The 243,793-nt window shown below is 36.9% G+C and overlaps 1 protein-coding gene across 1 annotated transcript; it reads left to right on the top strand.

The window, feature by feature from the left end:
- The first annotated feature begins 6,364 nt into the window (after positions 1–6,364).
- COL21A1 (collagen type XXI alpha 1 chain) lies at positions 6,365–204,235 on the top strand. The gene is made up of 30 exons (XM_046006810.1): positions 6,365–6,528; positions 65,512–65,637; positions 68,954–69,505; positions 87,427–87,595; positions 87,691–87,907; positions 90,264–90,437; positions 91,503–91,580; positions 93,287–93,295; positions 93,613–93,696; positions 101,190–101,252; positions 113,154–113,207; positions 113,299–113,352; positions 130,720–130,773; positions 132,027–132,080; positions 133,096–133,149; positions 133,272–133,325; positions 163,470–163,523; positions 178,037–178,081; positions 180,094–180,147; positions 181,739–181,792; positions 185,484–185,537; positions 190,578–190,649; positions 192,563–192,598; positions 195,495–195,539; positions 198,718–198,750; positions 199,311–199,457; positions 199,547–199,601; positions 200,190–200,390; positions 201,175–201,252; positions 202,966–204,235. The coding sequence occupies exons 2-30, from the start codon at positions 65,550–65,552 to the stop codon at positions 203,151–203,153; spliced, it is 2,874 nt and encodes a 957-aa protein (XP_045862766.1). The 5' UTR covers positions 6,365–6,528; positions 65,512–65,549; the 3' UTR covers positions 203,154–204,235.
- Positions 204,236–243,793: the final 39,558 nt, after the last annotated feature.

Below are 243,793 nucleotides of genomic sequence, written 5' to 3'. Positions count from 1 at the left end.
AATTTCCTACATGAACCATTATCCAGGGAGCTATACTGCACTTGAAGCAATCTTGAAGTGCAAGAAAGCTCTTAGAGGAATAAAATATGACCTTTAAGAAAAGTTAAGGAACTGGGATTGTTACAGTTTTTAGAAAACTATATTAAATAACTTCAATATCTTCAAATATTTTTCATTCTCCCCCCTCCGTGCATACATGTGCATGTGTGCACACAGATCCATTGGAATTTGAAGTAATTAGCTTTTTATACATATATTTGTTAACTTTGAAGTTAATGGGACTTGGACTTTTTTTTTTTTTTTTTAATCTATTCCAGCCCATTACTAACCATGTCTCTAAAGAATTCAGAGACTTGGAAAATCCTTGTTGACAGGTCTCTATTTCCAACTTTTAACTGTAAATCAAAGGAAAACCAGTACTGAATATGTGTTTTCACTTTAGATACAACATTTCAATCATAAATGAATTAACCAATAAAGAATTTAGTTTCCTTTTACTTTTGATGATGCCTGTATATAAATGACTTCAACACAAAGGCCAGTTGCCTCTTCCCTCCTCAATGTAACAACCATAATGAAGCATCTTTTTGAGGAGTTTCTGTAGGTAGGAGCCTAACAAGAAACCATTGCCATAGCTGGTTAGAAATAGGGTAGTTCCTGATTTCTATGCTATGGGGGGTTCAAGGCTAGGAAAGTTGAATTTGCCTTTCAGCCCTATAAAAAAATGTAAGAAATGTAACCCAAACCTCGGGGAATGTGAATTCATTCAGTATTCTCTTGGTCAGGAGAAATTGGGACTCTGATAGTGATAAAAAGAAGAACTATGAAATGGAAGAATTATCTCTAAACTTTTTCTGACTGTACACTTGGGTGTATATATATATATATATATATATATATATTTTGCATCTTTACCTGCTAATTTGGGTGTCTCACATTTGGATCTAAGGACATGCCCTCAGAAATAAGAACTAAAGAGCATCCAACCAAATTAGAATGAGTCATTTTGTCTTAGACTTTTGGACTTTTAAGGGGACTTATAAAAATATTCATTATTGATGTCAAACTCTGATATTAGGAAATGATTTGCTCTTTAGCATTTCAAATTTAAAGAGGATTTCAAATTTAAGAAGGATTTAAGACACAAAATGATTTTTTATTGACATTCTGTTTTCTTAAGTTTCTTTCAGCTTTGAAATTGCTTTTGGGTATTCAATTTAGGGCTCTTGTCATTGAAAGGAAAAGAAACCCAATTCAAATTAGCTTAGACAAAAAAGGGATTTATTGACTCAAGGGAAAAACATCCAGAAGGAGGCCTTGTTTCAGTAGTGGCTGGATGTAAATATTCAACTGGTATCTGTTGCTTGTTCTTGTTTCCCTATAATTCTGCCATTCTCTGTGTTGGCTTCATTTTCGGTCAGCTTCTTCTAGGTGGATTTAGGCTTACATGGTCTTTCGGGTTCAAAATCCAAGAAAAAGCAACAACAACAAAAACTCCTCTTTCCCACCCTTCCAAAGTTCCAGAAAGATCTCTAACTGGTCTAATTTGGGTCTTTTGCCCATCCCTAAACCAATCCGTGTGGACGATCCTGTGTGGATTCATTGGTCCAGGGATGTTATCATGGGAGCCATCACCAGGGACTACTAGAATCACTACTGAAAAATTATGGACCTCAGGCCTGTGAAATATTTTCCAATTATTTCCACAGTAGGGCTATCATAAGCCATATCTTTTTAGATAGAATACAATTAGTATATACTAGCCCTTTGGATTTAACCATCAAACTGAAAGTGTGTCTACGATCCAAGAATGTAGGTGTTGAAAGGAACAGGAAGTGGCCTCCATAGTTGGTTCTGAAGAAGTCCTAAGGAAATGGCATCACTTTCCTTTCTCTGTAGTAGCTGTTTTATTTTGTTCCACCTAGCACTCATTCCTTCTTTTTATGGTACCAGCATCCTGATTTCCTTTGAATGTTTCTTCTTCTTCAGGCTTCTTGAATTCAGACTTAAAGGCTTTGTCAAATGTGTTTCAGTAGGCCAGTACAATTAGATGCCTTGTTCTCTCCTAATCTAAGGTATTGGCTGGGGACCCATGCTAGCTAGGCCAGTGAAACTCACTATCCTTATACACTGAGTAGATTAATATATGAATGGGGAAAAAAATGTTGTTCATGTCTACCACTGGTGATATCCTTTTAAAAATGCTGAGTAGTTCCTGTTATCTCTGCAACTTTATCTGGTTCTTCTTTTCCCAAACGTAGTTTTCCAGCCCTTCTGTGAGCTACTCATATATTTCCAAAGGATTCGTTTTCCATGTAGATTGGAAACAGTTCCTGTTTCTAGACTGGTTGCAGCCTGCAAAATGAAATGGCAGAAAGCCTGGTACTCTGGTGCTCTGGTGTTCTGGAGCCTTGGATAGTTGGAAAAGCCAATTTCTCTGCCTAGTAATAAAGCTAGTATGATCAATACTAGGAGGAATTTAAGAACCACAGAAGGAAATAAGAAGCTGACTCTCTGGGACCCTTGCATACACCTCTTGTTATGAAGTGTCTGATTGTCAGAGGAGATAATGACATTTACTACAAAAATGCATTTGGGCTATAGTTTGGGGTCCAAGGTCAGAATGGGCAAGTCTCTCCATCCCACATCCCTGTTTATAAACGCTTTAGGTGGAGGCTAGGGAGATGGTCAGAAAACTGAAGCTACTGCCTGGAAACCAGAATCCTTAGTAGCTGTTTAGATTGAGGGACCTGACTAGTCAAGTTACTGACCTTTAGTTTCTAGTCTCTGAAATTGACCAGAAGCCTCCTAGAGTTTAAAAGGACTTGTCTTCCCAGGTAGACCTCAACCTTGACAACAATGTCCTATGCTCAGTGGTCAAAGGAGATCCTCCTAGAGGGCAGATTTAGGGGCTACCAGTGGGCTGACCATCCTTCCATGTATCCCACCACGATTGTCACTATATCCTGCAAAACAGAAATAGCCAAGACTGTTCCATGGAAGAAAAGTGAGTGTCTTGGTCAGCAGTTCCCATGTGAGGAATATCCAGGGTGCTGACTGCTTCAAAGTTGGCCACCTAGTAAAGCAATGTCCTCATGACTTTGGGAACTACGTAAGTCCACTCCATATTTTAAAGAGTGTCACTGGCACAGAGCTGATTTTATGGTCAGATTGATCAGATAATACCTAATTCTTGGCTGTCAGCTGGTATACAAGGTTCAGACATTTCCCTACCAGAGGCTTTGGGTCTGTCAGTTCTCTAAGGGAGTGTGCATGTAACCCAAGCCAAGCTAAATGGACTCTATCTCTGGACTTTGGGTCTTGGACAGAGTGCAGCAAGGGCAGGAAAAACAGATGCAGTCTATTTTCTCAAGCTGTGTTGCCTTTACAAAACTGTTGAGCAGTAATCGCTACACAGAATCTGGTCCTACACAGACTATCTTTCTCTAAGCCTGGTTTTCCAGCCTTCCTATAATTTCTATCTTTCTAATAAATTCTTTCTAATAAATTCCTTTTGCTGTTGAACTCAACCAGAGTTGGTTTCTGTGACTTGGAGCCCCAAGACCATCAGGTAATGCACCCTTTCCTTTCCCAGGCTTCCTATTGTACTTTTGAAACTTCTCATTCCCTTCACACATACCCTTGATTTAAAGGGTGAGGAAGGACATAATAAGATTGGCTTGGGATGATTCTGCCCACAATCCTAGAGAGAGCATTTGAGAATTGCCTGCCTTTGTGAATAGTGTATTATTTGAGGATGATTTTAGCTACTTGTGAGGGAGGACAGGGGCTTGTTTTGTTCACAGCTCTGTCCCCAAAGTCTAGCCTGCTGCCTGGAACAGCATCAGTGCATTCAGTATATATACACTAAGGTGGTTCTCCCTTGGTCTTGCCCCATTAGCAAATTTGTTCATTCAATAAATATTTGTTTATTGTTCACATGGGAATATAATGGTGAGCAATACAGATATGACACTTGTTTTCCAGTGACACTGACTTTTAATTGTATCTGTTTGGGTCAGCTGTAGTAGATTGGTTAAATATGCTTTAGTTGTTGAGAATTGGAGACTTAAAATACAATAATATAGACTTATTCTCTAAAGAACAGGAAGAATTATTATCTTGAGCAGGAGGAAACCCTGAATAGTCAGGGCAGAAGACATTTCTAAGAAAGAAGCATATCAATTATGGGCAATCTTTTTGTAACACAGCTCCTTCTATATCCATAGCCTGGGTTTGGATATTTTAAATTTAAATTAAAAGTTTTGACATTTAAATGTGTGTATATATACATATACACACACATATATATACACATATATAGTATTATATATAATAACTATTATTGAGGAATAAACTTAGCAGCTTAAAATGACATAAATGAATTATGTCTGAGTTTCTATAGGTCAGAAGTCTGAGCATGGAGGGTCTGAGGCAGCAGAAGTTGAGGTATGGCTAGGGTTTAGAGGATAAGAGGGGGAGGAGGTAGAGAGGAAGTGGCAAATCCTGAGGGTGGAGAAAAAGAGTCTTGGACACATTTTAAGGAGTTCTGAGCTTATTTTAAGAGCATTGGAAAATCATATTAGCATTTTAATTAGGAGAGGGTCATATTTACTTTAGAGTGAAGAATGAGGCAAAGTCCCATCTTAAGCAATTGGTTGAATGATAGTGAATTTGAGAAAAGGGAATTCAGAGAGGAGAAGCAGGTTTTGAAAAGGGGGAACAGAAAAATAATAAAAATAAATAAATAAAAAGAAAAAAAATATATAATAAACAACTCAGGCTTGACCACATTTTATTTGAAGTGCTTGCCATTCATACAAATGAAGATGTTCAGCAGACACTTTGGATACTGGCTAAAAGTTAGAGAAAGAGACGTGGGTTGGAGATGTAGACGTGGGAATACATGAGTGGCTTTTAACCTTTTAGTACATGAAAAAAGGAGGATCATGTCTGAGAATCTAAAAAGTAATGGTACCTCTCCCCAGAAAACTACTGTATATATATGGCTGCTATCTATAGCTCCGTATTGGGAAGTTGTGGTCATATTTTCATTGATATGATCAGGAAGAAACATATCTAATTACTAATGGACTGTAACACGAACGAATAAGGAAATGCAGAAATGAATGAATGAATGAGGAAATGAATGAGGAAATGCAGAAAATGATAATCATCCCAAGACGATTGTATTTGATCTGAACTTAGTAGGATTTAGTTGTTGAAGGCAGGCAGGCATTTCTTTGTGAAGGCTCTCCCTTGGGGAGAAATTGAGTCACACATTCACTCAGCCCATATTTATTGAGCACCTACTATATCCCAGGTATTGTTCTAGTGCAGAAAGTAAAGCTAGGCATAAGACCAATTCTTTTTCCTCAGGATGGTTCTCTTGAGATGGATGCAAAGCAACAGAACAAATAATACACTTTCAAGGAATGATAAGTAATGTGTTGAAAATGAAGTGGGGTTAGGGGATGTGAATGGTTGTGGCAGTTCCATTTGGATGGAGTATGCAGGAAGGACTCTCTGGAAGGGGCATTTGAGACCTGAATAAAGGGAAGCAGGCAACTATGATAAGGTGTGAGACAGAGCTTTGGAGGTAGATGAAGTAGGGAGAGAACAACACACTGGTGTGTATAAGGAAGGACAAGCAGGCCATATGGGGGAGGGGGTGAGGGGTAAAGCAGAGGGAGAAGTGGAGAAAGTGACAGGTGAGGGGAATAAGGGGGGCGTCTAGGGCACATGGGAGTTCTAAGCACATGAAGGTTAAGAACTTTCTGGTGCTCTGTGAGTAGTGGACAGAGCAACAGGGTACTCCTTTATTTCATAGGCAGTCGCCTTATTCCAGAACTTCTGTAACTTCCAGGTCCTCAAAGGTAACTGCCTACCTATTTGAAAGTGAACTCCTCTCAGATTTTCGGCAGCTATTACCTTAGGTTAAGGGCAGGTACAACAGTCCACGGCTGGGCGGACCAGGGTGACAGACCCTGGCGCCCCGTGGGGGCCGCTCTCACGAGCTAAGGAAGGTAGCACCTCTGATCCGTGCTGCAACGTGCCCCAGGTGCTCGCCTCCCTGGGTGCTCGCTCTTTCTCTTGGCGCTCCTTTATCTTTCCCGCTTCCGGGGTAGCTCCTCAGCCGCCTCTCCGTCGCGCAGCCTCTGGTCCTGGCAGGATTTGAGCTGAACGTGTTCCCACCAGGGTTAATTAGCAGTTCGCACTTGCAGATCCCGATCCAAAACCCACCCTCTGGCCTTGCCCACCGGAAAGGGGGCGGGAGTGCTAACCTTATCTCCCGGGCTCCGCCTCCAGGGGGCCGAGAGCAAGCTTCGGAGCCGAGGCGCTCTGCACTGGTCACTGCCCGCGGACCGGGCGACGGGGCGACGGGGCTCGGGACGGAGGGTAGCAAACCCTCTTCAGCCCAGATTCTGCCCGGGTTGGGGCTGGTCGCTGCCTGGGACGCCCCCCCGAATCCCTGGTGCAAGACGTTGCTGGCTGCGACCTCCACCCTGACCCTGGACGCTGCGCCAGGTAAGGTGACAGCGTCTTCTCCCCTCTCCTTGCTAGAGTAACAAATAGGGGTTTCAAGGCTAGCCGCCCCGGGGCTGCAGTTTGACATTTTGGAAGTTCTGAGGCTACAGTTTCTCCCCGCGCTGAAGCGCTTGGTGAACCGAGAGATCAACCCTGCACCCAGGCTGGAGTCTGGGATGTCAGGATTTGTCCTACAAAGTTACTGGGTGTTCCTGAATCCTGGGAGGTTCGTTAGGAGCTGGTTTGTGCCACGGGGGCTTTGGCCCCAGGAATTCTTATTGTGTGGCAATGTACGCCCCTGAACCCATCGTCCCCTTGGAAGGGGCGGTGGCGTCCACACGTGGCGCGCCGGGAGCGTGGGCGAGCGCACAGGGCGGTGGGCGGTGTATTTGGCCCAGAAGGTTCTTTAATGGTGCTGCACAGGACAGGAGCTTGGGGGAACTTTAAAAAACTCGGTACTTGAGCAGCACCCTAAACCAATTAAATCTGTAGGAATGGGACTTGGGGGCATCCACGTTTAAAAACAGCTCTTCTCGGGTGATTTCTATGCAGAACAACTTGGGAACCAGTGAGTTAAAGGAGTGGTTCTCAGAATGTCATCTCTGGCCAGCGGTATGAGCATCACCTGGGAACTCTAAGGGACGATCTAGAGCCCAGGCCGAAACTCTGGGAGTAAGGTTTAGCTGTGTTTTCATGAACCCTCCAGGTGATGGTTGCGTTTACCTACTTTTGAGAACTACTGGGTTGGATCTCAGTTAAGGTAAGGGCAAACACCTGCAAATTCCCCTCCACAGGGGCAGGAGTAAAGGGAACACTTTTCAGAAAATCCCAAGTGTGCATTAGTAGGGTTTTACCCTATCCAAAATAAAACAACCCCCCCCAAACCCACACTGGGAACTTTGGAGGATCCTGTAAAGGGTAGAGACTTACCTATCATCTTGAGCAATTTTTACATGGTAGAATCTGTGTACTTTAGGAGAGAATAGGAATTTAGGTGTTGTTTTTTTTTTTTTTTTTTTTTTTTTTTTTTTTTTTTTTTTAGAGTTGAAGCCTAAGAAGAAATGTACGTAAGAGTCTTCTAGTTGTAATAACATGAGTCTTTGGCTCCCAATGAGATGATACCAGATCATCCCTGTCATCAGTGTACATTACAGGACTCTTTTTTTTTTTTTCTTTTTAAAGCAGTTAGAGGTTTAAGGGATTCATGCCAGTTCTCCAGAGTGAAAGGGAAATTCAGCATTGCAGGTCTCTGGATTATCTGAAATGACTCCTTTTTTTTTTTTTTTTTTTTTTTTTTTCCCTTTTTCCTTTCTTTTAATAGAGATCTGAGATTTCAAAATTTTGGCTAAAAAAAAATTCCAGCTGTTTCTAAGTCATTAGTACAGAAATAGAATGACTTTGCAAACAGGCTTAAATGGATTAGAAAATCTGATGTTGGATAAAAAGCTAGAATAGGCATGACTCCAGTCCCAGCACATGTGTGCCTGGTGAACACAGTGCTACCCGTAGCAAGACTTTCTGTACAGGAATCGTTTATTTCCCAAACTGGCATTTTCTGTGCCAATTTGTGATTGCAATATATAGACTTCTTGAGGGGCAGGTACTAAGCTTGTGTTTAGAGAACTGGGGAAAATACAGGTAGTGTTAAGGAACAGGAGCCTTTGTTGGGGCTCAAGACTCAGGTTCAAAATATGCTGTGGGAACATATTCAAAATTTGCTCTGGGAGAGTTGCATAACGTCTCTGAGCCTCAGTTTCCCCATCTGTAAAAGGAGGACTGTAGTAATACAATGCATCCTTCATAGTTCTCACATTATTGTCAGAGTAAAGTGAAATAATGCTTCTAAAGTGTTTAAAATAGGAAATTAATATACACACACCACACTCACACTAAGAACAAAAAACTCTAATCCCCAAACGCCTTGAAAAGTATGTTGATAACATAGTCAGATTTTGTATTAAATCTAACCCTTAGAATTTATAGCTTTTGCTTCTTACCTGAATGTGAACAGAAGAATATTTTCAAATTCTCTTCATAATTTTATTGCATGTTTTATATAGAACTTTCTAGAATTTTTTTTTTTTACTTGATTAGCTTCAAATCATTTGATCTTTATTCACTCTCTGTGGTAAAGTATTTCATTCACTATCTGGTGGATTTTATAATCCATTAACGTTCACATTTAAACAGTCTTAAAGTCTGGTTCTCCTTAATATCAGTCCTTAGCCAATTCAGACGGGAAGAGAGCGTCTAAAGGTGACATGCTGTGGTATCTAAGAGAGCCACTTGATAAATACCATCTGGTATTTCTTAGGTTCTTGAGAGTGAGCATAGAATGAAACCTTATCCAGCTACATGAAGGTTTGCTGAAGCGGATATAAGAGAAGGGAAAATGAGGATCCAGATCAAGGATAGGCCTAAACTGGCAAAAAGGATTAGGTGAGGTAATTTAAGAGTTCTTTTTCTCCTTAACTGCAATAATTTCAAAATGCTTCAAACCACATACACAAAAAGCAATTCTTTGCATATCGTTTGATTGGAACTTATCTGGATGATCATCTTAGGACCAAATAGTTCTAGTGAAGAAACATGGTATCAATTTCAAAAAGGATGCCAAATTATTCTGTAATTTTGAATGTAGTCTTGATTATCCTTTGATTTCAATGATAAGTTGAATATTAGATTTCTAACTTAGAGCACCTTTTTATAACTCATCTTGACTCTTGGAATTCAAGATGTTACTGCCTATTACTAATCTTCTGTTACTTCCTGGAGACTAAACGTAATGCAGTTTCCAGCATATAAGCATTCTCAAGCATGTAAACTCCTTTATTTGGGCAATCAGTCTCTATTAGGATACTTTTGACATTTACGAGTGAATGTCATTAAAATGCATATGATTAGAATCTAACATTACTAAATGCCATTGCAATTTAATTTGAGTAGGGTTTTCTGTTTAACTCACTATGTATGAAATGAAGAGCTTTGGGGATGAAAAGGAAAGATCAGAGTACATCTCTGGATGGGAAAAATGAAGGCATGTGGAAGCAAATTCAAACTCTCAGGAATCAAATCATGTGTTCTGGATAATTTATCTGAAGAGCTAAGAGAGTCCGCAATGTCTCAATTGTCAGTGACAGGATGTGGCCGCACTGTTGCAGTGAGTGGCCAATTAGGAATGATCAATATTGCAATGCATAAAATAAAAAACGATTTTATAATTCTCCACTTACATGCATAAGGACTGGAGCAGAGATAGTCTTAGAGAAGCTAGCCTAATTGCACTTGATTTACATACCCTGGCTCACTTAGAAAGGTTTTGATGAGCATTACCTGGCATTCATTTAGTTCATTTTGAGGGCCCTACTTTGTTCCAAAGTGGATGGTTTTACTATTAAGGCCAATCTTGGAAGTCTTGTGAGTAAAACACATCAGTGGAAATGGATACATGTTTTTATTTTGTATTTATTGTCTTTGGATTATATTTCTTAGCATGCCATAGTAATTCCTTAGCTAGATTCATTATCATTCTTGAGAGAAACGAAGTAGAAATGTTTATTTTTGGCATGTGGTCTAGTCTCATGCAAACAAGATCAGCCATGGAGGCCAACTTTCTTTTCCCCAACTTTCTTTTTCCCCAACTTTCTTTTTGATGTTATGGTTGGGGACACTCTTCAGCCAGACTGCCTAGTCTTTTTTTTTTTTTTTCTTTTTTAAGATTTTATTTATTTATTTGACAGACAGAGATCACAAGTAGGCAGAGAAGCAGGCAGAGAGAGAGGAAGGGAAGCAGGCTCCCTGCGGAGCAGAGAGCCCGATGCGGGGCTCGATCCCAGGACTCGATTCCAGGACTCCGGGATCATGACCTGAGCCAAAGGCAGAGGCTTTAATCCACTGAGCCACCCAGGTGCCCCCAGACTGCCTAGTCTTGTCTTGTATCTGACTCTGTCACTTATTAATTGTTTGAAGTTGGACAAGTTGCATATATTATTTTGCTTCTGTTTCCTCATTAGAAAATTGGGAAAACAGTACCTACCTCAGCAGGGTTGTTATATGGAGTAAATGTGTTAATGTACATAAGGTTCTTTTAACACTGCCTGACTCATAGTTAATGCTTAATAAGAATTTGCTGTTATTTTACTTTGGATTTAATGAATGGTTTAAGTTGAGGCTCTCTTTTCTGTTTTCACCTCTTAAAAATGGAATCCTAAAAAAAGTAGCTTAGGCTATGTTCATTTGATGGTTTTTCTGTTTTAGATAGTGGGAGAATTTGTTTCAGAATAAGTGAAGTACTTCAAGTTTCTCAGAAAATAATACACCATTTTGAATACCATTTATAAAATTCCCAGATGCTGCTGCTGCTGCTGCTGGCCAGAGACCACACTTTGAGAATCACTGCCTTAACCTACTGGTTCTCAAACTTGACTGAACATCAGTATCACCGAGCACAGTTCTTTCTTTCTTTATTATTATTTTTTTAAAGATTTTTTTTTTTATTTTATTTGACAGACAGAAATCACAAGCAGGCAGAGAGGCAGGCAGAGAGAGAGGAGGAAGAAGCAGGCTCCCTGCGGAGCAGAGAGCCCGATGCGGGGCTCGATCCCAGGACCCTGAGATCATGACCTGAGCCGAAGGCAGAGGCTTTAACCCACTGAGCCACCCAGGCGCCCCTATTTTTTTAAAGATTTTGTTTATCGGAGAGAGAGAGACAGAGAGTGGATAGCGGTGGGGGAGAGGGGTCACAGCGAATGGGAGACAGAGGTAGGGGGTGGTAGCAGGAGAAGCAGACTCCCTGCTGAGCAGGGATCCCAATGTGGGGCTTGATTCCAGGACCCTGGGATCATGATCTGAGCCAAAGAGAAGCACTTAAGGACTGAGCCACCCAGGCACCCCGCACAGTTCTTTAGAATGTTGATACCCAAGCTGATTAAAAAGTAATCAGTTTGGTTAATTTACTGTGGAAAGGAGTAACCATCTCCTTTATAAAGAGAGGCCCTGTAAAACTATACATTATTATCTGTGGGATTCCCATGTACTCCTAGAAGTTTTAGAGTGCTAAGGGATATTATCATTGATCTAATATAAATGAGGAGACAGAGGCTTAGAGGCATGATTTTTGGCTAAAGGCTTATGCAGAGTTAGTTGTAGGACTGGGTAACAAATCAGAGTTCCTGTGTTCAACTCAATATTTCTCATTCAAGTACCTTGCCTTCTGGAAAATCAGATAATATGAGGGAGGCACATAATCAAAGACAGAGTGCTATTGGAATGCTATAAACTTAACCCAGTTTGCTTTCAGAGTTATCTGTTCAAAAGATTTCCTTAATGGAGAACCACTGCAAACAATATGTCCACCATGCCAAGAAAATAAATTTACAACTGTCAATTGTGAAAGGGATATTTTTTCCTACTAGGTTTATCTTTTCTAAGGATTCGGTTTAGTTTTTTCTCTTTGTTGTTTCTTTGGCATTTTGGTTTTTACTAATGAAAAAACTTAGAGATATCTTTGAAAATTTCAGGAAACGTTGATAGTTTTCTCAAGTCCAAGTTTAGTGACCTTCTGGGAATCCTGCCAGTTGCTTGTACAGTTGATTCAGTGTTTAGTTTTGGTTTTGACTTGTGTTGTTTTGATCTAGGTCAATTTAGCCATGATTGCAATGTTATCCTGTTTGTTAACGATTTGTTATTACAATTATTGGTGTCAAGAAAAGATAAAGGACCAATAAAATTTTCCTTTAAAATTCAAAGAAAAAGAGGTCCAGTGAAGTTTGAGCTTTAGAGAAATTTTGTACTTTTTTTTTTTTTAGATTTTTATTTATTTATTTGACAGACAGAGATCACAAGTAGACAGAGAGGCAAGCAGAGAGAGAGAGAGTGAGAGAGGAGGAAGCAGGCTCCCTGCTTGAGCAGAGAGCCCGATGCGGGGCTCGATCCCAGGACCCTGAGATCATGACCTGAGCCGAAGGCAGAGGCTTTAACCCACTGAGCCACCCAGGCACCCCAAGAAATTTTGTACTTTTAAGAATATTCTTTGGGGGCGCCTGGGTGGCTCAGTGGGTTAAAGCCTCTGCCTTCGGCTCAGGTCATGATCCTGGGTCCTGGGATTGAGCCCCACATCGGGCTCTCTGCTCAGCAGGGAGCCTGCTTCCTCCTCTCTCTGCCTGCCTCTCTGCCTACTTGTGATTTCCCTCTCTGTCAAATAAATAAATGAAATCTTTAAAAAAAAAAAAAAAGAATATTCTTTGGAAATTTAGTTTTTAAAGTGTTATAGGAACAAATACAAACACTCAGAACATAGGTTTATTTTCATGGTAACTTTCAAATCCAAAGGTTGTTCAGTGATTGAAACAACTTTTCAAAATACATATTTTCAAAAATTCTAAACCTTGTTATATCTGAATTTTGCTACTTTATTAGGGAGAGAGAGTTTCATTCCACCTCATGGGGTGTGTCTAGGCCTGTGATTTCCCATAGTATCCAGAATTCGGTAGAATATTAGAGATAAGACCAGAACATTCTTTTTAAGTGTTCAGCCATTCACTAAATAGTGACTAAGTGCCAACCATGAGCTTGGCTACCTTATGGGGATTCAGAGAAGTTGCTAAGTTCAGTTTAGTAAGTCTATTAATAGCCAATTGGCAGTTTTCTTTCCTTTTTTTTAAATGGAAAACTCCTTTCAATTTATTATGTGAAAATAACATTCTGTAAATATCTTTAAGTGAAAAAAGTATATAAGGCAAAAATAATTCTGATTTAAATTTAGAAAAATCAAGCAAAGCCTGATGCATCACTTAATTTCTTCTCCATTTTTGACTCTCCTTTGGCATACGACTATGACCATGGATCAGTCTTTAGAAAGGGTTGAGTATGATTTGAAGGCAGATCTTAGCAAGAAGTGGAGCGTTTATCCCAGAGAGAGGCAGTGTGGAGAAGGTAAACAAACACCCAAGGTCCTGAGAATGTGGGCAACTCCACCACTTCCCTGGAGAAATTTCCTTTGCCTTGGGCAGTCTGCCTTTTCATCATTTTACAGCCCCTTTTACCGTCCTCTTCCTGTTCAGATCACTTGTGAGCTAGCACTTCTGGACTGAGGTTTGAAATGAGAGAGAGTGAAATCAACACTGTGGGCAGCAGGGATGACATGCTAACTGTCTTCTCTAGAATGCTATAAGCAGAGCTCCTACTTGGCTTCCTTCGGAATTGGGGCAGGGGTGGGGATGAAAAGAGAAGGGAGGTTCCTCCCGCCAGGAAGTGGAAGTACATGGAACCTTCTTCAAACTTTGTGTATATTTAGTGGCAGCAAGCCACTAACATGTGCAGTATGACCGAGTAGGCACCTACTGTCTGTGTGTCATTTCTGAACCACCATTTAAATAGTAATAATAATAATATATGTCAAATAGAGGTTCTCATTGTTTCCCCAAAGTCTCTGGACTAGGAAATAAGAAGCTTGGATTCTCACACGAGCCTGCCACCAACTGAATGAAAATTAGTAGCTTAGAAAAGCCTGCCGTAAGGGACAGCTGGGCAGGTATGATTGTAAAGTCCTTTTTCATTTTGCTATTTGTATGTTTTTCTTTTCCTTGGTTGCAAGCACTGTTTGAAGCCATCGTGAGCCATGTAAAGAATTGCAGCTTAGAACATATATATAAACAGTTTAGGTCAATGTAGGGTAAAACTCTTTAGGAAATTAGTGTACTGGGAAATGTAGGACACATTTCTCAAATTACTATTAATATCCTTTTAGAATGTTCACTGAAAATGGAAAGTAGTGAATGAGGAATAATGAAATAACAGTACTTTTTATCTTAAGAAAATTGTAAATATCTTTTCATGATGGCTAAACAAAATTTTTTTTTGGCCTCCATGTGGAAATTACATAAAAAAAAGTTCATTGGTCTTTTCAACGCTTGAAAAAAATTTTTTTGATTCTGAATTGTGGGTTTTTGTGGTAGAAATCAGGCTTATATGGGTAATCAAATTATATTTTGAGCTCTGAATTGCATGTTTCTCAAAATGTTAACAGTTGTCTTTGATTTGTAGAATGATAGATATTTTCTTTCTGCTTTTCTTTGTTTTGTCTGTTTTTTAATATACATGTTTTACTTTCATAATGCAAAAATGAATGCCTAACTACATGCTATGTAGACGGAAACAATTGAAATTTTAATTTTGAATTCCAATACAAATGAGAGGTAATGATGTTACAGTGTGATTAATTTATCTTCTTTTAATTCATCAATTACTTATTGTGCCAGATGTGCTTTTAAATACCAGACACTAATTATAGATAGTACAATATGGCTAAAGTGACACAAAATATTTTTGTAAAAGCAGAAAATCAGTTTATTATCCTTGTGAACGCCAAAAGAATATTCTGTACTCTAAGAACTTGAGGCCATGTACGATGATAGCTAACTAATGGGTGTTGCGTAGTCACAGCCCTGACACTCAGCATCTGTGTGATTTTTGTGCCTAGTGTTTAACTTTTTTTTTTTTTAAAGATTTTATTTATTTATTTGACAGAGAGATCACAAGTAGGCAGAGAGGAAGGCAGAGAGAGAGAGGAGGAAGCAGGCTCCCCACGGAGCAGAGAGCCTGATGCGGGGCTCGATCCCAGGACCCTGAGATCATGACCTGAGCCGAAGGCAGCGGCTTAATCCACTGAGGCACCCAGGCACCCCTAGTGTTTAGCTTTTTAAAGCTTAGTTTGTCCATCTGTCAAGTGGGGTTCATAGGACCTATTTCCTTGTGTGGTCAGGAAGGTTAAGTAGAATAACTCAAAGCCCTCAGCATAGTGCCTGGCAGGTAAAAAGTACTCCACTTAGCTCAAATTTGTTATTGTCATAAGTATAATATTCTCCCTACTTCTAAGCTTTTTTACACTTGAGACTTGGATGTCTGTCTTTTGGAAAACACATCACTACTTTATTTTTTGGATTTATTTAGAGGGAGAGAGAGCACGCACATGTAAGCAGGGATGGGGGCAGAGGGAGAAGGAGAGAGAGAATCGTAAGCAGACTCTGTGTTGAGCCTGGAACCCCACAGGGGGCTTGATCCCCCAACCCTGAGATCATGACCTGAGCTGAAATGAAGAGTCAGATAGTTATCTGACTGAGCCACCCAGGTGCCCTGCCTTACTACTTCAGATGAGCTATCCTCTGTACAGCCTGGGTCATGAAGAGGCACATCCAGATTTTCACCATTGTTCACACTGGGCTGAGGGAGAAGAAAGTATGGATGCTGGAGATGGTGTCTCTTAGAGCTGGCAGTAACATTGGCCTTTGGGAGGAACACCATGTGACTGTAAGTGTTGATGTGGAGTCTGCAAGATGATCCTCCTCTGCCATATGGCATAGTCCCAGAAGGTGACTGTGATGGTTTGGTGGGATTGAGGGTATCTTCCAGCCTTGTTTGCAGCTATCGGTGGTTTGTCATGAGCTTCTGGGTTTAGCAATTGCAGAGATCTTTTTGGTCAGGGCCATGGATAGCCCATTAGAACAGCTTTGCGAAAATTAGAACATAGCCATGTCAATGGGCAGATGCAGCCCTAGGTTTCAGTATCAATTTGCTTCATCAACTAGGTTTCCCTGTGCTGTTGCAGCCCACACTTCGGCACAATTGTGTAGGATATGCATTAATCCATCCACTCCGCAAATATTTCTTAGTTATTTCTGTAGTTTAAACTAGATCCTGGCGATGCAGCGATAAATTAATTATGATCCTTGTACTCAAGGACTCATAATCGCTTAGCAAAATTCTCCATGGATGCTCCCCATGTCAGGGTCAGTTGCATTATCATGTAGGTCCTAAACCTCTTTTATTGCTATGTGTAGTAGGTGCTTTAAGGAGGTTGTTGTGTTTGTAATCTGGTCAGTTGCCCCCATATCTACTAGTCTGAAGGTCTATTATTTGTGTCTGTGGTTGGATCTATGTTCTCAAAATTGTGGTGAGTTCCACATACATAACATATGTAAGTACGTTCCTACAGAGGGTTTGGACTTAGTACATAGACTGTTAAATAAAAAACTGAACCAAACAAAAACCATGTTGGATTGAATTCAATTGACTGACGCTTGACAGAGGGAAGTTATGGAGGCACTGGGAAATCAGAATCAATTATTTTTAGATTACACATGTCAGAACCCTGGGAAAAAATGTGAGTATTTTTGATCTCTGTTTCATTCTAAGTTAATTAAATGAATGTCTGGCCAATTACCAATATAGGATAGTTAGAGCCATTTTTGCATCTGTGTTTCCTTAGCTATGCCTCTAAATATTTTTAATTTTTAGCTGGGTACTGTAATTTCACATTGGACAATTTTTGGCCAGACTTATCCCATTATTAAATGCCAAGCTTGAGTAATGCAACAAGTTTGTGCATTTTAAATGTTTCTGCATCATCTTGGATATGGCTGCCAAGTTGAATTTGAAATTTCCCTTCTAGTAACCTGCCATCTTTTTGGATTTTGAGCCTACAACAGCATAAGACTAGAGAAGCAATGATAATTGCACATTTTTTAATTCAATTTAAATTCTGACAACTTAAATTTAAAAAATAAATGTGTATGTTTTCTGCTTTATCCCCTCTTCCAGTTTATCCTCAGAGATGAGCATTTATCATAAAGTGAGCGGGAGAAGAAATTTTTTTTCTTCTATTCCTTTCTTTCATTGTCTTAGTACTGCCAGTCCTTCAACAAGGCTGGACTGTTTCACCCAATCCAGTATCCTCAAGGAATGCACTTGTACAGAGCTATAGTATTTTCAAGCTACAGTGAAGAGGAACATGTAGCCTTGCTTGTCTATAGTGTAAGACTTTGATAGTCTTTATTACTCTGCACTCTAGAGAATTTCATATTTTGACTTTTCCCCTTCAAAATCTGGGATTTCTGTTTTCTTAGAGGCATCTATTGATATGATATCTTCTGTGGCAAAAGGGGAAAGGAAGAAGGCATGTTTTATTACCTTCAAAATCTGCAGGAATGGGTTTCCATCAGTTTCTCTTGCTCTCTCTTTTTTTTTTTTTTTTTTTAAAGATTTTTATTTATTTGACAGAGAGGGAGTGAGCGGGAGCACAAGCAGGCTGAGTGGCAGGAGAAGCAGACTCCCCGTGGAGCAAAGAGGCTGACAGAGGGCTCAATCTCAGGACTCTGGGATTATAACCTGCTTCGAAGGCAGATGTTCAACCTACTGAGTCACACAGGTGCCCTGATGTCAGTTAGTTTTTTTTTTTTTTTTTAAGATTTTTTATTTATTTGACCGAGATCACAAGTAGGCAGAGAGGCAGGCAGAGAGAGAGAGGAAGGGAAGCAGACTCCCCACTGAGCAGAGAGTCCGACATGGGGCTCAATCCCAGGACCCCGGGACCATGACCTGAGCCGAAGGCAACGGCTTAACCCACTGAACCACCCAGGTGCCCCTGTCAGTTAGTTTTTAACATTGTTCTCACTAGGGAGTTGGGAAGTTTTAAATGGAAAAATGCAAGAATTTTGGTATATCAAGCAGGAAGGGAGATATTCTCCCAAGGAAGGCATTACTGTGTATTTCATTATTTTCACAATGAACAGATGTTGGTGATTACAAAACCATTGGCTGTGTGCTATATGAAGGGGAAAAAAGAGAGAGAGAGAGAGAGAGAGAGAGAGAGAGAGAGAGAAATGATGAGTCAGCAAGTTTCATTTCAGTGTCTACCAGGGTGCCTGACAGATCGAGGTTGGTTATGACCCCAGGTTGCTTGTGGTACCATTGGGAGATGGACTATTTCAAATATAATTTTTAGGAGGCAAAATAAGAATGTAAGGGAGCTCTAAATGGTCTAATACTGGAGATAGGCACTGTGGAAGGTGTGGTCTTTTTTGTCATGTTATGCTTTGTAGAAGAGGTGGGGATTAAACTTGCTTTAGAGAGGTGGTCAGAGAGGGAACACAAGCAGGGGGAGTGGGAGCAAGAGAAGCAGGATTCCCACTGAGCGAGCCCGATGAGGGGTTCGACCCCAGGACGGTAGGATCCTGACCTGAGCCAAAGGCAGATGCTTGACTACTGAGCCACCCAGGTGCCCTAAACCTGCTTCTTGAAGCATGGTTCAGTTTGGACAAATGATTGCTTTAGACACTCTAGTCAATGTAAGTCACAGGGCTGGAAATTATTTTATGAATAATTATTGTTTACAGTATAAATATTGTTGATACCAATAATGCTTATCCCGATAGCATACCAAATGAGCATACTGCCCTATTCCAGACACCTCCATTGATGGGAAACTTTCAGTTTGAGGGATATCCCCATTTTTTAAAACCTTTTAAAAGAGAAATTAAACTGAAAACTTCCTTCCTGGAGTTTCCAGGCATTGGTCCTAATTTTGTACTCTGGGAGTGATGGGGAGAAGCCTAATGTCTTTTCCACGTGGCAGTCTTGCCAGTGTTTGAAGACAAGAGGGACATCACATTCTAAAACTACTGCTTTTTTGCAGTGATTTGCAGTTATGTCTCCAGTCTGGTCAGCCTTCTCTAGATCCACTGAGGTTTGATTTTTCCTGATCATAGGGTTGCTGAATAGAGACGGTGTAGCCCAAGGGCAGATAAATTGTTGGCGTCCAATTGACAATAATGACTGCAGTTTACCATTAGCTAAGACCCTGTAGTCTCCTCAGATCTCCTGCTGTGAAGCCAGCAGCTTCCTATTGAGCATTCTACAATCCAGATTTTGGCTCCCAGGACTTTTGTATGTTTCTATTGAATTTTATCTTGTGGCTGTTGGCCCATTATTTATCCAGGTGAGATCTTTCAGTAAGGTCTTTCATTCAGTCAGAGATCATTCTTAGCTCTGCTTTGTGTGGAATTGTGATTTGCAGGTCATGGTTGCCCTTACCCAAATGAAGAGTAACCAGTTAACTGGACTGGGCAAGTGTCAGTACTCTAAAAACATCACTAGAAATCTCCCACCATGTTGGCATCAGGTCTTAACTCTCCACTGGGGAGCCATTTAGTTTTATATTAAGCTTACATTTCATCTGTTCTCATTTTGAAATCTCTTGAGCAGAGTATTCATCTGATGACATCTTAGTACGCCCATCAGAGAAGTCCAGGTCAGTCTGGTATGACTTATTCTTGGCACTTAAGAAGTGTTGTAGGTGGGTTTCTTGTAAGCAGCATGTGGGTAGACTTAAAAAACAATAAACAAACAAACAAACAAACAGAAACCCCCCCAAAACCCACACTGGGGCACCAGAGTAACGCAGGCAGTTAAGTGTCAGACTCTTGGCTTCTGCTCGGGTCCTGGGATCAAGCCCCAACCTCAGGCTCTGCACTCAGCTCTCAACTTGGAGTCTGCTTGAGATTCTCTTTCTCTGTACCTCCTTCTGCGTGTACTCTCTGTCTCTCTAAATAAATAAAATCTTAAAAAAAAACCCACAAAAAACCAGAACCCCCTACAGGGTGCCTGGGTGGTTCAGTTGTTAAGCGTCTGCCTTTGGCTCAGGTCATGATCCCTGAGTCCTGGGATCAAACAAACCCCATAGCGGGCTCCTTGCTCAGCATGGAGCCACTTCTCCCTCTCCCACTCCCTCTGCTTGTGTTCCCTTTCTTGCTCTCTCTCTCTCTCTCAAATAAATAAATAAAATCTTAAAACAAAACAAAAACCCTACAATTTGAAATTTCTAAATTCTAAATACCAGAAAACTTTATTATGATTGCTAATATGTTTGGACTCTTTCTTTGCTTTGTTTTCTCTTTTTATCATGCTTTCTTGTTCTTCATTATAATTATAATTATTACTATTAGGTTTTCTATCTTTGCTTAGAATTGTTTCCTTTTCTTCTCCTGCCAGTTTCCCTGGAAATTATATTCCTGTTTACATAATGATAGTTGTCATCATATTTCTGTATATAAATTAAAACCTAGTTTCCTAGTAATAGCTAGTTGGTAACTGTTCCCCTTCCCAGATAATTTGTCCTATTTACATGATTTTTATCACCCTTACCACCCTCCATCTCTCTCTTCCCATCAGCTTCCAGTTTGAGGGCTTGTGTTTTATTTCTAGAATGTTATTAACTTCTTTCCAATAACACTTTTATTTTTTATTATTTTAAGATTTTATTTTTCAGAGGGAGAACACAAGCAGGGGGAGTGGCAGGCAGAACAGGCAGAGGGAGAAGTAGGCTCCCCGCTGAGCAAGGACCCCCCCCCCCCCCCCGATACAGGACTTGATCTCAGGACCTCAGGATCATGACCTGAGCTGAAGCAGTCACTTAACCGACTGAGCCACCCAGGCATCCCTCCAGTAGAGGGAAGTTTATTTTGGAGGAATGTTAAGGGTAGGTGGAAGGTTTTGTTAATTAAAAAAAATTCTATCCCACAACTAACTCTTAGTTTTGTGTATCTTAGGGTAATTTTTTTGGAGAGACTAATTAGTATCCTATCTATTTCCTCTCTCCTTCCACCTTTTGGAAACACTTAGGATTTTTTTCTTTATCCTTTGAATTAGTATTTTTTCACCAATATGTGTCTAAAAGACATGGAATTCCCCCCCCCCCCCCCCATTCAAGCAGTTTGTAACTTGGGAGACCCTTTCAGTCTGAAGATTCAGATCTTTATTTAGCTTTGAATGCTTTTCTTCCATTATTTCCTCATATGTCTTAATTTTTTTCCTTCTGAAAACTTTTTAAATATTTCGTAAGATTAGTATCCTTTTGCATTGTAATCTGATAGAATTCTTTAACTTGATTTTCCGTCTCACTACTTCCCTCTTCAGTTATTCTCATATGTCTCTCAATATGTTACTGTACATATTCAAATACTCTCAAATCTATCTCTGAATATATTAAGTACCTTTAAGCCACTTATCTTTTTATTGAATTAACTCTGTTTCTATTGATGTTAGTTATCGTATTTGCTACTTTTTTTTAAAGATTTTATTTACTTATTTGACAGACAGAGATCACAAAGAAAAAAAGAAAAAAGGCAGAAAGACAGGCAGAGAGAGATGGGGAAGCAGGCTCCTTGCTGAGCAGAGAGCTCCATGTGGGGCTTGATCCCAGGACCCTGAGATCATGACCTGAGCTGAAGGCAGAGGCCTAACCCACTGAGCCACCCAGGCGCCCCTGTATTTGCTATTTTTATGTCTTCTTCCATGATGGTAGTTTTTATTGAATATTTGTTCATATGTTTGTGTTTGCAATTTCATGTTTACTGCCAAATGGATTTTTTTTCCCTGTTTCCCAGAGCTTGCCCCTAATGATTGTGGAGTTGGGTAGTGTACTAATGTCTTCTGGACATGGCTATTTGCTGTTTCTTTTGGGTTTTCTCGTGGCAAACCTACCTGAAACCTGCTTTGCTAAACCAATCTAAGAGCCCATACTCATGGCTTCCTGTAGATACAAATGGAAAAGAGTTGCATAATCTCTACAAGGCCACTGGTTCTTCCTCATTTGTGCAAACCACTTCCTATTCTATCTCTATGTTGGAACTTTCCTTACTCCTGCTCTGAGAATACTTTTTCTTCTAGCTCTGAGTATTATGGTTCTTCTGACCTTCCCAGAAATAGAGGGCATGGAGCTGTGAAGGCATCATGCTCAGTGTTAATCCAATAATATTCTAAAACACCTGTAATTGGGAGCAGAAGTCATTTTGGTACCTGCTCTACTACTTCTGCTATGAAATGAGCATTTTGCACCAGGCAGTATGTGGATAGCCATAATTGTTCCTTAGGGCCACTGGGTAATAAGGCTTTAGGGATCTTGTTTGCAATTTCTTCTGAGCAGCATTTGGATGCTGTAGGGAAATAAGAGCATCTCCATTTGGAGAAAGTCTGACATATTGTAATTCTGAGACTACACTTGGCACTTGCTAGAGAAATGTCAGTTTTCCAGCATGAACCAAGTCCAGTGCAGCTGTTTCTGCCTTGGACCATTGAATTTGAAAAATCTCTATAAGAGAGTGTAACCAACCAACTTTGGAGGGAGCAGTGAGTTATGAGAGTTTCCCACCTCATGAATTTCTTGCATTGTAGACAGCAAATTTGGTAATAATAATACAATCTTGAGTTTGTGTATTGTGAGCCCTTTTAGGACTCCTTTCTGCAAGAATTTTTATAAATATTTAATGACATTGTCACATCCTATAATTCATTCTCTTTTTCACACTAGTCTTATATAGCAGGAATTTGAAAATGCTGTTTTAAACAAAACATAGTCTTCTCATTCGCTCAGGTATGAACCAAAGTAGTTACAAACAAAAATGTTTTCTAGTTCTCTTGAGTTTGTTTTTTTACCCCTAGGAAATTTCATTGTTTACTCAGTTTGAAGTACATTATTGCCAATTTCCAGATTGCCAGGCATTGTTTTATTCAAGTAGAAGAATAAAACACATTCCAGTGCCCGACTGTGTATTTTCCCCAACTCTCCACCACTTAAGAATATCTGTACTAGTTGTTTCTTGCCATCCAGTTGGCAGGTAATCCAAATTTGACTGGTATTTATTTGTTGACATTGTGTGTGTGTGTCTGTGTATGTGTGTATTGGGGAGAACAATGTTAGTTTAAGAAATTCCACATTTTAGGATTCAAAACCATACCATCAGCATTTAGTTGGATTTATACAGTGGTTTTCATTTGTTAAAAAGGAGGAGGATTTTCAGGGAATTGTTTTTGTCTGATAGCAATAAAAAGAGAAGCTTCCATGAAAAATGAGAATGACCAGAATGATATGGTGCATATTTTTGGAGCTCTTTGGATGTAATAGAAATATTCTGGCTGTGATAATTTTGTTTATAAGAAGTTAATTGATAGACACTTCATAATAGTATATCCAGTTTAGAATAATGAAAAGAAATGACCTTTTTTGGTTTGTTTAAAGAAGCTAATTATTAACATTGCACTTAATGGAATAATTAGGTAAATTATTTAAGAGAATGGAACCGCAGCAAATTTGAAATGGAGGAGAGCCTCCAACTCACTCATCTCCTCACTCCATGGATTTTTTTAAGAGGAGATGCTGAAATCCTGTCAGCCTTGTTTCCTTGCTCAGATTCTTGCGGTGTCTTAGAGGCCTTGTTGGAGTATAGATGGTCCCGTTGCCAGTAGGATCCTCTTTACCCCACACCTTGCTGAATCAGGCCAGGAAGGAAAAGAATATTGTGACTCATCACTTCTAAACTAGTTACTGTTACTGAACTGAATATAACACTTCCTTAATTAACAAACGCAGGATGTTCATCATTTTTCCATACCAGAGCTTCCTCTTATATGCTGCAAAAATTGCCCACTAGTTTATTTTTGAGGATGGTCTTTTCACTTTCCGTTCTTTTAAATGCACTTAGTCATGTTTTCTTTGGTGCCTTTGAATGTCAGGATGGTAGATGATATTAGCTCACATTGACTCCTTTTTTCCTCAGGAAATCTCTCTGGCATACCTAGTGAGTGGCAGTGGAGACATCTGGGAGGTAAAAGAAGATTGTACCACATGAGGCATTGTGTTGTTCTTGGCAGTTTAACCAGTATTTTCCCTGCAGAAACAAAGGCTGGCTTTTGAACTAACTGGCAGTGCTATGTGGAGGGTAGCTAGGAACAAGTATGGGAGGGTATGTGGGGGTAGGTCTGAAAATACTAGAAATTGGTTGAAACTCTTGCATTTAAGTAAGCAGTTAAAAACATTTCACATGGATGGCAGAAAGTAAGAGTAAGAATTCATTTTGGAAATGAGAAATTTGAAATGAAATTGATAGACATTGTACTTCCTCCATAAACAAACATATAGAGCTAGAGTGCATCATTTGAATATGTATTTTCTTTTTGGAAAATAAAAAGTGGAATATGGAAAATTGGGAATATTAAGTCAGTGATGAGAGTAGATACAATAGGTATTTTGCAGTTTTAAAATGCATTTTTTTTAAATTGTAATTTTTTTTTTCAGTGTTTAAATTTATTTATTTTTTCAGCGTAACAGTATTCATTGTTTTTGCACCACACCCAGTGCTCCATGCAACACGTGCCCTCCCTATTACCCACCACCTGGTTCCCCCAACCTCCCACCCCCCGCCCCTTCAAAACCTTCAGGTTGTTTTTCAGAGTCCATAGTCTCTTATGGTTCACCTCCCCTTCCAATTTCCCTCAACTTCCTTCTTAAAATGCATTCTTAAACATCAAAACATAACCTGTTAAAATCATTCATGACAATGTTTTATAAGTTAATAGCAATACAAAGTGAAAAAGTTTTATTACCATTCATCTTGGTCAAGCATGCCCTTTAAATTAATATAAGAATTGTGTGTCTTCTTAACCAATAAAGTAAGGATCTGTATAGTTAAGGGAAAGGTTTTGAAGCTTGAAATATGTTAGGAGAAATAAAAAAATAATGAAACTAATATTTGGAAGGTGGTAAAAATATGTTACTTCATGATATTTCTTAATTGATTTATTACAGAGGGAGCATTATACTAAAGAGTAAAAATTGGATGGTTCTTTGAGACCTATGCCATGGAGGAATATCAGGTTTCCCCAATCTTTTGCAATAGTCTGAAACATTAGCTTTGAAGAGTCCAATATGAAAATTATTGTTTCTGTCTATCTCGCTGAGTTAAGGGCATCCACAGAATGACGGTTTCCCACATTTTTTCACAGAACCCACTGGAAGATATTTCAAATTGTGACACATCTGTATTTATTTGATAGTTGTGTACCAAATACTGTTTCATGATAAATATCTACCCTTTCTACATGTGTTATGTTCTGACAATTCCCCTTAAATTCCATTCTATTAAAAAACACTGCTCATGACCACTAAATCGATTTCACTAAATCTACTCATGGGGGTCATGGTTTTCAGTTTTGAACACTACTCTAGAAATCACTCCGTAATTTTTCCAGGGGGCAGGACTGCTGAATTTGTATTTGTATGTGATCATCATAATCTCTGTTGGCCAAATATATTTCAGGTACATAGTAGGTTTACATTTCCTGGCCCCATGTTCATTCTGGCCAATGAATTCAGTGGAAATTGACATGTGTTTCTGGACTGGAGCATATACTTGCCAGTCAGAGACATTCTAGGGCTCTTTACCTCTGCCATTGCAAGTGACCATGCTCCTCAGAATGGATCTTAAAATGAGGAATGTGGAGCAGAACCCCCAGCCAGCCCATAGTGGACATATAGTGTGAGCAAAAAATAAACCTTTGTTGTTACAAGGCATTACAGTTTTTGGAAATACTTGCTATTTAGCATAGCCTAACATCTCCTGTTTGGTAGAGGATAATTATGTGTCTGCTAGTGGTGGGAGAGAGCCTCTTTTCCAAAATATATGCCCCAAAACATATACAAGATTAAAAACAAGTTTATTATTTCTGATTTTAAAACATATGTTCTTCATAGAAAAATTGGGAAAACAATGAAAAAAATTACATATTTATAATGCTACTATCTAGAGGGATCAACTTTTGACATTTCTATGTAAAAAATAGTTTTATGCAATTAGCTCAGTAAAATAGTTTCATATTTTGCTTTTTTCTTATGTTTTTTTATGTCATTAAATATTCTTGGAACAAATGAATTTCATGCCTCTATAATACTTCATCATAAAGATGAACCAGTATTTTAAAACTTAGTCTTGTACTGTTACATGTTTAAGTTTTGTTCAATCTAAAGAATTTTAAAGGACAAAAATCTCATGCCCTTGCACTCATAAGCAAGTAGTAAGCCAGAGGGGGGGTCCATATCTCTTCACTCTATTTAGCATCAGTTGTGTTTCCCATAACTGCACTCCTGGGACACAGACAGTTAGTGTACTCAGCTGCCAAGTAAACAGTGTACATGCTGTGTATGAAGCTTATACTTTATTTTTTTAAAAAGCTAATAAGCTTATTTCACTAAGCATGATACGCTCTAGTTCCATCCACGTCGTCGCAAATGGCAAGATTTCATTTCTTTTGATGGCTGCATAGTATTCCATTGTGTATATATACCAATAAGTCAATCGGAGAAAGACAACTATCATATGATCTCCCTGATATGAGGACATGGAGAAGCAACATGGGGGGTTAGGGGGATAGGAGAAGAATAAATGAAACAAGATGGGATTGGGAGGGAGACAAACCATAAATGACTCTTAATCTCACAAAACAAACTGGGGGTTGCTGGGGGGAGGTGGGATTGGGAGAGGGGGAGCGGGCTATGGACATTGGGGAGGGGAGGCGAACCATAAGAGACTATGGACTCTGAAAAACAACCTGAGGGTTTTGAAGGGTCAGGGGTGGGAGGTTGGGGGAACAGGTGGTGGGTGATGGGGAGGGCACGTTTTGCATGGAGCACTGGGTGTTGTGCAAAAAGAATGAATACTGTTACGCTGAAAAAATAAATAAAATGGAAAAAAAAATCAAAAAAAAAAAAAAAAGCTAATAAGCTTTTTAATTTTCTCTCTTATATTTCCCAGCAAATAAATTCAATTTTTCTTTTGAGGTCTTTCTTTCAGGAAAGCACATTGCAGTCTACTAGATGCATAAGCCCGAGGCTAGGGTCATTCTCATTTCTCCTCCCCACATTGACCACATTGATATAATCACTCAAACGGCCTGTTTTTTACTCCTGAATATCTCTCACTCCCCTTCTTGCTCTCTCTGTTGTGCATCAGGCCCTCACTGTGTCCCTTCTGATTTCCCTTTTGCTGCCATAGTGAGCTTTCTAAAATGTGAACCAGGTTATGTCACTCTCTGCTTAAAATCCTTTTGGAATCCTAGAATGAGCTTTACAGACAAAATTGATTCTTCTTTACTTGATTTAAAAGGCCCTTCATGATTTGGTTCCTGAGTACCCTCCCCATCATTGTGATTCTTTCCCTCACCTCCTGCTGTGGTCTGAATTGTGTCTTAAGGGTGGGACTTTGATAGGATCGGAATAGTGTTCTTACAGGAAGAGACACCAGAGAACTTAACCCTACTCCCTCCCTTCTTCCCCCACAAAGCAGAGGCCTAGTGCAGACACAGCCAGCAAGATGGCACCCAGCTGTAGCGAGGTCTCATCAGAGTCGGAGCATGCTGGCATCTGGATCTCAGACTTCCAGTCTCCAGAACTGTGAGAAAATAAATGGCTGTTTTTAGGCCACCTAGGCTATGGTATTTTGTTATGGCAGCCTGAGAAGACTAAGACACTGCCTCCCACCCCTCACTGGTACCTCACTCCAAACACCTTTATTTCAAGAATGCTGATTCACTGAGCGCACCTTGCTCCTTAATGTTTTCAGGTACCATCCTGGTTCTCCTTCCAGTCACAGGGCAAACTCTAGTTCTTCCTGGAAAACTTTCCCATCTCCTCTCTGCCAGGCAGATTTAGTATTTATTTCTCTGAGCCTCCCCTTACATCTTGCCCACACCTTCATTAACTTCCTTGCTCTTCTATGGTAACTGCATATTTGGTGTCTTTCCACCAAACCCTACATTTTTTGAGGCCCTTAACTCTGCTTTTTCATCTTTGGATCCTCCATGCTTAGCACATTGCCTGAAAAGTGTTAGGTGGTCATAAGTATTGGTGAATGAATAGACAAATAATAGTGGTAGTTATTCATTTGTTAACTTTTATCTCTTGAAGATTTTCCCCTCTCTTTTATAATCTAAACAACCAAGCTTCATGTATTCTTTTTATCAAAACCAGCTGTCAAGACAGGATTTGAAATTCATTTACACTGAAGTATAAATAACTGATAACAGTTTATGTCTCCCAAGGGAATTTCCATTTTAACAGGGATGAAATTCTTAATTGAAAGAAATAAATCTTGGTGGGATTTCAGGTTTAACAAGCATATAGGATTGATTTTAATTTGGGGGGGGGTGGACATGGGGCTTAAGAAGTTTTTTCCTGCTCAAATTCAAACTCCACAGTCTCTGCTTAAACACGAGACTAAGCCTATTACCTGCTGGTTCACAGAATAAACTGGCATGCCAGATTACACAGCAGATTCATTTTTGTTTCGGTTGCACATAGAACTTCACATCTGGTAAGCCTTTGCACATAAAATGGGCATCTGCCAAGAACTGTGGTTTCCTAGTGCATCCCAGTGACTCTGAGTCAAGGTCTCAAACCAGCTTTGCAGAATTTTGGTGGTCTGGAACTGCATTCTGCTTTTAGTTATTGAGAAAGAGTTACTCTCTTTGTCCCTTTGAAGACCCTCCGTGTCACTGTTGTAAGCTTGGAAAAGCACTTGGTTGAGTCCAAGTCCATTCAACTGTTGGTGGGCTCCCCGTACAGAAGCCATCCCACAGGGATGAGACTCTTACATATTTTAAAAAAAAAATCTCCACAGAAAGTATTCCCCAATGTTTCTCAGTGACTCATGATCATGTCTCAAAAGTCTCATCCAAAGTTTCATTCTCAAACTAACTTAAATCTTGCCTAATTTAGTCGTGTCACCTTTTTCTGTTCTTTGTGGAAGTGAGGAGCATCTGATTTTCATATAAACTGCAGTACTGGAGTTACTGAGCAGTACACTGTCCCATAAAGCAAAGCAAACCAAAGAACACCATCACAAAATCAATTCAACTTAAATTAAGTTAGGAAAATGGGGTTTCCTGAATACAATGTGACTCAAACCAGACCAGCTAGTTAGCAAGTTTGCCAGTTAGACTGGAAGTCTGACATTTTGGTGTGTTTATATGGTCAACATCCCTGATGAATTCTGTCCTAAAAAGCCAGGTAACAATATAGTTGAAGAACTATGTAATGGAACATTTGGTAAAAAGTTACCTTTCTCTGGTTTCAAGAAAGAAATAATATTAAATTCCAGTTATTCTAGGTGAGGAAATCAAAGTGACTTATCTTGGTACATTGTTGACTATAAAAGATACCAGGTTAGGGTCTCTATGCCTGGTAGTTTCATGAATGAATTAACCATTGGTAACATTTCTGATCTAGGGTTTAAAAAGTAAAATTCAACATAGACAGGACTGGAGGAGATTATGCCGAGTGAAATAAGACAAGCAGAGTCAATTATCATATGGTTTCACTTACTTGTGGAGCATAAGGAATAACATGGAGGACATTGGGAAGAGAGGAGAAGGGAGTTGTGGAAAATCAGAGGGAGAGAGGAACCATGAGAGACTGTGGACTCAGAAACAAACTGAGGGTTTTGGAGGGGAGGGGTGTAGAGGGTTGGGTGAGTGGGTGGTGGGTATTAAGGATTAATATTGCATGGAGCACTGGGTGTGATGCATAAACAACAAATCTTGGAACACTGAAAAAATAAAATAAAGTTTAAAAAATAAATTAAGAAAATGAAAAGTAAAATTCAAGAACTATGGATTCTTTAAACAATTCCGTTTAGTGTTTGTATTCTGTGAACAGTTCTGTTTAGTATTTGTACTTTGTTGATTCTTGGGAAGGCTACTTGAAATAAGTGGAAAAAAGATCACAAAATAGCAGGCATAATACTTATCATAACTTCTAGAAATATGTTTTAGAGATTTAAAATTAAAAAAAAGATAAGATGCTTTTTAAAAAATTTTATTTTTTCAGTGTTCCAAGGTTCATTGTTTATGCACCACACCCAGTGCTCCATGCAATATGTGCCCTCCATAATACCCACCACCAGGATCGCCCAGTCCCCTGCCCTCCTCCCCTCCAAAACCCTCAGTTTGTTTCTCAGAGTCCACGGTCTCTCATGGTTTGTCTCCCTCTCCAATTTCTCCCAACTCCCTTCTCCTCTTCATTTTCCAATGTAAGACACTCTCTTAGTGATTAATATATTGAAAAGGTAAAGGCCATAATTAAATTTCAAAATTTTGCCTGTGATCCTATCAGGGACACATTCTTACCCTTTGAGGTCCTTTCCATTAAAATGATCTTTTAGTGTCAAGTCCCTGACCAGATTCTTTTATGATGTGGTTTCTTTCTTTCTTTCTTTCTTTCTAATCATTTGATACAGAGAGATAGAGAGCATGAGCAGGGAGAGAGGCAGGGGGAGAGGGAGAAGCAGACTCCCCACTGATCAAGGAGCCCAACGTGGGGCTCGATCCCAGGACCTTGGGATCATGACCTGAGCCAAAGGCAAGATGCTTAACCATCTGAGCCACCCAGGTGCCCCGATGTGGTTTCTTTTCATTGAGTCTCTAAAATCCACACCTCCTTTGGCCAGGGACAAGCTGAGAATTCACTCAAGTAGCAACCTTTAGGCCGCCAAATGCCCGATCACCACTATCAGAGTAGGTTTTGTTTGCTCTCATTTCACCTGTTATGGTAGGTTCCCGCTGTACTTGAGCAGAGAGCCTGGCTAACTTAACATTTTCAAGTTTCTTTACTATGAACCAGTGGCGACCAGGACAGGGGAAGCTCTGTAAAGTGTTTCAGACGGTTGAGTTGTTGAGTCCTTGCCTCACTCAGCAGCAGGTGTTCTGAACCAATGAAGATGGGTTGGTCTAGTGCTTAGTTTCTTGGGAACTCTCGGTCTCAAAATGATTTGAAGAAATGGCCATTTCATACAGAGGAGGTCGTTTGCTTTAATAGAAGCCTGATTGTAACTTGCATGATGTTAAAAGAAAATGGAATATTTTAAGGGTTTTGTGGGGGGGGGGTAATTTAAATTGTGGCTTCAAAGGAGTCAGTGGTGTTTAGACTAATTTAGTGGTTAGAGTGATTTTATTTTTAGAATTTGACAAAAGGGAAATCTCTTCCTGATTTTTTTTTTTTCCTCCGAAGGGTTGGGATTACGTCTTTCCCTGTTTATTGTCTTAAGTGGGTTTTTTTTTTTTTTAAATGTTGAGATTTACTTTTCATGGTATCTTAAGGGCCTTGCTGTTCTTCATCATCATCAGTTTTGAGAAAGTTAGGAAAAGTGTTTGGTATGATTTGGTTCACTGGTTGTGATAGTTAAAGCATTCCTTTTTGTTAAATACATTTATATAATAGAGTAACATAGAAAGGGATACTGTCCAACCATAATATTTCAGGCTGGCTGTCCAAATGAAATCTGTCATTATTTTAATCAAATGGCTCATATTGATGTGTTTTTTCCAGTAATGGTAAAATAGAGCAATGTCAGGAAAACAACAGTCCCATAGTGTCACTCTTTTTATGTTTTGATTTGGTCAAATCTGTTGATTCTTGGAAACAATCCTATTTTTTGGATATATAAATACGATTTTTTTGTTTATGTCCACCATGTTCCAAAGACATTGGGACTTGTTAAGCAGTCGTCACCTACTGAAATAAGATATAGGTATCAGAATGGAAAATATTAAAATAATCAATATTTTTTGTGTTAATAGTATCTAACACAAAGTATAGACTGTAATGTACACTTTTGTTAAAGAAAATTATAAATCTGTATAATCATGGAGTTTGGTTATACATAGTGATTTGTGCTCTTTTAACATTTATAATCATTGTGCATTTACTATGTTTATGTCAAGAACTGTGAAGAGGGTTGCCTGGGTGGCTCAGTGGGTTAAAGTCTCTGCCTTTGGCTCAGGTCATGATTTCAGGGTCCTGGGATCAAGCCCTGCATTGGGCTCTCTGCTCAGCGGGAGCCTGCTTCCCCCCTCTCTCTTTGCCTGCCTCTCTGCCCACTTGTGATCTCACTCTCTGTCAAATAAATAAAAATCTTAAAAAAACAAAACAAAACAGAAAAAAAAGAGTCTGAGATTTTACCCTAAGTGCAATCTTAACAAGCTAGTCTTCTACACTTTTAGGTTGGCAGAGAGGAGACTCTTGGGTCAGAGGTAAAGCATTTTATTACAACACAGCAGACAGCATGAATTCCATATCTGCACTTGTTCTTCTTGCCCCTCAAGTCCCACGAGAGCCGTGTGGAGGGACGCAGGTGGCTACTAGCATACATGGAGGTTAATGTCACAGCTGAGGAATTCTGAGCTTAAGAAATCCCTGTTACAAAAATGGTGCTAGCAGACGTGTCCAGCATTTGTACTGGAGGGGAACTCATAGTTATTATACTAGTCAGAAAACAAATTCTGGCTTCATCCCAGGAGGGAGACACTATCTCCCAAGGCTGTTGGGGAGCTCTCCCACCATCCTTGGAAATAGTTCAGAACAAAAGATTGTTCAAAAGGTGCAGAAATACCATGCAGAACTGTCTTCCAACACTTTACAGTGGAAAAATCAGTTAAAATGTAAGATTTTAATATTTTTTCACATATCAGTTCATTTAGTTCTTATCAGGTGGAAATGTTTTCAGTGATTGTCAAGAGAAGCTATGGTGCATTTTGTTACTCTGGCAATAGCTAATGATATCACATTCCTGAGCATCTTTGATTTAAGGGTAGTTTGCCATGAATGCATTGTGCAAATATAGTTTTATACTGATTAAAATTTTTACATAGTTTAACTTAGAATTATTCCTTCACTGTTGAAAGACCAGTTAATAACTTTACTTATCAGAAACCATTTACTGGCGGCCTCCAGGAAATTTTAATGTACTTTGTTTGCCTCCATATATGGAAAAATGACATAAACCTAGCACCTAAATTTTTAGAAGAATTTCACATATTTTTATTTTTAAAATTCAGTGGTTATCTGGAAAAGCAAAAAAAAAAATTGGTGTTTTTGCAAGGCATCTTACGATTGAAGAATATTGCTTAGGCATCCAAATAAAGCATGACTAGAAAAGTGTGATAAGAGAGTACAGACCTTTTCCTTTACATTGCCTTCATAGAGGACACTTTCCCTCTTCACTGGAAAGGAACAGATAAAATCTAGACAATAATTAAAGAAGCAAAGAATATAGGAACAAAACATGTTCCTGTCCTCCATTCTACTGATGTTACTCTCAGTCACTGGCATCCTTTATTCAAATGAAAGCCGCTAATTCATGGACTGATAATCATGAAAGCAGTATTGGTAGGTGTGTCGTTTATCTCAGAAATGAGCTGCCCAGCTGAAGTTTAGCCAGGGATTGCAAAAGTTTTATTCCGAATAGACCAAGGATATCTCTTCTCTCTTCCCAATAGGCACCTTCTCAGCATTTAATAAAAAATAAATATATGAACCACTCACATGCAATCTCTTTGGTGTGAACAAGAATGTAAAGGATGGGAGAAAAATAAAGGACATAGAATCAGGCCACTTGCCTACCTTTGCCAAAGTCATCAAGGGGGTTTAGTTTTTTTTGGAATCTGGGAGTTCTGATCTGTGTGATCCACTTGAAATTCTCTTACTACCTCCTGGGGAGTCCCTGTTTTTGAAGAGTATGATCTTAAACTGAATGAAAATATATCCAATTGACAATCACACAAAAATCCTCTAGGCTAAAAGCCAAAGAATCTTTTTTATACATGATTTTTTTCTGAGCCTTAAATGTAACCAGATGGATTTTCTTTTTGTACTATCCTACTTAACTGATTTAAATGAATGATTTGTCTTCTAGTAGGAAATCTGCATTTCATCAGAGAGATGGATTATATGCCTTAAATTTTAGTCCCTAGAGAAACAGTATTTCTTTTATATTATATTCTTTGAATGAACTAAAGACTCAGATTGTGTAACAGTTTCATAGGTACGAGATTTTGAGCTTTGTAGTTGTATGGATTGAAAAACGTGAAAAATATAATCACCTTTACCATGTGAGTGAGTGGAGTTTAATAAAAATCCTCATGGGCAACATTATTATGCTGTTTTACAGTTAGTTGTATGTGAACCCAGAATAAAATAGAAGAAAAACACTTCCAATTTTAGAAGGATTCTGTTCATGGCCAAAGTAAAAAGCAGGGGCACCTGGCTGGCTCCGTTGGTATAGCATGTGTCTATCTTGAGGCTGTGAGTTTGCTCCCCATGTTGGGGGTAGAGGTTACTTTAAAAAAGCAAAAAGCATGGGCGTCTGGGTGGCTCAGTGGGTTGAGCCTCTGCCTTTGACTCAGGTCCTGATCTCAGGATCAGGCTGTCTGCTCAGCAGGGAGCCTGCTTCCCCCTCTCTCTCTGCCTGCCTCTGCCTACTTGTGGCCTCTCTCTCTCTGTCAGATAAAACAAAACAACAACAACAACAAAAATAAAAAGCAAGTACAAGCCATGAATTGTGTGTGGTGAGTTTCTTTATTTGCCTGATTTTTTTTTTTTGGATGAAATATCTCGTCTTATAAAAACATTTGCTTCTGATAGAAGGAAAATCCCCAAAACACTGACAGTATGAGAATAGAGCTTATGTCAAGTCTGAAACTGAAAGGCTAACCAACAAATTGAAGTCTTTTTAATATTTTAAACAAACTGATGCTTTTTTACCATAATGCCTTATTCTTTGGGTGAAGGAATATAAACATGATTGATTTCTAATATGAAAGCTGAGATCAAAAACAGTTTTATCAAGGCCTCTAATTGCTAATTCTTGAGACAAGTCTCTTTTGACTACATTGGTGATTTTCAATGGGCTTGATTGATGATCCCAGTCACATCTGGGAACATTTTTGATTGTCACAACTAGAAGGGAGAACTAATGACATCTAGTATGGTAGAGGTCAGGGATGCTGCAAACATTCTAAAATGCACAGGCTAGACCCCAAGGTAAAGACTTAACTGGTCCCAAATTTCAACCTAAGTTGACAAAGTCTGGGCTAAATACACAGTAATGCATTTAATGCAAAAAGACCTAGAACTATGGAATATCAGTTAATAAGAGACAGATTTTTGCCTCAAGACTACCATTGAATTGTAGTAGAAAGCAGAGGTCATATGACCTCAGAGGGACTTTGTGAAGACTTCCGGCTCTGCCTTTGGGTAACTACCTTCCTTTAAATCTCTCTGAACCTCACGGTGCTATTATAAAGTAGAATTAGTAGTAGAGTTGCTACTGTAAGGGCTCATAGGATTGAATGAGATAATGAATATAATTTTTACTCCATTGTCTGGTCCATATAGGATCTCAGTAAAAATTAGCTGTTATTCAGAGTACTATCAGGAAGAATCTTGTAGCATTTAGGAGGTAGCAAATTTCCTTTTCTTTGATGAGTTCAAGCAGAATGTGGATAACATCTTGGTTTTCTTTTGACTCTTTAAGTGTTTAAATGGCCTTCTATCTTCCTTAGTTATAAAAAACCATTCCTAAATAAAACATATGGGGCGCCTGGGTGGCTCAGTGGGTTAAAGCCTCTGCCTTCGGCTCAGGTCATGATCCCAGTGTCCTGGGATCAAGCCCGCATTGGGCTCTCTGCTCCGCAGGGAGCCTGCTTCCTCCTCTCTCTCTGCCTGCCTCTCTGCCTGCTTGTGATTTCTCTCTATCAAATAAATAGAAGAAAAAAAAAAACATATAATGACTGATGGTTTCTCTTGAGTCTTTAGTAAATAAAAAATTTTAGATTAGGTTGACATCAGGTAAACATAGGTAGTGTTGATATCTTCATTCAGTGATATTAAACTTGCCTTGTATTTTGATACTGAGATGTTGATTGTATTTTTTTTTTTTGCATAATATTCTCTTAGATCTCTCGCTAACCAGTATTAGCTAATTGCTTGGATTCCCCTAGGCTATTTTCTGTGTTTCTGTAATATCAGAATTCTTTGTACATCCATTATGTGCTCATTACCCGATATAAGACATGACTGGCTAGCTATTTATCTCTCCATCTAATGTGACATTTATTAAGTACCTCCTGTATGCCAGGTACCATGCAATGTACTGTGCATGTATTATAGCATTTGACAGGTAGGTAATACGTATCCACTGAATGAATAAATGAACAAATATATTAACCATAAAAGTAATATTAATTGAGCTTCTACTATGTATTATGTAGTGATACAGTTTTCGTTAAAAATAAAAAAAGCACCTACCCTGTAAAAGCTCATAGTTTTGTTGAAGAAACGATATATATATATATATATAAAATAAACTTCTACACAGTTAAGTGCTTTGATTACAACATCTTCATAATGCTTCAGTGCTTATCAGGCATTCAATAAATATCAGGCATGCAATAAGCCAGGTACTCAATACATATTTGCTTTAAAAAGTCACTTTTTTAGTGGATCGTGTTGAGTGAATACAACAGCAAAATTTTAATCTCAGCAGAAGTCAACTGTTTGACAAAATACTATATTAACTGTGTAAATAGAATTTATCTTGAGGATACCACAAAAGATAGGTATGCTTCACTAGAGCAATAGATGTAATAGATGTAATTTTTGCCAATTACATTTCTGTAAACTGTATCAGGTTTCTTTGTTTTAAATAATTTGAATTTGTAACAGGTTTCACCACTTTGTTTTTACATTACTCATCCCATGTAAATTGGCTTTTCAGTGCAGAATTATAATGGAGACAGCCTTCCTTCCTCTAGAATAATTTTTCTCTGCAAATAAAGTGTCTGTTTTATGATCCTGGCACTAACTCAGTCACTCCAAGCACTTAAAATATATACTAACCGGTTTAATTTTTTTCTTCCTGCTTTCTGTGGGCAGGTAGAAGTACTAAAGTTAGATATGAGACAAAGACAGCACCTTTAATTTTGCTTCAGAATATAAAATGATTCCAAGATTTAAAAAAGTATGAAATAGTAAATACTAGTTCAAAAATCTCAAACAGACATGTTCAGTATTTTATAATGTATTCAATGTAAAGAGAGGAGACATAAAACTTCCAGAATTAAAAGGCATTTCAGGAAGTTATGCAATAGCCCTAATGTCACACAAGGAGAACAGGTATTATTTTAAAGTGCTCATGGGGTAGGAACTACACAGTACTGGGTATCAGGTGTTTTCTCCGTAACTGAAATGAATGAGAGATGTGTTTTATTTCCATCTAAGAGGGAGCTGTTGCCTGTGGATATAGCGTAGCGGTAACCCATGTGGTGACTTTTTTTTTTTCAAGAGAATATTAAATTGTTTATTGATTACACATGATAATGGATGACACACAAGCTTTAATCCCATCTATAATTTTTATCTGATACCATAATTCAATTTAGATATATTGCATAGGATGTGCCAACAATCATAATAACCAAATAAACTCCAGGACTTTGCTTGGGTGAACTTTTAATGGCGAACTCCAGGTCACAACACATTAACTGTCAGTTCAACTACACCAAGGTTTGTGGAGACAATGGCTTCTGTGCCCAAGCAGGTTGCAAATAAATTGCGAATGGAACCTGGCATCACCCTGAAGGAATTCTAACTTCACACTGTTGGGGTAGTATACCAAGATGGCTTCAGAGTAGACTAACTTTACACAGCACATTTAAAAAAAAGACACATTTATTCAGCGTCATGATCAGACTAATAGCAATCAACAGCATGGGTGCAAAAAAAAAAATCTACATTAAAACCCTTTGTTGGAATGCTTTACACTTTCATGTGGTGACTTTTTTACATAGTGAAGGAAGAGCCTTTGATCTTAAGTGTTGTGAGGTGTGCTAAGAAGAAAATAATGATATAATTAACAACTTTCATGAAGTTATTCATGATGTCTCCCTTACAGTTTTTTGTTTGTTTGTTTGTTTTTTGCAAAGTAAACTCCTATGCCTAGGAATAATGTTGGAGGACAATTAGGAGTATGAGACTATTGAATATTCATATTCATCAAGTATGTGTTCTCTACTTTGAAAGCAAGGTACTTTAAAGTTTGAGGACCTTCCTCATATTTTGTATCAAGCTAGTGTTGTATAAATGTTTTTAATGCATTCTGCTTTAAAGAGAGAAGTAGTAAATTATATTCAGATAATTCTGTAGTAAAGTTCAAGTAATGGGTTAGCTTCTTGTTTGGGGACATAGAATTTTTAATACTTGTATTGCATGTCACAGTCAGTGACTTTCGTGAGCTTTCATGATCACATTTAGTGCTCCTGACAGTGGAACAGAATTGGCTTCCCATCTCTGTACACATACTGCGACCTCTAGCTCTCAGAGGAGTCCAGTGACCAGGCGAGTCATGCATCTGCTGCTTTATAGAGCCTGGATTGGAGTGGGATTGTTTTGCTTAGTGTTAAAGAGCAGATGGAGTAGTTTTGAGGCTCCTGGGATACTGCCTGTAGATAGAAGCCTTCTTTGTGTTTAAGCCATGGGCTGATATCTGCAGGTTACTTCTAGGGAAGTAACATTAAACCTTTACCCAGGTAAGGGAGGCAGGGGGGAGAACACTGTTTTGGGAACTAGTGGGCCATGGTTCCAATATTGGCTTTGTGACTGCATTTGATATTGGTTAGAATATTTAACCTTAATGAGCTCCAGCTTCTTATCTGCTAAACAATGAAACTGGTTGGAAGGTCTTTCTGGTATCTTTCAGTCATTTGGTTCATTAATCTTAAGGGCTATTCCCTTTACTTTTCTCTTAATAGGGAGTTTCTTGTTCATTCATTTTATTGATTGCATGCTATTCTGAGTCTTATGGAAAAGTCAGTCCTTAGTTTTCACTACTGTGGATTCCATAGTTGGCTGAATTTCTGTTCTACTTCAGTGGCTGAGTATTAACTGAGAGAAAGCCTTGACTTTATTGGTAGTTTGGCCTCAGATGAGCCAACAGTGGGACTCTATAAAATGAAATCCCTTCTGTATACTGGCCCAATTATTCAGACAGAGGACATTCAGTGAAACTCATAAATTGTCCTTTCATAGAAATCTTATTTTAATTAAAAAATTAACATCATACATCCATGACATTTGAGAGTATTACTCTCAAAAACTACTTCTTATTTTGAAACTTAATATATTTTATAATTAGCACTAAACTCTACACCTTAAGAATTAGCACTAAACTCTATACCTCTTAAAAATAAGGACTGGCCACATATTTTGTAAGAACTCACACATTTAAAGAATATGTATACCACTGAATTTGATATGTTGACTTCATACAGGAAATACTTGTAAGTTGCTTTGGAAAATGTAATTAGGTCTCACCTTCTAAGTATACAAATTTACTGTCTTATGTACTTAATTTTCAGGAAGAAATGACTGTCTTGTTACTTAGGAATATGAGAGATGTAGAGGTAGAGGACCTTAAATTTTTCATTGTTTAAAAAATGTTAATGGTAGAAAAATGCCACTTAGCCTTCATGTGTTAAGTTTTAGCCTGGGGAAAAAGACACATGTTAAGAAAATGCAGCTTGAAGACTGTACAGGTGGTTAGGAACAGGAGTTCAACTGGAATCTTTCCTTGGTCAGTGCCTTGGTCAGAGGCATTGAATAATGCTGACACAGCATCGACTCTATATAAATATGGAGCCTTTCACATCTGCGTGAGGTTGATTATAATTGAGTGCTCTGTTGATGATTCTCAGAAGAGAATTGAAGGAGAGAGGATGGGATTTTCAGCACATCTTTGAGTCATTCTAGTGTGGATTGGGCTTTAAAAGACATCCATGGCCAAGAAGAAATTTATGTGTGTGTGGATAGGGGATGGATATCTTTTTGTTGTTTTTATGTTTGGTTGTATCATCTTTTGGCTCTACGTGGTTCACAATTTCAAAGCTAAAGTATGAATTTTCTAAAAATAAACTCTTCTCCAAAATGAGTAATGTTGGTCTTCTTTGTGGGGTTAAATGGTATCTGGACTGGTTTGTTTAGTTGTTGGTTGGAACGTGGTCACTAGTCCAGCGTTAGGTCTCGTGTGCCAGTTGACTTTCAGGGTTCGACAACAGCATTCTGTACACTTTTTCCTAGCCAGTCATTCAACTGATGTGTGAACCCCAAAGAAATCATGTCAGAAAATGCAGATGAATTAGCATAAATCTATCACCATCATGAAAAAAAAATAAAACTAAATATCTTGCCAATGGTGGGTGTGGTATCAAAATAGTTACCTGATTGCTTATAACTTTTAAGCATAGTTTGGCTTAGGAAATAAGTGGTTTTAAGTCCTGCCTTCTGGAAATCCAACTGGTCAGACACATATGCACATGAGTGTTTATTACCTTTCAGCAAAGTGATGGATACCTGCTTAAAATTTGCTATAATACACTATAGTATTCAGGAAATAAGGAAGAATTGTTTTCAACTAGAGCAATTAGTTGTTTTTCCACTCCTCTTTTTTCTTTCTTTCTTTCTTTTTTTTTTTTTTTTTAGAAATGGAGTTAAAAAATTTAAGGAGAAGGAATGAAAAAAATTATTCATTGAGTTCTTATAATGGGTGAGAGACTTCACAAGGTGCTTTTATGCCATTTCATTTAGCATTCACGATAACCGTTCAAGGTAGATAGATTTATTCCTCATTTTAAAGAACAGGAAAGTAAAATTTGGAGAGATGAAATCACACCTAAGTGTAAGCATGTAAGTTGTAGATGAAGAATTTAAATCTGTTTTAATGGAAAGCCTCTGATCTTTGAACTATGCCCAGTGCAGTATGTGCAGGAAGATACATAAGTGCCTCGATATGAGCAAATCTTCCAAAACCTTTCCATCTTGATCTGTAGGTAAATTGCACTGCTGGGAAGTGATGGTGGACACTTTTGCAGATCGAGGGTGTGGGTCAGGAGTGGGGGACCCAAAGAAAGTGTGGGTACAGTGGAAATAGCACCACCAGTCTTTGAAAACTAGAAATCTGGCATAAGTGAGGATGTAGGAGAAGAGTTAGAGGGCACCCAAACTCTTATAGTCACTTAATGTTTAACAAGTGTTTATGCCTGTTTCTTCACTGGCAAAGGATGTCTCTCTAAGAAAGGAAAGCTGGTAGGAAACAAGGCTGACCTTCATCAATGGATGTCTGTGTGTATATATCCATCCATCCACCCATGAACTGAGTTTCTAGTATGTCCTTACTGAATGTAGGCCTTCTTTATATAGCCAAGCCATCAGTCTTTTTTAGAAAGCACATGGCAGATATTTTATTCCAGGTTAAATTTGTCTTTTAACTTTATGTTGTCTTTTGTTATAAAAATATAAATTTCTTCCTTACCTGTTAAAAAAATATACTTTATACTATTCTAAGAGTTTTCAAGTTTTGTTTTATACATTTAGGTCTTTAATCCATCAGTACTTGGTTTTGATATATGGTGTGAATAGGGGTACAATTTTATCTATAATTCCCCTTCCCCTAAGGTTCCCAGTTATCAAAGGACATTTATTCAATAGCTGTCTCTTCAGAACTCATTTGTTATGCCACTTCTTTCTCATAACAGTTTCCCATATGCAGGTGGATTTGTTTCTAGGACCTTTACTGAGACCCACTGTTCTGGACTAAACTTTGGTCAATACTGAATCTTTATAATTATTGCAATTTTAAAGGTTTATTTATTTATTTGAGAGAGAGAGAGAGAGGAGTAGGGGGTGGGGGGATAAGAGAGGGAGAAGGAGAGAGAAACTCAAGCAGCCTTGCTGCTTAGTGTGGAGGCTGACTCGAGGCTGACTCATGACCCTGAGATCATGAACTGAGGTGAAATCAAGATTCTGACACTTAACTAGATGAACTGCCTCTTATTACTGTAGTTTAAAAAAGAGATTTGCTATCTGGTAGTATAAATCTATTCCTCCTTATTTTTCTTTCTCAAAATTGACCAATTTTGGCCTTTCTTTCACATGAGGGTTTTTTTTTTTTTAAATCAGCTTGTCAAATTCTACACACACATGCAAACAAAAAGCACCTGGGTTTTGATGAGCATTTCATTAATGTATAGATTAATTTGAGGGAAAATCTATTACCTTTATGATATAAAGTCTTATCATATGAATACATTTATTTTCCTTATATTTAGAAATTTTTGTCTTTCAATTATAATTTTGTTCTAGTCACCCTAGACATGCTGTTGTTTTTACTGCCATTGTGATGATATCATCAGAAACTAATTTTTAAAAAAGATTTTATTATTTGATAGAGCATACATGTAGAGGAACAGAGGGAGAGGAACAAGCAGACTCTGAGTTGAGCATGGAACCAAGGCAGGGCTTGATCTGACAACTCTGAGATCATGACTAAATCAGTAGTCAAAAGCATAACTGACTGAGCCACCTAGGAGCCCCAGAAATTGATTTTTTAAAATTTCTTGCTGCTAGAGTAAGGGAATGGTATTTGATTTTTAAAAGTATAATTTTATATGTAATAACTTTCCTGAAATCTGTTATTGTTATTTTTTGTGTGGTTTTTAAAATTTAGATATTTTCCCTGAGTATTGATAATTTTATTCCTTTCTTGATCTTATGCCCATTTTTGTTGTCTTCTTAGATAGTGTCTCTTACAGTGCCAAGTAGAAGTGATTGCAGGCATCCTTGTATTATTTCTGGCTTTATTCAAAGATAATCCTTCTAACCCATTTCACCATTAATTTTTGTTTCTCGAAAGTCTTTGGTTTTATCATATAAAAAACTTGTCTTTTACTTTGAAGTAGTAAATGGGTGTGTCGTATTTCAGATAATGAATGAGTATTGAAATTATCAAATGTTTCTTCTGCATCTATCTCAATAGCATGGATGGATATGAAATTATAAAAGTCCTAGCTTCTGACTATGGTAGTGGATATAGAGCAAATAAAATCTTGAGGACTTTGTTATTAGTTGTGAGAGCAGATGTACAGAAAATAGCTTTTGAAAGACACTCATGATGCTGACTTAGGATAGCTGGGTAAATGGTAGAGTCATTCCTTGAGTAGGGAATAGAAAGAGAATAGCAATTTTTTTAGGAGTAGGCTTTGAGCTTATTTCAAGATTTGTTGAAAGGGAGATGTATTTTGGTTGTTGAAAAGTTAACATTCAGAATTTTGAATATAATTATTAAAAAATTGACTCTTATTTAAAAATAAGTATGCTCTGGAGATAAAAATTTGTGATTTGTTGATATCAAAGTGGTAGTTAAAGCTGTAGGGGAAGATGAAGTGAGAGTTTAAAGAATCAGAAAAGTAGAGGCTCTGTTTAAACCCCAGGAACCTAAATACATAAAGGACGGTATAGGAGGGACTCTCAGAGAAGTCTGAAAGTAAGTCACTCCTAGGGAGTGTGATGTCAAGGAAGGCTAAGGGAAAAGGTTTCAATGAAAAAAAACCAAAAAAACAAAAACCTATGTATATGAGCCAAATGCAGGCAAGTAAAGAAAGATGGTTAGAAAGAGTTGACCTTGCCTAGAGCAATCTATACTTTCAATGCCATCCCGATCAAAATTTCACTGGCATTTTTCAAAGAGCTGGAACAAATAATCCTAAAATTTGTATGGAACCAGAAGAGACCCCGAATTGCTAAGGAAATGTTGAAAAAGCAAAAACTTGGGGTGTCATGTTGTCTGATTTCAAGCTTTACTAAAAAGCTGTGATCACCAGGACAGCATGGTACTGCACAAAAACAGACACATACACCAGTGGAACAGAGTAGAGAGCCCAGATATGGACCCTCAATGCTGTGATCAAATAATCTTCAACAAAGCAAGAAAAAATATCCAGTGGAAAAAAGACAGTCTCTTCAATAAATGGTGCTGGGAAAATTGGACACCTATTTATAGAAGAATGAAACTCGACCATTCTCTTACACCATATACAAAGATAAACTTGAAATGGATAAAAGACCTAAATGTGAGGCAGGAATCTATCAAAATCCTAGAGAAGAACATAAGCAGTAACCTTTTTTTTTTTTTTTTAAAGATTTTATTTATTTATTTGGCAGACAGAGATCACAAGTAGGCAGAGAGGCAGGCAGAGAGAGAGAGGGAGAAACAGGCTCCCCACTGAGCAGAGAGCCCGACGTGGGGCTCGATCCCAGGACCCTGAGATCATGACCTGAGCCGAAGGCAGAGGCTCAAACCACTGAGCCACCCAGGCGCCCCCCCTTTTTTTTTTTTTTAAGATTTTATTTATTTGACAGAGATCACAAGTAGGCAGAGAGGCAGGCAGAGAGAGAGAGGAAGGGAAGCAGGCTCCCTGCTGAGTGGAGAGCCCGATGTGGGGCTCGATCCCAGGACCCTGAGATCATGACCTGAGCCAAAGGCAGAGGCTATAACCCACTGAGCCACTCAGGCGCCCCAGCAATAACCTCTTCAACATCAGTCACAACAACTTCTTTCAAGACATGTCTCCAGGGGCACCTGAGTGGCTCAGTGGGTTAAAGCCTCTTCCTTCAGCTCAGGTCATGATCCCGGAGTCCTGGGATCGAGCCCCACATCGGGCTCCCTGCTCGGAAGCGAGCCTGCTTCCCTTCCTCTCTCTCTGCCTGCCTCTCTGCCTACTTGTGATCTCTATCTGTCAAATAAATAATAAATAAAATCTTAAAAAAAAAAAAGACATGTCTCCAAAGACAAAACAAACAAAAGCGAAAATGAACTTTTGGGACTTCATCAAGATCAAAAGTTTCTCACAGCAAAGGAAACAGCAAAACAAAGAGGCAACCCACAGAATGGGAGAAGATATTCTCAAATGACACTACATACAAAGGGCTGATAGTCAAGTTTTATAAAGAACTTCTCAACCTCAACACACACAAAACAGATAATTACATCAAAATATGGGCAGAAGACATGAACAGACACTTCTCCAAAGAAGACATACAAATGTCTAAGAGACACATGAAAAAATGTTCATCATCATTAGCCATCAGGAAGATTCAAATCAAAACCACATTGAGATACTACCTTACACCAGTCAGAATGGCCAAAATCAACAAGACAGTAAACAACAAGTGTTGGAGAGGATGTGGAGAAAGGGGAACCCTCTTACACTGTAGGTGAGAATGCAAGTTGGTACAGCCATTTTGGGAAACAGTGTGGAGACTCCTTAAGAAATTAAAAATAGAGCTACCCTATGACACTGCAATTGCACTACTGGGTATTTACACAAAGATACAGATGTAGTGAAAAGAAGGGCCATCTGTACCCCAATGTTCATAGCAACAATAGCCACAGTTGCCAAACTGTGGAAAGAGCCAAGATACCCTTCAAAAGATGAATGGATAAAGAAGATATGGCCCATTTATACAATGGAGTATTATGCCTCCATCAGAAAGGATGAATACCCAACTTTTGTATCAACATGGATGGGACTGGAGGAGATTATGCTGAGTAAAATAAGTCAAGCAGAGAGAGTCAATTATCATATGGTTTCATTTACTTGTGGAGCATAAGGAATAACATGGAGGACTTTGGGAGAAGGAGAGAAGTGAGATGGGGGAAATTGGAGGGGGAGACAAACCGTGACAGACTATGGACTCTGAGAAACAAACTGAGGGTTTTGGAGGAGAGCGGGGTGGAGGGTTGGGTGAGCCTGATGGTGGGTATTATGGAGGGCATGTATTGCATGGAGCACTGGGTGTGGTGCATAAACAATGAATTTTGGAACACCGAAAAGAAATAAAATGTTCAAAAAAGTTGACCAGGGGTGCCTGGGTGGCTTAGTGGGGTAAAGCCTTTGCCTTAGGCTCAGGTCATGATCCCAGGGTCCTGGGATCGAGCCCCGCATCGAGCTCTCTGCTCAGCGGGGAGTCTGCTTCCTCCCCTCTCTCTCTCTGCCTGTCTCTCTGCCTACTTTTGATCTGTCTGTCAAATAAATAAATAAATAAAATCTTAAAAAAAAAAGTTGGCCTCATTTGGCAATTAGGAAATTACTGGTGCTTTTAACAAGAGTGGGGGAGTCAAACACTGGATTGCAGTGGGATGAAGCTTCAGCAGGAAGGGAGGGATTGGAGGGGAAAAATGAAGACTGACCTCTCAAGGAAGCTTGGCAGTGAAGGCAAGGAGAGAGAGGAACATGCAAGTAAAAGAATGAAGAGAAGAATGATCCATTAAGAATTAGTTGTAGGTTTCCCAGTGTTGAAATTATCACGTGGATGAAGCATAGGAGGTTACATTTCACTTGAATGTGATTGCGAGATAGTTACTGGATGTGGGGAAGAGCCGATCAAGATTGTGTGACTGGATAGTTTTAGTTCAGAGTTGATCAGGTCTATGTTTGCCTGGCTTCTGGCTCTTACTTGGTTTATCCAAAGACTCCAGATCGTGCAAAAGAAATTCATATGAAACGAATTCAGGGGCTGGAGCCAATCCCTGTATAACAATGAGGTCCGTAAATAAGGGTAAAACTTTTAGTAAATGTAAAACATAGGACAAAAATACTTTAAAAATTATTACAATAAAACAAACACTTTGATGTCTTATTTGGCCCAACATGTGCCAGTGATCAACTAGATCTCTAATATGGAAAAAAAAAATTTAAATGCAAAAGAAAGTAGTCTTGCCTGTTTGGGATTGGATGTTGTGTCTATTTTGGTTATCATGATTCAGTAAAACTATTAAACCCACAGACTCTGCTAGTCTGTAGTAGAGGAAGTTCTTGTCCCTGTTCTTGTTCCAACATTAGAATCAAAGGACAACCATATTCTAGATTCTGTTTATTCTGGCACCACTTAGCTCATTGGATTTGTTTCCAATTTAAATGATATCTTTGCCAGGTGAAGTTGGTAATGATTAAATAAATTAAAAAATATGTCTTTAATCCAGTGAGATGTTGTCTATATATTTAGCTATCACGTGAAAATTCTCCTTGGATAGTATGGGTAAATTTTTCAAGTTGCCAAATTTATTTTTATAGTTGAAATTAGCCAAAATTGCCAACTTAAGTTGGACTGCAACAAACCAGTTCAGGGTTTCCATGGAAACATGATTTCATCCCATCTATGAAAACCCATTTTTTTTTTTTCTTTATCATGGAACTTGAATCTCTGCAATGTTTTTCCTGTGATTCCTGCTCCAAGAAAAAGAAAACAGGTTTCCAGTTAGACAAATATTCATATTTGCCCATTAAAATGTAACCCCAAGGGATATTTTTATTTAGAGAGATAAACAATGGCCATAGCCTCAACTCTTTCCTGTTTAATTATGACAATGACTATGCATTTTTGTTATTTGTGTTTTGTATTTTTAAATACTTTGGTTAACATCCAGTCACAATTACTCCAAGTTATGTTAAAATTACTTCATACTTCTAATATCCTTATTATTGAGTGTCAAGTTGAGTTAGAAATCTTCAGTGAAAGAGTTGTGACATTCTCCTTCATTTTTATTTTCTCCCATGCCTACTCCAATACCTGTCACAAACAGGTTCTCAATAAATGTTTATTGAGTCAGTTGATGGCACAGGTATTGCATTGCCTTCTGTGGGCTTAGAGTCATTAAGGGCTCTGTGGAATACAAAAGACATGTACAAGATACTTTCCTGTTTGTGATTAAGGATTTAGCGAGGGTAAAGATTGAAATGTCAGTGCGTACTACTGTTTAATCCCACAAAAACCAGACCTTTAACTATCTTATTTAATCTTTCTAATAGTCCTAGAAGGACTGTGGTATTATACTAATTTTTCAGATTAAAAAACTATGTTTCAGCAATGTTGGAGAACTTTCCCAGGCTAGTGATTGCTGACCAGGGTTTGAATACCAATCCTGCATGGACAAGTACACTTACAGGTTGGGGAGATTATTCCTCTAAACATAAATCAGTAGTGAAGTAGTAGATGTTTTGGTTGTGAGGAGTTCAGACAGGGAATGGTTATGTGGATGAGAGCAATAATGTAAATGAAAGCACTATTTATTACATGATGAGCTCTATATAGTAAATCTGTCCAACACTATATGTTTGGTTCTTTATACAGTGGAATAAAATATCTTGGTTCTTAGACTTATTTCTTTCATGTCTATGATTTTTTTTAAAGTAGATTACACAATGGTGTAGTTACACTTTTGTTTAAAAAAAAAAAAAGGAGCTAGAGGGTATCATGCTTAGTGAAATAAGTCAATCAGAGAAAGACAACTATCATATGATCTCCCTGATATGAGGACATGGAGATGAAGGGGGGGGTTTAGGGGGATAGGAGAAGAATAAATGAAACAAGATGGGATTGGGAGGGAGACAAACCATAAGTGACTCTTAATTTCACAAAACAAACTGAGGGTTGCTGGGGGGAGGAGGGGTTGGGAGAGGGGGAGGGGGTTTATGGACATTGGGGAGGGTATGTGCTATGGTGAGTGCTGTGAGTGTGTAAACCTGGCGATCACAGACCTGTACCCCTGGGGATAAAAATACATGATATGTTTATAAAAAAATAAGAAATAAATAAAAAATTAAAAAAAACCAAGAAGACTTCATGTAAATTGATTTTGCTGATTATCATAGATACACAGACTGTCTGACTGGTCAACCCTTTTCTTTTTATGCAAAAGAAAACCAAGTCCCAGGGAGAAGTCCCAGCTGATTTCTTTCTTTCTCTCATGCTTAAATTCACATGATAGTAGAATCAAGCTAAATACAATTTTGCAAAACCCAGTCTACCATTTTCTAAGCCACATAATGCTTGTGCTCTTTGATTTTTAGCCGTAGGTACACATCATTAATGGATAGAAAGAATTCTAATTTTTGAATATATATCCTTTTCTAATGCTTCGCTAATTTTACTATGGAAACCAGGTATTTCACATCCTTATACCAAATATTCTTAGAGATCACTGAGAACTTTAAGTATATTATTAAATTAGGTGATAATGATACTTTGCATCTATCCTTTGCTTATTTTTTGGTGACTTTTCCTTGGTGGTATTTTGTTTCTTTGTCAATGACTCCAAATTTTACTTTCCCCCCAGGTCTTCTTTTGGGTTCCATAAGCACCATGCATTTATTTTCTGGGGTTAGTTCTTGAAAGGGAAAAGTTACAGGTTTAGAAAGATGATTGTCATTATTCCACTTAAATGTTAAGTCTTTATCGATGTATCACCAGTCTAATAAATCTAGAATTTTTCCTATAAACCTGGAATGTCTTAGAATAGGAACAGTTATTGTATTTTTAGCAAAACTATGCTATAAAATGTCTTATTAAGTTCATATTAACTGAAGGAATAATATTTGAGGAGGGGCTATGTTCCTGACTTTCAATTAAGATTAGAATCAGTGGTTATCTCTGAAAAGCAATCACAGATAACTACCACAATGATACTTCAAAATAAAAGAATAATGATCTAGACTTTTAAAAATGGACCCAATCCATTTTTAACGGACTTAAATCCAATTTTAAAAATGGACGTATCAATTATATGAGGCTCCAAGGTATTATAAGCATTTCTAGGAAACCCTCTAGGATTTCATAGCTAGAGTTTGAATGTAAGAAATGTTAATGATATGCTTAGTGCTAATTTTATTTGCTCTCTTAGGATTGATACTTATTTAGGGGTAAATTACTCAGGTTAGACCAAGTCTCTTAAATTCTCCAGGAAATTTGAATTGGTGCCATCGTTTTAAACAGTGCACCCTTGGCTATTTCACAATCTTTGAAATGCTTCAAACTTGGTTAGAAAACTCGGAAAACTACTCATATAACATCATATTTGGAATAGCTGATACAAGCATAAGCATTCATTGGGTTTTGATAAAAGTGGCATAGAGTGAGGTATTTTATTATATAAGCAGCTTTAAATTAGTTTAATGTATGTTCTGGAACCAAATTCTCTGTTGATTATGTGTGAGGTGAACATGATAACCACTACACTACGGAAACCGGCCTCTGTTGATTATGTGTTAAAAATATGCTGGCCAGCTGCATGGCTTGTACTTTTATTATTTTTATATATATTTTTTCTTTGAATATTTAAGGAGGCAAAGCAAACATAATCACCATGCTACTATCACACCCAATGTATTTCTTAAAATGGTGAATATCTTCCAAAATTCAGACCATCTTCAATTTTCTCTGATTGTCTCAAAAATGCACACAGTATGTTGCTTGTATCAGGATTCCAACAAAGTCCGCAACTGCATTGTAATTGATGTATCTCTAAAGTCCTCTTACTTTTTTGTTCATACTACCTATTTGTTGGTTATACAGCCTTTTACTTTATAGGTTTTGCTGCTTTTATCTTAACATATTTAGCATAGTGCCATATTTCTTAGAACTGAGTAGATATAGAGAGTTGAATAGATTCAGGTTTTACTTTTTATTGGCCAAAAAAATAATTCACAAGTGAAAATAAATGTGCTTCTGCTCTTTGTTATGTCATGTTGGGAGGAACATGTCTTACTCTGCTGTAACGATGCTAAGGTAGTTGAGTGGGTTCAGGTGTAGTCAAGCCAAGGCATCTGTCCTGATTTTCTCTCTGACTTTTCACCTAATAATATTAGTAGCCCTGGTGGTCCTTGCCTAGATCTATTATTTCATTAGGGGTTGCAAGATATGATTTTCTCTTTCTCTCATTCTTCTGGCATTTAGTAATGGTTGCTTCATCAACTGTTTTCTTAATCTGAAATAGCATACATGTAGGAAAAGTAAGAAAATTCTCCTTATTTGCATACTGGCAACCTCCAAAAGTAATCCATGGTTTTTTTTTTTTTTTTTACATTTATCATTATGAACTCCTAGATTTAGCAACTTGTTAACTTTAGTCCATTGTAGTTATTATTATTATTATTTTTTAAAGATTTTATTTATTTATTTGACAGACAAAGATCACAAGTAGGCAGAGAGGCAGGCAGAGAGAGAGAGAGGAAGCAGGCTCCCTGCAGAGCAGACAGCCTGATGTAGGGCTTGATCCCAGGACCCTGGAATCATGACCTGAGCGAAGGCAGAGGCTTTAACCCACTGAGCCACCCAGGCACCCAGTTATTATTATTTTTAAAGACCAGATGGTTGCATTGTTACTTGAAAGGAGCTCTCAGTTCAGCTTGTCAGTCCTTTTGCTCTAATCCTAGTAGTTTTTGAGATTCTTCTTTGTATTAAATGACAAGATTTCTGTCTCAAGTCTCAGGTACCCCAGTTCAGAACATGCTGTTTTCCCAAGAGCCCTGGTTCCTTTTAACGGAAAATGGTATTTAGAAACCACAATTAGGATGAACATAAATTGCTCATTTCCACCTATTTCCATTACCCTGGCTCCTTTTTTGTCTATGCCATTTATTTTGTATTTATTATCCTGTATTGCTATTGAACTTTGCATATGCTTGTGTTTTATTTTCTAAGGAGGCAAATGGGATATCCAGGACTAGAACTCATACCTCATGACTTGTTTTACGTCATTCTTTTTGGTGTATTGTGAATGAATTGGAAGATTAAGTGGCAGGAGAACAATTTGACCTGAGGTAGATGTTAATAATATTAACTGGGATGCCTGGGTGGCTCAGTCAGCTAAGTGCCTGCCTTTGGCTCAGGTCATGATCCCAGGGCCCTGGGATCGAGTCCCACATCAGGCTCCTTGCTCAGCAGGCAGCATGCTTCTCCCTCTGCCTGACACCTCCCCCAGATAAATAAATAAATAAAATCTTTTAAAACATATTATTAACTATCTCTTTGGGAACTGATGTCTTTAGTTTTCTAATACTGTGTTTTAAAGGTGAATTAAAAAAATAAAAATTAGGCTAATATATATTAATACAAGAGGAATTTAGGGATAGAAAAGAGGGTTACATTTTAAGCACAGCTTAAATTACCAACAGAATCCTGTGGCCTGATTTCCGTGGATTTATTGTAATAGGCAAATAAAATATACTGTTCTCTGTGTTCCTTGTCTATCTTTTACTGGTCTCATTTTGAATGATCACACAAACCATATATTTTGTTGCTTAAGTATTCAGATGGGGTAAACCATTCCACCAAACTACTGACAACCAAGTTACTGCCCTCCGTTTTGTCTTGTGTGGCTTTAGTGGATGCTCTGCAGTGTACTCTACACATGAATCAAGAAAGTAGCCACCCACTCTACAGTGTGAAAGTAAACTCTGCCATGTAGATACTAATAGTATCTTTGAATCTTTTAGCCTGTTTATAAGATGGGGATTTATGATTACCTGTCTGCCCTACCACTCTAGATGGTTGTTTAGAGAAATATAACAAATGCCATTTGTTTAGACATCCACAAATTGTTACACACAATCAAGGTGGCATTGATTAATTATATATATTTTTGGGGGGGGCTTGATTGGACCTATGAAATTCCAAAAGTTATAACTATAGTTCTGTTCTTTTAATGATAACTCAAACCAAACTCTACATGCTTACATATATACATGAATTAATTCTTAATTCTTTTTCTGGTTTGTCAGCAATTTGCTCTTCTAAATTTTATCTGTCCCACTTAATGTTTCCTTCTATCATAATGTCAGAAATATAGAATAGAATAGACCTATATGTGTTTGTGTGCATAAAAGTGTGAGGACTAGAGTTTGTTTCTCCACCTTTTCTGTCTTACAATTTAGTTAAAAGACAGAGCCTATGAATAAGCATGAGTGTTAGTGTTTCAGGAGGGAACTATTTTTAGTCTTCAGTGTCATCTGAAGGTTTTATAGCCAAGCACAGCAACCAAATTTTGAGAAGGCATCTTTCCTCACAGTCCCTTATTTTGAAAGTTTTTATTACATTCCTGATGGCTCCTCATGCTGATTCCCATGCCTTTACCACTGACCCACTGCAAGGGACATTAATTGCAAGGAGGCAGGAGACAAGGAATTTGCTTTCATTTGTATCCACTGCTTACAGAAACTTACTATAAGTAGTTATTTTTATTTATTTTTTTTTTTAGGGGGAGAGGGGCAGAGGCAGAGGGAAAGAGAGAATCTTAAGCAGGCTTCTCACTGGGCGACTTGAGATCATGATCTGAGCTAAAATCAAGAGTCTGATGCTTAACCCACTGAGCTGCCCAGGCTCCCTAGTAGTTATTATTATTATTATTTTTTATTTATTTGACAGACAGAGATCACAAGTAGGCAGAGAGGCAGGCAGAGAGAGGAGGAAGCAGTTTCCCCACTGAGCAGAGAGCCCAATGTGGGGCTCGACCCAGCACCCTGGGATAATGACCTGAGCCGAAGGCAGAGGCTTTAAGGCACTGAGCCACCCAGGCACTCCCCTCCCCCAGTAGTTTTTTTGATTTTAGTAAAATATCAGAGACTGTGATAGTAGGATATGATACAGCACACAGGGTAAAGAAATGGAAGAACTATGAAAAAGAGTCATATAAAAAATATAAAATATAAAAAATAAATATAAATATATAATATATATAATATAATATATAAATATAAATATATAAATATAAAAATATAAAATATAAAATATAAAAATATAAAAAAGAGTAATAATTGAACAATTGATCTCTCTCCTGCTTTCTCTGAAGAATCAACTGTTGAAAGTCTATAGAGCTCTTTGATTTGGGAAGTGGGATGAAACACACGAAATGTGAGAAGTTTGATCATGAGGCACCCATGCTTAAAACCCTCTGTTGGATTCACTTTGTATTTAGGGAAGACAGTTCTAAATTTAACATACCCATGTAGTCCCTGATACTTCATTTTAGCTCTGCTGTCTTTTTCTCGTGCTCTTACACACATGCTTCCCCGAGCTCTCTATTGGTCATACAACTAGCCAAACTTACTCCCTCCATGGAAGGGAAACTTTGTCTTCCATTCAGGGCAAGGGTGGTTCTTTATGGGACTTCACTGTCAGCTCCAAGGGCATCTTTTCATAGGCCTGTTTTGACTTCAAGATCTAAAGGAGCCCTTCCTCTCCTGGCCCCAAGTTCTACATTACTGTTTGTATTTCTTCCTAGCACTTAACATTATATGAAATTTTCTCATTCAGTTATTTAGTGTCTGGAACAGGAACTACATGAAAACTGATCCCTTAACTACTTTGGTCACTTCTGAATTCCCAGAACCTTTGGGTCTGCGGCTTATTGGAGCGCATGTGGTAGACAAGCCATGTTACCTAAGCAGGCCTGTTCTCTTCTTCACTTCCAGAGATGAAATGAGGTGTCTCAACACTGTAAACTCTACATTTTCCTTATCACAATCATGGGAGGTTAGAGAATATGAATCATTTTTTTTCTGTAGTTGATATTTTTGAATATTATAAGAAAAATACTACGTTGTAGTTAGTGGCAGTGTTGAATCTATAAGCTAGATTGCTTGGTGTGCATTTAGCTGTGTATATCCATGTTAACAGAGGAATACAGTTTAAATTCCGACATTCCTACATTCTGTTAAGAGTGATTCCCACTTTTGGGGCACGTGGGTGGCTTAGTGGTTTAAGCCTCTGCCTTTGGCTCAGGTCATGATCTCAGGGTCCTGGGATCGAGCCCCACATTGGGCTGTCTGCTCAACGGGGAGCCTGCTTCCCCCTCTCTCTCTGCCTGCCTCTCTGCCTACTTGTGATCTCTGTCAAATAAATAAAATCTTTTTAAAAAAAGAGTAATTCCTGCTTTTCTCTTTATCCATTAAGAATGATTTATATAGAATTAAAACGTTATGTTTTCTAAGGCAGAATTTTCCATGTGTAAAGGTGGCATGTGAGCCACTCTTGAGTTGCACATCTTTACAGTTTGGCTTGTCGAGATTGTTTGAATAATGCTTTCCTATTGAGGATTGCTAATTTATTTCTCTGCCAGGAGAATAGGAACCCTAGGAACTTTACAGCTTTTTCCCTTATGCATCATTTTTGCATTACCTTATACCAGATTTCTAGAACTTTGGCATACATCAGCATATGGGTATGCGAAGCTTTTTATTTTTATTATTTTTTAAAATGTTTGGTCTCTTGCTCTACAACCTGAAGCTATTGGGTAAAGCTGGGGCATCCATATGTTTAGATTCCCTGGGTGATTGAAGTGAATGTTAAAGTTTGTTATGCCTCAGTTTATACACATTGCACTTAAGCATAGGTACAATGAAATAGTTATAACATATATTTATGAAACACACCAGTTATGTTTCCAAGGTTAAATAACATGACAGTAAATAACGCCCCTTTCCTGTAGTCTACTTTTATGGTTGCTGACCTAGAATTTAATAAAATTAGACAACTAACTCTAACCCAAGAATTCTCAAGGAATTAGGTACTACATAGAAATAATGAGGATGACTACGGTAGAGGGGCAGAATAACTTTGAGGCTTTTGGGAAGGAAGTTAGCCAATATTTATTAGCACACATTATTGCCATAAAACAGCACATCCTGGTGATGACTCACCAAAAATGCCTCTTACTGACATTTTTGGCTTTTATAGCATTTTGTCCACAGGGGACAGCCTAATTTGAAAAATGACAGGGATGATACAAGATTTTTTTTTTTTTTAACTTGGGTTCTAATTTATATACAACAAATTGTATAGTTATCAAGCCTTAATTTTAATGACCTTAGACAAGTTTAGACACCTGAACATCATCACTGCAAATGTAACCTATTTCTCTGACCCAGCCAGTTTACTTTTGCTACTTTGTAGTTGAATTTTTTCACCTAAGGCAAATGTTTCCTGATTTCTACCACCACAGATTGGTTTTGTGGTTTGGTACTTCATGAAACTGGAATCATGTTTTACGTGTTTTTTTTGTGTTTGGCTCCTTTCATTAAGTGGAACATATCTAAAATTTGTCCACGTGTTGGGTATAACAGTTCATTTTGTTGTTGTAGTTGCTATATGTTTTTTCATTATGTGAATATGCCACACAACTTATCTGTTCCCCTGTTGTTAGCATTTGAGTCATTTTTAATTTGGGATGATTATGAATAGAACTACTACAAACATCATAGGCACAAGTTTTCATTTCTCTAGGTTATATACTATAACCTAGGCGTTCCTGGACATAGTTTAACTTTCTAAGAGACTGTATCTAACAATTCTCTAAAGTGGTTATATCATTTTCCCACTCTGACCAGCAATGTATGAGTTCCAATTTTTCCACATAGTCTCAAAAGCATTTGATATTGTCAGTTTTTCAATTTTAGCTATTTTAGTGGATGTGAAATGTTATCTTATCGTGGTCTTAACATTCATTTCTCTGATGACTAACGATGAGTGCTATTTAAAATGTTTATTGGGCATTTCTGAATCTTCCTATGTAATGTGTGTGTCCACAGCTTTTACCCATTTAAAAAAAATTGGATTTTTTTTTATTGTTGATTTTTAGGAAGTATTTTTTTGTCAAGAATTATTTTACTTTTTAAAAAAATATTTATTTTTTAAGAATATTTTTATTTTGTTAAACTATAATTGACATAAATATCCTATTAGTTTTAGGTATATATCATAGTAATTCAATATTTTTATACACTACAAAATGATCTCCATGATAAGTATAGTTACCATCCATCACCATACACAGTGATTACTTTATTATTGACTATATTCCCTATGCTGTTACATCCTGTGACTTACTTATTTTGTAACTGGAAGTTTGTACCTCTTAATCTCCTCCTATTTCATCTGCCCCTCAACCCCACCCTCATCTGGTTATCAGCAGTTTATTTCCTGTATCTATGAGTCTGTTTCCACATATAAATGGAATACATTGTATTTGTCTTTCTCTGACTGACTTATTTCACTTAGCATAATACCCTGTAGGTCCATCCATGTTACCATAAATGGAAGATTTTATTTTTTTTTACAGCTGGGTACCATTGTAAGAATATAAAAAATTTATGTATTCTTGTGTGGGTCATTTTTTATAAGTATTTTGTTGTGACTATTGGCTTGTATTCTTTTTTTTTTTTTTTTTAATTTGGAGAGTGAGCCCAAGCAGGGGGAGTGGCAGGCAGAGGGGGAAGCAGGCTCCCCTCTGAGCAAGGAGCCTGGTTGCATTCCAGGGCCTCAGGATCATGACCTGAGCTAAAGGCAGCCGCTTAACCAGCTGAGCCATCCAGGTGTCCCTATTGGCTTGTATTTTTAATGGTATTTTTTTTGAGGAACAAAAATTTTTAATTTTGGTGAAATCTGATGTATCCATGTTTAAAATTGCTAGTGGTTTTTGCCTACTCCCAAGGTCTGAAGATACTCTCTTAAATTTTCTTTTAGAGGCTTAATAGTTTCAACTTTTACATTTAAATCTATACTTTATCTAATTTTTGTATGTGGAATGAAGTAGGGTCAAGGATCATTTCATTGTGTTTATCCAGTTGATCTAGCACCATTTATTGGAAAGACTTTCCTATTCAATTACCTTGACACTTTTATTGAAAATCAGTTGAACATGTAAGTGTGGGTCTATTTCTGAATTCTTTTGGGTTTTATTCTTTGTTTATCCCTTCACCAATAACATACTTTCTTGATTATTGGATCTTTAAAGTAAGGCAAAATCAGGTAGTGTAAATTCTTCAGTTTAGTTCTTCTTCATCAAAATTGTCTTTTATTGAAGACTGTTCTTCATTTAAGATTGTTTTTATAATTCAAAATCATTTGGATTTTATATAATTTTAGAATAAATTCATCACTCTCTTTTTAAAAATATGCTGGGATTTTGATTGGGATTTTGTTGAATTTATAGATCAATTTGATAAGGATGAACATGTAACCAATACAGAGTCTTCCCCTGGACAAAGATTGAGTGATTATTTATTTATTTATTTATTTATATTTATTTAGAGAGCATGAGCTCTCTAAAATCTTGTCTATAAATAATTATAGTTTTATTTCTTCCTTTATAGGCTTTATATCTTTTGTTTTTCATTTTGAATATGACAGTGGCTAGGACTCCCTATACATTTTTGAATAGAAGTGATGTGAGAATATGTCTAACTTCTTACCTATATGGGGGAGAAATTGTTCCGTTTTCATCATTTGGTTATGATGTTAGCTGTTGATTTTTCATACATGGCATTCATTAGGTTGAAAAAGTTCTCTTCTTTTTTTAGTTTTCTGAGAATTTTATCATGAATGGGTGTTAAATTTTGTTAAATGCCTTTGTTGTATAAATTGAGATGTTCATTTATTTTTCTTTTTTAGTCTCATAGTAAGTTCCGTCAGCTGAGTTTCGAACATTAAACCAATCTTGCAATTTCTGGGTAAACATTACTTGTCATGATCTTTTTTATATATTACTGGATTTGATTTGTTAATATTTTGTGCATTTTTACATCCTTGTTAATGAAGGATAATGGACTATAGTTTTCTTAACTTGTAATAGCTTTGTCTAATTTTCTATTAGGGTTACATTGGCCTGATACAAAAAGTTGGGGAAAGTTCATTTTACCTCTATTTTTATTTCATTTCATTTCATGAAATAATTTGATTAGTATTATTTTTTTCCCTTAAATATTTGGTAGAAATTATTGGTGAAACTATCTGGATCTGGAGTTTTGTTTTGTTTTGTGGGACAATTTTTGTTTAAACATTGGTTTCTCTAATAGAGAATTTCAATTTAGACCGGTTTCTATAGGTAGTATGTTCTGGAATTTTGTTTATCTAATCTGTCTATTTACTATTTTTTTAATGTCTGTAGGGTCTGTAGTGGCATCCCCTATCTCAGTATCAACTCATGTAATTTATGTTTTCTGTTTTATTTCTTTGGTTATTCTTGGTTATTCTTGCTAGGATTTCTAAGAATGTTCATTTGTTCAAAGAATTAACTTTTTTATTTTTCAATTTTCTATTTCATCAATTATTTTTTTCTTTAGGCGTTGTTTTATGGTCCCTACATTCTTTGAAATAGACTTTTTAAAATCTTTTGTTTAAGTAATCTCTGCACCCCAGGGGGGATTTGAACTCACAATTCTGAGATTAAGAGTTGAATGCTCCTCTGACTAAACCAGCCAGGTGCCTCTACTTTCCCTAGCTTCTTAAAATGGAAGTTTAGATACTGATTTTTAAATTTTTATTCTTTTCTAATATATACTTTTTTTAAGCTAAATGTCCTCCCTAAACAGTGCTTTAGCTGCATTATAAAATTTTCATTTTTTAAAAAAAGTTATTGATCAGTTTGAAATATTTTAAAATTTCCCTTCTGATTTTTTAAACATGAATTATATAGAAATATATTCCTAAATTTCCCAATATTTTGGGATTTTTTTCCTTTTTCCTTTTCTAATTTAATACCATTTGGTCAAAGAAAATAATTAATATAATTTCATTTCCTTGGAAGTTGAGGCTTATTTTTTCTTCAGCATATGGTCTATGTTGGTGTCTATTTCATTTACACTACAAAAAGAATGCATATTCTGTTGTTACATGGAATGTTCTATAAATGTCGAAGTTGGTTGATGTTTTTAAAACCTGTACCTTTACTAATTTTTTTGTCTAAGTCAGTAATTACTGAAAAGTAGGTGTTAAAATGTAGTGTTTTGATTTGAAATTTTTTTAAGTTTCCATTTTTTGCTTCATGTATTCTGTAGCTTTATTATTAGATGTGTACACATTTAGAATTTTTATATCTAAAAAAGTTATTAGAATTTTTATATCTTTCTGACCTGCCTTTTCCATTACTATGAAATTTCCATTTAAAATTTGAATTGTTGTCTCTCTGTATGCAATGTCTTTTTCCTCTGGCTGGTTTTAAGAATTTTCTTTTATTTTGATACTAATTGAATGTAAAGTACCTAGGTCTGACTTACTTTTTTTTTTTTAATTTATTTTCAGCGTAACAGTATTCATTGTTTTTGCACCACCCCCAGTGCTCCATGCAGTACATGCCCTCCCTATTACCCACGACCTGGTTCCTCAACCTCCCACCCACCGCCCCTTCAAAACCCTCTGGTTGTTTTTCAGAGTCTGTAGTCTCTCATGGTTCATCTCCCCTTCCAGTTTCCCTCAACTCCCTTCTCCTCTCCATCTCCCCATGTCCTCCATGTTACTTGTTATGCTCCACAAATAAGTGAGACCATATGATACTTGACTCTATCTGCTTGACTTATTTCGCTCAGCATAATCTCTTCCAGTCCCGTCCATGTTGCTACAAAAGTTGGGTATTCATCCTTTCTGATGGAGGCATAATACTCCATCATGTATATGTACCACATCTTCCTTATCCATTCGTCAGTTGAAGGGCATCTTGCTGCTATAAACATTGGGGTACAGATGGCTCTTCTTTTCACTACATCTGTATCTTTGGGGTAAATACCCAGCAGTGCAATTGCAGGGTCATAGGGAAGCTCTATTTTTAATTTCTTGAGGAATCTCCACACTGTTCTCCAAAGTGGCTGCACCAACTTGCATTCCCACCAACAGTGTAAGAAGGTTCCCCTTTCTCCACATCCTCTCCAACACACGTTGTTTCCTGTCTTGCTAATTTTGGCCATTCTAACTGGTGTAAGGTGGTATCTCAATGTGGTTTTAATTTGAATCTCCCTGATGGCTAGTGATGAACATTTTTTCATGTGTCTGATAGCCATTTGTATGTCTTCATTGGAGAAGTGTCTGTTCATATCTTCTGCCCATTTTTTGATATGATTATCAGTTTTGTGTGTGTTGAGTTTGAGGAGTTCTTGGGGTACAGGTTGAAATGGTGCCTCCTCCTACTTCCCCACCATCTTGACTCCCCCTGAGGAGTTCTTTATAGATCCTGGATATCAACCTTTTTTCTGTACTGTCATTTGCAAATATCTTCTCCCATTCCGTGGGTTGCCTTTTTGTTTTGTTGACTGTTTCCTTTGCTGTGCAGAAGCTTTTGATCTTGATGAAGTCCCAAAAGTTCATTTTCGCTTTTGTTTCCTTGGCCTTTGGAGACCTATCTTGAAAGAAGTTGCTGTGGCTGATATCGAAGAGGTTACTGCCTATGTTCTCCTCTAGTATTCTGATGGATTCCTGTCTCACGTTGAGGTCTTTTATCCATTTCGAGTTTATCTTTGTGTACGGTGTAAGAGAATGGTCGAGTTTCATTCTTCTACATATAGCTGTCTGACTTACTTTTTATTTTGCTTGGGGTTTGCTGAACTTTGATCTGATTGTTGGTAGCTTTTGACAATTTAGAAAAATCTTTGGCTGCTTTATTTTCAAGTATTTCAAATATTCACTTTCTCCTTTCCATCTGAAAAGCTAATTGCTTGTATGTTAAATCAAGACCTCTTGATATTGTTCCATAGATTTCAGATGCTCTCTTCCTTTTATCATTCTCTCCCGACCCCCTTTTAGGTTTCATTTTGGGTAATTTCTACTAACATCTTCAAGTTTACTAATCTTTTCCTCTGATGTATGGAGATAACCATACATCATGTATGAATATATGTATGTATGAATATATGTATGAATATATGTATGAATATATGTTTGAAATATTTTTTGACGGCAATCATTTCAGCTTGTATCTTGTTTACCATCTCTCTTGTGAAATTTCTCATGTATTTGCCCATTCTCCATCTTATTCACTAGATCCTTTGTATATGATAATCATTTTATAGACTCTATTTGATATTTCTGATATTTAGATCATCTCTGGATCTCCTTATACTGAATATTTTAATCCTGATCAGATACCAGATTTTTCTTGCTTCTTCTCATACCTTGAGAGAACCTTGGGAGATTTGTTTCAGCTTGTCAATATGGTTTCTACCTTTTTGTATTTCCAAATTTTATTTTTCTCTCTTGTCCTTCATTTGCCTTTCTGCTTTTTGAGATATCTCTCTCCACAGTAGTGAAGGACTGGAGTGCCTTAGAGGGATTTCACTCAGTTCTGTTGCCTCTTCCCTAGGCTTCAGCAAGCCAAAGATTTGTATTTGAGCAATTCTCTGGCTACCTGAGCAGTGGGAGGAAGGTAGATCTCTCTTGCTATTCTGTATTGCTCTCAACTTTCTCTGTGTTACTTCTCTGTTCCATGTACTTTGTTACGGCTCATGAAGAATTACTGGATGCAGGCATATTCACTCTATGCGCAGGACTGTAGTGTGTCACATCAGTTTTGGCTGGTTTCTCTCATGCTGTGCAAATTCCTATTCCTGAGGAGGATTCCCTTTCTGCTAGGAATGAAAACAGCCCAGAATCTCCTCTCTCTTATAAAGGATTAATAATTTATGGAATTTTGCTTATTTATATCTCTTTAAATCCTCTCTTTCTGCTGGGTTTAAAAGACTATAGTTTTATAGTTTATCTGGCATGTTTTCATTAGTGGGAGTGATAGTCTCTTGCCACTTTCCACATTCTGACCATAAGTAAAGTCCTTGGACTAACTTAGAAGACATATTAAAGTCATGTAACTGAGTGTTTATGAGTCAAATAAAGTAGATCCTAATGCTTATAATTATACCTCATTAAAAAATTAAATCATCACTTAGCTTTATGATATAAATATTTTAACCAGATACCCTTTAAGTGTTTCTTAAAACGCAAATCCATTTTTAAGAGAAAAATGTTTGCTACCATTGAGATAATGAAAAGAATGTGATAAAGCTCTACAGGCCATGCTTGAAGGAGGAATTCTAGTAAATATTTTGAGTAAAGTCTGAAGTTCTAGAAAAGTTTGTACTTTTCCAAGATAATTATGAATTTAAAAACTTACAGTTTTCTTCAACTCCTATTCATCATTCTCTTGCATTAATATATTTAAAATACAGCTATTTTATTTTATTTTTTACTTATTTAAATTCAATTTGTTAACATATGGTGTATCATTAGTTTTACATGTAGAGTTCAGTAATTCATCAGTTGCATATAATACCCAGTGTCCATTACATCATGTTCCCTCTTTTTTTTTTTAACTTGTATTTATTTATTTATTTAAAGATTTTATCAATTTATTTGATGGAGAGAGAGAGACCACAAGTAGGGGGAGCAGCAGAGGGAGAGGGAGAAGCAGTCTCTCCACAGAGCAAGAAGCCTGATGTGGGGCCCAATCCCAGCACCACGGGATCATGACTAAGCCAGAGAGACACTTAACTGACTGAGCCACCCAGGTGCCTCATCATGTGCCCTTTTTAATATCCGTTACCCAGTTGCCCCATCTGCCCACTTTCTCTCCAGCAGCCCTGTTTCCTATAGTTATGAGTCTTTTATGGTTTGTTTCCCTCTCTGATTTCATCTTATTTTATTTTTCCCTCCCTTCCCCTATGATCTTCTGTTTTGTTTCTTAAATTCCACATATGAGCGAAGCCATGTGATAATTGTCTTTCTCTGATTGACTCATTTCACTCAGCATAATACCCTCCAGTTCCATCCATGTCAGTGTAAACTGGTAAGATTTCATCCTTTCTGATGGCTGAGTAATATCCCATTGTTATGTATATATCACATCTTCTTTATCCATTCCTGTGTTGGTGGATATCTGGGCTCTTCCCACAGTTTGGCTGTTGTGGACATTGCTACTATAAACTTTGGGTACAGGTGCCCCTTTGGATCATTACATTTGTATCTTTGGAGTAGATACCTAGTAGTAAATTGCTGAGTCATAGGGTAGCTCTATTTTTAATTTCTTAAGGAACCTCCATATTGTTTTCCAAAGTGGCTGCACCAACTTGCATTTCCACCAATAGTGTTACAGGGTTCCCCTTTCTCCATATCATCACCAAAATTTGTTTCCTGCTTGTTAATTTTAGCCATTCTTACTGGTATGAGGTGGTATCTTATTGTGGTTTTGATTTGTATTTCCCTGATGCCAAGTGACATGGAGCATTTTTTCATGTGTCTCTTGGCCATTTATATGTCTTCTTTGGAGAAATATCTGTTCATGTCTTCTGCCCATTTCTTGACTGGATTATTTGTTTTTTGGGTTTTGAGTTTGACAAGTTCTTTATAGCTCTTAGATACTAGCCCTTTATCTGCTATGTCCTTTGCAAATATCTTCTCACTTTCTATAGGTTGCCTTTTAGTTTTGTTTTTATCTTGATGAAATCCCAAAATTCATTTTTGCTTTTGTTTCCCTTGCCTTTGAAGACAGTGTCTAGCAAGAAGCTGTTGTGGCTAAATTTAAAGAGGTTGTGCCTGTGTTTTCCTCTAGGATTGTGATAGATTCCTGTCTCACCTTTAGTTCTTTCATCCATTTTGATTTTATCTTTGTGTCTGGTGTAAGAAATTGCTCCAGTTTCATTCTTCTGCCTGTGGCTGTCCAATTTTCCCAATACCATTTGTTGAGACTGTCTGTCTTTTTTCCATTGAATATTCTTTCCTGCTTTGTTGAATATTAGTTAATCATAGAGTTGGGGATCCACTTATGGTTCTCTATTCTGTTCCATTGATCTAAGTGTTTGTTTTTGTGCCAGTACCATGCTATCTTGATGATCACAGCTTTGTAATATACCTTGAAGTCCAGACTTGTGATGCCACTGGCTTTGGTTTTCTTTAACATTTCTTTCTACTGGCTACTCGGGGTGTTGTCTGGTTCCATAAAAATTTTAGGGTTACTTGTTCCAGCTTTGTGAAAAATACCAGTGGTATTGTGATAGGGATTGCATTGAATGTGTATATTTCTCTGGGTAGTATAGACATTTTAACAATATTTGTTCTTCTGATTTGTGAGCATGGAATGTTTTTCCAATTTTAGTGTGTCTTCCTCAATTTCTTTCCTGAATGTTTTATAGTTCTCAGAGTACAGATACTTTACCTCTTTGGTTAGGTTTATTCCTAGGTGTGTGTGTGTGTGTGTGTGTGTGTATTTAAGATTTTATTTATTTATTTGACAGACAGAGATCACAAGTAGGCAGAGAAGCAGAGAGAGGAGGAAGCAGGCTCCCTCCTGAGCAGAGAGCCCGATGCGGGGCTTGATCCCAGGACCCTGGGATCATGACCCGAGCTGAAGGCAGAGGCTTTAACCCACTGAGCCACCCAGACGCCCCTATCTTTTTATTATAGATGGGATAAATTTTTAAATTTCTCTTTCTTCTGTCTCATTGTTAGTGTATAGAAATGCAAATGATTTCTGTGTATTGATTTTATATCCTGCCACTTTGCTGAATTTCTGTATAAGATCTAGCAATTTTGGGGTGGAGTCGTTTGGGTTTTCCATATAAAGTATTATGTCATCTGCAAAGAGTGAAAGCTTTACTTCTTTGCCAATTTGGTTGCCTTTTATTTTTTGTTGTTGTTGTCTGATTGCTGAAGCTAGGACTTCTAGTACTATGTTGAACAGCAGTGGTGGGAGTGGACATCTGTGTTGTGTTTCTGACCTTAGGGGAAAAGCTCTCATTCCCAGGAATAGCTTGAGAATGATATTCTCTCTGGGCTTTTCGTATATCGCTTTTATGATATTGAGGGATGTTCCCTCTATCCTTACACTGTGGAGTATTTTAATTAAGAAAGGATACCGTATTTTGTCAATGCTTTTTTCTTTATCAGTTGAGAGGATCATATGGTTCTTGTCCTTTCTTTTGTTAAAATATGGCTATTTTAGACAGATAAATTATTTTAAGGCTAGTAAGAACTACTCTGAATATTACAATGAAAAAATTTGAACTTACAATGGCTAGGTATTTGTCTTTATTTTTCTTATGTGTTTAACTTTTTTTTTCTTTTTTTCTCTTCAGGAATCCTAAAACCAAAATACTAGCACAAAAACAGAAACATGGCTCACCATATTTCATTACTTTGGATAATTTTGATCCTGCTTCTCCGGAATTCTGTATTAGCTGAAGATGGGGAAATAAGATCAAGTAAGAATTATCAGCATTTTTGTTATCGACAAATTGATTGTGGAAATATAATTAGGGGAGCTCAAGCAATTCTTATCGTTTTTGATGCTGTAATTCCCTAAAATGAAATGAATTGCTATGTTACATATTAACGGAGGGAAAAGCTTTTAGAAGAGGTAATTTTGAGAAAATTCCATGGTAATTGTTTATTCTCTTTTACCCATTAGGCTTTGGAATAAATGGTATGGTATTCAGTTTAGACTCAGCCATTTAGAACTTAGTGATAGGGAGATAAAGTACTACCTCATTGGGTTATTAGGACCATTTTATGAGGTTATCTCATAGAGATAACGAAATAATTCATGTAAACAGGGTAACTCCTATCAATGGTTTAGCTCAGTGACATCTCAGTAGATGGTGACTATTACTCTGATTGTGTATAGGAGAGCTTGCATTAGAGAAGGAGAGCTATATTAATTGCACTTTTACTACCCTGGCCATTATTTACAGATATCATGCGTCTTGTAAAAAAGTTGGCTTTTAATCATATTTTGAGACTCATATACACCCTACTATAAATTATGGTTTCTATAGCACTTAAACCATATTGTTCATTGTATTCAGCTTGATTAGAATTTATTAGTAGTGAATTTAATGTTTGTATAATACTCTCAGAGTTTAATCCACTCATGTACTGTACAAAGTATGTATTATTTTCTCTGTTTTTTGAGTAGGAAAGAAATTCACAAAATTTAAGGGGCTTACCTAATATCATACAGCTGGTTAGAGGTATAACTAGTATTTGAACTATGCCTTTGATCTTCAGTCCATTTTTTTTTTCTATGACACTGATGATTCATCTTTCTAAGGAAGAGGTCTCTTGGAGTGGTATTTTGTCTAGTTTTTATAAATGGCAGTACTTGCTTTTGTACCCATGCTCTTGGCTAACCTTGCAGTTATGAAATATATGGTCCATGGCTCTGGAAAGGGATAGGAAGAGCCAAGAATAACGTTATAAGAGTTTATAAATACTGAATCAAGTGGCACACAAACACTAGCAGGTCTAGACAATGAGTCTCATAGTACTGAGGAAGGACAACCCTGAAGAACTCTGCAAACATGACTTGCCTGTCCTTTTGTCTCTCCCACAAAAGCCCAACAAATGCATATGTCTCTAATCCAGCTTCCAGAAAAACCCAGAACTACATTCTCTTGCCTTAGAAAATTTGCCTCTGAGGCAGAATTCCCTTTCTGCTGTCCCTGGCCTGAACTCTGGCAGTGTTTACCATGCCAAAGGATGTTGGAATAGTGTTCCTCATGATTTTTTGGACTTCACACCATCTTAAGAATGATATCATAATCACGGTTACATTTTTGAGGTAAATCCATGTTTTGGCAGTTAAAAAAAATTTTTTTTGGTAACTTCTGGACTATATGTTCACCTGACAGTAGTTTATTTTTACCGGTTACTGTGAGTGAATTACCTTTAAAATTGAGGCATCTTTGTGTGACCTTGTCATCATCCCAGATATAGAAATAGACAAATATGAGGAAAAGAATGGAAAGGAAAGGAGAGGGAAAGAGAGAGATTGATTGATTAATTGATTTTACATGTAAGGAAATGCAGAAATACAAATACAGAAATACAGATGCTAATAGTCACTGAACTTTGTTTTTTCCTCCAGGACGGTCCTTTGCAATTATGACATCTTATTTGTAATGTCTACAGAAAATAAGTCATTATATTGGGCATCTGATCACTACTAAGAGAGACTATTAATATGTGTAAAAACACAGAACTTAAAATTTGTTACCATATTACCTTGACTCATCTCACCCTCTTTAAACTTAGTATCTCCAAGGACATGTGATCTTTATCGTATGGGCCATAAATGGTAGTATTTTTACTGCTTTGAGTGCAGAATTGAGAGAAACAGGAAGTGTAGCCATTCCTTTCAGTGTACTCTATTGGCTGTTTCGCACTGTTGGAATTACTCCAACCAGTTTGTCATTTGGGCTCTGTTTGATTCTTACCTCTGGACCTTTTTAGTTACTATTCCCTCTGATTAGAAGGTCCTCCTCTTCACCTGGCTAAAGCTCTCCTTTTAGATCTCAGGTTCCCTGTCAGCTTTCCCACAGGATCTATTCTGACTTTGCACAATTAGTTTTTACCCTCTCCTAAATGTTCTAATAATATTTTATACTTTGCCTAACCAGCCAGTCGTCTGTCTTAATAGACTGTGATATCTGTTTGAGATATCTTATGCCTCTTTGAAGCTGGTACCTAGCATGATAGTCAAGCACAGAGTGGGTATTCAATATACATATAATGAAAGGCTAAAATAGGGTTGGAGGCATGCTGGGTACTGTGGAAAAGAGAGTTAAGATTTTTTCTTCCCACAAGTGCTTAGAACTTGTCTAGGTGTAACTTGCACCAAGGATGGTTTTTGTTCTCCAATAGAACTCTCAGGTGTGCTGATCACGTGTTTCCTGGTATGTTGAAACAAGAATCTTTATCTCTGTGGAGAGAGAATAGCTTTATACTCATTAACAAAGATTCACTTAGCACAAGTCTCTCGCTGGCTGAAAATGAGAGATCAGATCTTTAAACACTGATCTTGTGTGTAGTACAAGAGTAGATATTATATTGGTGATCTTGGTTCATTAAACTTGTATCAACTCTATCAAAGGATATGCTAGTTGAATCCTGAAGTTGGCAGAAAGCTTTTTTCTTTTTAAATTTCTTTCTCCCATTCATTGACTTATGTATATTTTTGTAAATACTTCGGATTAACATTAAACTAAACATATTTCAGGGATAACTTAAAAGAATGCTTTTAGCATATATCTGAAAATCATTTATTTATTTTTGTGTTTTCATTTAGTCAGTGGGGAAAAAGAATTAAATGTTGCTTTATGGCAATACCTGCCCCTACACAGAGCTATTTAGATATCACGTCAAATACAGTATCCTTTTTTTTATTCCCTACTTTTAAAGCTGAATCATTAATCCTTAAATTAAGACAACAGAATTTAAAAATGTCCACAAAAATAATAGCTCTCATTTAGAAAGAATTCTCATGAGTTAGGCAATTTATCTTATTTAACCTTCACAAAGGTCCTATGAACTGGTTACATTTTAAAATTTTAGCTTTATTGAGATATAATGGACATATAAATTGTATTATATTTAATGTGTGCCTCATGGTGATTTGATACCCACGTATGTTGTGAAAGCATCCCCTGTATCTGCTTACTTAAAGATTGTGCAGTAAACACCTCCCATATTTGCTTTTTATACTACAAATGTGCTCTGATGGTTTTCTTCTTCACTTAGGTTGTCGTACTGCTCCAACAGATTTAGTTTTCATCTTAGATGGCTCTTACAGTGTTGGCCCAGAAAACTTTGAAATAGTGAAAAAGTGGCTTGTCAATATCACAAAAAACTTTGACATAGGACCAAAGTTTATTCAGGTTGGAGTGGTCCAGTATAGTGACTACCCTGTATTGGAGATTCCTCTTGGAAGTCATGATTCTGGAGAGAATTTGATTGCAGCAATGGAATCCATACATTACCTGGGTGGAAACACAAGGACTGGAAAGGCCATCCAGTTTGCACTTGATTACCTTTTTGCCAAGTCTTCACGGTTTCTGACAAAGATAGCAGTAGTACTTACAGATGGTAAATCCCAAGATGAGGTTAAAGATGCAGCAGAAGCAGCAAGAGACAGTAAAATAACATTATTTGCTATTGGCGTTGGTTCAGAAACAGAAGATGCAGAACTTAGAGCAATTGCCAATAAGCCTTCATCTACTTACGTGTTTTATGTGGAAGACTATATTGCGATATCCAAAATAAGGGAGGTGATGAAGCAGAAACTTTGTGAAGGTAAGCCTTAATGGAATTTGGAAACAATTAATAATTGCATTTTCTCACACTTTGGTATAACCTGCTTATCTATACCACTATAGTAATATTTAGTGGCAAGTTATCTATCATGTTAAAATTGAGGTGTACATGTATTTTTGTGTTTCATTTATTCTAGATAAATTTTGTATTTAGAAACAATCACTTAAGAAAATCTATAGTTAGAAAATATCCTTTTTTTGTTGCTTTTTCTTTTCAATTGCAACATGTCCATTGTGGAGATGGGAGCAAATAAAGACATAAAAAATAAGAATATATAAACTACACATGATCACTGTTACTCTTGTTAGTGATTTTTTTGTCTTTTTCATTCCAGTCTTTCTTTTTTTATTTCAGTGTGTCTGAGAGCTTATTCATGTGCCTAAATAAGGATAACATTGTATATATAATTTCATCCTCTATTTTCATACTATTATATATTATTTTTATGTATAATTTTCATCCTCTATTAACATAATAGAGACAGTCTCAGTCTTCTAAGATAATTCATTTAATAATTCCCCTTTTTTGTGTGTTTAGTTTCTCTTTTTTAAATTTTTTATCTAAATTCTTGTTAGTTAACATATAGTGTAGTATTGGTTTCAGTGGTAGAATTTAATGATTCTTCACTTACACATAATACCTACTGCTTATCACAAGTGCCCTCCTTAATACCCATCACCCACTTAGTCCATCCCCCCACCCATCTTCCCTTCCTCAACCCTCAATTTGATCTCTAAAGTTAAGAGTCTATTTTATGGTTTGCCTCTTTCCTTTTCTCCCCCTCTGTTCATCTGTTTTTTAAACTCCATGTATGAGTGAAATCATATAGTATTTGTTCTTTTCTGACCTATTTTGCCTAGCATAATACACTCTAGCTCCATCCATGTCATTGGAAATGGCAAGATTTCATTCTTTTTGATGACTAATACTCCATTGTGTTTGTGTGTGTGTGTATCTTTTTTATCCATTCATCAGTTGATGTTTTTTGTTCATTTCTAAGTTTTTCTGCTATAAAATATACAGAATTTTGAATGGGAATGTCTGATTTTTTTTCAAAAACAAAAGTCAAATTACTAATGTTGTTAGAGCTCTGGAAAAATGTTAAAAATTGCACTTGAGAGACTTAAATTTCTACCATCAGTGAGAGAATATTTGAAAATATAGTACTTATTAGTCAGTTGTTTTTACATCATTCCATGAAATCTAACTTTGTGTTTATGATAAGTCCATGGTATAGAGAAGTTCCATTTTTTGGCAAATATTAATTGTATTGGGATATAGACATGCTTATGTTCATATTATTTTGGAGAGAATAATTTGTTTGTAATACTATAAGCATTTAATACTATAATATATCTAAAAAATAATATTCATGTAAAATCAAAAGACTTTTTTTTCTGGTTTGCCTAAAAAAGCTCCAAAAATATGTTGGTTCACATTTGATAGAAACATTTCTAGGGTGCCTGGGTGGCTCAGTTGATTAAACATCTGAGGTCATGATCTCAGGGTCCTGGGATCAAGCCCCGCATCAGGCTTCCTGCTCAGCGGGGAGTCTGCTTCTCCTCTTACTCTTTGTGCTCGCTCTCTCTTGCTCTCTCTCTCTCTCTCTCTGTCTCAAATAAATCTTAAAAAAAAAAAAAAGAAACATTTCAAAGTGTAGCCTAGAAAAAAGATTTATTTCTCTATTTTCTTCATATTTGTTTGGGAGCTATAGTACAGAAAAACATTTAATTTATTTTTAGATTATTTAAGAAGGGATGGAAATTAAGCATCTTCTGGGGTACCTGGGTGGCTCAGTGGGTTAAGCCTCTGCCTTCAGCTCAGGTCATGATCCCAAGGTCCTGGGATCCTGCCCTGCATCGTGCTCTCTGCTCAGCAGGGAGCCTGCTTCCCCCTCTCTGTCTCTGCCGGCCTCTCTGCCTACTTGTGATCTCTGTCAAATAAATAAATAAAATCTTAAAAAAATTAAGCATTTTCTTTAATCAAACTTTTAAAAAGGCACTATAGCAAGTACAAATGATTATCACAATTATTCTTTTCATGTTCCTAACAGTAAGATTGTGTTGACTTTTCTCATCTTGATCAGAGAATTTATATTTGCTTTCCAATTTTATTGAAAAATAATTGACATAGGGGCGCCTGGGTGGCTCAGTTGGTTAAAGCCTCTGCCTTTGGCTCAGGTCATGATCCCAGGGTTCTGGGATGGAGCCCCACATCAGGCTCTCTGCTTTGCAGGGAGCCTGCTTCCTCCTCTCTCTCTGCCTGCCTCTCTGCCTACTTGTGATTTCTATCTGTGAAATAAATAAAATCTTAAAAAAAAACAATTGACGGGGCGCCTGGGTGGCTCAGTGGGTTAAAGCCTCTGCCTTCTGCTCAGGTCATGATCCCAGGGTCCTGGGATCGAGCCCCACGTCGGGCTTTCTACTCAGCAGGGAGCCTGCTTCCCTTCCTCTCTCTGCCTGCCTCTCTATCTACTTATGATCTCTGTCTGTCAAATAAATAAATAAAATCTTTAAAAAAACAAACAAACAAAAAAAACAATTGACATATATAGATTTTTAAATATGTTATAAGATTAATATTAGAATTCTTTGGTTTTGTAGCTAGATATATTTCATTATTAAAACAGACTTTTCATGGTTGATTCTTTTATATCCTAAAATATAAATTTGATAAATTATGTCTGGGCAGTACTTGTTTCAGAGACTTTTTGTAGATACATATTTTGGTAAATGCATTCTATTTAAAAAATTCTAATTACACGTCAAAGATTTGTTTAAAAAGGTAAAAAATTCTTTTAGCAAATTGTCCAGTCTGTAAAAAAATTAAATTTGAAAGCTTGCCAAATATTTCTTCATGCACACTCAAAGAAAGAATGTAAGTAATGTCTGTGTCTATTCAGTTCACAAATATGCGGTACAATAGCCATCTTTTAAAATGTAGTTTTTGAAATTGTACTTAGGGGAATATAAGGGCTTTTTTGCACTTGACTTTTTAATAACTATTAGATAATGATTAGTGCATTGTTGTATTGCAGAAGCCTCAAATCATGCAATTTGTATTTGCATTATTTGACAAAGTTCCTATTTTTTATTGTTTTGACAAATGGTTAAATTCTACCTTGAATTGCTTATCATGTTGTTCATTTTTATACTCCTGTTGTGACTGATCCACAATGAACAAAATATTATTTACTTCTTTGGTCTCACATGGATTATTTCAACTTCATAGAACTACCATTTGCTTAAAGGAGTATTCTGCAGTACATTTCTTATTTCAGGATGATCTTTTTGTAATAGACAATGGTTTCTTTATTTATCTTCTGTCTGAGAGTTTAGTTTTTTTCTTTTCCTTTCTGTTCTTTTTTTATTGTAAAAAACACATGAGAGCTAACCTCTTACATATTTTAACTGTACAGTACAGTATAGTTAACTGCAAGCGCAGTGTTGTACTGTAGATACCTAGAACTTCCTCATGTTGCCTGACAGAAACTTTGTGCCCATTAACAGATACTCCTATATACCTCTTCCTCCCACTCTGGCAGCCATCATTCTGCTTTCTGTTGTTATGAGTTTGACTACTTTACATATTTCATAAAGGCGGAATCATGCAGTATTTGTCCTTCTGTGACTGGCTGTTGGGATTTTGATAGGGATTGCATTGAAACTGTAGGTCACTTTGGGTGCTAGAGAAATTTTTGCATTATTGAATTTTCCAGTCTATTAATATGAGATGTAGCTACTTGTTGGTGATTTCTTTAGGCTTTTTTTTTTTTTTAAGTGGTGTTTTGTAGTTTTAAGCATTTCAGTGTTTCACCTCCTTGGTTAAGTTTATTCCTTAGTATTTTATTACTTTGGATGCTCTGGCTAGTACTTCCAATCTTATGTTGAATAGAAGTGGCAAGAGTGGGCATCCTTGTCTTGTTCCTGATCTTAAAGGAAGAACTTTTTGTTTTTCACCATTGATTAAAATGTTAACTGTGGGCTTTTCATATATGACCTTGATTATGTTGAGGTAAATTACTTCTTTAATTTGGTGATTTTTTTAAATTATGAAATAATATTAAATTGTGTCAAAATTTTTTTCTGCAGGGGCGCCTGAGTCAAAGCCTCTGCCTTTGGCTCAGGTCATGATCCCAGGGTCCTGGGATAGAGCCTCACATTGGGCTCTCTGCTCTGCAGGGAGCCTGCTTCCTCCTCTCTCTCTCTCTCTCTCCCTGCCTCTCTGCCTACTTGTGATCTCTGTCAAATAAATAAATAAAAACAAGCAAAAAAAGGGTTAAAAATTTTTTTTCTGCAAATATTGAGATGATCATGTGAATTTTATTCTTTATTCTCTTAATGTGGTGTATTGCATTGATTAATCCCATAGGTTTAACCATCTTTGCATCTCAAGGATAAATTCCACTGGATTGTGATGTTTGATTTTTAGGGATCCTTTTTATAATACTGTTGAATTCAATTTGTTAGTAATTTGTGGAGGATTTTGCATCGGTTTTCTTTTCCTGTAGTGTCTTTTTCTGGCCTCTGTATCAGGGCAATGCTGGCCTTATAAAAAGAGTTTGGAAGTTCCCTACTCTTCAGATTTTTGTAGGAGTTTGAGAAGGATTGACATTAATTTTTTAAGTGTTTTGTAAAATTCACTGGTGAAGATACCTGGTCCTGGGCTTTTCCTTGTTGGGATGTTTTTGATCCCTGATTCAATATCCTTATGAGTCTGTTTACATTTTCTATTTCTTCATGATTTAGTCTTCATGATTCAAACCTTGGTAGGTTTTATAGTGTAGAAATTTATCCATTTCTTCTAGGTTATCAAAATTGTTGATGTATAATTATTACAGTCTTTTATGATGATTTGTATTTTTGTGATATTAGTTGTAATGTCTCCTCTTTCATTCCTAGTTTTATTTATTTCAATCTTCTTTTTTTTCTTAGTTAATCTAGCTGAAGTTATTTCAGTTTTGTTGATTTTTTAAAAAATCAATGTTTAATTTCTTGATTTTTTTTGTTTTATTCTTCCTTATTTCATTTATTTATGAATTTAGATTAAGATATAAGAAATAAAGATAATCTTAATTATCTTAAAGATTATTGAAATTAAAATTATTCTCTTGTCCCTATTAGTTTTGGGCTCAGTTTGTTCTTTTTCTAGTTTTTTAATGAATAAAGTTAGGTAGTTTATTTGAGATCCTTTATTCCAAAATACTTAGTATTTTGCCATATCTCATAAATTTTGGTATGTTGTATTTTAGTTTTTGTTTACCTCAAGATATTTTCTAATTTCTCTTTTAATTTTTTTTTGAGTCAATTGTTGAACAAATGGTTGTTCAAGAGCATGTTGTTCAATTTCCACATATTTGTAAATTTTCCACTTTTCCTCCTATCATTAATTTCTAATTTCATTATGTTGTGGTTGGGAGATATATTTGGTATGATTTCAGTCTTCTTAAATTTATTAAGACTTATTTTTTGACCTAACATGTGATCTATCCTGGAGAATGTTTCATTTGCACTTTAAAGAGTGTGTATTCTGCTGCTGTGTGGTGGAATGTTCTGTATATCGCTGTTAGCTCTGTTTGGTCTACATTGTTGTTCAAATTCTGTGTTCCCTTTTTTGTCTTTTGTCTGAATATTGTATTCATTATTGGAAGTAGAATATTGAAATCCCTTACTATAATTGTGTATTCTATGTCTACTATTTCTCCCCTCAATTCTGTCAGCATTTGTGTCATATAATTGGGTGCTATGATGTTGGGTGCATATATATTTATAATTGTTATGTCTTGCTGGTGAATTGACCCTTTTATCATCGTATCATGTCCTTCTTTGTCTCCATTGAGTTTTTGACTTGTCTATTTTGTCTAAGCATTACCACCTTTGCTCTATTTTGGTTACCATCTGCATGGAGTGCCTTTTTCTGTCCCCTTACTTTTAGCCTGTGTATGTCTGTAATCCTAGAGTATATATCTTGTAGACAATACATAGTTGGATCTTGTTTTCTTTTCTTTTTTCCCTTTTTCTTTCTTTCTTTCTTTCTTTCTTTCTTTCTTTCTTTCTTTCTTTCTTTCTTTTTGTTTTTTGTCCATTTAGTCACTCTGTGTCTATTTATTTGGGAGGTTAATCCATTTATATCTGAAATAGCAATAGGGAAGGATTTAATATCACCATTTTGTTAATTGCTTTCTGTCTGTCTTATGCCTTTTTTGGTCCCGCTTTTCTCTCTTGCTTTGTGTTTTTTTCCTTTGTGTTTCATTAACATTTTTTGGGACATATTTTGATTTTTTTCTCATTTGCTTTCGTATATCTTTTGTAGGTATTTCCTTTGTGGTTACTATGAGGGTTACATAAAACATCGTATAGTTATAGCAGCCTATTTTAAGCTGAAAAGTTAATTTCAATCACATACAAATACTCTACAGTTTTGCTTCTCCCTGTCCCCTCACACTTCGTTATTAATGTTACAAATTACATTGTCTTACATTGGGTATTCATTACCATATTTTTATAGTTATAGTTATTGTTTATAATTTCTTCTAACTTCTCTATAAGAATTAAAAGTGATTTATACACCATTGTTAAAGTATTATAGTATTCTGAACTTGTCTATATGTTTAACCAGTGAGTTTTTTTTAAGAGATTTATTTATTTTTATTTTAGAGGGAGACAGTGAGAGAGTTTGTGCATGCATGATGGGAAGGGGTAGAAGGGGAGGAGGAGAGTCTTAAGCAGACTCCATGCTGAGCACAGAGCTTGACATGAGGCTTAGTCTCACAACCCTGAGATCATGATCTGAGCTGAAACCAGGAATTGGATGCCTAACTGACTGCACCACCCAGGTGTCCCTAACCACAGAGTTTTATACTTTGCAGTGCTTTTGTGTTGTTGTTTAATGTCCTTTAATTTCAACCTAAAGGACTCCCTCAGTATTTCTTATAAGGCATGGTGATGGACGCCCTCAGCATTTTCTAATCTGGGAAAGTGTTTATTTCTCTTCCATTTCTGAAGAATATTTTTACCAGTTATTTTTTTCAGTTGACAATCTTTTTCTTTCAGCAAGGGCTTTGAGTATATCATCCCATTCCCTTGTGGCTTGCAAGGTTTCTATTGAGATATCTGCCAATAGTCATATGGTAGGGGTGGGGGGATTCTTTTGTGCATAATGAGTGACTTGTCTTTTGCTGGTTTCAAAACTCACTCTCTCTCTCTCTCTCTCTCTCTCATTTTTTTCCCCCAATAATTTGATTATAATATCTCTTGATGTGGATTTCTTTGGGTTCTTTAATTTGGATGTACATTTCCCTTCCTAGATTTGAGAAGTTTTGGGTTATTACTTCTTTTTTTTTTATATATATATTTATATTTATTTATATAGACATATGTATATAAGGGAATATTTTCTTCAGTCTGTAACTCGTATTTTTATATTTTCATGGCATCTTCTGATGTGATGAGCAAAAGCTTTAGTTTTCATGAAGTCCAGATTATCAATTTTTTTAATTTTATTTTCAATGTTTTTGTGTTCTGTGTAAGAAATCTGGTAGGGGCGCCTGGATGGTTCAGTGGGTTAAAGCCTCTGCCTTCAGTTCAGGTCATGATCCCAGGATCCTGGGATCGAGCCCCGCATCGGGCTCTCTGCTCCGCAGGGAGCCTGCTTCCTCCTCTCTCTCTCTCTGCCTGCCTCTCTGCCTACTTGTGATCTCTGTCTGTCAAATAAATAAAATCTTAAAAAAAAAATCTGGTGAATGTGCTTGTTAATTCAAAACCAGTTGTTACAAGTATAGAAACCTTATTTTTTCTTAGAAGGCTCTGATTTGGAATGTTTCTCCATTTGGGTTATTACTTCTTTAACTAAACTCTGTCTCCTTCTCTCCTGAAACACCTATAATATGTATATTGATATACATCATGATGTCTCATAAGTCATTTAGGCTTTCTTCAGTCTTTCTTATTCTTTTAAATTTTTGTTCTTCTGCCCAGATATTTCAAATCACCTTCTTTAAGTTTGTTGATTTTTTTCTTCTAACTGATCAAGTATGATTTGCAGCCCCTCCAGTCTTTTTTTTTTTTTTTTTTTTTCCCCCCCATTTGAGTTATTATGTTCTTCAGGTACAAAACTTCTTTTTGGTTCTCTTTCATATTTTATATCCCTATTGATACTCTCATTTTGTCTATACCATCATTTTCTTAAGCTCACAGGGCATCATTATTATTGCTGTTTTAAATTCTTTTCAGATAATATACCTTCCTTTCTTTAGGGTTGGTGTCTGGAGAGTTATTCTATTCCTTTGATTGGGTCATGTTTTCTTGTTTCTTTGTGTACCCTACAGCTTTTTTTTGGGATTCACACATTTGAAAAAACAGTGATTTCTTAGTCTGTCTAAATATTCTGGGGGCCTTTGAAGCCTTTTTATGGATGGATGCAATTTCTGTGGGCCTGAGTGCACAATTTCTTAATTAGAGAGGTTTGCTGGGTTCCCCCCCACCCCACAGGAACTCATACCACCCCCCCCCCCCACCCACCCGCACCCCGGGAACTCATAATCTCTCAGTCCCTTTGGTATCTGTCAGTAGCTTTTTAAGTTCTCTAGTTTTGTTTAGCCAAAGTCTTAGCTGTAAGCTTCCTCATCTTGTTCTTAGTGGGCATTAGGCGTCAAAAGTATTCTGGTTCCCTGTCAGGATCCTTAGTCAGGTGGGACCAATATTCGTTCCTCAGGTAGCCCTTGGGAAAGCTAGAATGCTGGATACATATTCCATTCTTTTCTCTTCCTCCAGAGGGAGAACCCTCAAGTTATGTGTCTTCTCTTGATGATGCTGAGCCACATGTTGCCAGCCACAGCAAGCTCCTTTCCCCAGCTCCAAGGCTCTTTGTTTTCAGCAGTTCTCAGGAATCCAAATGATTCCAGTTCCTTCAGTGCTCCAAATGAGGTGAGACTGAAACCAGTCTCTTGGGCAGTCCTGTGGATATGTGCTCCACTCTTCCTTTTCCCACTCAAGGGCAATATCACAAGTGAAAATGTCCTCTCCTGGCACTGACTTGTACAGGCTTGGGGGAGCGAATGATGTGGATAAAGTGAAATTACTCATATTACTTGTTTCAGTGAGGCTCTTCTTGGCTTTGTGCTCACCTGGGGTACTTCAACTTCCTAATCCAAATCTGGAATTTTCATAAAGGTATTTTGATCCATATATTATTGTTAAATTAGTGTTTCAGTGAGAGAATGTGGCCTGTGACTTTCTATTCCACTATCTTGCTGACATCATTCTTAGGTTTCTTTTTTGAGTAAATTGGAATGGAATTAACACAACAAAGAAGAGAAAAAGGAGCGAGAAAGAAATCTCATCTTGTGCCCTGGAAGATACCATCCTTAGGTGTCTTTAAGGGCTTGCAGCAGCCAATGGCTTGAATTACTGGGCATTAGGACCCATATTTTAATTCAGGTATGTTGAGCTTGCTATACACAGGTGTGGGTAAAGAGCAGACTCTAGAAAACTGCCTGTGTATTCTTACTGTTTAATTTCCACCATCTTGACTTTTAGATGAGGCAGGAAATTTATCTGTTTTTTTTTTTTTTTTTAAAGTATATGATCTTGACTTGCTCAAATGGGGCCAAAGGCTAGAGGTTAGAAGGCAGTTAGCTCTTTGTCCTCAGCCTTATCTTCTTAGAGAGAGAGAGAAAGAGAGAGATTGATGTTTGAGTGTAACTTTGGTGTCTTTCATCCTGTAAAACTTTGAGGCCTTTTTCCTTCTAGTGCTTTCTACAATGACGCACTTTAACTTGGAATGATATTTAGGACTTCTCCTGAGTTTCTTTTCCTCCCATCAAAAACGACTCATACTTTGGGCACTTGGGTAGCTCAGTCAGCTAAGCATCTGCCTTCTGCTAAGGTCATGATCCCAAGGTCCTGGGATCCAGTCCTGCATTGGGCTCCTGCTCATCAAGGAGTCTGCTTCTTTTTCTGTCCCTCTCCTGCTCATGCTCACTCTCTCTCTCTGTTTCTCTCTCAAAAATAAATAAAAATCTTTTAAAAAAGTCACTCATACTTTGCATCCTATTCTTTGCTTAGAGATTGCTGGATTATTATCTAATTCAAGCTTTACAATGCTTTGTAATAATGACTTGGTACATTACCCTACCCTACTCATATAATACCATCTGTATTTCATTAGGAGTCACAGAGGGTGAGGGTACATATATGAGCAGTCATGGCCAGGACAACTAGGTGTTTTTGGAGATGACCAGTATTTTAGGTTCCATGATTTCATAACATACATGTGATTAACTTTTTTGTCCTCATATAAAACTGATTTCCTTCCATTCTTCCTCTTTACTGTTGGTATAGTAAAGTATGTATATATATTCATACATATGCATGAATCTCCAACCATCAGGATAGGGCAGAGGGAAATGAGAGGTAGGAGGTAGGGTAAAGTTTGGTGGATAGGATAGGATTGAGTATAGTATTCCATAAAATCTCATCAAAGATTCAGAAGAATCACTTTATAATCTATGTAGAAGGTTTTGAATCTAATCTGAATTGAAGGCAATTTACATTATGAGGGGCAATGTATATCTAAGAATAAGAACTTTCCATTTAATTAGAGAGGCTAGAGCTATGTTTCTGCCAAATACACACAATATGCTTGTATTTTATGTGAAAAGTGATATGTGAGTATTCATTGGAAAAGTACAATGATTATGGCATGATTTAGAAAATAAAGAAATTACAGCATATAGACCTTGTTGTCAGTGTTTATGATTGGCTGTGGGTGCAGTTGTTATAATTAATTATGCCTAAGAAAGAAATGAACAAGAAAATATTGAGAATCATTTTCGTTAAGAATGTTTAAAGTTTGTATGGATAGCCCATTCTCCCCTCTTTTCTCTTTCTCTGAAATATTATGTATAATGTCTATCAGCCAGTTTCATATTTTATTTCCATAACACCTCTGTCCTTTTCAAGCAGTAATAAACATGATTGTAGAGGTGAAAATTGGCACAACCACTTGGGAAAAGTTTTTGGCACTATCTACTAAGGCAAAGTATATAGATACCCTATGAAACAGCAGTTCTACTCCCAGATACTTGATTATGAGAAATAAGTTCATATGTTTACCAAAAGACATATGCAGGAATGCCATAGCAACTTTATTAAAAATAGTCAAAAACTGCAAACAACTTAAATGATTGCCCACATAAAAATGGACAAATATTTCATCATCTAATTCATAGAGTGGAATACTACACAGCAATAAGCAAGAACAAGTCACTGTTATGTGTAACAACATGGATAATCCCACAGATACTGTGTTGAGCAAGAAAATTCAAGTGAGAGAGTATACTGTATGTTTCATTTGTATTAAGTTCAGGAACAGACAAAACAGTGATGGTAGAAATCATTATAGTGGTGGCCTCTGATAGTGGTGGTTATTATCTGTGAAAGATCATGAAGTAACTTTCTAAGGTGTTAGATGTGTTCTTTTGTCTTGTCTGGGTGTTTATAAACATATGAGTGTGTGCCAGGTGATGTGAAAATAGGGCATTTTATTGAATGTAGTTTGTACCTTAATAAAAATATTTAAAAAAACTCAGCACAGCATCTGTTAAAGTAAAGCACTATCTCCTGATTTTTTTTTTTCTATACCTAAGGCTACGTCATTATAAGGTGGTCCAGCCCAGTCTCCGGAAACAGATCAAGATCCATTTTGATTCTTGTCTTTGTCAACATCACTTTCTTTTTTTTTTTATTTATTTATCTTTCTTTCTTTCTTTCTTTCTTTCTTTCTTTCTTTCTTTCTTTCTTTCTTTCTTTTTTATTTTCAGTGTAACAGTATTCATTGTTTTTGCACCACACCCAATACTCCATGCAATACGTGCCGTCCCTATTACCTGCCACCTGGTTCTTGAAGTGTGATCTTGGGCTAAGTGACTGACTCCAACTTTGGTGATAAACCACATTTTATGAACGTTAATATCATTGTGCTGGAGAAAGTTATGGACATGTGAAGATTCCTGGACAATTTAGTTAAAAATAAAAGATTTTTTTTATGTCAAAATGAAATGTAACTCTAATATCTGAAAAAAGCTCTGTGAAATTAAAAATGAAAAGGAGTGAAGAATGAAGTAAAAAATACATACTATTGTCTGGGTATGTGTAAAGGCAAAACACATTACCTTTTCTCCATCTCTAGTATTCAAGCAGGAATAACAAAAATTTCATTAAATAATCAGTTTTATTAAAATGAAAAATGGCAAAACCAGATGAATTCTTTTTGTAATTTTGTAAGCCTTTAGAATTGTATTTTCCTTAACTATTCCTTAGGCCAAACATGATAGTTATTTCTTATATTTTTTTCTTATTTTTAAAAAGAATATATTCTATGATCAGTGAGGTTACTTAATGGTGCAAGAGATTTTGGCTTTACTGTTCTGTGCACAAGTTGTACTAAAGAGTAATAGGAGTCTCTTTTTCCCTTTGACTTACCATTGAAATCTATGCTTACTGTGTCCCATTGTCTGTCAGCCATGCATCTGGCAGACATCTTCCTCAGATGAAGGACTGTTAACTCTAAATCAGCCATCAACCTAGATTTCAAGACAGTGTGATTCCTTAGGGGTAAAGGAGGATAAGGTCATTCAGTCTGTAATGAGAAAAGAAATTGTATGAAGTTGGGGCTACTTTTTTACTTAACTAATCTTTGGTAAGAGGATTGCTTTCCCATAATTTATTTTGGTTTTGTTATTTTATTGTATTTTCAGTATGTTATGATGAAGTCCAAGTTGCCACAACCTTGGTACTAATTTGAAACAGTGGTGACTATTCCTTCTTTGATGAACTTGTACATGACATTAAAGTACATGATGATATAATAGACCTTCAGAAAGGCAGATGTATTAAATTGCCACTGAATACCATTGAGGAATATGTATCAGTTGGATATACACTCATGTTTGCCTTACCATCAAAACCAAGTTTAATCCAGGAAAGTTTGAAGAAGCTGTCTTGCACAAATTGGCACCAGACAACTCTTTTATTGGACTATCAGGTCTGGATCAGTAAAATTACTTTTGGTTTCTGACCACAGATCTCCTTGATAGAAATCCCTTGATCTGGAAAAAAAAAGTGACATCAGGAGAGGGGTGACATTCGAACCACATGGCATGTGGAATTGAATTAAATAGACACTTATAAAGTAGGCTAGATATGTTCTGGAATAATGTGTTCATCAGTTTTCCAGTGATGTTAACTTCGAGCTGGAATGGTGTAGTTGGAATTTGGTTGCTCTAGTTAAGCTAGAGATTTATACAGATTTTGTGTCCATGTCCATGGCAGAACTTTAAATAAAACATGTTTTTACTACCTTGGTAATACTGGATTAGTTAATAGAAAAGCAAATTTAGACAATTTTGAATATAGTCAACATACAATGTTACATTAATTTCAGGTGTACAACATGTGATTATACAAGTTTATATGTTATTCTGTGCTCACCACAAGTGTATCTATCATCTACCATCATACTAAACTATTAAAGTTTCATTAACTTTATCTCCCACTCTTCTTCACCTATATTGCCCATCTCCCTATCTCCCTGTTCTCTGGCAATTATCAGTTTGTCCTCCATATTTATAGGTGTGTTTCTACTTTTTGTTTATTTATTCCTTTTTTTCCCCCTGGTTTTTGTTTTTGTTTGTTTTTTGTTCCACATGTGAGTGAAATCATGTGGTATTTGTCTTTCTTTGTCTTAGTTTACGTAGCATACTACCTTTTAGGCCTTTCTATGTTGTTGCAAATGGCATTGTGGCATCCTTTTTTTTTTCTTTTTAAATCTCATCCTTTTTTATGGCAGTTTAAGATTCTGTTGTGCATGTGTATATCCATTGTCTTTCAGTGGATGTTTAGGTTGCTTTTGTATCTTGGCTATTATAAACAATGATGCAACAAACATAGGGGTATGTATATCTTTTTGAATTAGTGCTTTTGGTTTTTTTTTTTTTTTTTTTTTGGTAACTACCTAGTAGTGGAACTATTGGATCATATGGCATATTTATTTTTAATTTTTGAGGATCCTCCATACCATTTTCCACAGTGGCTGCACCAATTTACATTCCTACCAACAGTGCATAAGGGTTCCTTTTTCTCCACATCCTTGCCAACACTTGTTCTTTCTTGTCTTTATGGTTTTAGTCTTTCTGACAGGTGTAAGGTTATATCTCATTGTGTTTTCTTAAAAATTATTTATATTAACATATATTATTTGCCCCAGGGGTACAGGTCTGTGAATCATCAGGCTTACACACTTCATCCCACTCACCATAGCACATGCCCTCCCCAATATCCATAACCCAGCTACCCTCTCCCTACCTCCCACTCCCCAGCAATCTTCAGTTTGTTTGTGAGACTAAGAGTCTCTTATGGTTTGTCTCCCCCTCGATCCCATCTTGTTTCATTTTTTCCTTCCCCACCCCCCAAACCACCTGCCCTGCTTCTGAAAATCCTCATGTCAGAGAGATTGTATGATAATTATCCTTCTCTGTTTGACTTATTTCACTCAGCATAATACCCTCTAGTTCCATCCATGTCATTGCAAATAGCAAGATTTCATTTCTTTTGATGGCTGCATAGTATTCCATTGTAGATATACACCGCATCTTCTTTACCCATTCATCTGTTCATGGACATGTAGGCTCTTTCCATAGTTTGGCTGTTGTGGACATTGCTGCTATAAACATTCAGGTGCATGTGCCCCTTCAGATCACTATATTCTCATTGTGGTTTTGATTTGTCTCTGATGACTAGTAATATTGAGCATCTTTCCATATTTCTATATCTTCTTTGGAAAATGTCTATTCATATTCTCTGCTTTTTAATTAGATTGTTTGTTTCTTTGGTATTGAGTTTTAAGTTCTTTATGTATTTTGGATATTAACCCCTTTTATTGTATATATCATTTGCAAATATCTTCTCCCATTCCACATTAAACTGAAAGTGGATTTCCACACTGAATGTGGAACTTGAAATCATAAACATCCTAGAAGAGAATACAGGCAGTGATTTTAGCCACGGGAGAATTTTTCTAGATATTTCTTACCTCCAAAGGCAAGGGAAACAAAAGCAAAAATAAATCATCCAAATGGAAAGGCAGGTATTACTGGCCCCAGAGGTTTAAAATAGAGTTATCTTTGCTCATCTGAGAAAGCATTCCTACCCTGAATACTCTGAACATATTGGAGTAGAATGAAGTTAGAACTGTGTAGTTGGTATAGAAATCTTTGTGAACTTCGGTCTTCTGTTTTGTTTACCCTTCCTCCTGAATGCATTCCTTTAAAATAAATTATTTATCTAGATTGTTCTAATTATCCATTGTAAGGATTGTAACAAGCTTCCAACTGAGTCTCTCTTAACATTTTATATTTATGGTACTTAAAATTATAATTTCCACATTTCAGTTTTTATTTTGAGTTTCCATAATTCGGTCTGGATGTGCTTTGCATACTTAAACATGCATTTCTTTTTTCTACACAATGGGGAAATTAATTATTTATCTCTCTTTTGTGCAGAAATTGTTAGTCGGTTATCAAAGTAGCATTTTATATATGGAAACTTCTTTTACCTCTTTCCTATAACTACATATATACAAACATAAAAACTGTATTTGAACATTTTCCCTACATTTTTTTTTCACTTCTCATGCATGTATTAAGATACTGTTCTTGCAAGTGAATGAACTGGAAAGAAAAATGACCTTCAAGAAAACATAATTATCTAAATCCATACTTCTTAATTAGATGTACTAGGTAGTAAAGAAAACGTGGCTATATTGTTCATTCTTGATTTCACAAGCTGTGCCACACTGTTTCCCCATAAAATCTGGGGTATTACAAGACAGTGTAAAGGACTTTGTTAGAGCAAAATGATGGACACAATACTTTCTTTATCCCCTGCGTTTCCATTCCATATTGGAGTTACAAAGCACTTTCACATACATCATCACATTTGATCCTCAGACAAACCCTGTGAAGGAGATCATTATTTTCCCTTCACAGATGAGAATCCAGAGGTTCAGGAGAGGTTAAGAGGAAGGCTTAAGTCTAAACCTCATGTTCTTAAGTCTGAGATCTTAATCCAACATTTATAATTTCTCATTTGTAAAGCAAATCAAAGGAGCAGTTCAAATCTGAATATTTTTATGATGTAATGTTTTCCTTTCAGCTGAATTTTTGCAGTTTTAAATCAAAGGCATCTAACATGAGGCTTCATGTATTGGTCTGCATACTTGCCCCCACCCCACCAGCCAAAAAAGAAACGCTGCTTCATGACAGGAAATATTTAGCTTCATTAATTGATTTATGATCTAAACTGTGTAACATAGTGTTATTAGAAACTCTTACATTCTGCTTCTCATGTTTTCATGTGGAGGGATTTCAGCTAGGCTAGCTCTTCTGATCTCTCTCCCACCCTTTTTTTAGCTCCTTACCACTGAATGAGAAAATCAGTTTTCAGATGAGTGAGTCCTATATCTCCTCCTCACTTGGTTCCAGACTTACCAGAGAAGGATGTAATTCATTGGGTTACTTCAAAACTTAAGATTTAAGACCTGCAGAGAAAAATGCCCCTCCTTTTCCAGGAATTTTTGTAATTTTATTTATATCAAACCTTTATTTTATTTCCAATATTCTGTAGTATGAGTTATGACTGTACATTTTGGGCTAATAAAATCCATCTCATTACTTTTTATTGTATCATAAATATGATACTTTTCCGTCTTCTTAATGTTGTGTAAGAGAGTGATTATCTTAAAGAAGTTCAGTGGAGTTTGTTCTTGTTTTATTTTCTTAGCTGCTCTATAAAACATAAGCAGTCATGCTCAAAATATATATTATGAGGGCCTTGGAAGAATCTGAAAATATTTCAACATTTCTACAATATAACAGCTTTATAGCATTTCAGCCATATAAAATTTTCCACATAATTTCAGATACTAGTTTCCCAGCAAATGAAAAACATGCCATATTTTTATAATTTATACAGATGACTGTATAATACAAATCTTAATGATTCTTTTTAAAAGACTTTTACTTACTTGAGAGAGAGCAAGAGAGAGAGAGAACACAGAGGTAGAGTAAGAGAGAGAAGCAGACTCCTCTCTGGGCGGAGAACCTGATGTGGGGCCCGATCTCAGGACCCTGAGATTATGACCTGAACTGAATGCAAATACTTAACGATATGAGCCACCCAGGCACCTTTAATGATTCTTCTTAAGGAAATAGTCTTTATTTATATATATGATTAATATAATAATAATATTAATCATAGATTAATTCTATGTTCCAAGAACTTTCATGGAAGAAAAGACCTACAGTTTTTTTTTTCCAGAGTAATAGAACCAATGATATTTGAACTATAGAGTTATCAATTGCTGAAACTGGAAAGAATGTCAAGAATGACACTTTTATTTTTTTACTCCTCAATTGCTGGGAATGAAAGAAAGGAATCTTGGAGTTCATCTCCCAGATCCAAGAAATTTAAGAGTTATGAAAAGTCATGTGACTAGTTAATAGCAAATCCTGGATGAGAATCATCAATGCCATTCCAGTATGCTATCCCCAGGTATTAGGTTGCCCTGCATTCAAAATAGTGATTTATAAATGTCAGCATAGTGTTCTTAAGGCAATCTATTAACAAATGTTTCTCTCCTATTTCTGTTTTACTTTTTTCCCCTCTTAGGGGAAAAACGACATTTGAGACTTGCATGTTTTCTCAGAAAATGCATTTACTTCCATTTATGTATATTTGTGTGCATATATAGATTTTATAATTATTTTCTCTAATATTTCTCATTTTCTTGTTGAAGTAATCCATGATTAATCAATGTTTACTGCTTTTGGTTTGGATTTATAGAATCTGTCTGTCCAACACGAATTCCAGTGGCAGCTCGCGATGAGAAAGGGTTTGATATTCTTTTAGGCTTGGGTGTAAAGAAAAAGGTTAAGAAAAGAATCCCACTTTCACCAACAAAAATAAAAGGATATGAAGTAACATCAAAAGTTGACTTATCAGAATTCACAAGGTATATGTTTTGTGTTGATACAACCTTTTTGTTTTTGATGTGTTTATAGATGTATTGAGAATTCTTTAAGCTTATGTGTATTTTCCTTTTTCTAGCAATGTTTTCCCAGAAGGCCTTCCTCCATCATATGTATTTGTCTCCACTCAGAGATTTAAGGTTAAGAAAATGTGGGATCTGTGGAGAATTTTAACCATTGATGGAAGGCCACAAATAGCAGTTACCTTAAATGGTGTGGATAAAACATTACTATTTACGACAACCAGCATAATTAATGGCTCACAAGTGGTCACTTTCGCTGATCCTCAAGTTAAGGTAAAGATGCCTAGGTATGATTATAATGGTATTCACGGGAGTCACCACAAGGTTTGTGTGTGTTGGAGAAAGAGAGTCGTAATTTTAACATGGCGGAAAAGATACTGACTTCCTAGTTTTAGTGTTGCATTACTGAAAAAAAGCAACAAATGAAGGAAAATTGTTTCTTAGATGGGATTAAGGAGTGGAGGGAACTCACATTTTTTTGAGTGCCTGCTCCCAGATGCCAGGAACATTTAATTATTATATCCACCCAATGCAGAAGCTATTGCTCTCACTATATAGACAAAAAAACATGTTTCAAGTATATTAGGTTCCATCTCAAATTAACACAGCTAATAAATGGTGACATCAGGAATTGAAGTTAAATCTCATCTGTTTCAAAGTCATGTTGGTTCATCTCACACTGCCATGTCTGACAAGATACTGAGAAAAAGACATTTGTTAGAACCTTAAATACAGGTAGATAATGGGTACAGAATTCATATTTATTAGGAGAAGGCTTTGTTTTCCCCCAAAGAACCCATTTTTAATAAAATTGGTAAACTAAAAATTAAAGTGTATTTTCCAAGTCAAATGTGGTCAGAATACAGATGGAGTGATAGACACAGTTATGTTTTGATCATTATTATAATTATGATAATCTAAGAGTATATTGTATAATTTTAGGAAATGTACAAGGTTGTATATAAAATTATGCCAGTTGTACAATTTCTTCATTTGGTAAGCAGATTAAATTTCTTGAAATTTGGGCTGCCATTTTTATTAAAGTCAATATTCTGGGTTCTGTAAGAAATCACAAATAAGGCATGTTTCACACCTTCAAGGAACTTACTTACAATGGAAGGTTAAAGGCCTCTGGTATCTAATGGAAGTACAAGGTATTAATGGAGTGTAGATGGAAAAGTAGATTCTAACACAAAATGTGGGCAAGTCTTATTAATGAGATACTTTTTGGTCTGAACCTTGAAGAACATACAGGATTTTGGTGAAGAGAGCTAAGGACACATAAGTCAGTGCTTCAGTTTTGAGTACTCATGTGTAGTAAAATGCAGTATTTTTATTTTAAGAAGAGGAAGTGGTGTCCCCTATGTTGGAGTATATGATACATGAAAGATTACATTAAGGTGTGAGTTCAATTTGTGGGGATCTCGAAACCACACAAAAGGTTTTGGGCTTCATCCAGTGGCTCACAGGATTTCATCAAAAGGTCTTGAGTCATAGGTGTGACATGGTCAAAGCAGCTCTGTCTTTTTCTTTCAAAGAAAGCTTTTCATCCATGTTCTAGAATTGGGCTAGGTCCTGGAAATCCAGAAATTAATAAGATATGGCATCTTTTCTGACAGAATTATAGTGAGAGAAATTAATTATAGTGGAGGTATGAAGGATGGCTTAGAAAGGGAAAAGTTAGAGATATGTTTGAACATTATTCAGATAAAGCAAGTTGTGCATAAACATATAAACTATGGCAGTGAAAGTGGAAATGGTGAAGTGAATTTGAGTCATATTTAAGAGACATATTTAGTAGAGCTTTGCATCTGGCGATTATTGCAACAGAGGGAAGGGCAAGAGGTAAAGACACTTGTTGCAATTTAGAAAATAAGGATATTATTATCCAAGGGAAACTGAAAGGAAGAAAGATTTGGGGCTAGTTCAAATTCATTTTGCTATACCCTCCCTCAGGCTGATTGTGAAATATCCTGGTAAAACTATACGAGCCAATATTAGAATTACAGATCCCATATAATAGGAAAGAGATCCAGGCTGTTGTAGATATGGGAGTTATTCCATAGATGTAATGACTGACTTGTAGGAATAGATAATCAAAGGGGAGAATGAGAAAGGTCAATGACAGATCTGTGGGTTTATGAACTTATTAAAAGACAGGTGAGGAAGAGAAGCCCTCAAAGAAACAGAGAATGAGCAATTGGAGAAGAAGAAATGAAGATCAAGATGGTTTGAGTTATGGAAGTTGAATGAGGATATCAAGGAAGATGAACTAATGTAAAGATCTAAAGTTGCAATGAAGTAAATAAGATGAGGAATGGAAGAAGCCATTTGGATTCAGAGATTAGGAGTTTGTGACCTTGAGAGAGTTGCTTCAGTAAATTGTTTGATACATGTACTCACTTGTAATGTGTAAGTAGTTAAATTATTTGGTGGGTAAAATTTAGGGCTTCATAAATTAATTGGTAGGTAGAATTTGAGACCCAACTTGGGTCAGGGTGAATTAGTATATAATGTATCCAGTCTGTGTGATGTGGATTTATGGCTGGTGGCAAAGGAATGGGAACAAAGAAAATGAAACATTGTTAGGAATTTTATTTTTGAAATCTTTCATACTTTCTTCCTGTAGACATTATTTGATGAAGGCTGGCATCAAATTCGTCTCTTGGTAACAGAACAAGATGTAACTCTATATATTGATGATCAACAAATTGAAAACAAGCCCTTACATCCAGTTTTAGGGATCTTCATCAGCGGGCAAACTCAAATTGGAAAGTATTCTGGGAAAGAAGAAACTGTTCAGGTAGATAAAAAATCATTTGCTTTTTGCATTGTATAAAGCGAGCTTTTGCTGTGCTTTGTGTAGTATTTCTCACATTTAGCTGTATTTAACTTAATTATTAGTTCCTTTAAGACACTTAAAGAAAATGTGGTCAGTTTATTAGTGGAATTGTGTGTTTGAGTGTGTGGATGAAAATGCAAAATTAGGCTTAATAGATTTTATAAGAATTCTTAGAAAACTGTTCCCCTGGGTTCAGGATAGAATTCTGCATTCTTATGAAACATTAATTTCATATTTCCCAGGAGAAGCATGGATTAAATAACAACTTGGAAAAGAGACTGTGATTAGAGCTGTGAGTCGGGAACTATGAAATTTCCCTGCAGCTGTGAGGTTATAATCAGATTAATGTGTTTTAAGATGCTTTATTCTTAAACAAAACTGTTATTTTTTTTTTGATTTTTTTAAAAACTGGAGTGTCTGTGTGGGTTGAGAAATGTGTATATAAAAGGATAGCCATGTCTTAGACAATCCTTATTTGAAAAATTATACTTTCCCGCTCTGTTTCTATGAAGGGAAGACTGTCATATTTAAATTACACCACGCTCTCTATACATTCATGTTACCTGTCAGGGTATAGTAAATATTTTAACAGCAACAGGTGCTTGGACTACTCATCACACAACCCGCAATGCCAGCAACTAAATCTCTGAAACCAAAGATGACTTCTTAAGCCCACTCTTTTGTAATCAGAAATGTAAAGATTTAGGATAAACACAGAAGGCCTGAGAAAGCTTTTAAGTGTCCCAGGAAATGCTCTCTAGGCTAGCTCTTAGTATAGAGATACTAAAAAAGCTCCAGTGGGTTCCTGAAGGAAATTAGACATTTGTTTTTGGTGCTAGAATTTTCCTTATGAATTATGCTTTATCACTTTTTTAAACCGTATGATAGATATTTAAATTCCGTATTGTTATATTTTAGCTAAGTGCTGTGATGTAAGACTTCCGTGACCACTCATGTAGTTGGGTCACTCTTATGAAGCAGTTAACTTGGGTCTCAATTTTAACATGATGGGGTTTATGTTCCTAGTTTGATGTCCAGAAGTTGCGAATCTACTGTGACCCAGAACAGAACAACCGGGAGATGGCATGTGAGATTCCTGGATTTGTGAGTAGGGTGAATTCCTTTTTCCTGGTCCCTTCAGTACTTTCAGAGCAGTAAATAAAAGATAATATGTGAGCCTTAATTTAATTAGAGTTAATTTGTTTGTTGTCAGTGCAGTTAAAGTCACTCTGATTAAAACATATTTTGAGGTTCATAATTGAAGTGAAATGATAATGTATCACTGTGCAAGTGTAAATGGAAGAGCACAAGGAAATGTTTTTTTCACCCCTCGGAGTGTGATGTTTCCGGCACTCAAGGGAAACAGGGCTGGACCTGCTCTAGGAAATCTAGGATTCTTTGAATATCCAGAGCATAAAATACATTTCTATACTTAATTAAATGTGTGGACAGAATAACCTACAGCACAATTCTAAAGAATAGGAAGTGATGAATTTTCCTGTTCACCAGCACGTTTTCTCAAACAATAATGAATATACAGGCTTCTTTTGTTGTTGTTACCTACGGAAGATTTTCTTGTATTTTGAGGATATAAGTAACTTTTCTTTATGTGGCTATTTGCATTACTGTGTTAGGAGGCAAAAATTATAAGCTAAAATGTTAGAGTCTGATGACATATGTGTGCTTGTGGTGTTTGTGTGTGTGTAATCCTTTTTCCCTTTTTCCCTTGGGCAAAAAAAAAAGGCATATTTTTGTAATGCAAATGAGAATGTTTTAAACTTTTTGCAGTGAGGATTCGCAGTAACATTTGAGCTCATATCATAGTTCTTTTATTTTGTAGAGTCATGCTACCATTATCTTTTTTTCCTAACAAACTGGATAACCTACAAATCCACATGTTCTGAAAACTTGAGGATGTAGAGTAGTGCATTTAAAGCTCTCTAATAAGATCAACCATGGAACCTTTTAGAAATAATTCATTTTTGGTTTTTTAGAGAGGTAATTGTTTAAACACTGTAACTTTTATATTAGATACTTATAACTTGAAATACAGACCTCTAGTCTCTCCTAAAAGTATTAATACATGATTACATTCTGAGAGTCCATTTTATATACTCTATTTATCGGTATTTCTGCATCGATATTATGACCATTTCCCTCCCACATTATAAAAGCACAGGGATAGATGGTAGATTTTGAGTTCTCACATTCACTTTTCTGAGTTTTTATGTCTCCTTTCTTACTCTCTGGTGGGACTTCATGTAGCTTACCTTTTGCATCTTTATTCCCATTTTCTCCTTTTTTGATCTAATTTGTTATTGTCTGGAAGGTTATTAACCTTTTTAAAATTGTGTATTATTTAGTAAGAAGCAGATTTTTTGGTGAGGAAGTCTCCTAAAATAAAATGCAGAAAATTTAATGCACGAGATTTGTGACTTTCTTAGATGTGTTTTGACTTTTTCCTTTGGTTTTCAAATGACTTCCGGAAAGTTCAATAGAACATATAAATCTCACCCTGGAGTATTTTTGCTCCTGTTTGGCCATTATACCAAGCAGCTTTGGCATTTCCATCTTCTTCTTCCACTCTTCATTGTTGTTCATGTCCTTACTTTATCCTACTGTAAATGTCATCATAACATATATTAATGTCATTTTCTTTAGGGGAGTTGCACGCACATGTTTTAGGTTTTGCTGGTTTTGATACTTCATGTATCTAGAACCTGGACAATGAAATAACTATAAAATTAGGATGATAATTTAGAAATTTAAAAGTGTCCTTTAAAACACATTCCTTGTTATTTTTCTTTCAGAATGGTGAGGTAGGCCTGGAAGCTATTATTTTCCTTAAGGTAATATTTGTATTGTGGGACTGTTTTGCTTTCTTCTATCAACTGTAAGTATATTAGACAATTAGAACTTCTTTTTATGTATTTTGAGTGTTTTTATGTATTTAGTTTTCATAGCTTTTTGTGATTCAGAATGTCTTAATGGATTGTGCTAAATAATATTGGAAAGTAGACGTAAGATCTCTTTCCAGCTTCACACATGTGTGCAGACTCCTACACATACTTACGTACCTACAGATATACATGTGTCTTTCCATGTTTGTTGTTGATTTCCATTTTTGTCTCTGTAGTGCCTCAATGGCCCCAGTGATGTAGGTTCAACTCCAGCTCCCTGTGTTTGTCCTCCGGGAAAACCAGGACTGCAAGGCCCCAAAGTGAGTAATACCGAACTTGCTTTTTTTGTTAATACACACAAACTAGAGGTGAGCAAATGCACAAAATTCCTAGTCACCACTGACACTGTTGTGAAATTTCTACTTAATGCTTTAGAACAGTTTAAAACCCGAGTTTTAGGGATTTTTTTAAAAAGTGTATTCCAATCTATACTGCCTCTGAACCTAGAACTGATACCACCTAGCCACAGTACAGTGAGGGAGTATTAGTAGTTTATTTGCTGGTCTGTTTTTTTCCAAACACTGCTGCCAGATTCCCAGAACGGTATCTCCTTGCAACCTCATAAAAAATGAAGAAATCGCGTTTGTTAAGCTATGTTTCTAAATCCTTGTTTTCTCAAAATGATTTCCAGGTAGAAAATAAGAGTAGAGGGGCGCCTGGGTGGCTCAGTGGGTTAAAGCCTCTGCCTTTCGCTCAGGTCATGATCCTAGGGTCCTGGGATCGAGCCCCGCCTTGGGCTCTCTGCTTGGCAGGGAGCCTGCTTCCTCCTCTCTCTCTCTGCCTGCCTCTCTCCCTACTTGTGATCTCTATCTGTCAAATAAATAAATAAAATCTTAAAAAAAAAAAAAAAGAAAAGAAGAGTAGAAGTGTTAAAGTTGATTTCAGTGTTATATTTGATGTCTAATTCTAAAAACTGAGGCATATGTATTAATTTTACCTAATCATGTAGTAATTGCTTTTGGGGTGTATGTTCTGTTAGTCATGTTCATATATGCACATGTTGTGCTTCCATCTATTGATTTGTGTGTGAATAGAGTCTGTGTGTACGTGTATATAAACATTTATGTATTTATTTGGGTATGCATCTTTATATGATTGAAGCCAAGACATGCATACCATTTTATAACCAGCTACTTTTTATATAACTAAATAGTCTGAATATGCGTCTGTACTATTAAGTATGAATAACTGTTTTTAAGTTAATACTTACTGTGGGATCACTTAGACTTAGCTTGATACCGAGACATTAAGTGGTTTGTCCACTATATATAAATCTTGCTCATTTTTTTTAGGATTTATTTAATTATTCATTTTAGAGAGCCTGCAAATGAATGGGGGGGGAGGGGCAGAGGGAGAGTGGGAATCTTTTTTTTTTTTTTTTTTTTCCCCCTTTTATTAATTTTTTCAGCGTAACAGTATTCATTCTTTTTGCACAACACCCAGTGCTCCATGCAAAACGTGCCCTCCCCATCACCCACCACCTGTTCCCCCAACCTCCCACCCCTGACCCTTCAAAACCCTCAGGTTGTTTTTCAGAGTCCATAGTCTCTTATGGTTCGCCTCCCCTCCCCAATGTCCATAGCCTGCTCCCCCTCTCCCAATCCCACCTCCCCCCAGCAACCCCCAGTTTGTTTTGTGAGATTAAGAGTCATTTATGGTTTGTCTCCCTCCCAATCCCATCTTGTTCTTAAGCAGGCTCTGTGCCAAGTACTTAGCCCAACATGGGGCTTGATCTCACAACCCTGAGACCATGACCTGAGCCAGAATCAAGAGTTGTTCAGTTAACCAGCTGAGCCACCTAGGCACCACTAAATCTTATTCATTTAATATTATCTTAAAATATCACTTAAACAAAAATAATGCCTAACTTGGAATCGGATATGACTCCCTAGCCAAAAAGAGTATTGATCATGTATTGCTTTAGGTGTCCACACAACATTTATTAATTTTTGTTGAATATGAATTGTAATGTTCATTTAGATGGAATTTCCTTAGTGTTTCAGTCACCATGACTGAAAATTTTAGCTTTTAAACTGCTCATCTAATTTGTTTCCTACCATCTTTTATGCATGTTTCTCCCATCCACTTTTTTAATTTAAATTCAATTAGCCAAAAAAAAAAAAAAAAAAATTCAATTAGCCAACATATAGTACACCATTAGTTTCTAATGGAGCGTTCAGTGACTCATCAGTTGCATGTAACACCCAGTGTTCATCAATTTTTATGTGGTAGCTCCTGGCCTACTTCAGGCCTCACATTAAGATCAAGAAAGAAATGTAATTTAAGAAGTAAAAGTATACATTCACTATTTCTTTTTTTTTTTTTTTTAAAGATTTTATTTATGTATTTGACAGACAGAGATCACAAGTAGGCAGAGAGGCAGGCAGAGAGAGAGGGGGAAGCAGGCTCCCTGTCGAGCAGAGAGCCTGATGTGGGGCTCGATCCCAGGATCCTAGGATCATGACCTGAGCCGAAGGCAGGGGCTTTAACCCACTGAGCCACCCAGGTGCCCCTACATTCACTATTTCATTCACAGTAAATCTGTTTGGCTTGGACTTTGACTTTAGTATATTATAATCAATTTACTGTTATAAACTATTTTTAGATGGCATTTAGGAAAGTTAATCCAGGTGTTCTTTGTTCTTTAGTTAAAGCAACTGCATGTTATTTAGGGTGCTTTGACATAAAGAAGAAATGCCTATAGGATACTCCTGGGAGAATATAACTTGTAAGACAACTTGGTGTGACCTACCAGCAGACTTCTTTTAAAGCATATATATTTATATACACACATAAACACATACACACATGTAGTTTATTCAACTTGGAATATTACCATAAAAGTGATTTGATCTGTAAAAGATAAAATATGGAAATCAGATGTGCATAATGTTTGACCTCTCAAAACCTCCTGTGCTTTTCTGACTCCCAGGGAGGTTCAGGCCACCCTCGGGATCTCTAAAAGGGCTGTCTACATTCGGGGAGGCATCAGATATCTCTGATGTTTTCTGAATCTTTACTAGTGGTCTATTAGGTGTCTTGAAGTGACATCAATTCTTATTCGTGTATGTTCCTGCAGCAGATTTTTAGTACACCCTTTGTCTTATCTGGTCAAACCTCTGATACCGGAGTATTTCCAGGTTTCACGTGTTCCTCATTTTCATTTTCTTTTCTTAGTCATAATCTCATGCTATTGCCACCTACTTCTTTAAGTGAAGTTGCAGTTTTCCACCAGTCTTTTAAGTTGGCGTGCCTTCTTGATCTGCTTTCCATTTTCTTCAGAAAATCTGGCCAGAGGACAGGAACACACACACACTCTTCCATACTTTTAGGGCTCTTTCCCCTGGAGGTGGTTCCTTACCCACATCAGGGACCTGTATGTGAAAAACAGAATCCCTAGCAACACTCTGAGTTGTATTTCCTTTAGAGAATTTCTGGCTTGGGGAATTAAGAGGGTTTTAATTAGATTAGCAGAACTGGAACTAAAATAGAGGAAGCCATTTTCCTGTAGCTCCAACTTAGACTTATTGGCCATTTTTGTGAGATGTCCTCTGGAAGGTTTTGCAGATGTCCATCAAGAACAGGTCTCGTCTTCCTGGTAGTAAGAAATAGAGTTGTGGGAGCTGAGAGTTGAGTTCTCAGACTGAAACAGGAGAAATTCTTGTGTGGAAAGGGGGTCAGTGCTTATTCAAAGATAAACTCATATGTTTAAAATTCTCTGAGTTTCCAAAAGACATGACAACCTTATTGGAAAAACCAGGTCAAATTAACTATGGTATCTTAGACTCACCATGGCATTATAACTCTATAATCATAGAAATATATTTATGTTACTAGAGTATGAGTTCCTTGAAGAATAGCTAATTCATTTTGTATTCCTAATGTCAAACATAGGGAGTGATCAAATTAATAAATCTGTTGGAATACTTTTTATATGCAAGCACTTCATAATGAAGGTTAATACAAACAAATTCTCCTTTGGAATTCTAGTGTCTAACACAGTGCTTAATGGTAATAGTTTTTATTTAGTGACTTAGGAAGTCATTGAAAAAATAAGATTCACCCCTCTTCCCAGTTAACCTATATGGGATGGCTTTGTTGTGATATGAAAGATTCAGGCAATCCCCAACTTACAACCCCCCTTTTCAAAAGACCTTTCCATGTAAATGGCAACTGTCTTCCCCCACTTCAGTAGTAGGAACATTTGTGAGGACAAACTCCCCACATTTGATCTAACCTTGATGTTAGGTCTTTTGTTTCAGAAGTGGAAAGAAGGCATTTTTTTATTTTTAGGAAGGAACAATTTCTTACTAATCCTTTTCTCTGAAATACCACCCTCTATACCACTGTATTTCTGTTGATTTCCTTTGTTTCACCCTCCAGATACCACCATTAGAGATTCATTCAGGCTCTCAAAGTGTCCTCTGTTTAAAATACAAAAGCCTTTGGAAAATTTCAGGGGCCACTGGGCATTCACATTTTTATGTTAATTTTCCCAGACTAAGTGGATTCCTTCTAGCCTGAGAGTGTGGGTGTTTGAGTTTTGAGGGAGGGAAGAGGTTGGTTTAGGAAAAGGTTATAGGTTTTAGGTCAGATACTCCTGTGGAGTCTGGAGGGTTGCATGAAGCCACAAGGAGTTTTGACAAGAGGGCTTGAACATAGAGGATTTGGGCCTAGGCAAAGAGTTCCAAAGACATTTGTTTTAGATAAGCAACTGAAAATACTAGCTTGCTTTTGCAAGCACAACTGTTTCTTACTTTGATTATTCATATTTATACTACTTGAGAGGCCATATTCAGAGATGTTTCAGCTTAGTCCATGACATTTCCACTCCTGTCAACAACTCAAAAATCCCGTGGCACAAGTTCAATTGAACATAAGTAAGTCCTGCTTTTCAGCTGAACACATAGTTTTTAAAATTCAAAATGTGCAAATGTTTCAACTAAATTAGAAGAAAGTGGATGGGGAATTTAGTCACAGTTGTACAATAATAGCTCCTATGTCTCGTTGAATGTATTTGGAAATTTTTCCCTATGTTAAGTTTACTAGCAGTCCCCAGGTCTGGTTTTAATTAACATGTTAATTATGGGCCGGGATAGTGGTGTTTAGGAGCATGGACTCTGGAGCTGAATTGGCTGAGTTCAAATGTCATCTCCACTAGGGCTGTGTGACCTTGAGCAAGAGACTTAACCTTCTGGGGCTTCAGTTTTCCTATATAAAAAATGAGAATAATAAAATTACTTGCTTCATGGGATTATTATGAGGGTTAAGTAATCTAGCATATGTAAATCTCTTACAGCAGTGCTTAGCATATAATAAACAATCCAGGTAGAGCATCAGCTTTTATTACAGTAATACAATTGAATTTTTATTCAATTAGTGTCTGTCTTTATCGTCCCAATTTAATGGAAACACCACCAAACCTTCCTGAGTTTTTGCAAATAAATCAGTAGGGCAATAGTCAAAATAACCAGTAAAATTTACCAGCAATAATAGAACCTGCCAAAGATTATTTTCTCTCTTGGGGCTCTTCACCAGTGTTATGGTCCTTTTAAAGTCTCATTGGATTTATCTTGTGAGTGATTTTTTTTTTTTTTTGTCTTGGAAACTTAGTTTTTATTTATTTAAAATGTTGTTAATATGTGTTATACTTTGACGAAGTGCTAAAAACAAATTTCATTTCTTCTTTTATCAAAGCTGTATTCCAGCTTCATCACAGTAGAGGATAAATCCCAGGTTCTTTTGATATCCTAGATTTTGCTGATAATACTCTGCAAGTAAAGGGGGTCATTAACAGGAAATAAGATTTATAGTAAATCCACAAATAGTTATTGAATCTCTGCTTGATACCCAGCATTATCAACCCTCCCAACCATTCAAAAAAAGGGAGAAAGTAAAGACTCTGTTTTCAATCCAAATGATAAATGAAGACTAATCAAGGGAAGCGTGAGAGATCGCTTCTCGGCCTTTTGGCTAAGATCAAGTGAAGGGAAGAGTGAGAAAACTCTGCTTATGAGTAAGGGATAAGTGATAGAAGCTGCTTAGCCTTTCAATAGAAAAAAACAGTGAGGAAAAAAGGAATGATGGATTCTTAAGTGGAAAAGGAAGAAAAACTTCTTGTCAGGGGAAGAAAAGATGGAATTTGTTGAAAGGGTAACAAGTTCAGTTTGAACAGAGTTAAAGGATGGCAGAGAGGCTAGAGATTAATCTGGATCCTCTCAAAATAAGAAGAGAAAAACTAACTCCCTAGAGAACCAGAATGTTACTCCTTAATTTCCAGCTAACTCTGGAAGTCTTTGGGTTAGAATATAAATTCTGTCTCTTCAGCAAGACAGGACATGTTTCTCCCTGTATTTACAGTTATTCTTTCTCTTTCTCTCTTTTAAAAATAACATTTCCATTTTTCTCAACCCTTCCTCATGCTATGTCTCTTGGGCAGCTCCTAAGTGGAAAGCCCAACCCTTCTCCATTGGCCACTTAATAGAGTTCACATAGTTCTTTCCATTTTTCCTGTGATGTTTCAGGAACAACTCTCTGTAACCAGTAGCCTGAAGTAGTATTTCAGATCTGCAGATTTGGCTCTGTGAAAGTAACCTTAGTATGGTGTTTAGTTAATTTAAAATTATTGGGGTCCTGTGTGAATGAGTTCTTAATGTAAATAATGACTTAATGAACTGAAATCAGCTGCCTTGCCTCTGTGCAGGAGTTTACTGATACTGATGGTTGAGACTTCATGTTTTTAAGTAAGATGGCCCATGTGGCTCTCATGGATTCAGCAATAGATTAATATGATACTAATTTTGAAGTCATTCCTTCATTTATTAGTCCTTGTGTTCAAGGACTATGGGGGTTGGGTAGAGTTGTTTGGCTTGGGCCTCACTCTCATGTAAATATTCAGATTTAAAAATTTTAACATTATGTTAAAATGAAGTTACAAATATAGGCAAAGAAACATTGACTAGAATAAAAGAAATGACTGTCATGCTGTTTTAAATTTGAATCCTATGTATAAGATTGTATAGCCTGCGGACTTTTTTTAATTTTTTATTTAAAAAAATTTTTTTTAAAGATTTTTATTCATTGATTTGACAGAGATCACAGGCAGGCAGAGAGGCAGGCAGGGTGGGGGGGGGAGCAGGCTCCCTGCTGAGCAGAGAGGCCGATGCGGGGCTCGATCCCGGGACCCTGGGATCATGACCCAAGCCAAAAGCAGAGGCTTTAACCCACTGAGCCACCCAGGTGCCCTGGACTTTTTTTTTTAAATAAAAAATTGCAAATCAAATTATCACATCATAGGTCATTGATATCTGTAGTATAATACTGAGAATAGAATTAAGTCTAAATAGAATTATGAGAGAAAGATGGCTATCATTGAGACCATAATACTATGACACTTCAGTTTGTTCAGAATTCTAAAAATGTATCCTGACGTAAATATTGACATTTTACATTGGTGAAGAGTACTTTAGTTGTTATACCTGGTGTGATCATAGAAATAAATCACTGAAAATTTTATGTAATAAAAAGCCTTTATTTGGTAAAGTCAGCATTTAAAATATGCCATTGTTTTTCTAACCTTGTTTTGAGACATCTGTTGTTGTTCTTCTCATTTAAAAAAAATATACAAAAAGCTACAAATCATGGAATTGGCTTGAACCTTGAAGGTCTCTGACAGCAGCAGTGTGGTTGGTTGTTTTGTACTGAGAAGTTGTTTTTTTTTTTTTTTTTTTTTTTTTTTTTTTTCACTTTCTAGGGTGAACCTGGACAGCCTGGGAACCCTGGCTACCCTGGACAATCTGGTCAAGATGGTAAGCCTGTGAGTACTGAAAGCTTAGTCATCTCCAGTACTGGGATTATGGTTTCAAAGTTGAAATTGCGCTGGGCAAAGTTAAACAGGCAAGAAAGACTTTAAGACTACTATAATAGGGAGAGAGATTGAACTCCACTCACTGAAACAGAAATGGAGCTAGTGGAAACGTACTGGAGGACTTGGGTGGTTGATCAATGGGATGGAGCAAATTGAGCATCCTGAGTTTGACACACATGTTGTCCTTTGTGATTAGGCCATCTGTCTTTGCTAATTGGCACTCATGACAGATAGGGCCCTTCCATCCCACAGAGTCTGGAAGATCTGGGTACTTACTTGGATGATTATTTCAAAGGGATGGCTCCTAGGTCCTGGAGAAAGACATGCCTTGCTAGTTGTAAAACAGGACAAGCTTTAAAAAGGTTTGCCACTCAAAGGGTCAGAGAAAGAATTTATAATTAGAAATTTTCTAGAGTAAATGTTCTAAGAGAAGGGAAATCAGGTACCTAGAATCAGGAAGAAGACTGTGTGAAGTTTAGTTAAGCAGAAGGGAACATTAAGCCTGGCTTGGTCAATAGAATCAGTGTTCTAGTCACTTAAAAGGTGAGTTACTCCAAAATTGTATACATCTTTGTTACATTTAAGAAATTGGGTAGGGGGATAGGAGAAGAATCAATGAAACAAGATGGGATTGGGAGGGAGACAAACCATAAATGACTCTTAATCTCACAAAACAAACTGGGGGTTGCTGGGGGGAGGTGGGATTGGGAGAGGGGGAGCGGGCTATGGACATTGGGGAGGGGAGGCGAACCATAAGAGACTATGGACTCTGAATAACAACCTGAGGGTTTTGAAGGGTCAGGGGTGGGAGGTTGGGGGAACAGGTGGTGGGTGATGGGGAGGGCACGTTTTGCATGGAGCACTGGGTGTTGTGCAAAAAGAATGAATACTGTTACGCTGAAAAAATAAAAAAAAAAACAACAAAAAACAAAAAAAAACAGATAAAATATTAGAATTTTAAATAAAGACATGTTCACTAGAAAAAAAAAAAAAAAAAAAAAAAGAAATTGTCCGGTGAGTATTGCTAAATAGCTAGGTTCAGAAATCTTTTGCCTTTTCCCTTCACATCTATGGAAGTTTTCAAAAAAATCTTTTTAAAAGATATTTTGTAAGGACATATATGCTTATAATCTGAACAAAAATAATATCCTCTAAGTTTCAAGAGAACTTTAGGAACAATTTTGAATTAAGGAAACATAAAGCAAATCCACTTTAAGGCATTCTAGGCAAATATTTTCAGGTTAGTTCTCAGCATGTTTGTAACAGTAAATAAACATTAGGAATTTGCCTTTAAATGTTAAGTAATGGTCACCACAAAAGTATCTCCTAAGATTCTTTTTTTTCAAGAGAGAAAGTGGGGAGGGGCAGAGAGAAGGAATCTTAAGCAGGCTCCATGCCCAGTGTGGAGACAGATGCAGGGCTTGATCTCACAACTCTGGACTCATGACCTGAGCCAAAATCCAGAGTTGGGTGCTTAACTGAACCACCCAGCACCCCTAAGGAATTTTCTTTATCATGACACATTAACCCCTTGCTATAAAATATGGAAAGGTTTGTATTCTGAGGCAATAATGTTTAAACAATGAAGGAACCACAGACTAATGTTAAACCATCAGTACCCCAACCATCATGATACAGGAGTTTGTTAGTCCCTGAGACAGTGCAGTCTACGTGTGATGGCAATACTTTTGGGAATTTGGGGATAGGAAGGGACTTGACCTGGGTTATGTTTTAGAAGGAAACATATAAATATCAGAGAGTAGATCATGTAGGGCAAGAGTGGAAGGAGATTCTAGGGGATTTAGGATCTAGGGGAGAAGTAAAAGTGGCTTGGACTAGAGTGACATGAAAGGGAAAATAGGGGGTCGTATTCTGGATTATTTTTTTAATGTAAAGCTGGCCAGAGTTACTGTCAAATTAGATGTGAGGCATGAGAGAAAGAGTCAGGGAAGACTCAGAGGATCTCTGTGTGAACAGCTTACTGAGCTAGACAGCAGTGGGGAAGAATGCCTTGTTGTCTTCTGGAGTGCCCCTAGTGTCTCCTGGGATGCTAGAGAGAGGAATCTTGAGTTCAGGAATACATTTGAGAATGAAAATACACAGTCGGGACTTCTTAGCATGTAGATCGTTCTATCTGAGCCACCAGAGTGAATGAGATCATTTAGAGAGCAACCGCAGAAAAGTGGAGAAGGGAAGGGGGCAGTGGACTGAACCTCAGGCTGTCTTCAGAGGAAAAAGAGAAAAAGAGGGTGAGAATGCAGCCAAAAAACTGGGAAAGAAAGACCAGTGAAGTAGGAGGAAAACCAGCAGAGAGCGGCATCCCTGAAGCCAGGTAAAGTACGCATTTCAAGAAGGGAGTGCTCAGTTGTGTCACTGTTGCCAAGATATTGAGAAAAATGAGCTCTATGCCTAGACCACTGGATTTGCTTTATGGAGGTATTGAGAAGCCATTGACAAATGGAGTAGGGAGGGTGGGTACAAAAACCAGACTGAAATAGGTTCAAGGGAGAGTGTGAGATAAAGCGATGACTGTGAATATGGAAGCTTTTTCTGAGGGGTAGAATGCGGATCAGCTATATGGAGCAGTTGATGGTTTGGATGTGGGATAAAAGGAGGGTCTTTGAAAAGATGGGAGATGTTATAACACGGTTTTATGATGATGACAATGAGGCAGAAGGGAAAAAAATCAGTAATTTGGGAGATTAGGGGTATTTTCAGGAAGAAAATTCTTGGGCAGGTGGGAGGGCAATGGTATAATATGGACCTTTATGTGGGGTAGAAGGCCAAGCTGATAAGGGTAGAAGGGGCCAGGTAGTGATTTGCAGGAAAGAAGATGAAAAATTTATTATCAGACTACTTCTGCTTGAATTGAATGAAACAAATAGGTTCTAAACTAATATCTCCTCTTTGCCTTTATCCTTAATTTCCTGTTCCTGCCAGCATTTTCCTTGTGGTTCCTTATATCCCATCCTTTTCTCACTTTAACTTGAAGTGTCGTGTGACTTGGTTGGACTCTCTCACTGCACCTCCTTCCTCCCACTGAAGATACTGCCTGAGGCCCTGTGTGGGTTCTCCCCTAATCACTCTGGGTGGGAGGAGTTTTACAAGTGTGAGCCCTTGCCTGCCTGAAGAGCTCCTCTGACAGCACTACTAAATTATTTAGGCTTTGGGTGTCTTGGTGGTGAAAAGTCCTGGGCAGTATATGGCTGTGAGTAGTGAGCAAGCCCTTCATAGGCCATTGGCTCTAGTGTGCTTTCTTTTTTTTGCCCCCTCTTTCAATGTTTTGCCATGAACAAAGTACTGGAATTTAGTTGTAATAAGCCTGATATAATAATCATGGATATTACTCTATGACTTTTATTTCATCTATAATAGACTTGTTATCTCATCATATTCAGTACATGTATGTGTGTTTGTGGATATGATTTTACCTGTTGATATAGGTATAGCTTTGTAGTACCCAATATTAGATGTTAGGTGATATTAGGTAATACCTGATGTGAGAGAAAGAAAAAAGAGAATGTCCACCTCTTAATCTTAACACCTGTGAATATGTTAGAGTATGAACTTTGCATGTATGATAAAATCAAGGATCTTGAGATACAGAAATTACCCTGTAGAAATTATCTGAGTGGCCCAGTATAATCAAAAGGAGCCTTATAGGAGGGAGGCAGGAGCATCAGAGTCAGAAGAGATGTAATGACAGAAGCAGAGATCAGGATGAGGTGACTATGAGCCAAGGAATGTCTGCAGCATCCAGAAGCTGGTAAAGGGAAGGAACACATCTTCTTCTAGAACCTTCAGAAGGAATGCAGTCCCATTGACATCATGAGTTTAGCTCCCTAAGACCGTGTTGGATTTCTGACTCTCAGAATGTAAGTGTGTGTCATTTTAAGCCATTATGTTTGGGGTAATTTGTTTCAGCAGCAATAAGAAACTGATTCATTAGTGCAAATCCTATTTACCCAAAGGTATGATTTTTCCTAAGTGTCTTCCTTTCCCTCTTTCCTTTGTCCCTGTAGGAGATAGGAGGTTGGGTGGCCAGGCAGGAAAAGAAAAATGAGTCTGGGAGCCAGAACAGCTGAGGGTCATTAGTGTGTGTCCAGGGCCAGTGCACAGGGGGAGTGGGAAGGTGTGGGTGGAGTCTCTGGCTGGCGATTGAAGCCATCTGGACCAGGGAAACTTGGATGGAACAATTCGAAGGGAATTCTGCTGTGTTTGGATTTGGTTCTGTGCAATCCCCTTCAATAAGCAGTTTGAATCTCTTTCGCATTACAACCAGGCCAAGTCAACTGAAGCTTTAAATAGGAAATTATTCCATTCTGGAGAAATACTAATTTTCACAAGGAAAATGCCTTCAAACAAAATTAAAGAGCTAGTTTCAAATTCTTCCCGTCCTTTCTCATTTCTTTATCAGTGAAATGATTTCTAGTAGCACTGTCTGAGAATATTACTGTTTTGCTATTATATTGTTATAGAGAGAAAGAGGAAATATTCATATATCCCGCAGGTAATTCGGAGAAGTACTATTAGTAAAGGCATTGTACTGTTATGGCATTGATTTTTTTTTAAAAAAAAACAATGAAAACATACACTAGAACTATTTTATAATTTTGTAGAAGATTATATTTTTGTAGTGCTTGTTTCTGTTTTCTGTCATTATTAATTAGTCTTCATGAACTGAAGTACTTTTCTCAAACCAAAGGCCTTGCTGGTGTTTAGAGAGATCAGGGGTTGTTTTGCCTTCTGCTTTGCTTTTAAAAGTTGCTTTGTTTTCAAGGGTCTCAGTTTCCTTGTCTGGGAAATGAGAAGATGGTGCCAGATGAGGCCCATGTTCTCTCCAGTGCTAATTTTCTAAGATTCCATTAAAGCCATCATATTTGCTAAGGGAGAAAGGTAAACTAGATTAAAACTGTCAGATTCTGGGGGTTATTTTTCATATTATTGCCCTTAAGTGATTCTGGAAGACTGATACCACACTGCTACTGATAGGATAGATAGAAGTGTAGATTGGTCCGTGAGCCACACTCATTGATGCAGTGACTCTCTTTGTCTCTCCCCCACCCTTGGTGTACCCTGTCTAGTCTAGAGATTCCAGAAAGTGGCTAGCTTTCTCTATGGATGGTTAAACCTTACAGAAGTGGTAGTCAGTACAGATGGGAAATTTCAAAGGTACATGATTTTATCAAACAGAAAGAGAGAAGGCTGGGAAAGTTTAGTAGGAGGTGAAGTTGGGTAGGTAAGGGGGAGAAAGCAGGGAAGATTGAGTAGAGTTCTTTAGGCCATTGTGATGACTTTGGCTTTTAGTTGGAGTGAACTCAGGTGCCACTGAAGGGTCTGAATTGAAGTGATGTAACTTATATTTTTAAAAGATTACTCTGACTTCTTAGTTGAGAATAGATTTTAGGGCAATGAGGACAAAAACCAAGAGAGATGAGTCTAGAAGCTCTTGAAATAATCCAGGAACAAGATGATTGCAGCTAGCATCAGGATGGTAAGTAGTGAGGTAAAGAGAACTGCTGACTTCCTGGGGGTATTTTGAAGTTAGATCTGACAGGATTTGATGATGTAATGCATGAGTTTGTAGGAGAGAAGTCAAAGGAGACCCAGATGTGAAAGGATGAATAGAAAAACTTGGGCAAGGGAAATAGTTTGGTTTAGGATATGTTAAATTTTGTCAGATGGCTAAGTAGAGAATATTTTTTAAGATTTTTTTTATTATTATGTAATCTCTATACCCAATGTGGGACTCAAATCCACAACCCTAAGATCAAGAGTTGCATGCTCCACTCACTGAGCCAGCCCAATGCTCCTGTTCAGGTAGAAATTTTAAGTCGTAGTTGAATGTAGAAGTCCGACATTCAGGGTGAGTTCCTTTTTTGTAAAGTGTCCTTTCTTGTCCTTTACCCATTTTCTATATGAGTGATAGTATTTTGAATGTTAATCAGTTGATTAGTAAGAGCTTCCTACACTAAAGGATTAAAAGAATTAATCCTTTGACATATATGTTGTAAATGTTTTTTCTAATTATTTATTTGGTTTATAGTTTTTAACTTGTAGCAATGTAAAATTTTCTTACAGTTAAATGCTTGGTTATTTCTTCTAGTGGGTTTTTTTTTTTACTATTACTGTATTCATTTACTTTAATATGATTTTTAAAATTTTTAATTCTTGATTTCACTTTTGAAATTTATTTTGGCATTTGGGGTGACATGGAGATCCAAACGGATTTGGCAAACTTGGAGAATGGCTACTCTAATATAGTGAAATTCAACCCAAATGAATGTATGGTTCTTACTTGTCTGGGACATGTTATTTAAGTTTAACCTTGGTGAAAAGGGATCAGCGTTTGTAATGGGGCTGCCTGAAAGGCTGATGTAATTTTTGGCATTGTTAGTAAATATATAACATTTATATTAAGCAAGATGACAGTCGTGCTTCTGAAGTGTTAGATTTGGTTTAGCCTGCTATACTTTAGGGATATGTAGGACTTGAATTTCATTTAGAAGAGAAAATGGGGACAAGAGTAAGAACTCAAAAGAATGTCTGTGGGGGGAGAGCTGACTAAATCTTAGGTATAAGCCAAGTGAAAGATGCTGTTTTAAAATGGTTGAGAATGATGGTAGAGAAAAGGAAGAAGGGGAAGAAAACTAGAATTTAGGCTTGCAGAGTAAGCTTGACAGGAGGTAAATAATTAATAGTAGAACAATAGGACTCTTGGGACAAGTTTTTATGTTTTCCTCCTTCAGACTCTTACTGAATATTGTGCCAGTTGTGGACTCAACAGTTTAAGAGCTGTGGGGAGTTGGGGCTGAGTGCCATGAAGATTAAGACCTGGAAAATGGGGAACATGAGGTTACAAGCCAAAGGAATGGCTGTTATTTAGCTTGGAAAATAGAATTATAAGAGGTGGCTTAATGATGAAGTATATGAAACATTTGTCTAGAGAAAACAGTTTCTACCTGAGCTCTCACTTCACCTCATTTTGGATTCCTTTAGCAGAAAGCTTCATTGTCTTACTGTCTCCCAGTATTATAAAACTTACACAAACACACGCACACATCCCTCATGAGAGGCTCATTGGTAGACTGAAATATGGGCCATTTGCCTCAAATGAATTATCTTACACTTGGGCAGTTTATCTTTTTTATAATAAAATGTAATTTAAAACTTTTCTGTAAAGCTTTCCTAGACAAAGCTTAGTTGACTAATTTTTTTCCCCAACCCTCCCCATGTGTAAATCTCATGTATGAATCTCTCCATGTTTTCCTATGGGCCTCTTAAAAAGACTACTTATTTTTAAAAATATACTATGGATAGTATATATAATAATGGTGTGTGTGTAGATATTACATAGTACCATTTGTACATTAAATTCTTCAAGGAATTGTTCTGCACTGTGTTTCCTTGAGTGTTCCTTTGAGCTTGTCACTTCAGAAAGCTTCCCTGTCTGCTCTTTGCCTCCCATAGCATCTTTCTTAGAACTTAGCTCAGGTATAAGTTTACCTCTGTTACTGGGATCTATTATAAGTCAAGTAATTTGAGCAGCCAGTTCAGACACACATACTACTTGACTAAGAGTTGGGTTAGGTGGTAAATAAACTAGTTTCTATATTAGCTATACATGAAAAGACTGAGATTTAAGAATATTTTGGGGATTTAGTTGTGTGGGGCTATAAAGAGTGCCAATGGCAAGAAGAATCCACAGTGAACATTAAAAATATACACTGGATCTTGGTTACTTAGTTACCCTGGCTGTGTATGAAGGGTATCTGTGGGAATTTTGGAAAACTTAGAAGAAAATTATGTAATAGAATAAACTTTGAATCACATTCTTAAATTCCAAAAAGAAGAGTGACATCCAAACTGATTTCTCTGGATTTTATTCTCATTTTTAGAGTTTAGAATACTTAAAGGAAATCGATTACTTTATCTTCCTTGCTACATAAGAAGATCTATATATTGAGGTTGGCAGGATAATTTATGGTCTGATTAGAATTGGGCTCAGAAGAGACTGTGACCCTTGCTCACAGGATAATTTTTATTTCTTTAATTTCCATTTCAATGCTATACATCTTTCCTGGAGCATTGTAACTATGAATCATGGAGGAAAATTAAATTGATTCTGTATTCTTCAACCCTACAATTTGGCAGTGAAAATATTTTTTTCCTAAAAAATGACTCATTTACAAAGAGACTTTCTGTGAACATGGAAAAGACTTTACTGTCAGAAGTCTTGCACATGGGGGTAGGGTGGATATTTGGATCTGTTAATAATTGCAAAATAGCAAAATCAGTGTTAGACAGTATTGATCAAAGATCATGTGAAAATGGCACTCCTACTGGAAAACACAGAAGCATGTATATTAAGAAAAATAAAAACTCAGTAAGTTGTAAGGAAAGCTTATCATTTTCCCTGTTTCAGGGCATTTTTCTTGTTGAAGTGTACCCTGCTATGAGTCAACCAGTGTTTAGTTTTTGCACCTCTTGGAAATTGTTCTGTGTTGTAATATTCCTCCCTATTAACCTTTATTTTCCTGATTTTTAGTCCAAAATTTGTTTTTCTGAATTTCATCCAGTTTCTTCTGGTGATTTGCCCTGGGATCCCCCAGCTTGGATGTGGTTTTGGTTTTTCTTTATTTTGTTGCTAATCATGCCTCCCCTAGCTTCTAAAAAAATCTTTGAATTTCTGTATACAACTAAGTTTTCAAGAATGCATCTCATTGTAAGTTAAAAAAAAAATCAACCTGGTTCTCATAGTGTGAGAAGCATTTATTATTGCAGTTCTTCCAAAGACGAAACAAACATGGCCTTTGTAAAGCACAATGAAGCCTTGTTCACATATACGCCATTAGATCTATATGAATGTTGAAAAACGGTTAAATCAAAATGATGATGACTGGATCTGCCATTCCTCATGTACTAATGGTGCCCATTAAGGCTACAGAATAACAGTTTGCAGGAGAGTTCTCATGGTTTTGTACGAAAGTCACGGACTCTGAAGAAGATAAAAAGAAACTCACATGTGAGTTCCTAGCATCTGACAGGCATTTTCACCTGTGACTCCCATTTGTTCCTTTTCAGAAGTGAAGTGGGCACTGTTATCCTAGTTTATGGTAAGAAACTGAGGCTTAGCTAGACAAAGTCACTTAGCCAAAATTCCGTAGAAAGAAAAGGGAGGAGCAAAAATTCAGCCCAGGGTCTTCCAATTTCAAAATTCATTGTCTTTCCACTTTATTGAGTTGCCTCCCAGGATTTGGGGATTTGATCACTCTGCCTGAGGTCACATTATGAGTCAGAGGTGAGCTGGGAACACAGTCTGGGGTATCTCCACGTTGCTTTAATTCATTGAAATGTGATGTGTCCTTTCTAACAAATGGATCATATTAACTTCTTCGAAGAAGAGAACAGTTTTGATCTTCTGCAAAAGATTCGTTTTGTGAGAAAAGTAATAAAGCTGATATGACATTTGGCTTAACTTTTGAAAAATTGTGAAAAAGAACAATTCATTACAGTGAACTTTGCAGATGACTGGGCATTTTGGTAAATAGCCAATCTCCATGGTAACTTTCTTTTGAGGAATTAGATGAACATTCCTTTTCTTTGGGCACTCAGGATTCTAAGCAATAAAAGGAGCCTTGCAATATATGCTTTGAAAGATCTCATTAATTATTCTAGAATCATAAGATAGGATTTACGATGAAGCATTTTCTGATAGAGGGTATTCCCATTGGCTCTGTCAACTTCCTAGCTGTCTATCTTTGGGCAAGTTACTTAATCTTACGTGATTAAGTAACTTCTCATCTGAAAATAGGGATAATGTAGACCCTACATTAAGGGGTAGTTGTGAGGGTTAAGTGAGTTAATATATGTGAAGTATTTCATCTGGAACATGATAAATACTGTATAAATCATTGCTCTTATTGTTTCTTCCAATTACAACAGCCTATTGTGTATCATGTCAGACATCCAGAGAGTGCCTACAGGGTTTCAAAGGACCCAGCGTCATCCTAAGTGGTGGCAGTTATAAGTAACCTAACTCCATTTGGGCGATATCCTAGCAGTGCCAGAGCTGAAATTTAACTCCAGACCTATATGATTGCGAAGTGGTTGAAGGAAAGAGATTCAGTGGTTACTGGAGTCATAGAGATAAAAGGCTGAACAAACCATGTTGGCTTTGATCTTGAGAACAGGAAAAACATGGCATTACTAAAAGCTTCAGTTTGCTACTGGTAGCAGCATAAACATAACCTGGTTCCTTGGGGAAAGAGATTTTTCTCACTGAGCGCAGTACAGATGACTCAAAGGTAAATTCGTCCAAAGTCTGATTAACAAAAAATTGCTGAATGCTCAGTTCAATGTTGGAAATATAGAAATGAATCGGACTGGGTTTCTCCTATCAAGGGGGCACCTAATCCCAGTACACAGAGACAGTGGCTGCCCAGAGACATATGTTGGGTCTGAGTACTGCAGGTGGTTTTGTATGGCGTATGGTGTATGGAGAGGTTCATTTTGAGACTCATTCACTGATGAAGTAAAATATTTAACATTTGCTCATGGACTCAGGAGAAGAATTTGTGTGAGAAATCCTGGAGAAAGTGTACTGATACACTCTGTGAAGACCTGAATGGGGTATGAAGGAAAGCATCGTAGTTGGTGCTGGAACTTATATAGTCTATCATGTGGAGAGTAATTGGGAACATTTTACAGAGTAAAAAAATACAAGTGCGTGTGAAAGGAGAAAAACAATAATCTAGGACTGCTGTTGCGGAGACAACCATTATTATTGTTATTGGTGTTACTAGAGCTAGCAAAGAATAGTAAAAAGAGTATTTGAAAATGGGAGTGGGAAAGCAGGGAGTTGTGCTGTGTCTAAAATGACAGCCAAAAATGTGCTGACAAGCAAGTGGGTGAATACAAAAACCAGCCATAAATAGCTACATGGAAATTAAGCTTTTGGATTAACAATGAAGATGTAATTGGAAACACTAACGAGATCTGTTTTATATGGCTGACAACAGAAAGCCATATCCAAACAGTAAGATCTGAGATGGGAGGATCTAAATAAGAGAGAGAAATGTATTTACAGGTGCCAGGTGGTCCAAGTCAACTTGACATTGACCCAGAGAAACCTAGACAAATGTTCAGGGCCTGCAAGTTTGTTTGGGAGTTTAATTGCCATATGCTGAGTGAAGAATGAATAGCTTGCCTTGTCTGAAGATGCCGTGCTATTGTACCACAGGTCCACGGTCTGGAGGGATATGTAAGAAGCAGTGAAGTTGAAAGGGACCCTCGCTTCTGCTGACAGCTCGGCCGTGGGAGGTGGGGGAGACATGTCAAGCCATGCTCGCGGGGGTTAACAGCAGCTGCTTTCCAAAATGAGCAATCCCAAAGGCTGTTACAGACTTACCCTGAAGAATAACATTGATCAAGTTTAAATTTATTCCAGAGATTAACTCAAATGGCCATTAATCTGGTAGTTTAAAAATGTGTTACATTAATGTAATCCTCCAATCTTACATGTTTTCCTCTTGACTATGTTGAATATGTTTCTACGTGCAAAACATTTTTTTAGGAGCTGCAAACATTGGCTCTGTATTTGCATCCCAGAGCCTTCCTTGTCATTGAAACATATCTGGATATTTTTATTAATCTGGAGATATTTAAGACCTTTTACTAAAGACTGAAGATATTAATTCCACATTCAGCATTTGAAATTTTGTTATTTTTGTTTCTTAAGCAGTCACCCAGTGAAGTCTTAAGTGTAAGGCACTCGAGAGTGAATCCTGAAATGGAGGACTGTTTTTTGTTTGTTGAAATACTAATTATTTTGTGTTTGCTTTTCTTTAGGGATATCAGGGAATTGCAGGATCACCAGGTGTCCCAGGATCTCCAGGAATACAAGTATGTGATTCATAGATACACACTAAAGAATCACCATTTCTAGTGAACCAAAAACCATAATTAACAGAATTTTATTCTGTGCTTGATTTAGGGAGTCCCAGGACCACCAGGTTACAAAGGAGAACCAGGGAGAGATGGTGAAAAGGTAAATGCACACAAACAAAAATGTGTCCAGTTGCTTTGGTTCACTCAAGGAAAACCAAGAATGTCACCTACGGTGACTCCCATTCAGGAACGTTCACCTTAAAGAATTCCAAGATTTGTGGGCTCATGGTCGGTGGTCACTGGCCAATAAAGCTCAAAGCTGGGCTTTTATCACTAGATGAAATTGGTTGTCACTGGATGACAACCGTGACATGGAACAGGTATTGGCATTGCTCTGATGCCATGTTCCCTCCCTGAGGTTAAGCTCCGAGGGGGGTTACCTTCTTAGAGGGGAGAGAAATATGTGGATGAAATGTGTTCCTGTTAGCCACAGGTAGCCCCGTACCCACGTGTCCTTCTCCATAATGGATACCTATCTGGCAGATGGTCTTTTGGTTTAGTCTTACTGCGCTTTTTCCTTGCTTCAATGGGTACATTTACTGCTGACTCTCCTTTTTCACAACTCTGAGATTTGGCAAGCTTTCTATTGAAGTACATGATCTTTAAATATGTTCAATATGTCAGTACCTCCCCAAGGATCCAGAGCCATCAAGACCTACTGGCCCTGGTAGCTGGTCCACATCCAAGATGCCCAACTGTGTTTGCTCAGATCCCATATTGATTTGTTAGCTTAAAGCACAGTTGTGTTTATAAGATCTGTGAAGGCATTCTGGTGTTTGCTCCTGATAAAAGCCTGTACTAATTTTCTAACTAATCCTTGCTAAATATTACCTTTTTAAAATAGTGTTCACCACATTCACATCTGAGAAATTCTGATTGTAACCTGTATCCATTTTAGGTTTTTGTGGTTGCTTATGTTGGTTGCAGAAAATTGTAGCTGGTAAAGTAATCTCTGGAAGGATGGATCTCTGGCAGCTCTAATGATGTATCTGCCACTTTCAAGTTACTTGATCTTGGGAAGGTTGAATAATGTCTTTGAGTCTTATTTTTTTTCATTGACACAATGGTGATTCCTTCATAGGTTTCTTGTGAGGGAGTCTTTTTAGCTACAGAGAAATCTGCCTATTTTAAATTATGGAGATATCTCTTGAGAGGTGATAGGGAGCATGCCGCACGAGCAGAAATGGCAGATGTCTTATATTTTCATGCTGTGGGGATTTTGAGAGCTTGCCTGACCTCTGCCAGGTGAACTGGGGATGTCCCTGGGACCATGAGGATATCTGTCCTGAGGAGACCACATGTCGGACACCTCACCTACATTCTAGTCTATGGGACCACTGCTCTTTTCTTTTTCTTTCTTTCTTTCAAAGATTTTATGTATTTATTGGAGAGAGTGAGGGCAGAGCAAGAAAGAGAGGAGAGGAGAGCATGAGCAGGGGGAGGCACAGAAGAAGAGGGGGAAGCAGGCTCCTTCCCTGCACAGGGAGCCTGATGAGGGCATGCCAGGACCCTTGCATCTTGAGCCAAAGGCAGATACTTAACTGACTGAGCCACCCAGGCACCCTGGATCACTGCTGTTTCTTTAACATTCTCTCTTAGCCTGATTTGGGGATGGCAGGGGTTTAGTAAAAGTATGTGTATATGAGTGAATATATCTATGAGTGGATGAATGAATAAATTTATCTATGTTTCCCTTTTACTTGGGTTTTAGAGACCAGTTATAAGAAGGAGGGTTTTTATTCACCTTAAAAAGAATAAGAGTAAAGTGTCTCTTTGAAAGTAAAGGAATAACAGCAATTTGGTTAGTCACATCTTTAATTGCTCTCTTGTTTATGTTCATTGTACTGTCTTCAGAACAGCAGTCCCTGAGTTTTACAAAGGCATACATTTCGTTGAATAAAATAAAGTGTATGTTTCTATGAAGGTCGCTGTTTTCAGTCTAGTAAAAGTTTCACCCAGAGTTGCTTGTTCTCTGAAAGTTGTTCTTAGGGCATAAAATCGGATCTGGCAGAGTCATTGTGAGCCCAAGTCACCACGCGCTGTGCCATCCCACATTTCCTCCTCACATTCCGTGTGGCTTGAGAGCGTTCCTTACCTGGATTGCAATCACTGAATAAGTCAGAGACGTTTCCTCAGTTCTTCCTCTAGGATATAGTTCCTTAATATTCAGAAATGGGAAGGTTGAAAAGTAGACCCCTGAGGAGACTTCGACTTGGGGCAGTGCAGGACATTTTTTCCAGGCATCACACAGTGGCCTCTCAGAGATGGTTCCACACAACGCTGTTCTCCATTAGGATCTTTTCCCAGAATCATTTCCATCTTGCGGATTTCTTCTGAACACTCCCATTGTAGGAGTTTCCACTTAAGATAATTAAAACTACATGCACTTTCTTGCTGACTTCAACATTTGTTCCTACATATCAGACAATAGAATGTGTATAGATTTTGCAGGGTTTTTTTTCCCCCTCCTGAATTTATAGAATTAAAAAGGAGCATTTATTCACCAAATGATCTTCAGTTGGTAACTCATTTTATAATATGTTTTAAAGCTATTTGGAATTTAAGAAAAAGTACTTCAAACACTTCTTCAGCTTTAAGGAAACCCATATATTTGAATCATTGGAAGAAATATATTTTGTTAAAACTTATTTAGGCTGGGTTGAATAACTGGCATGCATTTATGGGTTTTTGAGTTGATTATGAAACCTTTTTTATAGCAAATTCAATTCTGAACACATGGGAGGTAGTAATAATTTTTTTTTAGACTTTGTACAAATTTATCACTTGGTTTTTCTGGGATTAAGAAATAAAATACGTTAATATATCCAAGGTCTCATTATGGAACAAGCTACACATTTTGTTTAATTTTCTCATTAGATCATTTACCATTTAAATTGTCCCTTCAAGATCTGTTTCCCATTGTCTTTGGCATCCATACAAGAGTATGATGTGATAAATGAGGCTTCCTCACTGAAGTAAATTCTTTACTTTCATTGTCGCACTTCTAAAGTCAAAAGATTAAGTGGTATGACAGCGATTTATATAGTCAGTTATAATTAGGGAACTCCAGTATACATGCTGAGAGAACAGTAATAAAGGACCAAGCTAAAAGTTTTATTAGGGAGTATGCTAAAACTTAGTATATTAGTATTAACTTATATTATATGTAATTATATATATTATTATATATATTATATTATATATATTAGTATTAACTTATTAGTAATAACTTATTAACTTATTAAACTTAGTGGTTTTATTTCCATAGTGTCTGAAGACAAAAAACAAAACAAAAAAAAAAAACAAACAACAACAAAAAAAAAAACCTTAAAAAATTAAAACAAAGCCAAGAATGACATGGGAGGAAGAAATAGAATTGGCTTAGTAAAGTGGCCACATTTATATTAAATTTTTTTATAAACATATGATGTATTTTTATCCCCAGTGGTACAGGTCTGTGAATCGCCAGGTTTACACACTTCACAGCACTCACCATAGCATATACCCTCCCCAATGTCCATAACCCCATCCCCCTCTCCCTCTCCCCCTCCCCCCAGCAAACTTCAGTTTGTTTTGTGTCATTAAGAGTCACTTATGGTTTGTCTCCCTCCCGATCCCATCTTGTTTCATTTATTCTTTTCCTACCCCCCAACCCCCCACCCCGTTGCATCTTAAAGTGGCCACTTTTATCTTCTTTCTCAAAAAGGGAGGGTAATGTAGTTTTCTGATAACACCATGGCCCAAAGGCCCAAATGCTGGTGAGGGTGTGCTTGGGGTTGAAGAGGGACAAGAAAGGGAGACTTAATGAAGTTACAGGTTATTGGTTGGGCTTTGAATTCACCTTTTACTTATATCTTCTCTATCCGTACTCTAAATGTTGGAGTATTTCAGGGTTCAGTCAGTCCTATGCCTTCTTTTCCTTCCTTAATAGAGTCTGTTTGTTACATTATTAAATATAAACTTACATGAATATAAATTTATGTGTTAAATATATAAATACAAATATTGGTGTTAAGCCTATTAATATATTGAGGAGCACCTGGGTGGCTCAGTCTGTTAAGCATCAGACTCTTGGTTTCAGCTTAGGTCATGATGTCAGGGTCATGGGATCGAGCCCCGCCTCAGCCCCATGTTAGCTCTGCACCTCCTCAGCACAGACTCTGCTTGGGATCCTTTCCCTCTGCTTCTCCCCCAACTTGTGCTGGCTCGCACTTGCACGTGCACATGTTCTCTCTCTCTCACAAATAAAATGCATCTTTAAAAATATTAGTATATTGATATAACCAGTTATAGTTAATAGAATAAAAATATCAAATACACACACATACATATACATTCTGTTTTCTGACGAAATATTCCCCTGCATTTGAATCTGAAGAAACTGTGGAATTGTTGTTGAAACCAGGAATTTTCAGAAGAACTTCTACTTTTTATGGAAGGGGTAGTACCACATTTTCCTTACTTCCTCTACCCTTTTCGCAGAGGCTTTTCTCCCAAAGCAGCACTAATTGTTCCTTCCCTGAATAATCTCTGAAGTCAGGTTTTGTTGAGTGTCTGTTCTGTCCATGGGGTGCTGACCTGTGTGTACCCAAGCGCTTATTACTTCGGTGAGTATTAATGTCTTGATGTTTTTCTGATCTTTCAACTTCTTTTCTTTTAAGGCTCTGTAATGGATTCAGCATCTCAGCTTATGGAAAAGAAACATTGTCCCGCCTCATTTGTTGGCTGCTATGTCTTTTTCTGTCCTGTTCTCTTTTTCTCTACTGGCATCACTGGGAAACTTAAAACTTTCATTGAATTTTTATAGAGTGCTTCATATTTTGTTGGTTCTAAATTCCACTTCTCATCTTCACTTTGGGTAGACTCCATCTGTGGTCACTAAGAAGCTGTGGGAGTGACCCTGTTGTGGAAGCTCAGGAATGTACCTGTTTTCTAGGCCTGAATAGTTCAGCGATGATCTCCAAACCCAAGGGGATTGCCCATCATTGCATTAAAGAGAGGAAACATTTTAGTAAATTGAAACAATTCCCAATAAATCATTGCCTGAGCCTCAAAAGACTTAATATTTGTTTCAACATGAGAGGAGAAAGAACAACCAAGATGTGTTAGGTGAATTTGAATTGTAGAATCTTTGTAGTAAAAGTCTTATAGGCGTGTATTTATTTTTTTCCATTTGATTTTACTTCTTTTTTTTTTTTTTTTTTTTTTTCCCCCTTTTATTAATTTTTTCAGCGTAACAGTATTCATTCTTTTTGCACAACACCCAGTGCTCCATGCAAAACGTGCCCTCCCCATCACCCACCACCTGTTCCCCCAACCTCCCACCCCTGACCCTTCAAAACCCTCAGGTTGTTTTTCAGAGTCCATAGTCTCTTATGGTTCGCCTCCCCTCCCCAATGTCCATAGCCCGCTCCCCCTCTCCCAATCCCACCTCCCCCCAGCAACCCCCAGTTTGTTTTGTGAGATTAAGAGTCATTTATGGTTTGTCTCCCTCCCAATCCCATCTTGTTTCATTTATTCTTCTCCTATCCCCCTCCCCCCCCATGTTGCTTCTCCATGTCCTCATATCAGGGAGATCATATGATAGTTGTCTTTCTCCGATTGACTTATTTCACTAAGCATGATACGCTCTAGTTCCATCCACGTCGTCGCAAATGGCAAGATTTCATTTCTTTTGATGGCTGCATAGTATTCCATTGTGTATATATACCACATCTTCTTGATCCATTCATCTGTTGATGGACATCTAGGTTCTTTCCATAGTCTGGCTATTGTAGACATTGCTGCTATAAACATTCGGGTACACGTGCCCCTTCGGATCACTATGTTTGTATCTTTAGGGTAAATACCCAGTAGTGCAATTGCTGGGTCATAGGGTAGTTCTATTTTCAACATTTTGAGGAACCTCCATGCTGTTTTCCAGAGTGGTTGGACCAGCTTGCATTCCCACCAACAGTGGAGGAGGGTTCCCCTTTCTCCACATCCTCTCCAGCATCTGTCATTTCCTGACTTGTTAATTTTAGCCATTCTGACTGGTGTGAGGTGATATCTCATTGTGGTTTTGATTTGTATTTCCCTGATGCCGAGTGACGTGGAGCACTTTTTCATGTGTCTGTTGGCCATCTGGATGTCTTCTTTGCAGAAATGTCTGTTCATGTCCTCTGCCCATTTCTTGATTGGATTGTTTGTTCTTTGGATGTTTCAGTGTTCCAACATTCATTGTTTATGCACCATACCCAGTGCTCCATGCAGTACGTGCCCTCCATAGTACCCACCACCAGGCTTACCCAACCCTCACCTTCCCTCCAAAACCCTCAGTTTGCTTCTCAGAGATTTATTTATTTTAGAGAGAGAGAGAGAGAGAGCATACATGCACCAGTTAAGGGGAGGAGCAGAAGGAGAGAGAGAATCTCAAGCAGACTCTTTGCTGAGTGGGGAGCCCCATGCGGGGCTTGATCTCATGATCCTGAGATCATGACCTGAGCCGAAATCAAGAGTCGGTCGTTTAACCAGCTGAGCCACCCAACTGCCCTGACTTGATCTTACTTTGGAGACTATGATTCTAGACCAAATTATGGGATAGATAAGCTGGTAAAGGATATTCATCAGTCATGAAAGCTTTGGAGGCATCTGTGGAAATGGAACCATCTCCCTGTAAATCTTGGATTATCTTTACTTCTAATCTCTTGTGAGGTCAGATGGATCCAGGAGTGTGACTCCTCAAAATAATTGTTGAAATATTTTGGAAGACTCAAAAGTATTTACTGTATTTTAGAAAATGAAAATATTTTGTATATTCAGCAAATTATCATTAATCACAAGCAAGGCACCAGCTGAAGATAGAGAAGCATATTCTGTAGTAATAAGTAAATTCCAAATGCCTGTAGCTCAAAATAAAGAAAGGTTTATTGCTCATCAGGCTACACATTTATTAGCAGCAGTGACAGGTCCCTCCTTTCCTCACATGGAGACTTGGGCTGATAGAAGTTCCACCATCTAGATCATAACTACTTATAGGAGCAGGTATGTGGAGAATCAGACAGTGGTTTTAAACTACTTCTATTCATCTTTAATTAGCCAGGACAAATTTTATAAACCACACCAAGTTCAAGAGTCAGCAATGTATGATTCTCCCATATGCTTGAAGTGGAAAGAATTGGGATATTGATAAATGGTGGTCATATCTACTAAATAAAAATTGGAAAAAAATCAGAATGGATTTTTCCTCCAAGAGGTTGGGATCTAATACAACATGTAACACATACACAGTATTGTCAAGATAGTCAGTTGGTGCCTGGGTTGCTCAGTCCATTAAGTGGCTGCCTTCGGCTCAGGTCACCATCCCAGGGTCCTGGGATTGAGACCCTCGTTGGGTTCCCTGCTCAGTGGAGAGCCTGCTTCTCCCTCTGCCTGCTGCTCTGCCTACTTGTGCTCTCTCTGTCTCTGTCAAATAAATAAATAAATAAATAAATCTTAAAAACAACAACAATAACAAAAAACATAGTTGTTAAGTGCCAAGGAAGTTGAATGAAATTCTCTCTAAGCTGTAGGGCAGTGCAAAATTCAAAGAGGCCTCAAGAAAGTAAACTTCAGCAGGTTAATCACATCTATATACTATATGGGCTGTCCCTAACCAATTTAAGAAATCTCTAATTTAGGGTTGCTGTGGTTCTTAAGATGTTGCACTGTGTGTGTGTGTGTGTTAGTAAATTTTTCTGAGTATATCCATAGGAATATTTCCTGGAACTGGAATTGGTTATAGGATCAAAGGGTAAAATGCATAATTAAACTCTGATACAAATTGCCTATTTAACTTCCAGTAAGTTTGTACTCTCCCAGCAAGTATGTGAAAATAACTTTCCTCACACTCTTATCAGCACTGAGTTTCATTAAAATTTCAAATTTTCACCAGTACAAGTTAAAAATGGTATTGGTTTGGTTTGCATTTCTTTATTAGTAAGGTAAAGTACCTTGTCATGTGATTTTTGGGCATTTTGTTAATTCTCTGTCATTTCCTTTTTAGTCATATCCTTTTTTTTGGCTTTGTATTGGGCTCTTGATCTTTTTAAAAATTGATTTTTATAGACATTTCATATATTGTATGAAAATATTTTTTCCTGATTTTTATTATGTGTTTTGACTTGGTCTTAGAAATTTTAGCCATACATAAGGTTTAAATTTTTATGTATGTGTAGATTTTTTCTTTTTTTCTCGTTTGTGTCTATATAAAAGGATTCCACATTGCAACATTTTGTAGGTAATAACTCTACTTTTAGACTTTTGTTATTTTATGTTTTAATCTTTATAACTTTGGTATTTGGAGTAAAGTTATATGAGCATTCATATTTTTCCCTCTTTTTTCCCAAATGGATAGCCAGTTGCCACAACAATATTTATGGAATATCACTTTTTTTCTCCATTTATTTGGAATCTCGTTACCCCTAAATTTCCATTTTCATACGGGTTTGTGTTTTTGGCTTTCCATTTTGTTCCATTTATCTGTCTACATCCTCTCCAACACCAAATTGTTCTTAATTGTTGTCACTTCATAATATGATTTAATGTTGGCAGGCCTAGTAGTTCCTCATTATTCTTTATAATCAAAATTTTCCTGGCTATTCTTACATGCTTATTTTTCCAGATAAAGCTCAGTATCTTTTCTTCAGTTTTTAAGAAGTTCCTACTCATATTTTGATTAGGAGTCCTTTTATGGATTCATTATAGAATCGTTGACATAATTTCAATACTGAGTTTTTCCATTTAAGATTATGATTTATTTACCTTTTAATAAAAATCTTGAAACTCAGTGAAATAACATTGATTTTTTTTTCACATTAGTCTACTAATATTACCTAAGTTTGTGTCTTGGAATTTTTATCTCTTTTGTTTCTATTATAAATGGAAACTTTTCTTTAATATGTTTTCATATTGGTTATTATTTATATATAAAACATTTTTTGCATATTATCTTTTTAAAGCAGGAATTAACTACATATTCTATGATTTAGGGTATTAGGTATATTGGCATAGTAGATGTATGACATACATAAGATTGTCCTTTTTCTTCCTTCTAGTTTTTAATTTCTTATTTCTACATTTTGTCTAAATTCATTGGCAAGTCAAAACTGACTAGAAAAACATGAAAAATAGTGGTGCTGTTGGGTGACTTTTTTTTTTTTTTTTTTTAAGTTTCAAGCACGGTCTCTTGTAGTCCAGGTTTATGGCTGCTTTGGTAGTACAACTCTCTCAACAACAGGTGGATATTTGTGATTTTGTGTCTTTGACTTTTGACTCCAGCCAATAGCAGCACCCATAGCCTTTTCTTTAGTTATTCCCCTCTATACACTAATTTATTAACTACTAATAATTAATGATAGGTGACTTAAACTTATCAGACATCCATTGCACTCTTAGTTGTTGTTGTGTTGGTTTGTTTGTTTGTTTTTTTCCTTGAGCCATTCTGTCCATCTTGAAAGGATTTTTGGACCGACCTTCATTGACTCAGAGGATTTAAGAATAGTGTTTGTGGCCACATCCTTGATTTGGTTCTTCCCAGAGGCTGTTTTAATTGAACTTCTTTCAAATGTCTACCCCAGTTTCATCATTTATCTGTTAAAGATGAGAAAAAAAAGTTGTATCTTCCAATCCCAGGACTTTTGTACTTCGCCTGTTCCTTTTAGTTACTACTTGCAAATCAGACGATTCTTTTCTGAGCTTCTTTCTTTTACAGTGCCTTTTGCAAGCAGCCAATACCAATCAATTCATGGTAGCAAGCAATTCATGATACCAACATTTTGTTTTCTCAGTTCTTTACCTCTAGCTCTAAATTCATTTGATGCATTATTTGCCTTTGCAAGTATTACCAGCAAACTTTTTTTTATCAGATATTTACCATTTAGTAAACAAATCACCATTTTTCAAACATCTAATTATTGTTTTCCCTGTTCACTACCTAGCCCCAAAGTCACTGCCATATATAATTTTTAATATTGTTGTTTTGGCAGCCTCCTTTTTCTAGCATACCAGTTTTTGTGTTAATTAACATTGTTGAAGCTATATTACAGTAGCAGATGACCAACACAAGAGCGTTTATTTGCCTCTTGCTTTATATTTCATTGAGATTTTGGCTTAACTTTACCACTTCGTTGTTTTAAACCTTGGATATAATTTGGGTGAACAACAAGAGTTTGAACTGCGCAGGTCCACTCATCTGGATTTTTTTCAACAAAATACAGCATAATTCTGTAAACATATTTTCCTTACTTTCCTAATAACATTTTCTTTTCTCTAGCTTCCTTCATTATAAGAAGACAATATAATACACATATCATAAAAATTATGTGTTAATCATTTGTGTTATTCATAAGGCTTCTAGTTAACAGTAGAGTATTAGTTGTTAAGTTTTTGGAGACTGAGAAGTTACATGTGGATTTTCACCTGCGTGGGGGTCAGCCCCCTAACCCCTGAATTCTTCAGAGGTTTACTGTATTTGGGTAACACTTTCTTGTGTTCTGTATTTTGTAGCTATTGTTTCAATATTCCTCAAAAAATTTCTCACTAAATTTCTCTCCATGTTAATATCTATGCCAAGCTTTTGTATTTTACTTAAAAATCTTGCTTATGGGGGCACCTGGGTGGCTCAGTGGGTTAAAGCCTCCTCTGCTCCGCAGGGAGCCCGCTTCCTCCTCTCTCTCTGCCCGCCTCTCTGCCTAGTGTGATTTCTCTCTGTCAAATAAATAAAATATTAAAAAAAAATCTTGCTTATGCACATAAGGATAGCTTTGTCCAGATTTTTATTTTTCTGTTCCAGTGTGAGTGAATGTTCCCAGTCTTCTTACTTCATCTGAGATTTGTTTGTTATCTCTGGTAAATTAAAATGTAAAGATTATGTTTTCTGTACTCCGTACCCAGAAAGTGGAGTTCTTAGACTTTGTTCAGCCTTAATAGAGAATCCTGATTTATCCTCTTTCTTCTGTATTTCTATCAAGTATTTACTGTCCAGCTACATTCCATTTTATTAAGAGTATATCTTTGTCTAGCCCCACCATCAACAGGTTATTTTAGCACAGCTTCTAAAAAGTTAGGTCAGGTAGTCTTCTTAGCTTAATCTTTTCTCTCTATAGAACCTGTTACTCCTTCTGCCCCTTCCTTCTGGAAGGATTCTCTGGAAGGAAGAATCCTTCTGGATTCTAAACTCCTTCCTGCCCCAAGCAAAAAGGAAAAAAAAAAAACCAAGAAGTAGTTTTTGTTCTCATATTAGGAGTCTACATGTAGGGGAAAGAATATCATCCAGTTTTCTTGTTGCACCTCTTGGTCTCCCCCTGAATCTCATTTTTTTTTCCTTCTATTCTTGGGTTAATCTACTGAATTTGGGGATTAATAAACTCTAGAATGTAAGGGCTTTTAGTGGATCTTCTGTCTTTCTTACTCATATACACACAGATTGTTTTTAATCCTTAGTGGAAAATTAAGATGGTCAAGGGAAAGCTATTATCCACGAGAAGGACATTCTTTACAAGACAAAACATAGCCTTCCTATTTAGACCAGAAACAAACCCCAAAACTCACTGGTGTAAATAAGAAAGAAGTGTATATTTCTCCTGTCATGTTATTTACGTACTTATCCAAAGACTCTTGTTTTTCCTTCTTGTTGGTCTGATCTCCCCTAGAGTGTTCTCTTCCATTCTAATCTGATGGGAAGGAGGAAAGAGAGTCGTAGCAGTAACTCTCCTTTTAATAAATTAAATTGTGGGCTGTAGTCCTCTACACATTCTGTTAGCAAGAACTTGGTTAGGTGGTCATGCTTGACTGCAAAGTAGGCTGGGAAGTAGAGTCTCTACTTGGGAAGCTGTGTGCCCAGAAAAAAAAAAAACCTCTGTGGTAGAAAAGGTGAACAGATTTTTGGATACAACTGTGAGCCTAGCATATTTTTTATATCACATACACTTATAGATAAATTAAAGGAACCAAACATAATACAGATAAATCTAAAATATAATGTAATTTTTGTTCCTTATCTGACATCAGTTATTATGGGAGAAGATGAGGGGATTCCTGGGCTTTCTGCCCCAGTTCCCTCTCTGTAAAATTTTATTTTATAATACCTCCCATTCTTTCACTAATGGAAAGGACTATCTCAATGTGGAATAGATCAGTTGTTAAAATTAAGTTTTTTTTTTTTTTTTAATTAAGAAGGTCAATAATGTATTGGTCTAGTTAGATAAGTACCTTTCTAGATTTTCCTACGATTAACCAGAGTGGATAAAGAATGAAATTGGTTTAGGATAAAACAGAATAAGTGAATGAATATTAGTGCTCCTACACAAGAGGTCATAGAAAATAACCCTGTCCAGGAGGTTTAAAGCCTCCCAGTGGAAGGTGCTCTGGATATTACTGTTTAAGCATCAATAAATCACTAGGGCTTCTTGATGAAGGTGAAGGGTAGAATATACACATTAACTTTCTCTGCTCTTAAACTCCCATAAAGCCACAATCATGGAAGAGTAATTATAATAATAAAACCTAAAATGACACAGAGAATAAAAAAGGAAGACAATAGCTCTACATTTTTGGAATCTGAAAGGACCCAAGGAAGCTCGATCTTAAAATAAAAAGGGATATGACTCATATGAGAGAGAATCCCTTTTGCATGTGTGCACATGTGCACACATGCCTACAGCTTAGGAAATGGGAATACAAGTATTCTGAAAATGGAAGTGACAAGAAGGTAGAGCTAAAAATGGAAGCATGGGGATATCTGGGTGGTTCAGTCAGTTAAGCATCTGCCTTTGGCTCAGGTCATGGTTCCAGAATCCTGGGATCTAGTCCAGCATCGGGCTCCATGCCCAGCAGGAGCCTGCTTCTCCCTCTGCCTGTGACTCCCTCTGCTTGTGTGTTCTCTCTCTCTCTCTCTCTCTGACAAATAAATAAAAAAATCTTAAAAAAAATTAAAAATGGAAACATGGTTGAGTATTTCTGTAAGAATAGTGAGATCCTGCTATTCCTTCCTAACCTCTATGTAGTTAAGTCAGTCTCTTTTCTTCTATCCTGGCAAGATACACAAGTTTACTATCTGTAGAGGATAAAACTGAAGGTCTCTAGACTGGAAAGAAAAGGTGGAGTTGTACTACAACTATAGGCAAAGAAGATCCTTTTATGGGAAATCCACTGATAGCCAGAGCTATTTAGGTAAATGACCCAGCCACACCATAGATAGAGAATTTCAGTCATTGAACTGTACTCCCTGAGAGTTTATCATCAGTTTCCATATGAACTGATCATCAGGAACCAGAAAATAATCTTAGGAAAATTAAAGATCAGCAAAAAATCGCAGAAGAAACTGGTAAAAGACCTGAGAAGAAGACTTGGAAAGTGTCATTAGTGCCCTCAGGGAGGGAGAACCCCTGATAGATGGTGCTTCTGCTGTGTTGGTTGGTAGGAAGTGATGGGACTTCAGAGCCAATAAAGAGGCACTCCTGTAGCACATGACCTCCTTGTAGACCACATTCCAGATCCTGGGTCCTGATTTCCATTTCCAGGGTCTGCAGGCTTCTTTCCTCTCTTGGTTCTGGTGAATGCCTTCTAACATAGTATGCTTAGAGGTAGCTGAGGGAAGGCTGTGTATGTGAAATGTGGATGGAGTTTGGGTGTGTGGTCAGAGTCTACATGTGTAAGCATGGGGTCATTACAGATGAAAAATCTTCCATAGTGTTTAGCATAGTGGATAATTATGACCATATCTATGTTTAATAGTATACAATTTTACATTGTAAGACACTGAAAACAGAAGATCCTACATGCTTTCTGAGAGGGAAGAACCCTACAACCACCAAAAGAAAATGTCATATACAAATGATCAGAATCGGAAAGGCTTCAGATATCTCACTAGTGTCACTAAAGTCAAGAAGGGAATGGAGCAGAGCCTTCAAAGGTCTATGAATTATTAATTACATAAGTGAACAGAATAAAGAGAATTTCAGAAATTTAAGTTTCAGAAAGTTGTCTCCCATGAATTCCTTTTCAGGTAGCTATGGGATGATGTATTACCCTAACAAGGGAATAAACAGGAGAACAAATGTATGCTGAAACAAATGAGAAGGCTCTAGAAAAGACAAAGAATATCAAAGTTTCAACGTATATGAGTATATTTCTCAGTTATTTTGACAGTTGGAGATTGGAGTTCAATGTTGTAATAAATTTATAAGAAAATAGGTGGTCAACCTCCTGCCCCTTCCAAAACAGGCAATTTTTAACTATAGGGCGAGAAAAGGCAAGCAATCAGCATATTTATGGTTTAGTTGTGAATCTTAGTATCAGAAATGATGACAGTTGATTTAATCAATGTTGTCATAGAAAGCTAAGGGAATTTGTGTTTCCTAGAAGTGGAGATGGGGAGAGGGTACTGGTTGGTTTTAGAGGTCGATCCCTTCTTTCACAGTGGGAGGTCAGTAGATAGTGCTGGAAACTGAAAATTCAGTAGCAATGTAACCATGGGGTCTGGTGATTTGAGTTTATAGAGATATGGAAGCTTAGAATGAAAAAAGCTGCCTTTGGAGGATTTTATCCATTCTAATAACTCTGTCATTCTTTAAAATATGTGAATAATTTTTTTAAAAAATTAAGATTTTAGATTTAAAAATTTTTTACTTAAGTGTAGCTGACACCCAATACTACAGTAATTTCAGATGTACAATTTAGTAATTTGGTGTCTCTGTACAATATGCTGTGCTCACCACAAGCATAGCTCCCATCTGTCACCATGCAGTGTTATTATATCATTCACTCTGTTCCCTATGTTGTGCCTTTTATTCCCTTGACTTTTTCATTCCATAACTAGAAGCCTATATCTACAACTGGCTTTCACCCACTTTGACCATCTCTCCACTTCTCTTCCCTCTGGCAGCCATTAGTTTGTTCTCTGTAATTTATAGGTCTGTTTCTGGTTTTCATTGATTTGTTTTTTTTTTTAATTTTTTTTAAAGATTTTATTTGACAGAGAGATCACAAGTAGATAGAGAGGCAGGCAGAGAGAGAGAGAGAGGGAAGCAGGCTCCCTGCTGAGCAGAGAGCCCGATGCGGGACTCGATCCCAGGACCCCGAGATCATGACCTGAGCCAAAGGCAGCGGCTTAACCCACTGAGCCACCCAGGCGCCCTGTTTGTTTTTTTTTTTTTTTAGATTCCACATATGAGTGAAATCATATGGTATCTTTCTCACTCTGACTTATTTTACTTAGCATAATACTCTTTAGGTTCATCCATATTGTTGCAAAGGGCAAGATATCATTCTTTGTATGGCTGTATAATATTCCATGGTATGTACATATATACATACATACTTTATTTTTTAAATCTATTCATCAATTGATGGACACTTGTGCTGTTTCCCTATATTGGGTGTTATAAATAATGCTGAAATAAACATAGGGTCCATATATCTTTTTGAATTTACATTTTTGTTTTCTTTGTGCATATACCTAGTAGTGGAATTTTGGATCATATTGTATTTCTCTTTTTAAATTTTTGAGGAAGCTTTTCAGAGTGGCTGGCCAATTTCTCTCTCTCTTTTTTTTTCTGTTACATCCTTGTCAATACTTTTTATTTCTTACCTTTTTGATTTTAGCCATTTTGACAGATACGTGGTAATACCTCATTGTGGTTTTGATTTGCATTTCCTTAATGATGAGTGATATTTAGCATCTTTTCATGTGTCTGTTGGCCATCTGGATGTCCTTAGAAAAATGTATGTTCGAGTCCTTTACCTGTTTTAAAATCAGATTTTTTTTTTTTTTTTTTTTTTGGTGTTGAGTTGTAGAATTTCTTTATATTTTTTAAGTATTAACCCCTTATTGGATATATCATTTGCAAATATCTTCTCCCATTCAGTAGATTGCCTTTTTGTTTTATTGATAATTCCTTTGCTGCGCAGAACCTTTTTATTTTGATAAAGTCCCAATAGTTTATTTTTGCTTTTTTGTCCTTTGCTTTAGCAGACATATCCAGAAAAATGTTGTGATGACCAGTGTCAGAGGCATTATTGCCTGTGCTCTCTTCTAGAATTTTTCTGGTCTCAGGTTTCACATTTAGGTCTTTAATCCTTTGAGTTTATTTTTTGTGTATGGTGTTGAAAAGTGTTCTAGTTTCGTTATTTTGCATGTTAATTGTTTGTTTTCCCCATTTATTGAAGAAACTCTCTGTATATTCTTGCTTTCATTGTTATAGATAAATTGACCATATAAGCATGGGTTTATTTCTTGGCTCTCTATATTGTTTTATTGATCTATGTGTTTATTTTGTGCCAGTACCATACAGTTTTGATTACTGTAGCTTTGTAGTGTATCTTGAAATCTGGAAGTATGATATTTTCAGCTTTTGTCTTCTTTCTCAAGATTTTTTTGGATCTTTGGGTCTTCTGTGATTTCATACAAATTTTAGCATTATTTCTTCTAGTTCTGAAAAAGTGCTGATGGCATTTTGATAAGGATTACACTGAATTACAGTTTTCAAAGTATAGATTTTTTTTACTTCCTTGGTTAAGTTTATACCTAGGTATTTCATTCTTTTTGGTACAACTGCGTGATTCTTTTCTCAATTCTCTCTGTTATTTCATTATTAGTGCACAGAAATGCTACTGATTTCTGGGTATTAATTTTATATTCTACAACTTTATTGAGTTCAGGTACTACTAATAGTTTTCTTGCTGCATCTCCAAAATTTTGGATCATTGTGTTTTCATTTTCATTTGTCTTCATGTCTTTTTGATTTAACCAAGGAAGTGTAAGACCTTTATTCTGAAAACTGTAAGACACTGATGAAAGAAATTGATAATGACACAATGGAAAGATATTTTATATTCAAGGACTAGAAGAATTAATGTTAAAATGCCCACAATACCCAAAGCAATCTACAGGTTCAGTACAATCCCTTAAAATACCAACAGCATTTGGGGCACCTGGGTACCTCAGTTAGTTAAGCAATTAACTCTTGATTTTGATCATGATCACTCAGATCATAGTCTCAGGGTCCTGAGATGGAGCTCTGCATTAGGCTCCATACTGAGCCTGGAGCCTGCTTAGGATTCTCTCTCTCTCCCTCATTCCACCCCTTCCCCTCCTGCTCATGCTTGCACTCCCCCAGCACAGCAAAATAAATAAATAAATGATATATAAATAAATATATAAATATGTTTTTATATAAATAATATATAAATATATATACACCAACAATATTTTTCACAGAACTGGAAAAACTTCACGCAAGTCTCAAAAATACTTTCCTTTTCTAATCATAAAGGAAACCCTGATAAATGAGGATTAATCTTTCATAGAGATAAGGTTTTAATGTAGATATGTGTTTAACTGTTCAAAGATTTTTTTCCAGTAGATTTTGACAAAGGTGAAGCTAAAGAATTTATGTTATTTTTTAGGCTGAAATATATTTTCTTCCATTAATTTTAGTTTCATTTTCAGGGTGACCGTGGACTTCCTGGTTTTCCTGGGCTTCATGGAATTCCAGGATTAAAGGTTGGAAAAAAAACTAGTCTTTTAATATTCACTAATCTTGCATTTTATTTCAAATTAGAAGTCCTTTATGTTAACAACTGTGTTATAAGTAAATGATATAAAGTATATTAAAGTAAATGATTGGATTGCTACCATAGTTACATAAAGCCTTTAACAAATTTTCTTTAAAATTTCCAGTCACAAATTTTGTGGTACTTAAACACTGATGAGTATGTTTTAATATATGGAAATTATTATTATTTTTAAAAATTTTTTGTTTATTTATTATTTTTTTATAAACATATAATGTATTTTTATCCCCAGGGATACAGGTCTGTGAATTGCCAGGTTTACACACTTCACAGCACTCACCATAGCACATACCCTCCCCAATGTCCATAATCCCCCTCCCCCTCTCCCAATTCCCGCTTCCCCAGCAACCCTCAGTTTGTTTTGTGTCATTGAGTCACTTATGATTTGTCTCCCTCCCAATACCATCTTGTTTCATTTATTCTTCTCCTATCCCCTTAACCCCCCGTGTTGCATCTCCACGTCCTCATATCAGGGAGATCATGTGATAGTTGTCTTTCTCTGATTGGCTTATTTCACTAAGCATGATACCTTCTAGTATATGGAAATTATTTTAACTCTAAGCCCTGCACTTTAGGCCCTGTGATGATTCCAACTATCCTTGTTTATCTTCATAAAACCTCATATGTAGGGCTTTTGTAAATAAAGTTTAAATTATTTTATTTCTATTTTATTTTATGTTGGCGATTAAACCTTGTTTATAATTGGTGTTTTTTTCCTTTAAACTTAAAGGGACATTTTCATATTTCTCTAAAAGTCAATTATTTTAATTCCAGTTACTGGACATAGAGTGTTATATTAGTTTCAGGTGTACGATACAGTGATTCAACAATTCTATACCTCATTACTTGGTTCTCATCAAAACTTTACTCATAATTCCCTTCACCTATTTCACCCATCCCCCACCTCCCCTCTGATAGACTTTATTTTAAATGAATACCCTCAGTATTCATTCAAAGTTGTCTTTTTTTTTCAATAAGAACATTTTTTACTTGAAGCATACTTCAGAATACATGGTTTGAAAAGGTGTATATAAAACATGAGAAATGAAATACACATGTTCTTCAGGTACACATAGAATTCCCTGGTTAAATCACATAAAAAGAGACATAACAAATACTGGAATTGAAATAAAGATTTTAGAAAATAAAAATAAAATTCAGTGTTTGTATTTTCTCTTTTAGGGTGAAATGGGCCCCAAAGGAGATAAAGGATCAACTGGGTTTTATGGCAAAAAGGGAAGTATGAGTTATAAAACAAAGTATCGGTATGGAACTTTGAATATCATGGAAGTAGAAAACTCATGTTTCAGTCCCAGCTGACTCACCATCACAGCAATTAGCTTTGTTTACCTTTCTCAGGAAATTTATTTAGAATAATGAAAATATAGAATAATACCTGGTGTGTGGTATTTGATAAGAATGCATCATGTTATTGATTATTCTGATTTTTTAAAGTATTTGTAGAGAGAGATTCCTTGGGAGGAAATGGGAGCTGCTTGACATCATGTCCATGGGGAATCACTGTTCTGGGCCTTCCAATTTCTTCACATTGTAGGAAGATTATATTTTCCCTGCCTTTTAATTTTGCCAAGATGTGGTTTCTGTGTTTAGACACTTGTAATAATCCTGCATTCACCATTTTTTTTAATGTCTTTGTGTCAGCTGGCCTGGTAAAATAATGCTTTGCCAGGAGTTGTAGAGCCAACACTAGCTGTCTTTTCATGAACCTCTACATAAAGAGGTTGACTTACTTTTTAACAGAAGTTTGAGTTAGAATTTCTAAATCCTTGTTGTACTTCCTCTAGGGATGGTATCTGGGGCATTCCCAGTGGTCCAGCTATCATCACAGGCTAGCCTACAAAACTCTCTAGCAAAACTAGACTGTCCAGAAACTTTGGCAAAAGAATTGTTTACCTTTATACCAAAAAAGTTGAGAAACCACCAAGATCCGTATGTGTGTGCCCAAGGCAACTTCAAAGAATTTGTGCTGTGAGACCTAAAGTCTTAGGAATTTGCCTAAAATGGAAAAATATGTCATCAGGGCCCATGGTGGTTCCATGTGTGCTAAATATGCCCATGCCAAGGTCAAGCATGCTTTCTTTATTGAGCAGAAAATCATTGTGGAAGTGTTGAAGGCACAAACACAGAGTCAGAAAGCTAAACAAACAAACAAAAAAATGAAGCTCTTTTTGAGTAATAAAAATTAAAATTATTGCATGGATTATTTTCTAAATGTTTGTTTTTAATATAGGGTGCAAAAGGTGAGAAAGGGAATGCTGGTTTTCCTGGCCTTCCTGGACGTGCTGTGAGTTTGACAGAAAAAGCTCTTGAGTATTTTATACTAAATAAAAATTATCTTGTACTGTCTTCTTTTAGAAAAAAAAAGTAGTAGAAAAATGTATTACAATATCTGTATTTATTTTTTAGGGAGAACCAGGAAGACATGGAAAGGATGGATTAATGGGTAGTCCTGGTTACAAGGTATTTACATAAAAAACTCAAAAGATTTCTGTAACTTGTGAGTGAACATTAGAAAAATGTACTGATATTTGACTTTTTTTTTTTACACTCTGACAGTGGTATAAAATAATGAGCTGAAAGTTGTTTTACTATAATTTAAAAATGGTAGTAAAGTTCTTTTGAGTCTATTAAGAATTCTTAGGTGTTAGAAATAAAATCCCTGGATATCAGAAGATTGAACTTCTTTGATATGTCATTCAGATGGATTTGTTTGGTGGGTTAGAAGCAGAGGTACCATGCTCTTATCTCCCAATAAGGGAGGTACTTGGGTGGGAGGTAGGGGGACTTCATCCTTAACCTCAACAACTTCTTCATCAGTTGTGTGGTATTAGTATGTGAGAATTAGAGCAAGAGGAACGTGCCTGTCATTCACCACCCCTAAAATACTCAAGGCACATGCCCTTATGATGATGGGTTTGCACCATCATATTCTTACCTAGAGAAACATTTTTTCATTAATTATCAAGTAGAAATGGACTTTCTCTGCTGTAGCATGTTAAATAAATGGGTATCAATCCTATGTATACATTGTCAGTCTATCTGGAATGTGCCAGCAGCCCATGTAATTGTTCTGCTGTAAGTTTTTTGAATACCTAAGGAGAGGATTTGTGTAATCCATCAACCAGTGAGATCACTTGGTCAAACATTTGATTTAGAGATGTCATCATGTTCCTAGGGATCACATTGAATGTATTGGTCATTTGTGGTAGTGTGGATATTTTAACAATAAAAAATGTTCCAATCCATAAACCTAGGGATTAGAGGTGGCTTTTCATTTATCTGAGTCTTTGTGAATTTCTTTCATCAGTGTTTTTTAGTTTTTAGTGTATAAGTCTTTCTCTTCCTTGATTTAGTTTATTTCAAAGTGTTTTATTATTTTTGATGCTATTACAAATATGTTCGCTTTCTTAAATTCTGTTTTGTATAGTTTGCTGTTAGAGAGTAAAAATGCAACTGATTTTTGTAGGTTGGTTTTGTATCCTACAACTTTGCTGAATTTATTATTTTTGACAGTTTTTTGATGGAGTCCTTAGGTTTTTCCATATATGAGATCATATCATCTACAGAGACAATTTTACTTCTTTTACAATTTGGATGTTATTTATTTCTTTTTCTTACCTAATTTATCTGGCTAGTACTTCTAGTACTTTGTTGAAAAGAAGTGCCAAGACAGGGCATCTTTGTCTTGTTCTTGATCTGAAAGGAAAAGCTTTCAGTTTTCATCATTAAATATGTTCACTTTGGGTTTTTCATATATATAAAGATCTTTATTGTGTTGTGTTTAATCCCTTCTGTACCTAGTTTCTGAGAGTTTTAATCATGAAATGGCATTAAGTTTTGTTAATTTTTTTTTCTACATTTCTTGAGATGGTTATATGATTTTTATCTTTTTTCTGTTAATCTGGTATATCACATTGGTTTCCATATACTGCCATCTTTGCATCCCGGGGATAAACCCCATTTGATTGTGGTGGATGATCCTTTCAATGTACTGTTAAATTCAGTTTGATGCTATTTGTTCAGGGCTTTTACATGTATGTTCATCAAGGATGTTGGCCTGTAGTTTTCTTTCCTTGTGGTGTTTTATTTGGCTCTAGTATCAGACTAATATTAGCCTCATAAAATGATATGGTGACTGTTCCCTCTTTTATTTTTTGGAAAATTCTAAGGATCCATATTAATTCTTTAAATGATTAGTGGAATTTACCTGGAAGTCTGCCTGTCCTGGGACTTCCTTTATTCTAGTAAATTTCTGATTACTGATTCAGTCTCCTTACTTGTTATTGATCTGTTTAGGTTTTCTCTTTCATCTTAATTCAGTCTTGTTAGGTTTTATATTTCTAGGAATTTATGCATTTCTTCTAGTTTGTCCAACTTGTTGGCATGTAATTATTCGTAATGGTCCCTTGTGTTCTTTTTTATTTCAGTGGCATCAATTGTAACATCTCTTCTTTTGTTTCTGATTATATTTGAGTCTTACCTTTTTTTCCTTAGTCGAGCTAAGGATTTGTCCATATTTTAGATCTTTAAAAAAAAAATCCAACATTTTTTTAGATCAACTCTAGCTTTAATTATTTTTCTTTTGTTTTTGTATTCTGTATGTCATTTATTCTTGTTCTAATCTTAATTATTTCTTTCCTCCACCTAACTTTGGGCTTAGTTCTTCTTTTTCTAATTTTGACCCCCTTTTTATTGAAAAAAAAAAAAAGATATTTTAAAAATTTATTTGAGAGAGAGAGAGAGCACACGAGACAGGAGAGGCAGAGGGAGAAGGAGAAGCAGACTCACCACTGAGCAAGGACCCCTACTCAGAGCTTGATTCCAGAATCCTGGGATCACGACCTGAGCCCAATGCAGGTGCTTAACTGATTGAGCCACTCAGGCACTTCTGGTTTATTTCGCTTTTTGATATTAATCTGGGTAGCCTGTTTGCATAGACATACCTATAAGTGTAAACCTTATTTTACTTTTAAATAAGGTTTAAATATTTAAATAAATAAGCCACATATTATACAGTTTACCCATTTAATTTATTATATACACAATTCAGTGGTTTTGGGTATATTTACATAGTTATTCAATAATCACTGATCAGATCTATGTTTGAAAATACTTTCTTGCCATCTTTGGGTTGCTTTTTCACTTACTGTACCTTTGATAAAAGTTTTTAATCTAGATGAAGTCCAACTTCTTCAATTCTTCTGTGGTTCATGCCTTTTGTGTCATATTTAAGAATATTTACCTAACTTAAGGTTATAAGATTTTCTCTTGTTTTTTCTTCTAAAAGAAAAATAAAGTCAATTTTTCTAAATACTTATATTTAGAACATTATATTTTCTAAAGCTATCATTTTAGCCTATCAATTTAGGCCTATAATCCATTTTTGATAATTTTAATTTCTATGTATGGCATGAGGAAAAAGTCAAGATTGATTTTTTTTTCCATTAGTACACCCAATTCTTTCAGCGTCATTTCTTAAGAAGACTATCATTTCCCACCAAATTATATGAGCATTGTTGCCAAATAAGATTTCACTGATACATGTGAAACTATTTTTGGACTCTTGATTCTGTCCCAGTAATCTATACCTCCGTCCTTTTGTAAACAATGCACTGTCTTGATTATCATAGCTGTAAAGTCTTGAAATCTGACAGTGTGTCTAAATTTGTTTTTCATTTTAAAATCATAATGGATATACTAAGTGTAGTAAATTCCATATAACTATAAATGTCAGCTTGAAAAATTTTATAGAAAAGTCTCCCGAGTTGTATTAAGTATGCTTTTTAGTTGGTAGTAATTTTAGATTTATAGGAAAGTTGCAGATACAGTATACAAGGTTCTCTTACACACTTTACCTGGTTTCTCCTGATGTTAACATATTACTATGGCACATTTGTTGAAACTAAGAAATCAGTAGCAATACATTGTTGTAAATTGAACTCCATACTGTATTTGGATTTTTTTGGTTTATCAGGACTGTCCTTTTTCCGTTCTATGACCTAATTGAGGATACCACATAGCATTATTTTGTTATGCCTCCTTAGTCTCTTTTAATCTATGATAATTTCATTCTTTTCTTGTTTTTCATGACTTTCACAGTTTTAAAGAGCTTTGGTTAGGTATTTTGTAGAATGTCACTCCGTGTGGGTTTTTCTGATGTTTTCCTCATGATTAAGCTGGAATTATAGGTTTGGTTTTTTTGTTTGTTTGTTTTTGTTTTTTTGTTTGCTTGTTTGGTGGGGAGGGAAGGATAACACAAAGGTGAAGTACCTATCTCATTATATCAGATTATATACTATCCATATGACTAATCACTGATTATATTAAATTTTATGATTTGGTTATAGTAATATTTGTCATGTTTCTTCACTGTGAAGTTACTGCTTTTTTCTTTGCGCATTCTTTTTTGGAATTGAGTTACCAAGTTCAGCTCCTATTCAAGATGGGGCAGAAGGGCTGAGATTAAGCTTAAACTTTTAGACAGGAGAGTATATACATATCTTTACACTTATTTGAGGAGAATTATGGTTGTAACAATGAATCTTCCAATCCATGAATATGGTATAATGTTCCACTAATAGTTTTCTTTAATTTATCTCAGCAATGTTTTGTAGTTTTCAGTGTACAGATCTTTTATGTCTTTTGTAAAATTCATACCCAAATATTATGTTTTTAAAAATACTCTTGTGAAGAAATTTTTAAAGATTTATTAATTTTTTTTACTAACTGGTGAAAATAGAACTAGTTTGGTTTGGGGCACCTGGGTGGCTCAGTGGGTTAAGTCTCTGCCTTCGGCTCAGGTCTTGATCTCAGGGTCCTGGGATTGAGGCCCACATCTGGCTCTCTGCTCAGCAGGAAGCCTGCTTACTCCTCTCTCTCTGCCTGCCTCTCTGCCACTTGTGATATCTCTCTTTCTGTCAAATAAATAGAAAAAAAAAATAGAACTTAAAAAAAAAAGAACTAGTTTGGTTTATCATATATCCTGTAATATTTCTAGACTCACATTGATTCCTGCAACTTTCTTTGTAAATTCCCTAGATTTTTCTGCATAGATCATCATATTATTTAGAGATAAAGTATGTTTTCTTCTTTTATACTAATCAATATGACTTAAATTTATTGTAATAATTTTATTGCACTGTACAGGCCTTCCAGTACAATCTCAAATAGAAGTAGTGACATTTCTTGCCTTGTTTCTAACCATAGGTAGTCTTTCACCAGTAACATTAGTTGTTGATTTTATATAGAAACTCCTTCATTAGGTTGAGGAAATTCCTTTTTATTTGTAGTCTCTGAGAGTTTTTCTCTTTAATTATGATTAGATGTTGAATTTATAAAAACTTTTCAGCATTTTTTGATTTATATTGTTTTCCTCTTAATGTGTTGTATAACATTGACTTTTTGTATGTTACACTAATCATGCTTTATTCAGATAAATGCCAATTAGCTATTTATATTATTCTTTTTGTATACTGCTAGATTCAATTTGGAAATATTTTATTAAGGACTTTTGTGTCTGTGTTCACAAGAGATAATGGTCAGTAGTTCTCTTGTGATTGTTTGTGTATGTGTGTGGCTTTTGTATCAAGGTAATACTAGCTTTTCTTTTCTGAAAGAGTTTGTGTAGACTTGGTATCATTTTTTCCTTGTTTGGTAGAATTTACCAGTGAAACCATATGGACTTGAGTTTTGTAAGTGTAAGGAAAATTCTAATTACTATTTAAATTCTTTTACTAAATTTTGGGCTCTTTAGTGTTTCCCTTTCTTCTTACATTTTGGTAATTTGTGCATTTGCAGGGATTTATTCATTTCATTTCATTTTCAGTTTGTTGGCATATTTATTTATAACACTGCATTTTTCTTGTCCTTTTAAAATTATTAATTTATTGTTTTAAATTTTAATTTCCAGCATAGTTAACATACAGTGTTATATTAATGTTAGGTATACAGTATAGTGATTCAACAATTCTATCCATTACTCAGTGCTCACTGTGAATAGTGTACATATGAATAGTGTACTCTTTAATCCTCTTTACTTAGCTCACCCATCCCCTCCATGCACCTCCCCTCTGGTAACCATCAGTTTGTTCTCTATTGTTAAGAGTCTGTTTCTTGGTTTGTCTCTCCCTTTTTCTTTTTTTTGTTTTTGTTTTTGTTTTGTTTCTTAAATTCCACATATGAATGAAATCATGTGGCATTTGTCCTTTTCTGACGATTTCACTTAGCATTATATTCTCTGGCTCCATCCATGTTGTTGCAAATGGCAAGATTTCATTTTTTGGCTGAATAATAATCAATTGTATATGTATGCCACACCTTTATCCATTCACCTACTGATGGGCACTTGGGCCGCTTTCATAATTTAGCCATTGTAAATAGTGTTGCAATAAACAGAGGGGTGCATGTATCCCTTTGAATTAGTGTTTTTGTATTCTTGGGGTAAATACCTAGTAGTGCAATTATGGATCATACAGTAGTTCCATTTCTAACTTATTGAGGAACCTCCACAGTGGCTGTCCCAGTTTGCACTCCCACCAAAAGTGCAGAAGTATTCCTTTTTATGTACATCCTCTCCAACATTTGTTTCTTGTGTTTTATATTTTAGCCACTCTGACAAGTGTGAGGAGATATCTAATTGTAGTTTTGATTTGCATTCTCTGATGGTAAATGATGATGAGCATCTTTTCATGGGTATGTTGGCTATCTGTATGTCTTCTTTGGAAAATGTCTGTTCATGTCTTCTGCCCATTTTTTAAGTTGGATTATTTGTTCTTTAGTTGTTGAGTTGTATAAATTCTTTATTTATTTTGTATACTAACCCTTTATCAGAGATGTTATTTGCAAATACAGTCTCCCGTTGAAGGTTATCTTTTAGTTTTGTTGATTGTTTCCTTTGCTATGCAGAAGCTTTTTACTTTGATGTGGTCCCAATCATTTATTTTTGTTTTTGTTTCCCTTGCTTCAGGAAACATATCTAGGAAAAAGTTGTCACGGCTAATGTGGAAGAAATTACTGCCTGTGCTCTCTTCTAGGATTTTTATAGTTTCAGGCCTCACAGTTAAGTCCCTAATCCATTTTTAATTTATCTTTGTGTTTGGTGTATGCCAGCAGTCCAGTTTCCTTCTTCTGCATGTCCAGTTTTCCCAACACCATTTGTTGAAAAAATTGTTTTTTTTCCCATTGGCTATTCTTTACTGCTTTGTCAAAGAGTAATTGACCATATACATGTGGTTTATTTCTGGGCTTTCTGTTCTATTACATTGATCTCTTGCCTATTTTTTATGCTGTATTCTTGTCTTTTAATGTACGATTTTTAATGTTTTTCATTTTTGAATTTTATATAATCATTTATTATTGGTGGTTACAATTGAATTCATGCACCATGGGGTTTTTCCTTCTCTTCTTCATTATCATCTGGGCCTGATGTTCTTTGTGTTGAAAAGCTTCTTGTAACTTTTATTTCTTACATGGAAATTGGTTGGCTGAAGCAGTCTCTATCTCACGGGGTCAATAATAGTATACTTCGTTCTCTTAGGAAATTAGTCATTCCATCTAGATTTTTCAAATGACTTGTACAGAATTATCAAATTCCTTTCATTTTTTTTAAAGACTTTATTTATTTATTTGATAGAGAGTGGGAGAGAGAGTGAGAGAAAGCACAAGCAGGGGGAGCTGCCGAGGGAGAGGGAGAAGCAGGCTCCCCACTGAGCAGAGCCTGATGCAGGGCTCCATCCCAGGACCCTGGGATCATGACCTGAGCAGATGGCAGAACTGAGCCACTCAGGTGCCCCTCCTTTTATGTTTTTTAAAAACTTTTCTTGGCTTCAGTGATTATTCTCTCTTTGTTATTTCTTAGACTATTTATGCTTTTGCTTTCTACTTTTTTTTTTCTTGATTATAAATGAGGTTTTGGCTTCTCTATTATGTTTTTTTTCCCCAAAGATCTAACATTGTAAGTTAATTATTAATTTCTTTTTTTTTTCCATTTCTGGGTTTTGTTTGTTTTTATTTTTGTCTGTACTATTTCCTTCCTTTTTTCTCACATTTTTCTAGATTTTACAATTGGGAAGTGAATTCATTTATTTTCATTACATTGCTATTTTTTGCTTTTAATATGTAAATTATATATTTTTAAAATTATTGCTTGAATTATATTACATCAATTATTTTTAAAAGTTTATTTATTTGACAGAGAGAGACACAGCAAGAGAGGGAGCACAAGCAGGGGGAGTGGGAAGAGAAGCAGGTTTCCTGCCAAGCAGGAAGCCCAATGAGGGGCTTCATCCCAGGACCCTGGGATCATGACCTGAGCCGAAGGTAGATGTTTAACTGAGCCACCCAGGTGTCCCAAAAGAAAATTTATTGTCACCAGATATTCTTGATAGCAATACTTTATGACAATAGACAAATATATTTACAATAGTCACAGCAAAGAATGTGATCCCAGAATCTTATAACCAGCAAGTTTAATTTTCAAATGTGAAGGATATAGAGAAATTATCAACAACTTGCAGGAAAAAACTCAGAGAATATTGTTGCTATGATCCCTCACCTCCAAATCTACTAGAGAATGACCTTTGTACAACCATAATGGCTGGAATGACATTAATTGGCATAAAGAGGAATGGTGAGCATTGAATTTAATGTAGAACTAAGAAAATATTTGGGATGTAAGGAAGAAAGTATAGTATTTAATGAATATGTGCTCTAAAAATTTAATACAACAAAATGTAGAAACAATGGTTAAAGGAAGCATAAGCAAACACATTTTAAAACTGTTTTCAATAATTATGTTGTTATTTTTCATTGTGAGTCTGTTTTATGCTAATATGGGATATAGCACATGAAGTATTACACTATGTTCTATTACTCCTAATGTCCTTGAGAATAATTACTTTCAGGGTGAGAAAAAGAAGATACAGATCTAAGGGTAGTTACATAAATAACTCTAGTCCTAAATTTGAATTGATAGTATAGTTTGAACTCATTGAATAATTCATATTTGCAAGGGTGGGAGTATAGACAAGGATACAGATTTCCTACCTCTGTTTTTTGAAGATAGAGGACTAGATGGCATATTTCAGGCTTGGACAGGAAATGTGCAACATCTTGTCACCCAAAATAATGAGGACACAATCCAACACTACTGGAGTGATGTTTAAACTACTTGAAAGCCAAATTAAAGAGGCTTTCTCTTGACAAAGATAAGGCAATCCGAGCAATAAATAAAATAATCCCAGTAGACTGAAATGTACTGGATGTATTTAGGGCAATGAGGTCAATATGATGTTTCTTATAAAAAGGATACAAGGGCCTTTTACTTGTTGAGTTGTAAGAGTTCTTCATATATTATGGATAATAGACCTTCTTAGATATATGATTTGCCAATATATTCTCCCATTTGGTAGGTTGTCTTTATACTTCCTTGATAATTCCCTTTTTAAAAAAAATTTTTTCTTAATTTTTTATAAACATATAATGTATTTTTTATCCCCTGGGGTACAGGTCTGTGAATCGCCAGGTTTACACACTTCACAGCACTCACCATAGCACATACCCTCCCCAATGTCAATAACCCCAGCCACCTCTCCCTCCCTTCCTCCCCTGCTCCCGCCAGCAACCCTCAGTTTGTTTTGTGTCATTAAGAGTCACTTATGGTTTGTCTCCCTCCTAATCCCATCTTGTTTCATTTATTCTTTTCCGACCCCCCAAGCCCCCCATGTTGCGTCTCCACTTCCTCATATCAGGGAGATCATATGATAGTTGTCTTTTTCCAATTGACTTATTTCACTAAGCATGATACCCTCTAGTTCCATCCATGTTGTCGCAAATGGCAAGATTTCATTTCTTTTGATGGCTGCATAGTATTCCATTGTGTATATATACCACCTCTTCTTTATCCATTTATCTGTTTATGGACATCTAGGTTCTTTCCATAGTTTGGCTATTGTAGACATTTCTGCTTTAAACATTCAGGTGCACGTGCTCCTTCGGATCACTACATTTGTGTCTTTAGGGTAAATACCCAGTAGTGCAATTGCGGGGTCATGGGGTAGTTCTATTTTCAAATTTTTGAGGAACCTCCATGCTGTTTTCCAGAGTGGTTGCACCAGCTTGCATTCCCACCAACAGTGTAGGAGGGTTCCCCTTTCTCCACATCCTCGCCAGCATCTGTCATTTCCTGACTTGTTAATTTTAGCCATTCTGACTGGTGTGAGGTGATATCTCATTGTGGTTTTGATTTGTATTTCCCTGATGCCGAGTGACATGGAGCACTTTTTCATGTGTCTGTTGGCCATCTGGATGTCTTCTTTGCAGAAATGTCTGTTCATGTCCTCTGCCCATTTCTTGATTGGATTATTTGTTCTTTGGGTGTTGAGTTTGCTAAGTTCTTTATAGATTTTGGACACTAGCCCTCTATCTGATATGTCGTTTGCAAATATCTTCTCCCATTCTGTCAGTTGTCTTTTGGTTTTGTTAACTGTTTCCTTTGCTGTGCAAAAGCTTTTGATCTTGATGAAGTCCCAATAGTTCATTTTGCCCTTGCTTCCCTTGCCTTTGGCGATGTTCCTAGGAAGATGTTGCTGCGGCTGAGGTCGAAGATGTTGTTGCCTGCGTTCTCCTCAAGGATTTTGATGGATTTCTTTCTCACATTGAGGTCCTTCATCCATTTTGAGTCTATTTTCATGTGTGGTGTAAGGAAATGGTCCAATTTCATTTTTCTGCATGTGGCTGTCCAATTTTCCCAGCACCATTTATTGAAGAGGCTGTCTTTTTTCCATTGGACATTCTTTCCTGCTTTGTTGAAGATTAGTTGACCATAGAGTTGAGGGTCTATTTCTGGGCTCTCTATTCTGTTCCATTGATCTACGTGTCTGTTTTTGTGCCAGTACCATGCTGTCTTGATGATGACAGCTTTGTAATAGAGCTTGAAGTCCAGAATTGTGATGCCACCAACTTTGGCTTTCTTTTTCAATATTCCTTTGGCTATTCGAGGTCTTCTCTGGTTCCATATAAATTTTAGGATTATTTGTTCCATTTCTTTGAAAAAAATGGGTGGGATTTTGGTAGGGATTGCATTAAATGTGTAGATTGATTTAGGTAGCATAGACATTTTCACAATACTTGTTCTTCTAATCCAGGAGCATGGAACATTTTTCCATTTCTTTGTGTCTTCCTCAATTTCTTTCCTGAGTACTTTATAGTTTTCTGCATATAGATTCCTAGCCTCTTTGGTTAGGTTTATTCCTAGGTATCTTATAGTTTTGGGTGCAGTTGTAAATGGGATTGACTCCTTAATTTCTCTTTCTTCTGTCTTGTTGGTGTAGAGAAATGCAGTTGATTTCTGTGCATTGATTTTATATCCTGACAATTTACTAAATTCCTGTACAAGTTCTAGCAGTTTTGGAGTGGAGTCTTTTGGGTTTTCTACATATAGTATCATATCATCTGCAAAGAGTGATAGTTTGACTTCTTCTTTGCTGATTTGGATGCCTTTAATTTCCTTTTGTTGTCTGGTTGCTGAGGCTAGGACTTCTAGTACTATGTTGAATAGCAGTGGTGATAATGGACATCCCTGCCGTGTTCCTGACCTTAGCGGAAAAGCTTTCAGTTTTTCTCCATTGAGAATGATATTTGCTGTGGGTTTTTCACAGATGGCTTTGATAATATTGAGGTATGTGCCTCTATCCCTACAGTTTGAAGACTTTTGATCAGGAAGTGATGCTATACTTTGTCAAATGCTTTTTCAGCATCTATTGAGAATATCATATGGTTCTTGTTCTTTCTTTTATTAATGTGTTGTATCGCATTGGTGGATTTGTGGATGCTGAACCAACCTTGCAGCCCTGGAATAAATCCCACTTGGTCGTGGTGAATAATCCTTTTAATGTACTGTTGAATCCTATTGGCTAGTATTTTGGTGAGAATTTTCGCATCTGTGTTCATCAAGGATATTGGTCTGTAGTTCTCTTTTTTGATGGGATCCTTGCCTGTTTTTGGAATCAAGGTGATACTGGCCTCATAAAATGAGTTTGGAAGTTTTCCTTCCGTTTCTATTTTTTGGAACAGTTTCAGGAGAATAGGAATTAGTTCTTCTTTAAACGTTTGGTAGAATTCCCTTGGGAAGCCATCTGGCCCTGGGCTTTTGTTTGTTTGGAGATTTTTGATGGTTGGTTCAATCTCCTTACTTGTTATGGGCCTGTTCAAGTTTTCTGTTTCTTCCTGGTTCAGTTGTGGTAGTTTATGTCTTTAGGAATGCATCCATTTCTTCCAGATTGTCAAATTTGTTGGCGTAGAGTTTCTCATAGTATGTTCTTATAATTGTCTGTATTTCTTTGGTGTTAGTCTCCTCTTTCATTTTCTTTTTGATAAGTCTGGCCAGGGGTTTATCAATCTTATTGATTCTTTCAAAGAACCAGCTCCTAGTTTCGTTTATTTGTTCTATTGTTTTTTTGTTTGTTTGGTTTTTTTTTGGTTTCTATTTCATTGATTTCTGCTCTGATCTTTATGATTTCTCTTCTCCTGCTGGGTTTAGGCTTGCTTTATTGTTCTTTCTCCAACTCCTTTAGGTGTAGGTTAGGTTGTGTATTTGAGACCTTTCTTCTTTCTTGAGAAAGGCTTGTGCCACTATATATTTTCCTTTCAAGACTGCCTTTGCTGTGTCTCACAGATTTTGAACTGTTGTGTTTTCATTATCATTTGTTTCCATGAATTTTTTCAATTCTTCTTTAATTTCCTGGTTGACCCATTCATTCTTTAAAAGGATGCTGTTTAGTCTCCATGTATTTGGGTTCTTTCCAGCTTTCCTCTTGTGATTGAGTTCTCGCTTCAGAGCATTGTCATCTGAAAATATGCAGGGAATGATCCCAATCTTTTGATACCGGTTGAGACCTGATTTAGGACCCAGGATATGATATCTTCTGGAGAATGTTCCATGTGCACTAGAGAAGAATGTGTATTCTGTTGCTTTGGGGTGGAATGTTCTGAATATATCTGTGATGTCCATCTGGTCCAGTGTGTCATTTAAGGCCTTTATTTCCTTGTTGATCTTTTGCTTGGATGATCTGTCCATTTCAGTGAGGGGAGTGTTAAAGTCCCCTACTATTATTGTATTATTGTTGATGTGTTTCTTTGATTTTGTTATTAATTGGTTTATATAGTTGGCTTCTCCCACGTTAGGGGCATAGATATTTAAAATTGTTAGATCTTCTTCTTGGACCGACCCTTTGAGTATGATATAGCATCCTTCCTCATCTCTTATTATAGTCTTTGGCTTAAAATCTAATTGATCTGATATAAGGATTGCCACCCCAGCTTTCTTCTGATGTCCATTAGCATGGTAAATTGTTTTCCACCCCCTCACTTTAAATCTGGAGGTGTCTTTGGGTCTAAAATGAGTTTCTTGTAGGCAACATATAGGTGGGTTTTTTTTTTATCCATTTTGATATCCTGTGTCTTTTGATTGGGGCATTTAGCCTATTTACATTCAGGGTAACTATTGAGAGATATGAATTTAGTGCCATTGTATTGCCTGCAAGGTGACTGTTACTGTATATTGTCTCTGTACCTTTCTGATCTACTACTTTTAGGGTCTCTCTTTGCTTAGAGGACCCCTTTCAATATTTCCTGTAGAGCTGGTTTGGTGTTTGCAAATTCATTCAATTTTTGTTCGTCCTGGACATGTTTTATCTCTCCTTCTATTTTCAATGATAGCCTAGCTGGATATAGTATTCTTGGCTGCATGTTTTTCTCATTTAATGCTCTGAATATATCATGCCAGCTCTTTATGGCCTGCCAGGTCTCTGTGGATCAGTCTGCTGCCAATCTAATATTTTTACCATTGTGTGTTACAGACTTCTTTTCCCGGGCTGCTTTCAGGATTTTCTCTTTGTCGCTAAGACTTGTAAATTTTACTATTAAGTGACGGGGTGTGGACCTATTCTTGTTGATTTTGAGGGGGGTTCTCTGCACCTCCTGGATTTTGATGCTTGTTCCCTTTGCCATATTAGGGAAATTCTCTCCAATAATTCTCTCCAATATAACTTCTGCTCCCCTCTCTCTTTCTTTTTCTTCTGGAATCCCAATTATTCTAACGTTGTTTCATCTTATGGTGTCATTTATCTCTCGAATTCTCCCCTCGTGGTCCAGTAGCTGTTTGTCCCTCTTTTGCTCAGCTTCTTTATTCTCTGTCATTTGGTCTTCTATATCACTAATTCGTTCTTCTGCCTCATTTATCCTAGCAGTGAGAGCCTCCATTTTTTTTTTTCCAGTAACGCGGTTTTTATTTAATTATCCAGGACCCCAGAGAATTTTGACTACTAAAACAAAGGGAAAGCAGTGTCCTGCTAGCAAAAAACCTAAATTCTCACAGTGGCATTGTTCTGTTTTTCAATTCTCACTTCCATGCAATTCCTGTTCTTGTCAATTCCTGTGACAGAAACAACCCTGTATTTTGCTTTCTGGTTAGAATTAGTAGCCCTTGGTGGTTTTCTCAATTATCTTGGATATTCTTTTTTTTTTTTTTAATTAATTTATTTCTTTTTATTTGCTTATTTACAGCATAACAGTGTTCATTGTTTTGGCATCACACCCAGTGCTCCATGCAGTACGTGCCCTCCCTATTACCCACCACCTGGTTCCTCAACCTCCCACCCCACCCCACCCCCCTGCCGCCCCTTCATAACCCTCTGGTTGTTTTTCAGAGTCCATGGTCTCTCATGGTTCATCTCCCCTTCCAGTTTCCCTCAACTCCCTCTCCTCTCCATCTCCCCATGTCCTCCATGTTATTTGTTATGCTCCACAAATAAGTGAGACCATATGATACTTGACTCTCTCTGCTTGACTTATTTCGCTCAGCATAATTTCTTCCAGTCCCGTCCATGTTGCTACAAAAGTTGGGTATTCGTCCTTTCTGATGGAGGCATAATACTCCATTGTGTATATGGACCACATCTTCCTTATCCATTCATCCGTTGAAGGGCATCTTGGTTCTTTCCACAGTTTGGCGACCGTAGCCATTGCTGCAATAAACATTGGGGTACAAATGGCCCTTCTTTTCACTACATCTGTATCTTTGGGGTAAATACCCAGCAGTGCAATTGCAGGGTCATAGGGAAGCTCTATTTTGAATTTCTTCAGGAATCTCCACACTGTTCTCCAAAGTGGCTGCACTAACTTGCATTCCCACCAACAGTGTAAGAGGGTTCCCCTTTCTCCACATCCTCTCCAGCACACGTTGTTTCCTGTCTTGCTAATTTTGGCCATTCTAACTGGTGTTAGGTGGTATCTCAATGTTGTTTTAATTTGAATCTCCCTGATGGCTAGTGATGATGAACATTTTTTCATGTGTCTGATAGCCATTTGTATGTCTTCGTTGGAGAAGTGTCTGTTCATATCTTCTGCCCATTTTTTGATATGATTATCTGTTTTGTGTGTGTTGAGTTTGAGAAGTTCTTTGTAGATCCTGGATATCAACCTTTTGTCTGTACTGTCATTTACAAATATCTTCTCCCATTCCGTGGGTTGCCTCTTTGTTTTGTTGACTGTTTCCTTTGCTGTGCAGAAGCTTTTGATCTTGATGAAGTCCCAAAAGTTCATTTTTGCTTTTGTTTCCTTGGCCTTTGGAGACTTATCTTGAAAGAAGTTGCTGTGGCTGATATCGAAGAGGTTACTGCCTATGTTCTCCTCTAGGATTCTGATAGATTCCTGTCTCACGTTGAGGTCTTTTATCCATTTCGAGTTTATCTTTGTGAACGGTGTAAGAGAATGGTCGAGTTTCATTCTTCTACATATCGCTGTCCAGTTTTCCCAGCACCATTTATTGAAGAGACTGTCTTTTTTCCATTGAATATTTTTTCCTGTTTTGTCGAAGATTATTTGACCATAGAGTTGAGGGTCCATATCTGGGCTCTCCACTCTGTTCCACTGGTCTATGTGTCTGTTTTTATGCCAGTACCACGCTGTCTTGGTGATCACAGCTTTGTAGTAAAGCTTGAAATCGGGTAACGTGATGCCGCCAGTTTTGTTTTTGTTTTTCAACATTTCCTTAGCAATTCGGGGTCTCTTCTGACTCCATACAAATTTTAGGATTATTTGCTCCAGCTCTTTGAAAAATATCGGTGGAATTTTGATTGGAATGGCATTAAAAGTATAGATTGCTCTAGGCAGTATAGACATTTTAACAATGTTTATTCTTCCAATCCAAGAGCATGGAACAATCTTCCATCTTTTTGTGTCTTCTTTAATTTCTTTCATGAGTGTTCTGTAGTTCCTCGAGTACAGGTCCTTTACTTCTTTGGTTAGGTTTATGCCCAGGTATCTTATGGTTCTTGGTGCTATAGTAAATGGAATCGATTCTCTAATTTCCCTTTCTGTATTTTCATTGTTAGTGTATAAGAAAGCCACTGATTTCTGTACATTGACTTTGTATCCTGCCACGTTACTGAATTGCTGTATGAGTTCTAGTAGTTTGGGGGTGGAGTCTTTGGGGTTTTCCATATAAAGAATCATGTCATCTGCGAAGAGGGAGAGTTTGACTTCTTCCTTGCCATTTGGATACCTTTTATTTCTCTTTGTTGTCTGATTGCCGTTGCTAGAACTTCTAATACTATGTTGAACAAGAGTGGTGAGAGTGGGCATCCTTGTCGTGTTCCTGATGTCAACGGGAAGGCTGCAAGCTTTTTCCCATTGAGGATGATATTTGCTGTGGGTCTTTCATAGATAGATTTTATGAAGTTCAGGAATGTTCCCTCTATCCCTATACTTTGAAGCGTTTTCATCAGGAACGGATGCTGGATTTTGTAAATGCTTTTTCTGCATCAATTGAGAGGACCATGTGGTTCTTCTCTCTTCTCTTATTGATTTGTTCTATCACACTGATTGATTTGCGAATGTTGAACCAACCTTGCAACCCAGGGATGAATCCCACCTGGTCTTGGTGGATAATCTTTTTAATGTGCTGCTGGATCCTGTTTGCTAGGATCTTGTTGAGAATCTTTGCATCCATATTCATCAGTGATATTGGTCTGAAATTCTCCTTTTTGGTAGGGTCTTTGCCTGGTTTGGGGATCAGGGTCATGCTGGCTTCATAAAAAGAGTCTGGAAGTTTTCCTTCTGCTTCAATTTTTTGGAACAGCTTCAGGAGAATTGGTGTTATTTCTTCTTTGAAAGTTTGGTAGAATTCCCCAGGGAATCCATCAGGTCCTGGGCTCTTGTTTTTTGGGAGGTTTTTGATCACTGCTTCAATCTCATTACTAGATATCCGTCTATTCAGGTTGTCAATTTCTTCCTGGTTCAATTTTGGGAGTTTGTAGCTTTCCAGGAATGCATCCATTTCATCTAGGTTGCTTAGCTTATTGGCATATAACTGTTGGTAATAATTTCTGATGATTGTTTCTATTTCCTTAGTGTTAGTTGTGATCTCTCCCTTTTCATTCATAATTTTATTAATTTGGGCTTTCTCTCTTTTCTTTTGGATTAGTGTGGCCAATGGTTTATCGATCTTATTAATTCTTTCAAAAAACCAGCTTCTAGTTTCATTGATACGTTCTACTGTATATCTCGTTTCTACCTCATTGATCTCTGCTCTAATCTTGATTATTTCCCTTCTTGTGTGTGGAGTTGGTTTGATTTGTTGTTGATTCTCCAGTTCTTTAAGGTGTAGAGACAGCTGGTGTATTCTGGATTTTTCAATGTTTTTGAGGGAGGCTTGGATGGCTATATATTTCCCCCTTAGAACCGCCTTTGCTGTATCCCATAGGTTTTGGACCGAGGTGTCTTCATTCTCATTGGTTTCCATGAATTGTTTAAGTTCATCTTTGATCTCCTGGTTGATCCAAGCATTCTTAAGCAAGGTGGTTTTTAGCTTCCAGGTGTTTGAGTTCCTTCTGAACTTTTCCTTGTGATTGAGCTCCAGTTTCAAAGCATTGTGATCGGAGAATATGCAGGGAATAATGTCAGTCTTTTGGTATCGGTTGAGTCCTGCTTTGTGACCCAGTATGTGGTCTATTCTGGAGAAGGTTCCATGTGCACTTGAGAAGAATGAGTATTCTGTTGTTTTAGGGTGGAATGTTCTGTATATGTCTATGAGGTCCATCTGGTCCAATGTTTCATTCAATGCTCTTATTTCTTTATTAATTTTCTGCTTCGATGATCTGTCTATTTCTGAGAGAGGCGTATTAAGATCTCCTACTATTATTGTATTCATATCAATATGGCTCTTTATCTTGATTAATAGTTTTCTTACATAATTGGGTGCTCCCATATTGGGGGCATAGATATTCACAATTGTTAGATCGTCTTGGCGGATAGTCCCTTTAAGAATTATGTAGTGTCCTTCTGTATCTCTGACTACAGTCTTTAGTTTAAAATCTAATTTATCTGATATGAGAATTGCTACTCCGGCCTTCTTTTGAGGCCCATTGGCATGAAAGATGCTTCTCCATCCCTTCACTTTCAGTCTGGGTGTATCCTTAGGTTCAAAATGGGTCTCTTGTAGACAACATATGGATGGGTCCTGTCGTTTTATCCAATCTGCAACCCTGTGTCGTTTTATGGGCGCATTTAGGCCATTCACATTGAGAGTGATTATTGAGAGATAGGTTTTTATTGACATCGTGTTGCCTTTGAAGTCTTTCTGTCTATAGATTGTTTCTATATTTCTGTTCATTGATATTCTTAGGATTTTTTCTCTTTTATAGGACCCCCCTTAATATTTCCTGCAGTGTCGGCTTGGTGGTTGCATAGTCTTTTAAGCCTTGCGGGTCTTGGAAACTCTTTATCTCTCCATCCATTTTAAATGTCAGTCTTGCTGGATAGAGTATTCTTGGTTGCATGTTCTTCTCATTTAGTACTCTGAATATATTTTGCCAGCCCTCCCTGGCTTTCCAGGTCTCTGTGGAAAGGTCTGACGTTATTCTAATGGGCTTTCCTCTGTATGTAAGGAGCTTCTTTGTCCTAGCTGCTTTTAAGAGGGTCTCTCTTGAAACATAATTCCCCATTTTAACTATAAGGTGCCGTGAGGACTTTCGAGAATCTAAAATCTTGGGAGGAGATCTTTCTGCCTCTAGTACATGAACATTGTTTCCATTCGTGAGATTGGGAAAATTTTCATAGACAACTTCTTCCACTATATCTTCTAGACTTCTTTCTTTTTCTTCCCCTTCAGGGATTCCAATAATTCTGACGTTGGAACGTTTCATGGCATCGTTTATTTCCCTGATTCTGTTTTCGTGGCTTCTGAGCTGTTTGTTCCAGGCTTCTTCCTGATCCTTTCTCTCTATCTGTTTGTCCTCCAGATCACTAATTCTATCTTCTGTCTCAGTTACCCTAGCTTTTAGAGAATTTAGATTGGACTGGAACTCATTGAGAGCATTTTGAACATCATCCTTGGTGGCTTTCAGTTCTGCCCTAACATTGTGAACATCATCCCTGGTGGCTTTCAGTTCTGCCCTAATCAATTCTGTTTGGTCATCCATGGCTTTCTCCAACCTAGCTATTGCCTGGATAATTGTTAGTCTGAATTCCTTTTCTGACATATTGTCTATGTCGATAGCCATTAGTTCTGTTGCAGAAGGCCCATCCTCTGTATTTTTCTTCTGTTGGGTATTCCTCCTCCTAGTCATTTTGGTAAGAGATGACTAAACAGATGCAGCTGGACTTATCGATTGTGGTGCAGTCAATGTGCACCCTGGAACGCTTCTGTGCAATCAGGATTCCCCACCCAAATGAGAGAAAAAAGAAAAGAAAAAGAAATAGAGAAGAAGAAAGAAAAAAAAGGGGGAAAGAAAAAAGGAAGAAAAAAAAAAAAGAGAGAGAGAGATAGGAAAAAAAGGGAAGATATAAGAGAAGGCTCAGCCCAAATGGGCCACAAGGTAAGATTTGTGGAGTATACAAACAAAAACAGACAGACAAAGAGTGATAAAAGTATATGACAAGAGAAAAAAATATGTATATATAAGCAAAAAAAAGGGAAAAACCTCCTCAGAAAGAACCCCAAGTATAAGATTTATATATTGTCAGGACAGACACAAATTCACAGAAACACTGACAGAAGGAAAAATTGGGAGAATGGTTATAGATTCTCAGTGTGGGTGAGGAAGGTTATTTTGATTCTTCCTGAAGGTATCTTGATGTTTTTGTTAAGGGACTCAACTTTCCTAAGTTACAGGGGGATTAGAAACTGGTTTGCCTATAGGGGTAGCATTGATTGGGGAAAGGGGATTACCTTGAAGTTTAACTCTATATGTATAGTAGAAAATAAAAATTAAAAAAAGAATAAACTAGACTAAACTAAGTTAAAATTAAAAAAATAGAAAAACAAAAGAAAAACACGGGTGTATGTATCAAAAATTTCAGGTTAGAAGGTTATTAAAGAATTTGATGTACTGGACATCTCAGTGTGATGGTAAATAGGTTAAAAAATTATCTATATGTATAAAAAAAAAGAACCAGAATATTGGTAAAGAGTTAAAAATAAAAGTTGTATTTATGAAGTAGTGGTGGTTGTTCTCTTGTAGTCTTTTTTTTTTTTTTTCCCTTCCTTCCTGGTTGGTTTTCTGGGGGAGGGGCCTGCCACGTGGGTTTTCAGACAATGATGTTCCCTGAGTTAGGTCCTCCCACTCCCCTCAAGGGGGTGAGCTCTTTTTTTTTCAGGAAACTGTTTTTTTTTTTCAGCCTTTTGTTCTCTGGGGGTTTTTATGTTCTTTCATCTGCTTTCTCTTGCCTTGACAGCTTTTGATGGTTTTTGGAGGTTTAGAGGAGAGCAAACAGCACCCCAACCTCCCTCTCAGAGAGAAGCCTCAGACTGTTTTGCAAAAGCTGCTGGCAGAGTTGGTTCTGGGTCACTGTCCCTGGGGATGCAGGAGCTCCTCGTTGTGCCCAAAACCAGGGCAGCTGTGGCTGTCTAGGCAGCTCCAGACCGCCAGAGAGGTTCCGAGCAGAGATCGCGCACTGAAATTTTCCCGCTGTCCCGGGCTGGGAATGTCTGGTTTTTCCTGCTGCCAGAGCTCCAGGCTAGCGCCTATGAGCACCTATCCCAAGGGAGGGTGTGGGACGCGCGCGTTTCAGGATTGCCGTCAGGCCAGGCTCCCAGCCCCTCACGGGAGACAGACCCCACTCGTTCTCAGGTGCGCTGGCGTTCAGGTGCACTCGCGGCTCAGGGACCGAGACCTGATTTCTCCGCCGCACTCTCTCTGGCTCCGCGCCAGGGGAGGCTGTCCTGGGTCCGGGGACTTAGGTCCCTGACCCTAACCGCCCAGGTTCCCACTATTACCCCCCGCCCCACCGCGATCCTTTGCTGTTTGTTTTTTGAGTGCTTTCAACCAGACTCCAAGTTAATGCTGGTCCCCAGACGCAGAGCACTCTCGTGTTGGGGTGTTACTTTCCAATCGGTCACCTCTGGTGGCTCCCTCCCCCTTTTGTTTATCTTCCGATATCAGTCCGATGCTCCCAGTCTGCTTTACCTGCCACTGGCGTCTTCTGCTCCAGTAGAGATCCAGACGTGTATAATTCTGATCTCAGGCTGATTTCATGGGTGGTCGGAGTTCTTTGGTAGGTAATCAGCTCACTTTAGGGTACAGGTTGAAATGGTGCCTCCTCCTACTTCCCCGCCATCTTGCTCCCCCCTATCTTGGATCGAGAGCCTCCATTTTTGATTGCACCTCATTAATAGCTTTTTTTATTTCAACTTGGTTAGATTTTAGTTCTTTAATTTCTCCAGAAAGGGCTTTTATATCTCCAGAGAGGTTTCTCTAATATCTTCCATGCCTTTTTCGAGCCCGGCTAGAACCTTGAGAATCATCATTCTGAACTCTAGATCTGACATATTTCCAATGTCTGCATTGATTAGGTCCCTAGCCTTCAGTATAGCCTCTTGTTCTTTTTTTTGTGGTGAATTTTTCCGCCTTGTCATTTTGTCCAGGTAAGAGTATATGAAGGATCAAGTAAAATACTAAAAGGGTGGCAAAGACTCCAGGAAAATGCGCTTTAACCAAATCAGAAGAGACCCAAAATTGTGGGGGGGGGGGGGGGGGGGTCTAGAAAGGGGATAAAAAGAGGTTCAGGAAAAAAAAGGAAAAAATTTAAAAAAGAAAACAAATAAAGAAAATATATATGATAAACTAGTTAAAAAAACGTTAAAAAATAAGAGTAAAAGTTATAAAAAATTTAGCAGGAGAAGAAAAAATTGAAAAAAAACATTAACCACAAGACTAAAGAATCATGAGGAGAAAGCCATGAGTTCCGTGCTTTGCTTTCTCCTCCTCTGGAATTCCACTGCTCTTCTTGTTATTGAACCTGCTTTCCTTGGTAGGTGAACTTGGTTCTGGCTGGATTTCTTGTTGATCTTCTGGGGGAGGGGCCTGTTGTAGTGATTCTTAAGTGTCTTTTCCTGAGGAGGAATTTCACCGCCCTTACCAGAGGCCGGGCTAAGTAATCCGCTGGGGTTTGCTTTCGGGAGTTTTTGTTCCCTGAGTGCTTTCTGTAGAGTTCCAGAGGACGGGAATGAAAATGACGGCCTCCCCGTCTCTGGCCTGGAGGAGCCAAGAGCCCGGGGCCCCACTCCTCAGTGCACCCTCAGAGAATAGTGCCAGTCACTCCCGTCTCCCTGGCCTCTGGCTGTGCTCCGAGCTCAGCCAGCCTGCGACCGGTTCAAGGTAACCCCGAGCTGAGAGCTTACTTCTCGGCTCTGTCTCTGTAGCCGGCTCCCCCGTTCTAATACCTGCAAGCTCTGAGACACTCCGACACCCCCCATCCTTCTGTGACCCTGCGGGACCTGGGGCCACGCTGTCCCGGCGTTGTCTTCACCCTGGTTTAGCCTCTGGAGCGATGTCCCTCAGCGTAACAGACCTTTGTAAGTCCTGATTTAGTGCTCCGTTGCTCTGCCGCTTGCCAGGAGCTGGCCCCTCCCCCCGCGGTCTATCTTCCTGTCGCTTTTGATTCACTTCTCCGCCGGTCCTACCTTTCAAAAAGTAGTTGATTTTCTGTTTCTAGAATTGCTGTTCTTCTTCTCTTCGATCTCCTGTTGGATTTGTAGGTGTTTGCAATGTTTAGATAAGCTATCTAGCTGATCTCCTGCTACCTGATGTAGTCTCAGCCTGCTACTTCTCCGCCATCTTAACTCCTCCCCTGGACTCTAATTTTAGATATGTTGCAACTTCTTTGACTATCTTCTACTTTTCTGATCCTTTTTATCTTTTTAAAAATGCCATTTTTATTGGCTACGTTTAGTTTTTTCCCTCAGTGGCTTAAAAAATTTAAATTAAATATTTTCTTCCTTAGTTTCTAGTAATTTAATTGTAATATCTGAGATTATTTTGTATTTTCAATTTATTTCCTGAATTCTTATTTTTATATCTTCCTTGTTTACATCTAAAAATGCTTGTATAATATTAATCCAGGTTATGACATTTTGTTGCAGTTTTTTTTCCTGCTTCATGTTTATTTTTATGTGCGGGAAATGTACTTAAATGTTTGGATTCTCATTTTATATTTTTCATTTAGTAGTTTTCTTTGGATATTGTCTACAAATTTTCTCAATTTGAAATGTTTTATATGTATTTAGATTTCTACTAATAGGAGTATAAAAGTTGGAGTGGCTTACTAGGCTTCTAATTTTTTTTTTTAAGATTTTATTTATTTATTTGACACAAAGAGATAACAAGTAGGCAGAGAGGCAGGCAGAGAGAGAGAGAGAGAGAGATGGGGAAGCAAACTCCCTGCTGAGCAGAGAGCCGATGCAGGGCTGGATCCCAGGACGCTGGGATCATGACCCGAGCCGAAGGCAGAGGCTTTAACCCACTGAGCCACCCAGGTGCCCCTAGGCTTCTAATTTCTTTAGCATCTCCTTTTTAGGTATAGTGAAGTTTGATGTTTATTTAATGGAATTATTTGTTGGGATGGGTTAAGTATGTCTTCTGTTCAGAGAAGGAGAAATGAGAAGTACAGTGTGTGCATGTAAGATTTCTGTGGCACATTAAGAGTAGATGTCCAGCAAGTAGTTAAATCCTGATAAGGAGCTCTGTCTCATTTAGAGAGGGGAAGGAATGGGAGAGTGAACAGAACTGGAAAGGATTATCTTACGTTGTAGGAGGGATACCTATTTCACTGTTAAAAGCAAAAGTGGGGTGGCACTGGGTGGCTCAGTCCCTTAATCATCTGCCTTGGGCTTAGATCAGGATCCCAGAGTCCTGCATGGTGCAGAGCCTGCTTCTCCCTCTGCCTGCCGCTCCCCTTGCTTGTGCTTTCGTGCACATGTTCTCTCTCTCTCTGCCAAATAAATAAAATCTTTGAAGATAGAGAGAAAAGTTAAAAAAAAAAAGTGGGTGGATGAAAATTCAGGTTACTGTGTTGGTTTGGTGACAAGATGGTTGACTTCTGTTTTCTCTAAAGAAGTGAAGTTGTCACCTGTTGAGAGACAGGGGAGAGATAGTTTTTGTTGATTCGGGAACCTCTTATCTAGCTGTGTGGAAAATGTGGCCCAGAGGAGATTAAGGAAATAGAGAAAGATGCGTGGATGTCTCACTGAAGCTGAAAGTTACAGTCTGTGTGACTGTAGTACTGTATTCCCCCTCCTGTGGTTATACTTCAAAGCCCAAGTGTTGGTCCGAGGAAGCTTTCAGTTTGATTTACTGAATATTGAGGTTTGCCTAGGCAAGTGCGGCAGATAGCAGTGAGGTAAAGGGATAAGAATTCCAGTTAGCAGTTAAAATACTGTAAAATGGTGTTTAAACTGGGTATGACGAGAAGTGAACACAGGACAGGACACATGATAGCAAGAGACATAATTTATTGGATACTTACTACAGGCCTGGCTCTTTTCCCAGTACTTTCTATGCATTCTCACATTAAATCTCATAAATCACTGAACTATGAGTAAAAAAAAAAAAAAATTATCCTTTTACAGATGAAGAAACTAAGGAATGGAGAAAATTAATAACTTGTCCAAGATCACATAGACATAGTTTAATAACCAATGAAAATTTCTTTCACCAAATTGTTGAAAAATCAGGTTACACCCAAATAATCTTTCTCAATTATAGAAAATGATGATGAAACCATTGACTCTACTCTTCTTATGACATTTTAAAATATTGAATATTAACTGTATTTTTTACTCATTTTTTTCTAAATAACAATGCTAAACCATAGCAGTAGAAATATAAAAATACTGTATTATTTGAAAGAATGCAGCCTAAAACAAATCATAAGACAAAAGATTGTTAAGACCCCAACTTTTTGGTGGCAGTGGAGAGCTAATTTTATGAATCTTCCCTTCTGTGCTTAGAGATGTGCAAGGCACTTTCACAAAGACTCTTAATTTATTTTGTTAAAAAAAAAAAAGCCATGACATTGGGAGTATCATGTCACTTAAACAGGAAGGTCAGATTATGACAGATGAAGTAATTTATCCAGAAGTGCATTCAGTTACTTGGCAGAGCTAGAATTCCAGTCCTAGTCTGTGTGATTCCGCTCTGCATGATTCCTCCCAAACTTCTTGTCTGTTTATTTGGTAAGCAAGCTTCCCTACATGTTAGATCTTCAGTATATCCTTTGGCATGCTAGAGGTTTGTTTACAAACTGAGAAAATCCATGTAGTAAGATCAAAGTCAATATAAAGTATTTAACAATAAAATAAAGAACCTCCTCAAAATTAAATTATATTTTAATGGTCACCCACCTGACTTTGAGGGTTGCTATGGCTACAAACTAAATTACTCTCCGTTCTTTAATTTCTTGCGGGTAAGTACCAGAGACCATAGCATGAAAGGAAATACACATGCAATGCAAGTTTTACATGTCTGTTTTTGGTTAAATTTCCTTCGTGAAAATAGCTGTTTTTGTGGAATAAATCATCTTTGACATTAGCTGTAGAAACTCGATTTAGAAATAATGTTTAGCATACCATTTTTTCAATTCTTTTATATCAGAAAAGAAATTAATAATAGGATAGCAAAATGATAATTAGAGCCAGGGACATGCTGTGTGCCTTTATCTACCAGCCAAACAAATATATATGCAGCAGGTTCTCCAGACCATGAAAGCAATCAAATGATCAGATTAGGTTCTGATCATAATACTGAATTTCACAGGTTGTGTATTGCATTTAATTATTTTATGGAAAATGACCCAAAAGAAACCATCCTTCATTTCCCTGTGAAACATTATTCAGGCTATCAAGAGGACACTTTGAAGTAGACATGATTTACCATCATTTTTTCATAACCAGTGTGCATAATTTTACAACAGCAAATGCTGTAGCCTTATCTGTCAGTGTTTTTCCCCATTTCCTTTATCCCCTTGAAATTAAACATTTAATAATAAACAACCCATTCCTCCTTCCTTGATATGCTTTAGTGTTTATGAAGAAGGGGACATATAGCTTTATATATAGTTTTACATTCTGCTCAGCACTGCTGTAATGAAATAAAAAAAACAAAACAAAAAAGATATTTCTTGCCTTTAAAAAATGTGCGAGTCAGGAAAACAACTCGTATATAAACAAGATACCCATTGAATAACTTGGCCAACCTAAAACTCGGTGCCAAGTGTGAAGCTAAATATACAGTGTCATTGTAGAGAGGTGTTGGTAAGAGCAGAAAGGATGTGTAAGCATCTGGAGATCTGGGCTAGAGCAGTGGTCCCAAAGGCTACTGTATCAGCACTTTTCAGGAACCCGTTGGAAATGCTAATTCCTGGCATCTTCCCATACCTGTTGGATCAGAAGCTCTGGAGTGGAGCCCACAATTTGCAGTCTAACAAATTCTCCCAAAGATTCTGATGCAGCTAGTATAAGAACCACTGCTGTAGATGATAAAGACTAGATGACATTTTATTCATATAATTATGTATCATTATGTCCATGAAGTGGGAATAAAAATAAATCCTCAAATAATTTGGGGACTTTGTTATTGATAATCCTTGATGATGATTAGTTACGTTTTAAAAAACATCCTGCTAATTAGAAAAAAATAAGATTGGGTCATCAGAGAAGTAAATGGAGAAATTTTTACCAGGCAGAGTAGTTATGTAATCCCGGATTTATTGGGATAAATAAATACTATTTATTTATAGTAAATAATATTTATTATACTATTTGACAGTTGCCCTCCTCCCTTTATATACAGAAGAGCTAAACTGCAGATTTGCTTGCAAGTCACGTATGACAATACCTGGAGGTATGGGAAGGTCAGTGACCTGAGGACTTACAGATATGCCATGGTCCTCAGATCGTCAGAATCAGCTGGACAGCTGTTAAAGCCAAATGCTGGGCTCCACCATCCCGAGAGTCTGATTCATTAGGTCTGCAGGAGGGCCTGAAATTTTGCCCTTTGAAGTTCCCACATGAACTGAAGCTGAGCTGGCTGATGTGGGGGCCGTCCATGAGCACCAATGGCTTGGGTGAATCCTCCTGACTATTAATATGAATGTTAAGTTTAGGTATAGTCATTGCAGTATTTCCCTGTTGTGTTAGGTCCTGACACATCCCTTTAATTTTTCAGACTTTTTGACCTACAGCTTTTAGACTTAGTGAATCCTACATATATCTTTGTTTCTCTTTGGTGTTTTCATAAGCTTTTCTGTAGAACCATTGGGCCAACAGCACCTCCCAATTTGGTTAACTTACAGGAAAACATTGTGCTTTGCTCCCTCTGTTGTCCGCTGTCAACTTGTCAGCTAGTGTTTGTAAATAAAATTAGACCAGATGAACTATTTGGCTTGAGTTGGTATTTCACTGTCCCTTATGAAATGCAAGAGTTCATGAAAGTGGGAGAATCTGTGTTTCCATAATGTGATATGGCTGAATTTTTTTTTTTTCCAAGTGTTGATTATGTTAGCCAGGTTTTATTGGTTCTTCCTTCTCTGATTCCTTTTCTACAATTTTGGGAAGTTCATTGGAATATGAAACTGTGGAAAACAGTGTTGGCATGTGCATCAGTACATGTATTCTGAGACTCTTTCACCCTTAGACTGATTTCAACCCAGGCATTCGAAGTATTTACAAGGAAAATGCTTTTTGCTTTGCTTTTTTGCTCTCACATAGAATGAAGTGTTTTCTCTGGTATGAAACAAAGTGTGGCATCATTGCAGAGAACATGGTTATGATGCAGCACTTTGCTGAATAGAAAACAAAATCATGGCTCCTGATGACTAGAAGGCTTCAAAAAGCCTAAATGTTTGAGGGTGTCTGTGTGTGTATTTTAAGAGGCTTCTTCTCACCCCTGCCCTTTATGACACTGTCTCTGGTAGTTTAACAGCTGTACTGACCTGTGAATATTACACGTTTTAGGAATAAATTCCGCTAATATTTATTGTAAAGTAGTATCAGATACTATTATATACACTGGCAATTTGGGAAAAGTTTTGAGGACGTGAAAGGGTGGATACAAAATAAGATGCTTAAATCATTTAAGCATAGGATTTTGAAGGCATATAACTAAAAACTATGCTAGTTATTATAGTCATCTAAAAATAAACATTTTAGGTATTAATTTTAACTAGGTGGATACTAAGTTAAAGTTTCAAATAATTTCAAGTAATAACTCATAAGTAACTCCAGTTTTTTTTTTTTTAAAGATTTCGCCTATTTATTTGACAGAGATCACAAGTAGGCAGAGAGACAGGCAGAGAGAGAGAGAGGAGGAAGCAGGCTCCATGATGAGCAGAGAGCCCGATGTGGGGCTTGATCCCAGGACCCTGGGATCATGACCTGAGCTGAAGGCAGAGGCTTTAACCCACTGAGCCACCCAGGTGCCCCAAGTAACTCCATTTTTTTTTTTTAAAGATTTTATTTATTTATTTGACAGAGAGAGAGATCACAAGTAGGCAGAGAGGCAGGCAGAGAGAGAGGAGGAAGCAGGCTCCCCGCAGAGCAGAGAGCCCGATGCGGGGCTCGATCCCAGGACCCTGAGATCACGACCCGAGCCGAAGGCAGCGGCTTAACCCACTGAGCCACCCAGGCACCCCAAGTAACTCCATTTTTAATGAAAGCTTTACTTTGGTTTTAAAACGTAACTGTTGGGGGGCAAGGTCAAATTAGAATGATCAGTTCAAATAGATCCAGAAGAATGATCCAATCCAGTGGCTCCATTCCAACAGAATGATCAACTTTAGAGTAAAAAGTTAAATAAAAATAAATATGAAAGGATTGATATAAACCTTGGTTACATTTACCTTGGCAATAAATGTAATGTCCTACTCTCAAGAGTGTACAGTATCAGAGTTATTTTATAAATTAACTCAATTATCTGCTGCCATAATAGATTAAATATTTATATAATCACTTCATGAGTTTCATAATAAGTTATTGATGTCAGAAAGGGTTAAAATCAGTAATATAGAAGGAATTTTTAAATTTCATATGTATTTTATATAATCTGTTTTTTTTTAATTTCTTATTGAGTATTAGAAGGCTTTCACATTCTAGGTACTAATTTGCCAACCCTTTGTTATTACATGCAAGTTTATTATTCCACTCTGTAGTCTGTCTTTAGACTTTTGAAATATCTTTTGATAAGCCATTATGTTTTTAGTGTAGTCAGATAATCAAAATTTATTGTTTGTTTTATTACATTTTACTTTAAAAATTCTTCTCTGCCCCCAACTCATAAATATAATTTCTTCTGTTTCCTTCAAAAGTATTTAAAATTCTACTTTTCATACCTTGGTATTATTTCCTCTGTGTGTGCATGTGTGTGATTATTCAGTTTTAATTTTTTAAAGGATATTTAATAGTCCAAGTACCATTTGTTGCAGTTTTCATTCCTTTCCAGATATTGAACTTATTGAAGGCAGTTTTGGACTCCCTTTTCTGTTCCAGTGATCTTTTAATCTCTCCCTGGGTTGGTAGTATATACTCTTAACTCCCATAGCTGGATGTGTGTTCAGGAACAAATTCATTTCTCCCCTTTTGGTCTTCTCCTAAATTGTCTTGGCCATTTGGTAATTTGTTCTTCTACTTAAATCCTATAATAATTTTGCCACATTACAACAAATATTTTCTTGGGATTTCTTTTGAAATTGCATTAAATTTTGATTAATTTAGAGACATCTAACATCTTTATGCTATGAAGACTTTATAGCTTCATAACTATGAATGAGTTTTTCTGCCCATAAATAGGATATATATCTCCTTTTATTTAGGCCTTTTACCTAACTTGTTAATAGAATCCATAATTATACCTAAAAAATCCTGTACACTTATTAGAATTTTTCTTAGATATTAAGTAAATGATAAAATAGCAAACAAAATTTTGAATATTTACTTTTTATTGAAATATGGTTGATATAGAGTGTTACATTTTTTTGTTAGAATGCTGTAGAAAATCTCAGGCATACAACATAGTGATTCAACAATTCTATATGTTATGCTGAACTCATAAGTATGGTTACTCTCTGTGGCCATATAACATTATTAATAATAATAATTATTACATTATTTTTAATAATAATTATTACATTATTAATATAACATTATTAATAATAATCTAGAAGTAATGTTTATGTTTGTATCTAAGGTACTTTAATACTCAGTGTTACATATCACTATTTTATAAACATGCCTGAAAATGTAATTTTCCTTTTTTTTTTTTTTTTTATCATCAAAAGGGAGAAGCAGGACCTCCAGGTGCTCCAGGGCAGGATGGATCCCGGGGAGAGCCTGTGAGTACCTTCTGAATTCAGCTCTAAATACTGAAGTTCTTTTCCTCTCCTAAAATCCTCTATTTTTTTTTTTTTTTTAAATACACCGTCAGGTACCCTGTTGTTCAGTGACTTCCAGACTCACATGCTATAGCAGCTCTTTGCGGAACATTATAAGATATTGATATATTTAATCCTTTTTTACAAAACAGGGAGAATGTCACTAGCAGATAAGTCACATGCAGTATGAATTACAATCATGAGTACTCGTGCCCGCACAAACAAATGGCGAATACAAACAGCTTAGTCTGTTGCTGAACCTTCAGCCAGCATCACTTGGCCACTGGCTGGTTCTGTGATATGCTCCCTGGGGTCATGTGTTCATTATAACTTGGGGTAAGGAAACATGATTGAGAAAGTGCTGGATCTGAATCCTGGATCTATGTTTTCAGTGAGTGTGCCAGATGACTCAACTTCACTTACCGTTTTCCCCACCTTTTATTCCTACAACTCGTGGCCAACATTGCCAAGATAGAAATACCTGCTGGTCTCATTTTATTCATCAAAGGAACTTATAGGGAATTTAAATTTAGGGGAATTTGCAGCTTGTTTTGGGGATGAGTAGGTTAAGAAGTTTGAAAATAGCCAAGATATATTGCATTTTTTCATAGAGCATTCAGATGAGCACTCAGAATCCAAATATTGGACAAAAGAGAGCAGAATCACAGAAGCTTCTTACGTGGGGTGAATGAGTGGATTGACCTACTCATAGAATCATTCAATCAAATATTTATTGAGTTGTCATCTTGTGTTTTATAATGCACTGGGACAAGTTCTCTACATAGCTATTGCCTTCTTGGAGCTTATAATCTAGTTTGGAAGACCGCACAAAAATGACGCAAATAATTACCAACCCAAGGCAGTTTATAGTAAGTGCCAAATGGGGGATTTAACATGAAATCAGGAGGCCAGGGTTTAAAGGTAATTTTCTGCCACATTTCAGCTCTGCAAACTGCGGTAAATCAGTTCGCATCTCTGAAAACCTTTCTCCTTATCTGTGAAGTGTACATACTTAACAGTACCCACTTCGCTGTGTTGTTGTGAGGCTGTCTTAGGAAACATATGGGAAAAAAGCTATGAAAACGTTGCACAAATGCATGGAGTTCTCCTAAACACAGAAAGAATATAGAAAGGGAACCTTGTATCGTGGGGTGATTGAGAAATTTTTACCAAGGATCTGGGGCTTGATTTGATCATAAAGGGATGATGGAGAAAGAAGGGAAGACCAGAGGGAGAAGGAACATGAGTGAAGACACACAGGTAGGATGGTTAAGTGTGTGCTTAAGAAATAATGAAATGATCTACATGCAGTCCTGGGGCAGCAGTGATAGGAAGTGAAGTTGGGAAGGAGGGATAGGATTGTGACACAGCAATCCTCGACTGAATTCGGGGAGGAAACTCTCTTCACTTGGCATGGAAGCGATGTGGGAAGAAAAAGAGCTAACATGATGCAAAAGAGTGCTTTAGAGGCGGTTATGAGCTACTGGTATATTCAGGATAGACTGAAAGGAGAAGAGACTGGAATCAGGACACTAACCAGCTGGCTATTTGATAAGGCCTCAACGAGCATGTGAATTGGACTGGAGTGTGAGCTCCATATATCTGACTCATAATTTTTATGATTAAGGAAGAATTCTGAGACCTGGTAACTGGATATGAGACCGGGTGTGTTTGTTTATGTTCTTATTTTGAGAGACTATAATGTGTGTGCACATAAGCACATGGGCATGCAGGTACCTGAGCGTGGGGGGCGGGCAGGGGAGAGAAGACAGCTGAGAGAACAAGAAACATGAAAAGAGAAGAGGGAAATAGGGGACAGCTGAAATGAAAACCAGGTTATAATTTGAGTTGGTTATATTCTAAGTCTTGGTGAGTCAGTTATTTGGAATTTGTGACTCCTTTTCCCACAGAAACAATGTTAGAAAAGGCCAACTGACCAGCAAGTCTACATGAACCATAATGTGACAGGAGCAGCATATATTTACTTGAAAAATAATACTATTGCAATCCTGTTAATGAAACCAAATAGAATAAGTAGGGAATTAGGAGTGCTCGAGGGGCCGTGTTCCTCTCCTAAGGCTGCTGTTCCTCAAGGCAGCCAGAAGCAGAGGCTGATTTGTGTTTTCTTCTACCCTGCCTACCCCCACTTTACTCAAGATTGATCTCTGTCTAGAACTTTCTCACTAGTATAAATTTCCATCTCAGGACCTCCTGATTTCAGACTTTACTCTCTCTGCTCCCTGCCAACATTCACCACATTCCCAGAATGCATAAGGCATTGAGTTTAGTGAGAGGGACAGGATGTGGAGGCTTATTCCCTCACAGTGGAGAGAGACAGGGAAAGGATAAAGAAGCAAAAGCTAAATCACAGAGTTCTAAAAAAGGCAAGCAAGGTTCTGGGGCACCAAATTGTAGTGGGATAGTGTGGGTATTTAGAATATAATCTCTTCTAAACCAGTCAGGTAGAAAACTGGGAGTTACCAAGAGAAACTCTTCAGACTCTTTCCTACTCCATCCCACCAGATCAAGGAAGGCAAGAATGGTCCCTTGCCCTTTCTGTCCCTCTGTCTCTCTTTCCTGCCAGCCGTTGGAGAGGAGGCCAAGTTTCCTATGTCAGAAGACATACTCTCTTAGAAAAGCAGTTAATAGATTGAGCATCTAAAATTGGCCCACATTATCCGGATAGAATTCTTATGGTCTGTATTCTTTTATAGTCAAGAATGGAATTGTGAATTATTTCCTTCTTTTGGCCATGAATGAAAACTTGGTTATTAAAAGTAACATCCTGTGAGGATTGGTCTTTACCATGTGTAGATAAAGCTTTGGAAACAGGAAAAAAAATGAAAGTTTTTGTATTTGGTGATGCAAAGAAATGAATACTCTTCCATTACATGTGGATACTGCGTGTAAGTATTTAGAATGAATGATTTGGCCCCACTAAAAAGGACATGTTCACTTTGTTTGTTCCATAATGTGGCATCCAAGAAAATTAATGGAGCTTAAGTTGGAAGGACAGACGCTCTTAGAAAAATGCTTTAAAGCTAATTAAACACAGCTTATAGCAGCTGGTTGATGACTCATCCCTGTAAGCAGATTGGTAAATATGAACACTAATGCCTGGAACGCAAATTGAAGACAAAGACTGTATTTCTTTGAGAAAGGATTATATTGTCTAAAGTATGATTATGTTCTAATGGCTACACTTCGAATTTTAGTATTGGTCATTCCTAGTAGGAATTTAGCCCCAAAGGTGATTTATTTTCGAAGTGGCAAATTATATATCACTAAGTTCCATCCAGGTGACTGTAAACTCCTTTCTAACATGTGCTGGACTTACAATGATTGGTTTCAAGCCTGAAATGCTCTGTTGAAGGATTATATAATCTTGTCACTAACTCAGCAAACATTTACAGAGTGTCCACATTCTGCCAGACATGATCCCACTCCAGGAGAATGTGGAGATTAATTTGTCACGGCCGTACCCTCAAGCAGTCACACGAGCCAGGAGATGACAGCATAGTAGAAATGTTAGGTAGGCACAGGGGGTCTTGGAGAAGATGTGTATAACACTAAATGCACTCAGGACCATCACTGAGCCCGATTCATTCTTCTTTTCTTTTCAGTAATAGCCTTATTGAGCTACAGTACACTGTATGGTTCACTTGTTTAAAGTGTATAGAGATACTTTCCTAAACAAGGTACTCTCTTGGCCAGATTCTGGTAGATAAATCGGAGTTGGCTAGTTGTCTGGCCTGTCAAGGCAGAAACCTGGAGTATGTTCCCAAATGTAGAAGTAAAAACAAAATCATGATATTTTGAGTTCAGGCTGCTTAAGAGACACGGAAGGAATGAGGTAGAAATATGCGATGAAGTTGTGGGTGTAGATAGCAGCCGGTCTGTGCCGCTCGAACTTAAATCCAAGAATAGTGGGACCTTTTCAAAGGTTGCAAGTAGATGAGTGAGTTGATCAGATTCAGAAAGTTGGAGAAAGATCACTCTGACAGCAGAATAGAGAATGGATAAAGGTGAGCCAAGGTAGAGGACAGAGCCTGGCAGCCTTCTAGCTGAGCTCTGTCCACTGCAGTTACAACCAGGACAGGACCGATGGGAGAGGGGGCAGGGCGAGTGCGACTGATCGGAAATGAACTGAAGCAGGACCAGCAAAGCTTGAGGATTGTTTGGATGTGGCACTTAGGATGAAAAAGTTTGATTTTCGAAGTCCTACTGCATGGACGATGACACAGAAGACCAGGCAATAAACAGGAAAGAGAGCAAGAAGCATTAGTTTGGCCTGGGGAGGTGATCCTAAGGTATTTTCAAATGGAACCTATCTAGATAATAACAGAGGCATTTAAGTAGGTGGCCTATGCTTTGGGTAATGAGCAAAGGATAGACACGACTAATGAAATTCTAATAAATAGTGGGTCAGATTCAAGGACATTTTAGAATTTTGCGAATACTGTGGGTAGTAGGTTGAAAAATACCACCTCCCCCATACCAGATCATCAGACCCTAATGCCTGCAACCTGTAAATGTTATCTCATATGATAAAGGGTCTTTGCAGATGTGATTACGATATTGTGATGAAGAAATTATTCTGGGTTATCTGAGGAGAGGGCGCTGATCCCAGTTGAAAGGCCCTAAGAGCCGAACTGAAGTTTCTCAGAAGCATCCCTGAGAACATGGTGTCTGATATTGGAGCAACACGGCCCCAAGTCAAGGAATGCTGGCAGCTCCGAGATGGGAGACAGGGAATGGATTCTCCCCTAGAGCTTCTGCGGGGAGTGCAGTGCTATCAAGACCCAGACTTCAGACTTCTAGCCTCCAGAACCCTGAGAAAATAAAATGACATTGTTTTAAACAACCAGGTTTGTGGTGATTTTTTTTTCTTTACAGCCGTCACAGGAAACTAGTACACTGAGGCTTTAATCTAGTGATATTTTATTTAACAATGTAAAAAGGCCATGTAAAAAGGCCTTGGAAAAAAATTTTATTTAGCATGTAAAAGGGCCATGGAAGCACATACTGATAACCTCACCAACACTAGGCAGCACCTGTATTGATTAAAAACATTTGGGATTAAAGCAAGTCAGCACGTTTAAATGACAATTTGGTTAAAAGCAAGGCTCTTCAGCCATCCCTGTTTTCTAATTCATAAATTTTGTTAACCTCTCCTGTGTTTTTATTTTTTTTTTATTTATTTTTTTTTAATATTTTATTTATTTGACAGAGAGAAATCACAACTAGGCAGAGAGGCAGGCAGAGAGAGAGGAGAAAGCAGGCTCCCCGCGGAGCAGAGAGCCCGATGCGGGGCTTGATCCCAGAACCCTGGGATCATGACCTGAGCCGAAGGCAGAGGTTTTAACCCACTGAGCCACCCAGGTGCCCCTCTCCTGTGTTTTTAAAAACTTACTTCATCCACTTCTTATTTTTCTGCATTTTCGCATCATTCCATTTAGTAACTCTTAGCCCATATGTCTTCTCTGTAGTCTTTATTGTCTTGCAAAGTTGGAACAGATTTAATGTCTGATACTAATTATGTATATAAACTGTATAAAATGTATACATACCTAAGCATAGTTTAAAATGAGATACTTTATAAATGTGTATGTATAATAAATAATCTACATGGTAAACATATGGTTTAATCCTGTTTTGGATCACTTTGCTTATTTTTTCTCCAGGGTGGTTTTTGATATCTGTTATGTTCCATTTTTGCTTATCAGTACTTTATTTTCTCCCCTAAAATTCTCCCCATTGTTTTGTAATCCATTATAAAACAAACAAACAAAGGGGTGGATTTGGAGTGTTTTACAGTGTTTTTTTTTTTTAAATATCTTAAGCTTGTCAGACTACATTTTCGGTTTTGTACCAAGGAATAAAGAACAATCTGATTGCTTCAAGGAATCTTCAGTTGTTGGAAGTGTGTTTTCTGAACTTCTCACCAATAACTTTGCTTTTATCTTGGGCAGCTGAGGCAGGTGGGGTGACAGGGCAGCCGCACAGCAGAATTCACCAGCAGTTTTAAAACGAAAACTGGAACATTCATATTTGACCCAATGAGTTTGTAGATCAAATTATGTTGACCCGCTACTTTGCCATAACCAGTTGTTGCTGGCCAAACTATCCGCAGTATCCATGTTTCCACTGCTTCTTTGTCAAGCTGTTCTTGTCCTGGTGCTCAATCCTGATGACCTGCTGTATCTAGTGTTACACTTTTGCTCAGTCTGAGTCATTTGCTTGCTAGTTCTCTCCTTATTGACCAGCTCCAGGTGGCTCAGGGCAAAAATGGGTAGTCAGTGCCTGGATTCCACTACTGGAGCCAAGATTCCTGGAGCTCCATGAGGATGAGAGAAAGGATGATATATTTCCTGGACCTACGGAGGTGAGCGTCTGTTTCTTAAATAAGAGAAAATGTCTGTTGTATCATTTTTGTAGGGGTGAAGATGTGGGGGTCACTGTACTATATTTGAGGACATTGGCTCATAGAGGTTTTAGTTTCCTTTCCTCATGTCTTTCGAATTCTTGCTAAACCACATGTCGTGCTTGTGTCTGTGGTGTCATGTTAGCTGGTGAACTGGTCCAAGTCATCATGTTCTTAAGAGACAAGTAGGTCTTTTGTTTCAACTTCTCTCTGGGCTGATTGTTTGACATGTCATTTTTATGCTTATAAAGCCAAAGACATCCATAAAATTCTCGGGAAAATTTCATGTTCAAAGGCTATGGTGGTTTCCCATGAAGTATAATTCACTTCATTATCTTCATAATGTGGTGAGATCTTTATTTGCCTACTTGATTATATTTTTTATTTATATCAAGAATAAATGTTAAAAGGGGAAAAAAATCTGAATTCCATTAATTTTCCTATTTGATTTGCAACTGAACGGCAAGATTTTTGTACAGGTCTTCTGTACAGTTTGTAACATTTTTTTCCCCACTCCTCTTTTAGGCAGAAGAGTGGCACATCCTTGGTATGTGTTGAGTGAAACAACCTTAACCTGATGTCTCCTAAGAATTTCCCATGGCATTTCTCAGTGTGAAAGCAACTCACATCAAACAACTTAGAATGTCTGAAACACTTGTATTTATTATTTAAATTCCAGGGTTATGTTTTAAAACCTGATTGAGAGTAATCCTTAGAATACATTTTGAAATAGGTTTTATCTAAATTAAATCATATACACATCTGATTTGTCTGCAGGAGTGACTGAATTTGTAAGCAATATGTGCAACACTTTGGTTTCCCCAAATAGGGCTTTTGGCTTTATAATGACTATGAAACTATTGTATCTTTTTCTTTACACATGAAAAGCAAATGTTGGCCCATTATCTGTATAAGTTAGTTAATAAAATCCCACCAGATTTAACAAAGCATCTGTTTAATTCTTTCCTTACAAATGATTTCACTGGCATAGTAAACAAGACCACCATCAAACACCTTTATCACATTGTAGATTTTAAATTTGGAGACTCTGTGTCTATGGTACTGATCATTTTTCTTATTGTTCTGAAGAAATCTCTTAAATATGTTCATTGTAAAGTTATTGATAAGCATCAAAATGTACTTATTTCCATTTTTCTCATTTATTCATTCCTTATAATTCAAAAAAGGCTTTATTGAACTCTGAAATGACAAGAGCAATGAATGTAATTGAACTATGAAATGCTGCATGATTAGTTCTCAGAATGGGTAGCACTACCTGTGGGTAAAGAGAATCTCGTGTTGCGTATAGAGGCTCAGTATTCTCACTGACATATGGATTGATTACATCCACCTCAGTTTTGAAGAGAAGGGGTGAGAGGAAACTTGCATCACCATCTATACAGGATATTTAGATTTCAAAGATTTCAAGACTTTGACCCTCAAATTATGTTCTTTAGTCATACAGAGGCTGGGGTTGTTTTGTGTACTTTTTATCTTTGTTGTAAGGTATCATATGATCATTTTGAATTAGTCCAAATACATTCTCCATTTTCAGAGCGTGAAAATACGGAATTAACAGTGTTATTCAAGACAAGGCATATTTATTTAATACTGGGTTCATGATCCATAAAAATGCTATTTTAGCAGATGAAATGAGAATGTTTTTCATTCATTCTATTTTCATAAGTGTGGAAACTAATATATTTTTATGTGATCTGGAGTGCACACTTTGGTAACGAGATTATTTCATTCTGATGAGCTCTTTTTTTTGTTGTCTTTAAAAAACATTTCCAAGCTGCTTGAGTGTGGTTACCACATTGAACACTAGACAGATGTTTTATGCCTCTGAGAACATCAGAAAATCAGTTATGTTCTCCGTATGTTAGGGTGTGTTAAAATACAGATGGGTAATATCTGAGAAAGAGCACTTGAAAATATTTGTTTACACCAATATGCATTTTTATTTTTCATAATCAGGTAAATACCTAATAGGTAATTGTCAATAGTGTCAGATGGTTTATAAAAATGATTTTTGTAATTTTGAATACTGAACTGTTATTTGAAACATATACTTTAAGTCATAGCTGCTTTTCTGTTTTAATTTTGGTTTCTTTAAAAGATTGTGGCTTTGAAACTCTTTCGGCATAGATTCACACTTCTGAGGTCATGGGGAAAAAAGTATGTTTTTAACAAAAGAGTTTATTAATCATGAGTAGACTAGTATTGAGAATGTTCTAGAAGTCTTGTATGACTCTAATGGTTCACAATGAATGTAATCTACTGGAAATGATCAAGTGAGATTGGCATATAACTTTCTTTTAATTATTTATTAGAACATAGGGCCTAGGTATTTTCAGTGAAGATCTTTTTCTTGTAAGTGAAGTATAGTGATTTGATGAACTAATACTAAAATAAGGACAAAGGAATTTTATGATGTCTGCATAATAAGAGTGCACTTACTTGATGGATTTAGGTGAAGTATGAAGATTTATGAACAATGTATTTTAAGAATAGAATTACTAATGAGACAAAAGGAGAAACTACCATGAGAGAGCTTTAGGATTGTTGCAGATTCTTACTGAGATGTGGAGTCAGGTGCTTATATTTGCCAAGCAATCCTAGAACATACAATATTGTACCAGGTAGTTTTAGATAGAATAGTTTCTCTGCAGAACGAAGAAATAGAACATTTACTCAATAAACATATTGTACAGAGGTTTATATAAAAAACCTATGGTAGGTCGAAATTCTTAAATGCGATCAAAGTGAAGTTAATCATGAGAAGCTGAGTATTAAGACTTTTGGTGAAGGGTTAAAAATTGATGGGGAAGTGATCTATAGTTGTTTTTGAGTAAAGAGACTTAAAATGGATTATATGAAAATTTAATTGGTAGATAATCATAAAAACTTGTTGATGATTTTCTAGCTTAACACCCCAATGCAAATAATGTTCAAGAGTTAGTTGCTTGGTTGGTTGGTTTACTATATATAGAACAGTGTTTCTCAACTCTGATTAACAACTCAGTTGTTAAGCATCTGCCTTAGGTTTAGATCACAATCCCAGGATCCTGGGATAGAGCCCGCCATCAAGCTCTCTGCTCCACGGGAAGCCTGCTTCTCTTTCTCCTACGCCCCCTGCTTGTGTTCCCTCCCTAGCCGTGTCTCTCTCCTTAAATAAACATATAAAATCTTTCAAAAAAATTTTAAAAAGATTACTTTAACTCCCTAATATATTTCTCGTGCATGATGTCACTTGTTAATGTAGAGGGACAGGTTATTTTCTGGGTTCCTGGGTTCACGGTGAGTCCATGACTTTCCCATGATGTGGTAGTGCGGAGACCATCCGTGGTTGAAATCTTGTCCTCCCCTCCTCTTTTGGGTTTTCAGGTATGTTATTTTAATTTGATAAACATTTGTCTTTTTTTGTTTTGTCCTGAAAAAGATACTTTGACAACAGTAAAATTGTTTAGAGTATATTTTTGGCCTTTAAAAAATGTTGAGGGGCACCTGGGTGGCTCAGCGGTTTAAGCCGCTGTCTTCGGCTCAGGTCATGATCTCAGGGTCCTGGGATCGAGTTCCACGTCAGGCTCTCTGCTCTGAAGGGAGCCTGCTTCCCTCTCACTCTCTCTGCCTACTTGTGATCTGTCTCTGATAAATAAATAAAAAATCTTAAAAAAAAATGTTGAAATGCTTTTAGATGGTGAAGAGAAATGCCAGTAACTTGAAGCAACTTTATAAGGGCTTGCAGGTAGCTTTTCCTTTTGATGCCATCCCTGGTCTCTCTCTGTAACTTATTATGTCAAACTGGTGACATTTTCTATTGTGTATAAACATAAGTAGCCCAGAAATATTTACCAAAGTATTTTCTATTGAAATTACTTACCTTTGTGTACTTTGGGTCCAGTCCCATGTGGGTCCTGATCTGTAGGCTAGGGAAGAAGAAATTCATCCAGTGTTACTCAGATTACTTTTTTTCCCCCCTTAAAGATTCCCCCCCCCTTAAAGATTAAAGGGAGTAGTAAAACTGTGTTAAAGTATTAAAGGGAATAGTAAAGCTGGTGATTTCCTTATTATGGGTTTATTCCAAGTACTTATATATTGGTTTGTTTTAGGTTTGGCAGCTGTGGTTGTGAGTTACTTCTCTTTAGCGTTCTCTTACCACAGCATAATCTTTATACATCATTCATAATGATCTGTCAGTTAGTGTGGAATTTTAAAAAAGGATTGAAAAACATCGTGGGGTTCAACTGAAAGTACATTTGAAACTTTTGGTTATATTTTCCTGTAAGAATTGTGATGGAATACATGTGAATGTTTAAAAAGCAAAAATCATTGTAGTCAAAGTTAGCCAAATAAGAACAAACAAAGGTAGTGGATGAGGGCACTGCCAATATGATGCTGCCTAGTGGGAAGCCTTAGATTGCTGGAGTCCTCTTGGGTGCAAGGGGATGTCTTGGAAACAAGGGTAGAGAAATGCAAGGTAGAAAGACCCCACCCCCACCCCCCACCCCCAGCCACCAAAAAAAAAAAAAAAAAAAAATCCTTAAAACAGAGGAGGAGGACAAATTTTAGATGGGGGGGTGGGGAAATTGACTTCATCTATTTCACAACTTTCAAAGGTCAGGGAGGAGCTGTGAAAAGACAGTCATGCAAATTTGTTCATTAAAGTGCCAGCACTGAGCTAAGCACTTGTGAGAGTTAATTGATATAATGTACCAACTCTCTTAGGTAGATTTTATTATTTTGCCCCGTATAAAATGGAGATACTGAGATTCCACAGTTTAAATAACAGGCCGGGAGTCCATCAGCCCCTGGATAATGAGATGGCTGACTTCACTATCTAAACCTGTAATTGCTTCCATTGTGCTTTTATTAATAATCATTGTAATAACAGTTGTAATTTTTGTAGCTAATAAGAACAGTACTTCCAATGTATAGGTGCTTTTTCTTCATGAATCTTTAGGAGCAAACAAATCACTTCTTGATACAATAGAAAACATAACATTCTTCTGATATTTTGATAACTGTATATTAAATATCTATACCACTGTGTGGAAGGTTAAACATTTTGATATAAAAATACCATTAATAGGTTAGATTAGTTTTTAGTACATTGAAAATAGTGCATTACTTACAGGCAGATTGGCTCCAAGATGCTCTGATTTCAGGGATAAGGTAACTGAATTCTTTGGACATGAGAAAGTATCAAGTGATATTTTTTGTGTATTCTAAGTAATGTATCATGGGCACATTTCCTTCATTGCAAAGTGGACTTTAGGAAATAGAGGCCAAACCCCTTATACCGAATTATGTATTTCTATTCTTAATGACTTTTTGTTACACATCAATGGTTTAATGGTTACAGAGAAAATTCTGGAACATTTTTTATGTCAGCATTTTTTCACCACAACATTATGCAGGATTTTCCAGTTGACTTTCTGCTCTTTCTCAAACCCAAACTGAAATCACAGAAGTGGGGGAAATATACCCCTTTACTCTTACCAAATAAAATGCTTTTTTCTTTCTTTATTTATACATTCTCACAGTTGACTGAATCCAAAACTACACAGGCCAAAAGTGAAATATAAAATAGTTTGCTTGGAAAACATTTGCTGTATGAAGTAATTGTCACTAAATACTTTGGATCGACAAACTGGTAAATTTCAAATGGTTTTGAATAATACTTCTGCTAGTGTAAAATTGGCAAACTTTAGTGAATTTCAATAAATGGGAGCCCAGAAAAATAAAATCTAGGAGAATTTTATTAACAAATATAGCTCTGACTGACTTCAGTTCTGGTTAATTTCTTTCTCAACGGTCTTTTATTCCATGCATACCCGTGGTATCATGTTAGTTTTGCTAAGAATTACTTTTATAAATCAGTTTTACATCTTCTTTTTTAATATAATGTAGTTTTATATATTTGTGGTTGATATTTATAAAATAAACAATAGTTCTTGGCATAGTTAGACATAGAATGTATGACTTCTTATCTCTGAAATACATTTTCATGTTTTACTAACATGTTAAGATGATAAGACAAGGAATCTTTTTTTTTTTCAAATCTGAAATTTCCCCCCAAATACTCTCAATATCTGATATGCTGAAATAACATAAGATTAGGGCTATGTCCTAATATAGACCAAGCTCAGTATTATAATTATTCAAACAATAGGACATCAGATCAGATCCAGGGAGTGAACTGTGGGGGCTCTCAAGGGCTCCTGGGAGGTGGACGTCAGGGTGCCTGGGCATAACTCCATTTGCCCCCACAGTGAAGACATCGCTGACACTGGAATTGGCTTCAGAAACAGAAGTAGAGGCAGGATGTCTGTTAACTGGTTTGTACTAATGTCACAGATTGTGTGAGGGCGTAGAGACTTGAATCGTGATGAAACTCTAAGCAATAAAAGAATGTAGCAAGAAATTTAAATTCTGGACTTAATGTAAACCTTTAGTGATTTTGTGTATATGTGTGTTTGAATGGGAGCTGACTACAGATGGTTTCATGCCAAGTTATGGTCTATGAAATGGAGGGCTTTATTTGGAACATTATTGATCTTAATTGATTGCATTGAGAATATGCATTTTCTGCCCTGGAAGCATACAATTCATTCTGTGTTCTTTCTATGTAGAACTCAGTTATTTTAATTTTCCTTTATGTTTTAGAGAATACTATGCTATGTTTTATAATGTTACTTTCAAATTTACATGTTTTTTTATTATTTTCTAATTCATATGTTTATGAAAGCTTGTGTTTTCAACTAGACTACAATCCCTCCATTGATAGTCATTGCTCATGCACAACTTTTGTTCTCTGCAAAGGGTGTAGTGCCATGGCAAAACGAATGGAGCCAAATAAAATCAACATGAAATCCAATTTATGATTCAAGTTCAGATTTTAAAACCAGAACTATATGCATGTGTCTTGCATTATAATTGTGGCTAACACATTGACCAGTATTGTGTTAATAAAGTCAAGATGTGAAAATCAAAATAATGGCCTACTCTCCCGGTAATAGAAGATAACTTGATCTCATTGTCAGTGGCCTCTCTACCACCTGCCTTGATTTACTCAGGAGTGCTGCTGTTCTTTGAGTGTCATGATAGTGCAGAGGGCTTTCAAAGAAATACTCACGGGGCCCTATTTCCTTATCTTTCAAATTCCTCTTTCTGCCATCTGTCTATTTGCTTATTTCCAATGTTACTTATTTTAACTGAAGTGCCATCGAGAAAGGACCCAAGAAGAATTAATATAAAATGAAAATTGATTAGTACCATCACTGTTTGCTTTGGCTGGTAAAAGATTATTTTGGCAAATGCATTGAAGGACCAACAGTAAAACTGCTTGCCCATTAATGAATGTGCTGTTATTCTCAAATTTATACAATGAACATTAATATTCTCTGAATCTTGCTGGAGAACTTGTACATCTAGGTTGAACCATGTGAAAGAGTTCTCTCTCCTTCTGTCCTGAAACTGTGACCTGCATATTCTTCATGGTTTTATCAATAAGGGAGTCATTAGGAGAATGATTGTGTTTTATATAAGGAATTAAATTCCTGGGTGTTTCATGGCTCAGTTTGGAGAATATTGGTTAATCTTGTTAGTTTTTAATTATGGTTGTGAGGCAGTGGGACCCTTTGGAATTGTACTAAATCTGAACTCTATGACTTTACAGGTTTTCTTGCATAATTCATTTTAAATAGTAAAGGAATATATTCAGAATATATTCAAATGAAGTATCCTTCTTATTTTATCACTTATGTTGGTTTGAAAGAAGAACCAGGTTAATATTTTGTAATTTTTTCTTTTTGGAAGACTGTATTTAAAACGTGAACTATCAGTAGATGTTCATATAATATTGACTCTCATAAATTTTCTCTTTTCCAAATTGGATTATTATCAGTAGCAGTGTTATGTTGTAAGTGGATGACAGAAGTTTGAAATTATGCATTATTTACAAGTAAAAAATCCAATTAGGACTTATTCTTCCTTATCATACAGTCCACACTTTTTAAAATTGAAATTTTACCTTATTACTTTTTAGGGAATGCCAGGATTTCCTGGAAACCAAGGATTAATGGGACAAAAGGTGAGTATTAATGAAACTTGAAAGATTTGGGGCTAGATCTATTTGTTAAAAGGGCAAAGTGGTGATGACTTCACATATAACACATTCTTTCCACTTTCGAAGCAAAAGTTAATTGTTCAAATATGATATAATTTCAGAAGTTATTATTTTATCCTTATAATTAGCTTTTGTTTTGTTGTTTTATACAGATAATATTTATTTGGATTTATACATGTGCTTTCTGTTTTACGTGGTTACTTTTCTAATGCCCTTTGACTATCCTTTTGGGATAATTTTACTACTTCCTGAACTATATCTTTATCAGTTCTTATTACACATATCTAGGTAACAAGTTTTCAGATTTTATCTAATTTTAGATATTTTACTCTTGGTTTTGAGGGATCATTTTGTAGGGTATACAGCTCAAGGTTGACGATTATTACACTGAAACACGTTGAGGATTTTCTTCTATTGTCCTCAGGGTTCCATTATTAACTATGAAACATCTGCTCTCATTCTAATTATTGTTCTTTTGTAAGTGGTCTGTCCCTTTCTTTGGGATTTTTCTAAGGTATTTTATTTGTCTTTCGTGTTCTAAAACTCATTACTGTGTATCTAGATGTGCGTTTCTCTTTATTCACCCTGAGGAGAATTCACTTTCCTTCCCGACTCTATGGAATTATTTCCATTAATTCTGGAAGATATCACTCATTATTTCCAAATTACATCTCTTCCAATCAGTTATAGTTAGATGAATTTTATTCCTTCTCATTTTGTCCTCCATGTTTCTGAAGAGCTTCTTATTTTCATATTCTTGATTCTAACATTCTGATTAAATTTTTTAGATATATTTCCTATTGTATTTATTCTTCCTTTACTGTGTCTGCTCTGCTTTTTAAACCAGCAATTGATTTAAAACAAAACAATCATACTTTTCATTTCTAAAAGTTCAACTTTTTAATAACATCTTTTTATTTTTTTTACATCTTTTTATTCTTGATAGCATCTTGTTCCATTTACAGTCCTAATCATCTTTCATGATTCCATTCTTTAATATGTAAAGACCTTCTATATTGTTCAAAATTCTCTTTCTAACAATTCCAATATCTGCAATTTGTTATTTCTGTTAACTCTCAGTCTTGTGGCTTGCGGCCTCTTTCTTTCTTGGTAAATATGAGCTCATTGCTTCATGTTAATTGGTGTGAGTTCTGGCAGCCTAATCAGGCCATGGAGAGCTGCCTCCTACTAGTAGCCATGGATATCAGGTCAGCCCCCTCTAAGAGTCCTGGGTCTTCATAGGGATTAAGGATTCCCACCCTCTTCCCATGGCTAGTCCACCATTCACTTTCCAATGCACTCTAGACACTTCCAGCCTTCTTGGATCCTGCATCTCTACCTCTGGCAAGGTTTCTGCATAGATCCAAATCCTCATAATCACAGGGTCAACCTAGAGTATATTTTATTAAAATGAGGGATCGTTGAAGACCTCTCCAACTTCTTATAAGACCAACATACTATCCAAGAGGATGTTCTTTCCAGGTTTTTGTTCTTGTTGTTAAGGATTCAATGACTCACTTGGAATACCTACTTGGCCACAATCCAAGAAATTGAAGTATAAATGCTATTATTCTATAACCTGTATTTTCTTAATTTATGTTTACTCTCATGTTTCTTAATCTATGATAAATAAGAAAATTTTTCATGTGACTCCTCCCCAACCCCCACCAACTGTTGTCTCACCTCACCAACTCTGTGTGAACTTCCAGGTCTTCATTTGAAACAATGATAGTATCACTCCTGATTTTCTCATAAAACTATAGGACTTAGTGATTTCACAGACCCTATGCCCAAATCTTTAAGGTGTTTTATTCCTGATTTTTCTATCCTATGTTGCTTCTGGTTTACAGTAGAGAAAGAGAAGGCAGACTGGGCTGATTGGTAGTGGATTTTCATCCCATAATGCTTCAGTAGGGAATTCCTGGAAATGGATTCATAATTCAAAATTTTAAATTTGATTTGTATTTGATTTTTAGGGAGAAACTGGACCTCCAGGACCACTAGGAAAAAAAGGAGCTCCAGGAATTCCTGTATGTTTATGTCATTATTATCAGGGTTTTTGAAATACAGTTTCGATGTACCAGGAGTTCTTATTTTGGAGTTTATAAAACTTGGGGGGTGGAATTCAACAGTGAGATTTGGGGGAATCCACAAATCCATTTGTATGAAAATAGTTATATCCATTTATCTAGAGGATTCTACATTTCTTCCCACCCAAATAAAGATCAAGAATTCTTAATGTAGATAAACTAGAAAACAAATATTCTATCCGTTCATTAAAAAACTACATACCATAAAAAAGTCTGAAACTTAATAATTTTTTTCATTTTTTAAAAAAAATTACACATTTTTACACTAATGATGGAGAATATATTCAGAGCACATAGTATAGCAGGATCCTAAATTAGTGAACAAACAATTTTAGGAAGTTTTGAGAGTGGAAGGGACATATGAGTTTGGTATTAGAAATTATGAAAATCCTATCGTATGTGTGCAAGATTGTATAAAAATTGCTAGAAGTGATGTTGATTTTAACCTATGAATCAAATTGCCTATAATAACTTTAAGTAAAATGGTTATCTTTAATGTTTAACAGTTAAAGGCTTTATGTCAATTAAAAACACAGATATTTTATTCATTGGTGAAAGAGTTGGTGAATTTTGCACATAAGAGTAAGAAAGAAAAATATTGTGTATGAGATACGAATTTGACTTTAGGGGAGGTTTAAAAGAAGATTCTTCCCTTTAAAATGGAGTAATCTGTCTCCACTATCACTACCACATCATTTGTTCATTGAAATAATATACTTGGTTATTTACCAGGATCTATGTTAACTAGAGCTTCACTGAACTTTGAGAATATGTATAATTATTATATCTAATATTTCATACATGATTCAGTGAACCAGTATATTTTACATTTTATAGTTGCAACAATATCCTAAATTAATAGCAAAGCATAGTAGTGATGACATAGAATCTTCAGGATGATCCTACTGAGATAATGTTTTCTGATGATATTAATTCATAGTTTTTGCTCATCATGTTTTCTTGGCTATGTTTAAGAGAAAGCAAATGTTTTCAATGTACGTTATGGTATTTAAAGTAGAATCTAAATTAAATTAGTTCCTTGTTGCTAGAGTAATTATTGTCATATTTTGAATTATATGGTTAGTTACAAATATGACCATTTTGTAACTTGAAGAGAGATTGTTATATTCAGGGAATTTATTAGATTGTAGTTCTTTCAAAATATTGTTTAAGAAAACAAATAGAATGTAAAGTTGACCGTGACGACATCTGTGAAGAAACCTAATTCTTAGCCATCTTGACAAAAAGGAGAAAGTAAGAATGTAGGACAGAAAACCAACTTTTGTTTACACTTGTCTTTCACTAGCATTCCAGGAATTTTTGCTATTTGTAAGTTATTTGAACAACCATGTTAAGAGGGCTTTGCTTTTTTCACTATCCTTTATTTGGATGTCTGTGGGGAAATTTTCCTCATATTGTATTATTTTCTAGCAGATTAATTATTATGAGAATGTGTGCCTTGGAAATGGATTTAACATTTTTTAAATAATGTTTTCTAAGTTACTCTTGAAACTTCCACTTAAAAATGTAGGGTTTGTTGGGACGTGATGGCTCGCCTGGTCAGCCTGGGACACCAGGATCTAAGGTAAATAAAATGAAATTAATAAGATAGAAAACTTTATGGAAAATGACCACTTATGTACTCAGTAAAACCTAACTCTACTGATTTTACTTAAAATGTGGTTTTAATTCTATGGATGGTCATTTGTAAGAATGAAATGTTAGACAAAAACTAAGCATATAAAAACAGGATGATGTAAAGCGAGTCTGGTTTGAGCTGGAAAGTGTCTGGAATCTCTGACTACTTGACCCCTTTTCCTCTCTTGTCATCCCAGGGGCACCAAGAACTGTGTAGAGTTGCACCAATGGAGTGGGTTAGTAGTTAGGATTGAGGATAACTTTTTACCAGTTCCTAAGTCATTGTCTTGATATTTTTATTTGGTAGTATGTATATGGAATTTTTATTGTAAAATGCCTTGTCATGAGTTTTATTAGGTGTTTTCTCCTTCAGGACTGTGGGTAAGATAGTACTTTACTTTCATTTTTAAGAAATGTCAGACAAGCCTGACAAATGTGTTTAGAATGTCAGGGTAGGTTTTTCTCAAGATAGAACTGAAACTCTGATGGAATCCTGTGCTAAGAAAACTGTTTTGTTTTGTTTGTTTGTTTGTTTTGTTTTTGTTGTTTTGGTTTTTTTTTTTCTTGGTTTATTAGAGGCTCAAATCAAGTATGTTCTGGGTAGACTCAGACTATTCTCAGCTATTTAATGAGTAGAATGTGGGACAACCTTCCAAAAGGAAATGATGGAATTCCTGTTTGAAAGAATTAAACCTTTAACTAGACATTGTCCCATGGGAATGGACTCTGGCATACAAAATCAGTGGATGAGGAGATGATTTAATCCATTCTACTTTTTATTTCAAAACTATTTAGAGAAAGAAATAGGATAAAACATCATGGGCGGCCAGTGATCAGGGAAAAGTAGCTACTGCCCTTCCATCAGTGGTGAACTCTTGTGAATTGTTGGAGTATTGTGTGTCCGAGCAGTAGTAAGTGTGTACTGAATTGGTATAAAACCTTTACCAAGTAGAGATTCTGCATAATTTCTCTTTCTTTCTTTCTTTCTTTCTTTCTTTCTTTCTTTCTTTCTTCCTGTCCTTCCTTCCTTCCTTCCTTCCTTCTTTCTTTCTTTCTTAAGATTCATTTATTTGAGATAGAATGAGAGAGAACATGAGCTGGAGTGAGGGGCAAAGTAGGTTCTCAATTGAGCAGGGAGCCTGATTCGGGGCTGGATCCCAGGACCTTGGGATTATGACCTGAGCTGAAGGCAGACGCTTAACCAACTGAGCCGCCCAAGTGCCCCTCAAAGTCATTTTCTGAGAAGATACAGAGTAGTCATATACTCCTAAGGAACTGGGGTACAGTGGACTCCCCCCATGGTGTTCTGGATGTTCTAATTCTTAAGAATTCAGCCTAAGATTTCCTCACCTTGTTTTTATCAGCTGCTTCACATCCTTCGGTCACACTGAGCTGGGGGTCATTAAATCTGCTGGAATTTCCATAAAAGGTTTTAGAACAATCCCTTACGGCATCCACCAGTTGAGTAGTTTCTACTGTTACAGCTGGGAAAGTAGGTGGCTATTTCCAGGATCAGTTTATTTTTACATGAATTACTGTAAAGTTTGTTTTCTCTCATCTTGTACTTGTGCAATTATTTTGTTAAAAGTTGATTGAAAGTGTTGAAATTATACCTCTTGAATGTAATCTTTTCAGTGAGACACTTCAACTCTTTTCTCATGTAGTATATTAGCTCAGGTGTTCTACACATGGCCGGATAGTAAATATTTCAGTGTTAGAGGGCCATGTAGCTTCTGTTGCAGCTCCTCAGCTCTGCTATTACATTGCAAAAGCAGCCATGGACTGTGTGGGATGTGCCTGCATTCTGGCAAAACTTGATTTACAAGACTATGCACTGGGCTGCATTTAGCCTGTGAGCTATAGTTTACCTAGCTCCATGTTAGTTTCTCTCTGCCTGTTTTGTCAACTGTGATAAGTTTGTGAACTATGCTTTCAATATCAATTAGTATGAATTTTAGGGTGGGACAAAAAAAAGCTGTATTAAATAGGGCAAAGGTGAGGCTGAAACTCTGTGGTCAATCTTCAGAAAACTTCTAACTTGGTTTATGATACCTATTTTTTTTTAAGCCATTAAACCATACTAGATTGCAGTTTTAAAAATTATTATCTAAATGACATTAGGATATGTTAACATGATCAAGTAACTTGCAGCAAGTTTTGTCACCTCTGTGAATTTCCGCTTAGTCACTTACAGAATTAAAATTTTATTTATTTATTTATTATTATTTTTTTAAAGATTTTATTTATTTATTTGACAGAGAAATCACAAGTAGGCAGAAAGGCAGGCAGACAGAGAGAGAGGAGGAAGTAAGCTCCCTGCTGAGCCCGATGTGGGGCTCGATCCCAGGGCCCTGGGATCATGACCTGAGCCGAAGGCAGAGGCTTTAACCCACTGAGCCACCCAGACGCCCCACAAAATTAAAAATTTTAAAGAACCATTGTTCTATGGCTTAATAATGCTGTTATGTGCTGAATGCTTTAACTAAGTCCAAGTATTGTGTTATATGTTTCTCAACCTGAGTAACCTAGAAAACTTTTCAAAAGCTGAAAATGAAGTTGGTTACCTTTACTTATTAGTACACCCAGTTCGGCCCTTGCTTTTGTCTGATATTGACTAGATTGGGATTTTAGGTATCAAGGTATATTTGAAAACCAGCACTGTCTTTTTTATTTTATTTTTATTTATTTTATTAACATATAATGTATTACTTGTTTCAGGGGTATAGGTCTGTGATTCATCAGTCTTACATAATTCACCACACACTCCATAGCACATACCTTCCCCAATGTCCATCCCCCAGCAACCCCATCCCTCTTACCCACTTCCCCTCCAGCAACCCTCTTTTGCCTGAGATTAAGAGTCTCTTATGGTTTGTCTCCCCCTCTGGTTTGGTCTTGTTTCATTTTCTCCTCCCTTCCCCATGATCCTCTTGTCTTGTTTCTCAAATTTACATATCAGTGGGATCATATGATAAGTGTCTTTGTCTGATTGACTTATTTCACTTAGCATAATACCCCCTAGTTCTGAAAACCAGCACTGTCTTTGACAGTCACTCCTTATTAACCAGCAGACGGGCTCTCTCGCTATATGCCTGACCTCTTTTATACTTTTATATTCTTTACCCTGTCAAGTTGGTTTTGCCCTTCAAGCTTTTGTTAGAAAGGACTGCACTCAAATTCTGAAAAAGAGCACAAAGTAAACATTTTCTGATTCATATATATTTTTTTAAAAAGCCACTGTACATTTGGAGCTAATTTTCTTTCCTTGCATGCTGAAGGTGATTCATCCTGAGAAAATGAAACAGGGCAAAGATGAAGATTCTCGGTATATGGGATGTTGTTACAATACATGGCTCTGGCCTGTAGAGTATGGAGACCCAGCAAATTAGCACTGGTTTCTGAGGTTTCAAATCTCGTCTCTTACTTGTAGCTGCTAGCTTTAAAACATGCTTTCAGAAAGCTTAATAAATATGGGGACTCATTCTTTCTGAATAAGTCGGCTTAACATAGAGTCTATGTTTCATACAGTTGGAGAGTTGAAAATGTAAAAATTATTTTAAGTTTATTCTCTTAAACGTCTATATCAGATATATTGTGATTGTGTTTTTTAAAAATTTAATGGTTTGATGCATTGACAGGGAAATAAAGGTGAACCTGGACTACAAGGGATGCCTGGGGCTTCTGGACTAAAGGTAATTATCATTTGAGGCATTTGGAAATATATTCAAAGAAGTATAAGTCCCCTTCATTGTTTGTTAAGATTACTGTTTTGTATCCCTTCAGAGAAGTTACATGAAATGAAGGATTGTCTATATAACAGATAAAACAAACACGTAAGAAAAGGCCTAATGCAAAGTTTCATTTGTTTTGGATGCTTTATCATAGTTTGGGTAACAGACATAAAATATCCTCTGGCTTGATTTTTCTGGAAATGGTAGAAGCCACATGCTAACATGAACCTCCTCTTTGGTCCGGAGAATGTCATTGTCTTCTGTAACTGAAGGAAAGTGTGTGTGGCTCCCACACAAGTAGTGCTATTCCTCTGTTTGCTGATTGATGGGACTTTAGCATGGGCTCTCACAGCCTTTTGTATCTTTTTCCTCCAAACCAAATGATTGATGTTTATTTCAATAGGATTTCCAATTCTCTTCAAGCCTTTAACAATCTACAGTAATATTCAATAGCTCAGGAATGGGCATAGTAAGTAAAGAGGACAAAACTGTTTCTACAAAAGAGAGTAGGCTTTAGTTAATGTGGTAGAGTCTGGGACTAAAGGTAAAACTCAAAACAAAAAACATGAAGCAAGTTCAGATTCCATCCCATATCACTGTAACTTTCAGAAATTACCTTATTTAAGACTTTTAAGAAATCGTTATTTCTTCCAAGCCTCCCTCAAAAAAATTGAAAAATCCAGAATACACCAGCTGTCTCTACACCTTAAAGAACTGGAGAATCAACAACAAATCAAACCAACTCCACACACAAGAAGGGAAATAATCAAGATTAGAGCAGAGATCAATGAGGTAGACACCAGAGATACAGTAGAACGTATCAATGAAACTAGAAGCTGGTTTTTTGAAAGAATCAATAAGATTGATAAACCATTGGCCACACTAATCCAAAAGAAAAGAGAGAAAGCCCAAATTAATAAAATTGTGAATGAAAAGAGAGAGATCACAACTAACACCAAGGAAATAGAAACAATCATCAGAAATTATTACCAACAGTTATATGCCAATAAGCTAAGCAACCTAGATGAAATGGATGCATTCCTGGAAAATTATCAACTCCCAAAATTGAACCAGGAAGAAATTGACAACCTGAATAGACCGATGTCTAGTAACAAGATTGAAGCAGTAATCAAAAACCTCCAAAGGGGCGCCTGGGTGGCTCAGTGGGTTAAGCCGCTGCCTTCAGCTCAGGTCATGATCCCAGGGTCCTGGGATCGAGCCCCGCATCTGGCTCTCTGCTCAGCAGGGAGCCTGCTTCCCTCTCTCTCTCTGCCTGCCTCTCTATCTACCTGTGATCTCTCTCTGTCAAATAAATAAATAAAAATCTTTAAAAAAAAAAAAAAAAAACCTCCCAAAAAACAAGAGCCCAGGACCTGACGGATTCCCTGGGGAATCCTACCAAACTTTCAAAGAAGAAATAACATCAATTCTCCTGAAGCTGTTTCAAAAAATTGAAGCAGAAGGAAAACTTCCAGACTCTTTTTACGAAGCCAGCATTACTCTGATCCCCAAACCAGACAAAGACTCTACAAAAAAGGAGAATTTCAGACCAATATTACTGATGAATATGGATGCAAAGATTCTCAACAAGATCCTAGCAAACAGGATCCAGCAGCACATTAAAAAGATTATCCACCATGACCAGGTGGGATTCATCCCTGGGTCGCAAGGATGGGTCAGCATTCACAAATGAATCAATGTGATAGAACAAATCAATAAGAGAAGAGAGAAGAACCACATGGTCCTCTCAATTGATGCAGAAAAAGCGTTTGACAAAATCCAACATCCGTTCCTGAATAAAACGCTTCAAAGTATAGGAATAGAGGGAACATTCCTGAACTTCATAAAATCTAACTATGAAAGACCCACAGCAAATATCATCTTCAATGGGAAAAAGCTTGCAGCCTTCCCGCTGAGATCGGGAACACGACAAGGATGCCCACTCTCACCACTTTTGTTCAACATAGTATTTGAAGTCCTAGCAACAGTAATCAGACAACAAAGAGAAATAAAAGGTATCCAAATTGGCAATGAAGAAGTCAAACTCTCTCTCTTCATAGATGGCATGATTCTTTATATGGAAAACCCCAAAGACTCCACCCCCAAACTACTAGAACTCATATAGCAATTCAGTAACGTGGTAGGAAACAAAGTCAATGTACAGAAATCAGTGGCTTTCTTATACACTAACAATGAAAATACAGGAAGGGAAATTAGAGAATCGATTCCATTTACTATAGCACCAAGAACCATAAGATACCTGGGAATAAACCTAACCAAAGAGGTAAAGGATCTGTATTCGAGGAACTACAGAACACTCATGAAAGAAATTGAAGAAGACACAAAAAGATGGAAGACCATTCCATGCTCTTGGATTAGAAGAATAAACATTGTTAAAATGTCTATAATGCCCAGAGCAATCTATACTTTTAATGCCATTCCGATCAAAATTCCACTGGTATTTTTCAAAGAGCTGGAGCAAATAATCCTAAAATTTGTATGGAATCAGAAGAGACCCCAAATTGCTAAGGAAATGTTGAAAAACAAAACTGGTGGCATCACATTACCTGATTTCAAGCTTTACTACAAAGCTGTGATCACCAAGACAGCATAGTAGTGGCATAAAAACAGACACATAGACCAGTGGAACAGAGTAGAGAGCCCAGATATGGACCCTCAACTCTATGGTCAAATAATCTTCGACAAAACAGGAAAAAATATTCAATGGAAAAAAGACAGTCTCTTCAATAAATGGTGCTGGGAAAACTGGACAGCTATATATAGAAGAATGAAACTCGACCATTCTCTTACACCGTACACAAAGATAAACTCGAAATGGATAAAAGACCTCAACGTGAGACAGGAATCTATCAGAATCCTAGAGGAGAACATAGGCAGTAACCTCTTCGATAACAGCCACAGCAATTTCTTTCAAGACAGGTCTCCAAAGGCCAAGGAAACAAAAGCGAAAATGAACTTTTGGGACTTCATCAAGATCAAAAGCTTCTGCACAGCAAAGGAAACAGTCAACAAAACAAAAAGGCAACCCACAGAATGGGAGAAGATATTTGCAAATGACAGTACAGACAAAAGATTGATATCTAGGATCTATAAAGAACTCCTCAAACTCAACACACACAAAACAGATAATCATATCAAAAAATGGGCAGAAGATATGAACAGACACTTATCCAATGAAGACATACAAATGGCTATCAGACACATGAAAAAATGCTCGTCATCACTAGCCATCAGGGAGATTCAAATTAAAACCACATTGAGATACCACCTGACACCAGTTAGAATGGCCAAAATTAGAAAGACAGAAAGAAAGAAAGAAAGAAAGAAAGAAAGAAAGAAAGAAAGAAAGAAAGAAAGAAAGTGTTGGAGAGGATGTGGAGAAAGGGCCCTTTCTTACACTGTTGGTGGGAATGCAAGTTGGTGCAGCCACTTTGGAGAACAGTGTGGAGATTCCTCAAGAAATTAAAAATAGAGCTTCCTATGACCCTGCAATTGCACTACTGGATATTTACCCCAAAGATACAGATGTAGTGAAAAGAAGGGCCATCTGTACCCCAATGTTTATAGCAGCAATGGCCACGGTCACCAAACTGTGGAAAGAACCAAGATGCCCTTAAACAAACGAAGTCTGGTCCGTATACACGATGGAGCATTATGCCTCCATCAGAAAAGACGAATACCCAACTTTTGTAGCAACATGGACGGGACTGGAAGAGATTATGCTGAGTGAAATAAGTCAAGTAGAGAGAGTCAAGTATCATATGGTTTCACTTATTTGTGGAGCATAACAAATAACATGGAGGACATGGGGAGATGGAGAGGAGAAGGGAGTTGAGGGAAATTGGAAGGGGAGATGAACCATGAGAGACTATGGACTCTGAAAAACAACCAGAGGGTTTTGAAGGGGCGGGGGGTGGGAGGTTGTGGAACCAGGTGGTGGGTAATAGGGAGGGCACGTATTGCATGGAGCACCGGGTATGGTGCAAAAACAGTGAATACTGTTACGCTGAAAAGAAATTTTAAAAAAAGTGAAAAAAAAAGAAAAAAAAATGAAAGTCCCCTGGGCGGGGTGGGGGGAGGGAGAAATCTTTATTTCATTAAGGGAATAATCTCTATGGGATGATGGAGAGCGGAGGAATTAAGTCATGGTATATTACCTGTACTGGAAATAGCTCAAGAATTTACTTTTAAGAAAACAGTATTCCATTTGTATAAAGAAAAATACCATAAATGTGTAACTATGTGGCTACAAAGATGTTTACCCCAATATTGTTGATAAAAATTATGAAAACAAATGTTTAACAATTGGCATTTTATTAAAACAAATATGATAAATCAATACAGTTAAGCACTATTCTGTAATTTAAAATTACGTTTTAAAAACAAAACAGCATGTGAAGAACATCATAGTAGTAATATATTTTGTGGTAAAAGACATTCTAAAATGATGCATGCATACTGAGTAAATCTTAGTAACTGAATTGTTTATTGTGTGCTTGTGAGAGGTAGAAAAGCTGTAACAAAGTGAAAACAGTGAGTAATGAGATTGTCAGTGATTTTTAGTTCTATTTACTCACCAGTTTTTAACAATAAAGTAAGTTCTTTAAAGTAGCAATATGAGAATAAGCAGTTTCAAGGAGGAAGGGAAAGTTAGTAAAGAAAACAAAAGATACCTATGTTTATTATTGTCACTACCTTACCATCTACTTTATTGTTGAAGCTATAAAATAAAATAAAAATGATAAATATAAAATTTTAAAACATGCTATCAGAATAGTTTAGCAAAGATAGGAAAAATATAAGAAGTTTTATCAAGACTCTGGTAAATTTTTCATTCTTTACTATCTGAAGTAATAATTCTAAATGTCAACTAATTTTGAAACCATGGATTATAAATTGGAGATATATGTAGAGATGAAAACAGTGGTGTTTTTTATAAGCAGTAGGTCTGTAATCTTATGTAATTTCTATGTTACCTAGGGAGAACAAGGAGCAGTAGGTCCCCCAGGAGAACCAGGATACCTGGGTTTACCTGGAATTCAAGGAAAAAAGGTATGCATTGTTTAGGAGATATAATTGACTTTTAATCATCTTTTAGCACATAAGTCTTCCTTTTGTGAAAGCATTATAGCAGGACTGATTATATTTTTAAGGATAAGCTGACTTTTATATTTGGTTTATATATGATCTGATCTACCCCATGTCCATAGCTGTGGTCCCTACATGGGTGTGGGCTCCTAGATGAAGGTCTTGGATGAAGCATGCAGCGCAGAAAATGTAAACATAGCTTCAAGTAATATCCTATAAATTCAGATTGTTTTGCAGTCAATCCACGTGAGTCAGGAATTTTATAGGAAGAGTCTTCCATGTCAGGCACTCTTACCAAAATGTGACTATAACTCTTATCAAAACTGGGGCAAAAGTCTAAAAAAGGTAAAAATTACAGCCAGAATATTTGACCATGGAGTTCCTATTTACGAAAGATGATATTACATAGAATTTCATTTAAAATGAACTTGAGTTTAAAATGCAAATCAGGTATACTGATGGAAAATGTTTTGGTGAGAGAAGAGAGCAACACTTAAGATTCATATTCCCTCTCTTTCTCCTCAAGTAAAGGAACCCTGAAGCTGTATCTATATAAATATTATTTTGGGTGGGATCTCAAGTCACGACTGACTGCTTGTTCATCGAAGAAGCCAATATCACTGCAAATACACACATTTCAGGCTAAAAGTAAATACACTGGCTTTTATTCTGGAAAGGATAGAGATTTATGTCTTCATCTTCACCTCCCTTGCTGGTTTAGTTTTTCTACCATTTCATTTTTCTCTTTCTCATGTATTATATACTTGTTCCCTAGGTTATTAAAACCGGTATGATCCTTGACCTTTTTGTTCCACTGAGCAGCTGGTAACACTTGTGGAGACAGGAATGACCTTCATAGCAGCAATGAAGTATTAGAAACAGTGCACATGAAGTAAACCTGTGAATATATGTTTGGAATAGGAAAAATATCTTGTGCAAAAGTTGCCCCCTCCTTTTTAAAGATTTTATTTATTTATTTGACAGAGATCACAAGCAGGCAAAGAAGCAGGCAGAGAGAGAGGAGGTAGGCTCCCTGCTGAGCAGACAGCCCAATGTGGGGCTTGATCCCAGAACCCTGGGATCATGACCTGAGCCAAAGGCAGAGGCTTTAAACCCACTGAGCCACCCAGGTGTCCCAAAAGTTGCCCTTTTAAAGATCACCTATATATTGTTTGCTGTAAACACAAAACTCTCTGTGTTTAGAGATCATGGTAAGGTAGAAAAGAAATTTGGGAACAGTGTCCAAGTTCATCTCAGGGCAAGTGCTTATCTTCCTTGATTTGCAGATTCATTATAGTCATTCATATTCATATTCATGTCCTGGTAAGAACCAGGGCATTGAAGGAGTTGATCAGGAATGTCTCTTCTAGCTGAAAAAGCCTAGGAATGTTTTTATCCTGGAATGTGGATTTTCCCTCCAAAATTCATTTTTGAAGCATATGTTTTCTAAAATACCATTTTAACATTATGTTCTACTTCACTGTGTCCTATAAATGCATGGCTACTGTTGGCTCAATGGAAGATTTTCACTTTGATTTCATAAAACTACAGTTGTCAAAATGAGTTTTCTCATGTTTGTTTACCATCAGATGGTGATTGATATAGAAAAGTTGTCTTATTCCTGGTAAAATAGAAATTGTAGTCAATTTTCCTCTCAAATGTAAGAGCACAAGACAGAGTTCATTTAGAACATCATTTTGACATAATATGATTTTACTCTCTTTCCAAATACTGTTTTGGACTCAGCTTCTGCTTATATAGCACTTGTGGAATTTGTATGAGACCAAATATTTTTTTTTTTCCCCTGTGGAAAATGTTTATTTGAAAGGATACAGAAGATCCTAGATTATGATAGATATTTAATTGCCTTTTTGCAGGGGGACAAAGGAAGTCAAGGTGAAAGAGGCATTCAGGTACGTTGCTGGCTTTTTTATTTTTGCTTAGCAGTATAATCAGGGTTTTGCTCTTTTTAGTTCTTACGTGGCTTTTCCAGCTCCTTCCAGTTTTGCCATCAGTCTCTAATTGTTAAATCCCAGCTCTCTTCTTGTCTTCTAAACTGTTTGGTCAACATCAGATCTCATTTTTATATTCTTTTCCACTCCAGTGTTGTAAAAAATCTGGGAACCAAATGGTTCAACAAGACGGATACAGATTTTACTACATACTTCTAATGTCTTTATATATTTATTGAAAGTATGTATGTTTCCAGAAATGATTTGAAATGGCTTATGGCAAAAATAAATTTGATAAGAAACCGTTAACACCAGTTATAAGACATGTTCAAACTAACAGATGGATGGAGAATTATACCAAAAAATGAAATCAGGCTGAGGACATCTAATGAATTAGAAGGACGTTTCATTTAGGTGTCTTAGCAACAAAGGTGAAGAGCTCTAGAATTTCTAGAGGCATAAAAGGAAATTACAAATTGAAGTAAGAGTAGAATTAGAATCTACTAAGGTTAGAGTCTCAAAAATTGCTTTTCGACTGTTGATTCCATTTGTTTTACTTGAGATATTCAAGTATTATTATGATTCTTTAAGTTAATTTTGAAATGAGGAGTGAAGTGAATTTTAAGGAAGTATCTGTGAGCTCTAGACCCACATATTCCAATTTCCTGCTTCGTACGGAGTCTGGATGTCTCATGTGCACATCAGTGTGTCCAAAACAGAACTTGTCACCTTTCCCCATAAACCATCTCCTACTCTGTTCTTTGTCATAGTAATTGGTAGCACTATGTAATAACCCAAGGAAAAATGTCTAGAAAGTTACCTTAAAACTCATTCTCTTCTCTTGTCACCTGCAGTCTCGCTTCTAAGTCTGTCTGGAACTTGGGCCCTTCTTCCTATTCACAGTGTCCTGATCATTTCTTGTCATGGGTCTCAATTATGCTAGTGTCCTCCTGCCTGTTTCCCTTGAGTGCAATCTCCTCTCTTCCTTTCATGCTCCTACCAGCATGCAATAAGGAAGCTACAGACCCACTCAGGAATTCTTCCGTGGTGTCCCACATGTTTCAAGATAAAGTCCGTCCTGGAAAATCCTTCCTTATTTGACTAACTCTTTTTGGTCATTTAGGGTAGAGTTATTTTCCCTACCCTGTAGGACACCTTTCTCTCAGGTACACCTTCTATTCTGGTGACATCTAGCTCAGATGTTTCAGTATGCATTTTCATCATTCTTGATTTAATGGCTTATCTTTCCCACCACATGGTAAGCAACTTGAAGGTAACCATATCTTTGCTTCAGTGTCTCTGTGGGATGGCAAATAGGTGTCATTCAATAAATGTTGGGAGTCCACTTAAGTAAATTAATGAATAAATCACGATGCAAGAGTGATTCAAAATTTAAGTCACTGGATCATTCATTGATTATATTATCTAGGTATTGGTTTTCCTAGAAATTGTTAATTATCTTGTCCAACATAGGGATGAACTAGGGCTTTAGGGGCTAGGACCATGCATTATATATGATGGGTATCCAAAACTATTTATTAAATGGACAAATGTGTTTATGTCTTTATTATTTTTCCTCTCCTTATTTTTTCTGACTTAAATGTCTTCATGCAAAATGTTTTTATGGTACTTCTTTTGTTGAAGTATAATTGGCATATAACAGTATATGGTTGATCCTTGTATAATGTTGGTTTGAACTACCCAGTTTAACTTACATGCAGTTTTTTTTTTTCAATAAATATGGTACGGTATCATAAATGTTTTTCACTTCTTTATGACTTTTTTAACATTTACTTTTCTCTAGATTACTTATGAGAATATAGAATATATTACATGTAACATATAAAATATGGGTTAATTGATAGTTTATATTGTTAGTAAGGCTCCTAGTCAACCATGATCTATTAGTAGTTAAATCTATTAGTAGTTAAATCTGGGGGGAGTCAAAAGTTATATACCGATTTTGGACTTTGAGTGAGGTTGGTGCCCTCAATGTCCGTGTTTTCAAGAGTCAACTATATTGCAGGTGTACAAATTTGTTATGCATAATGTCTTCAAAATTTGTATACACTGTGAAACAATCACCACAATAAGTCTAGTTAACATCTATCACCATACATAGTTAGAATTTTTTTTCTTTTGAGGAGAACTTTTAAGAATCACTCTCTTAGCAACTTCAAATATACAGTATTACCGTACTACCACTGTAGTAACCATTGCTATACACCCATCCCCTGGACCTCTTTATTTTATAACAGGAAGTTTATATCTTTTGACTCCCTTCACCTAGTTCACCCACCCCCTATGGTTTCTGGAAACCATTATTCTGTTCTATCTATGATCTTAAGTTTTCTGGTTTGGTTTGTTTGTTTGATTTTGTTAGACTCCACATATAAGTGAAATCATACAATATTTGTCTTTCTCTGACTTATTTCACTTAGTGTCATGCTCTCGAGTTCCATCCATGTTCTGTCACAAATGGCAAGATTCCATTTTTCAAAATGTATGAGTAGTATTCCACTTTTGCAGTCTATTTTTAATTTTTAAAAATTCCTTTAAAGATGTCTTCTTGTCTCTGCATGTGTCTAGCTAGCCCTGAACATGGTTATGTCACTGAAATGAATCAAATGTCCACAGCCATTGGATTTTTAAATTATTTTCATGTTGTTAATGTGAGGGTTGACTCTTTTTTTTCTTCCTCTGAGAGACTAACTTCTTTCTTACATCATTTCATGTATTTGCATCATTGCTTTGGTGACATTTCTTCTTCACCACAGGTTACTACATCGCTTGTGTCTTATATGTGATGGTATTATATGTGTGCAAGCTAATTGGTAATTTTTATAAAATTTTAAAGGGCCAAAAGGGAGAAAATGGAAGACAAGGGATCCCAGGACAACAGGTATTTTTGTTTTCTCTGATGGTCAATGAAGTAATGAGTCACATAACTGGAAGGCGTTGGGAGGGGGTTACCTGCACATGGAAAAGAGAGGGAAGAAGGGCAGATGCAGTACGCATTCTAAGCACCTAAGGAAGAAAATGTCAGGTAGTGGTGGTGACAATGGGTTGTTTTAATCTTTTGCCTCATGTTTTCATTTTTCTGATAATGATTTGCTTTCGTCCTTTGCCTTATGTTTTCATTTTTCTACACTGTGAAACTTCCTTTCCTATGCTTTTTTCTGGTCAAATGAATGGCTGAAGGCAGGCAACTCCACCTATATCTTAGAATAGTTACTGGCCAAAGGCAGCCATACAGTGGCAGTATCTCCTTATCTACTGATCAGTCTTGAATTTTTTTTTCTTGAAACGTGAGTAGGTGAAGTCTATTAGGTGTGGAGAAATGTACTTGTTTCCCTCTTATGTGTTCAGAGATAGAATTTACTACACTAGAGATTCATTAAATGCTATCTTGAGGGACTGTGTTATGGAATAGATTCATAATAGAATTGTTTTGCTTCTTCCCTGACTAAACTCTCCTCATTAAGTAGTGTTCCAGTGAGATTGCCATATGGCCTGCAAGTTCAGTCAGAGCTGAACTGGACCAAAAGAGGCATGCAAGTGATTTGTACCGAATGTAGCTTGTGTGCTGCTTCTTTGCCAATAATTAAGCTCAGATCCAATTCGGTCCACTCTTGGAAGGGCAGACTGTACAGGGAGTCCCTTCGTGGGGTAGACCTCTTTCAAACGTGACATTTAAGAGAGATTCAGTAATTATAGTGATTCTGGAGAGAAGGGGGATAAAACCGTGAGTGATGTCTTTGAGGACAGGGGTCTCTGTCCCTCACCTAGAGAAATTGGTGAGACCATGGGGGTGAGGTCTGAAAGCATATGGTCAAAAGGTTGTTTATAATAGAGGGTGGAAGGTCAGTGCTGGTATTAGGAAGAGTTGAGAATTTAGAAGCCAATACAAAGAGCAAAAGTAACTAAAAGGAGAAATGGCCCGAGTTTGCCTGCATACAACTATGTTCAGTAAATTGTGTCTTTTAATTTTAGTGCTCCTCTGCTTGACTCCAATACTCTTGATGACACAGCTAGCCCTCTCCCCATTCTTCTCACTGGCAACACAGACCGCCCCCCTTGATTTCTCTCAGTTAATCACACAATATATATAAACAGCTGTTCTCATTGGAGGACATTCACCTTTTCAACCATTCAACCTCTGCAACCCCGGCCTTACCCCCAATTTCTTACAATAACTGTCTGAAAAGAAGGCTATTTCCTGTGGAGTCTGAGCTCACAACCTTGCCAAGCCACTGGCTTACACAGTGCCCTTAACGTGGTTTTTTTTTTTTTTTTCCCCACACTTCTCAAGGAAAATAATGATCGGCTCCCCAGGCAGGGTTTGAGTTCCCTAGAAAGCCTCTGCCCTAAATTTGTCAGATGCTGCATTTCTCACCACCAGGAACTCTGAGCCCTTAGGGAGCACCTGGGGGTCAAAGCAACTATTGCTTTTCAGCAGCTGAATAGTTGTCCCAAGCTCTTTAAATAAACAGTCCTAGTTTACCTGTCATCCTACCAAGGGCTGCAAGTGTATGATTTCTTGGCCTTCGTGTTGTGTTTCGCTCATGAAATCATCCTGGTGGATTCTCAGATGACAGCTGTTTTTAGTTGCAGCTCTAATTCAGTTCTAGTCTTGAGAACTTAACTCCTGTCTTTCCTCTTATATGAGCTCTAGTTGTAGGCTTATGTCTGGTAGGGAACACGCCTGCCTTTCTTCAGAAACCTCAATATTTAAAAAATAGTCTTACAGCATTTTACTCGCTAATATATTTTTGTGTGAAAACTTAGTGTTTTTATGCTCTCATTTTAATTTGAGAATTATCCTTTCTCTGTGCCATCCATGAATTTTACCTAATTTGTCTTCCCTTTTGTCTAATCTGGGTATCCGTGTCCAAGGAAACTAGAGATGATGCCAAATAAATATTTAAGCTCAAAATTCATAGTGTGAAGTGTTACACGCTAAATTTTGTGTTGAATTTCGGAACACCAGTTGCTAATTATAAAGTTGAATCATGAAATCCTGCCTGTGTGTGTACAAGCTTTAACCCTGATCCCTGAACTGGTACTGGGTGAGTGTATGAGGAATTTCAAAAATGGGAAATTTTAATGCCTTTCCTGAAAGTTCTTTTCACCTAGTAATTTGTCATTTTGATGAATATATGAGAGATAAGTGGGAAATAATTTAATATAGCCATCCAGAGGCACTCAGTGATTTTAATGGTGAGTGAATTCCCTGTGTGGGCTCCCCAGTGTGTGTATCACTTGGGAAAAATACCATTTATACCTCACACTGCTTTTCTAATCTCTGAATTACCACCCGTGAGTGGTTAACGCATAGGACAGATGAGTATTGTCTTCCCTGTTAATCACTTTGAATGGCATCTTTGCTTTAACTCATCTTTTATAAGTAATACTCAATTTAAATTTAATTTTAAAGACATAAACTTGGGAAAATAGAGTATGTAATCACCCCAATAAAAGACTAAATATATCTTAACCTGATTTGAGTTTAATTTCCATTAAAATAGTAGTGTATTTAAAATTCAGAATAGAATTTAAATAGAATTCAACTGGAATCCCATTCTAACCTACATATTTGAACTGCATATAAGAATACTCATATCTAAGAATGACACAGTTACATAAATTCACATTTTTCTATTATCTAGTTAACATATTGCATAGTCATTAGTCTCCTTTGAAACGGCAAAAAAAAAGGTATCAAGAATAATTCTTTCACTGATTCTATCAGTACTTTTCAAATTAAAAACTGAAGTTTGGGGGTGCCTGGGTGACTCAGTGGGTTAAGCCTCTGCCTTCAGCTCAGGTCATGATCTCAGGGTCATGGGATTGAGTCCCACATCAAGCTCTCTGCTTGATGGGCAGCCTCTTCCCCCCACCCTCTGCCTGCCCCTCTGTCTACTTGTGCGCTCACTCTCTCTCTCTCTGTCAAATAAATAAATAAATCTTTGAAAAAATCCCCAAGGTCTAATTAAATATGTAGCAAAAGATGCATGCCACATTTCTAGTAGTATACCTTGCACAATTATTATAGTTTTTTCTCCTATTGATTTTCAAAGGGAATTCAAGGCCATCATGGTGCAAAAGGAGAGGTATGTTTCTTCACGTCGTATACTCTCTTTTCAGTCCTTATTGTTTGAGTTTTCAGTGCTGTATAAATCTAGCTATGGGCATCACAAACAGAAAATACCTTTCATGTTCTTCAGTTCTTAAATAGTGATTTTTGTAATATGCGGATTCGTTGAATTAGTTATGAAATGTTACATATTTGTGAATGTTAATGGTTCTCCTTCTAGATTAAGAGCTAAATTTTTTCTGCCTGTATTTCACCAAAGAACACGGTGTTTCTGTATTTGTCTCTTAGAATGTAAACTCTTTGGGAACAGGACTGTATCATGTCTGCTGTTTCCCTGGCACTAGACGTATTACCTACACAATACGCTCAATGAAGAGAGGATATTTGTGGAGTTGGGTGGATGGGTGGATGGATGGATGAGTAGTCCTTGAATATGATATGAAGTTTCCTTGTGTAATGTACATTATATATACATGTATGTATATAGTCATATGCGTATCTGTAAGGAAGTCTTTGATGCAATTTTGCCTTCCAAAATATTTATATAGAAATTTTAAGGATTTCTTCTGATTTTAGAGAGGTGAAAAGGGAGAGCCTGGTGTCAGAGGTGCCACGGGACCAAAAGGAGAGTCTGGGGTGGACGGCCTAATGGGGCCTGTGGGTCCCCAGGGGCAGCGTGGGGAAGCAGGTCCTCAGGGACCTCCAGGACTGGATGGGAAGCCCGTACGTATTCTGCTTTTTCCTTAGATCTTGTGTTTTCATTGCTTTTTACTTGGTATGTACATGTTATAACCCCTAATAATTTGATGCAGGGGAGAGAATTTTCAGAACAGTATATTCGACAAGTTTGCACCGATGTATTAAGAGGTAAGTCTCAAACAGATTTTAATAACTTTAAAATTACTAAAGTAATACAGATTCTTGGTAGAAACTATGAAAGACATAAGTAAGATAAGAAAATAAAGGGCATTTATAAATCCCTGTTTTTGTCTAGATGAGTATGTTTATGAAGATGAAAGTTATATGTACTCTTTTGTAATCTTTTTAAGAAAGTAATTTATCATTATTTCACCATAAATTAAATTTTCTTTTCTGACATAACTCTGAAAACGTAATTCATAAATACAGATGTCTTTAATTTACCAGTTTCTTTTTTGGGGTTTGCTTTCACTTTTCCTTCCCTTTTAATTCCTTTTATTTAATTTCCTTTAATTCCTTTTATTTAATTTCCTTTAATTTTAATTCCTTTTAATTAATTTCCTTTAATTTTAATTCCTTTTAAGCAATTGCTACAATAAAATGGTGACAGACCAATGTGTATCTACAGAGTTAAATTCCTAGAAGCGAAATTATTGGTCAACAGATTGGCATCTGTATATTATAAAAAATGAGTAAGATGTTGTGAATGCTCATTTGTCATTTAAATATAAGGGGTGGGACATCTTTGTTTTTAAGCTCAGCTACCAGTCTTACTTCAGAGTGGAAGAATTCAAAGTTGTGATCATTGCCAGTCCCAACACGGTTCCCCTGGCATTCCTGGACCACCTGGTCCCATAGGCCCAGAGGGTCCTCGAGGATTTCCTGGTTTGCCAGGGAGAGATGGCGTTCCTGGGTTAGTGGGTGCTCCTGGACGTCCAGGTGCCAGAGGATTAAAAGGTATTTCACTTTATGTGCATAAACAAACAATAAAAAAGGGTATGTTTTGTGTTCATCCTTTAAATTGATTTAATAGGCACGGGTTCATCTTTGTTTTTAGGATGACAAAAAGCACTTGTATACCTAAGTCTTTAAATAACTTGTCAACTAGTTAAAAAGCAAGTTTTCTATTATCTTAAAGCAATGCTCTAAACTAAAGCAAGGTTGAAGTCTGAAGCTTGTGAAATGACAAATTAGAAAATGTTGACCTTGTACTTAGAGATTTGGACTGAGTTTTTAATAAGAAGGTCTTTAAATTGTCACAGACACTATTTCCTTTGTTCTAACATCAGTAACTTCTGTTATCTTATTGGAAAGGTTTTTTTCTCTTATAGGAAAAATTACGTTTTGCAACCAAACTTACTAATGGCCCATAACTTACTTCTCTTTGAATGTTTATATGGAAATGTCATTTGATAATACTTTCCTTCTTATTTACTATTATATGAACAATTTAGATGTTCAGTCACAGTGATAAATAAACAACTATGATTAATAGAAAGGGCTAATAATCCCAAACCGTTTTCCTTTTTAATATTTAATCCTTGTTACATCTTTCTAGATCAGTGATAATTTTGGAAATTTTTGCTTCAAAAATTCTGTTTCCCATGAGAAATAATAAATGGCAAGCTATTTTAAAAGATTTTTCTATTAATGTGTGTATTAACAGCTTTGAAAGAAATAGTCTAGGAGGAAGTGATTTTATAGGAAACGTAAGCATACTCCCATCTTTGACACTCTACAGGTCTACCAGGAAGAAATGGGGCAAAGGGGAGCCAAGGGTTTGGGTACCCCGGAGATCAAGGTCCTCCTGGTCCCCCAGGTAAGACTTGGCTGTATGCTCATAAGTGTACCTGCACATTTGACTTTTAAGATAATCCTCACCAACCTATATCAAAAAATTGAAAATCAAGACATTTGTTTACTTTGTTGAATGATTCACATTCAACACATTGAGCTCTAATTCCTAGATGTTTCTTCCTCTGTCATATTTACGACTCACTTGGGGTTTTCTCTTGTTTATGATTTGGCAAGCCTTAGAAGACTACACCGTAGAATAGTTTTGGACTGGTCTTAGTCACCCATGTTTATCTGGTGTGTATCACTGTTCCGTCTTTATGATTCTCAAGGAAGCATTGTAACTGAAACAGTGGACTCTTTAAGTCACTTTCTGCTACTGTGTTATTTAACTTTGTGAGGCCTCCATTTCCTCATTTGTGAAATGGTGATGAGATGGTACGTGCATCATGACATTGGAAAATGATTTGAGTTAATACGTGTAGTGTGTTTGGGATAGTGCATAACAATCATGTTTTCAATTAAATGTGTACTATTATTTTCAAAGACTTTATTTATTAGAGAGAGAGAATGAGAGAGAGAGAGAAACAGAGAGGTTGAGAGCAGACTCTCTGCAGAACAAGGAGCCTGATGCAGGGCTCCATCGCAGGAGCCTGAAATCATGACCTGAGCCAAAGTCAGATGTTCAACTGACTGAGCCACCCAGGTGGCCCCTGTTATCATTCTAGATGTTATTACCTCAAGAAGCTTTTGGGTGGATCAAAGGATTCAACAGTCTTTGTGTAAAATACTTGGAAGTATATCTACAGTTGTAGTTAGTGTTAAATAAATGTTTCTTAGTAGTAGCAGCAGGAATAATCACTCATAGAAAGTACCTCAGACCCCTCTGCTCCATTTCAAAAGCTGAATTATTTTGTTCTTTTGAGCCATCAACTTTTTATTTTATTATATATATATATATATATATTTTTTTTTTAAAGATTTTATTTAGTTACTTGAGAGAGAGTGAGAACACATGAGCACACAGGGTTCAGGGGGCCAAGGGAGAAGCAGACTCCCCACAGAGTAGGGACCCTGGGATCATGACCTGAGCCAAAGGAAGCCACTTAACAACTGAGCCACCCAGGCACCCGGAGTCAACTTCTTAGAAGGCCACAACCCTAAGTTAACTCTCCTTCCTTTGAGCATGCTCATTGAACTAATTCGGCAGTGGTTCACAAATGAGACGTGTAACACCTTTGTGTGTCTGTTGATCACAGTTTTTGCATGGTAATGACAGTGTATTTAAATGTGGAAACTTAGAAATATGTCTAATGGAAATAGTCATTTCACTGCAAATATGGCACAAAAGTGACATCAGTAAAGTTTTAGCTTACTGATCTATTCACTTGCTAATTTATAATAATATTGGCAGAAGATACGCTGGAAGGAAGAAATGGGTTTGGGCAGCCCACCAACTGAAATGTTAGAATGTTAGCTCTGTGTCTCAATCAGCAGCATGACTGCTGTATTACTAGAGCTTAGCCCAGTTTTATAAAAATTGCTGATTATTTTTGGATAGTTCTTTTCCACATGGATGGTATATAGGATTAGCAAAAGAGTCCCTCCTCTTTTCACATATGTGCAAATATGTAAAACTTAAATTTTTTTTTTTCAGTTTAAGTTTCTTACAGAATCAGCTCTGGCATCATGAAAAACCAAACTCCTCTGTTCATATATTGCTCATGTCCCACCTTAGGTCCAGAGGGCCCTCCTGGAATAAGCAAAGAAGGTCCTCCAGGAGACCCAGGTCTTCCAGGCAAAGATGGAGATCATGGAAAACCCGGAATCCAAGGCCAACCAGGACCCCCGGGCATCTGCGATCCATCACTATGTTTTAGTGTAATTGTCGGAAGAGATCCATTTAGAAAAGGACCAAACTATTAATGTCTGGTGCCTCATTCAGCAACCTAGGCATGGTGCTTTTCTCTTATGGTCTTTTGCATCTCAGGAAGATAACAACAGTAATCCCTTGAAAAGAAACTAAAGTACCTCGGTGTTTTTATTATTTTTTTTTCCTTGAGGAAAACTATATAAAAGGTCACATATACTGATTTTAAAGGCTCTGCAGTAATTCAGAGCCTTTAGATTAGTAGCATTAACTAAATCTCAAGGGTTTCTTGTAAGTCCATTTATTTTAATCAAAGTTGAATATTAAAAAACCACCATTGCCTGTTAACCAGTCAATTTCAGTCACTGTGAAATATTTCACATTCAGCTTCCATGCAGGAGAGTAATTGAGTTCAGTTTCATGTCTGTGTGAATTTCATGTTTCATATTTCCGAGCACATGCTTGTCCATTAGCCAAAATACGTGTCTGATGTTGCTGGAAAGAACATTGGGCTGATACTCAGCTAGGACAGACCGTGTTGCCACACCAGTCATTTACTCTGGTGTCTGTGCTTACTGGGGAGGGACAGTGGACTGACTGGTGGGCATTCAGGATTTTGAATATCACCTCTGAATGAGACGAATGTGTTTCTTAAGTACATTTGCAAATCCTCAATTTATGCTAAGAAAGAGTATTGATTACAGTGGGCATGGTCAAAGTTGTTGTTAAAAACATGTCAGAAAAAAGTTTCATTGTACCTGGTCAGTATGATGCAAGGAAATGCAGTTTTTGGAATTCTAGAAAGACTTCATTCTTCACATTTGCTTAGTAATTGGAACGTCTGTTGTATGCCTTCATTTTCCATTTCACTTATTTTATGTGTATGTTCCTATATGTTAACTTTCATTTGTAGCAAAGCTAATGGGAATAAATGCTCTAGTTGAAAGGGAAGGTAACCCCACAGCTCCTAGTATGTCTTGATATTTTTAGCAGAATTTAAAATATTATGGACAGTCTTTGTGTACTGTACTTACTGCTTTTGTAAGGAACATATTTGAACTATTTCATCCTAATTGTGCTCTATATTTTGTTACATGCTTGTTATTCAAAGTACAATAAAGTTTTGTACAGGCCTGTTTGCAGTGGTTTCTTTTTTATACAAAATTTTTAACTGAGAGTTGAGTATAGTATCATGTCCCATGGTCATTTATTCAGTGGATATACTTTATTGAGTTATTTACCCTATTCTTTATGAACTTGTTCATCTGAAATAAGAACTTAGAAATTCAGTTGCTGTGCTACTCACATAAAGAGGGGTAGAACCTGCTTCCTGGCCCAGGAATGGCTGTTGATCAGTGTTTAGCTTAACTGACATATCATTTTACCACTCTGGTGAGGACCTCAGGCGAGACTGATGTTTATAACATTCAGTAACAGAATTAGTACAAGGCTTGTTTTGTGTTGTTTTTGCTTTTGTTGAAGTAGAGTTGACTCCCAGTGTTCCATTCGTTTCAGGTGTACAACATCGTGATTCAGCAGGTCTATACGTTATGCCATGCTCACCACAAGGGGGGCTCCCATCTGTCACCCTACGATGCTATTATAGTACCATTGGCTATATTCCCTATGCTGAGCCTTTCATCAGTGTGACTTACTCATTCCATAACTGGAAACCTGTATCTCCTACTCTCCTTCACCCATTTTTTCCATCCTCCCCTTCATCTTCCCTCTAGCAACTATCAGCTTGTTCTCTGTATTTATGGGTATGTTTCTGCTTTCTGTTTGTTTTTTAGATGCCACACGTAAGTGAAATCTTATGGTATTTGTTGTTCTCTGTTCACTTAGCATAATATGCTCTAGGCCCATCCATGTTGTTGCAGATGACAAGCTTTCATTCTTTTTCATGGCTGAGTAATATTCCATTGTATTTACATACACCACAACTTCTTGATCCCTTCATTTGTTAGCAGATGTTTGGGTGGCTTCCATAATTTGGTCATTGTAAATAATGCTGCAGTAAACATAGGGGTGCATATGTCTTTTTGAATTAGTGCTTTTGTTTTCCTTGGGTGAATATCCAGTAGTGAAATCATTGGATCATACAGTATTTCTATTTTTAATTTTTTGAGGAATCTCCATACTATTTTGTACAATGGCTGCACCAATATATATTCCCACCAACAGTATACAGGGGTACCTTTTCTCCACATTCTTGCCAACACATATTTTTTTCCTTTTGTTTGTTTGTATTGGTTTGGTTTTTTGACTTTTGACAAGCATAAGGCTTGTTTTGTTGTTCTGTCTTCAGCAAAGCCCTGGGTATCTGCTTATGCCTAACCCCCAGCTAATTATGGCAATATCTGTTAAGACAGTGGTAAAGGAGTGGAACAGGGTAGTAAATATCACCATTCATTCAACCACTATGTGGCCATTAAGTGGCAAGTAGGGTGCCAGGGATACAATGGTAATATAGCGGCACTTTCTGTCCTGAGGTTGCTCTTGTGTAATGAGGTGCAGGTAAGTAAACAGGTAATTCCAACACAGTCATTCTAAGAAAGGAGAAAATGCTATGGACTACATTGTGTATCTCCTAAATTCATATGTAAAAGCCTTAACTCCCCTGTGACCGTATTTGGAAACAGGGCTTATGGGTGGCAATGCAGGTTAAATGAGGTCATAAGGGTAGGGTACTAATCCTATAGGACTGATGGCCTTATAAGAAGAGGAAGAGGGAAATCTCTCTTTCTACACACATATAAGAAGGGTCCTGTGAGCACACAGCAATATGATGACTGTCAACAAGCCAGGAAGGTAGCTCACCTTGATCTCGGATTTCCAGTCTCCAGAATTGTGAGAAAATTACTTTCTGTTGTTTAAGCCTGCCAGTCTTATGCTGCCATAACAAAATAGTATTTTGTTATTTGCTGCCCAAGCTCATAGGAAAGATGTGAGGGTAGGGAAAACTTCCCTAAAGCAAGCAAAGATTAGAACCTGAGATTTGAAAGGCTAGGAGGCATTAGCATAACCAAGTCCTGTCAAGATAATGAAAACAAGCAAAGGCTGAGGGAGTTAGAAAAACATGGAGAATTCTGAGAGTAAAACCTGTGAAAAATAAACCATGTTACTTTTAGTATCCCTACTTTTAATGTTGCAAGGTGAAATATTTCCGTAATATATCATGGTATATGTTTTGTCCTAATATATTTATCCCTTGGACAAATGTGAGATTAACTGTTTTACACAGGCTTTCACAAATGAGTAGGTGAATGAGTTTGTCCTGCAGGGACGTTCTGCATTCTAATGGTGTGTCAGCACCGCGTTACAGGCAAAGCCCTTTTATTGTCATTACAGGAGCATGGCTTCTGTAGTGGGTTTGCCCAGGTTCAAACCCCCACTTTCGTTTTCCAGTGAGTCTTCAGAAAATTTATCTAGTTCTTCATGCCAAGATTTCTTCATATGTTAAATGGAGAATATTAATAATACTTATCTAATAGTAAGAATGAGTATTTTGAGGATTAAAAGAGATGAAATGAAAAATTATTTCATGGAATAAAGTCTGCTAATTTACCAGAACCATACAAACAATGTGAGGTTAGCAATCTTTTGATGAAATTTTAGCTGGTCAAAAGATTTTGTATCTGTGTAATTTGGACTGTTAAAACTGATTAATCTGCCTCATTCCAATTCAGAATGAAACTCTCAGTCTGAAGGGTAAAAATAATTCTCAGTAAAAGCTGTCCACCAGGTTTTGGTTATCTTGGTAAAAAATCTAAAGTGGGAACAATTGAGGGGAAAACCCCAACAAACCCTGGGGGGTTATAGTTTTGGGGTGTTTTATCCGTATTTTACTAACTCTGTATCTTTATTAGCTCTTTTTTCCCTAGTTCTTAGAACTTCACCAGGTAATTATTTAATTTTCATCATGAGGAAATTTTTAATTGAGGTGGAACTGAAAAAAATCATTCTTTAATCCCCAGTAGAGGGCAGCAAAATACATATATCTGCTCCTACAGAACCAAGCCATGATAAACAATCACTACATATATTTAACGTGAAAATTTTCTCAGTTTTGCAAACTTGGTTAGATTTATATCCTCAAAACTATGATTCCAAAGAAGAAGAAAAAAATCATAACGTTTTTATAAGTTGAACACCTAAACCAGTTAATGAAGCTCTTTATATCTGATGTATTGCTTATCTGTTTTATCTTTGTATGATACAGGTCATATAATTAAAGTGCTCTGGCTTGGAGCTTTGATTATATCTTCAGTCTGATAACTCTGTTGCCAAAGGAGAGGCTTGAAGCTCAGACTTGGTATTCCTCAGTTATCTGGCCAGCTGGCTGATGTTTTAGCTTTTTTGTGCCCAGGGCAGGCAGAAAGCTGCCCTTAGCACTATCTAGAGTTTACATGTGAGTAAACCACACATCCCAGAATCCTGGAACAGTAGATTTTTTAAAATGTCAGCACAAGAGATGATCAGTACTATGGCTAATGCATTAAGAGCCTACTCTCCAAGGACTGTGGGACATGATGGGGAGCACAAAGGGGAAACTTCAATTAAAAGTTTGTCCAAATAGAGGTTGTGGAGAAAGGGGAACCCTCTTACACTGTTGGTGGGAATGCAAGTTGGTGCAGTCACTCTGGAGAACAGTGTGGAGATTCTCAAGAACTTAAAAATAGAGCTTCCCTATGACCCTGCAATTGCACTGCTGGGTATTTACCCCAAAGATACAGATGTAGTGAAAAGAAGAGCCATCTGTACCCCAATGTTTATAGCAGCAATGGCCACAGTCGCCAAACTGTGGAAAGAACCCAGAGGCCCTTAAACGGACGAATGGATAAGGAAGATGTGATACATATACACGATGGAGTATTATGCCTCCATCAGAAAGGATGAATACCCAACTTTTGTAGCAACATGGACGGGACTGGAAGAGATTATGCTGAGCGAAATAAGTCAAGCAGAGAGAGTCAAGTATCATATGGTTTCACTTATTTGTGGAGCATAACAAATGACATGGAGGACATAGGGATATAGAGAGGAGATGGGAGTTGAGGGAAATTGGAAGATGAACCATGAGAGACTATGGACTCTGAAAAACAACCTGAGGGTTTTGAAGGGGCCGGGGTGGGAGGTTGGGGAACCAGGTGGAAGGTAATAGAGAAGGCACGTATTGCATGGAGCACTGGGTGTGGTGCAAAAACAATGAGCACTGTTATGCTGAAAATAAATAAATAAATAAATAAATAAATAAATAAAAATTTAATAAGTTTGTCCAATTAAAAGTAACTTTGAGGTGACTGGGTGATGGACATTGGGGAGGGTATGCTGTGAATCGTGTAAGACTGATGATTCACAGACCTGTACCCCTGAAGCAAATAATACATTATATGTTAATTTAAAAAAAAAAAGTAAGGGAAAAGACCAGAAATAAGCCCATAATTTAGTTAAATTGAGCTGTAAATGTTTCTCCAGAATATCTTAAGAAACCTTATCTTAAAACCTTATCTTATCTTAAAAGGTATGTAGAAAAATTGTATCTTGCTTCAAGAAACATTTGAAATAAAGAACATCGCTGTTTTTAGTCACTAAATTATTTTTGGGTTCCGCCTTTCTAAAAGTAGGTTTTCACAAAGGAACTTTGAATAAGCAGACTTTAAAAGTCCCATATTGGTATCATAGATGAAAAGGACCCTTTTGACTGGAGGATACTATCTGGAGAACTGTAACACAGCGATAGTGTTTTTCCATCATGTCCCCAGTTTGGTTAACATTTCAAAACAATATGAAAAATATCAAATTTGAAAAGTGTCTATGGCTCTTACAGAGTGAAATTCAAAGTGAAATTTTGAAATAAGGCATTTTGACAACAAAGAAGGTAGAGTCCTGTGACATGTGATGTTGGATGGATCTGATAATTTCCCTGAATTTGTTTTCTTGTCTCTGAAACAAAGGGTTTAAATTACTGTGTTTTTTCGACCTGGGCTATACATCACAATCACCTAGGAAACTTAAAAAAAATTTCCTTATTTGGGCTCTATGGAGAGATTCTGGTGTAAACTGGTTTGTCTTCCAGGCAGAGGCAGGAACTGTACAGAGGCCAGGGGCCAGAGACTATAGAAGTAGAAGTCATTCTCTATTTGTGGGGTTTAGAAGGCTGATGGTAGAAGGTGGCAAAAGATAAAGGTGGAGATATTGGGAGTGGGAAAAGGGATGGAGAGGGAAGGAGAAGATATTACAGGGTCTTGCAGGATTTTAAGGAGGAAATAGTGGGAAGAGATTTGCATTGCAGAAGGATCACTCTAACAAGAGTGAGAGTAGGTGAAACCAGGCAGGATTGGAAGTGGAGAAGCTAATTAAGCGCCATCACCATGGCACTGAGGATAAAGGTGAAGATAAAAGAGGATAAGACAGAAGCAGAGGGGATGGGAAAAAAAAAGGCCATTAATTTATTCTACGGTAATCGCGGGTAACTTCCAGAATGCACCCAGTAACACCAGGAAAGTGAGGGCTTGCTGGTACAGTGCGAGTTAGGGTATGAACCAAACTTTCCAGACTTCCACTTGGCTGTTGACATAGGCCAAGCTTGTTTGTAGGGCTTGGGCTGCATCTTCTAGGGGCCTCTCTTGCAAATGTTGGCAGGGTTAGCATGAGAACCATGGTCTAGAATATGAATGGGAAGGTATTCATTTCAGGCTTCCACTGGGGCAAAACATGCCAGCCTGTTTCTGATACTGGCTCTGATTGTGACAAGAATTCTCTACACTTACGTGTTATTCACACCAGCCTTTCACCGATAACAGGAGTAAAAGCTCTCAGTTTTTCTTTTCTTTCTGATGCCTCAGGATTCCAGAAAAATGACTTTATGTGTGCTGTGACTCTTTAGAAACATCTGATGTTATAACTGCTGTGGCATTGGTCATCTGCACAAGTGTAGGAACATAATGGGTAAGGTTTTCATTTGTTATAACATGGTGTGTACTGGTTTGATATAATTTCAAATCCGTGTGTTGATGACAAAGACCAAAAGAAAATGCAGTTGATTTTAGAAGTAAAGTTTTGATGAAGTGGACTGGGTCAGGGTGTTCCATCTCATCTGTTGTCATTGATAAGCATTCAGGAGCTCAGTTGCTGAGGGCCCCACTGGGGTTTACCAATAAAAAACATATGAAGGTGCAACTGTGGCCAAGGGACTTGTAGACTATAAAAAGTGTTTGTGAGGACTTCCTGAGAGCATTTAGTCCAGGCAAGGTGACCGCTGATCTAAATAGTTCTCCCAAGAGCTTGGGGCCATTAGCTACCACTGCGGTAAAGACGACTCACTTAGCAGTGCAGAAAACCGTAGAGCACTTCTTTTGCCCATCAGCGCTGGCATCATCATTGCCTAGCAATGTGCTCTAGCAAATTTTTGAGCTGATAGCTGGACATAAGCTCTCAGTTGGCTAAGCCGGCTCACTCAAACACTAACTCCTACAAGGGTAGACCTCAACTAAATGTAGGCTTTATTCTTTTCACCTCCCCTTACTTTGCACAACAGTGCCATTAACCTGTCATTGGTTTGAAGTAGGTTATTCCTTCATTGGCTCTTGAAGGGACATTACCCTATATGCTATGGGCTGTGAAATTTCTGCAGTGAACTTCTGTTAAATAAACTGCTAGCAAAGACAAACTCAGTCTCAGAATTAATTTGCTGCCCCAAAGCAAAACATGTGGATGCTAAGGTAGAGGGGCCTATTTGATGAGGAGCTGAAAGTCTCTGAAATGGATGTCATCTTGGAAATGCTCCATAAATCAACGTAGCTGATTAGATAAAATGTTGTACTCCAGTCTCCCCAGGTCATCTGCAGTCAGCCTAAATTCTAGAAGGAAACACCTTGCAGAGGAAAAAGCCCTGAAACCAGAAATGGGAAATGGAAGTTTCTAGAGCCAAATCCCAGCAATTGTTAATGATTGCCTGGAGGAAAGCAAAATCTAATTTAGATGTGATTTTCCTTGCCTTCAGCTGAAGTGGTAAGGTCAAGGGAGTTGGGGAGTAGATGGAAAGGAGTATCTGAGCATGTGGGTTGGATTTAGAGGGAAATCAATTTGAAACCGTGGTTTTTTATTTTTTGTTTTTCCATCTCTGACCTCTCTTAGGGACTTTTCAGAAACAAACTTGAACTCTGTAAACTTGAATAATACCTTTATTAATCTTAGAATTAACTGTATGAACTATGAATTTTATACTTTCTACTTATTAAACTCAGGTGCAGATTTTTCGCAGTTACATAGGATTTAGGAGAACAGTAAGGACTCAAACCTAAATCCTTCTGTCTCCAAAGACAAGGCCATGTTCCGTCATATGGTCCACTTCTATGAGAATTAAAAACTAAATTGTTAGAAGTGTTTTACTCACCTGTTTATTTTAACTGATTTCCCCTATTCTCCTCATGATGAATTTAGTGGTAACAGAAATAGTTAAAATAAAATTTATCTCTGTATTTCCTTAAGAATTATTAAAAAGAGGCAGAGACTGGGCAAGTCTTTGGTATTAAAAGGTAAACTGAGGCATAGTAAAACTGGTAAGACTTGAACAAAAATAGGTTGTAATCTGTAACTAGCTGAAAGTTGTTAGCAGTTCTCCACTGGGCAGGAGCTGGAGGAAGACTTATAGACAGAGGTGGAAGCAAAGCAAGACAAGTATTTGAATGGCTATAGCTGATCCAGGTGCGTTATTTGGGAAAGATTAGTGATTGGTTGTCCTTAGGTTTCAATTTCTTAATCTTGAGGGTTTTTTTCACTTTTAGGTTTTTGTTTGCTTATGTGGGCTACAAAACCATTAGATCTCAATCTAATGATCTCTTTGTCTAATTAATTTAACAGTGGCTAACCCATAAGGCTCCTAATGGAAACTTCTTTCCCTGGCCATATTTCAAACAAATATTTCCACATCCAGAGATTAAGAAATGAATTTAATAACTCAGTCTAAATGACAAATGAAAAAGTGATAGAAACTTAGAAAATCAGGAATATTAGATGTAATTCAAAAATGCTGTCAGAAATATATTCCCTTTTTTCAGGACTCATTACATTTTGTAATAGAATTTATTGGACAGTTGAGCATTTGAGGATTGCTCAGGGCTTTGGGAAAAACAAAAATAGGGATTAGTCCTTATACAACTGACACACAATATGGCAGGGGTAGCCCGTGGCTCAGTGGGAAGAGCATATTCTCCCAGGTAGCTTAGGCAAGGATCAACCATAGTCAGGGAGTGTTCACTTCAAATATTATTCAGAAAGGAACAGCGAGGACACAGAATGTTAGTGATTGGGGCTGAGATGGCCTTGCCGTGGAGAATAGATTTTCATTATAGCAGTGGGTGCACATGTATTCATACGACGAACCCCTTTATACCACATTAAGTGAAAAGATTGAAAGATAGTTAATATTCCCCCATGTTGTGTTTCTGTGTGGGTCCAGGGAAACAAAATGTTTAGTTAAGAAAAAATTGAGAGGGATGCCTGGGTGGCACAGTCAGTTAAGTGGCTGCCTTGGGCTCAGGTCATGATCCCAGGGTCCTGGGATTCAGTCCTGCATTGAGCTCCCTGCTTAGCAGGGAGCCTGCTTTCCATTCTCCCTGCTGCTCCCCCTGCTTGTGCTCACACTCTCTCTCACTGACAAATAAATAAATGTTCTTAAAAATGAGGAGACTAGAAAAGGGTAAAGAACAGAGTATAATGTTGAGGGATTGTTTTGATCACACATCTTGTGAATTAACTTACCATTTTTAGATGCAAAATGTTAATTCTAATTAGCATTTTGTGTATGCAAATGAGGAATGCAGAAGAGAAAGGAAGTCTATGGTTAGAGATAGTGTTTGTGAGGATAAAAGGAAAGAATAGTAAAAACCAAGCAGACATTTTTTGAATTTATTTTCAGAAACAACTAAGATTCTTTCATCTACCTGCCCAGGGATCTCTTTGATATTAATATATTTATCTCCAGTTAAGGAAACTTTGCCTTTTTAAAAGATTCTCTGAACTTAAGTATCAGCAGCTGTCCTGGTTTTCATTTAATTGACAAACACTCCTTCACACCTTACCAAGAAATGGGAGATGTCGGGGGTGAGGGGGGTGGGGGTTGTGCAGGGCGCCTGGGTAGCTCAGTCAGTTAGACTTCTGCCTTCAGCTCAGGTCATGGTCCTGAGATCGAGCCCTATGTCAGGCTCCCTGTTTAGCCCAGAGCCTGCTTCCCCTCTCCTTCTTCTCCTCTCCCTTGCTCCTGCTCTCTCTCTCTTGCTCTCTCTTTCTCTCAAGTAAATAAATAAAATATTAAAAAAAAAAAAGAAATGGGAAATGGGGAAGATCTTTTCAAGACTTTCATAGGAATAAGTTGCATCCATGTGGGAAAAAAGGGGAGGAAAAAAAGACATTTGGCTCTGATGAATTTTAAGCCACATCATACCATGATTCCATTGTTCATTTTAAAGCAAACTACTAAAAATTTTAGAGGCATTAGCTCACATAAGGAATGATCACTGTCTCCAATAACACCCAGAGAGTAAAGATGAATACTATTGTCTGTCTCCATGAAATGTTAATGGCCCCAGGCATGTTTCAGAGTTCTGGAAGCCAAAAGGGGAAGAAACAGGGATCTGTTGAATTCTTGGGTTCTGTCAAGGACAGTTACATTAGGAAGTCAGAAGAGAGACATTAATAACACAGCTACTATTGATTCATTGACTTCAAAACATCCATCCTTTAGTATTTATAGCTTCCTTAGGACTAGGTAATATGATTTTCATTTTATAAATGAAAACGCTAAGCTTCGTATGAGTAGACAGTGATGAATCCAAGATTAAGTCCAGATCTGCCAGGCTCCAAGGCTCATGTTTTCAGTCTGGGTATAACTAAAATGTGTTCTCTATATAGTCCATGTTGCAATACAATATTTCGTTGGTGACTGGAGGCAATCTAATCATTCTACAACAGTATTTGTCTGGCACAGGTTTTCACAGCCTTGCAATTTATCTCGTTCAGTTGGAATATGTTGCACTGCGTTTATTCTGTCCTTTGGACTGTCATTTGCAGGTTTCTTTCAGAGTGACTGTCCTAGGTCAATTTTGGGACCTCTCCCAGGTGTTCCACTAATATTCTGTGCATTTCCTCATGGTGGCATGCTTGCTTTTAACCCTGTTTTTCTACTTTTCTTTGTCACTCTCCCCCATGAGTATGTGGGCTTGTTAAAGGCAAGCTTCCTGAACTGTTTCATAATATGTTTTCAAGTACACCTCTTTCCAAGGCTTGATTTGAAATTATTTTTGAAACATATTTGCTAGTATCACGATCATATAAGGAAGGGTAATGGTGGTATCTAGAAGCCTAGAATGTTGGTGAGTTGAGTAAAATTCTTAGAAGAGTATCTGGGACACAGTACTCCATAACTACTGATTATCATTATTAGAACTTTCTGATGATTGGCTTATTCTTTTAAACTTCTGCGGTGATGACAAGGAAAACAGCGGAACCAGGAACTTCTTTTGCCGCACAGGTTTTGGACAGAAATGTGATTTCCTGGCTGTGTGGTCTTGAATCTAGTCATGATATGCACCAGCAGTCTCATCTTTGAAATGAGAAGGGCAATGAGATCTCAGAGGTTTGTTTTTGAATGTGATCATTAACTTTAAAATACCCAGCAAGCACCCAACACCTAGTAGGCACCCAGTAGAGGTGAGCTGTTACTATGATTACCAGTGGGGCTGGTGTTCTCAGGCTAGCTACTACCTTGTCGTGTGTGGTTAATCACCACAAAGTTACCAGATCTCACCTCAAACTTTGATCCTAAATCTTTTTCTAGTCTTCTATATTAGGAGACTATTATTAGAGATTATATTAGAATTAGTGAAGCCTCTTCATTGGAATATCCTACCATCTTTTTCTTGAATAAATCCATCTGACTAAGATACTGTGGAATCAGGCCTCATTTTTGCAAAGAATTGCAACTAACTGAATTTTCAGGACTGTTTAAGGTATCCTTTGTAAATTATTGCTCCTGTTTCATCTACTCATGCATTAATTCAATCACTGACTAACTCTTTGAAAGTAAATGAAAGTATTTACCTTCTTCTGTGATTCTGGCAAAACTGACTTTTATTATTTAAATGAAGTTTTCTCCATATAACAAATACTGTACTCAACATATTTTTCCATTTTCAGATATGTAGAAAACAAGCACTGTGTTGTCTTTTTTCACACCCCCAAATCCCATGTCATTTTATAGCAATTGGGAAAATGAGGCTTTGAAGAATTTTAAGCATTCGGTCTAATTTAATGCTTTGGAAATACTGGACACTTGATAGAAAATTAGGGGGAAAAGTAGGGGGAGGAGACAATAGGAAAAAATACACATGTTGCTAAGGAAAATCATAATTCACGGTTTCATTTTTTTTGATGTTCCACTAATTTAATATTGGTGCTTTCTAAGGACATGACCACATTATCCAATTGTCAATGGAATAATGTGGTTTTCTGGTGCCAAATTCTGCATTCCACAAGGCTAACTGCCAATGAAATTAGAAGAACTTGTTGAATATTAGGGATTCTGGTCGTTTGGCGTGGAAACTAAAGAAAAGTATTTAGCCACATAACTTTTTTTGCCTAGAATTTTCTAATTTCTGCATTGGAAATTGGCAAGGAAACATTCTTTCCCAATAATGTTATTTACATGAATCTCTGTATAAATGCCTATGAAATGAAATCTGTGCATCATGTTACTCAGGGGAAAGAATATTCTGAGGGCAAAAATACTTGCAATGGGGGCGCCTGGGTGGCTCAGTGGTTTAAGCCGCTGCCTTCGGCTCAGGTCATGATCTCAGGGTCCTGGAATCGAGTCCTGCATTGGGCTCTCTGCTCAGCAGGGAGCCTGCTTCCCTCTCACTCTCTCTGCCTGCCTCTCTGCCTACTTGTGATCTCTCTCTGTCAAAAAATAAATAAAATCTTAAAAAAAAAATACTTGCAATGGTTTTGTATTGCTGATTACACAAAAGATGAAAAAAAGTAAATCAAATAACCATTCTCCTCTTCTCTTTTCACAGCTTTGAAATTGCCTAAAATTGTACCTGTATTTTATTTTTTCTATCTTTTGCCTTTCTCTTTTCTCCCTTTTTGCTTACATAAAATCCGAAATATAATCTAAAATTTGATTTTTAATGTGTATATTTAATAAATATAATAGGCTATCTTTAGAAGACACTTTATTGAAGTGTAAATTGCATATAATATAATTCATCCATTTTTAAGTGTATATTTTGATGTGTTTTGACAAATGTATGTGCTCATGAAATTACCACTACAGTTAGGATATATAGAACATTGCTGTTATCCCTGTAAAGTTTTCTTATGCCTTTCCCCAGATAATTTACCCCTCTTCCAGTCCTAGGGAACCCCTGATCTGCTTTCTGTCACTCTAAGATTGAAATTTTATTTTCTAGAGTTTGTATGAGCAAATCATAGGATCACATTATGTAATCCTTCGTTTTTGGCTTCTTTGATTCGTCATGTCTTTGAGATCCATCTCGCTTTTATCTCTGTCAATTATTTATTCCTTTTTGGTTGCTGAATAGTATTCCTTGGTATGATTCAATTTCATTTCAATTTTTCATTCACCTGTTTATGGAAAGTTGGGTTATTTCTGGTATGGGACAGTTGTGAGTAACATTGCAATGGATACCTATTTGCAAGTCTATGTGGAGAAACATTTTCATTTCTCTTGAATGTTAGGTATAGCATTATTGAATTATAAGTATATTCTTAACTTTATAAGCAACTGTATTTTGTGGACACAAGTCCTTTGTTCTCTAACACACATATTTTCTTCAAGTCTATGGCTTGTACTTTTATTTTCTTAATATAGTCCTTCAAAGAGTAGAATTTTCAAGTGTTTATGATGTATAATTTGTTCTTGTATAGTTTGCACTTTTTGTGTCCATCTAAGAAATCTTTACATATCTTGAGATCATGAAGTTTTTTCCCTTTGTTTTCTGCTAGAATAGCATTATCTGATAGATATTTCTGGTATTGGAAAACTTCTGTATCAATACTGCAGCCACTGACCACATTTAGCTACAGAGTAATGTGCCTAGTGCAACCGAGGAACTGAATTTTTTTTTTTTTTAATTTATTTGACGGAGAGAGAGAAATCTCAAGAAGGCAGAGGGAAGGGGAAAGCAGCTCCCTCGCTGAGCAGTGAGCCTGATGCGGGCCTTGATTCCAGGACCTCGAGATCATGACCCGAGATGAAGGCAGAGACTTAGCCCACTGAGCCACCCAGGCACCCCAGGAACTGAATTTTTAAATAAATTTGAATGTATTTAAATTTAAATAACCACCATGTATCTAGTGCTACTATATTGGCCAACACAGATCTAGAAGTTTTTATTTTTTAGCTTTTGTGTTCAGGCAGGTCTACCATCTATTTTGAGTTAAATTTTGTAAAAAAAAAAAAAAATCGGAAGTAAGGTTCAAGATACATTTTTCCCCAGAAAGAGCTATTAAGTCCTGTATATTGAAAGACTGTCATTTTCCCAAGGAATTACTTTGGCACTTTTATCAAAAATCAGTTTATCGTAAATATAGGGTATTTTCCTGTTTGAGTGAACATGTTTATCCTTATGCCAATACCACACTACCTTTATTACTTCTGAGTGAGAGTTGAGATTAGGTAGTTGAGTCTTCCAACTTTATTTCTCTTTTTCAAAGTTATTTCAGCTATTTTTAAAAAAAGATTTTATTTATTTATTTGACAGAGATCACAAGTAGGCAGAGAGGCAGGCAGAGGGGACAGGGGGGCGGGTTCCCTGCTGAGCAGAGAGCCCGATGCGGGGCTCCACCCCCGCATCAGATCAGGTCATCAGATCATGACCTGAGTGGAAGGCAGAAGCTTAACCCACTGAGCCACCCAGGTGCCCCTGTTTCAGCTATTTTAAGCACTTTGAATTTCCATAAAATTTTAAACAACTTGTCAATTTCTACAAAAACAGACCTGCTGAAACTGTAACAGGGATTCAATGAATCTATTGGCTATTTTGGGGAAAACTGACATTTAAAAAATAAGTCATCTTCCCATCCCTGAACATGTATATTTCTTCATTCATTTATCTGTTTTAAGTCTCTCAGAGATTTTTTTGGTAGTTTTCATTATATAGGTCTTGTACACATTATTTAGCAAAGTTTATCATTAAGTAATTCATGTTTTTGGATGCTTTTGTAAATACATTGTTTTAAACTTCAATTTTCTTTGTTCCTTGCTAATACAATTTTTGAAATACTGTTGACTTTTTCTTAAATTGACCTTTTATTCTGGGACCCTATGAAATGTACTTGTTATTATTTGTTCAGGTATCTTTTTTGTACATTTGTTAGAATTTCAAAAACTCAGATATAGATTGTATAAATTTTCTGTATGTTTTTCCATTTTATACTTCATTAATTTCTACTCTTTATTGTTTCTTGCCATGACTTGCTTTGGACTCAGTTTGCTCTCTGTTTACTAGTTGCTTAAGGTAGACACCATTTAATCAATTTTAGATCTTTCTTATTTTCTACCATAAGCATTAAAAGCTATCAGTTTCCCTCTAAACATTGCTTTAACTGCATCATAAAATTTTGATATACTGTTTTTCATTTTCATTAAGTTCAAAATATTTTTTTAAGTTTTATTTTATTTTTTCAGAAAAGTGTTCCAAGATTCATTGTTTATGCACCACACCCAGTGCTCCATGTAATACGTGCCCTCCTTAATACCCACCATGAGGCTCTCCCAACACTCCACCTTCCTCACCTCCAAAACCCTCAGTTTGTTTCTCAGAGTCCACAGTCTCTCGTGGTTCTTCTCTCCCTCCAATTTCCCCCAACTCACTTCTTCTCTCCTTCACCCAATGTCTTCCATGTTATTCCTTATGTTCCACAAGTAAGTGAAACCATATGATAATTGACTCTCTCTGCTTGACTTACTTCACTCAGCATAATCTCCTGTCCTGTCCATGTTGATACAAAAGTTAGGTATTCATCCTTTCTGATGGAGGTATAATACTCCATTGTATATAAGGACCATACCTTCTTTATCCATTTGTCTGTTGAAGGGCATCTTGGCTCTTTCCACAGTTTGGTAACTGTGGCCATTGCTACTATGAACATTGGGGTACAGATGGCCCTTCTTTTCACTACATCTGTATCTTTGGGGTAAATACCCAGTAGTGCAATTGCAGGGTCATAGGGTAGCTCTATTTTCAATTTCTTAAGGACTCTCTACACTGTTTTCCAAAGTGGCTGTACCAACCTGCATTCCCACCAACAGTGTAAGAAGGTTCCCCTTTCTCCACATCCTCTCTAACACTTGTTGTTTTCTGTCTTGTTAATTTTGGCCATTCTAACTGAACAAAGAGGCAACTCATGGAATGGGAGAAGATATTCACAAATGATACTAGAGAAAAAGGACTGATATCCAAGATCTACAGAGAATTCCTCAAACTCAACAATCAAAAAACAGATAATCGCATCAAAAAATGGGCAGAAGACATGAACAGACACTTCTCCAAAGAAGACATACAAATGGCTAACAGACACATGAAAAAATGTTCGTCATCATTAGCCATCAGGGAGATTCAAAGCAAAACCACATTGAGATACCTTATACTAGTTAGAATGGCCAAAATAAAAATATTTTCTAATTCCTCTTGTGATTCCTTTTTTGATAGAGGGATTATTTAAAATTGTGTTATTTAGTTTCCACATATTTGGGTGTTTTTCAGTTTCTTACTGATTTCTAATTGAATTTAATTATCAGAAGAAAATATTGATTATTTAAATTTAATGAGTTATTTTATGGAGCAGTACGTGGTCTATTCTGGAAATACACCATCTATGCTGAAAAGTATATGCATTCTGCTGTCCTCAGATGGAGTATTCCATAAATTAAACCATATTGGGTAATAGCACTGGTCGAGTTTTCTCTATTTTTAATGATTTTCTGCATACTCGTTCTCTCAATGCTAAAAGAGGAGTTTAGAAATTTCCAACCACCACTGTGGTTTTCTTTCCTTGTAGTTCTGTCAGTTTTTGCTTTATGTATTTTGTAGCTCTCTTACACAGTGCATACACATTTAGGAATATTATGTTTTCTTGATGCATTGTTTTTTTTTTTACAGTTTAGTAAACTTTTTAATGAAAAGATCTCCAAATTCCACTTATATTTTACAGTGAAATTCTATCTACTCCAATAATTTTTTTAAAATTTCTTTTCAGCATAACAGAATTCATTGTTTTTGCACCACACCCAGTGCTCCATGCAATACGTACCCTCCTTAATACCCACCACCTGGCTCCCCCAACCTCCCACCCCCCTGCCCCTTCAAAACACTCAGATTGTTTTTCAGAGTCCCATGTCTCTCATGGTTCACCTCCCCTTCCAATTTCCCTCAACTCCCATCTCCTCTCTATATCCCTATGTCCTCCATGTTATTTGTTATGCTCCACAAATAAGTGAAACCATATGATACTTGACTCTCTCTGCTTGACTTATTTCACTCAGCATAATCTCTTCCAGTCCCATCCATGTTGCTACAAAAGTTGGGTATTCATCCTTTCTGATGGAGGCATAATACTCCATCGTGTATATGGACCACATCTTCCTTATCCATTTGTCCATTGAAGGGCATCTTGATTCTTTTTTATTATAAATTGTTCTCTTTATTCATGGTAATAGTCTTGTTATAAAATATACTTTGATGTTAATACAGACCCTCAGCACTCTTTGGAAAATAATTTGCATAATGATATCTTTTTCTTCTTTTGACTTTTATCTGTATCTTTGCATCAGAGATATAAAGATGTCCTATAGGCAGTATGTAGTTGGAACTTGCTTTGTATCCAGTCTATTTTTAGTTAGAGTGTTTAGATCAGAGGTCAGTAAATTTTCTTTTATTTATTTATTTATTTTATTTGAGAGAGAGAGAGAGAGAGCGAGCATAAATAGGGGGAAGGGCAGAGAGAGAGAGAGGAGAAGCAGACTCCCCACTGCCATAGTTGTAGGGCTCTGTACCAGGACCCTGAGATATGACCTGAGCCAAAGTCAGTGGCCTAACCAACTGAACCACCCAGGGTCCTCTCAGCAAGCTTTCTTTTTTTTTTTTTTATAAATATTTTATTTATTTGACAGAGAGGAATCACAACTAGGCAGAGAGGCAGGCAGAGAGAAAGGAGGAAGCAGGCTCCCCGCAGAGCAGAGAGCCCGATGCGGGGCTTCATCCCAGGACCCTGGGATCATGACCTGAGCCGAAGGCAGAGGCTTTAACCCACTGAGCCACCCAGGCGCCCCAGCAAGCTTTCTTTATAAAGAGCCAGATAGTAAATATTTTAAGCTTTGCAGGTCATACATTTTTTCCTTGCATCTACTTAACTTTATCATTGCAATGCAGAAGAATGCATAGACAATGCATAAATAAATGAGGAGTACTGTGCTCCAATAAAACTTTGTTTACAAAAACAAATAGCAAGCTAAATTTAGCACATAGGCCCTGGTTTGCTGACCCCTGATTTTGACCATTTCAGTTTAATGTAATTATTCATCTGTTTGGTACCCTCTTTTTATTTGTTTTCAGTCTATTTTATCTATTCTTTATTACATTTTTTTTTTAAATTTTTGTCTTCTAATGGATTTAGTATATCTTGGTGTTCCATATTATCTCCATTATTGAATTACTGGCTATACTTATTATGTAGTTTATTGTTGTAGTAGTACCTCTAGGGTTTAGAACATGGATCCTTCTTTCTTTCTAGCTATCTACTTATCTATCTATTTCTCTTTTGTTAAGCCAGAGAAATGCCTACTGTATCTATCTATCTATATCTCTCTATCTAATCATCTGTACTTCATAAAGAATGTATTTGTTCTGTATATGTATTACCTCTTTTAAAAATTAATAGTCTTGGCTTATTTAAAGTAAAAAAAAGGGCCAAATTCATTTTATAGTTACTTAATTTAGAAAATTTAAAAAGTAGATATTTGAAAAAAAAACTAGAGCAAGCTTACAGATTATTTGAAAATGTTATTAATATTCACAATTGGTCTCTAAATTTTATACATAGCAAAGCAACAATGAAAAAGTAATGAAAAGAATCTTTAAATGACTAGCAGATTATATTAATAAGGGTTAGAGAACCCCATAAAGCATAAGGCTGTTACAATCCTAAATTAAAGAAATGAGGAAGAAGATTCTCTTAGATAAGAGAATTCATAATGAGAACTTTACCTATATGTGTCAAAATGAGAAATATGATACCAAACCCAGTAAGACTACTTGATGACCCACAAGACTACTTGGTGATCATGTTTGTAAAATGAGAAGTCAGGAATAATTAAAAAAAAAAACAAAAACAAAAAAACACCAAAAACTAGCAGAGAGACTCAGTTGAGACTTTGTGTCTGACTTTTTGAAAAATGTGAAGGAAAGTTCTCTGATTTTCTTTTGAAAGAATCCCTGGATTTGTTATATGAATAGGTTTTATTCTCACACCAAATTAGCCAGCGGTGGAAGCTATATTTTCGATTGCCCTCTTTCCCTTTAATCTGCATCTTATTCTAGCCTAGCACGCATCGGGTTCATCTTCCTCAAATTAAAGCCTGGCTATATTCTGATAGCTTCTGTGTTCATTTACAGCAAATCTCATCTCGTACTGTTGAAAAGAGATAGTTTTGAGCTGAATGAAGACAAATGCAATACTACGTTGTCTAGCAGATTATAAATGTACAAAATCATGCACCAGATGAGGGTGCATGATTAAAACAAAATTTCAGAGAAAGATTGATTTGTAAAGGGACACTGGGATTGTCAGATACTATCATCTCATTCTAACAGTGTTCTTCAGGACTACTTCTTTTTTTTTTTTTAATTTTTTTTTTTTTTTAAGCATTTTACCTATTTATTTGACAGAGGGAGAAAGATCACAAGTAGGCAGAGAGGCAGACAGAGAGAGAGGGGGAAGCAGGCTCCCTGCCGAGCAGAGAGCCCGATGCGGGGCTCGATCCCAGAACTCTGGGACCATGACTTCAGGACTACTTCTAAGGGAGCTGTATAAGAGCCAGCTTTTTGTTCTTCTACAGGTTTTTTGAGAAAATTGGAGGAGTGGGGGAGAGAGAGAGAGAGAGAAAGGAAGCAGGGGAGGGGAGGCAGAGAGAGAGGAGAGGAGTGGAGGGAGGGGAGGAAAGTGAAAGGGAGGGAAGAAAAAAGAGAAGGAAAGAGAAGGGAAGAAAAGAGAGAAGAGAAAGTTGATTGTGAAAGAAGAAGGGAGGAGAATAACATGTATGTGGAAGTACTTTTAAAAGTCAAGTACCATCCTATTGGTGGACTTCAGTTAGGAACAGAGAAGTTGGCTGAACTTTGAAACGAGGACAATGGTATCTCTCAAGTTGCTACAAGTACTGTACCACTGTATTTCAATCAGTGTGTGGACAGAGCGGTGAAATCCACTCGGATATGGCTGTGACTGGAAAGAATGACCTTAGTTCATTGTAGAAGACCATGGTTCCCTCAAATGTTTATATCCACCAAATTCATCATGTTGAAAACTCAAACATATGAGCTTCAGAATACAATTATTCTATTTTAAGTTCAAAATGAAATGTGTATGCCTTCCATTTTTACAAAGGAGAGGAAAGGAGTAAGCTTTAAGACACATTTGTTTCAAACAGCCTGTCAAAAGGATGGTATGTTTGGGAGGAAAATATTATTGGTATCTTTAGAGAAGTCTTACTGCACACAGAAAGCTCACAACCCTGTGTCCTAAGTAGAACAAGTATTTTTTTTTTTTATCTCATTTTAGAGAAAGACACTGAGGAAAATAATTATTGACTTCCCTAATATCAAGTATCTAGTTAAAAACAGAAAATATACCAGAACTCCTACGTCGTAATTCTCAGGGCAATATATTTTTTGCTCAACTCTGTTGCTTCACTCTGTACCATGCAAAATACCAGCAAATTCTGCTTAAATCTATGTTGATGTTGGAGTCCAAGGTAGTATCAATAAACATGGTAGTTTTAGTAGCCTTTGAATTGCCGCCGCACATATTGGTGTCACTGGATTTGAACAATAAGAATTTGTTTATTTTAGGTATATGAGTTGGTCTCTTGAAATAATCTTGTTTCTCAATTCTGACCTTCATTATATTCTTTTTTAATATGTGTAGCAACAGCATATTTGATTATTTTTATTGACATATTTTTGATAATGTACCACATTTGTATGAACTGTGAAGGTCCCCACTCTGGGGATTATAACTATTTTTTTACTTGGATTTTCAAGATATGAGAATCTTGGCACATCATCTGTAGTTCTGTATTCCAATAAATAGTCTGAATTATCATGATATTGTAAGAAGATCATATTTAAAACTAATTTTACTTCAGCTTCTTGCTTTCATAAAAATGCATTCATAATTCCTCTGAAATTCATATAATTCATTAGGTTTTTTTAAATAAAATTAAGGTTGAAGGGTAGGATAAAAGGTAAATTAATAATTATCACTTCTTCAAACCTTTTGGACTTTCTTTCAGACATATTGACTGAAACAAAATACCTTTGGGGCAACTGGGAAATTTAAATATGGATTGGTATTATTTAATACTGTTAATTTGTTAATTTTGATGATGGTATGGCATCTGTGTTTTTAAAATAGTACTTAATAATGCAGACTGAAATATTTATGAATGAAATAAAAATAGATTATATAAATGTTGATAATTATTGATGGATAGATAATAGATATGTGAGGGAGACTCTTTATACTCTTCTAATTATGTGTATATTTAAAATTTACATAATGCAGGAGGCCATTGGGACCTTCTTCAACAAACACAGCTTCAAGTTTAGATATAGAAATATGTGTTCCGGGTTTGCCAGAAGGAACCTAAATGAACCTGAAAGCACAGATGAATTGGAGATGCTCCAAACTCATGTGGTGGGCAGCTGAGAGAGTAATGAAAAGAAGGGGAGAAGGAAGGAAGGATAGAAGTTAGGAAGATGGAAGGATGGATGGATAGATGGATGACAGATGGATGGCTTTACAGAAGCTAACGTTGTTTACCACACCTTCCATGGAATATGGAGATCTCGTGACATGGGGTGAAAGCAGCTGATGAGGGAGATTGGCCTATGTAAGCTGAAACAAGAACAGGCATGCGCAGCTGGTGGGCCATGATGACCGCCGGCAGTGGAAGACAGAGGTGTGCAAACTACCATGGAGCTCTCTCCACACAGTTCAGTTTAAGTAAGTATTGGCATTGCTTCAGCCTTCACAAGCATTGCTTCCAAAATAACCAAGAATTTAAGCTTTATAAGGCTGCCCAGAGTGGCCCCAAGGCAAGGGGAGAGGCTGGCTGGCTCTAGCTGCATTCAGGCTGGCCACTTTACCCCCACTTAGGCAAAATTGTGGAGACTAAACTGGTTTGTTCACCCTGGGGCACTTCCTTTCTCCAGTCTCCCTCTCCCTCATCTGTATTTGCCCTAGACTATAAATGGTTCAGGGAGAAAAAACGGTCTCCTATTTCCTTAGAAGAAAGGAGGCACAGAGATAAGATAATGTCATAGCATCTCAGTTTCTACCACTTTACCATTTGCTGACACAGCTGCTCTCCATTAAAGAGCCTTTGGCATGGAAGCATTTATGTGATGAAGACCATGTCAGTCCTCTGAAGATGAATTCTGAACTTACATTTTAATTCAAGATGTAAAACCAGAATACACAAGGCTTTTGAATAGCCCTTTGTGTATCTAAAGCTTTCCAGCATGCTCTGCTCTTGACAGAATCATTTGTTTTTCTCTTTCTCTTTAAAAAAACACTTTTGGACCTTGTGTTAAGAGACCACAAAATCTCTTTGGTCTTTCTATGCCTCTCACACAAGAAGCCAATAAACTCTGAGAAGTCAGGCTCATGAAATGTTCCATCTTCCATTTCATTCTAGACGGCTTTTGTGTCCCTGGATGAATTTTTAACCCCATTCACCACTTTTGATAATTACTATTTGAGGGTAAGGTGTTGTAAAAGAAAGAAATGCTTCCCTGAAATGGAATTATGAGAGATCTTGTTTTTGTTTCTAGTTAAGTTCCCTTCTGCCATGAGAGTTAAGGGCTACCAAAGTACAATGATGTGTCACATGGCAACAGTTCCTTCCTTGGAACATAATTTGTCCCAGTCTGCTATTCCTCTCTGTCTTCTCTTTTTCAGGTTGAAGAAGGAGCCACTTGGAAATGTGGAATCATTTCTATAGCTAAAGGCTTCTAAAGTGATAGAGTTCTGTTAATAGGAGGGTGGGCCGGGTGTCTGGCTAGCTCAGTGGGTTAAGCCTCTGCCTTGAGCTCATATCATGATCTCAGGATACTGGGATCAAGCCCCACATCGGGCTCTCTGCTTAGCAGGGTGCCTGCTTCCCCCTCTCTCTCTGCCTGCTGCTCTGCCTACTGTGATCTCTCTCTCTCTGTCAAATAAATAAATAAAAATCTTAAAAAAAAAGAAAAAAAAAAACAGGAGGATGGCCTTTTGCATGTAGTTCTAACATCAGCTCCCTACACAGAGCCATGAGTTTCCCATTTCCATTTCACTGAGTTTTCCTGGGTGAATTTTGATGTTTAGCTAAATTTTCTATTCTTATTATAAAAGATACAAATGTGGCAAAGTGCTGTTGCTCAAGGTGAGTTTTTTTGTTTGTTGTTTTAGATTTTTTTTAAATTTATTTATTTTTTCAGCGTAACAGTATTCATTGTTTTTGCACAACACCCAGTGCTCCATGCAAAACGTGCCCTCCCTATTACCCACCACCTGTTCCCCCAACCTCCCACCCCTGACCCTTCAAAACCCTCAGGTTGTTTTTCAGAGTCCATAGTCTCTTATGGTTCGCCTCCCCCTCCAATTTTTTTTTTTTATAAACATATAATGTATTTTTATCCTCAGAGGTACAGGTCTGTGAATTGCCAGGTTTACACACTTCACAGCACTCACGATAGCACATACCCTCCCCAATGTCCATAACCCCCTCCCCCTCTCCCAACCCCACCTCCCCCCAGCAACCCCCAGTTTGTTTTGTGAGATTAAGAGTCATTTATGGTTTGTCTCCCTCCCAATCCCATCTTGTTTCATTTATTCTTCTCCTATCCCCCTAACCCCCCATGTTGCTTCTCCATGTCCTCATATCAGGGAGATCATATGATAGTTGTCTTTTTCCGATTGACTTATTTCACTAGGCATGATACGCTCTAGTTCCATCCACGTCGTCGCAAATGGCAAGATTTCATTTCTTTTGATGGCTGCATAGTATTCCATTGTGTATATATACCACCTCTTCTTTATCCATTCATCTGTTGATGGACATCTAGGTTCTCTCCATAGTTTGGCTATTGTAGACATTGCTGCTATAAACATTCAGGTACACGTGCCCCTTCGGATCACTGTGTTTGTATCTTTAGGGTAAATACCCAGTAGTGCAATTGCTGGGTCATAGGGTAGTTCTATTTTCAACATTTTGAGGAACCTCCATGCTGTTTTCCAGAGTGGTTGCACCAGCTTGCATTCCCACCAACAGTGTAGGAGGGTTCCCCTTTCTCCGCATCCTCGCCAGCATCTGTCATTTCCTGACTTGTTAATTTTAGCCATTCTGACTGGTGTGAGGTGATATCTCATTGTGGTTGGTGGCATCACAATTCCGGACTTCAAGCTCTATTACAAAGCTGTCATCATCAAGACAGCATGGTACTGGCACAAAAACAGACACATAGATCAATGGAACAGAATAGAGAGCCCAGAAATAGACCCTCAACTCTATGGTCAACTAATCTTCGACAAAGCAGGAAAGAATGTCCAATGGAAAAAAGACAGCCTCTTCAATAAATGGTGCTGGGAAAATTGGACGGCCACATGCAGAAAAATGAAATTGGACCACTTCCTTACACCACACACAAAAACAGACGCAAAATGGATGAAGGACCTCAATGTGAGAAAGAAATCCATCAAAATCCTTGAGGAGAACGCAGGCAACAACCTCTTCGACCTCAGCCGCAGCAATATCTTCCTAGGAACAACGGCAAAGGCAAGGGAAGCAAGGGCAAAAATGAACTATTGGGACTTCATCAAGATCAAAAGCTTTTGCACAGCAAAGGAAACAGTTAACAAAACCAAAAGACAACTGACAGAATGGGAGAAGATATTTGCAAACGACATATCAGACAAAGGGCTAGTATCCAAAATCTATAAGAAACTTAGCAAACTCAACACCCAAAGAACAAACAATCCAATCAAGAAATGGGCAGAGGACATGAACAGACATTTCTGCAAAGAAGACATCCAGATGGCCAACAGACACATGAAAAAGTGCTCCACGTCACTTGGCATCAGGGAAATACAAATCAAAACCACAATGAGATTTTTTTTTTTTTTTAAGTGGGCTCCACACCCAGTGTGGAGCCAGTGGAGCCAGTGTGGGACTTGAACTCATGACTCTGAGATTAAGACCTGAGCTGAGATCACAGGTCTGATGCTTAACTGACTGAGCCACCCAGGGATCCCATATTTTTGTTGTAGGTATATAAAAAAAAACTATGATTATTTTTATAAACTGTCATCTCCTGCTTTTGTTTCAACTCCTGCACTATACCTTTAATTCCATAAACCATCTTTCTGCACCATAGTTCTTTCTGTATTATGATAGAACTGTATTTTGTTGTTGTTGTTAAATGTTTCGCTAATCTGCCACCAAAATGGAGCTGATTAAGTGGAAGCTTGTTTTGCACGGAGGAGGGAAATCATTGGGTTAAATGGTACCACCACAGGGGCGATTGCAGCTGGCTTCATGTCTACACTGGGTCATGAAATTTAGAGATGCTCATTCTCCTGTGTGGAATTCAGTTGCAAAAATCTTCACACCGAGCAGCGTCATTTATTGACGGCCTCCTATCAAAAGACCTCCCATTTTTATTCTCCTCCAAGAGTCTAAAAACATCTGAAATTGTGTTCTGCCTAAAGCACTTGGTAGAAAAGACATGATTTCTTTTTGGCTTTTCTGTTACTTAAGATTACATCATATTACATGTGTATGACCCTTCTGCCCTACGCTGCAAAGTCATCAGGCTGTCACTAATGCATAAAAGAGTGAAAAGGGAAAAGAACTAGGAATTGTGAAACTTGACTTCTAGTCCTAATTTTCCAAATTTGTGCCTTTAGACAAGTCAGTTATAATATGGGCCTAATGATAGTTATAAAGATTGAATGAAAAAACAAAACTCTGCATCCAGGATTTATTACAGTCACTAAGTAGTTGCTTAATAAATGCAAACTATGTCAGTGTTGATTATATTTCACATCTGCCTTGCAGCTCGGTGTGGCCATGTGACACAGTTCTGCCCCATGGAATGTGGTCAGAGTGATGTGGGCTATTTATGGGTTGGTCTATAAAAGGAGGGAAACTGTCCTCTCTTGTCCTTTTCCCCTATCCTGCCTCTTGGAATGTGGACACAGGTAGCAAGTCCTCTTAGACTATGTAGAGAAGGGAAGTATGCTAGGGACATCAGATAAGGTGACTTGGTGGAAGAGATTCTTCATAGCAGCTCTGGACAATTCATGGCTTGCCTCTTACAAGACAGAGAAATAACTTTCTAGCTTAGTTTAGAAATCCATTATATATTACTGAATCTATTTCTATCTGATAAACACCAGATTAACTACCAAAGTATTTCATTTGTCAATACACAAATAATAGTGGTTATTCTTTTATGTGAACCATAGTATTTTTTATAAGAATGACAATAATATGTGTGTATTTTTAAACATTGGCCATTATTTAGTTTGCATATAACACTGAACACATTTTCTGTGTCCACTCTTATACCTATAGCTTGTTATTTATATATTAACCCTCACATACACATCATGCAGTTATCACACACACGTGCATGAAAGTGTAAAATAGCCTATATATAGTCTTATCTCTATTTAATGCATACAGTGCCCATTTAAGACCATTGAAGTGTGCAATTAAATTACTACAAATTATAAACAACACTTGAAATATTACTTTACGACAGGAAACTGGTGTTTGAAAACTTCATTAGGATCAGAGATTTCTTTTAACCAAGTTTATATGAAGCCATTTTCCAATAGTCTAACTTCTTTTGGGCCATGTAAGTCATCTTACCAATTTCCCAACCGATGGTTTACAAACCCAGACCATCTTAAATGAGAAAACATCAGGAATCCTTGAGAAAGTACCTTGCAGTGCTACCACAAAAGGAAGATAGAGAGAGCTGTATCAGAAGGGGAAATCCAAAAGATTCAAAGCATCAGGAGATGATCAGCCATTGCTGGGTTTGAAGGTGAGGAGGTCATGAGCCAGAGAATGCAGGTGGCCACTAGAAGCCGGGAATAACCCCTGGATGAAAGCCAGTGAAGAAATGGGGACCTCAGTCCAACAAATCTATGAAACTAAAATCTGCCAAGAACTGGGTTCATCCTTGAAACAACATCTTGATTTTAACCTGAGGAGACCCTTAGAATTCTAACCTACCGTTTGCGAGATAATAAATGGCATTCTTTTAAGCCTCTAAATATGTGGGGTTTTTTGTTTGTTTGTTTGTTTGTTTGTTTTTTGTTACATCACCAGGAAAAAACCAGTGCTGCCAGCCAGAACATTTTTGTGGTTCACTGGTTATGGTGGGTCTGAGGAGAGTTGGGGTCAGGTGATACATGGAATTTTGGCTCAAGACAATGTCTCAGTGGGTGTATCAGACATGAAAACACAGTCTTCTCATTATTTGTCTTATTTCCTGAATATATTATTGGATTAGACATACTCAGAAATTTCCAAAATGGTATGAAGACTGTCAAGGAAGAAGAGCCAAATGGTAGATGTGGAATACTAGTTCCCTACCAAAGTATAAGCCATAGAAATACTGTATCTCTAGAAATCAGAGGTTAGTTCTATGGAAAACTTGGAAGATGCAGGTGTGGTTAAACTTATTACAGGCTCACTTATGGTACCTGTTGTACTGGGTCCTTGGAGAATAAGAGTTATGAATATCAGATTAATAAAGTGATGACTATATTGAAGATGCAGGTTTTTTTTTTTTTTTTTTTTTTACTAGAGCCAATCAACACAGCCCCTGGTACTTGATAGGGCGCTATTGATCTGAAACATACATCCCGCCTCCCCCTCACTTCAGTAATTGGATCTTAAAGAGTTGGCTTTTACCGTGTGGAGATGACTGTATACCTTCATATTCAACAGGAATAGGATCTGTTAGCACGATCCCAGATAGAATCATTGCTCCAGTTTCTTAGTTTTCATTTCAGGAGAGCACTTAAACCAGGGAGGCCAGGGGTGATCAATGAACTCTTAATAATGGCCTCTATGACTGAACTATATTATTATATTTTTAAGTTGTATAGCACCTAGATTGATGAAGTCAAACTGCCTTATGGGAAGCTGCTTCTGGCACAGAGCCAGATGGGCCATTGTGAAGAACTTTTCTAGGTTTAAATAAAGGACATGGGGCTGGAAGGGGAGCATTTGAGCTTCCAGAAAGTTTGATATAACTTTCAATAAGATGTTTCACCTGCATTTTTCCCTTTTCCAGGAGAACATGAAAACTCATACAAAATCTGTTCAAAGATCATGTTGCTGATCTTTGTAATATTCTGAATCCTACGTTCTGATTTGCAGTATTCTGATCCCTCTAACTTCTTTCTATAGTAAGACAAGTATCCATAGCTCAGATAAGTAAATTTTATTTTACATACCTATACTGTTTGTGTCTGCTTCTGCTGAAATGACTACTGGTCATTGTTAATGTGGTGGTTTCATAGCTCAACATGCATGTGTCTTCATGAAACCTCACCAGGCTACTGCTATTGCTAAGTGCTTAGGTTTCTAGCAGCAGCACCCTGACATAACACTCTCTGCCCCTTACTTGCTCTGCCATCTCTGCCCTGTGAAAATGCAGTTGCATACCATAAAGAACTGGCAGCCAACTGACATCAGGTTGAGTATACAGTGAACACCTTCTCTCATGGACAGGGAAGCTCTTGGTCCTTAATGGAATACATACTTGGAGGTAGGTATGTCTTTCCTGAGCATCATACTTCTGAAAGTTTTCTCCCATCAGATATATCCATTCAGGTCTTAGATTCAGAAGTGAGCACTCTGAAGAGCCAGCTGTATTTGGAGGAAGTGATCTAGTGCTAGGTGTTGGAGGGCTCACTGCTCAGAACTTCCCTTTAAGGTTAAAGGAGTCATCTTGAAGTTGCCAGGATGTTGCTACTGATAGCTGTCAGCTGAGTCTGTTTCCATGAATTGCTCTTGAAGGGTAGCTCTTTCCCTAGAGACAGCTTGTGTGAAGTGACTGGTCACTTCTAGGGATCTAAACTCTTAGTCTAAATTTAGGACAACTAAATGTTCAGAGCTCTCTACGTCATTGACTGAGGCCTCCGTTACAAGTGTATTACGGTTCAGTTTCTCTGTCTACCTGATGTTACTTCTCTCACTAATTCTTATAGACATTGTTCCTAAGAATATTCCCAATAAATATGCTCTACAGAAATCTCTGCCTCAGAGCCTGTTTCCCAATCCCTTGACCAGGGCCTCTGGTTAGTACAGTGGTGATGTACAGTGTTTTGGGGGGAAGTACTGTGTTGGAATGTCTAACATTTAAGCCCAGGCACTTGTTGGGATTTAATAGTCATCTTTATTTTATTCTGAATGTGTATATGAGGTGATCCAGATCAGTAACAGATTTTGTATTTGTGACTTTATAACTAATAACAATATGACTCCTCCTGACCTGAGTTTTTACCCCGGAGGTGATGTGATGAAAGCCAGGTAGGAAAAACTATGTATGTAGTGGACATTGCCCTGGTGAGAGACAGGGGAAAATGGGTTCTATCCTTGTACACAGGACACTTCTCTTCCCTCTCCTCCCATGAATGGAAGAAGAGAAACCTCTGCTCTGTGGAGATGGGATGCAAAGGACCCTGGGTTCTCATTGGAGACTTTTGCAATATACATCCCTGTCTCCAGGAACCATATGGGCTTCCTATAGCTCTCTGGCTTTTTATGACCTACGGATGTCTCCAAGGGCATGGGCCTCATTTTCTTTTGAAATGTAAACACATACCTCTAGAATTAGGTAAATCTCTCTGGAATTCTCTAAGCATGTTACCCCAGGATCCCAAGTTTTCAGAAAAATTCATTCAGAAGGCCCAGACAGTACAGAAACACAGAACTATTTTCTCTACATCCCACTGCATCACAGTTGCAGGTTAGAAGCCTTGGTGTTTTCATTAGAGAAACTTTTGTGATGTGGGTGGACTGTGTAGTTTCAGACTACTTTTTTGAGAATCCAGGAGATTCTGTGAACCATTTAGTATTCTGTAATAAAATCCTTTTCTGTTTAAACTCATCAAAATAGATTCTTTCGTATTTGCAACTAAGATCCCCAGCTGCTAAAGACAAAAGATTTATATAATGTTATAAAACATGCAGATAAAACTATGTATTATTTAAGGAAACATACATATTTAGTAAGATATAAAAATATGTTGAGGAATAATAAGCATCAAATTCAAGATTACCTGATATTTACTTTAGAGGTTGGGGAAAGGAAGAATTTTGCTAGGTAAAGAGCACACAGGACCGTAACCATATGGCAATATTTTATTTATCATGACTGAAGGGTATAAGGATAGTCACTGTTTTATTATGTATATATGTGTGTGTGTATATATACATACATACGTGTATGTATATATATGACATTGCTTAATAAGTGTAAAAATACCTACAGAAAATCTTTTAGTGCTTACTTAACCTGCTACAACAGAGCTTCCCAAATAGTTGAGCTCCAAGAAAAATATTTATTTACTCCTCCCTCATGTAAGAATCCTTAAAGAGAGAATCCTGGTTTGGGGAGTAGATCTGCTCCATATTGTCATTCAGTGACTCAAGTCCCTTCCTCCTTTATTACTCCATCTTCCCCTGGAATATTATCCTCATTTGCATGGTAAAAACTGGGTCACAGGTGTGTGTGCACCCAGCTCTTAGAAAGGGAGCAAGGATGTGCAATGTTAAAATAAGGCCAAGACCAGGAAGTGGCTCACATTACCTCTACTAACTTACTAGCAGAAAGAACTGATGTCTATTGTCAGACCAGGCTCCAAGCACTTCCCAGCCAGATGAGGTGCCCAGTTAAAACTTTCTTGCTATGAAAGAAAGGAGGAATGCATTTTGATGAAAAACTAGCAGTCTTTTTGAAAGGGACTTTAGGAGTGCTCTTACAAAAAATAAAATATAATAAGACCTAAGTGCAATTTTCTTCCCTCTCACAAATCTACAAATGTTATCGGCTTCCATTTAATCTTACCTCAGAGGTAAATTCTGCATCTGAGACAGAACAACTCTAGAGCGTATGTGTTTCTGGCTCCTAGTGGGCTTAAGGACTTCATGTGAGTAACAGTCTACTTCAAAGAAAAAGGATTAAGAGCTTTCATAAGTCTCTTCATTGCATCTCTTGCCATTATTGACCAAAGCTCTCCAGGAGGAAACTTCATGGTCCACTGCACAAGCGCCTTCTCTCCTCTGGCTTGGTTTTCTTTTGTTTTTTGTTTGTTTGGCTTGGTTTTGAATTCACCTTTCAATTACATGTTCTCACTTGTCTTCTCATAGCAAAGACTGAGGAGAAATTATTTCCTTTGTATTTGTTAGAACTTGTGAAGATCTTCTCAGAAGTAGGGAAAGGTTACCATGCCAACAGTGTCCCCCCCTCCCCCAACTAACTAATCCTAATTCCTGTCTATGCTTAAATAAAGGCAAGGGTTTGCTGAAGCAGAATTCCAGCTGTTCTACAAATTAGTTTGTGCAGCACAGATTTTTCTCTTTCAAAATTTGTGGTCATCCCTCTGAATATTAAAACAATTTTGAATAAAACAGTTTTTAAGTAGAAAAATGTGGTATTTCCACATACTCTTCTCTTTTCAGAGATAAAAGAACTAAGGGAGAAAAAAAAAAAGATCAGAGTGATAGAGGCACACCCCTCCCCTCAACTCCATTCTATAAATAAGTTGGGGCTAAAAAATTGGAGTCATAATTTCAGCAGTATTGCCAAGGACAGAGATCCCACACGTTCACCATTCCCTCCACCCCCAAACACACTTCCTTCCATACCTACCAATGCTAAAAATTGCTAATAAGCACTTTTTCCTGCTGAACCCAGCAGTGGTCCATAACTCATTCTCAGCAAAGTATTTTAAGTGGATGATGTAATTTGGAATTGATACTTGAGTTAAAATTATTTGCCAGCCCTAGTCTAATTCTTTGTCTCTTGAATTCTAGTCCAGTATCTTTATATTTACTATGCTTCAATTTTCACTGTTCTACCAATGATTTAGATATTTTATTTTAGAGCAGACTAAATGAATTTTTATGTAAGTCAAACTACTTTTGTTATATCCATAGAGTCAACCGTTCACACTTTTCCAAAGCATAATCATTTCATTGATAAAAATTCTCCTTTTTTTCTTAGGTAGGAGTCATCAGGTTCAGAATTCTGCCTCACACTTTTTATACTTAAATTATATTACACTTGAATTACTTTGTTATTCAATTATTTTTCTCTTCTTGAGTTATTTTAGCAATGGATCGCTTAAATAAGTGCATATCCTAAAACGTTTACCCACAGGTAAAATAGATTTGCATAACATGAGATGGCTAAATACATACACACCCATTACACAATAGAAAAATGTCCTCAGACTGTATAAATTCTTAATATCTCCTATTTCAAAATGCTTTCTGTAATTTAGTCTTTTTCAGAACATGCTAACAGACACATTAACAAATAATGGCTAATGGCTCTTGAACCAGATAAGTGTGACAAGCAAAACTGGATCTGCCTAGCACAGGATTTTGGGCCAAATTCTATCATAAATCCACACATGAGACTTTCTGTAAGGCATCCTCTTTGCAGTTAAGGGCAGAATTTAGATCTCAGTGATTATGCCTTTGTACAGCCTGAGGGGTGAAAAAAGAAAGCATTTGGAATAATTCAGAGTTCCACTATTGTTTTTTGCTATGTTTTGGTAGACTTTGTAAATAGTTTAAATTAGACTTCAAGAAGAGAGACCACACAAAAAAACAATCTTGCATCTTATTCAAACTTTACAAGTCAGTTTCTCCATCTCTTGTGATCATGCATACACATCTAAGACAAGGAAAGTAGCAATTCAAATTTCCATGCACTCACCACCCAATGAAGAATGCCATGCTAATTAGATTACAGTTTCTAGATTCTGAGAGCCTGCTGCCTCCTGGTGCCTTGAATTAACATTCACATTTTGAGTTATCATTTTATGTGTATGAACCAAAAATACTGCTTTTTTTTTTATAAAGGAAACTGATATTAATTTAAGTTCCCATAAGATTGTTGATTTTTGTGTATTAGTAATCGTGTTGGTGGATGATGTAGTATTAATTATCAATCATGGTAAATAATAAAGCTTATTCCTTTTTGTTATGCCACCATATTTATAAATGTTTTATCTGAGTTTTTCTTGCATCAAAGCATCTCTTTCTTTTAACTTGGTTTATTTATGATAGTCAATGTAACTGAGTTGCCAGGACCTTAAAAGGCCTTACTGTGTTGTGTTCCAACTCTTCCTTTGTACTGCCCTCTTCTGGAAGAGGTTGGAATGGCAGCAATATACATGTGAGAATTCTCTCACTTTTTTTTTACTGCCCTTTTACAGTGAGTTCTTTGTAGGGTCATAAAATTTATAACTTTAAGGGAGGTTAGGATACATTCTGTCTAATGTATTTGTTTTACCAATAGAGATATGGATTTTATCACATGTTATCCTTCTCTTATCTTCCCTACCCTGAAAGAAAAGTGGTACCTCTGCATTTTGCATATTACCTTCTTAAAATTATAAATAATTTCATTCATTCTCCACTTCCAGCTCAAGCTCTTACCACCAATTAGTTTCTTTTTAACCACAGTGCCGTGATTAGGGATGTACATCCTGTATTCCTAAATTTTATTGTTCACAATGAAAATTGCTGATACACAAAAAAAAGTGGTGTCCACAAATTTAATTCAGTCTCCCCCTAATATAAAATGAAGGCCTATGGCTTTAGGATTATAAATTTCTGAACTTACTTTCTCAAAACCTGTATTATGATCTTAAAAGCTTGTATAGATAAATTCTAGTTTTTTTTTACCTAAGTCTGCAGGAGATTCTTTAGAATCTACCTATTTTGCCATTGTCATTGGCATAAACATGGTTTTTTGAATTGTACCCTTAGCATTAGGAGTTCTTCAGCCTTTTTTCTAGAGTGGCACTAGTAGTGTGACGTACCTCTACCCCATTATCTCTCTTTTCCAATGTTAAATTCTTGAGAGAAAGATTCCAAATGGCCTGGTTCAAGACAGGAAACTACCTATGAATTAACTAATAGTGTGACCAGAGTGCCTGGTCTTTTAGACCAAACACCTATACTTGTATGCAAAAATCATGCTCAGAAAAGAATGAGTTAATGTGAATTGAGTATCTCTTCCTCATAATACTATATATGTATTGCTCTGTGAATGACTGCTACAAATGCAGTAACTTAAACAACATATTTATTATTGTATATCTTCTGTGGCTAAAGAGTCTGGGCATGGCTTCTCTGGCTTCTCTGCTTTCGGGTCTCTTGTGAGGCAGCAGTCAAGATGTCAGGCAGGACTGAGGTCTCATCTGAAAGCCTGACTGAGGGAGGGCGTACTTCCAGATGGAAAAACTGACAGAATTACTTTTAAGAAGAGCTGTTAGATTGAAAGTCTCAGTTCCTAGCTGGCTGTTGGCTATAACTTGACATGTGGATCTCTCCAACATGGTCTCTTGATTTATTACAGTGTACAAGCCAAGAGGGCAACATAAAGTGTCTGTTAAGACGGATATTGTAATCTTATCTAACTTAATCATGGAAATGATATTCCATCACATTTGGTGTATTTTTTTGGTTAGATACAAGTCACAGATTCGTCTATGCTCAGAGGGAGAGGATTATGTAAGGAGGGATCACTGAGAGTGTTGTCTATGATGAGCATTTTTAATCAACCGTAAAGACATTTTAGTTAGATCAGCAAGTGCTGTATCTCTCACATGAAGCACTGTGTTAAATGACTGGGTATTTAAGAAAAAGACAAGATTCTTCCCATGGCTGTTATAAAATCTGTAGTCTACCACTTTAGTCAATAGACTCAAAACAATATAGAAATAATACAGAAATAATAGTTCAGACCGTATTTTCCTCTTCTTAAGCCTTTTTAAATGCTTCATGTTGCTCTGAGCCTAAAATACAATTTCTCATCAAACTTCAGCATATCCTGTATTATCTAGCCCTCAGCTGCCTTGACATCCTCGTCTTGTGTTTCTTCCACTTTTCCACAATGTTCTACCCACATTAGCATCTGACAAATCCTAGGACACGTGTATGTTTGAAAACACTTAGAAAAAACTTTAAAAAATTATGTCATTGAATTCCCACCATTAAAACCTCAATCATACAAAGAATGTCTAGCTTTAAACAATATAATTTCATATTTTGACCACTAAGATAAACTAGTTGTCAAAATGTGCCCTTTGATAATGAACTACACTGAATTGTTTTATGAGACTGTTAGCTATACACTGGTTGATTGCTGAACACAGCTTTCCACAGATGAAAGTTTTGATTTCCAGAAGTAACTTAACTAGACCTCAGAGTCCTGGGAATACTGTGCAAGAGTTGGAAGGATCCTCATAGGTTATATTTACCAATGTCATTTATTGTTCAGTGTTTTTCTTTCCTGTATCACATAATGTCTTCTTATGAAGCAACCACAGAAGTTCTCTTGATTTTAGCTTGTTTTTTAGCTCATGTCATGGCTACGTACTTATCAGAATCCTTTTTTCTTTGTCATTTGAAGTCATAGACACACTGAAACCAATGTATTCCAACTCAAAAACCAATGGTCTTTCTTTATTTGGAATTTATGTCTTCTTCCTTGAATTCCTTTGTCTTTATCTCCAAGTTCACCTGAGTCAATGAGATCTTTCTGGATTATAATAGCTCCTTTTCTTTTCTTTTCTTTCTTTTTTTTTTCTTTTCCAACACTTTACTTCTTTTCTTTTCTTGTTTATAGTCCATAAAATTGTGACCATGATCTATCTAAGGTTCTGTAAAACTTGAAGTGACACGTATTGTTTCTTTTACACATTTTTTCCATTTTTCTCTTTGTTACTTACTGTGATCTGAATCATCTGATTCAAGAATTACAAACGAGAAAGCAGAAGAAAATTATTTTTCTCTCTACTCCTCTCTCCTTTCTTCCATTCCTATTTCCCTTTACTCTTTTCCTATTTCTTCAGTTTTTTCCTCCACCTACAGGAGAATTTTTTTTTTTTTTATCATCTATGTTCAAGGTAGAATGCATAAAATTTGAACAAAAAGCCCATCAGGTTTTATCATAAAGTCAATAAAGAAGTTGGCAAATTAGGTATATACTTTGGCCCTCCTTCTTTTTCTATATAATTGTTTATGTCACTTGGGAATATTTTACACCTGGGATAGAAGAAGAGAGAAGGAAAGTAAAGGACAGAGTAGAATGACTTCATAATTAGCTTGAGGATATAGCCTTTCTGAGTGTGAATTACATAGGCACAGTGTTTCAGTCAAGTGAAAACTGACTTGAAAATAGATTAAGCTACACGTTTTAGGTCTCTAAGGGACTTTGATTTTACTTACGCTATTTAAAGATGATCGCTCTCTGGGTGAGCCAAGTTGAGGCCAAAAGAACAAGACTCCCCTGCCTCTCCTGAAAGTGTTGAGATTTATTTCTCTGGGGTGGCCTAAGTGAGTACTGATTCATTCCAACAAATCATCCTGTTTTCATTTAGAGATTAATATGTTACCATATAACACCCAAAGAAAACTGGAGGAATTAGTAATGATATATTTCAAGAGCCATTGCACCATAAAATAAATTGAAAACATAGGGCCCGTTATATGTTTAGATACACAGAGACTTGTATGAGAGTACCTAAAGGAATAATTTTGAAACCTAGACCAGGGTGTTAGAGAATTAAAGTATCTAGGTTTCACATAGATTTAAGAGAAACCACAGTTGGAGTTACATTTAGAATTAACAATCTGTGTTATATAGATTTCCATTTTTACTGTTGGGATTTACTTACCTCAGTTCCTTCCCATTTAAACATGATTCATTCACTTACTCATTACATTAATTCAATAAATACTTATTGTGTGCTAAATACGTGCTAGGCATTTAGGATATAAAGATTTATAAGTGTGGCAATTTATAGACATTGAGACAATAAGTCGCTAAGGAGACTTGTTCTGCCTCTTCATCCTTCCCTCTGCCCTACGGGAGCAGTAGAGAAAAATAATGATAAAGCAAAATTTAATGGTGTTTGGCAATTAAAAGATATATCTGGAGTATAATCCACTCACGATCATATTATTTAATTTTCTCAAAATCATCCAATTTTTTATTTATATATTTGGGCCAAAGTCCTTCCATTTGCCCCTCAAGACCCATTGCTAGCGTCAAATGGTTTCCTCGATTTCTGGCCTTTCCAGCTGGGTTTTACCAAAGGGAAGGCCCAGCAGATCAGAAGAAGGCAGAAAAGTAGTCAGCACATTGATTCCTTCCTCCTTAAGGTGATCATCTTGGGATGATGGTGCCCTTCCACCAAAAGTCATTTCTCTTCTCTAGGTGGGTTTCTCTGCAAGACTCTGATGCTGGGTTCCATAGTGTGCTCTCATCTCTGTCTTTTGAGCTCCCATCTAGTCAGGCTTTAGTGTTACACTAAGTGCTGCAATGTCGCTGTGGTCTATCCAACACTCTGCCTATATTTTTGAAATTAGTTTGTAAATAAATGTGCCTAGAATTTTTCTATTTTGAGTATTGGGACTTTGATTATTATAGTGTTCAGTCACCCTATTGTGTTTTATTTATTAATTTGCTTCTTGACTTATTCCAAAAAAAAAAAAAAACCCTAAATAATTTGTGGCACGTGTTTACTGTTTTTAGATACACAATTATAATTTTCAAATAATTGGAATTTAAGTAAATATAACAAACATAAAAATAATACGCTTTCCTTAAACCAATACATATTTTCTGACCTATTTTCATATGTTTTATAATTATAACAGTATAAACAAAAATACAGATCTCACATACAAAATGAGATGGGGTAAAATTGTGCCCTAAACAGAAATACTTCACTCTTTGGCCTTGTTGGTATTTCTTGTTCTTGATTTATTCCTTTTCCATTCTTCAAAACAGAAACGAAACAATACTTCTTTTATTTCTTATTTCAATGTTATTATGGTATTCTCTGACTTTTAATGGAGCATGTGTAGTCTCACAGCCTGACAAATCTGGCAAGACTTCTTAAAAAGAAGTAACACTGCTTGACCAACAGGTGTTTTGTTACTCTCACAGGCCCAATCATGTGAGGGAGTTAAAAGTTCAAATGAACTTTAGCAAACCTTTTTCAGTCTAAAGAATATTTTTGTTAAGAGGTTCAACCAGTACTTCTGAAAATAAAGCCTAAGTCCTGGGATATTAAATGATGACCTAATTCTCATGTATGATAATATTGAATATATTAATTTATATTCTGTGGAATATTTTCATAGGCAGATTAGAATTTATAATCAATAAAATTGGAGTCCATTCTGGTTTTCTTAACATATGACCTTTCCACTCTGTAAAATTTATAATAACCTAAGATTTCTCCTGGCCCCAAATATTTAGAACATCAAAGCTATATAATCAGAGGTTTTTGTTGTTGTTGTTTTGTTTTTTTTTGTGTTTTGTTTTTTTAAGATTTTATTTATTTATTTGACAGACAGAGATCACAAGTGGGCAGAGAGGCAGGCAGAGAGAGAACGCGGGAAGCAGGCTCCCTGCTGAGCAGAGAGACTGATGTGGGGCTTGATCCCAGGGCCCTGGGATCATGACCTGAGCTGAAGGCAGAGGCTTAACCCACAGAGCCACCCAGGCATCCCTAATCAGAGGTTTTTAGCCTAGAGTCTAGGCTAAAAGTGGTCCTTGGGTAAACCATAGGAGTTCACAGAGCCTAGGATATTATTATGTGAAAAATATCCATATTCGTTACATATTTATATTTTTCTGGGAGAACGTATTAAGAATTCAGAGGAAGTTAACCACTAATTTTTAATTTTTATTGATCATTGTAGATTTTACTATTGCTGAAAATATTCAAGAACCTTGCATGTAGGGCCTTCCTTATTGGGCCCTCTCTCCAGACAAGCATAAGCATGTGACCCCCCCAAAATATGGGTGAAGGTGATATATGCCATATCTGAGCAGAAGCTATAAAACATTTTGAGGTTTCAGCACTTACTGGGTTAACCTCTGCCATCAAACTAGAAAGCCCAGATGCAGGCTGCTCCACCAGCCCAGGTCCTATGATGGAGCAATACTTAAAATATTGAGGGATTTCTTTGTTTCTGCAGGAAACATTACCCTGTGTTGACCAAAATTAAGATGGTCAATTTCCACATATTTTCTGGAGTAGACTAAATTCGTTTCCCCGTGCTTGGGTTAAACAGTTAATCAATTACATTTTTATTCATTATTTTCCATGCTGTTTCCATTTATTCATTATTTTCCATGCTGTTCCACAGTGGCTGGTATGTCATTTTCTATGATTGTCTCAACAGAACTTTCTCTCTTCCAAAAACTTTTCACAAATCCTTTCTTGTTAAAATCAGTTCAAACACTTTGCTTCTAGTCTAGAAGAAGGAATAGAGATCATATTTGTCCTCCCCCAAAGCAACAAGTTACAGACAAAATATATGAAACAAGATTTTCAAGATCATAGATAAGAGGCAACAAACGGCAATGATCCAAGAGATAGGAAACAGATGAGGTGTATCCTATCTGACAAAAAGCCCTCAACTGATTTCTTAAACTATTAATATTTGAAGCTGCAAATTAGTTTAGCCCTTGAAATAATAAATTCAACCCCCAACACATTTTTTTCTTTAATATTGAGTGTATTTTCATTTCTTGGGTTGCCTCATCAATAACCACTAGGTAGTCATTAAAATGTATGTTGATTTAAAGATAAGACAGTGGAAGTCACCCATTTGGCAGCCAAACAATATGCAGTTCATTGAACTGTAGAAAGAAATTACATTCAGATGACAATTAAGCAGCTTCTGAGTGTGAGTGATCTTTGAGGACTCTAACTTGAAACCCTTTGAAAAGAATTTCCACAGGAGTTGGCTTACAAAATCCAGCTTGTTTCTTGTTACAATGAGCATTGCATTTGGAAACTCACATTTCATCTTAGTATTAAATCATGACACTTTTGTTGTGGAAAGGGTTAGATCAGGAACTCTCTCACTGAATTAAAGACTTCATGACTCTGGGATTCTATTAGGAAATGATACTCATAGCTTTCTACAAGTATACATTTAAGGGAAATATTAGTGGGTATTTTTATTTAGGAAATCTCCTAGACATTTTGATGGGTAAAGTTGCTCTCAAACATGATGATTATGTGTAAGTTTCAAAAAGCAGCATACAAAATTATTTTAAAA

This window comes from Meles meles, chromosome 5, assembly GCF_922984935.1.
Source record: "Meles meles chromosome 5, mMelMel3.1 paternal haplotype, whole genome shotgun sequence".
In the NCBI taxonomy this organism is placed as follows: Eukaryota; Metazoa; Chordata; class Mammalia; order Carnivora; family Mustelidae; genus Meles; species Meles meles.
Note: the sequence above shows the minus strand (reverse complement) of the source record. Positions and strands in the feature narration are given on the sequence as shown.

What these genes read in the sequence shown, in the direction of transcription:
- COL21A1 (XM_046006810.1), top strand. Translation starts at nt 65,550, where the DNA reads ATGGCTCACCATATTTCATTACTTTGGATAATTTTGATCCTGCTTCTC. An exon ending in CTGGGACACCAGGATCTAAG is followed by an intron (nt 181,793 to 185,483) that starts GTAAATAAAATG and finishes ATGCATTGACAG; the next exon opens with GGAAATAAAGGTGAACCTGG. An exon ending in CAGGACTGGATGGGAAGCCC is followed by an intron (nt 199,458 to 199,546) that starts GTACGTATTCTG and finishes AATTTGATGCAG; the next exon opens with GGGAGAGAATTTTCAGAACA.